At 42.0% G+C, this 288,358-nt stretch overlaps 8 protein-coding genes across 14 annotated transcripts; 6 read left to right on the top strand and 2 right to left on the bottom strand.

Moving 5' to 3' along the window:
- The first annotated feature begins 22,489 nt into the window (after window positions 1-22,489).
- On the top strand, window positions 22,490-32,191 carry ccnl1a (cyclin L1a). The gene is made up of 10 exons (XM_041940369.1): window positions 22,490-22,824; window positions 23,058-23,132; window positions 24,102-24,211; window positions 26,236-26,356; window positions 26,558-26,622; window positions 29,103-29,202; window positions 29,360-29,464; window positions 29,726-29,979; window positions 30,101-30,199; window positions 30,354-32,191. Exons 1-10 carry the CDS (start codon window positions 22,585-22,587, stop codon window positions 30,823-30,825), a joined length of 1,641 nt encoding a protein of 546 aa, XP_041796303.1. The 5' UTR covers window positions 22,490-22,584; the 3' UTR covers window positions 30,826-32,191.
- A 7,548-nt stretch (window positions 32,192-39,739) lies between these two features.
- On the bottom strand, window positions 39,740-108,353 carry veph1 (ventricular zone expressed PH domain-containing 1). 3 transcript variants are annotated; one of them, XM_041940440.1, is made up of 16 exons: window positions 108,216-108,353; window positions 107,847-108,065; window positions 104,450-104,624; window positions 79,022-79,185; window positions 77,600-77,809; window positions 70,600-70,811; window positions 68,608-68,623; window positions 68,130-68,338; window positions 66,181-66,347; window positions 65,971-66,120; window positions 62,249-62,388; window positions 61,701-61,835; window positions 54,921-55,038; window positions 43,715-43,851; window positions 40,361-40,414; window positions 39,740-40,157 (listed from the first exon to the last, which is right to left on the bottom strand). In XM_041940440.1, exons 1-16 carry the CDS (start codon window positions 108,351-108,353, stop codon window positions 39,975-39,977), a joined length of 2,427 nt encoding a protein of 808 aa, XP_041796374.1. In that variant the 3' UTR covers window positions 39,740-39,974. The 3 variants fall into 3 exon arrangements, with proteins under 3 accessions (XP_041796374.1, XP_041796373.1, XP_041796372.1); XM_041940439.1 differs by lacking the exon at window positions 68,608-68,623 and having other exon boundaries at window positions 70,578-70,811; XM_041940438.1 differs by lacking the exon at window positions 68,608-68,623 and having other exon boundaries at window positions 65,971-66,347; window positions 68,130-68,348; window positions 70,591-70,811.
- On the top strand, window positions 91,444-99,047 carry ptx3a (pentraxin 3, long a). Its single transcript, XM_041940441.1, has 4 exons — window positions 91,444-91,816; window positions 94,527-94,686; window positions 95,037-95,482; window positions 97,919-99,047. The coding sequence occupies exons 1-4, from the start codon at window positions 91,675-91,677 to the stop codon at window positions 98,581-98,583; spliced, it is 1,413 nt and encodes a 470-aa protein (XP_041796375.1). The 5' UTR covers window positions 91,444-91,674; the 3' UTR covers window positions 98,584-99,047.
- Window positions 108,354-118,129: 9,776 nt separating the features above from the next.
- On the top strand, window positions 118,130-126,649 carry LOC121609241 (lysosomal amino acid transporter 1 homolog). The gene is made up of 9 exons (XM_041940822.1): window positions 118,130-118,284; window positions 118,583-118,627; window positions 118,713-118,967; window positions 119,147-119,276; window positions 119,754-119,841; window positions 120,934-121,043; window positions 121,236-121,337; window positions 123,138-123,323; window positions 123,878-126,649. The coding sequence occupies exons 3-9, from the start codon at window positions 118,768-118,770 to the stop codon at window positions 123,992-123,994; spliced, it is 933 nt and encodes a 310-aa protein (XP_041796756.1). The 5' UTR covers window positions 118,130-118,284; window positions 118,583-118,627; window positions 118,713-118,767; the 3' UTR covers window positions 123,995-126,649.
- A 765-nt stretch (window positions 126,650-127,414) lies between these two features.
- On the top strand, window positions 127,415-151,479 carry LOC121608940 (Golgi integral membrane protein 4-like). Of its 2 annotated transcripts, none has more exons than XM_041940382.1 (16): window positions 127,415-128,066; window positions 140,271-140,345; window positions 140,682-140,731; window positions 140,960-141,013; window positions 141,120-141,270; window positions 141,731-141,813; window positions 141,989-142,072; window positions 144,879-145,082; window positions 145,187-145,441; window positions 145,612-145,898; window positions 146,551-146,627; window positions 146,718-146,797; window positions 147,010-147,219; window positions 147,393-147,461; window positions 147,569-147,664; window positions 150,217-151,479. In XM_041940382.1, exons 1-16 carry the CDS (start codon window positions 127,880-127,882, stop codon window positions 150,370-150,372), a joined length of 2,118 nt encoding a protein of 705 aa, XP_041796316.1. In that variant the 5' UTR covers window positions 127,415-127,879; the 3' UTR covers window positions 150,373-151,479. The 2 variants fall into 2 exon arrangements, with proteins under 2 accessions (XP_041796316.1, XP_041796317.1); XM_041940383.1 differs by having other exon boundaries at window positions 146,718-146,791.
- An 11,827-nt stretch (window positions 151,480-163,306) lies between these two features.
- On the bottom strand, window positions 163,307-182,359 carry serpini1 (serpin peptidase inhibitor, clade I (neuroserpin), member 1). Its single transcript, XM_041941241.1, has 9 exons — window positions 182,249-182,359; window positions 171,094-171,382; window positions 169,703-169,933; window positions 169,194-169,388; window positions 166,470-166,674; window positions 165,003-165,100; window positions 163,937-164,023; window positions 163,699-163,788; window positions 163,307-163,604 (listed from the first exon to the last, which is right to left on the bottom strand). The coding sequence occupies exons 1-9, from the start codon at window positions 182,345-182,347 to the stop codon at window positions 163,528-163,530; spliced, it is 1,371 nt and encodes a 456-aa protein (XP_041797175.1). The 5' UTR covers window positions 182,348-182,359; the 3' UTR covers window positions 163,307-163,527.
- A 732-nt stretch (window positions 182,360-183,091) lies between these two features.
- On the top strand, window positions 183,092-191,999 carry LOC121608912 (programmed cell death protein 10-like). 4 transcript variants are annotated; one of them, XM_041940345.1, is made up of 8 exons: window positions 183,092-183,160; window positions 185,616-185,809; window positions 187,527-187,580; window positions 187,785-187,902; window positions 188,534-188,660; window positions 190,089-190,167; window positions 190,263-190,345; window positions 190,789-191,999. In XM_041940345.1, exons 2-8 carry the CDS (start codon window positions 185,720-185,722, stop codon window positions 190,868-190,870), a joined length of 633 nt encoding a protein of 210 aa, XP_041796279.1. In that variant the 5' UTR covers window positions 183,092-183,160; window positions 185,616-185,719; the 3' UTR covers window positions 190,871-191,999. The 4 variants fall into 4 exon arrangements, with proteins under 4 accessions (XP_041796279.1, XP_041796280.1, XP_041796281.1 ...); XM_041940346.1 differs by lacking the exon at window positions 183,092-183,160 and adding an exon at window positions 183,167-183,426; XM_041940347.1 differs by lacking the exon at window positions 183,092-183,160 and adding an exon at window positions 183,479-185,207.
- Window positions 192,000-195,257: 3,258 nt separating this feature from the next.
- LOC121609171 (WD repeat-containing protein 49-like) lies at window positions 195,258-223,085 on the top strand. Its single transcript, XM_041940734.1, has 17 exons — window positions 195,258-195,338; window positions 196,456-196,761; window positions 198,408-198,581; window positions 198,960-199,043; window positions 199,221-199,313; window positions 199,456-199,627; window positions 203,872-204,039; window positions 204,835-204,983; window positions 206,082-206,315; window positions 207,452-207,616; window positions 209,069-209,184; window positions 211,062-211,192; window positions 216,877-216,978; window positions 217,125-217,238; window positions 219,630-219,820; window positions 221,797-221,994; window positions 223,008-223,085. The coding sequence occupies exons 1-17, from the start codon at window positions 195,258-195,260 to the stop codon at window positions 223,083-223,085; spliced, it is 2,556 nt and encodes an 851-aa protein (XP_041796668.1).
- The last annotated feature ends 65,273 nt before the right edge of the window (window positions 223,086-288,358 follow it).

The raw sequence follows: 288,358 nt of genomic DNA on the forward strand, positions 1-288,358 counted from the left end.
TGGTTTTAAGATTTAAGACCATGATGCAAATTTCAAGCCTGAGGTGCATTGCTCCTGCTGTCAGGTTTTATATAGTTTTGCAAAATTACCATGTCCTTGTTATCCTGTCCAATCGTGACAAGTTTTGCATAATAAAAAGTAAAATATAGAAACAACATAGGTGCACATAACCATGTCTGTTTTCACCAGGCTTTGGTTTGCATACAGTCAGCCAGATGTTTCAAATTACTGCACATATTTAAATGCACTGATGGTTGATTTTTTAATGCTTACTACACCATCGCGGTAAAAGGACAAGACTGCTCAGACTACCATGTTCAGCTGCACCTGTAGGAATTTTTTTTTTTAATGTGTTGGGAATCTGCATCAGTTCTGTTTGAACGCTCTGCTTCCTTGATTTGTACTTGATCTTAACCGCTGACGCAATTCTGCTGCAAAAATACATTTAACCCCACAAACTGCATCACAGAAAACCACTGTGTCATCAAGCATTTTTGGTCAGAGTGATTCAGGAGAAACTGATAGAGAACGGATTAGAGAATTATATGTTTGTCTTCGTTTATTTTATTCTATTCCTGATTCACATTCCATGTGACAGATGAGCACACACACTCAAACATATACTGCACATGCAGTATGTACGCATGCACTAAGCCATGCTTGGTGTATGCACTATGATGGCTCCCGCACACATGTCCATACAGGTTATTATTCATTATGAGCTTCCTGACTTCACTTGGGCTTATGCCCATGGAAAGGAAGTGGTCACTCTTGTGCATTTTTTAAATACAAACAGCAGCTGTGTACACACAAACACACACACACACACTCAAAAGCACAAAAGGATATACACACATAAACCATCTCTGCTCCTCACACGTACATTCAACCAGCAAAGAGGAAGTGGTGTTTTCTTATTTGATCCAACACACGCAATCTTAGTCTTTCATAGAGTCTCTCAAACCGCAGCACACGCACGCGCAGGCCCAACTATACACATTTTCACACGGCAATCCGTTGGGTTGTTTTTGACGCCCACATCCACTATTTCTCTTTTTTCACACTTGCACGCATAAATGCACACAGGCACACGCAGATAAACACACACACACACACACACACACACTCAGAGCCACAATGATCCCAGCTCATGGCACTGACACTCAGTTTGCCTGATCTTCTAGCAAACAAGGTAGCCTTGGCCAAGCCTGAATAAAAATATGTCACATGCAACTTCGGCTCCACTTTTACAATAACCAAAGCTGCTGTTTTATGTCCCTGACAATTCAGTGTTTGGCTGCCAGAGCATGATGACAAGGCTAGTCACACTGCAACAAAGCTTTGCATAACCAAAGTCCCCCTCATATATTCTGAAAAGGGTTAAGACATTTTCTATTTAGAGCTCGCACCAGCAATAATATATATGACCCAGCATGGAACAATGACACATTTGTCAAAAGTGTCTTTTAGAGGTTAGAGACTGTGGGTAGGACAAAGTATTTTGAGGATGAATATGTTTACAGTAGCACTGATGTGTTTTAATGGGTTAGGGAACAATGGCAAATCTTTTCAAAAAGCCTTCCCTTGCAGCTACAGAAACGTTCAGTGGCTGTCATTAGACGTATTTTCAGGTTGTATGGGTGTTTTGCACCCAGCAATTTGATCCACCACTACTGTCTCTTTATGTCTGTCTCAGTGCTTCTTGTTAAACTCTGTGACAAAGCTTTGTGACCTTCCTGCTTCCTGTTTATATCATGAAAAAATCAACACTTCACAGCCTCTTTTAGGACTCTGAATTAGAGACAGGCCTTAGGATGTGGGCTAGACTGAACTTCTGCTTTGGGTTTTCATCATGCCCCTTATACACACTAATGTTATTGATGATGAAAAAGTCCACAAAAGTCAATATGGTCATAAGTGTCTGTTTTAAATCGAAAAACTTTCCAAATTCATGGGATTTGTTAACATGAAGACGTACAAAAAGCCAAGACGATAAATCAAAGCTAACAAAAGTAATAAGAACTCAGGCTGACAGTCGTGTGCTTCCTGTTTAGATGTGGTGTTTCTGGAGATGTGCCCTCATATGTTGACTGTTTGTTTTTAACATTTTGTTTGTTAGGACCATGACAGTGTCTGTGACTTGCGCGTGTTATTTTGGTTGCTTATACAACTCTTTGGTTGTATAAGTGTCTTCGTGCTGTGCGCATTTTTGGTGTGTGCAGTAAAATACGAGTTGTTGTGCTGCGTGGTTGTGCCGTCCCGAGGTGTGAGTAGTTTTTGTCTTTGTTAGTACCTGCATTGTTGCTCTAAATTGACTGGTTTACAATACAATGGAGTTTAGTCTGGGAGGTTTTGTTAGTGGCCCAACTCATAACTTGGAGGGATTTACGCAGCTTTGTCTCCTGAAGATAGCCTTGATTGTCATTACGTCAAGGCTGGTGAGAGTATATGAGCTTAGGCTGGAGGCGTATCGACAGAAGTTTTACTCTCGTACATTGAGTTTGCTCGTGAGAAAGAGAAGTTATTTGATTGGTAGTGCTTAGTAGTTAAAACTTTGGGAGATCTTAAAGCCTAAAGCCGAAAGCTGTCAAGTTATCTGACGTTGCAGTTCTTAATCACTTACTTAGGGTAGGGGGGGGTTAGGCACCCCTCAATTTTCCTCCACTCTCAGGTGCTCCTGGTTATGGTGATTAGTAAGTGGCCCTGCTCCATATGTAAGGGAGGCTGGAGAAGAAGAATCTCTCTTCCAGACAAAAACTTCTGACCACTGCAGCGGTTTTGTTGTTGTGGTCATCTTTTCTTTGCTTAAATTGAGGATGGAGGCCTGGTATTCTAGTTTTTGCAGCTTTGTTCATGCTCTTTTGGTAATTTGGGGAAGAAGTTCTGCGTCCCACAGCCCAATGCATGGCCCACACTGCCTCTGTTTTTGTTCTTTTTGGCCAGACCTCCATACTCCCTTTAGATTTGGTTGAAATATATTGTTTAATAAAGACTTCATGTTTACAAATTATGTATGTAATTACGTATGGCGTTCTCTTCATATGTTTTGGTCTCAACGTTGAGCCAACTGTTTTTTTGTGGCCATAACTTATTTGGGGGCGCATTCTAAAAAAACCAAAAACACATACAACCACCAAATTCATGGGATTTACTAAAAGACATACAACAAAGACAATAAAATCAAAGTTAACGAAAGACATAAGGTCAAAACACAAACTCTCAGGCTGAGAGGCAGCCACACCAACAGTCCCCACGCCAGGAGCCTCAGCTGCACCTCATTCAGTAATCAGATGTAGCACACCTGGGCAGAAGAGGACAGGAGGGGGAAAAGGGACAAACAGCACAGGGAACACACAGCTGTAAGTGTGGGATTAACTCCTTTACATGTCATCCACATAATGGGAAACAGGCTACTGACACACACACACACACACGCATGCATGCATGCAGACAGTGTGGATGACAGTGTGGTTAGTCTCTGTGTGTACTTAGGGGATAAAGAAGGAATACACGCACACGCACACACGCACACGCACACACACACACACACACACACACACAGAGTCTTTCAATCCAGACAGTGGGGGTGAGACAACAGGAAAAACAATCACACATTAGGTGAGCAGGGTTTTGCCCACACCCTGAAGTATATATCAAAACAGTTTCCATAGACTGAAGGCTACTATGACAGTTAATGACAGTTAATGCATTTCCGTAGCGTAGTAAAATTGAGAATTCCAGTTCAGCCCCTTCAGCTCCCACTGTGTCTGGCACTGCAACTTCCCCTCCCACCCACTTCCTGTGCAAACTCTAGACAAGGTAACAGAAAACATGTTGCCCTCAACATATGACGCAGAAGCCCAGAAACGCTCACATCATCTTGATTTCCACGTCAACTCTGCAACACATTTAGATGAGTCAGTGGAAAAACAGACTGCTGAAAAGCATAAGCATAAGACGAAATGAATGAAATTTATGAATGAATGAGCAAACCCAGCTTCTGTCCATTTAACAGTTAATCAGCAGTTAAATAGTTGTAGAAAAGCAAAATGTAAATATCCACAAATCTGAATGTTTTTTTTCTTCTTCTCCAGCTGCAGGACGAGCTGCAGCAGGAGAGGAGGATGACAGAGGAGAAAGCACACCAGGAGCTGCAGCGCTGCCGACAGCAGGAGGCACTACAGCTAAGCCAAGATAAATCTGAGCTAAAGCTGACGATGAGGGGGATGCTGGACTGCGAGAAGAGGTGTGTGTCAGGCCATGCGTGTTGCTAATGTTTCTCTATTGTGTGGCGCACGATCGTCCACTCAAGAATAAGAAAGACAGAAAAAATAGTCACTGCACACAAAGAGATTCGGATTTGTCCTAAATATTCTACTGGTGGGATTTCAGTGCCTACGCTATTCAGACAGAGCTGGATTAAATTTAGTCCGTGTGTGTTCGTGTGCGTGTGGTCACAGCTAAAGGAAGTGAGCAAGAGAGTTTCAGTGGCGAGGGAGCGAGAGAGATAGAGACAGACAGAGTTCATATTTGCTTTGGCAGCAGAGTGTGCAGTGATGGATTCCTGTGCCAGCGCCATCCAAGTGGAGCCGAATCAAATCGTGAAACAAGAAGTGAAAAGCGGGAGGCAGCACATAGGGGAAGCAGGATGAGGCGTACATATGAAGAGCCTGAAGTGGGAAGGAATAGAGGAAGGCAACTGTGTGTGTGTGTGTGTGTGTGTGAGGGAGTGAATGGCAGCAAGTGAAGGAGCAAGTTTTATGAATAAGAGACAGGACAGGAAGGAGAGCTTTCTAAAGCCATGAGCAAGAGTGACTTTGATAGACACAGCTGTCTGACCACTAACACACACCGTTACGTACACGGACACCCGAGCTTATTGCCCTCTATGTCAACTTTCCCTTGAATTTAATTCTCATTCCTCTTAGGTTGTATCCTGCTTCTTTCTTGTTTACTTCAAAATGACGGAACGTCCCGACTTGGGTGGAAATTGGGGAGCATAGAGTAAAATTTGATTTAAAGCAGTGTTACAAACTGTAAACACAACATTCACATTTTATAACCTTACACAGTTAATATTGCAAATGCTTTGGGACACATTGAGAAAACACAGAGCACACATTAGCATTAACATTAGCATTAGCATTGATGGACATTAATGGACATTTAGACTGCTGCATTTTAGTAGTCATCAACTGCTCCCCAAAAGTAGCTGATTAATTGCAGGAGCTATTTTATATATTTTCCACCCAATAACAGTGATCAGTTCTCATCAAAATGGCTCAGAGAGGCTGTTTACAAATGAGTCGAGCTTTTCTGAGCTGGAGGTCATGTTTGACTGCAGTAACAACGTGACTGCATCCTTGTAGGGATAGTTGGAGACTTCTCTGAAATCTCTACACTTCTTTTAAATTCTGTTGATTTATCATCCTCCGACTGCCGACCACACGTCGCAGTGGGCGGTCACACTGTTTGCAACAGTACAACCTGACTGTGAATATGTGCAAATGCAGCATAATGCAGCATATTTACTGTTAGTCCTCATTTGCATAGGAATGGCAAACAGTATGTGTAGCTTAACATAGCAAATTTTTATTATCCTCAACTGTATGTAAGTCTTGTATTTAACTTTATTTCACGTTTTAACCTTGTTTCACTGCGCTGTACCAGTCAGATTTCTGTGTCTATTGTACATTTAGTGAGTAAAGCGATTCTGATCCTGATGTAAAACTGCTGTGATGTCGGCCCAGCATCATGTCCATCTGTGCAAGGATGTCAGCATAACCTCTGTAGAAAATGTAAACAATACTAGTGGAATTCTAACTGAGGGGGCAAAGATCCCACTGAAATTTTGCATTTCATCTTTAACAGTTAACAGTTGTTCATATGCTGCACAAATGCGACTATACTGTCCATTGTGCACCATCACAGAAGATTCATTGAGAGCTGTGTGCAGCAGGTCTTTTCTGTTATTCTCTGTTTGGGAAAATGGCTCAGTTTAAAAGCTGGAGGATGATTCAGCTAAAGTGAAAGATTTGTTAATACAGAGTCAATTGATATTACAGAAAACTCATCAATTAAGGTGGGTGATGCATCCATTCCTTGTTTAGAACGGTTACTAAGTGAAGCCTGTGCCTCATCACTCCTTCATCACCTCCTCCTCACTCTTTCAGTCCGACAGTCCTCTTACAGCCCTCCCTTTTTGTTCACCCACTGTCTCTTTAACCGTCTCCCTCTCAGAGTGCTTGTCCAGATAGGTTCAGCCAGTTCAAGGTGCCCTGATGTCAATTTCACAGCTGACATACTCTTTTATGTCATTCATGGACCTTCGGCACAGCAGATCCTTCCCCCGACACCCTTTTCTTTCAGCTCTTTCTCATCTAATTTAAAGGGGCCATTTTCTTTCCATGCTGTGCTTGTAGTTTTAGAGCAGATCAATCAGTATAATCTCCTCAGATGACCTTTGTTTTTTCTTTCTCTCTGTATTCCTCACCCTTTGACTCTGTTCTTCAGTTCTGTCTCTAATGATCTCTCGCTGTTCTCATCTAATTCAAACCCAAGCTTCCATCATCCTTTTCTTTAGAAAAGTTTGATTGATCTATCGATGGTTGTACGTATGTGTATGAGTCGGCTAGAGATAATCAGGTTTTGATCATGACCTTGTGATATCTCTCTGTTGCCAAGATACTGCTGCAATTTCAAGGAGGCGTTTTCATCATTAAGCGATGGAGCATATGAGTGACCTTTCACCCAGCTGGTTTTCAAGACAACAAAAAAGTAATCAATCACTCAGGATGAAAGAGTCATTTTAGGACTGAACAACAAAAATCAGGTCAGAAAATCTGTTTCATTTTCACAAAAACTGAACAAAAAAAATAAAATGTGAACTATGCTACTGTGATATAATGTAGTCTTTAAAGGAATGTTCTTTTCCATTGTTGACCCTGCCAACAAATGCCAAACCTGATGACCTTATGCTGCTGGTTGTATCCAGTAGATCAGTGCACTGTTGTCACCACCTCACGACTAAGAATACACATTTAACAACACATAAGAGTTAGAAATGCTTCGGTTATACATTGAAGTCATTAACTGATATTAGGCAAATTAACACAAGTAGTTTGTGTTTTGAATGATTTTATTTACTTACATGTGCCGAGTAAATGAAGCTGCATTTGAAACATCCATTCTGGGGACATCACAAGAGGTCTAGCTCATCTAATCGGCCACGAAAACGTAGCTAAGCAAGCTTTCATTTCCTGCATTCATCGTGGAAACAGGCCAAGTTTAACAGGCTGTCTTTATAATGTGTCTTTGCAAATGCATCACGAATAAAGGAGCCATCTGAAGAGCGAATGATGAATGAAATTATGTTTTATTGGCTTTTCATCTTTACTAATTAATCTTAGCTAGCTATAGATTTGAGAAAAAATCATTTAATTTGCTGCGCCTCTCAAAGTGGAAGATTTTCTTGCATGTTACTCAATGCATGAATTGACAAGGTAAATCAATCAACACACCTTCAATGTCAATATCACAATTTTAACCATGCCATTAGTTTTCATCGGTCCTCTGGAATGATGTAGCGTTATTGATGATTGGATCTTCGATCGCTTAAAAATGCTATCTTTGCACACATCTAAGCACAATCTGCTAGTGCCACAGTTAGTCTGAACCCCTCTCCTCCCTCCTTGCTTTGCAGAACAGGATGAGAGGCAAAAGGTCACTGTGTCTGGGGGAAAAGACTCCTGACCTTTAACCTCCCACTAACAGCACTGAGGTCAAATAACACACACACAACACATGCAGGGTAAAGAAGTTGGTGTTCATGTGTGTGTGTCTATGCATTAACTGTTTTATCTGCATTTGGGTGTGCTGGACCGCCTTAATGCAAGCCTAAAAGCAACCCTACAAACAGCATATGCTGTTCAGGGTCTTTGATTGTGCTTTCTACACATGTGTATATACAATTTGTGTGTGTGGGTGTGTGTATTGCTGGTGGAATGTGGTTTACAGTGTTAGATTAAATGCAGGGGCTCTGTGGGTCTGCGTGTGACTTCCATCGACCAGCCCTGTAATCCTGCTCTCAGTAGGAGCCCCTAATAATGGCTGTCGTTCTCTACAGCTAGACTGCCATGCACGGCATCACACAAACACACACACATGCGCGCAGGATCTAACACATGCCTGCATAAAAACGGGCAGGAAAGAGACTCGCACTCACACAAGTCTTGCATACACACAGAGAAAGGAAGTGGCCAAACACGTGTGTGCAAACTGTCACACACGCTCTCACAATAATTGCATACAATGGCATAAGGCGTGCCACACTGCATGTGGAACATGGATATAGTGGCATATAGGCACCGATTAACACATACACATATGTGGACAATTACAGACACAAACCACACTCAAAATGTGAGTGTGCAAAGAGAGCATACACAAACTTACTTTGTGTCCTTTCCATCACTGAGCAGACTTGGACACATGCACAGAGATCCGCACGGCAGAGCTATATGTTACACTCACACACTGACAGAGAGACAGACATGGGAGACACAGTGTCACTCACGCATACACACTCCAACGCATATGCATGCATACAGTGTTTTACCACCAGACAGTAGAGAGATGTACACTGCATTTTACCTTCAGAAATGTGCACACAAGTGCAACTAACACAACGTATGTTTTGGATCATCCCTCAACCTATAATCATTCTGCATGACGGCAAGAGGGAGCTCCTCACGCAGTGTCACATATCAGACCAGAACCAAAGTCCTGCTGAAACCAATAGACTGATGAGTGTTGAATGAGTGTTCTGGCCAGCCAGAATATTAAAAACTCCAAAATGATTAATCAGCTGAGTCACACTTTGCTGCCTTTTAGATTCATTTCTCAAGCTGGCAATTTAAGTCGACCAAAGCTTAATATTTTCTCTTTAAACTTTCTTTCTTTTAAGCAAGACTGTAACTTTTTAAAGAGGTCATCACACAGTCGTCCTCCTACAAATGAGAAGTTAAATGAATTGACAATAAAATGCACTGGTGATCAATTCAGTCCACTCAGGCGGCTTGCTACAACTGGCCTGGTATGACCAGTGTGGTGGCGTTAGCAAACTTTAGACAGATGTTGTATAACTGACATTACTTAGTCAGTTCACTGACTGTATGGATCCTCCTTCTTGAGCTACTGTGACTGTGTTTCAGCATTTACCATTACCTTGTAATTATCACTTGTGGCCACAGTGGCCGCTGTTCAGCAAGCGTTACATAGTGTCACTAAAGGGTCATTTTCTTGATGCAAGTGAAGTGGTCTTAGAATGTAATAGAGCTTTTATGGAAACTGCAATACAATCTGTATGTCAGCCCATTGCCATATGTAAAAAAAACAAAAAACATATGGGCCAAATTTGAGACTGCCAACAGGAATCTGCCTGAACCTTCCACTCAGTGTCTGTTCAATTCTAGTCACCTGACAATTCTGATGATTCGTGTTACATACGTCTGTTATTAAATATTCAAATGGCCCGTGTTTGTAATTAGATGAGCCAGTGATCAGTATTTATGGCCGTGTGCCGTAGTCGTAGGAGATGCATATAAAGTGATGAGAGAGCCATGAAGGGGCCTTGCGAGAGCAGCTTTTTCCCTAAACTTTGGCTCAGGATTTAAAGTGCGCAGCTTTCCTTTTTCTGCCTGTCTGTCACGTAACAAGAGCTGAAGTTTGCTTTAAACAGATTTGACTGAGTGAGAGAGGCCTCATCCCTCTGTGGACCTGAAGATGTAAACAGTATAACCTCCCAGCACAGCACAGTACTGTATGTGTGTATATGTATTTTAATCTGAATGAGCAGTTCATATATGTCTGTTTTCCAGCCTGTGGCTTGTAGTGTCTATCTCTGTGGGCAACATCATGTGTGCAGTTTTTGTTTTTGCATTTCTCTCACCCTCTCTCACGCTTTTCTTCTCTGTCATACCATACTCTCTCCCTCTCTCTCTCTACAAAGTATGTCCTGTACAGGCACGACAGTAAACCTGGAAATGTCTCTGTGAAGACTTGTTTGTTTATGACCCAACTGTTGTTTGCCTATAAATACTTCCAGTACACTGCTATTCTAAAACCACACATTGTAGTTTTTCTGTAAAAAAAAAATTGTCAATTTCAGAGATGCTGGCAGGTGTGTTTTTGATCTTTGGACAGAAACAGCTTCAGTTAAGTAAAGTAGTAAATGACTTGCTGAAACACTACTTCTTCATCTGCTCTCTCTCTTACACCCTCCAGGTGGCGTTACTCCAGGAGGCAGTGAGAGGGGAATGTCAGGAGAAGGAGGAGCTGACTGCTGCTCTGTCTCAAACTGAAGAGGAGCTCCTTGGTCTGCGACCCCTAGCGTCTCATCAGAGCTCCCTCAGGTCTCCTCCAAACCCCAGGGAGAGATACCCACCCCCAGGGATCAAGGTCAATCCCGGGTACCTCTCACTCGCTCTTCAAACTCCCCAAACACACTCCGACCCTCCTCTGCCAGCGCAGACGAAGACAAGAGGCCGGGGCACAGATGGAGGAAGAGCAGGGAGAGTTCGGAGTCCTCGAATCGGGGGGCACTGCCCAGACTGAAAGAGAGCTGCACAGTAAGTGAAGTATGGAAAGAAAGCCTGTAAAAACAGTTAAACAGTTATTGCACCTCTTCAAAATAAAACCTAATTTTAGTGTTGTTTTGAAATATCATTTAATAGAATTTTATATTAATCATCTTGTTTTATTAGCATTTTTATTGTTCCCTTAAAATTTAATAACACATGAATTTTAGTCAAATGTCCCTCTAATTGCTTCCTCTAAAAGTCACACACACACACTCACATGAACACACACACCTTACACACAAGACGTTACTCCTGAGTCCTCTTCCTACCCCAGTAAATTCCCAGGACACGCACTGTACAACAGACATGCACTTGTTTTCTCACAGCCCGAATCACGCAGTCTCACTGGCACGCACAGGATTTCACAGACAAACACCCACACGCACACACCGTGTACACACGCACACACTGTGTACACACACCCACACGCACACACTGTGTACACGCACCCACATGCACACGGGCTCATGCAAACATACGCAGCATGCCACAAGGGCAGGGCTGAAGGAGCATGAGAGCGTGTCCTTTGCCACCTGTGGACACAAACAAAAGGCAGGCAAACACAAAAGGAACTGTATGACGAGCACCCCCCTCCCCCCGTGCACAGAAACACACACACACACACAACAATTACCCAACACTCTCCCCACAGACATTGTGTGTTATTGACATCATTCACTCCGTGCAAGGTCTTTCCATCCCGCCCTCCCGCTCTCTCTTCCTCTACATTTGGGAGAAATGCGTGAAGTGTGTGTGTGTGTGTGGCATGGAACTAATTTCCCCGTTACTGGCACACATGGAAAGCTTTTACTCTGACTTCCCCATGTCTCTCTCTCTCAGTCCCTCTGCGAGACGATGCACGTGCACGGCGCTCACGCAGAAAGGTGGGATGATAATTCGCAGTCGCCTGTTCGGTAGAACACACGTGTATTGTTTCTCTGCTGAGAAGTCACAGTGCGTGTGGCGAGGACGTCCTGACACACAAAACAATGAACATTCTGTGCCATTAAAAGCTAGTTTTCTACCTCTCTGTTCATGGAACATTTCCTACTACACATAACAAACTGGTTCATGTGTTTTTCCTGCCGGAAAGTAGAAATTCAATAAATATGGTTCCATGGCCTAAAAAAAAACAACAACTAATAAATCTTAACAGTGGTTATTTCGTTTTGACAACGCTCCTTCACAAGAAACCAGAGTTCCCTTTCTGTGGCAAAGGTAACGTTCTGTTTTGTGCTTTGCAGCTGACTTCTTGTTGCCTTCCTGTGTTTGAGTGTGTGATTGTGTGTGGCCTTGTGTGTGTTTACTCATTGCACAAGACTCTGCCATGTGTGCGTGAGTCTCCAGTGAGCGATTGTTTCTGTTCTAACACCACCACGTAATGCCACTGAAGGACGTCAATTGTATGGTCATCATCACAATGTACTGTGTGTGTGTGTGTGTGTGTGTGTGTGTGTGTGTGAGGCTTAAGTGAGCCAGTTCCAGGGCTGTGGCATTGTGCATGCTGGCTCACTGTCATGGCTTTCTGTGGGCACTTAAAGGAATGGAGCCATCGTTAATGTTGTTATTTACACCTGTGCTTTTGACGAGTCAAAATGTCCGCCTTGAAGAGCGTCTATTCCAGACATGTGCTGACCTTTTGTCTACTGCTCACATTCTCCCCGCACATGCAGTTCTGACCGCTGACCTTTCCTTTCATCCCCGTTAAACTTCCTCCCGCCGTGGCCCGCACGTCTGCTCTGCATTTGAGGAGATAACCTCTTTCTGTGGCGCTCAGAGGCGTTAACGCGCTCTCCCTGCTCCTGCCCTACCCCACAACACACACTCTGACACGCTCGCTGCGTCTGCCCTGACCACACACTCTTTCTTTCCCCTTCTGTCTCCCTCAAAACACAATTAAACCCTCTCTCTCTGTATCTCTGTCTCGGCGTAAATATCCTTTTAATCTCTTAGGCCTTCTTATAGTATTCAACCCCTCTGACTCTGTTGCTAAAAAGCAGCCTCTCAGCCTCACCTCCTCAGCTTTGCTATCTGTGCCTTCACTTTATTGTTGATCCGGTCAGCTCTCTCTTTTCTGCTCCCCTCTGCTCTTTACTGGGGCTTTTTCCTTTGCTCATGCCTTTGCTTTGTAGCCCTTGACCTGGTGTCCTTCCTGGTTTGTGTGCGTGTGTTTGAGAAAAGAGCCATGGGGCATGTGTGTGTGTGTGTGTGTAAGAGAGAGATAGATCTCCTTGAAAAACTTTCTACATCTTGATATGTGCGTAACGGGCACGCAGCATAAAGCCCCATTACATTGACATGAATGACATTTTGATCGCTCTGAAACATCAATCACCCTAAACAACTGCCCACACGCACCAGCATTCGTATGTACACACACGCATGCCATGCACACACATTTGGAGTGTGATCTCCTCGCAGTAATTATCATAGCAGGGCAGGCATGCACACGTGTCCCTGGGGAATCTGTGCGAGTTGCTCGTAAACACACACACACACACACGCCAATCCAGGGAGTGGCGTGTGTGTATAACTAAGCCCTTGTTCGTCACTGGGCGTCCCTGAACGCCTCTCTCCTGCGTCGTTATGGTTGTTCCGGAATTCTGTGTCCCGTGAGCCCTCCCACACCCTATAATTAGTGTCACCCGGGCAACCGGAGAAAGAATGCTCAGTATTCTTGTCGTCGTGGTAACTACGTAAGTGCGAGGGCAGGAGGTGCTGGTTGTAGGTGTTGGTTAATGACAGGGAAAATGAGACCTCAGTCTGCCACCTCATGTGGTGCATTAGTGTAACTGAGGAGGTAAATCTTTGGGTGTGTGTGCGTGTGTGTGTCTGTCCCTTACATGCCACATAAAGCCTCAAGCAGGTTGTGAAAGTAAACCCTTATGCTATGTATGCATTATTACAGTTATACACTCACATGCAAATATATACATCCTTAGGAAATAACCAGCCATGGAGAGATTAACCGTTCGTGGGACCCAGGACAATAATTTGCTCTTTGGCTCTTACTGAACCCCCCATTTCCTCCCTCTCTGAGTTGTGAATGTTTTAAAAACAATTTTATTTGGGAATATTAACAACGTATAATGTAAACCAGTTCAGTGGGTCACAAGATGGAAAAAAAGAAAGATCATTGCTTTGTTTCACAAATTTGAATTAAATATATACTTTTCTGTGAAATATTTGCATTGGATCGCTGTACCGTTGTACCCACAGCTTCATTTTAAGGGGTTTCAAGACAAAACATTGGAGTAAAAACTAAACTAGAAAATTCCCCCTGGGAAATTTTGAAAGGGACACGGGGTGCGTTCGAGCCGACAAAATTATCTACGTTTTAAAGTTTGAATGAAGTCTCTAGGAGAAACTATGGCGAAGCAGCGGACAATTGAAAAAGGCTGCAAATTGAGAAAACGGCAGATATCAGAGGTAGTCAGTCCCTGATTAATGAATTGCTCTCAGCTGTGTTTCTGTGGCTTTCTCCTTGTCTGTCTCTGTTGATCACCTCAGCTGTCTGTGTCTGCTTCTCTCCTCTGCTTCATGTCTCTGTTAACATGAATTAATGAACTGAATCAATAAACATGAATGGAGCTAATGCTAACAGAGCTAACAGAGCTAACACTAACTGAGCTAACAGCTAAAGGTGCGAATATAGCTAACGGCGCTAGCGCTAACAGAGCTAACTGTGCTAACAGAGCTAACAGAGCTAACGGCGTTAACAAGGGGGCGGGGGGATGGGGTTTTCATTATGCATTTGTCTGTGTGTGTGTGTTTATGTATCTGTCATTGTGTGTGACTGCGTATGTGTGTGTCTTCGTCTGTTTGTGTGTGTGTGTCTGCTTGAACTACACAAGCAGCCCAACCAGCTCCTACATGGAGATGTGTCTGGTATATGTGTGTCTGAATGTGTGTGTGTGTGTGTGTTTGTTTGTGTGCGTGTGTAACTTCTGCCCCACCTGCTGATAATTACCTCTCTACCTCTCCCACTTTTTACCTGTTCCTGTTCAGTTTTGACGTGCTTGTTTTTAATCACTTTTTAGCTGTTGGTTAGCCCTGCTTGTGTGTGCGTTTGTGTGACTACTGTCTCAACCTTTTTGGCAAAGCGCTTGGTGAAGCTGAGTTTAACTGTTTGTTGGACGGAGATTGTTTTCAAACAATGCCCTTGTTTTGACTGAGCTCGTTAAGATAATCATTCTCAGGCTTGTTGTCCTGCAGATGTGTGTGCGTGGGTTATTGACCGGTGTGTGTGTAAATGACAGTTACACCTGTTAACTGAAAAGCGACTTTTTCGCTGTCGGTTTCTTCCGAACAACTTGCGATTGTGTCAAAACCGTAGCTGCTATCAAAAAAACGATTACACTGTGAGATGCGGACAAGTCTGGGCCAGATGTACGTGTGTTTTATGTCCAGATATTCTTTAGAAAAATGACAAAATGGTCGACTTAAAAAGACTCTGCGACTCAGAGAACAGGAGTTTGTATTGTATGCAGTGAGATTTGGGTTCGGCGAACCTCCTGAACTAAATCCTCTGGTGAGAGAACCGTACCTCGTATCAGAGTGTACTATAGATCATCGGACTCCCGAGAACTTCCTGAGTCCGACCATCATCTCGTTTTATTCCTGACACAACAACTTTTCGTTTTATGGCGATCTAAAGACAGGAGGCATTTCTGCTTTGCTCACAAAACAGCTCTGAATTTTAACATGGGACTTAATGGGAGAACAGGAGGGCGCTGGCTGCACAAAACGTCTCACTATTTAAATTCAGTAAGTCTCTCGGCTTTTTCGAGGACATCACACGAAAGAGGACAAGTTTGTCTCCAAACTGATCCCAAAATTATGCGTGTAGAGTGTAATTTGTGGCCGTAGCGACGAGAAAAAGAGAAGATTTTCAGATCGTTTTTAGACTCTGTGCCACTCTAGCACGCACTCTAGCACGAACATTCCGCGCAATACACACCCATTATAATCTCAAAATTTCCCGCCAAACGATCACTGTCATTGAACAGTGACTGATCAAAAACTATAGGACCAATCAAAATGTGGATGAACACACCAATAGACCAGACTTGGGTCTACATTTTAAAGTTGAAATGAAGTCTCTCGGTGAATGTATGCCTGAGCTACAGATGTTTGAAAAACTCCAATTTCAATCTTGTTTTTTTCGCCCGTCCCATTCATTTCTTATGGGAAATTTATCGCAGTTTTTCGCGTCTTACGACGCGAAAAACTGCGATAAATTTGAGAAAAGTAATAGCACACCGATCCCGAACAATACGCACGTTTTGATATATAATTTGCGAGGGTTTTCTCAAAGCTGCGGGGCGAGTTAAGGGACGAAAACTTGGAGGAAGATGAAAAATAACTAGAAAATTCCCCCTGGGAAATTTTGAAAGGGACACGGGGTGCGTTCGAGCCGACAAAATTATCTACGTTTTAAAGTTTGAATGAAGTCTCTAGGAGAAACTATGGCGAAGCAGCGGACAATTGAAAAAGGCTGCAATGTGAGAAAACTGCAGATATCAGAGGTAGTCAGTCCCTGATTAATGAATTGCTCTCAGCTGTGTTTCTGTGGCTTTCTCCTTGTCTGTCTCTGTTGATCACCTCAGCTGTCTGTGTCTGCTTCTCTCCTCTGCTTCATGTCTCTGTTAACATGAATTAATGAACTGAATCAATAAACATGAATGGAGCTAATGCTGACGGAGCTAACAGAGCTAACACTAACGGAGCTAACAGCTAGCGGTGCGAATAGAGCTAACGGCGCTAACGCTAACAGAGCTAACTGTGCTAACAGAGCTAATAACGGCGTTAACAAGGGGGCGGGGGGATGGGGTTTTCATTATGCATTTGTCTGTGTGTGTGTGTTTATGTATCTGTCATTGTGTGTGACTGCGTATGTGTGTGTCTTCGTCTGTTTGTGTGTGTGTGTCTGCTTGAACTACACAAGCAGCCCAACCTGCTCCTACATGGAGATGTGTCTGGTATATGTGTGTCTGAATGTGTGTGTGTGTGTGTGTTTGTGTGCGTGTGTAACTTCTGCCCCACCTGCTGATAATTACCTCTCTCCCTCTCCCACTTTTTACCTGTTCCTGTTCAGTTTTGACGTGCTTGTTTTTAATCACTTTTTAGCTGTTGGTTAGCCCTGCTTGTGTGTGTGTTTGTGTGACTACTTTCTCAACCTTTTTGGCAAAGCGCTTGGTGAAGCTGAGTTTAACTGTTTGTTGGATGGAGATTGTTTTCAAACAATGCCCTTGTTTTGACTGAGCTCGTTAAGATAATCATTCTCAGGCTTGTTGTCCTGCAGATGTGTGTGCGTGGGTTATTGACCGGTGTGTGTGTAAATGACAGTTGCACCTGTTAAACTCCTCCCTTGAAAAGCGGCTTTTTCGCTGTCGGTTTCTTCCGAACAACTTGCGATTGTGTCAAAACCGTAGCTGCTATCAAAAAACCGATTACACTGTGAGATGCGGACAAGTCTGGGCCAGATGTACGTGTGTTTTATGTCCAGATATTCTTTAGAAAAATGACAAAATGGTCGACTTAAAAAGACTCTGCGACTCAGAGAACAGGAGTTTGTATTGTATGCAGTGAGATTTGGGTTCGGCGAACCTCCTGAACTAAATCCTCTGGTGAGAGAACCGTACCTCGTATCAGAGTGTACTATAGATCATCGGACTCCCGAGAACTTCCTGAGTCCGGCCATCTCCTCGTTTTATTCCTGACACAACAACTTTTCGTTTTATGGCGATCTAAAGACAGGAGGCATTTCTGCTTTGCTCACAAAACAGCTCTGAATTTTAACATGGGACTTAATGGGAGAACAGGAGGGCGCTGGCTGCACAAAACGTCTCACTATTTAAATTCAGTAAGTCTCTCGGCTTTTTCGAGGACATCACACGAAAGAGGACAAGTTTGTCTACAAAATGAGCCCAAAATTATGCGTGTAGAGTGTAATTTGTGGCCGTAGCGACGAGAAAAAGAGAAGATTTTCAGATCGTTTTTAGACTCTGTGCCACTCTAGCACGCACTCTAGCACGAACATTCCGCGCAATACACACCCATTATAATCTCAAAATTTCCCGCCAAACGATCACTGTCATTGAACAGTGACTGATCAAAAACTATAGGACCAATCAAAATGTGGATGAACACACCAATAGACCAGACTTGGGTCTACATTTTAAAGTTGAAATGAAGTCTCTCGGTGAATGTATGCCTGAGCTACAGATGTTTGAAAAACTCCAATTTCAATCTTGTTTTTTTCGCCCGTCCCATTCATTTCTTATGGGAAATTTATCGCAGTTTTTCGCGTCTTACGACGCGAAAAACTGCGATAAATTTGAGAAAAGTAATAGCACACCGATCCCGAACAATACGCACGTTTTGATATATAATTTGCGAGGGTTTTCTCAAAGCTGCGGGGCGAGTTTGAGGACGAAAACTTGGAGGAAGATGAAAAATAATAACTAGAAAATTCCCCCTGGGAAATTTTGAAAGGGACACGGGGTGCGTTCGAGCCGACAAAATTATCTACGTTTTAAAGTTTGAATGAAGTCTCTAGGACAAAGTATGGCCGAGCAGCGGACAATTGAAAAAGGCTGAAATTTGAGGAAATTTCCCCATTCATTTCTTATGGGAAATTTATCGCAGTTGTTTGCGTCTTACGTCGGCCTTCGATGGTCATAGCTCGAAAACCGTAAGAGATATCAAAATGTGCCGAGGGTCATTTTGAGCCGACAAAATTATCTACGTTTTAAAGTTTGAATGAAGTCTCTAGGAGAAACTATGGCGAAGCAGCGGACAATTGAAAAAGGCTGCAATGTGAGAAAACGGCAGATATCAGAGGTAGTCAGTCCCTGATTAATGAATTGCTCTCAGCTGTGTTTCTGTGGCTTTCTCCTTGTCTGTCTCTGTTGATCACCTCAGCTGTCTGTGTCTGCTTCTCTCCTCTGCTTCATGTCTCTGTTAACATGAATTAATGAACTGAATCAATAAACATGAATGGAGCTAATGCTAACGGAGCTAACAGAGCTAACACTAACGGAGCTAACAGCTAACGGTGCGAATAGAGCTAACGGCGCTAACGCTAACAGAGCTAACTGTGCTAACAGAGCTAATAGAGCTAACGGCGTTAACAAGGGGGCGGGGGGATGGGGTTTTCATTATGCATTTGTCTGTGTGTGTGTGTTTATGTATCTGTCATTGTGTGTGACTGCGTATGTGTGTGTCTTCGTCTGTTTGTGTGTGTGTGTCTGCTTGAACTACACAAGCAGCCCAGTCTGCTCCTACATGGAGATGTGTATGGTATATGTGTGTCTGAATGTGTGTGTGTGTGCGTGCGTGTGTGCCTGTGTAACTTCTGCCCCACCTGCTGATAATTACCTCTGCACCTCTCCCACTGTTTACCTGTTCCTGTTCAGTTTTGACGTGCTGTTTTTAATCACTTTTTAGCTGTTGGTTAGCCCTTTTTGTGTGTGTGTTTGTGTCACTACTGTCTCAACCTTTTTGCGAAACTGCTTTCTGAAGCTGAGTTTAACTGTTTGTTGGACGGAGATTGTTTTCAAACAATGCCCTTGTTTTGACTGAGCTCGTTAAGATAATCACTCTCAGGCTGGTTGTCCTGCAGATGTGTGTGCGTGGGTTATTGACCGGTGTGTGTGTAAATGACAGTTGCACCTGTTAAACTCTTCCCTTGAAAAGCGCCTTTTTCGCTGTCGGTTTCTTCCGAACAACTTGCGATTGTGTCAAAACCGTAGCTGCTATCAAAAAACCGATTACACTGTGAGATGCGGACAAGTCTGGGCCAGATGTACGTGTGTTTTATGTCCAGATATTCTTTAGAAAAATGACAAAATGGTCGACTTAAAAAGACTCTGCGACTCAGAGAACAGGAGTTTGTATTGTATGCAGTGAGATTTGGGTTCGGCGAACCTCCTGAACTAAATCCTCTGGTGAGAGAACCGTACCTCGTATCAGAGTGTACTATAGATCATCGGACTCCCGAGAACTTCCTGAGTCCGACCATCATCTCGTTTTATTCCTGACACAACAACTTTTCGTTTTATGGCGATCTAAAGACAGGAGGCATTTCTGCTTTGCTCACAAAACAGCTCTGAATTTTAACATGGGACTTAATGGGAGAACAGGAGGGCGCTGGCTGCACAAAACGTCTCACTATTTAAATTCAGTAAGTCTCTCGGCTTTTTCGAGGACATCACACGAAAGAGGACAAGTTTGTCTACAAACTGATCCCAAAATTATGCGTGTAGAGTGTAATTTGTGGCCGTAGCGACGAGAAAAAGAGAAGATTTTCAGATCGTTTTTAGACTCTGTGCCACTCTAGCACGCACTCTAGCACGAACATTCCGCGCAATACACACCCATTATAATCTCAAAATTTCCCGCCAAACGATCACTGTCATTGAACAGTGACTGATCAAAAACTATAGGACCAATCAAAATGTGGATGAACACACCAATAGACCAGACTTGGGTCTACATTTTAAAGTTGAAATGAAGTCTCTCGGTGAATGTATGCCTGAGCTACAGATGTTTGAAAAACTCCAATTTCAATCTTGTTTTTTTCGCCCGTCCCATTCATTTCTTATGGGAAATTTATCGCAGTTTTTCGCGTCTTACGACGCGAAAAACTGCGATAAATTTGAGAAAAGTAATAGCACACCGATCCCGAACAATACGCACATTTTGATATATAATTTGCGAGGGTTTTCTCAAAGCTGCGGGGTGAGTTTGAGGACGAAAACTTGGAGGAAGATGAAAAATAATAATAATAATAAGAAGAAGAAGAAGAAGAAACGCGCGGGATAGTAATAAGTGACTCGGGGCTACGCCCCGAGTCACTGGCTCCTGCAGCAGAGCTGCAGGAGCCAGTGCCTCGGAGCGTGCCCCGTGTCCCTAATAATAAGAAGAAGAAGAAGAAGAAACGCGCGGGATAGTAATAAGTGACTCGGGGCTACGCCCCGAGTCACTGGCTCCTGCAGCTATTTCATAGCTGTAGGAGCCAGTGACTCGGGACGTTGCCCCGTGTCCCTAATAAGAAGAAGAAGAAGAAGAAACGCGCGGGATAGTAATAAGTGACTCGGGGCTACGCCCCGAGTCACTGGCTCCTGCAGCTATTTCATAGCTGTAGGAGCCAGTGACTCGGGACGTTGCCCCGTGTCCCTAATTAATTAAAATCTTCAAACTAGATTTTAACCTAGGGCCCCTCTAGGAGATAGGGCCTCAAGTTGATGTAACAACGCAGGAGCCGCCACAATTGATATTTTTACTTTAGTGGTGCAAATTTGCAAATTAGCAAATACCAAAAGTCTTGACTCATGAAAATAGGGTTTGCCCATGCAGGGCAGTTGCTCTCTTTGCCAACAAACCAACAGAGACAGTAAGCCAGCAAGTCATGTTTATGAATGTATATACAACATTCACAGAAACACACATACAATACACAACAACACACACTTCAGCAGTGTAGGCCCATAAGTCACTTGTTTCCCATAAAGGCAGTGTAGACAAACGTACCGTTCTGCAGCTTCAGGTTGTTGGTGGGGATTTGGTACAAGGTCAGCTGTATGAGTTCTCAAAGAACAAACTCCATAACCCGAAGAAGCTCACTGCTTCCCTTGGTGCCCCAATTTTCTGCAGCCTCAGCTGATGTGTCTCTAGTTCTCTCTGCTGTTTGTTTTCAGTTACTGCAAGGCTTCAGGCTACAAAATCCTGTGGGGTGATCAGTGAGTGAACACAATGTTCCTTATAGTACGGCTTATGGAGCTGCACCTTCTCTGACACAATCAAGGCCAAGGAGCTTCAACTTGTTTAACTCAAGCAATGCCAGTGTCCTCACATTAAGATCTAAGATATTTTGCCCTGCTCTTCTTACCAGGGTTGTTTTATAATTATGTAAACAGCTAAATATTAAGTTAATACAAGTAGATAGACAGTGATTCCTGTATACTGTGAGTAAATTAGGCATACAAACGCTGATTTGTGAATAAATTGCTGCTATGATTTTTTTTTTTTTTTGATTGGCGGATGGATATGTTCCGGAGGTGGTGGTGAGAAGTCCGGACTTTCCCGTAAAATACGTCACAGAAACCGTTGGTGGTGAGTCGCTTCCTTCTGCTTCCTTCAGGTGATGTCGGAAATATAAAATGACTACGACTATAACTTAAATTGTCAACGTGATATGACATTTAATGGACAAGATGTATGGGAGCACCGCTATAATTGATGGTGAAACCGATTTTCCGGATAACAACAGCTACCCGAGTTGAATAAATAGACTGAGAGATGTATCAAAACGCATTACCCAAAATACATTTCTGGCATTTTGTCTATTGATGCAGGATCAGGGGGTCTTTGAGGTTTTATTGTGACAATGAAACGGTTGACCATGGACAACAGCTATTGTTTTAGGGTTCACTTATCATATTTGTCATTCTAACTTCTTTTGAAGCCGGAAAAATGAGCTTTACGTAGGGTTCTCTAAGGAAACATGAGAAGGTTTACCATTTGAATTGAGAAAACAATGGAAACATTATTTTATATCTCGTCAGTCGATCAGTGTATTAACTATTTATTTGTATAATGCATAATTAACTTTGTTAAGATTGTGTCCGAGTCTATGATTGCAATCTGTAGACAGGTAAGAAAAAAGACAGGGTGAATTAGTGACCAATTGATAAACTGTAGGAGTTTAAATAACCGTCACAATCCGGTACGGCTTTTGAACATTGTAAAGACATACGTGTAGTTTTTGTTCAGTTTTTGATATTGCGAAACTATTTACCGCGGATGTGTACAAACGTTCGTGTCTCAACAGGATGGTGACGTCACATACTTTGTCGGTTACTCGGCCTGTTCCGCTGGCGATCTGTCGAGACTGGCTGATCCGTAGCTGTGGCAGTCAACCGCCGTTTTTAGGGTGAAGATGGCCGCAGGTCCTCTTTCTGTATCTTCCAACGCATCCACAAACAACGATGGCATTCTCATTGGTGACAAAGTTTACTCGGAAGTGTACCTTACAATCGACAATTCGCTGATACCGGAGGAAAGGCTCTCTCCGACGCCGTCGATGCTCGACGGCCTCGACCTGAACACGGAGACCGACCTTCGTATCCTTGGATGTGAACTGATTCAATCAGCGGGCATTCTTCTTCGTTTGCCCCAGGTAAGCGTTATTGGACAGTTCGAATATCAGAATACATGTTGGTGTGTTTTGTTCAAAACTACCAAAAGCTTTCTCTATACCACTACACGGCGCACTAATTGTTAGCAGTTTGCTAATGTTAGCCCTTTGACGTTGGCGTGGTGGAGTTAAAATGGCGGCAGTCCATTGTACAAGGTTAGGCCAGCTTGTACAAGACAAAGTTCAAACGTCATGTTCTGTTTTTTCCTCGACAGGTGGCAATGGCAACGGGACAGGTGCTCTTTCATCGCTTTTTCTACTCCAAGTCCTTCGTCAAACACAGTTTTGAGGTAAGCCCGACCAAGTTTATGCGTCATTGTCAGGCCGATGGGTACTCGTCAATGTTAGCATAGCATAACGTCGTGGTTACGTTCGTGGCAGCCATATTGTCGATGCGTTGTGATATAGTTTTTGAACTGATGTAAGACAATAGAGTGAGCACACTGAAGACCAGTACGAAATAAATCACACACTCAAAGTTTAGAAACGGCCCTGAATCAAAACACTATTGTTTTTCTTTAACGGAAGTCCTCAAATCATATAAGTATAAGTATTAAAACATACCTTCCTCATAGTCAGGCTTTCAACATTTATCAGATTCAAATGGGAGCTGTTTGACTCACAAAATTTTAATCCTGGACATGCCATCAGTATTGCTATATAGTTTTGATTGGGTGCCTGAGATAAAGAAAGTGCAAGTCTGGTCAATATAATATGGTTTGACTCACAAAATTTTAATCCTGGACATAAAGAAAGTGCAAGTCTGGTCAATATAATATGGTTTGAATCACAAAATTTTAATCCTGGACATAAAGAAAGTGCAAGTCTGGTCAATATAATATGGTTTGACTCACAAAAGTTTAATCCTGGACATGCGATCAGTATTGCTATATAGTTTTGATTGGGTGGCTGAGATAAAGAAAGTGCAAGTCTGGTCAATATACAGTTCATGTATATTTGTATTCTCATATACCAACACTGTCAAAATTATTTTATATATCCAGTACTGCTATAAAACAGTCATTCTGGTAGATTTATATCTTCTTCCTCAATGGCCCAATTCTCCTAGAAATATTGTAAAGAGAGCAGCCACAGGCTACGTGTTTGACAGGATGTGTCATCTGCTGACAAATTTAGGTTTGTCATTGTATATTTTGTCACCTCGCCCATCCCCACTGAATGCGGGTACTGTATCTATGGTTGTCTAAAGTTATTGAACTCTTCCTTCCAACTTTTTGCGTCAATTATCTTCTTTCCAGATTGTTGCTATGGCTTGTATCAACTTGGCCTCCAAGATTGAAGAAGCGCCACGGCGAATACGAGATGTCATCAATGTTTTCCACCACCTGAGACAGATCAGAGGCAAAAAGTAAGCATCGACATTGAATCCAGCGTTCTCTTTTTTGCCAGTAATAAGTAATGTTTTTATTACATGCAACATGTTGTATTGCATTTGTTTTTATAAAATATGATGTTGTATGTTGTATGCTGTTGATTGCTGTTTTCCTGTGAAAGTGCTCTTCTGTTTATCCATGTACTCTAAACCATTTTAAAACTTTTCAGTTTCCGCTTCATTGGTAGATTCAGAAGTGTAATTGTCTACATTTAACATCTAAGTTTGACATTACACTGAAATTGATATCTCATCAAATTCTTTAAATTGGACTGCGTTTTAAGCATTTGAAGACAAGGCACGACTGCTTAATTTATGTGTGCCATTGTCTTCATAGAAATTTGTACATGTCAGTACTACAGGCCTTGGCATTAACTTGGCTTCTTTTTTCCCTTGCAACCAACTAACAGCGACCAGCTACATTTACCAAAGCCTGGGTGATGTGGAATGGTACGTAAGACGAAGCAGTCGGCATGACAACCATGATCCGAGGGGGTCTCTCTCCTCCCCCAGGGCCACCCCACCCCCTCCTGTGGGAGACGCCCGTGGTCTGAGCCACCGCGGCGCACTGGGATCGGGGATGACAGGTTGGCCGAAGGTCCTTGGCCCCCGGGGCACCTTGAGGACTCCTGTGGTTCAATCTTAAGCTTTGGGTATCTGTCCGTCAATCTGCAGACCCTTGGGTAATGTAGTTTTCTTCTCTGACTGCTCCTCACCATGCATTTTGTTTGTGCTTTAAGAGCAAAGCCCCATTCACATGGTATATCATATGGTATATCATATGTGTCCACCAATTAAAAAACATTCGCCAACTGTTACCCATGGCTTTTAAAGAAATATCACCTTGTTCGTTGAAGCTGGACCGATTAATTGGATACCTGTAGTCAATGCGAGTTATGTTTTTGTTAATGATCAGTGCATGCACTGTAACTTGAATAGTTTGGCGTAGTAAGTAGCTATATGTAATTAATATTAAGTAAGTCTACTGGTAATCCACCTGTCGCAAGTCTGTTTTTGTAGATGTATGTTGTGGCTTATATAATAGACATTACACTGATTGTGGGAGAATTTTTTTCCCATGCATGCGGGTTGTAGCATGACAGTATTTCCGTGTAAATTTGTGTTAAATGACACATCAGAATAATAGATTTGGATATGAAATGTGATAGTTGTTGGTTCTTAAAAGGTCAAATGCTGAATTACTACTCCCAAGTGCTGGACAGGTTTCTTTGTTTCTTGGGACATAGATTACATGTCATGAATATTGCGTAATGTCAGAGACTGATAGTTCATAATAAGATGGCTGAATTTTGAACATGGATTAATAGACCTGAATGCATGTAATGTATTTGGATAGCAAACAATAGGCTTTTCATTAAGTGTCATGAAATGTCCATTTGTAGATTTGTTTGTCTGCATCAGTAGTGTTACAAATAGTCTGATTTGTTTAACTAACAGGTTTTTTAGAGGAAGTTACAGTACTGATAGCAGTGAAATGTAGTCGTTGGATAAAGACAACCGTATTTTTCGAACGATTCTTCTTTGAGTCGGGAAAGCTGGCTGTGTTAGCGAAAGAGAGGTGCTCAGTGGTTTTGGAGTATTGTCTTGCATTGAAGTATGCAGTTGATTAGAATAGGTAAGAATGATTGTGTCAGCTCATTGTAGTAGTTTTGTGTTTTTTAGTTTATAGTTCGGGTTTGAAGACTGTAAAAAAAATTTTGCACGTTTAGGTAGTGATGTGGGCGATGAGTTGATATTTCTGTTAAAACTGTGACATGGGGTGATTGAGATGAAGGGCTATCTGCAGATCCCATAAGCTTTCACTGGAACCACAGGAGTCCACAAACCCCAGCAAACTGTCAGGCACCCAAACAGTTAAACCTGTTGCTTTGAGTTGGTTGAAACGGAAAAGAGTGCAAGGAATCATAAGGGCACTTTCTTTTTTACTTTTATTTCGAAAGAGGGAAACATTATTTTATTTTGATTCCTTTATAAACTAGGACTCCAAGTTCATTGATACTTGATCAGAACTACATAAATACCAAAAACCAAGTCATCAAAGCGGAGCGGCGGGTCCTGAAGGAGCTGGGCTTTTGTGTCCATGTCAAGCATCCACACAAGGTGAGTTAAATCCACACTAATAACTATTAAACTTGTGTAGCACAGTGTAGTTTAGCTATTGCAGCTTTAAGTTTGTTCCCTCATGCAGATGCAACCACACAGGAAGCAGCTTTGACAGACAATTCTCACTTTTCAGAACAGACTTGAGTGAACAGTGACACACTATTTCTGACTTTATATGCAATGATTTTATTATTCCAGATTATCGTCATGTATCTTCAAGTCCTGGAATGTGAAAAGAACCAGACGCTGGTCCAGACGGCCTGGTAAGATCCTTCCCAGTTCTCCATTGACCCCCCACCCCACAGCAGCAACCTGTCATGTCTGCAAGAAGTGCCACCAGACCTGGGCTTAAAATTAAGTTGAACGAGTTTCAAATGGTTGAATTACTTGAAGAGGACTTGATTTATCAACTTGGGACACGCCCGTGTGTGGAAACATCTGTCAGATAAGTGATATTCAAGTGCCCCTCATGTGTTTAAGCACAAATTTGAAAAGCATTCAACAAACATTTTGCCCAGGTCTGACTGCGACATTCCCTCACTCCATTTTAACCCGTTCCACTTTTTTTTTTTTTTTTTAGTTTTTTTTCCCCCCCGAATGGAGAAATTTGTTTTATTGCCTAATCCTGTTGCGTGTCTCACTCTCTTGTCTGCCCTTACATGGCTTTGCTGTAAAGTCTTTTTGATTTGCGGTGCCCAGGAGCTTGGTTTAACTTTGTCCTTTCTCTCTACTCTTTGATTAAAGGGTAGTCCATGCTGGTAAGTCACATAAAGAACCTCTGAACTCTGCCTCCTCCAACCACATGACCTCAGGAAGCTCCCCCCATTGGCTGGCTGCCCCTCTCCAGACAGCCAATCCCAATGCCAAGATTCACTGAAGGGGGCGGGCGGGCCTTTCCCAACAGCCAACATCGTCTTGTTTTCTCTTGGGTGTCCAAAAGGATTTGTATTTTTTTGGTCTTGCTACAAAGGTTTCAACTGTAATACCTATTTTTGCCAAGAAGCTACAGATGCATTTATATTCTGAGTTTTTTTTCTAGTTTACTTGCATCTAGCAATGAAGTAAACTTAGAACAGAATAACTTTTTTGACCAGTTTACCTGCCTTTTTTTAAAAAAATATATCTATTTGCAGTAGTATACTGTCCTGTCCCCAACTGACATGGTGTCCAGACATGTGTCTGTCTTACAGGCTGATCCAGTTCTCAGGTTTTGCCTCCAAGGACCTGTCTCGCCCACGCAGCAGTCAGAATCCAACGACCATGTGTTAATGTATAATAGCATTGGCATAGCAGTTTCACACCGACATGCCAAAGTGCAGGTCAGGTCATTTGTTTGAAGGCAGGTTAGACTGGAAGTTTTCAGCAGTTACTCGCGGTAAACTTCAGTGGAACCGTACATATGATTTTGATAGGTGGAAATTGATGCACACAGAGTGACTGCATATGGAGAAGTGTCACCACTTAAGATATGACGTTTCAGTGATTTTTGATTTAGTTCTAATCTTTTTTTGCCTGGTTGTAGTTCCCTTTGATCATAATCTGAGTGGGATCAGTGTTAGTTTATTGGGGTTTTGCCATAATGTTTCTGTTATCACATTTTTTTTTTGTCTCTCTGACTTCTATGTTTCTCAAGAAGGACATAGATGCTCACACCACCCTATACTTGCCTGATTCACATCCTGGCCATATTGTCTTTCCTAATGCTCTCCCTATGGCTAATCTACTTTACCCATTGTCCTACACACTGCCCTGACACGTAATCTGTTCTGTAGCACAGATTTCGTTCAGCCAAGTAGTGAGGCATAGATTGCCACTTAATGTCTTTCAGTATCCTACAATGCCACATAGTGGGATGGGTTTGCAGACAGAAACAGTGGTCTTACAGGTAAAAAGGAAAAGTCAAAACAATATGAGGGCCACAGTCCTCATGGGTTTGGACACTAAACATATACATTTTGAAGTTGTCAGAATATTAGACCAGTGTTGCATCATATACATCAGCCTGCTGCTGACTCCCCAGATGTAGCTGTTTTGCCTCCCACCATACATGCTATGACTCCCATTTCCTCAGATCCAACAATCTGAAAGTAGCCACTGCATTCTCAATGAATGTGTAGCACTGTGTGCTTGCATGTTGTCCCACCCCCTTACACAGCATGTGCCATTGTCTCAGTCATCATTTTTCTTCATCTAGTTACTCCAGGTCATAGTGTGGTAAGGTGGTCTTGGCGGGTCTTCTGCAGATTCTTTCCCATTTGTGTCTTCATGCTTTACTTGTGACATACAACACTCCCATGGATGCCCCAGAGAGAAATGGACAAAGTTAAACTTGACAGATATAAATGCATATCTCACTTCAGCACTGCCTAACTTATAAACCAATAGGTGATTCTTTATAGCTGTCAGGGCTTTCAGTTAGTTTGAAATGTTGTCAGTGCCTCTAATAGATCCATAAATGGTAACCTTTTCTCCAGCATGTCAGTGACCAGCTACTCAGTTGTGAAGATTTCTTAGTTGCAAGAATTAGCTTGAGTTTAATCAGGAATGAAACCTAAATCTTAATCATAAAGTAGAAAACAAAGCCCTGATCAGCAGTTAGCATTATATAAACAAAATTTGACCTTCAGTAATAACTTGTGGTCAAAGCTTTGAAATGACTTAAAAGATGTGGGTGTGGGTGAGAGGTGGCTTTGTGTAGAGAAGATGCTATGTTTTTGTTTCTGTGATGTTCTTGCTTTTACAGGAACTACATGAATGATAGCCTGAGAACGAATGTGTTTGTGAGGTTCCAAGCCGAGACGATAGCCTGTGCCTGCATATTCCTTGCTGCCCGTGCTCTCCAGGTAAGAGGAAAAGTTGACCTAAAACACCCCTTTCACCTTCCCACGAATGCTTAGTTTGTTGTATTTCACACCAAATGCTGCAACAGCAGATCTCATCTATACCTATACAGTATAGCACCTTCAAATGTTGTAACCCCTTTGTGCCTGTTTTTCCCAGATACCTCTGCCATCCAGACCTCATTGGTACCTGCTGTTTGGAGCCAGTGAAGATGAGATCAAAGAGATCTGCGTCACCACCCTTAGGCTGTACACCAGGAAGAAGGTAGGGTTTTGTTTTTGAGTTGTAGAGTAATGTTTTGTCTAAGTCATCATGTGGCATTGCTTGTTCTACCCAGTGGAAAGATGCTGCTTTACGTCAGTCTACTAAAATGGAAACGACACTGGCGAAGACTCCTGCTTTGTGTGTCTTAAGGGGAACTGCCCGTCACAACAAACCAGCATCAGCGTGCTAACCGCGTAGCCAGTACTGAGTGAGCAAGTGTATACACTGACAAGATGATTTTTTTTTTTTTCTTTTACTCAGCCTAACTATGACCAACTGGAGAAGGAGGTGGAGCGAAGGAAGGTGTTCTTGGCAGAGGCTAAGCTGAAGGCCAAAGGTCTGAATCCCGATGGTACCCCTGCGCTGTCCACGCTAGGTGGCTTCTCTCCTGCTTCCAAGCCCTGCTCCCCGAATGTGGTTAAGGTGGAAGAGAAGTCCCCGAACCCCCAGACCCTCAAACCAGTGAAGAAGGAGCCAGACAACCGGACTCAGGTCAACAAGAGTCCACACAATGGGTAAGAAACACTCACCGTGTTATACTTTGAGGGTTTTTCTGTGAGTGACACCCACATTTAGTCATCTAACAGTGTACATGCTTGTCTTTTTATGTTCACAAGTCTAATGTTTTTTCCCCAGTTTGAGGAAAGATGTGAAGATCGGGAGGAACAGCAGGAGTGGAAGCCGATCTCGTTCAAGAACACGATCCCGGTCTAGATCCCGCTCCCCTCGCAGACAGTAAGATCACTTTAAATATTTGAAGACTTTCTTTGTTTACTGGTCTAAATGTGAACTTGTATGCTCTCATAACTCTTACCTTGTATTAAGGGGATAATGTTGTGTAATTAGTGGGATGTATTCCTCAGCTTCCTCCTCTCTTTTGTTTCCACAGTTACAACAGCAGACGCAGTTGCTCAGGGACCTACAGTTCTCGCTCACGTTCTCGCTCTCACAGTCGCAGTCCATCGCCTCGGCGACATCAGCCCTCACCCCTCCTCCCCCACCTCAAGTCCAAGACCGGCCACCATGGCAACAGCGACTCCAAGTCCAGCGGACGCCACAGCAACAGCGGTGGATCTGGTCACAAAAGGAAGCGCTCGCGTTCTCGGTCCCGGTCCCGCACTCCAGTCAAAGTAGACAGAGACCGGGACAGAGAGAGGGAACGCGAGAGAGACAGAGATCGCAGCTCCTACGACCTCTCCTCAAAGAAACACAAACACGAGCGAGGAGGTGGTCATCGAGGAGATAGGAGGGAGAGGGAAAGATCTCGGTCCTATGACAGGGACAGAGAGAGGGAGCGTAGCCACAAGAGCAAACACCACAGCAGTAGTGGACACTCAGGGCATAGCCGTCACCGGCGCTGAGACACACACACACACAAACACACAGACTAGCTCAAGGACTGATAGTCACTCCAGTATTTTCAGTATACTCAAAATCAGGCATGTTCTCTGAATGCTATTTAAAACTTTTCACTGTTAGCTGGAGTCATGCTGGCAGACACATCATGTTCTTCAAAAGTTTAAATATCTAGTTGTGTCACAACTCTTTTTGGAAGTAAACCAAATATCTGCAGCCTGTCAGATGACTCTGCTGACATGTCGCAAGAGTTGCTGACCAAGCCATTGGAGGAAAACATTCAGTAGCAGTCAAAGCCAAATTCTGCCATGATTTAGAGAACATGCAAATGTTGATTTTGGGTATAATGCCAGCCTAATACCAACATAGTTGGCTTTCTGGGTTTCTCAGATGCATCCTGCAACTGACCAATGGAACAATTTTATTTACAGGAATGTTGATTGTCTTCAACCTTATGTTTTGTTGCCCCAAACCAAATAACTAATTTAATTTTGTTATGAAAAAATTCTCTATGAAAAGTAAAGTATTGACATTGGAGGCATTAATGCAAACTCTGTTGAAATTGCCTGAATCCTACACATAGCTTTTGCATGCACAGTGTTTTGGTGATAGTATTCATTGCTTTGACTGTCATCTACACAGCAGCACACCTGGAGCTGATAATTGGCAGAGGTGGTTGATGTTGTGTTGTTGATTAAATGTGTGCATCTGAGGAACCCAGGCTGCAGCAGCAACTACCAGCATGCAGTGGACTGTCTGTAAGTGTACTAGTCATTTTTTCACATGGTCAAACATGATTAGTGGTTAAGGGAAGGCACCGATGCAGTGTGACATCAGTCCCAGACCTGTCATCATCTCCCTTACCTATAGGTTTTTCTTTTGTTTTCCCACAATATCCCCCACATCACTACCATCCCTCTAACCTACCGCTGTGTTCTTGGTTTTGGTTAAAGTCTTGGTTAAAGTTACGGACTTTCAGAAAAGAAACTTATTTACAGTGTAAAGATGGATCGATATCTGCTGACAATATGCAAACGCTTTGATTTATAAAAGCGAGCTGCTCAGTGGAAGGATTGATTAAATGTAAAATAATGATCATTCAGGAAAGATCAATATGTTTGCACATTTAGAGGCTGGCAGGTGAGTGGGCTTTTTTTTTGTTTTTGACAGGTGTATGTTGCTAAAGCTGTGTTTTGTACAGTTTCAAGAAAGAAAACTGGTTATAGATGTATGTTTTTCCTTTTTTTTACAGCAGGGGATGCAGACTAGATTTCAGAAAATTTTAGGATTGTCTGTTCATTACACTGGTTTTTAGTCTGCACGTGTTAATGTCTGATTTTTATTCAGTAATAAATGAGTTATGCCACTGAACTGTATGGTCTTTATTGAATTGGTGCCTGCTTGTTGGATGTAAATGGATCCTTTTGAATAACGTACTTTTCTAGTGAGAGGATTTGTATTCTCGCATTTGACTCAAAAGAACAAGAAACATCACCAAATAGGCCCTGCATGACCGAAAACCCTCATCTCGAGATCCTGCTTCTTGTATTTCGAGGCTAAAATGATGTACATGGTTTGAGTCAAATCTTTCTCAGATGTAAAGCCAAATATTGCAGACTAAAATCAGAATCAGTGTAAGTGCATGTTGTGACCACCAGAGGGTGCTGTTGGCCTTACTAATACAAGTACTCATGTCTGCCCACAGACCGTATATGTAGTTCATTGGCCGATTTCATAAAACAATATTTCCACTGTGTTTTAATAAAGCTAAGTTTAGTAGTATGCAACGAGTAGGACTGAATGTAGTTAATGACCTTTATGAAAGCAAGAAAAACAATTACCTCAGCACGGTCCCATTTGGCCAATCGAAAGACATTTATCCAGGCATTTGAAAATACTATGGGGACAATCTAATCTCATTTGAACTCTTACTCTGACTACCCTTTTGGTCGTCATGATGGTGTGCTTAGTTTGCCTACAAAAATAAAAGATGTACAGCAAATTATTGCACAGATAAAACCTCAGTTAAATTTTAATTAAAATTTTATGAATAAGATTAGAGGTGATCCTTCAGTGAGCTGCCTCATGTTCTGTCATCTGTTAAGTGATGTATTTAAGCACATACCGTATATGCTTAAATTGGACACATTTTGGAAAGGCAAAGATTATTTTTAACCAAGAGCCAATGGTTTAAGGAACATATTGGTGAGGCGTTCTTTTAAAACCAAACTGTCCCGACCTCCACATTTGGTTTTGTCTTTCCCCATGTCACGTAGCTGCCACACAGCAAGTGATTACATTAGCCAGAAAGTCAAATGGCGTGAACACACACACTGACGGCCCTGTCAGGCCATCTGATGCTTTAGAAATTGTGCAATAGGAAGCACATTCTGCCAGAACATTGGGTAACACTCCCTCTTTCATGATTTGCGTTAAAGGGCCTTCACATACAGGTCACACACACACAAGATTATATCCACAGTGCGACCTGGCCGTGGGCCTGACAGTCCTGTAAATCTTTCCTGAGCTGGTGAAGGGTCAAATACACCGCTGAGACAAACAGAAGTTGGCTTCTCATCATTCAGTGTACTCTGTGCACGTCTGTGTGACTTGACAAATCCAGTGCAGTGATGACCCTCTCTTCCCAGCAGTGCACATGGTTTTGAATTTTTTTTGGTGAGGTGTTGAGACATCCAGTACTTAGACTGCTCCTTCCTGATAACGCTGGTCTCTTATGTGAAGATGCACTAGCAATGACACATTACTAAGCAGAAATAAAGGCCTTCCTTACCAGGAAGGATTTGGGATATTTCACATTTTTGCTTTATGAGTTATGAGAGTGACATTATTATGAGTCGATGGCTCTCATTCTCTTCTGATCAGCGTGAAGCCCCATAGAGAACGGAATAGACTGTAAATGTTGTAATGACTGCCTGTTGCCGTTCACATGTCGTATTCTACACTCACAAACATGCTCACATGACAGATCTTATAATCAGATTGTGTTTCACTTTTGAAAATTCTACAAGTGCCAAATTAATATGAACCATTTTATAGTTTGAGCTGTAAAACCTGAAAGCCCTACATCCCCACACACAGGTGTCTTCTCTGGCTAATTAAGCCTGTGCTCTATAAGAGCTAATAAGGCAGACAGAGGGGTAGGTTTTTGCTCACCTCAGCCCTTGACACTGACTGTCAGCATTACACCATTACAGCGTCAGATTGTTTTGGTTTTCTTTACTGTTTTGGTCTACTCTCACCATTCTCATAGCTTTGTTTTGGCCACAATAGGCAGCCGTTTTCTGAAAAAAAAAGCTCCAAAAGCAGGCAAAGCTAGCGACCAGCAAATGAACATGGTGGAGCATTTAGCAACTGAAGAGCCGGATGACAGAGTTAGGGTACGAATATGAGGTAAGTATAATATGACTTGAGCAGAAATACAAAATGAGAGCTCATGTTGCTCTGTGTGTGCTTGTTGTGCGTTGTGCTGGTCATTTGTCCGTGCTCACAGCTTGTTTCTGCTGACCCCAAGTGGCCAAAAAAAACAAAACAAACAAAAATAAAAATTACCTGCCTGTTTTTCCTTTGCATATTAAGAAATGTTAAGTTCCATCATTAGAACTGCTAACAGACAAATGCTGCACTAAATGTGAGCTCAGTCTAACACACGTGTACGGGCGAAATGCTGTTATAACTCCAGCAGACAGCATCACCACGGATGACCACCGAGAAGCACGAGAGAGACCACGTCAGGCCTGCTGCTCACGTGGTGAGGCCTTTTGGTTGTTTGGCTGCAGGCAGCGTAGACGTGCCTTGTGTTTTGTGTTTCGAACTGATCATCATGTATTTCTGTGAGGTATCATCCCTGTGGCTGATGAGGTGTTAGGATGGGCGGATACGCTTTCTGCAGTGATGCTGCTCTTTCCGAACGCTGCGTGCAGACGGACGAGGAGAGAAAGACACATGACACATGATTTATATTTTCCTCCTGCTTGGACAAAGATCCTTTTAATGCCAAATGTCTCCGTGTTGGGCTTCATTGTGACTGACACTGTGAAGGGATAATCTCAGTAACTCCATAAATGCCGGCTGCGTGTTTTACACCAAATAAGACGAGCTGGTTTTAAATGCCAAGGCAGGCTGTGTTTGCTCATGGTGAACAAAGAAATTATTGTGGTGTGTATTTGTTTATAGTATGAACATAAAGCCATCAGTCAAACAGTTGAGGATGGCCTGATTCAAAAGCAGAAATTGCATCTTGCCGCATTTGTTGGGATTAAATGTTCCAACCAAACTCTAACAGCTCTAAGAGGTCTTTGCTGTTAACACCGCACTCATGATAGACTCCATGTCAACAGTGTCAAATGTCATACAGTGATACACATCATACTTACACACTGAAACATCCTCAAATGCTTTTTTCCCCCAATTCCTGCACAACAAATCTGTTCCTTAAAGTGCTTTTAGAGGTTTGAAATGGGAACATAATGGCAGTCTGAAGTCTGGGTGAAGTAATCAGCTCTGCCAGCCTCAGTTCAGCTGATGTGTGGAACCGGTTTCTGGATCAGGGCGATCACGACAGACTGACTGCGGGAGAGAGAGATCCCACGTGAAGGGTTTGGAGTCAGAGAAAGCTCGTTTGATTGCATTAATAGTGCTGAGAAAGACGCACGGAGGAAGGAATGTTTTGGTTTACTCTCTGGACATATGGAATAATTTTAGTGATTGTCTTTTTGTCTCTGCGGGCGTGTTCAGCGCCAGCACAGCATCTTCCATCTTCTAATTGACATTGGGATATAATGTAATGATCTCCTGGAGATAAGAGACGTTGTATACTGCTGCCAGTGTGTCTATGTGTGTGTGTGTGTGCGTGTGTGTGCATCCTCTGAAGAGCTCTGCCGAGATTACTGACGCAACACACGGGGGCTCCTGGGCCGAGGATCACTATCACTGTGGGCAGCGCTCAGTGAGTCAGCCCAGTGAGTGAACTCCACTGGACTAATGAGCCAAAGCTGAACATGCACAGAAACAGTTCCCACTTTGTTCAAACCAATTTGTCCTCTTCCTTCTTGTGAAGACCCGGGAAACCACTTCTCAGTTTCTTCAATTAGCTCCGAAACCAAACCCAGGTGTGGAGAGACAGACTCCGAGAGATTCACTGATTTCACTGGTAAAGGTTTATTGTACAGTACAGTACAGGAAAAAGACAAGAAGGCAGTGTCAGACATGCAGAAGGTGTAACAGGCAAATATGAAGTCCAGAACGATACCAGTTTAACTGTCAGTAAATCATTTGTTTGCAGTATTAATTCCTAGTGATATAAAAAGAATGGAGGATGAAAGGGAAGACACAGAGGCGACAAGGTAAAATCTGTCATTTTCCAGACATGATTGAAGTGTTATTACAGCACTTGTAAAAAATAAATATTGACTTTATATCAAAAATCAAACAAAAATCAGATGTAACTTAGCTGCACGCTAAAGTAAAAAAAAGAAATCCTCTGATTCTTTACACAAGGCTGATATTCATGCTCGACAGCGTTTTTATACATTCAGAAACGTTAATACTTGCGTCAATCGTCGTCACACACACAGAGTGCAGTCAAAATAACAGCTCACTACCCTCCTCTCGATAGATAGATAGATGATAGATAGATAGATAGATAGATAGATAGATAGATAGATAGATAGATAGATAGATAGATAGATAGATAGATATTCTACAGTATCTATCCTCCAGTCTATTTACACAGCTGCCTATGATTCATATTTGATTAAGAGAAAAGTACATAAAACAATTGATCTTGGCTAAAAATACTGGCCCCACAGGCCTGGAAACTAGGCCAAGATGGCAGCGTGACGGCAAAGAGTGTTTACATTGTTGCTTCTAGACAATTTTGACATTCATATGATCAGACATTCACTTCAAACACCAAGAAATCAACACTGCAATAAAAGGCTAAAGTCAGCTTCATGGTACGTTTGGAGAGGGGGATGGAGGACTTTGAGAACATAAGGATGGCAGTGGAGTCAACGTTTGCTTGCCAGCAGCTACAGTCGAGTGTTTCGTGTGTGCAGTTCAGTTGTTGCAGCCAGCTTATTTGCCCTGATAGGTGAGCTGTGCTACAAGACAAATGCCAAAAAGTGTCAATAATCAAGCGTTTGAAAGTCCATGAGTGTGTAACTCTGTGCTCCAAGCGCTAAAACTGACACATAGGGAATGAAAGAAATCATTTAGAAATCAGTGCTTTCTTACTTTTCATTTGCATGATAGTGGATAAGTGTTAAACAGGGGGCAGTAGTGGTTGGCTTAATACTGATGTGTTCAGTCGGTCAAACTAGAGGAGCCTGCAGCCATGCTAGCAGCTCTGTGAGGCTGGACTTGAAGCACAGCGCTGCTTCGAGCTTAATGAAAACGCTAACATGCCAATGTTTAGCAGGTTTAATGATGCCATGTTGTGAGCATGCAAACAACTGCTAACTACCATTAAATACAAGGCACAGCTGCGGCTGATGGGAATGTCATTAGTTGGGATCCACTGAAATTTTGACCTGATGATGGTGAGGATCTTGAATGTGCTGAATCTAGTTGGAGTAATCGCTGAGGCTTAACACCACAAATGTTAACTTGATGGTGGCGCTGGATGAGAAGTGAGGAGGATTTATCTGGAAACCCATGAATGTCTGTACCTTAAGCCATCTGATGTTGAGCTGTTTCATGTCGTTATTTTCTCAGATTTGCAGAGTACTGTGGGAAATCCCCCTGACGTGGTGGCGCACAGCCAGCTGTGTATGTAGGTCATAAATCTAAAAACAAAAGGAGGGAGGAGGGAGTCTAACTGTGAAGGCGAGGCATGACGTAAATAATATTAGGTGTAAGCAGATGCGGGTCAGCTCTGCTGCAGGAGGGGAGGTAACGTGACCCGGCGGGAAAGGCGGTGTTGCGACTGCTTGTACGCAGCTAGCGGGGCTTCAGCTGTACGACTAACCAAGACCAAAGAAAATGAGCTTATCAGTCACACAAGCGAGCGTTGCATTTTAAGGTCAACCAAAACTAAAAGCATCTGATAAAAAAGAAGAGAGCAATTCATTCACCTGTGGGCAGACACACACCTCAGATGTGCATCCAGATAAAGATCAACCTCAGACATCAAACAAAATAATCGATTGGCCACGGCCGACCGTGGACGCCTGTCTGGTGCAGCTCGTTCGGAGCTTAACTGGATCAAGACATGCTTGTCATCTGCGTCCTGGTTAGTGAGCAGCATAATGGAGTTACAGCGCTGCCACAGGCGGAGATTTTTCAGGGGGAAAGTTGTTAGGGAAAAAAAATTGAGCTCCAATTTTATCAGCTCACGCTCATTTCATCCAATCTCACAGTTTAAACAGACCGTAAAACACACAAGCTTTTAAACTCTAACCTTTGGAGTTTGCTGCATATCGCCTTTAGTCTTTCACTGTCCAAACAAAGCCTTTCACTGGCTCATCATAAATCATGACTGGACTGGCACCGCTGCTGAATCCACAAGGAAACCGCTCATTTGCTCCGATGTATTCTTAGAAAACTGTGGTCTAAACTCCATTATTAAGCAACAGTGGAGCTGATACTGCAGTGAAACATGGGGTGCTGCAGACGTTTATAAAAATAGCCCAGCCCAGACACAGAGAAGAGAAATATGACCACTGCACTAACTCTTCAGGGGGCTGCTTCTCAAGTCACTTTAGTACAAGAGCAGAAACAGAAATCAGTTTCAAGATGTTGTCTTCAAACACGGATAAAATATTTCTGATTGGTAAATAACTCTATTTGAGCTGTTTGTGGTGAAAAAATACAGTATAAATAAAAAAAAATGAAAATATGCGATACTAAATCATTCAAAAACACTGGATTGAATATGTACATCCATGTTCCACTTGAGAACAATATGCTTATCACAGCAGCAGCTCAAATAGTTCTCGCCAAGACTCAGATGAGAAGATCTATATCATTCCACCTGTTCCGTAAATATGAGCCGCCAGCTGTTAGCGTAGCTTAGCATAAAGACTGGAAACAGGTGGAAACAAGTAGCTTGGCTCTGTGCAAAGGTCAAGTAGTTGGTTTTACAGGGGGGTAATGTGAGGGACAGTTTCCTGGTTGGGAGTAGGAAGTGGAAGTTTTCAGGAAGTTCCACAACTTGACATATCTTTACTTTGGTTTTTGTACAGATTAAAACAAACAAAGTACAAGTTGTTGATTAGTGAGCTTTAAAGGTGCTGGTAGGTGGTTTCTACTGGACTGAGCCAGGCTAGCTGTTTCCTCCTGTTTCCAGTCTTTATGCTAAGCTACGCTAACTTTCTAGCCTACAGATATGACAGTGGTGTTAATCTTCTCATCTAACTCTTGGCAAGACAGCAAAAAGGTACATTTCCCAAAATATGAAGTATTCCTTTAAAAAAAACATCATACCCCCCCCCCCCTCACACACACACACACTATTCCAGTATTGAATGGCATTCCCATCTGCTGTCCATTAGTCTCCTTTTCTTCATCCTTCCTGCTTTCAAGTGAAACTGCTCAGTCTCATTATTGCTACAAGTCCTTATGAGGTCTGTGCTTCTATGAAGTCTTTATTGCTAAATACACATCGCAAGTCAATCAGCAAGCATCATTAAATCCAAGAGTCCACATATGCTGGTTTTGAGGACGTTGACAGGAAGTTAAAATTATCCCACCATATGTTCCAGTCAAGTGAAGCTCTTCTTAACATCTTCAGTGTAACTTCAATCTGTAGCACTCATGTACTGTAACATTCATTTCTGATGGTGCACAGCTGCAGATGCATCAGTGAGTCCTTGGTGTAACAGTAAGTACAGGCAGCCAGACTTTTGCTTGGATACACTCCGTACAGTGAGTGTTTATCACTGGTTTATTTGACTGGAAGTCTTTTTTGTTTCTAAAAATACTGCATAGCAAGTTTCTTCTGATTGTTTTCGACAGGTAACCTCATCCTCAGTGGGCCTGAAGATGTATCCCACCAATAACAGTTATAGTTATACTGCTGGCAGTAGATGTGTGGTTTTAACGTGTTTGTGTTTGTGAGTGTGCACATGTGCATGGCGTGTATCGCCGGCAGCACGGTATGTGTCCTCACTAGCCAGCGGCGCTGCTGTCGCTCTCACAGGTAGGTGGTGGCCTCTCTGTTCTCCCGCTCTCTGGCCTGAGCCACGGCCACGTTGATGCACTGCAGCCACTCCTCGGCATGCTTCTCATCCTGGGCTTTCAGCACGTACGTCTTGCTGTCCGTGAAGATCTCAAATGCCCGTGGCAGGCCGCGGTCACGCCGCTTCTTCGCGACCACCTGTGGAAAAAAAAAGGAGAAAGATGAAAAAGATAAGGAGTACTGCAACGTAATCAGATGGTTATCAGTAGCTTTAAAATGACAACAATACAACCTTCTATAGAGGTAAAACACAGCCATCAGACGGCAATAATGCAAAACATGTGACCGACGGTGAAGATCAAAAGGTTTGGGAGCAGGTTCGTGATAAGATACCTCCTCACCTTGACACTTTGCACCTTGCTCAGCTCAATAGGGATGTCATCCAGCTCGTCTTTCTGCGGGGACGACAGAAAATGAAAGAAGACACAAGAGAACAAACGAAAACCTCAGATGCAAAATCATTTAATTCTTCATTTTCGAACAGCGATTGTACCAGCAGATTAATTCAAATCTCCAACAATATCATAAAAAATCAAAATATTGCTTGAATAAAAATGTCATTATCATATATTACATTATTGAAGTATTATTATTACTTATGCACAAACATGTAAGCATCAGCCTGTTGGGTTGTTTATCCAATGCATCATATTTTATCAGCTAATCTTTTGTTTAATTAACATGTTAAATAACTAGCAACTATAGCAGTAAAATAAATAAAGCGCAGTAAAAAGACATTTCCCTTTGAAACAAAGCCGAACTATAAAAAGGAAACACTTTACACAAAGTTGATTTTTGCAGTGTGATGTGATTTTTGTTTAAAGGGACAGTTCACCCCAAAATGAAAAATAATTGTTGTACTTCTACCTGTAGTGCTATTTATCCATCTAGATTGCTTTAGTGTGAGTTGCCGAGTTCTGGAAATATTTTAGCTGTAGAGATATCTGCCATCTCAAAACCACCACAGGTAAGAGAATTGTGAATTGTCTCCACATGCAATTTGATCATATGAAGGTCTGACATTGTTTGCCATAATGTCAGACATCTTGATTTCTACACCGTTTAGTGTTGTTTCCAGTACGTACAGCCTCAGGAGAAACCACTTCCAGCACAACCAATTACGCTTCATTGTTCTGCTGCTTCTCCAGGGCAGGAAATGAACTCCTCCAGCTCTGCTGCACATCACGTCCGTGTTTGACCTCACTGAAGTGTCATTTTAAATGTGTGCATCCGTAAATGTGCTCTGCGCCATAGCCATGTCTTCTTACCCCATAGTTAGTTATGTGGTTATAACCGCATAACCAGAGCTAGCTGCAAGACGGATGCCAACTGCCCACATCCTCTCTGCAGCGAGTGTGTGTGTGCGTGTCTGTGTGTCAAGAAGCATTCAATTGAAGTCGACATGTTCACAGTTTTACCTCCCAGCTGGCTGTGATTGCTGTTTCCCACAGCAGATTCATGTCAGTGGAGTCTTGTATTGATGCAAAGGGAAATTTGATTGACTGCAGCTATTTTGTATCTTTAGTGTGCAACTTATTCTTTCATTGCATTTGACAGCTTGCTTTGGAGGAGGCAATGATCCCGGTACAAAGCCAAAGACTGGAAGATCCTGTGATTTGCAACAAATACTCCAGTTGTCCAGAGACGTTAGCGTCTCTGCTTTCTCTCTGTAACTTTTTAAGTTCATAGTATCATACAGTTATATCGTATTATTACTGTATTCATATTCGTACAAAAAGTTTGGGTGTTGGAAGTTTCTTTTTGTTTATTGGCGCTGCCATTCACAACAGTATAAACTGCACTTGGCTGCTCAGCAGAACCACTCTGTGTGCAGTCAAAATCACTTTGATCCCTTTCATGATGTGCATGTTTGCTTTTTGTGTCTCTTCCGCTCTTATTTTCTGACAAATCAAATCGCCCTGTAAATAAATGATGGCTTTTGGATCGTCTCAGGGAAAGTGAACGCACCATAACTTAACTACGTAACGCAAGTTTTAGGTGTCTTTGCAGTGAAATAAATGGAAACAAATGGCTGCCTGGAAGGCATGAAAATGACATTCAGCGGATTCGAGCAGTAAAATAATAAAACTGATGCTTCCTTTACATGGACTTAATATAAGGGACTATGTGACAAATTATGCCATGGAAAAAGACAGCAAAAAGTACACAGGATAAGGTGTATACATGCTTGTGATCTAGTTAATGTCCACATGCCCTGGCTACTGTATCATAGGTGCAGTGATAACAAATAGACACACTGAATACATCATTAATTCTCTAACTTTTCTCATTTTCTCTCTATTTTCTCTGTATTCCTGTATCAAATCTTGCAAAGCAAAGTCCAGGCCTGCCGTCTGGTCCCATTAAGGAGAAAATACAGTATTCAGTGGAGGACACACTGCAGCTCAGCAGTAAGATGTAATATAGAGAAAACCAGTATCCTTCTTTTTATAATATTTTGTAATATTTGATCCACTTGGTGTATGCTGGAAATAAACACTCAAGTTGAGCAACAGAGTGGGATATGAGACTTGGCTTCGTGTGGTTTTGGGGAATGTTTCAAAGCTGCTCGATCACTCAATGTGGAGGAAACGACACATTTTTCGGTACTTATTTTCTCACTCCCCAGCTGGGAAAATGTCTTTCACAACACACCCACCACCTCCAGAACACGCTGGCAAACACGGATTGAAAAGCGGCAAAAAACCATTTCCAATTTGTGGCTGCTGAGAGGAATCCATTACCATCTGGATAGGAGCACAAAGACTATTGTTTGGAGTAAAAAGAAAAAAAAAGAGGGCTCAACTCTATTTCTGCATTTCAACCACTGGAGGATATCGCCGTTTTCAGATATTCCTCTGTGGGGTTGTGCCTCGCTCTAGTTTTTGGGAGCTGATTGTATAAACATGGCTCTGTCTTAAGAGCCAGAGGACCCCCAACCTCCTGTTGGCTGCGATAATTACTTCAATTACAGTTAATTGCTTGTAAAAGAACACAATATATACATGCATACACACGAGTGCAGTAAAATGTCAAAATAAATCAGATTTTCTCATGAACTGAAAATATTTTTCTTTTGTCAACTGGATAAAATCAAACTTCTGACCTCTGACCTCAACACATCTCTAATAATGCTGCTCTCTCTCCGTGTTTTTTATTAAGCAAACTTTTCCTTTGCACAGTAATACCCGCTCGGTGACCTCAGCCTTTGTTCGAGCTGACAGTAAGTCACCAGCAAACACGGGGAAGGAAAAACCGTGCTGTTGCAACCCAGAGGGAGATCTCCTCACCTTTGTGTTCGGGCTTTCGTTCACTCGCACATACTCTACGAGGCAGCGCGTCCTCTTGTGTGTTCGCTACTTGTGAGTACTGATATCTGCTTCGAGTTACAGTGGGTGAGGGTGACTAATGTGGTTGCAGCATCATGCTTTGGCCTTGGGAGTCCCCCACGAGTCCTTACCAGGGCCAAGGTTTGTTACAGTCAGATTCAGCGGATGCTCCTGGGGGGACAGTGGAGCTTATCACGAGATGAGATTTCCACTGTTTCACATAGAGTTTCATCATGACTCAAATGACACGGAACAGGGAAATATTAATGAGCGTTTTCTGAGTGAGAGGCCAGGGACAATGTGCATGTGTATTCATGCGCGAGTGTGTTTGTGTGTGACGAGGCTTCGTTTTCATTGGCTACGTACCGATTTGCCTCTCCGGAAGAGTAACTGGTTTCCTGCCAAGGTGAAGTAGCGGGTTTTCCAGCGCTTGATGAACTTCCAGCGGACCTGCTTCTCCTTCAGCTTCCCCTCGATCAGAGGCTGTCCCTCCTGGTTCACAACTGGGCGGCCACACAGAAAGGGAGAAAGAAAGAAAGAAAGAAGAATGGATGAAAAGAAGTAAGAAAAATCATAAAAGACAGATATCAAACAAGAAAATACATTGTGTCTTTTTATGGTTTTGCCTATTTACTTAACTGTACTGCAAACCATCAATGGTTTGATCTGAAAGGTCTGTCACTATGATGCATTCATGAGCTGGTGGGAGGGTCTGACATCCGACAGATGAATCAGCCATTGAACGGCACTGTGTTCATGAGCCATGTGGTGAAAAAAAAAATCTCCACCAGGTCTGTCGGGCTGAAACCGAGGCAGGTAAGATAAGGAAACAATAAAAGGAAAGATATGTGCAAAACGACTCCTTTACAGTCAAGATGGCAGCAAAGATAAGAAAAACGTGGATATATTATTTATTCATCTCGTACGGTGCCTAACTTTAGTGGATCATAACAGCTCCAGCTCAACATGAGACCAAACTTTTCTTTGGATGTGAGTTTTTGAGGTATGTCAAAGGCCAAAATGTAACAGAGTAGGTAAGCCCTGTTTTTAGCCCAGCTGATTGCTGGAAGTGCTGTTTGCTATGTTGTAACACACACTGTAAACTGTTGAAGACAGCAGTCTGAAGTGGCAGAACGCACAGCAGCCAATAAAACAGGTTTTCAAGAAATTTGAATCACCGCAACCACGAGAGATCCTTGAGCAGAGAGTCATAAATTTGCACCTAAAATGTTAGGCTGATGGGTCCACACACACACACGCATGCACGCACGCACGCACACACAATGCACACCACCAAATGCATTATCCACATAAAAATGGTGGTGGTAAAATAAATAATGTGGCGTGTCTGGCAACCAGTCAGTTATATTCGCCTATGTGTAAGTTATCCATCTCTGGCAAGTTTCAAGACTCTGCAAGCTGAGGACAAATCCAGCCCATGGGACAATTTCATCAGCCCCCCCACAAGCTTACAATTTATTATTACATCTGGTAAGCAAATTTCTATTTTTCCATTTTTTCTTGTTTTGATTTTTCCCAAGTCTTTTATTTCACTGCAATCATTCAATTTTCTAACAAGGCTGTAACATCAGAGCATAAAAAGCCTTTTATTTCATAACACTTCATGACCAACAGCACTGATTTACCGCACAACAAAGTACCTATTACCAAAATACCTCCTACGATTAGGATTAGTGTTCGTGGGGTTTAATGGGGCTGCTTCCTGTCACATCTGCAACGAGAAAGCCGTCGTTCTCAAGGAAAACAATCTCAGCTGCATCACTCTACTAAACATGCAGCGCAACACGAGTCAACTTTGGAGTGTATATAGTTTAAATGTAGGGTTTGTTTATCACAAAAATGTTGCCCCCTATGCTTTTGACATGGATTGGCAGCAACATTAAGTATATGTAATTGGTAGTGCATGGCTAAATATACAGCGCAAATGCACAGGTATGGTGCATTTGAGCAGAAACACCCTGAACACATCACTTATTAATGTCAGCGAATGCACCAAATGTGGAGAGCCCTGCAGATCTCTCATGTCACAAAGCACCTGGCCTCTTCATGCCCCTCTGTCTAAAGCACAGCATAGCCGCCCTGCTGGTAAGCTCTGTTCTCAATTTCTTTTACTTGTATTTCTGTTTAATTCTCGGTTGTGGTGTTTTATAACCCTAAAGGCCTTTCAATTGCATTTTAATGAAATTGTGCAATACAAATTAACTTGAACGTTTCCACTTCCAGTCAACATTTATGGGTTGTTCAGTTTAAAATCAACATCAGCATCTTGTCTCACTCGTGTGTGTGTGTGTGTGTGTGTGTGTGTGTGTGTGTGTGTGTGTGTGTGTGTGTGTGGGATCAGACAGTGGAGAACTCCCATTAAGTCGAGTCCTGAGCGGTTTGATTAGAAACACTCACCCACAACATCCTCCTGGATGGTTTTGAGTGTGTGTGTGTCTGTGTGCGTGTGTAAGTGTATCTATATGTGGGGGTTTTTGTTGCATTTATGGTGTTTTGCTCGAATACAAATGACCAGCTTTATGATAAAAAAAGCAGATCAGTCAAAGATTGATTTTCCATGACCGATTGTGTGATATGTGTAGCTGTGTACTTCGAGAGTGCTGTGATCCCCGCGCCAGAACACAGAGATGTTTTGATTGGTTCAGGTTTGGTGCCAGTGAACCAGGTCTTCAGATGTTGACCACCAAACAGAGGCGCTCTTTGTTTCCACGATGATGAGCAAAGCAGTGAAGAGATTACCTCAATCTGATCGGAGTGTGTGTGAACGTGTGGGCATGCTGGACACGCCAAACAGGACAAACCTTTAAAGGTCATCAGAGCCTCAAGTAAGAGAAGAAAGAGCAGCTTCTTTGCTGCTTTTCTGTTTCACATCACTGTAAATAAATACTAACTACATTTTATAGCATTATGAGGACATTATTTATGGTCTGAAAACTTTTTATGGGCATGTAATGGTGTGTTTGCCATTTTATAGACAAAATAATACAACATAATACAGAACACCTTGCAGGGCTGGAACAGAAACACTGATTAATTCATGAATCTCTTTTAAAGGGTCAGTTCATCCAGCTTTAGAACAGATTTACTATGTCCAGGTGAATGGGATTCACAGCAGAGGAGGACTCAGTGACTTGAAAATCTATTCTCAAATAAAAGAACAATTCCTCCAATAAAAAATGTCTCGAGTAAAAATTAAAATGACCATTTCAGAAAAATTCTCATGTAAAAGTAAAAAAAGCACCTGGTTAATACATCTCTCAAAGTATGTTACCTTTATTATCACATCAAAGATTAACTTTACACACAAAAAGTGAACATATGAAACTGCTGTCTTTTTTAGATTTTGGGCTCAAAAGTGTGGTCACATGTAGCCGTCATCATTACATCATGGTCAGAAGGCAGAGATGCTGTGAGAGCTCTGACCTCCACACAACGAAGGCATGAATGACAAGTGTAGTGAAGTAGAAAGTAGATTACTGGCTTAAAAAATGTAGTGACATTCTTTATACAATCATGTGTTCACAAAGTAGTGAACCTCTCTCCATCCTCGCTTGTGAGCCTTTCCAGGATGCTCCTTTCATACCCAATCATGATGCTATCACCTGTTACCAATCAACCTGTTTACCTGTGGAATGATCCAAACAGGTGTTTTTGGAGCGTTCCACATCTTTCCCCGCCTGCTGTCACTCCTGTCACAACTTGTTTAAAACGTTCACATTGTGTTTTAATTATTTTACAAAGCGGCACAACTTTTTTTAGGATCAGTGTTGTATGTTGTACTGATGAGTCACTGGCATGTCAATTATCTGACTCAGACATTTGCATTCTTTCCAAATTATGAGTCTGTGTATGTGCGTGTCCTCTACAGGCCACATCCACTTCCTGTCAGCCTGTTTAGACAGACACGCTGCTTATATACAACTGGAAACACTCCTAGCGCCGTGGGGTGCCAGCTTGTCCGCATCATCTAACAAATATTTCGTTTTCTTCGGCTGCAGAAATAAACTTGTCTGGAGCATAAATCACTGCGCCTCGTGCCGTCTCTTTGCTTTGATGCAGACACCTGGAAAGTGAGCCCCGGACGTGTTGTCAGGCTCAGGCAGGCGCCAGAGTTCACAACCCTTCGTCAGAGACACACTGACATCAACCGATGGTGGAAGGTAACTAAGTACATTTACTCAAGTACTGTATTTAAGCACAATTCTATGGTACTAGTAGTTTACTTGAGTATTTCCCTTTCCTGTTTCTTTACACTTACACACAAGTCACAGATTAAGATTAATAATACAATGTTACTGCAGGCTAAAATAAGACTTTATTGATGCCCAAGGGGAAATGTACATGCTACCCTGAAGCATATAAAGTAATTAAAATTAAAATTAAGTAATCAAATCATAAACCCTGCTCAAATGTTGAGAATGAGCTCTGCATTCATTCAGATCCCAATGTTTGTTTCTGCTGCAATCGCGCTTTTATTTAGACCTGCCCAAGTGTGGTCAGATTACTCATAACACATCTGATTTCTAAATGTGACTCTAAATAAGGCGCCTCTGCCAGCAGCTCCTGTGCTACAGTTGAGCTTCTGGGAACACAGGATTTCGAAAACAGTGACACCAGTCAAGTGTCAAAAATCATTGCCTGAAACAGCTGTCCCTCCAAACAAGCCTTATTACAGCCCGAGGTTGAAAAAAAAAAATGCTCGTATTTGTCCGTTTGTCTAGCTTTCATACCGTGTGAGTGCATTTGTGTACGAATGTGTGTGGTTTGCTGTTTGTGGTTTTTGGCTTGAGGACGACAACATGAAGATGAGGTGCGAGGAGAACAGTGAGACGTGTCCAGAAAGAAAACTGTGGGTTTAAGCCACAGCTGAGAGTACGCTTACTCACCCTCGTTAACTAGCGACGTTGGGAAAAATGTGGTTGTAAACAAGCTGCCCGCCCCGACCCCCCCCCTGTTAATGTCAACTTTCCTTTTTGAGTGACAGAATTTCATAAGTGGAAAAAATGCAAAGTCATTACAAAGAGAAAAAGCGCTTCTTGCAACATGTCTAGCTTTGCAAAACCATTCTATAGCAGTTACAAGGCCAAGCCAAGCAAATACTGACAGCCATGCAGGTACCTTATGTATATACCTCTGTCTAACTTTTGTTTATGATATCTGGTTGCAGTAAAGACCTCAAAAGGCTAACTGCTTGTATTACCACTGTACTATGTGCCATTACTTCATCAGATAGGCTCGTTGTTATCAAAATCTCTTTTTTAAGAGACCACACAACAAGCGAACCAGAAACAGCAAATATAATGTGTCAAATAAAACCTCAGACAGAAATTCAACCTGAATCCAGTCCTGCCTTCTGTAGTGCGAACATATGGTCCTATATACTGAAGGTTCAGTAATTACTAGGTCATAAACGATCTCTTGTCAATAACAAGGCATTAGCTAATGTGACCACAACCCGGCGGCTGATTTTACCAGAATATATAACGGCACCCTTGAGAAATGCTGCCTTAAATCATTTCAGCAAACAGCTCAACGCTCCAAACTCCATCTGCGGTAATGACACTTAAACTCTGGCACGGTGTGACGGATGGTCGTCTTCAGCCAGGGAATCTCCTAAATTTGCTACCTAATTCCTGGAGGTGAGAACTTCTGTCCAGCCTCACCCTCACTGATTGATGGTGGGATGATGGAGAGCCTTGCTTGGGCTCTTCCATCTTTGTGCAAACAGGGGATCTGTCTTCCAGACACGAGTGAATGTGTGTGCAACTCCACATGTAGAGGCATGAGGGAGTGAGGATATATATGCATATTTTAAAGCTTGTGCATATTTGTGAGTGCCACAAGTCCACTCAGGGCGATTGCTCTTTCTCCTGTTTCTGGCCACCTCTGCCGCAATTTCGGTGATGAGGTGACGGCGTGTCGGAGCCATGGAAGAAAATTTGCTCAACAGTGCCATAAACACTGAAACAGAGTGAGACAGCCTACACGTTGAACCTGCGTACCTTATTCTGGCATGTCCACACATACAGTACATGCACAAACACACACATACACGCTCATTACCGCTCACTTCAAAGGCATTCCTGCACTTACACTCAACAGTATATCATAAAGCATCAGTTACCACTGGCTCCACTTTGGCCTCCACGATGGAAAACACCTTTCTCTCCTTTTCCTTTACCATTAAAGCACGAGGGCAGCTCCCTGCTTGTGTGTGTAACCTTTGTAGTAATCACAGTGAGCCACTCAGGCCAAGTCAGCAAGTTTTCATTATGGTAAAGCAATATAAAGCATCATAAAGTGAAACGCTGGCTGGTGGCGGCTGGTAACGTGAACAGCATGCACGTGTACGTGGTAAATATGTGAAGTGTAACATGCTGCTTTAATGATGAAAATAAAAAAGTGGGTCAACTAAAAGGGAAAGGTTCCAAATCCAGATCGAACTGGGTCTGAAGTCAAGTTGTTACATTCGTTTCGGTGGGATGAGATGAGTCATCACTGTCATTTACTGTAACTTACTTACTGGATGTAGCTGGACAGCTTTCAGTTGGACCAGAGAGAAAGTTTCCAGCGGACAGTTTGGGTTTGTTTTCTGGCTTCGACTTCAGACTGTGGGCCTGTTTTATGAACATTTTCATTTTAGTGAAAGTTGTTGCTGTTCACATCTTCATAAACCATTTGAAGTCGTGGACAATTTCGAGCACATGAGCCATTTGAACGTGCAAAGACTCTGTGTCCAATATTTGATGGGGCGGATGCAGGCACTGCTGCACAAGTGTTGCTCGGTAATGTCCAAACTGAGAACAGTGTTCCTACAAACCTCTTCAGAGTCTGATGAGTTTGTGTACTGCAAAAAGCAAAAAAGGCTTCCTGATTTTTACTGCAAGGCATAAACGCAGAGTGAAACCTGCAGAGGCTGCTAATCATATTTTGATTCGCAGCACATTAAAGTGAATCTATGTGTAATTGCATATATCATCGATTAAAGGCAAAAAAAGTTTAATAAAGGTTTGAAAATCTATTACTAATAATTCACATTAAAGACTACAGGGACATAATTGAGTGTCTTGTTTTGCGTAACATGTTACGAAGCCCCTTTTCCTCAAAGTTATGTAGCTGAGTGTCGACAGCTGACTAATGATCAGTGTTGGTTCAGGCCACTGAGTTCATGTGACTGACTCAAAAATGTCAGGCCTCGGGGGGTAAAGGTCACAGAGGGGGCTGTTTGAATACAGCACAGGATAGATATGAAGCCATGTTGGGAGAACTTCTTGTTCCAGGTAATGCACACACACATACACACAAGCGCGCGCACATGCCAGGACTATTGTTAAAAGCAATATTAAATATTAATATTCGCTCATCCATGTCTCTGTTTTTACAGCTGACAACATGCTCACACACAATAATATACGCTGGCTTCATGTATTCACACACATTAATAGTCTTTGATGTTCAATTACCTTGGAAATGTGTTCATTTCCTGTTGCAGCAGAAAGCTCTCATCACTGGCTGGTCGCTACAACATGAACCGTGATGCAATATATGTTTAATGATGTAGACTTCGGCTCTGCAGCGACAGGAGCTGCGTCTGAGCCAGGCTCTGCTGCAGAGGGGCTCTGTTCTGTGTGTTTTTAATCACGGGCGGTGGGTTTATTATCGTTACCAATGGCAATGTGTTTCAACGAGCCCACATTTGACAGTGATGTGCTTATTTGGAAAAAAAATCTGACAAGTAGACATATTTCTAGTTAAACAACAGGGTGATTACTTTGAATGCAAGTCTGACATAAACACAGTGATCGCAGGCTGTGTGAAAGAGGCTTCAGGTGCCTGGGTGCATCTCTCTGTTGGTATCAGGACATGCAGATTGTTTTGGATTTTTTTTCTATGCCTTTTTCTAAGATTTGTGTTTTCAGAGCACCTTGATGTTTGCCAGAAAGTAGCTGCAAAGCAAACAATGAGGTCTGAGAAATGGTCCAACTGTCATTTATCGATGTCATGCACACCACAAACTAAACTCCATTAACTTTCACCGTAGGAGGGCGGAGGTAGAAATCCTGACCTTTTCAGTTTATACCACACGCCAACATGCAGAGCAGTCGGGCCATCCGAGGCCACAAGGACACGAGTGCTTTAGTAAACACACACAGTGAGAAAGTACTACTCCTTCTCTAAATCCTCCTGTGATGTCGAGAGACTGGCGTGAATCTGAAGGGGAATCATTTGTTCCTTGCAGTCCGTCAGCTGGCTCGGCGATTACGCTGCCTCGCTCTGAGCAGCTGAGCTGGAAGAATGGCTTTCATTTGGCTTTTGTACTGTTTGGATCAGGCTGCCTGACGTGTGCGCGCGTGTTTACTTCTGTGCATGCGTGTTTGTGTATTTGAAGAAATGGGTGATGACAAGACAACGACTTGGAAGAAAGAGAGAATGAAAAGCTGTGAACCCAGGTCGATGACAGTTTCAATATAAATGAACCGCATGGATATTAATTCCACTCGAATGGATGAAGATCATTCATCAGTCACTTAATCATCTCACATCTCGAATACTGACGACTGCAGAAACATTTAGACAGTGTGCAGTGTTATTCCAAAACTCAAAACTGTAGGGAGGCACTCAGAAACATGCCAGTCCAGAACGAACCAGGTTACATGTTTGAGCTTTTGGCACATATTCTCTCAGTTGATTTCTACTTTCTTCCTGTTCTCTAACCACCTGAAGCCAGTTAAACCATGTATCTACCACTGTAATATAGTGTCATACTGTTGATTTCCATGCAGATTATTACTACGGGGAAAAGGCTGAGTTTGGTTGGTTTTGGGTCTCTATTGGGCGGATTGTGCTGAGGCTGCAGTGCTCCTGGCAGTGGAAATGAACACTTAAGCAAGACACAAGATTTAAATCAGAACTGACGGCAGGATCAAAAATAAATGTGGAAAGTAAGGCAATGGTCTTATTGGAATTAGTCCCATGTGCACATTTTCTCTATTGCCAGCGAGAATTTATTATTAAGTGTAAGAGTGAGGTTCTCCAATCTGTGAGCTACATTAAAGCAAATACAACACAAATACCAACCAATTACAGCAATAAATGTTGGCATTGTATGTTTCTGCAAACTATGGATGTATCCAAACTTAACGTTTCAATCTTAGGTTGTGACAGCGCAGTGGTGTAGGTCTGGTTAGGTTCAGGCAACAATCAATATTCATGACTGGAAATAGTTATTAGTTTTATTTGGTACCCTATTTTGCAGCAGGAAATGTAGCAATGCAACAACTAATTAGCAGGAAAGAAGAAGACTAATAGCTTACAGGGATGTAAGCAATGCTGGCTTCAAGATGTATTTAAAAAATCGTCATTTGCAAATGTTTTATAAGGAGGGAAATACACTTGGCAATGTGTTTTAGTGAGAAACTTAACTTTGTGTACAAGAGAACTCCACAGGATACCTTTAAATGTTATCTTTATCCAGTATTCTAAACCATGAGTGTAGTTATTTATATGTTGTTCCATTTTGGGAGTAGTTATCACAGCACTACACAATGTTGTTATTGTGAAATCATTTCTTAATTCTATATTTTCTCAAAATAACCCAAACTCACATAACCCAAGTTGTTTTCTCATAATTATTAGATGAAGCCTGTTACATACTGATGTGGTAATCATCTATAATCTGAATTTTTCCCCTTCCAAAGCACATAAAGATAAACACACACACACACACACACACACACACACACACACACACACACAAACACACACACACACACACACACACACAAACACACACACACACATACGCACTAAACTTTAACTGCATCCCATCTGCCCGTTTCCTTCCACCGGCAAACAACTTCCTGTCTCTGGCTTTAACTTTGTGGGAAATACCTGCTGGCTTCTCATTAGCGGCGATCAGAAAGCAGAGCCTGAAAACACCATGTTGTTGTTGGGACGGAGGTTAACAGCTGCTTATTAGTGACACTGCACTTCTCTGATTTCAAGTTGATTTTTCTCTCATTTTCACCTTTTCTCTCCTCTCTTCTCCCTCCATGTTTCTTCATCAGGACGCAACATCTGCCACAAACTGCCCTCTTCTGACTCCTGTTATATAACTAATAACTGCTTCCATGTGAGGCTGACAGACAGACATACACAGAGTTAAAGCCTTCTCCTCAAACTAAACTGCCACTCATTGATTTACAGCACCATCACTCACCTCTACACACTGTCTTTGTGCTTTCTTTGTCAGAAAGAGGGACATGCGAGGGGCATCAGGGGAGAGTTGCGTAAAGACACACTGTGTGTATGTAAAAGATGTTTATATGCCTTTCAATGCGGTGTTGTAATGCCATCTTTGCAGCGCCTGACTCCGCCAAATGCCTGGCTAATCCAAAAATGGGCAGAGAGGCGGAGCGTGGGTGGAGCTGGGGCTGGCTGAATGAAGCCTGGTTGGTGCGGCCATGCCTATAATTATGCATAACTTTAAGCCTTAATATAAGTTAAGAACAGTTTTCATGAACAAGGAAACTAGCTATAGAGATCAACCAGGCTGCAACCATGTTTATTTCTGCTTTAGGTTAATATGGGCTTTTGGAGCAAGCCTCAAGTGGCCATTTGAGGAACTGCAGTTTTTGGCACCTCCATGTTGGCTCCACCTTTTTATTTTTATTTTTTATATTTTAGTCATATCTTATACAGTTTTAAGTCTCCAGTGTGTAGAGCTGTAGAGTAGACAGACAGTAAACACACAAAGTGAGCTAGATTGAAAAAGGATTTGGTCACTATTCCAAGTGTGACTTCATCAGGACTCACTGAAGGGGGGTCGCTGGTCCAAAGTAAACTAATCAGGACTGAGTCATGATGGCAGTGACTGACTGATTGCAGTGACCCTTCATAACAACACTAAAATCAGACTGGCAGCTAGAGCCGCTCTGTGCTCCATTTACCTTGACTGTTCTGGGAAAAGATTATTCCCCTTGAAGGCATTTTGAGTGAAAACATCCCATGGAGCTCCGCCATTGTTTTACTATCAGACCCAAGGGAAACTCAACTGTGCCCATGGAAGCTGGTGAAGTGGCTGAAAATGAAGGGAAAATCTTTCAAAAAGCCACATCAGGACAATGACTCGCAGCCGTTCAGAGGAAACCACTGAGTGCTAATATGTGTTGTCTTTTTCTCTCGCCGTGAATTTACTGATTTTGTTTGGTTACTTCACCCATCAGCACGTTAATCATCATTAACGTTCTGTCTTATCCATGAGTGTTAGCTAATCCTATGAAAGCTGTCTATACTGACGACCCCTGTCTGTGTCTTTTTAATGACGATCCACATATTAATATGGAGTTGATGCAGCGGACAATATTTCTTTCTGGTTTTCCGCTGCCATGAAAACTATCTTTAAATCTAAAAAGCAGACTGTTGGGTGAAGGAAACCTGTTTTTCACAATGTTTTCAACTTGGTTATGCACACACTCTACTTGTACTCTAATTATGGTTGTGTGTGAGTGGGTGTGTGTTTGAGTGCGTGTGTGTGTGTGTGTGTGTGTACCTGTGGCCTTCTCTGGGTTGTTGCACATGAAGCAGAGCCAACCTCCCTCTTCCTCGCTGTAGCCAAACAGGTCAAAGAAGCGCACCTCCTCCAGCTGAATCTGGAGACTGTCCAGGTCCTGCAGACAGAAGGAAAGAAAACAGGACATGTCTTAACTGTCCTGTAACCATATTCAGACTTACTAGTTGTGGGATCTCTCCATTCATATTGCCAACAGGCCTTTTTCACAGCAAACATTTTGACATGTCGCAGAAGAAAAAGCACAAGTGTGAATGTAAAAATGAATGAAGGCTGAATTCCATTTAGCTGCTTCAGTTTTGGGGTCCTGGTGTCACCGTCGTGACAGACTGGGATACCTGAATAGGACGGAGCCATTGTTAATGTTATTAGCAACACCTGTTCTTTCCCGGTTGTGACAAGTCAAAATAGCTGCTGTGAACAAAATACTGAAGTTTGAATGTTTTTGTGTAACGAACAGCATCACTTTAGAAGAGGGGCAGAGAGATGGAAACTTTATTTCTGTTTAGCCAAAGTTGCTCTGCTCACAGTGATTGCTGCTGCCGGCTGTTTATTTATACTGTACACCTCTGTGGTTCACCTGCAGTTCACGTGCAACGCTGTGCATTAGGAGACAGCTTCACAGAGCACTGAGGTGTTTTTCAAAACCCAGCTGGAACAAACGAGGGATAGGAAACAGATCAAAGTTTTTCACAGTATCAGGGGGTTCTTTCTAGTTTCGACTCCACAAAAAAGAAGAGAGATAATACAAAGAGAAAGGGGAAATGGGAATTTACGGCAGAGGTTCAACCAGCCGACGGTAGACTGCTGTGATAGCTGCTGTACGTGCAGACACCCACACATACAGACAATCACAAGCATATACATGCAAATGATAAGTTACCCTCAACTCTAAAAGGCACTTAAAAGCTTTACATTCCAGTTACGGACTGTGCAACTGTGCATCGGCATGTGTGTGTGTGTGTGTGTCAGAACAGAAAGCAGTGGAAGCCAAGACCCCCATTCCAAATCCCTGAAGACCCCCTGCACATGGTAAGAGTTATACTTCACTTAAAATACACACAAACACCCTTCAGTGACACACGATAATACATATTTATCTTTGGTTTGGAGAAAAACAGGCATATTGAAGGAGATGATGGATTACTGTCATCAGTCTTCATGACAGCATTCTCCTCTGTGTGTGCGTTCATGCTGCATTTTCAGACTTCAACCAAATCTCTCTATAATGAATACATAGCTTAAATATCCTGACCACCAACCCGGCAGAATGCCCTGCTTCATCATTTCTCTTGACCTCTGACCCTGCTGCAGTCCTTTCACATTTTCTGATGATCCGCTTAAGAACGAGAGAAGTATTTCCCACTATGATTAAGAGTTGGACTCATGGAACGGCCAGAGGCAGCCGGATTTGAAGGAATGTAAGAAAAACAGGTAGCTGTGATGGCGGCGCTACCAGTGTGTTCGACCTTTAGACCTGCGCCCCTTCGGTCCTTGATGTTAACGAGCGAGGGTGTAAATGTGAAAGCTGCTTTTTATGTGTGTGTTCCCATGAAACACACACACACACACACACACACGCACACACACTTGCAGCACTGGCCACAACAAGCGCACATTTGATTAAAAGAGTGTCAGAGCATTTAGATTCATCCATACATCAGGGCTTCCTTCGTGTTGTTGCAACTTCAATAATTGAGGTCAAAGCGCTTTGCTGCGGGTACAGATAAACCAGGACCACATGTGGCTGAGAGAGACGAGCAATCTGAGGGTTTACATGAACATTAATATTTGGACATAACAGAGATAACAGTGAGAAATCCTGAAGATGATTATTGGGGGGAAAAAAGACTGAAGAGAGAAAACAAGAGAGAGAAACTAAAATGCCCACAAATGGTGAGCTGAGCTATACTCTCAGACCGTCGCCTCTTCAGGTAAAAGGTGGCATTACGAGAGGTCCAGCTGGTCAGCAGATATCTTTGCAACATGATGTCTTTGACAAACCATCAAAACTGTTCTGCTGATGACTTTAATTTTTAGTTATGCTTTAGTTACAGTTTTGAATGTTTTGAACTAAAATCCTACATATTGGACATCTTAAGTAAATTTGAATACTTCCTCTGCTGAACTGTGATTGTTGTAGATTTAATCCAGGATGCTCATTCAAGGAAATAATTCTAAACAGATAAAAACTAGTATAAGTTACTTAAGTCAAATTGTGCCAGGAAAACCTGCCAATGCAGCCACTTGGAGCTGAAAATCGGATCTGCTCCTGACATTTACTCATTGAATAATGCTGGACTTTACAGTAATTGACATTCCAGCGATTTTTGGCCTTCAGAGACAATAAAAAGAGAGCATTTTCTGGATTAGACAATCCAATACATGCCTAAACAAATGCCAAGATCATTAAAATAGCTTTAACATTGTTTACTGATTACAAATCAAAGCTGATCTGAATCATCCATTCTCTAAAAAACTGCAAGCAAAGACAGAGACAGAAGCGGAAAGACGATGAGAGACAGACTGTGAGTCAGAAGTTGAGCAACAATGTGTGAGAGAGAACACATCAGTGAACAAAGAGTCCAAATCTGCTGCACAACTCAACGAGAAATGAATCATAAACAAAGTGAAATGAGTAAGAGAGCACATAACTGAGTCCATTACCAGAAAACCTCAAACTGCGCCTGTGTGTGCCAGGCTCGCCACACTGTAACACACAGCCGACAGGCCGTGGTGCACAGAGTAAAAGCCCTGTATGCACTTTAAATGAGCTTTTAGGTCGATGTTTAGAATGACAGATTTGCAGCCGGGCAACAGGCTGATATGGACAAACACATATTTGATTCATCAGGACCAGAGAGGTGGATTCAATAAAGACGTGAAGAAACAATGGCTGGATTATGTGATCCTGAATATAATCCTTCTATCCTCATGTAACCCCCTTTACCCTTTCAATGCTCTCTCTCTCTTTATGCACCTCAGCCCCCTCCCCCTCAATCACTGCTTTTTAATTCGATCAAGATGCGAGATTGTAGCTGCACGTTTGACGACGACTGCGGGCGGACGATGGAGCGAGCTGCAACGTGTCTGCAAAATCCATCCAAAACTTTTTTTGCAAATTTTGTTTGCACATTCAGTTTTAAAATGACATTTTATTGAAATAAGAGAAAAACAGTCAGTAAAGTGAGATAATTCCATTGTGACCCTTGCAGTCTCACTTATTTTTGTAATTTTTGTTAAAGGGGAGCTCACCCATCAAACCTGTTTACAAGTGTGAAAAAAGCCTTCTGTGACTCCAGAGGGAGCTGCGTCGAGTCTGATAGGTTGCCTCAAGTGATGTCACCTGAGTCTGCAACAGTTGGGTCTAAAGTAAGAAAATGAAAAAAAAGTTTGTAGACCACTCCTCATCTCTGCTTGAAGCTAGCATCTGCGGGCTACATTAGCCGTTACTAGCGTTACACACCTGAATGTATGACCAAACTGTTGGTGGTCAGGTTGCATTGTGGGTAATATATGAGAGAAAGAGAATATCTACCACTGCAGTGGTGCAAACAAGCTTACATAAAGAAGGCAGACAAGAGTTCAAAAACAAGACTAGATAACAGAAGAGAAGAGATGAGAGGACAGAGAGGCTTTTTTCCACCAGAGATGGAGAAAGAGAGAAAGGACAGTGGGAGGTGGAAGCAGGAGGAGGAGTAGAGAGGGGAGTGTGAGTGAGGAGAAAGGTGAGTGGATGATAAGTTGGGAGTGTTGGAAAGGGGAGTGGAGGAGAAGGCAGTAAACAAGGCCCAGGCTTTACTTCTGTGTCTCATCACATTTATCTTCGGTCTGGGTATAAACGTATGAGAAGCGCAGGGGTCCTGACTTTATGAGCCATTTCAAACAGGCACAGACAGAGGCACTAGTTCTCGCATGTAAAGCAGATCCTGTTAGACCTTTCGCTCCTTCAGCTCTCGCTTTCTTCCCATCGCCCCTTTTTTGTCTTTTCCTCCCCAAACGTACATATCTAATCTCAGTCTTTCTCCTTCATCCTCTTCCTCCACCAAACCTTATCTCCGCCAAAGTTGTGTCAACAGACGCTCTCACTCTGGCCAAAAGACAGACAAAAGGTGAAACAACAGTTGTGAAGTATCTCCCCCCTCAGGCTGCTCAGTCTCCCATCATATCTCACGCCACGTCTCCCCTCTTTTCCTCCTCCTCTTCCTCTTTTCTCTCGCCACATCCTCTGTGGAAATTTCATGCCACCTCTTCACAGTCTTCCTCTGTGCTTGTCCACCTTCAGTTCACTTCATCCTCTCTTTATTCATTTTCATTCTGCATTTTCTTCTTCCTTCATCACTCTCTCCATATAACTCTACTTCCTCTGATCTTCCTCTAATACTTGTGTCCTCTCCTCTCCTAGAACTTGTTTCATTCTTAATCCTCTCTTTAGTCCTGTTTTCAGCTAACTTCGAGCATCTCATCACAAACTGTAACCTCCTGCCCTTCGTTCTCTCCATTTCTCTTCTTGTCTCCGAGCTCAATTACTACTTCTTCTCCTCCTATCAGCCATAACTGTTATTTCTCTCAATCTCCATCCAATCTGTCCATGTAACTCCCACCGCTCCAGCCTCGTTACATCTTCACTCACCCCTTTCTTCCTCTCCTCTCTTTCAGGTTTGACACTTCTCTCTCCGTTTTTCTTTCAAGCTTTATCTTACTGTTCTTCTCAATCCTGCCCATGTTTCATCCATAATGTCCTTCCCTTTCATCCTCCAATCTCCACCTTCCTCCCTTGTACTGATTTATGTCTGTTGTGTTGGACCAAATGATGATGCAGTTCTCCATCATTGTGGGGCTGTTTTAAATCTCTTAGCCCCTGACAGACTCTTTTTTAATATCTCCTTTTCACTCTTACCGTATCTTCCTCATCCTTTTCCTCCTGAGTCTCGCTCATCCATCCTTTTTCTCCTTCACCCCTGCTGAAGCTCCATCCCTCCCTCTCATCACACCAGCTTTCAATTATCTCTGTCTCATAAAACTACTAAACTGAGCCGTCAGAGGCTGCGTACAAGTTCCTCTTTAATCTCTGGAGCCCCATGAGGCCCTGTAGGCTCCCTTCAAATCTCCCTGTCAGTGCAGGCATAATCGATAACCTTTCCTGTCTCCCATAAGTCACAGCCTTCCTCCCTTTCACATGTCTTCTCTCCTCACCTTCCACTACACGTGTTCCTGATTGGCTGACAGTGACAGGAGTGAAGCTGTAGGACTAACAGGGAGGGAAAGAGAGAAAATAGGAAATGCAGAGCATATGGATGGAGGGAAAGGTTGTGACCTTCTTCCCTCCCTCTCTCTCCTGTTAAATCTCATCTTCTTTTCTCTGTGGTTTTTTGGCCATTCTAAAGCAAAAGGACACCTATAGGAACCTATTGGGTATCTGCCAAACATGACTGATCCACCTTTAATACCGTTCTTATGTTCTGCTCCCATAACTAGCAGCAGTAAGCTAACGTGGTTAAACGTACTGCTAAATATTCACCACTACGTGCATGTGCTTCAAAATAAATATATTATAATGAGGGCAGTGGTACGCCTTTACTGTGAAACCTGAAGTGCTGACACTGACTTCTGTGGTTGGCTAACACTATCAATAATTTACTCCACATAGTTTTTCTAATGGGAGATTTGCATGTATGGATGTATGGATGTATTTTACTGTGCGCATAATCACGTGGATTCTTTTTAAACTGCATTTCCTTCTCAAAATTAGTGAAAAAAATGTGTCTGCTAGGATGTGAAAGTTCAGTTAAACTGAAATCGCTCATCCCTCCACATGGCAAAGATTAAGGGAATTTATTTCACCATCTGTAGTTCTTAGATTTCTGTTTGTGCACAGCTTAAACAAGCTTTGTTAATTAGTGAGCTTCAGAGCTGGTGGTAGGTGCATTTTGCTACCTTTGAACAGAGCCAGGCTAGCTGTTTGCCCCTGCTCCAGTCTTTATGCTGAGCTAAACTAACTGGGATATTCTCATCTACAGCAACTCTTAAGCAGTTAACCAATTAAGTATCTTAAAATGCCAAACTATCCCTCTCAGGTACGAGCGGTCCAGCTGGGGCCGGTTGAGAACAGCAGGAAACAGATTTTACTGGCGACTGAGCAGGTAAATCAGAGATTTTACTGGAGACTGATACAATGGAGACGGTGAAATGGGAGGTTTACAACCATCTTTGAACTGCTGAGAGTCACACAGCATGAGTCTTCCTGCCCAGTGTACAGTCCATATGTGTGTGTGTGTGTTTTTCTGAATAACTGGGAATGTTCAGGCTCCATGTGGTAACCATAGCTGATCCATCTCACAGCAGCCACAACGCACGTTTAGAGAAAGACAGACGACAGCTGTATTTTCTTTGCGGGTCTAATTGTTTCCCAGTGACCACTTAGCTTGTCACATTATGAAGGGGCAGTGTGAGGAACACCACCCACATCCACACACTTCCAGAGACAGACACTGACGGAGGCACACGTGCTCACACACACACACACACATAAACAGACATGATAAAGATGAGGAGTCAGGGTAAGCAGAGGTGATGTATACAAAAATGTCCATTTAGTGAATTCCATATTTAAACAAAGTGGATGCTGAACTTTGGCACTTTCCTTTCTTGGAGTTGCGTGTTTTTTCACCACCAATGACTTCATCCCCTCCGCTGGAGACGGCTAGCTTTCAGGAGGAGGCAGCATGTGCGCACACACATACACACACTGTGGTGCATTACCTTCCTGTGTGGCGTGGTGTTCTGTGTCATGGCCATGGGGAAGCTGTGAGCTCCTTTCAGCTGCGTCTTCTCCCAAAGTGAAGCAAGTCTCTGGACACACTCGTCTCCAGAGCACAGAGGGACACTGGACTTGCTCTGGTCAAAAGACAGAGAGAATGAAACCGTGAAAACATTAGACAAGACTAAAAGTACGAGTTTTACTGCAAAATAACAAGAAGTCTAGGTTTTCTGCCATGTAAAGCTATTTCAGGGAGCAAAAAATGAAAGTATCCATACAGGGACACAGTATACAGGGAGCTTCTTTAAGATAAAACTGATATTTTTAGCCATGGTGTGGCTCTCGGGATGTCAGTCCACCACTTTGATCCAAAACGAAAAATCTCCACAACTGTTGGATGGACTGTTGTGAAATATTATACAGACAGCCATAAACCCCAGAGGATTCATCTCTAGCGCCACCATGAGGTGACGACAGATGTGCAGAATTGCTTTTGGATGAAATGACATGTTATGTGCACTGCAGCTACTCGTTCCAGTTTTCTGTGCACCTGTAGGTGAAGCAGCATGATGTGTATCCAAACGTGAGGCTGTCGGCTGGTCAGGTTGAAACTGGACTTGGAGTACAGACAGTAGTGGCCCTTAAGAGGACAGGAGAACGACAGCTTGGCCACACATCCTCGATTTGAATCTGTCACAGACGCACAAACGGATAAAAATGGCAAGAACATTAATATTTAGCAGATGTTTAAAAGTCTTAAATTGAAATTCCCAAGCGAAAGCAGTCGGTTTGCTTTCTCTGTGCCTTTCTCTATGTTTCTTGCACATATGGACTTGCGTACTCGTGGACTCATGTAACCTTGGGAGCATATTAATAGGGTGATTCATAGCATGCAAGGACACTGCGTCTGCGTAATCATCAGGAAACGTCTTCCCTTCCCACAACCACCTTCTACGAACCTCCACCTCTCAGCCAAGGAGAAGACACCAGTGACCGGTGTGCTTCACCTGGAAATCATCCAGTAGATGAGAATGAAATAATGAAGGTCACTTTTTGGAGTGCTTCATTTTAGAGTTTCATTTTTGTAACAAGCCATAAAGACAAAGCAAAACAAAGACGTTTAGCTGTATTGTAAGCATGTAAAATGAAGTTTATGCAGCACAGCTGGGTCTGATGTAGCTGGTAAAAGAAGTTTAGGATTTCTTCTGTCTTTCAAAGCAACAATCTGACATGTTTGATTTTAATTTCACGAGAGGTTTGCTGTTAAATGAGAGGACTGATAACACTCAGACAAGACGGTGTAGGTTGCGCACATCAAACCCCAGCTGAGTATGGGTGCACCACAGAAAAAACAGCAGACAAAGGAAAAGGAGAGGTTGTGTGCACAGCGAAATTTGCAAGCTTTCTGGAATCAAACTATCCTCTTACGTTAAGACTCATCCTATACTCAGAAAATGGCAAAAACCCTGAAGCTGTTTGAGACTACATGTACATGAACTATGAGGTATGTGAGTTTATGGCGCTTCACTCATTAGCACATTCATGTTTCTAACACTTTGTCTCTTGTAGTCGCAGATGCCGTATATTTTTTGTGTCGACGCGTGTGTCGATGTTTGGATTAAATATACGTGTGCATGCGTACTTTTCTGTCTAATCCTCATCCCCGGAGATGGAGGGTCAGCAGCAAATGTGTGGGTCAGCCTGCAGCACGATGACATTATCCAGCTGAGAACACCTGTGACATCATATCCTAAGTGCCTCGGGGTTGATTCTCATTAAGAGACGTAATACTAAGAGAGCAAATGCAAAGCACCAATTACAGGATGAGGAATGATCGTGTGTCCGTGTGTGTGTTTATAAATGTGTATTCACTTTCAGATTTAATCAATTAACCAGAGGCCAAAGGAGGAGTTTGTTATTTTTTATCTTGTTTCCTGTTTTAAGTGTGTGAATACATATGTGTGTGTGTGTGTGAGTGGGATTCCTGGCTGACTCTTAGTTAAAATGATATTAAGGCCAAAGGCGGAGCAACAACAACCCCTCCCGTCAATCAAAATATCATCACCTCTCATGTTGTGTTTGAGTCTAGTGTAGTGTAGTGTGTGTGTGTCTGTCTGTGTGTGTGTGTGTGTGTAAGCCCTTAATATGTTCAAAAGAATGAAGCCATGTCCCCATAGGTGGGGTTCACTGCTGCAGATGGCTCAGACAAAAGGATACAGAAAGACTTGAACTGTTCAACTGCATATTTATGTGTGTGTAAGTGTGAAGTGATGTGTTGACTTTGTGCATGTGAATGTCTGCACATGCACTTTGGGTGTGGAGGCTACCCAAGATCTTGGTGCTCAGCTCAGTGGATTTATGTTTAAATGCCTGTAAAGGATGTGAATATGCTTACACACAAGACAGATAATCAAATGCATTTCAGCATATTTTCAGGTTTGCGTTGTCTGCATATAGCTGTGCAACTTATATGACATTTAGATTTATCATTCCGGGAGGGGGCCGGATTAAAATCTGATTCAATATGGAAAAGGTGATGGCAGGAACTGCTAAAATGACGTCTTCATTCAACTGAAGCAAATCAAATTGAAAAATTGAAAATAGGCAGAAATCATAAGACATGAATGAAAAATAAAATATCAAATCCCTGAAAATGAGAATGAGAGCGAAAAAAATGAAAATGGAATACAAAGTTTTAGAAGGTGGATTAGATTAGTTTGGAGACGTAAGAGGTTTCTCATTACATGAACTGCTTGACCTCCTGTTTCTGGGCAGTACGCACTGCTACAACTCTGGTATGAAGGCATGCGTGCACACACACACACACACACACAACACAGCGCCCATGTATACATGTACTTCATGCATACTACATCTGTATGCATAACATTCATCTGTTTCTAATTCAAGATGACTGTGTTGTATAGATGTAACTGAATATAATGGCCCTGCCCACCTTAAAACAATCCCCTGTCTCTATACCTTGATTAATTTTTCCATTAACAAATCCGCTCCATGACATTTGCTCCACAGAGTTTGGCTCGAGCACATTCCTTGACCGCAGGTTGAGAGTTCGATGGAGTCTGCAGCTGAATAGAGGGCACGTCTTGAAATGCTTTATATGTATATTTGTTTTTGTCAAAAAACTAATTGCAAGATTAAAATCAATAATAAATTGAACATACTAAAATGTGTTTTATGATACAGCTTATTACTCTGGGCTATGGCTCTCCATTGCTTGTCCAAACAATTTAAAACACATCAGCAATCCACTCAGTATGGTGCTGAAAATAGCCTCCAATAATGCTCTACAGCACACCTGTCTTAGTGTCTACAGTGCCCAGCTATCTAAGGAAATTATTTAACCTTTTAGAAAAAGGGAAGTATATACTCTTGACCAACTTTTTTAAAGATTTTGCAGGAGCCCAAAGGTTTGGGACTAAAAGCCACACACAGTGTTAGCAAATCAGAGCACTGAGAGGGAGGTTTGGGTAATTTCATGGGAATATCACCAGACTTATCCTTCATTTGTTGCTGTCAGACAAAAAGCTATCAAACATTTTTTTACATTGATGCCACATTTTGAAAACGGCTCTTCTATCAAGACTCCTTTAAGGTGATAGCACTTTGAATCTGAATGGCAAAAATTACACGGTGCACAGTGGGTTCCATGTAATGTAAATGCATGGGTGAGGACGACAAAGTAACAATAAAAAGTCATTCCCCCTTTCCATTCAAAGACCCCATCTGAGGCCTTATTTGGACTATTAGTGAAGGGGGATAAAACGAAAAGAAAAAAAACAATTGTTGCTCTGGACAGGATGTTAGATCAAATATTTAAAGATTGATGAACTAGTAACAAACAAAAAGTCAGCAATGCAATATGTAATATAAGGTGTGTGTCCAGACAGCTTACAAATTATGGGAGGACAAAAAAATGCAACAGGTAGAAGAAGAAAAATCACACTCAGCACAAAATGCAACTATTCCCCCTGGAGACACAGATTCCTGTCCGACTGGGGTTCAGGAGACACTAATCAACCTAACATGCATCTGTCTGTGTGTGTGTGTGTGTGTGTGTGTGTGTGTGTGTGTGTGTGCGCGCGCATGAGAAAACCAGTAAAGGTGGAAGGGAAGACAGGGAAGAGGAGGTGCATTCATACCACATCATTAATCAGCCTCAAACACCACGTCTGACTGTAATCTGATTCAGGTTCAGCAGGTTACACAAACCCTCCCCCCCTGCACTGGCAAAGATGCTGGTCACGTTACCTTCGATCACACACTGCTCTGGTGAGGGGATCTGCTGCGCCACGTCTTTACAGAACGCTCTGATCGTCTCCATATTGTCTCTTAAATGCATGAAGAGTCTGTCGGCTTCCTCCTGCTCCTCCTTCTCTCCATCCTTCTCCCTGCTTTCACCTCTCTCAGCCTCTTTGAACACTCTGTCCAGGGTAACGGTGGCTGGGATGGAGCCGTCACCCGTCAGCTTCCTCTCGGCGGGCAGTGCTTCCTGGTTTTCTGAGTGCGAATTCACCAACGTGTTGGAGAAGATGCTGTCTGGGCTTTGCTCCAACCCCTCACCGTCCTCGCCGTTGTCTGAGTTGATGGAGCGCGAGCGCACAGCGTGGAGAGCCAGGCTCTTTGACCTACGAGAGAGCATGGAATAAAAACAGTCAAAGTACTGCAAAATTATAGATCTTAACAATTAAAATTCTGTCTGCTTCCTGTTTTTGACACCGTGCAGCAAATTGTCCAGGGTTTGGTTCGACTCCAGGGTTCTGTGGGCGAACCACTGAAGCAAAAACCCTCACGGGGACACTGTTGGCAGTGACTTTTGTAACAACTAAGAGAAAAACACTAAACAGCTGAATGTCTGACTTTCAGTTCATGGCAGGAGTATTCTGGACACGAGCACGACTGCGCTTAAGATGCTGATGTTTTGTAATCAGTGTCTGTCTTTGCTTTAGTATCATTTTTTGTTGTAAGAAAACTGCAGTCTTAACGCCAACTCTACATCAGCTATTACAATGATTCCAGTGGAATTCAGAATGCCCTCCAATGTACGTTGTAAAGTAATACTGAGTGTAACATGCTAACGTACCTAAAACTAGTCACTTTATCCATTTTTTTTTAGTTGTCAGCAGGACTGTTCACTTCATAACATACAGTCAGAACTTTGGACAAGGTGAGTCAACACCCTGATTCAAAGAGGCTCTTTGTTCAGATCCTACTTATTATATACTTTTATTAAATACTGCATATCAGTGCAGTATTATCAGACTTATGCCAACAAGCAGCTGTGCAGCAGAAGGAATCGATGCTCTCAGCCTACAAAGGACAGTCGAGAAGTGTCTGAAAAGTGTTGTGTTCATTTTTTGGCTCTACACTCGGGTGTGATGGTTTTGAAATGAAACTATGACGATGTGGTTGATGTAATGACTTTAAGCATCAGTGCGAGAGTGTGTAGACGTCCTACAGTGTCGGGCTTTTACATACACAGTTCCGCAGCTTCAGGACAATGTAGCATGACTGATCATAAAGACACAGGCAAGGAGGTTTTTACTGACCAAACAGCTGAATGTAGCACAGCTCATTTGACCTCAACAGTTTGTACAAGTGAGTCAAAAGCCGGCCGTCGCAGATCAGGGGAATTGTTTAAATATGGGGATAATGGTGCACATTTTCAGACCGTCTCCCCTGGAAGACATTCATAGTGTTGCACTCAGTTGCTCGCATTAAAAGTGACAGAACAGTTATGTCAGGAATGAAAAAAACCCTGACTCCTTCTCACCTCCGCACAGCTGACCAAGCACAGCCTTAAGCGGGTCTGAATGTTAAATTGTCAGTTACAGAAGGTTACAGAAATGGTGGGACGCAGCCCTCCCTCCTCATCTGACTTTGGGAAGGTGTGGGGGAGGGAGGTTTCTGAAGCTATCCAACGGTCTGGATGGAGTATACAGGCTCCTTCAGGGGTTAATCCACCTTCTGAAGACCAGACAGAAGGCAAACAGCGCCCAATGCAACTCAGAAGTCAAGATGGCTGCTGTACAGGGAACAGCCAGTGAGTTATAGACTTAGGCCACAAAAAAATATCATTGCATATGACTTTGAAGTTTGTACTTTTCTGGACCCCCAAAAATGTGGAACTTTGCATAAAAAGGGCAAAAATCCTGACACCGTTTGTCAACCAAAGCTGAAAGTCAGCACTTTAACTCTTCATCATAGTTTCAAATCCAATGATACAGAGTACGGAGCATCATTAGCTCAGCACACACACTCTGAAACATACAGTTGTGTGTATTGTCTGCATATGAGCGTTTTTTAATAAACATAATCAAATCCAGCAGGCTGCACAGTCTGTCCTTCATAAAGAGATTTTTACTGAGCAGACGCTCAGCAGAGCCTTGAAATGTTACACACTAACGGACCTGTTGAATCTCATCTCTCGCCTCTCCTCCCTGACGGCCTGGCTCAGGCTGTAGCGTCGCTGGGGGGCAGGAGAGTCTTCCTCCGCCTCCTCCTCTCCCCCCTCCTCCCCCATTTTGTCCTCAAAGGCCTGGATCTTCACCTGCAGCCGCTGCTCTGACCCTCCACCTCCCCCTCCTGGAAGAGGTGCACGGGGAGACGGCGGGCACGCCTCGTCCAGCCTGTAAAGCACACACACACACACACACACACACACACACACACACACACACACACACACACACACACACAGAGGGCAAAGGGTTAGATTGCAGGTGGTGGGCACGTGAGATGAAGCTGGACAGACACAGTTGGATGGAGTTCAGTGGCCTCACCCTCCCCCTTCCTGCCCCCCCTGCTTTCTCATGATGACTGGCTCTATCACTGTGTCTCTCACCCCATGCATCCCCCTCTCTCCCTCTTTCACTGGCTACATCTCACCTTCTCCCCTCTCTCTCTGGCTTTGTTTTCCTTTGTCTCTCACTATGGTTCCTGTTTCCACTCTTTTGCTCTCTAACTCTAACTAATTACTCCCTCCATCTCTCTCTCTTTCTTTCAGTCCATATTTCTTGTTCCACAAGTGGCCTTTACAACTTCATTAAAGCGTCCACTTGTTTGCTGAAAAAGGACCTCCAACTGCCTCGATGTTGGTTTTCTTCTGTCTTCACCCCCTGCTCTTTCACCATTAAACCACCCTGCCTCTCTCAATCTCTCGTTCCCTCAATCTTTCTTCCAGAAGACCCCAAGCGAAGCCTTTGGAAGCCTCCAGTCCTGCACACAATGTTCTGATTTCAGAGAAAGCTGTGCGTGTCATTCCCACATCGCAGCCAGATGAGTCCCAGTCAACTTTCGCACACTGACATGCACACACACACACACACACACAAACACACGCCACGCTCACATGTTGCATACTGCATTCAGCAGCACTTTTCCTGAATTGCATGTATTGTAAATATAGCAATTATCTGAAAGGAGTCATAGGAGGAGAGAGCGGGACATACAGAATCACAAAGAAAAACATTTCAGTGGTCTACAAATAACAGCGTCGTTACGCACCCACATTTTTCAGTTTTTGGTTCCACTAATCGGTTGAATGTGTATTTTTTGGCTCAGTGCAAGTTTCAAACAAGTTTCAAAACTCTTGACTAGCCTCTGTGACATGCAGATAAATCAGCCACTTTTTCCGGCAAATACCCTGCGTTTGGAACAAAAATCTGTATTGAAATTATTTCATGAATAGTGATGTCATTGCTCCTCAATCCTGTTGTTTACAGCAGGAGTACTTTAGCCTTCGTCATTTATTAATGTAAAAGTTTTTCTGTATCATGAGCTGCTATGAGCAAAGTTGAAGTTTGGGGGGAAAACATCCTTTTTTTAAATTATTCATCAAGAATTTAACACTAATTCAGCTAAGTTGTTTCAGCAGAACATGTGTGGATTGATCAGATTTGAGTGATAGCAGCCTTACAACACAAGCAAACAAGTATTATGAGATTTTGATTCAAACATCATTAAGTCCTGATTGGTGAAGTCAAGTACATGAAAATGCCTTTTTTCCAACTTGAAACAAGCAAGAAGACCACCAGTAAAACACAGAAGTTCATGCAGGACTGCATCACTCTAATGAGGAAACAGGTTCTCAGTGCCTTTAAATTATTAGTGTATACTGAGCATAAACTCAACTGTACAACATCACAGCTTGTACAAGCACCAATAAAAACATGACCACAAACATTTGCCAACATTGCTAATGCATCTCTAGCGTCTGGAACTACTTGCTGCAGTGCCGTAGTTGTTTGCAATGAAAAACATTTCATTTTCAAAAACAAGTATCCATTTAAATACCCCAAATCAAGTCACCAGTTCTGAATGAGACACTCGGCTGGATTCCCACTGCTGTCAGATCAGCACCAAACATGGAGGGAGCAATTTTTCATTTTGGTTTGTGAATGCACAGATTCACTTAATCAAGTGTGTGTCATTAGTTTGTTTATCCATAAATCCATACATTTATGAGAAGAGTTCAATAAAATACGCTTATCTGCAATCTTGACAAGAGTTAGATGAGAGATTGAAAAGCACTCTCATGTCTGTATGTTGCATACGAAGCTACTGCCAGAAGCTAGTTTAGCTTAGCACAAAGGCTGGAAACAGGGGGAAACAGCTAGCCCGACTATCAAAAGGACATGCTGCTTTCCAGGACCTTCACAGATTTTTTAGAAAGTAAATAAGCGTATAGCCCAAAATGCAAAACTTTTTTTTTTTTTATTGTAACTATGTGAGGATGATTGTGTTAATGTGTTCATGCAAAACTACAATATGTCTGTGTATTTCTGGATATTTTGGACAGTTGTGTACACAAACAAAAGTAAAACATGAGGACTAAAACAGAGCACGTCTGAGCAAACGTGCCTCTCTAACCTGCAGTGCATGGTCGTGCTCTCCTCCAGCCTTCTCCCCAGTAGTCTGGCTATAGCAGTGAACGAGTTGCTCATCCTGTAGATGTCTTTCCCGCAGCCTCCCAGTAAAGACGGGTATCGGTCAGTCAGAGCTCTGATCTCCAGCAGCAGTGTGTGGTGAAAGCTGTGCTCCATGCTGCCCAGAAGGGACACCAGGTAGACCAACGAGCCGTGAGCATGAGTCTGAGGAAAGGGGACAACAGAGAGACAGCATGTTAAAAATGTAATGTCTAGCATTGTGATCCACGATGGCATAAAACTGAAGAAAGAAATAAGACGGAAAGAAAGACAAGAAGAAAGACATGAAGCTGTTTTACTGAACATGAAACATGTGGTTTAATGGTTGTTTCTAATTTTGCGGTTGTTTCTGAGTGTACCAAAAATCACTGAAAATGACACCAGTGTTGTGTTACTGGACGGTGTGCAACTATTGTTTCACTACATGTGTTTTGGTGAATAATGTGTGTATTTTATAACTAATTCCACACGCATTAGTTTTACACTTCCAAGCATTTCGAGGGTTTCTTGCAATTTTTTTGGTTTTAAATCACAACAAGCAAGAATAAGTACAAACACATGCAGTTTCTGCAAACTTAGAAAATAGAAACTTCTTCTTTTCCCAAATGGCTTTAGTGTGCACGTTGGTCTTTGTAAAAACATACATTTTACACACATTTCATCATTCTCAGCCCGTCCTCTGTGTAAACTGTAGAACAGAACGAAAACAACCTACTCACCTTTGACACAGTACAATACTTACATCCTCTGTTATACATATTTAATCTGATTAATCGCTAAAGAAAGGTTCATACCTGCTGTGCAGGCATTTATTGAAATATGCTAAATCATAATCAGTACAGTCCTGTAAATGTAACACATCCTTTCATTTAATCACTATTTAAAGTGCAAGTTCTTATCCTTACCCACTTTGGATCCTCAGCCAATATTTAACAAAAAACAGACATTTTAAAGTGGTGTAAACCAGTCAACACAGAGATCATTACGATAACAGATGAACTAAGGTGACATGATTTAGTAACAGCTCTCTTGCTGTGTTTTAAAGCAGGACCAAAGCCAACAAGACCCCCCTCTGTGGACAAACACAAAAACAGATTATTTTTTCTAAACTCAAGTCTCTCTATAAAAGCTCACACACCCCCCCTCCTCCGACTGAGGGACAAACTGATTGATGGAGGGGCAGAAAGACGGACAGAGCCAACGTGTGCTTACACAGCTCAAGCAACACCTTGTAACGAGGAGAAAGAATGCAGTTACTGCACAGTTCGGGCATGTTTCACAAGCAGCCTCCGTAGGATGCTAAATTTATACATGGATGCTAAAACTACCAGAAAAGCTGGAACCTGAGTTTATACTGCGAGAACATGCCAAGTGGGTATTTAGGAGTTTGAGGTCGATAAAAACAGGAGTGTGCCTGGAGCGCAGGCTGCAGGTACAAAGGCTTTACTAGTATGTGCGCTACTTCTGCACCACAGTTCAGGCTTTTACTGCCGACATGGATACTTCCAAACATTACAGCATGAGCAGAACTTGCATCATTTACAGTTTCCAAGTGAGACATTTTACAGTAACGCTATTAAAAGCCTGCCAGGTCATATAAAGCCCTCCTTAATCATTGAACATGACAGATCATGTTTAATTGTCTGGAAAAAGCCCTTGGCCTTGATTTGATGCCCTAAAAACATCACTGGTTTAACTCATGATTAAATTGTTATGTAAAACCCTGCAAAAAGAGGACAATAACAGGAAGTTTAAAAGAAAGAAAAAACCCTAATAGCTGTTGTAGTTAATTAGGACTGTTCATGTTCTCCAAAAAATGATGGCAGAGTAAGAGATACTCCTCCAAAGCAACAGAACAGCTCTGGAGAAAGAAATCACCTCTTTCTGACTCACGTTTGCACAACTACACAAAGAGACACGCGCGTAAACACATGCTCTGAGAAAGACACAACTTGGCCCATTAATTTCCAACACTCCAGTCACATAATTCCAACAACAGTGGGAGCCGATCTCCTCTGGCAGTAGCACATGTGTTTGTGTGCTGCAGATAATTGTTAAAAAACTTCATTTAAATATTGAATGATTCAGAGTTTAGAAAAACAAAGAATAGAAGGAAAGAAAACACTGCATCGGGCCAGCGACAGGCCAGATCCTCTCTCAGCTTACCAACCTGCCGTTTTCTTTCTCTCTTTCTGTCCTTGTTTGCTCAGTCACTTAGTTTCGCCTGGTTGTCCATCAGCACACTGATCTCTCTGCTTCCTCTGGAGCTGCAGTTTGGCACACAACCACTCACCTCTCTCCCAAACAAGCCCCATGGAGATACTGCTGTGTGCATGAATGTGTGCTTTCCTTCCCACAGCGCATTAATTATTTGTGAAAATGAGTCTATCAAGGGAGAAGATGATTTTCAACTTTGAACTGTGAGGACTTTCAGCAAAGGCATTTCAGTGCATCAATGATGGTGATATTTCCCCAGTACAAAAACACCACACTTCCCTTATCAAAACATGATGTTAACAATGAACTGACTAATTCAATAAACGATGTTAATGAGGAAAAGTAGAGCAAATCTCCTCCAAAATTATCCAAGTATGACAGTTATTTCAGTTCCTGCAGTTAGTTTATGACTAACTGCATATATCCTACTATATACTTACTAGTGGTTTGTACAGCTAGTGTCTCAAGTTATGATCAGTGTTATAAGTTATGATCAGTGTCTTCACACTTATTAAATCACCCATCTCGACTCTGGGTTGAGAACCATTGCTCCATTTTCCTAAAATAACTACAAAATAAAAGCACTGGTTATTAACTGAACTGTTATTAAGCCAGTATGAAGGTGGTACACAGCTTTTAAAAAGTGTAGTATATAATCTTTTGTTGATGATAATGATTAAATTGTCTTTGTGGTGATGCTGTGTTAGACTCTATGATATTGAAATGAACATTTCTGATGTTTCATGATGCTGCATTAGGAGAACCTAATGGAACCTAACGCAGCATTGTGCAAGATCACCACTAACAGCCTTAAAAATGATCATAAACTTCAATGAACGCATTTCTGAAACAGCAAACACCAAATAAAAGTTTGTTTCATTTCTCAAAACAAGGATTTACCACAGGACTGGGGTTGGACAGCAGTACAGTGGACAGGGGCTTCTTTCTCTCAGGGCACTTTGATGAACACAGTGATGCACGCTGATAAGTCCAGAAATACAATATAGACTAACTCCCTCCAGGAGGTAAAGGAAGCCAGAGAGACTATTGTGCAATCCTGTTACAATTAAGTACAAATGCATCCCAGTGAGAAAGTGTGTGTGTGTGTGCGCACGCGCGTGTGTGTATTTGTGTGTGTGTGTGTGTGTGTGTGTGTAGGGCACAAACACAAACCCACAGGAGGTACTCTCCACTGCCATCACCAGGAGGCCTCTGTGGAGGCATTTCCCAGAAAAACATGGGTTATTTTCCAAATGGTTCCAATGTGAAGAAAGACAGGACACTGAGGTCTGACCAACGTTGTGCATGCGTGAGTGTGTGTGTGTGTGTGTGTGTGTGTGTGTTTGTGTGTGTGTTAAAGCTGGGTTGGCAGGTTCTTCCACAAAAAGATTGAGGAGGAAAGCAGCTTTTGGAGGTGCCCTGGAGTAATAGAAAACTTTATTATGATTTCCAGCTCCATGACCTCTTTGTGTGTGTGTGTGTGTGTGTGTGCGCGCGCATCATCTAAAGGTAGTCATGCCATATTTCCCCCGTTGTTAATTTACCTCAAATTGATGCTAAACTGCCTTAAACGGACCCAGAGGAACAGAGCGAGTGATAGTCCTCTGCTGTCACCTTCATCGCCCTGCACACACAGATTACTGAGTGTGTGACTTCATCCTACCTATCACAACACAGTATTGCATGGACAATCATGTATTACTTAGTACTTCTACTCAACACAAGTTCATACAATTATCTCATGCACTATATACCCACATGTCAGGCTCGCCCCATATGTGACCTCAACAGTCTGTACACTCCCTGACTCAGTCACAGAGGCTTCTCAGTGCAAGCCTTATGTTGGAAATACAAATCGGATGTTTTTCCTGCTATCCAGCAGCAGTTTGTATTTTCAGATGTATTTTCACGTTGGCACAGGTGTTAACTGTCTGCCCGGGATGAGGACGCCTGTGCCCGGGGAGAAACCAATGTTTAAATCCAGTATTTCCAAAATATGTGCCCAGCTTTTCAGAAACAGAAACAGAGCTACAAACGCAGCCCCGCTGCTCTCTCAGCCCCCACGGCAGGAGCTGGATACTATAATGTTGTGCATCACAAAAAGACCTTAGAAGATGCCAACAGCTGCCTGTATGACAAGGCCATGGAGTGTAAAGAGTGCTGAGGTCTCGTTTGGGGCATGTCAGGCATGCTTACCTGATAAGTAAGTTGATTCTGTTCTACATGGAATATGTAGGTATGTATTGTTCTTTGTGTTGCCCTGAACCCAAGTCTTGTGTCGTCATGGGTTTGCAAGTATTTACTAGGTTTTTTAAAGCCTGGCCAACAGAAAATCTACTCTAAACCACTTTCAGATGGGAAGGAAAGATAATGTAAACAGAGGAATTACACATGTTAATTAAACCCTCAGATGAAAGAGATTACAACTGAATGAGTCTGAAGCCATGCTAGCGGCTCTGTGAGGCCATGCTTGTACAGCAGTGCTTTGAGATAAAAGCTAACATCAGCATGCTTGCATTCTCACAATAAAAATGCTAGCATGCTGATGTTTAGCAGGTATCTCTCAGTTTAGCGTTCCAGCTTGCTGACATTTTTCTTGATAGCACTTAACACAAAGTACACCTGATGCTGATGGGAATGTCATTAGTTTTGCAGGGATTTGATCATAAACCAAAGTGTTGGCAAATGAAAACCCTGACATGATGATGATGATGATGATGATAAAGATGAAAAGTCACCTATACAAATCGTGGCACTAGTCAGGGAGTTACCCGAAGTTGTAGGATTCATTCTGGGGACAATGAATATCTAAACCCAATTTCATCCATGCAAATGCTATTAAGTTGTTTCAGTCTGGAACAAAGTGTTGGACTGAAACCGACATTATTCTCGATCCTTAGAGCCCCATCATGAGCTTGCTGGAAATGAAGGTGAGCTCCTGAGGCAGCTGATGTGACAAGGCTGTCCACTGTGTGAGTATGTTTGTGACGCCTCCATCACTCCTTCCCTCTCCAGCCCATCGACTTGAATGTTGCTTCAGTTTGTAGGCTAATTAACCTGTAATCAGCAGCTCAATTGTTTTTGCAGAGGGGCCCGGGGGTCCGCAGTCAGTTAATGGCTGAAGCACCACTTTTTACAACAGAAGAAGTACTATTAGGGGCAAAGGAGCAGCCAAGTATGCAGGGCAGCCAAGTGTTTAACCCATGGGATGGTCAAAATGAGGCTTGTGGGACAAATTTAGACATGCTATTGAAAGTCTTTCAGAAATGCATGTTGATTGCAGCAACTACAGTTTTAGCAGTCGCATTTTGAGCAATGAAGACCTGCTGCATCAAACTGGTGCAAACAAATACTTACACACAATACCAAACAGGAAAAACACATTTTCTCCTCTGTAATAAAGCTGAGTTTCCATCATTTTGCATCAGAACCTCTCTTGAGGTTAATGTTCCCCTAAATTGTGTCATGTTTGCATCATTAGGTTACAGCTAACAGAGCTGCTCCTTCGCTGTTCCATCAAATTAGTTTTTTGCTCCCCCGCTAAGACAGCAGTTTGTCGTGTTTCTTCACATCTATTCAGCTGTAGAGAGACAGAACTCTCTGAGGAGTCGGCTGTGTTTGTTTAGGACGGACGCTCCAGGTGAACACTGGTGTAGGTGCTCGACAGCAGTCACAACCTCCGGATCTGCCCGGCCTGTCTGGTGTGAGAGTGTGTGTTTTATACTTGGCAGGACAACAGAGGACAAGTCATGTGAGAGTGCAGCCAATTCCTCCCTAGTCATTAAAATAATCACTCCTGCATGTTTCAGTGTGTGTGTGTGTGTGTGTGCATGTGTATATGTGTGTGTGTGTGTGTGTGTGTGAATACCCACCACAAGCAGACTTAAGGTGCATTAATACTGTTATTCCCATGCCATTTTTACATGACTGTGTTTTTGCAGGCCGACTTTGTTTACAATAAACAGCCAATGCATTGACAACACAGATGTTTGCTGCAGAAACCACACACATCGCCTGCATATGATCTTGTGGGTTGTTTTTTGTGCTAAAATACCTCGATTAAGACTGATTTAAAGGAATGCCACTTGTTTGTTATTTCCTTAAGATTCTTTTTTCTTCCTTCTTGTCTCTTCATGTTCTTTAATTGCAGCTTGGGAATAATGGCACTTTTTTTAAAGGAATTGTTCAAAGAAATACACATTTTTTCACTTCTTGCTTCAAGTTAGAGGAGAAGTTCGTATTTACTCTCATGTCTATACAGTGAATACAGAGCTGAGCCAACAGTTAGCTTCGCTTAGCTTAGCACAAAGACTGGAAACAGGGGGAACAGCTAGCATTAAGCATTAACACGTCATGTCACATCAGAACAAAAGTCAGAGTTAAAGTGTAAAAAGGACAATTTTATGTATCATTTTTAAGCGTTATTTTTTGGTTGATTCAGCATCAGAGTAGAGTTTTTACACAAACTATATATAAAGTGTTCATTAAAGATGAAGTTTTCAGCCTTTGTGGATGTGTCGGTTTTCTAGAATAAACCCACGTTTCTTCGCATTCATCCTTCCTCTGACTTTGTATGCAATCATGCTGCATTTTAACATTTGCTTGCCTTTCAGTCTGAACACACCTGACGTGCCACTGAAACACACATTTCAACTTTCCGCATCACCTGCAAATCACTGCTGCAAATCAATATCAAGTTGTTCATTTGTGTGTGTTTTGAGTGTGTGTGTCTGTACCTCACTGATGATACCAACGGCACTGTGGATTTTGGCAACGTGACCCAGGAGAGCAGGGCATTGCTGTCCCACAGTCCTCAGCATGGGCAGAAAGCTGACCAGTGAGGAAGGGCTGGCCTGCGACACGTCCATGAGCGCGCCCAGCAGGGCCTCAGTCAGGGACTGGTCTCCTAGGTAACTGACTAACGCGGGCACCTGAGGGCTCAACATCTGCTCAGGTGAGAAGAAACAGACAGAGAGGAAAGAAAGCATTATTCATTAGTTTGATTATAGCAGTATTTCTGTCACAGTGTGGGAACCACAACCACTCACTAACAAACAGCACCACAGGCTGGAGGTGTCTTTAATGAAGGCTGGAGGTGAGAGGAGTGACCTTGGAGTGAGATGAACCGACTGGTGACTAACGATCAACAAAAGCTTGACTGTCTTCCTCCTCATTATCTGGACTGGTCACACTGGACCGCACTAGACTGGACTGGATCAGACTAACAATGCCCGCCATTGCCGGCCCTCCTGCTGCTATTTTATGAGTCACTTGTTCTGAATAATCATGTTAATATCAAAAATATCTGACCCAATAAAAATTTCAAAGCTCCATCTTTTCAATACCGCATCACTTCCAGTAAATAAATCCTGGGATGCAGATGATTTGGAAACTATTGTGAATGCAGCTACAATCACAACAGAAATATTCTGTGTGCCTGTGTGGGGGGTGGAGATTAGAATAACTCCAGATGGCTGGTACTGCGTCTCCAGTGTTTCACATGTGAGTGAAACTATCCATGTTTTAGCACCATGTGCTCTGTTTGCTGGTATGTGGTACTTTCCCCTCATGTTGAACATCAGCAGCTCCGCTCCAAAATATGCAGGATTAAGGGAATTCCTACTGGGAAATGTGTTCTCCTCATGCACTACTCCATTTGCTCACTTTTAACTACGTTCCAGTGTGCTTTTTCTACATTTCGACATGAGCCAATTACAGGAGATAGCACAGTTTCAATGGTAAAAGGTCTGATTAAGCTTGACTCATCAGCAGAATTGGTGCAAAAAAGCCACACACGTACTTCACTGTAAGCCGAAGCAAGTTAAATGGCAACTTATGCCACAGAGACAGTTCTGATTTTGTTGGATGGTGTTTTATTTTTCGATAACCCCACAGTCGACTATTGTAACTACCTCATCCTCACTGTGAATAATTAGAGTTATTTAGGTGTTTCTAAGCCATGGCTCCTTGAAACAACAAAACAACAAAAGGTTTAGAAATATAAAATATGACTAAATATAATTTGTTTTAAGATCCCTGGGAAAGTGACAGAGGTTTAAGTGGGATCTTTCACTTCAGCACATGAAGTTATTGAAAAATAAAATACTGTGGATGGGACAGTGCTTTATTTCTAAAAGTCAAACTACACAAACACTCACAAGTGGATGTTGCTCTGCAACCATTTGAATGAGTCTGATCAGGTGTTGTTGCTCTGGCGACTCCAGCTGTGACATCATCGCAGTGAGGTTGCCTAGGTGACAGTGGATGGTATCTGGTTGCCTAGGGTAGACTGAGGGCAACACCCGTAACAGCATGTGGTTACCTGCCAGAGAGAGAGACAGAGATGCTATCAGTAAGCCACGCAGCCAAATCTTAAATACAAACCTGACGACCAGCATTTGGACATGGAGAAGGGTCGGCATAGAAAACAGTGGGGTAAAAGCGGAGACATAAGTTTGTTGTCTTAATGGCAAACGAGAAATTAAGGCTTTGATTTTCCCAAAATGAACCGCCCTAAATTTCCAGTCTTTCCTCTCCTTTCAAAGGAAGAACTTATTCAAACTCCGCTTGGTGAAACTGTTAATGTAGCAAAACTGGCAGGAACATACAAAGTCATCATAAAGCACTTATTAATGGCTTATTCTGCATGACCATATTCTGCAACTACAAGCCCATTAACTAAGGGATTTCCTTCAATAACCTCTTAATCACGGCTTATTGATCGAAGTAAGAAAGCTGTTCATGTACATGAATTACAATCTTAATAACCTAACCCACACCCTTATAAACCATAACCAGAATAATGTATTAGTAAGTGCTTTAAAATGACTAATAAAGAGCCAATATGCTAACATGCATGTTCATAAGCAATTAGTTAATTGTGAACATGTGTACCTTACTATAAATTTTGACCTTCTATTAATTTTTATATCCTGCAATACACAGAAATTAATTTCTTTCTTATGTCAATTCTCACTTTAAACTTTTTTTAAAGGACCAGTGTGTAAGATTCAGGATGATCTGATGGCAGAAGATGGCAGAAATGGAACATAATATTCCTAAGTATGTTTTCATTGGTGTGAAAGTAAGAATTGTTGCACTTTTGTTACCTTAGAATGAGCTCTTTATATCTACAAAAGGAGCGGGTCCTCTTCCACAGAGTCGGTCTGTTGCACACTCTGAACAACAGCAACACCTCTCTGTACGATGCAATACAGTTCGACAGCACCACAAACTACATCATCCAACAGGGAGAAGTTGTTGCAGTGCTCGTATTAGATCACGTTTAACTGGGTGTACCTAAGGTTTGTCTTCCCTGAGGCTTTAAAGCTTGAACGATTGTTTGACTGCTTGTGTTTCCTGCTCCGTCAGACTTCTGGTTATCGATGTCACCACATTCCCAGATCTTAACAATTGGCGACTATAATTTTACTGCTACCAAGAGACTTGATGGCCAGAACCATGAAAATAAGATCCAAGATGTACGAAACTGGAATTTTTCTTGAAGCTGTTTGTGGTGTAGCTGCACTGTAACTTCATGTGAATTTGCTGTAATTGTTATTTTCCTCTAACTCACACCATCCCCGCTCAGAATATAACATCTGTGTTCACAAAATACAACTTTCTCCATTTGTTGTCGATAGCTCTTCAGTGATGCTGATGCAGGAAAAAAGAAAGTCAGTGCTGACGCATGAGCGGACATAAAGGCATTTGGAAAGCAGCAACAAAACCCACAGCATTACCCAACAGCCTTTGACTCACGTATGCAACAGCTTTAAATGATTCACGTCGCTGAACAAAGACCCTTGTTTTCAAATGGTAGGTTCATTATTGGTGCCATTTCAAGATTTCGAACAACGGCTTTTGTATCCTACAGTGAGCCAAACACAGGACAAGACGATATTATAAATTTAATGTTCAACCACAGTAACATTTCAGAGCTTATTATAAAAGTTATATAGAATAAAGATTGATATCACAGACAATGCAGGAGTTGATGTTTGGGGATTTGTTCTGAGTGAATGAAGAAAGACGATCCGATAGGAGCAGAAAGAGAGGAAGAATAGATTGATCTTTAATGGATGAAGTAATAAAGAACTTATCTTTATCACAAGCGAAATATTTGTTGTTTGATTTTGCTAATTTAAGGGACTCCTCTGAAGAACGAGTGAGGACCGCCGTTCAGCATCAGACCCTTGGAAAACAGAATATTTTCACATGTGAATTGATGAATCAAAGGTTTATTTTAGCAGAATTAGTGAGTGTTGGAATAGTGGAAAAATGAACCACAACGGTTTTGGTGAGTTTTTTTTTGTTTCTGTCGAGCCTGAATGAAGTGTGCTTTATGATGAGTTAACAAAGCAATTAAGCTTTTTCTTTATATTTTGTGAGTCATTCATGAGTCGGCTCGGACAATCACTGTTTGTATGATCGTGTATGACTCCAGTGAATAATTTCCAGTGAGAAACATGCCATCTGCGAAGAAGCACAGAGGACTGACTGAGAGGCAGCCACAGCTGTAGCCGGCGCGGGGGCTGTGTTGATGTTGTTTCCCATTACAACAGAATGTCAGATGTCAAACCTACTGTTTGCACTGTTATTTATGCCAACACACGCTCACATCCAGTACATCTTGTGCAATATAACATATCTTTTATTGTGCTGTTTATTTTTTTTCTACTGTGCAATAGTACAAACACTGTATTCATTATCCAGTTATCTGACTCATGTGCAATTCAATGTGGCCAAAGTATTTTTCATGGCAACAGTATACTTACACTCTTGTATATGATGTACATATATATACATAGTTGATTTTTATTTTTTATTTTGTGTCCTTTTTATTGTCTTTTTGTGTCCTTTTTTATTGTCTTTTTGATCTTTCTTCTATTCTTTGCTGTCTGTAACAATTCAATTTCCCCAGTGTGGGATTAATAAAGTTTTTACTTAAAACCTGCTAAAAAGCAAGCTGCTGCAGTAAAGTTATTAAAGTTATTCTGCTTGTATTACATGTTTATTCATGAAAAGTAAATCAATAGGGTATCAACAAGGAATGCTAATTGTGAAGTACAGCTGAGGCTGATTGCAATGTCATTAGTTTTGCAGGTGATTATTAACTAAATACTGGATTAAGGAAAAATTTAACCTGATGATAATGCTAGATGTAAAATTAAGGTATCATCAAAGTGAAGTCTTCCTCTCTTTCAGAGGGCAACATGAATGTCTGAACAATCCATCCAATCTTTGTGAGATATTTTAGTCTGGACTAAAGGGGTGGGCCGACCAAAACTGCATTTAACTGCTTTTGCATTGACATCTTAAAACAAAATGACAGCACTTATCAGCATTTATCATACTTAGAGTATTTATAGCATTTACCATGAACATCTGGCCCATAATAATGGTGAACTTTTGTCGTATCTGCTAAAATCTTTCAGCAGGAACTTAAATAAGTGGTTTCACACAACAGGCGAGCCACGGCTACAAATCACTTTAACCACAGGCTTATTCCTGGAGCAGATGACTGTTACTGATCAACAGAGACAACGGACTACATTGTTCAGCACAAAGGCAAAGAGAAGAAGAGCACACATAAACATCTAGAAGATGGCCAGTTGCTCTTTTGATGTCCCTTTCACTTCCCTTTAATGATCATACTGTGTGACATCACACACATACACCCATCTCTACACTGCTGACACAAATCACCATAAGAAGACACACATACAGTACGTGACCAGAAAGAGAGAGCTGGTAATGGCCATAAAGTTGAGTTGTAGCATTTACAGGTCTGTTCAGAGGAATGTTAAAAGGCAGGAGGAGACGAGAGTCTACACATTGAGGAGGATTTCTAGAGCTCATCTGTCAGAGCACACATCACAACACGCAGGCAGTAAAACCTGGCTGGACTGAATATGGGCCCACTCTTTTAATCATTGATTAAATATGCGTATCGGACCCACACTGATGTTGTGAAAAGGTTTATTTTACTCCCACTGTAAAATAAGTGTGTGCGTGTGCGTGTGTGTGTGTGTGCGTGTACAGTATCTGACCTTCATACCTTCATTCCAGCATACACCCAGGCCACCACCACCACCATGATTTACAAATCTCAATAAAATATCCTGTAATGACCTTTGGTTGTTTAGCACACAAAGGCGACATTTTTGAAAGGCTACTCGGACACTTTCCAAGAAAACTGAGAACCAACTGATCTGTCAGACTATTGTTGACTTAATGTGAAGAGGCAGTAGAGGACGTGATGGCTTTCTTTTGCTTTGCCGTTTTCCAAATGTCACTTCAGATTCCCAAGGTAGGTCACAAAAGAAAATGACCAATTCTGCAGAGACACTTAAATTTGAATAAAAATGATTTCAGTACAGCCATTGGCCATCTTACAGCAATATTCTTTCTTCCTTTGTCCCTTCTATATTAAAATCTCTGTGCAAAATGCTTCCATAAAGCCCCTAAGAGGACACTTAAACAGTCTGAGTCATGGGAAAAATGATTTTCGGGGTCTTTGCTGCAGATATGGCTGTGGTAGAAAGCCATTACAACCCGCAGCAATGACAAAACCATAAACTGAAGGTATCACTAACAGTGCTGGGAACAGTCCATCTAAATCAAAGTAACTTCCTGAAATCTGCGTTAAAGACGCATAAGCATATTTCATTTCTTACATGTTAAGACATTTTAGCTCCCAGAGTCGGTAAGGCCACATTCGAAACTGAGACCAAGGAAAGCACAAGAGCAACAAGAAGGAGATTTCCCTAAAACCCAGGCTTTATAAAAAGGGATATTCAAAAGTTAATATAAAAAATGTTTAAAAAGGCAAACAAAAAAAAAACATTATCCAAGTACAAGTGCTTAACACGCGGCTGTGGTAGCTATTGAACAATTAGTCATTTTAGACATTTTAGGCTGCAACTGATGATTATTTTCATTAGCAAGTAATCTAACAAATATTTTATATTTTATTTATCGTTCAGTGTGTAAAAAGTTGGTATGTTGTGAAAATGGCGTCATAAGTACGAAGGGCCCATAGTGACAAATGTCTCTTTTTGTCTGACAATCAGTGCTGGGGGTAATCTGTAATAAAGTAACACACTATTACTCAGATTACATTTTTGCTGTAACCAGTAACAAATAATCAACTCAGTTACATTTTTATAAAGCAATCCATTTACATTCGCTGTGTTTTTCTTTCTTTCCTACTTCTTGTGCTACTGGAAAGCCCTCTGGATAATATGGCAAACATTTGCAAGGAATAACAAAGGGATTTTCATTTTTGATCAAGCAAAAAGACTCTAATGAGCCACTGTTCTCAGTCGGTAATGCTGCTACGTAGTGCCTTACATTTTAATGTTAGGAATCTTTGAACAGAATGCTAACATCAGCATGCTAACATGCTCACAATGAGAGTTCCAGCATGCTTACCCAGGTCAAAACATAGTATACTTTAGTCTATTAGAATTGTCATTTAAGTATAGAAAAATTACCACAAGTACACTTTTACTTTTTATGTTTAAAGTACATTTGACATGTACTTAAAGGTAAAAGTTTTTTTTTTTTTTACTTTAATTTCACTTAATTTTGAATATATTTAAGTATATTTCCAACACATTGGTGATATAATACAGTTGTACTGCAACAACTGAGTGTTTTGAATGCACATGAATCATGATTTTCACAGGCATTCTTAAGCACACTTTAAGTTTGTAAAAAGTTGACCCAATTTAGCAAATATTTATACTTTAAGTATACTCAAGTATACGTATAGTAAGTACGACTAGTTGAGTACACTTGACTATACCTGAAGGAAGTAATAGTAATAAAAATAACAGAAAGTGTAGGCTATGTAATGGCAATTTCAATTTCTTTGTGAGACACACAACCTCCCACCGTCTCCAAAAGATGTTAAACCCTTTTATTGTCCCTTGCATCTCAACTACATGAGACACACAACTTCCCTTCTGTCTCTTCATCAATACTCAAATCCTTTTGTCAACCACTTGAAACTTCCTTCTTCTCTTTTGCTCCTTCAACAATATCCAAATCCTTTTGTATTTATGTCTAGACAGTTTCACACTCACCTCAGGGGGTCGATACCGATATCCGCAAAGGCTAAAGGTATGCATACATACATACATACCTTTTGGGTAAGGGGCCGACTCTGCAGCAAACAACGGATGGGAAACACATCCCAGGGGTGGGTTTCCCCACAAGTATAAAATGTCCAGTTTTCCCCATGCTCGGGGTCTTTCTTCATCCTGACCGCTCTCATGTTGATTGACCTTTTCTTTGCAAAGGAAATAAAAACTTGTTGGCCGGCAGAAGTCTCTATTTCATTCTTCACCAGCAGGAGCAGCAACAGAAAATTTCCACCACAGCTACTTAGTTCATTCTTCAAAAGGTATAATTTCAGTATGTTATTTCACCTGGGTATGTAAAGTGGAAACAACATTTATACGTGTCCACAATCTTAGTTTAGCATGCTAACATTTGCTTATTAGCAAAAACCACAAAGTACAGCTGAGGCTGATGGGGATGACATCAGCTCTGCAGGTATTTGGTCATAGATGATTGTGTGGGATCACAAAGGTTACTAGTATTTATCACATGAGAACAATGAATGTCTGTTGCTGGGATATTTCAGTGTTGGACATACCAACAGACTGCCATTATCATTCATAAAGACATGGTGACAGTGTGAGATGACAGAGAATATTCTACATTTAAGAAGCTGGAAGCAGTGATGTTTTTGGCCAGCTTTTTTGGCTCAATTAATCATTGCTCAAAATTGTGGTATATTCAGTTGACTAATTAGTTATTTTTTATTTGACTATTGTTGCAGCTCTGCTTTGGACAAAGACAAGAACACTCAATTCAAGTCAATGTACTTGCCAAAAGAAACTCCTAAACATTGAACTCTTATGCAAGGCTGGTTATTGTACAGGACAAAAATGCAGAGATCAGCACAAATGATGTCCAGAGGGATGTGTCTGGATAACTTTACGACTTAAACGTGGTTTCTGTAGCTTCCAACACTCGTGTCATGTACATGTGTCCCGAAAGTCGTATATAACGCAGCTCAAATAACCTCAGGTGGGCGAGGGAGAAACCATCAAATCAAAATGCAAGAGACAGGAGTCAGACCTCTCCCAGAAAGCCCATATTTCTGGATTCTGCGCATTTTTGTCTTATGAGCGAACACCCCCAACACACAAAAGTATAAATCAACTCAAGTATTTGAAACCATATGAAACATGTCTGCCCAGCTGGAAGGGATCCAGTCGCCAGAGCGCAAAGAAAGGCAAGTAAGGATGTGCACACATGACTCAAAGAGTTTCAAAAATAAAATAAAAATATTTTACATCTAAATCACCAGCGCAATTCATAGACATAAAGATCACAGAAAGCCTGTGCTGCTAAGTTTAAACTCCCCTTTGACTCAGATTCTGTCTGTGTGTGTGAATGATAAAATGTCCCTTCTAGTCTGACTGAATTTCCTCCTCATTCATATCATTACTGAAGAACTCAGAGTGATGCTTTCAGACTATGACGAGTCCCAAACCGACACATGACTAAGCGCCTCTTTCACTAACTGCCGAGTCAGCGGAGGTGGAGCGCAGCTGGAGGCGTAGTCCACGCATCTGCATTCTTGATGTCATATGATATGATGTCCCTTGATGTAAAGTCATACTTCAACAACAAAACATTTGTCCTTACGAGTCCAAAAATGACTCCTAAGCAGTTTATGAGACTGTGGTTTAAAAAGTACAAAGTTAGTTTAGTAAAGATCGCCTTCATTGTTACGAGAAAAGAGACGTGAAGCAAACCCCTTTCTGCTCTGTCAAAGTTCGCCAAAGTCAGTCCCAGGTCCACGTTGTCATTTCTCCAGAAGACAAACTCAAATCTGAACTCACTGACTCACCTTGACACTGAGGATCATGCCTGACAGTGTCCACTCATCTCAACAGCTAGTTTGACTACCACCTGCACCACAGGTATCATCTTTTTAGCAACCTGATGCTCTAAAGCATTGGTGTGAGGAGAAAAATCAACAAGATGCCGTATCTTGTAACACTAAAGCTCCTTCTCCAACAGCTAATGTGTAGCAGGCTGATTTAGATGTAAAAATGTCTTAATAATGCAAAATGACATTTATCCTGTGGGTGCTTCTCCAAACATCTTTCATGCCACCAGTCATCAATCACTTTCAGTGTCTTTTTTTCCTCTCAGATGCTTTACTGCCTTTTTGCTGTAATGTACACTTCTTTCTGTGGTGCTGCTGAGACTATTCCCAACATTCATGTTAAAGTAAAAACAGCTGATCTATGGTTTTATGGCGATAAGACAGACGGCAGATAGCCAACTAAATTCTCTGGTGAATCATCAGATACACGAAGGTTTGGAGTCCTGCAAGGCAACTATTGATAACATAGCGGTCACATTTACTCAAGAATGCGTACACAAGGCACAAGCATGTGTACTGTACATGCATGTACACTGAAGCAATTTCTTTACTGGTCTGTCAATAAAATGTGCATGATGTGTTTCCAGGTGGCTTAATTCCCAGCTCGGGTGGCATCCATGGGGCAAAATGTGGGAACATTTACATTGCACACATGGACACACACATATACCCACACGCCATTTTCAATTTCAGTCTTTAAGCATATAATGTCTGCCTCTATCTATGATAAGACATCATACTAGTCACAGTTTTATGCTTTCAGTGCAGGTGTGGATTGATGGATGGTTTTAATGTCTTTTTTACTTGTATCAAATAACATACATTAAATTCAGCCTTTCTTTGCCAGCTAAAATGGTTTGTCCCTAATTCTTTAAGTCAATTTAATCATTTTCCTTCAAACACATAAGTCAGCATGTCTCTCAGCATTTTGTCTCCCGAGCTCAGTCCCCATCTAACCAGACTCAACGTGGGATCAACTGAAAGATTACAGTCCATGCTTGCATGCGATTGTCCCCGCTCCTTTCTATGTTGGAGTTATGAGATACACGTCTGTCCTCCATTGCTCTCTATTTGATGTTGACACAACTTCTACAGTTGTGTCCTACAAACATCATGGCTGAAAGGCGTGGTTACGCAGTCTTTACAGGAAATGAACTCAATGTTGTCGGCAGGGACAAGAGGGTAAAAATAAACATGCTGACCGTTGTGAAACAACAGTAACTTCAGCGCCCTCTGTGGTTGAAAGTTTTAAGTGTGTCTGTAACCACACCCAGCGGTGATGTCACGGTGCACTGACACACACACATTTCTAACATGTAAACTGATGACATACACTGGGGAAAAAAAGGCTTTTATCTTCTAAATACCAAACTATTGCAGCTAATAGGTGCATCTAAAGACAAAGAAGCACATTTTAAAATTCTGCATTGAATTCATCCTGTTAATTCCTTTATTGCAAAATATGAGGAAATTGCATATCTTTGCACTTGTGTAACCATCAGAGCGAGAGAATTCATCTTTTATTGTGATGTGAGACAGATTGTTTGGCAACCTATGTGTTCACTTTCATTAATGAGCCTTATACATTCACTTTCATACATGCTACTTTCTCCAAAGCAAAATCATTTCCTGCGTTGCATTGTCAGTGTTAATATTTTAATGGCCATATTTCATATCAACAAATGTACACTGTCATCTAATGTTGTGCTTTTCTTTTAAGAAATCCAAAGCGTCTTAAGAACCACCAAAGAGCCTTATTACTTCTCAATACTCAGAACACATTATTTTTATTCATGTTTTACACTTTATGTATTTATTTACCTATTTCCCATCACCCCTTTATTCTGTCTATTGATTTTTAATATCTATTTTGTCACTGCGCTGCACCTTTTATGTTGTTCCTTAATGAAACCACTGGAAGTCAATATAAACAAGATTTTGAGCTGCCATGGTGACATTACTGAGGTGTCAATCAAACTGTGTTGATTAGTTCAATGTCTTTACCTTTTATTGTGCTTTCACAACTGAAAGTCCGAACTGAGGTTCGTGTTTTTGTTACATTGCGGACATTTGACGTGGTTAGTGTTGTTTTCACATTGCAATTATGTAAGCACACTAAAGAACTTTACCTACACCCTGTCATTGTCTACCTGAGCTGCATCTCCCTATACCTGCCGCTGAATGGTTTGTAAATGGCTGTGCATGACCTCGGCCTGTTGTAAGTAGTTGCCACTTTATGGTGTTACTACCTGCAGCACCAACTTCAAGTGCAATACTCAAGACTCGTTTGAATTCATCAGATGAATGTCCTCTTCCACCCTCATCCCCACCTCATCAAAAAGATTTTTCCAGTCGACTTTCTGTAACAAGGTCAGACCAGATTTCAATTAAAAACGTAGTCTCCTCTTCTCCTCATGTGCTACCGCAGCTCCTTTTTCCTTTTTCCAGTTCTGCCAAAAGCCTGCCGTAACTTCCTGCAATTAGTCTGAAAATCTGAACCATCCGAAAAATGCTATCACTGTAGAACCTATTCGAACCATTCAGACCTGTAATACTGTTTCTGATCACACCAAAAAGCTAGTTATACAGGTGGTCAGCAACTGTTGGTGGTTAGTGTTAATGCTTATAAGTTAGTATTTACTATATGAATGCCAAACAAATCACTGCAGCTGATGAAGGAAACACAAAAACACATCTTTTACTGAGAAAATCCCACCAGACAGCAGCAGAGCATGTCAGAGGACGTGTTGTCTTACGCACACCTACCAGACAGGTGTGAAGGAAGAGGAAATCTTGAATTCAGCACTTTCATTTAGAAAAGAGATTTAATGAACTTGCCGTTTTTATTCCCTCACACAGCTCCCTCCCTCTCTGGGCAGCTGCCTGAATGACAAGGCTGTTCCACCCAGATAACAAGTGAACAAGTGTGTGTGTTCAGTAGGTATGTGAGAGAGGGAAAACAGACACAATGAAAGAGAGACAGACAGAAAGATTGAGGGAGGGGGGGTGAGAGTGGGAGAGGGGGCAAATCCTACAATCTCATGAGGAAGTCATTATTTCCATTCCCTTGAAAATACGCACAAAAACACACAGACGCAAGAATATATACAGTCACACACTCACACCATACACATGCACACACGGTATATACACACAAATACGTATATATACACATGGTGAGGCTGGCAAATAAATAAATAAATAAACAGAGCGAAGCAGGAGAACAATACACCCATTTAGAAACCCCTGATGTCTGGGATCCATTCAAATTTCCCTCAAAGCACACACACTCACATGAGTGTGCACACACATGCACACACACACACACATCATCTCTGCATGGGGCAAAAATCAGCAAAGTTTGTGCTCTCTGCTTCCTCCCCCTTACATTCCCTCTTTCCCCCCGCTCTCTTTCTCCTTCTCTCTGTGAGTCGCGGGAGCTGCAGTTATATCTGATTACGACATACAGGCTACCTCCAACGACGCATTACTCACCGCCTCGCTCGCGGGCCGGAGCGCTGGAGCTCTGTACTTGTGAGAGCCAAACGGTTTCAAGAGGATGGAAATTTAGAAACAATTTGAAAATTCCCTCATTTCCTCAAAGGACGTTCCTCATGTGCTTGAATGTATAATGTTGTGTAATACTGGGGTTTAAGTTTGGCTTCAGGTTATTTTTTGGATTTAGAGTTAAGGTCAGTATGAGGATTAGTTTTAGGGTTTCCAGTTCACCACAACTTGGATCCTATTTTTGTAGGCTTGGCTATTTTTGGTAATAATATTGGACTAAAAAAAAAAAATGTTGAGAACTTTTAAAAGTTTAAAAAAAGTGAGCACTGTTGTGCACAGATTGCTGGTAGCTTTGAGTTTCACAAAAGATTGCTTGCAAACTGCACATAGATTTGTCCTCCGGGCCTCTCACATCCTCATGCATGGGCCTCAGGTATAGTGTTTCTTTTTTTATGAGTGAAGTAATTAACACAAGAAGAAATGATGTCGCTACTGACATGTAAAGTGGGCTCCTGTGGGCGACGTCTCTTAAAAAGAAAAACGGGTTGAGAATCACAAGCAGATCAGACAGATCAGAAACCTTATAATAACAGGAAGTCAGTGATAAAATCATTATCCAGACTGCAGATTGCAGACGTCCTGGTTCAAAGTTTGACTTAGTTCTGCACAAGCACTTTTGGGCTTCTTGCCCTCCCAGACTGTGCTGTAGCAGCGTCCCACATCTCAGCATTTACTGTGGTGAGTTATCATAACTGATAGACCCAGAAAGTAATAGACCGCCTTCATGTTTTAACAATATGTATACAGTAATTCAATGGGATGCTCTCATAAGTTCTGTATAATAATATAAATGTGTGTGTGTGTGGAACCTAAGCAGCCCCTCTCTCTGGTTGGAGTACTCAACACTGCTGGGCTTCCTGCCAAAGGATTGCTCAGCATTTAACAAGAAAACATGAGAGAGAGAGAGAGATAGAGAGAGAGAGACAGAGAGAGAGAGAGAGGGGGAGAGAGAGAGAGAGAGGTGGGGAGTCATTAGGGAGGAGGGACAAATACTGTCTGAGAGAGTGAGGGGTTGAAAAGGAGAGTGGTGGACCTGCAGCGCTGTAGAAAGTGAGACAGCCAGAGAAAGAAGCAGCAGAGACAAACACACACCAACACACACATCCAACCTGACTGTAACCTTCTCTCACAGCACACACAGACACACACACCCACACACACACACACACACAGGCAGGTAGGCAGAGGAGCAGACCTGACACTTACCACACAACCTCATCTGTCCTCATACACTCTCTCACACACTCAATCAGCAGCAGCAGCGGCAGCATGTTTCGGTGGAGGCTCCCCCAGGCAGTGTGTGTGCTGTCGGCGTGTGTGTGTCTGGTTCTCGCGTACGGGGAGGATGATATTGAGGTCAACTACGCCGACACCTACTACAATGAAATCACAGACGGAGACACGCCAGAGCGTAAGTGTTAAACTCTGTGTGTGTGTCTGTGTGTGTGTGTGTGCATGTGTGTGTGTGTATGTGTGTGTGCTGGAACCAAAGATTTCTCTGGTTCAGATTCTCAGAAGGCTGTGTTTAATTTAACTTAATTCTGGAGCGTGAAATTAGATTTCTTGGAGGATTAATGGATGGGGTTGTGTGAGGTGTGAGCTCCGGACACTAGATCCACTGTCCTTATGTGCCCAGTCAGAGTTAGTATTTGATATGGTCCATAGGCTCAAAATGATGCACTAGGCATCAGTCACAAATACAATGTATGAGCAGAGACTTTAAAACTGACACAAAGCAGTAGTAGTTGTGTTTTATGTGCTAAAAATAGAGATACAATACGCCTTTATTGATCCCCAGTGAGGACGTTCAGTTGTTGCAGCAGCACAAGGACAGAAATAAGTACAGACGACAAAGAAAGTACACAATAAGTAATAGGAAGTACATACAAGTAGAATAAAAATAGAAGTAAAAGTGTTACAAGAGCTATTCAAAACAAAATGGAAAAAGGCAGCTTTAAATACAGAGAAAGAGACAAAGAGAAGAAGAACCACAGCATGTAGAGTATACAGACTGCTGGCAGAGACAGAGTTTGTCTATGAGATGAGCAGCCAGCATCAAAGAATATGCTGAGCCAGAAGAGCAGAGGGCTTTTTCAGCTGCCGACCGGGACCGGCACATATTACAGCATGAATGACTGCTCACCGGTCGCACACACACTACAGTTCATCACTGTGAGACTCGTCCCGCAGCTGTTTTAGAGAGCATCGCTGTTGAGATGTGAGAGAAAAGAATGAGTTCAAGTGCGTGCACGAAAGACAAAGTGTGAGCGTGCGTGCTTGTGTGCGTGCAATGGGCCCCTCACGGCTCGCATTTTGCATTTGTTTGTTGTTTTAAAGCTGGCGGGAGGTGTAATTGCAGCACCAGCAGTTAACAGGCAGCAAACTCCGCTCTGGGCGCAGCCTGCGACGTGATTAAACCTGACTCAAGGCAAGAAATGAGAGCGGCTTGAACAAATGAATAAGAATAGTATAATACAAGCACGCAAATTATGAGTTGGTAAAATATGTTCCTGCCTGCCGAAGCAGGAAAAAGTAGGAGCGAAAAACACACAAAAATTCATAATTGGTCAAATCAGGTGAGTTCAGGACAGTTTGAGAGGTCGATCATTGCTTCTGACCTGCTAAAATCTCATTTCAAAATGAATGACTAAAGTAAACTACAGGCTCTGCTTCACCTGTATGTAGATTAAAATGAATGTAGTACATGCACAGCAGTATGTGTGAGCTTGTAGAGATTCATTCCTGTAATTGCGACATACAACCCCAAAGAGATAGGTCATCCTTTTAAAAAAGACACAGAAATAAATGTCATTCATTTATTAAAGTGGAGCAGTAGAAATAGTTTAACAAATAAAAATATCACAAAAAGAAAAATAAGAGGTGTCCAAGGTTATTTTACCATCTACTTACTTCCAAATCTATCAACATCTTTTCTAAAGCCCTGACATACCTGCGCTTTTAGTTTGGTGAGTCAGAGGGAGCAGAGTGCATGAACCTTCTGTCTAATTTACTTTGAACCTTGAGGGCAGGCAGCCAAAACAAATCCTGCAGTCCTGTGATAATGCCCCTCCAGAAGACTTTTGCAGGTATAAACAGACTTTGAGAGGCTCGAACGTTAATCAGAACAGTGTGCCTGACACATATCTCACTCCTGGGTTGTTTTACCCTCCTTTCTCTATGTTTCTCTCTACTGTTGTTATCAGCAGGTCTTCCCTTTCCTTTTCAGTATAAATGAAACTTTCCTTCCTTCCTTCTTCCTCCTCATCCACACAGGAAGCCAGATGATCCTGGCGGAAAAGCAAACACGTTTATGAGTCAATTGTGCTGTTTCTTTCTCACGTTCTTATTGCTCTCCTCAACAACCTCACTTCCTCTTTGACTACATAAGACTGCAGCATTTACAGCTCTCTGCTCTTCCAGCAGTTTTTAACATACCTTACATACTGGCCTTGAATTTCCTGTCAAAGCCGGAGAGATCATGGTGTGTTCAGTTAAATCTGATAAAAGTTAGAGATATTTCCTTCTTGCCACACCTGCCGTAGCATCTGGTCAATAACTACAAGGAGCAAGTTCAACATCGCAAATAATCGTCCATAAATCTACTGAGAAATGACAGAAAAAAAGACACTTCTTATAACACTAGAACTTGCCTGAGAATCATCACGTTTTTAAGTTTTGTTCGGTATCAAAGTAATCCAGTGACGGCTGTCTGTACATCCACTGGTGCACTGCAAACAGGAACTACTAATAACTCATTCGGCATACGTTTGTGCCCATTTACCAACCTGTAAACCAATACAGACTGAAACGTTGTGAGCTAGATGTAGCTGACAGCTACCTAACTATTTGGCAGCACTGAACATCCTGTTTATATATCATGGGAATTATAGTTCCACTGATTACTTCCTAAATCAAGGTGGGTTAACGAATAGTGCTAGGAGTGACAATATAAACCAGATGCGGTGTTGGGAGGGCACAGTTTTGTCTGAGTGGGGCCCGCGGTGTCAGACTTTGAAAACTCCTGTTCTATCCAAAAGCAAATCCTCCTCTGCATACATGCTGCAGATATCTTTCAGATGTTAAGATATCTTTTCTCTCTATTTTACCGTCCCTCTCCCCAGCCACACCAAGCCCAGCTCCCTGCAATTCCCCAGACCTGAGCAAATGGGACAAAATCTTCTCGATGCTGGAGAACAGCCAGATGAGGGAGAACATGCTGCTTCAGTACGCAGACGACATCATCAAGGTGGAGATGGGGTCACTGCGTGGGGAAATTCTCAGGTTGGTTGGACAAAGGGATGAGAGGTCTGAGTAATTATGGTCTCAAATAAGAGGAAATGAGTTTTAGTTGAGCTAAAAAGTGAACTGAGTGAAGTTCAGTCACAATATATCAACCAGATTTCATGCATTTTAAAGGTAAGTCAGAAGTCTGCTACACTGTTGCTCAAAGTTTACAACCTTGAAACGCAAATACTAGTAATGCTTCCCTGGATCCAATGAGGTACTTGGACCAGGGGTGATTATTCTCATAGTCATTCTCGATCAGTTGGTCTATAAACCAACTGGTTGCTGAAGACTGAAGCTATTCGGTTGAAAAGGTTCAAAACTTAGACATTTGTCCATTTGATCAGGTTTGTAGCCCAGTACGGTGGCTCCTGTGGGGTTGCAGTGGAGACAGCAGGAAGAAGGATGGCCTTGCAGCTGGAAGGCCGCCTCAGAGAAACCTTGGAGCGCCTCAAACTCAGAGAACAGACTTCTCCTGCTGCTGCTGCTGGGACTCCTGTCGGGAATTCAAATCACCTGGAGGCGATGCTACAGCAGCTCATCTCCACAGCACGTACACAAGCTTCCCGACTGGCCAAGATGGAGACCAGCTGCTTCAGCAGCCCAGGAGCTGGGACAGGGACGAATTCAAAGGCCGGATTCCAGCTTCCAGAAGATGGGGGGGCTGGGATCCGAGAGCAACAGGTCACATCAAGAGAGATGGCTTTAGACGGGGTGCTGGCTGCTCTGCAACAGATGAGGATGGGACTGGAGGAGGTGCTGGGGTCATCGAGGCAAAGATACCTACCCGCAGGTAAGATATCCATCACACCACCAGCAATCTCTGTCTCTGTCTTCTGTTTCTTTGCGTTTTTCTTCACCTTTCTCAGCCGGTGCCACCCAAACAACCTTCCAACCTTTCCAATTTTCTTCCGCACTGACACATTCAGGTCACTCCTCAAGTAAAAGAATGAGACCCCCCTCTGTCGGGCCTTGCTTCTGAACGTCCAACAACTAATCATGCAGCTTGTGGTTGTCCTAAATACCTTTTCCACTTCCTGTCTGTCTCCAGGCGTATTGTCCTCCTCAAGTAGCAACCTATACTTTCCCTTCACTTAATAACATTGGTCTCAGTCGATAAAGTAAAGCCAAACATGGAGAAGATGGATTAGTGGGCAGGTATGGTGTCAACCGCTCACTTTTCCCCTATGATTTCTGTTTGTTTAATGTTTAAAATGAACACATTTTGGTGAGTCATTGCACAAGAAAAAAACAAAACAAAACTCTGGGTCAAACTCTCAGGCAGAGAGGAACTTCATCCATCAATCTTAACATTTGCCTTCAGCTATTTTCACTGACAGATAATTAACAAGACTTCTAGATGTTTAAAGATAATAACAGAAGCCAATCAATGCATGAAAAGATACAGAACTAAAATGGACCGACTGTGGTCACAAATTCTTCTCATGTTCAAGACACAGCATGTGGTTTCAGTTAGCAGAGCTACTCTGGCTTGCCCCCCATCCTTGATTTAAACACTGACCAATAAAAATGTAACTTTAGAGCTTTAGTGACAAAGTGTGAGTAAGTAAACATGGATCAAGTTTTGTCCCACAAACGTACCGCTCATGTCAATAACCACTCAAATAAGACCCAAAACATCTTAGGTTATATTACTTATCTAGTGCATAAACACACACACACAAAAATGCACACACGCACCTTTACAGTCCTGAAATATATAGCTGGCCCGCATAAAGAGCAGAGGGGGTTGTAATCATTAGCCGGCCACCACAAAAACCACACCAAAGCTCCCTGGGAAAGCAGAGCCAGATGGAAACCATCACGAACACACACACTCAGCATGTTCAAAATGTCTTTTTTCACCATTATTTTTTGAGTGGCAGAAACCTGAGACAAATGCAACATCAATATTTTGGATCTCTGGTTTAAGTAGAGAGTGTACTAACAGAGGGGTTGGGGGGGCAGGCTGAGACCAGTCTATACCTCCAACAGAGCTCATCAGCACAAAATACATTCACACTGAATTATATAATGGAGAATAAATAGCCCAGAAAGGCCTCGCTCAAAGGCACGCACACACAAACAACACAGTTTCTCTCTGGGTTTTTTATGTACCAAAAGATTAACCAACAAAGTAGGTTTCACAATGCAAGGTGAGTTCGGAGGGGAGTGTTTGAGAGTGAGTGAGTATGTTTGAATGATTAAAACGAGAGAAGAAGAGGGGAAAGAATGAAATGAAGCAGAACAAACCAATGAACCAGATGACCCAGAGATGTGTGTGTGTGTGTGTGTGTGTTTGTGTGTGTGTGTGTGTTGATGGGGAAGGAAAAAAACTCCCATGATTCATGATCTCATCATCTGACCGTGAACTGAACTCTGCCTTTCACTCAACCAGACCTCCATATTTAATACTGCCACCTAAATGTACCCCTTTCAAAACAGCATGCAGTGTCGTCACACACATCCATACTCCATAATGCATGGATGCATGTCAGTGGCACAGGTCAGATTCACCCACGCATCAGCCCAGCAAAAAATGCAATATCAGACACAGTCTAGCTTTAGAGTGGTTGCCCTCATTCTCAACATGTACATCACATGGAGTCCCACAAGGTTCAATTTCGGGCCCAATTCTTTTCTCTGCATATATTCTTCTCATCCTTTTCACACCCAGCTCTACTCTCTCTTAAATCAAATCACCCTCAGGACACCAGACATGGGCACTGTGTCCTTTCCTGCAAAGCCACATACAACAAGATGATATATTGATAAGAAGATAGTTGATGCAGCACTGATGTTTAACTCCAGTTTCAGTCAACCTGAAATCATTTTCTGACTGCTGTAAGCCTTTATGTTTGTTACATCTTTATATTGTGTGGCTCATCTGGGTTCTTGCCTTTCTTTCCTGGTTAAAATCATACTGTTTGCTCAAAACTGGTAAGACTTGTTGTTGGTTGTTGAGCGCATGGGCTTTTTTTGCATTCAAAGTCATGCATTTTTTTCTTTCTGTCACTTTTTCTATTAAGTTCTTCGTGTTGTGTTGAAGATGCCATATACAGGACATAAAAGTTGACTGACATCTGCATAAGGACAGGGTTGAATTAACAGCAATTTATTGATACCTGTAAACTATTATAATTAACATGGTACACACAAAAATGAAGCAGGCGACCTAACGCTACATGTGAAATGATGATTCTTATTCCTATCTATTCTTGTCATTTAGGCTGTGAGCTGGCGCTCCTCTTCCCCATGCGTTCCCGTCGAATCTACACCTCGGTCATACCGGATGTCCCTCTCTCCCTCTCCTCCTTCACTGTCTGTATGTGGGTGAAGCCCACCGTTGTCTCCAACAAGACCGTGCTGCTCTCCTACGGGAACCGCCGCAACCCATATGAGATCCAGCTGCTGCTCGGTCAAACCTCTGTGCTCTTCACCATCGGGGGAGAGGCTCACCTGGTCGAGGCACGGGGCGTGGTGAACCCAGGAGGCACATCGGAGTGGATCCACTTGTGCGGGGCCTGGTCGTCTGAGCAGGGCCTGGCGTCCCTGTGGGCAGGTGGGAAAAAGGTCGCCACCACACCTGGAGTGGCTGAGGGACACATCTTACCGGACGGAGGCTCACTCCAGCTGGGCCAGGAGAGGAACGGCTGCTGCCCTCTGCCTTCGAGCAGCCAGAGCGGGGTGCCAGGGTTTGAGGGAGGGTTCGATCCCAAGATGGCTTTCGCGGGGAAGATGACTGGGGTGAACATGTGGGACAGGGTGCTGTCAGAGGAGGAGATTTCCCAGCTGGCTCGGCGGGAGGGCCGGGGCTGTGAGCGGAGGGGGAACATGGTGGCGTGGGGAGTGACGGAGATGGTGCCCCATGGAGGTGCTCAGTTCATCAACTAACAAATTCACACTCCTCGTGCTGGAAATTGTCATCAGCATCAATGAATATCAGCAACATCCTAATAAGCTTTCATGCTAAAACTGAAGAGCAACTTCCAACTGCCTTTATCACCATCATCATCTTTGTCCATAAAGTCAAATGTTTTCATTATTATGTTACCATCATGACGCCATCATCTCCATCGCTAGTATCATGAACACTAATGCTGCAATGAACTTTATGGGGCACGTTCAAATGAGAGAAAGTCAACGCTGTGAGAGACTCGTTTATTTTTGTAACATAACCTTTTGAACTGCGGCCATAACACACACACATACATGCACACATTCACTCACACTGATGTACGTTCAGCTTAGAGAACTTTTTACCGAGGACTTAATTAGACTGCGAGAAAGACAAAGAGTTTATTGTTAACGTGAACAGGTTCTGAGCCAGTAAACAGAGCAATCCCCAGACAACCCAGCGGGGGGGGGGGGGGGGGGGGGGGGGGGGGTCAGAGGGCACAGACAATTACAAGAGATTATCTGATGTGTGCTTCAGAGTAATAATGCATTTTCTCTCTTTCTGTCTACACTTGTACAGAAATGGCAAGTGTAGTTTATCAATTATCAATGCAAAAAAACAACTGCAAAATATTTGCTTTTCTACCTTTTGCGTACAGTTTAGTGTACAGTTATTAGAAGTTGATTGACCGCCATCTATCCCCATTACGAGTGAAAGCAGAGGTACTATACTAATGTGATAATAATGTGCTGTAAGGTAATGTGCAGCGCAACATACGAAATCCCTGTGTGACTGAAAACTGCTGTACTTGCTTTCATTTCAAGCATGGCTGACCAGCAACTGTACAAATAACTTCAAATGAAATTATTTTGAGCAACTTATTATTTTATCATAATTTTCTTGAATTTGTGAAAAGCTTTTAAAGACTTTGCATTTCCAAACTTGTACTCATCAAAGTGTTTACATTCATATGAGTCATATAATTCTAGCTGAGCTTCTTTAGGATCCTATTGCCTGTAGTCGTCATCTAATTTTAGGGTTATTAATGTGTGCCTTCGTTTTTTTGATACTGCATTAAGTAATACAAGTAAAACTGTTGTGTGTGTAATGTGAGATTGACATTGTTTTTTTGCATTTGATAAAAGAAACTGAGGACAATGTTTACACGATCTAATCTTTATGAACTAAGTTGTATTATACTGTAAATTGCTTTTGTTCCTGTGAAAAGGTGAAACTGAATGTATTTTGTACATAAATATATTTTGCATAACATGACTGGATAAATGGAAAGTGAGGTATAAATAAACATTTCATGTTACAGTATATCCCCTCGCTGGATATGCGGTGTTGATGTTTTTCTGTCATTTCAAAGTCTTATCACGACCATATTTGGGTATAAAGTCTGCTTATGGCTTATAAGCACATACCACAATTATTTGCCCCCATGGGTGCTGCCGTGGGCTATATGGTGCCCTTCCAGTGGAGAAAACCCAATGCTGCAAAATAAGCAAGCATCTATGCTGCTAAAATGTTAATCAATATGCATGTTTGACACCGACAATTCATCTGCCACTGTATTTAAATTATAACAATAGCAATCTTGCCATCTGAATATCTAGTATTGAGAAAGAACCGTTTTTGCTACACAAGCCTTGGATTAAAATTCAAAACTACCATTGTCTCCATAAATAATGTAATTGTCCAAGTTCTCCAGAGAGCAGACATGCACAGTTTGATGATGATGCTATCCAGCAAATACAATTTAAATTCAAGACAAATGTCATTAAGACACTCGGAATCTGTTGATTACAATAATCTGACAATGACACTGAAAAAACTGCAACTGTGTAGATAAATATATTTTTTTGCTGCTCACATATGCTCACAGTTTATTGTGGCACATTGTTCTGTGGGCCCATTAGTGACATATGACAGGCCTCTCCTGCAGCTACAAACTCTGCATAGTCTCCAACTGTTTCTTTAACTGTGACCTGTTACAATGAAAATGTCACCTTTAGCATTCAGGACTCCCACCCGCCCCAGACCTTCCTCACTCTGCCTTATTTTAAGATTACAAGCCAGATTACAGACACTGCTCATGTTTTGCAGCAGGGGAGCCAAAAAAAGACTTTGTCAGATGACACTTCCCAAAATTCCGTGTTAACATAAGATCAGGTTTTACTGAAAGAAGGAAGGAACTCTTGGCTCTAATTCCCTGTGGGGCCAAAGCAATGCCACATGTTTCTGTGTGCAGGTACTGCTTACTGTAGCAGGCTATAAAACCTCCTCTCTGTCTCCTGCTGCTGACTTCCTGTAGTGAGTTAACACACACACATCCTCATAAAGCTCGCTAGGAAATATCGAGAATTAGTGACCATGAGCACGTGGCAACCTCAGGCTTCAGTCACAAACGCACGGCATAAACACACACGCATACTGATACACACACGTGTAACCAACCCATCACATCCCCAAAAACCCATTACATCAGCTCACTTCCTGAGCAGGGGACTGCAGAAGAGAGGTCATCTGCTATTGCTTCTACAAGCTACATGCAATGCGCGTGCGTCCATGCGTGTGCAGTTCGGCGTGCTTTTGCGCGTTCGTTGTCTTGTGTTTATATCGTGTCGTGTTTATGCCGAGGTTTTAGGAGGGGAGGAGAGAAGTGGAGGCTTGTTACATGAGATCGAAATGTTCAGTAAGTGGATGAGCCCCAGCGGCGGGTTGAAGCGGGGGGTAAAAACTTGAAACTTGCCTCGGCTGCATTAAAAACTGCTCAAGGAAACATGAATCTGAACTCACTTTAATAAAGGCCTCCAGCAACCCTTGTTCACTTTCATCCTCTCTCCACCCTCAGTGTGTGTATGTGTGTGTGTGTGTGTTATATTCCAGCTTTAATAAGGCTCACCATCAGTTCATCACCCCCTGTCAAGCTGGATCACAGCCAGTGGAAGCTTTAAAGCGTATTTGCATATAACTTTCTGTCTCTCCCATCTTTCCCTCCTCTTTTTCTCTTTCTTCTCTTGTTTTATTCCCACCTTGTCTCTCTGAGCTCACAAACATTATGAGTACGTCTCTCCTGAGCGGCTTACGAGCAGGAATTTGATATTTATTTGTTTCTGTAGTATCAAATGAACTGAACTTGACTTTGACACCAAGTGCATTAAGATGTATCAGAGAAGGCCAGCGGTGCAAATATGCACCACTTAAGTTGTTAATTTGTACTTTAGCAGTCAAAGCAGCTCCAAGGAAAGACATTTTCATCTAAATATGTTTATTCCTCAGCTGACACAAGGAAATACCTGAGGAGCCAAGTGGCGGAAGATGACAGAAGACACAGAAAGGCAACAAGTTTGGCAACTGTAAAAGCAACATTTGAAGCATGGGGTTGGGTTTATTACTCACCACGAGCTTGAAATTTGTTTAAAGACAAACAATCAAAAGGTGAGCAATACGATGAAGCCTTGGCGATGAGGTGGAACAAACTTTTTCAGTAACTGTACTCGATTTGAGTGGAATAGTTTGCCAATTAGGTAAACATGCTCCGAAAAAATATTGCTTTTAATTTCAGCAATTTCTTAAAGTTGCCCTGTTGAGTTTTCTTCTTAACAAAAATAAGATACTAATTTACATTTAATGTCCAAAACACATCGTGTGTATCCTTGAGGTCCAACAAATGTGCAAATATATTTCGATTTCTTTCCTTATTAAAAAGCAGATTTTTAAATTGTGCATTATTTAAATGATACATAATAAATGATATAACAGAAGCAAAACATGGACCTGCTTACAAAAACATTGCTCCACAGCATTACTAGTGGTCGAAAACTTCACAGTCTGCCTTAAATGGAGCAACAATCTTAGGAAAAAGCAACTTAGAAGAAGTAACATTAGCTTTGATGGAATGACCCTGTATCTATGCATACTGTGGTGTTTCTTTCTTTAGAGTCAAATTTAGCAGCAATTACAGGAACTGCATCTTAAAGCTGAACTCTCACTGCAACTTGTTTTAAACATAAAATGAAAAACTTTTCAATCTCATTTAGCAACTCTAATCTGAAAAACAACTAATTCAGTGTTCCCATTGGCAGGGACCACTTGCTATCTCTGTTCTCACCCACAGTTGTATGAACCAAAGGTGCAAAGTGTCTTCCAACTATTTGACACTCTAAGCCCAAACCCTGGCTAAACTTGTAAAATGAGGCAGACAGAAGAGAGCTAAGCTGTTTCATGTGCTGAGCTGCTGGCAGAAACTGTGCTCGGTGGGAGCATCACCATGGTGGGCACCTCACTCTGCTGCTGCGTGAGGTGATTAGCACCACCACGTGCTAGTGTGTGTGTGCGCGCGTGTGTGCGAGGTGTTCGTTGCCAAAAGCGTCAAATGATTTGCAGAGAAAAACACACCTGCACATGTGCAACTGAAGTACTTCAACATAAAGTAAACTGAACAGCACCCCCCCCCCCTCCCCATATCAATGCATTAATGGAGGGTGTGTGTGTGTGTGTGTGTGTGAAGGCCTGAGGGTGTAAAGAGATCTCCATCAGGTAGTGCTAACTACAGCCCTTTAGACGCCCACACTACACTAATGAGCTTGAAATCATATGTGTTGAAAAAAAGGGTTAAAAGGGCAGAAAAAAAAGGTTCCAGGGTATATCTGTCTTTAAAGGCTGACCAGAGGTCAGCTCGGGCCCCCTCCCTGACCCTAAGTGCTAAGAAGGGAAGTTGTTGCAAATACTGATGAGCTCAATGCCGGAGGACAGTTTCACGTCGCACCCTTGGATGATTTTCAGAGCACATTAGTTCTGCTTTTAGAGGATACGCGCACTTCCTCACACGCGTCACATTAAACTTCGTATTATTTGGTCATTGGGAAAATCCATCTTCTTCATGTGTTTGGAATTGAATTCCTCGCAGGGCTGAACGGTCTGTAAAGTGCATGAATTGCAAAACCCGGGTTTGTGAGACAGGAAGAGTTGCATCATCTCATGAGCAGAATAACATGCGTGGACAAGATGGAACAAAAAAGCACCCAGCAGTGCATCAAATCAGCAAAAACAGTCAACCTGTTTTATGTGTTTGGATCAAAAAGTAAAGCAGTTCATAAAATCAAAAACATGATAAACTGCACAAGACAAAACATCCACAACCCTTTTCTCTCTACAATCCCCCTCTTCTGACGTATGAATTTCCATGTTGAATCAAAGGGCCTTTAGGGAAATGATGATTTGCAACAGCTGTTACTTGCCATCATTATTATCTTCAATGAGTTGGCAATCACTACAACATTATTCACTATGGCTCATGATAGGATAAGACTGTGCTTTGCCATTACAACTGCTGATTACAACAGTAATCCATTTTTCCACTCCAGTAAACCATCTGATCCCATTGTTGCAGATCTGCTAACAGCCCTCGCAGAAAGAGCATACAAGTGCTTCTACTACAAGCCACACCCACACGTCAACCATTAACAACTAAATAAATCCAATGACGCCTCGTTGGAGATTCCATTCAATGTTCACTCTCACTCTGTGACTCTCTTTCTTTTTACAGCCTCTACAAAAGGCTCACAGCCACACACACACACACACACACACACACACACACACTCATATCTCTACAAGTGAAAGAAGATCTGTATCTATGTGGGGCAGCAGAAACTAAGGAGGAATTGCATTGCACAGCATCAGAGTTGAAAGGGTGAAACTCTCTCAAACACAGGAGACCACTTCCACCAAATTTACAGAGAAAAGCAGAGTTTTTCTAACAGCCACATCGAGTCGGCATGGCAGCACTCGGATTAAAATACGTTCATTCAGATTTGTTTGCATGTATGTTAAACATCCGTCTGCGTGTCCTACCTCCCAGCACGCTGTGTGTTATGGCCTCTGTGTGTTCAGCCAGCAGATCGGCCTTAGCTATAGCAGCCAGGGAGAGATAACTGGACATGTTCCTGCTCAGCTCTCTGTTCCCCCTCTGCAGGAAGCGCACTGCCACCGGGATGGCCAGCACCATGACCGACGGACAACTGTAGTTCTGAGGAGACAAAGGGAGAGTAGCCAAATGATTTTAAAAAATGTCGTAGTTGTAAAGTGATTTGTGCAAAAACATGCAAAAAAGAGTATTGCTCCACACTTCAGTATGACCAAAAGAAAACGTTTGGAGAATCTCTGTTCAGATGATGAGACATATGCACTGACAGAGGGTATTTTGCAAAGCCAGGATAACTACAGAAACACAGAACAGTAGGACACAGAGCAAAGGCTGCCCTGACAGCATTGGCCGTCGTTTCTTATTATCGACAACGGCCCAGAAGCACAGGTGCCTGATGTTTGGAGGCACTGAGAGCGCACCAGACAACAAGCCAGACAGCGTGGCCTAAAAATATCCTCACTACTGCGAGCTATGCATCAAATAGATTTTTGGTCACCTGAGAGAAAAAGCAGCAGCTATGAGCACACAGGGAGGGAAAGTGTGTTGTGTTTGAGGGCGCAGACACGTGCAGAAGTTTGTCCCTGTGGATGTTTATATAGAAGGAAGAATGAGGAAGGGGATATGAAATGCACTAGCTCCCTCAACAGGTCAGACTGAGACCACGTCTGTTTGAACAGTGTTCCTCAAGTGATGGAAACACAGCTCTCTGTGTGTGTGTGTGTGTGTGTAAATGTGAGTGCGAGAGAGAGAAGAAAAGGAGAAAGGGGGAGGTAGAGACGTAAGCAAAGGAGACTCCAAATTTCTATTCATATTTTTAAGACCCTCTGCAGTGATTACATACATTATATTTGCTACTGAAGCAAAGATCCTCCTTTGTGTCATGATGTATTACTAATCTGCGATGTTCACTCCACTCCTTGGATGTTATAATCTATCTGGTGGACCGACTTTCAAACTCTACCTTCCTCATTTACCTCCACTTTAGAATGACCAGAATGCCTTTCAGTCTGGCGCTCACTCTTGATGTTTTAGAGAGCTGTCTGTCACACCTCTATTCTGCCACATGATGGCAGTGTCCACAAAAACTTTATTATTCCAACAATGAGGAAGATCCATCAAACTATCTATCAATCCACATTGCAGTGCATTATTTTGGCAGGCAATCATTTTAATCTTCATACACTGTGCATTTTTCATCTTATGGATGTACATTTTTATTTAACTGTCCGATCTCTCTCTTTTTTTAATCTTATTAGGGGGAGTCCCCTTAAATGTGGAGTGCAGCACAGATAGGGCAGGCTATAAAAAAACAAAAACACAAGAGACTGTCACAAGCTAGAAATCTGTAGGTACATGATTCTATGTGTGTGTGTGTGTGTGTGTGTGTGTGTTGCACACAAGCAGTGTGCAAATGAAAACCCTTCTTCCAAACAGTCTGTCGCTCACTTCTCTCCTCCTCTCTGTGGGAGCTTCAGTGGAAGGGTGAGAAGAGTGTTGGTGCATCTCTGGATTCAACATGACAGGAAGACAGAGAGAGCAGAGGAGATCAGAGGAGGGATAAAGACAGTCAGAGGGGAAGAGAAGGTAAGACGGAACGAGCGAGGCAGGGAAAGTGGGCAGGATGAAGTCAAGAGAGGGACAGACTGAGAGAGACAAAGAAGCGGTGGCAGAGTGAGGAGAGAAGTGCTCTGCTGACAACTGTTGGAGTCAGGACATAAGAGCCCGGAGCTGCTGCTGTCAGAGCTGCCAGAGCTTTTAGTCTCACCTCTACATGCGTGTGTGTGTGTGTGTGTGTGTATGTGTGTGTGTGTGTGTGTGCGTGCCTTTCATCAAGAATCAGTCTCATTACGATGGTATTAAGCACATTCCCATTCCCACAGGAAATGGAGAGAGGGAGAAGTTAAGAGCGAGAGAGAGAGAGAGAGAGAGAGAGAGAGAGAGAGAGAGTCCCTTTGCTTTTACTGTAATCCTTTTTGCTGTGGAGGTCCGATGGGGAAAGATTTAGATTTACATTTTAAAGACCCCCGGCAGTGATTACATAAACTATATTTGCTCTTAAAGCAAAAATCCATCTTTGAATACGTTTCATGATGGATGTTATAATTTATACTTATGTACCCACTTTCCCTCAACCTTCCCAATTTAATTATACTACCCAGAATGCCTTCAACCTGATTACGGTTACTGTTTTAGATACATGAAAAATTGTAGCTTATGCCTGTTAACTGCAGCACGACTGTATGCCAAAGTAGTAGGGGGGGGGGGAGACAGCATCTGGAGCCAGAATATAGTCACATCTAACTCATAACTGTGCATTAAGGGTTTTTTTCAACCAAACCAGAGTCTGTGATGGAACACAGGAGTAACCACAGCGGTTTTGGTGAGTTTTGAATGAAGTGTGTTTTACATTGAGTTAACTTGCCAATTAAGCTCTTCTTGAATTCAGACGGTTTACAGTTATATTCTTCTGTTTAATAAATATAGCAAACACGTCAATCACACATACGTCACAGCTGTAAAACAACCACTGGGGACACACCGGCTGGAAAATGTTAACATATTGCCCAATCCTAGTTCCCAACCTGGAGGTCAGCACCCACTGAGGGGGTCGTAAGATAAATCTGACAGGTCACAAGTTGACTGATGTGACAGAAAAGTCGAAAAATAATGTTTTCCATCCATCCATCCATTATCTATACACCGCTGAATCCTTTGCAGGGTCACGGGGGGGCTGGAGCCTATCCCAGCTGTCTCTCGGGCGAAGGCAGGGGACACCCCGGGCAGGTCGAAAATAATGTTTTGCTACTTGAATTTATATTCTTTTCACAGCATGTCCCTAATCATTGCTTTTTCCTCTGAGATACTGGATGGTCTTAACAAACAGTTTTACAGATGAAACAAACTCAGAGGTTCATTCCTTGGTTGTGCTCACACTTATAAACACAGTATATACACTGTTATTGATGGAACTACCCAACAGTATGTAAAATAGTTCAAACTCGATCAACCTTGAGCAACTACAACAGTAAAAAGCTACTATATATATAACAATTCAACAATATAATAAATAGTACCAACACTCACTCTGCATTATGAATACCTTTCCTTTTTTCACACCAGCAGTGCCACGGCCGCCACTGTAATGTTCATAACTGTTGTAAGTGTAGTAATGTCCCTTCTCTGTTTCATAACAGAGGTATGTTCTATATCTGCAGTTTGCGCTTCAGGTAAAACAGTTAGAGGAGTACTTTTCTCTGGAATACAACACTACAGAACAATGTCTGGCATGTATCTGTGTGTGTGTGTGCGTGTGCGTGTGTGTACCTGCAGGATACAGCTGGTGATGTCGGAGGCTATCTTGGCATGCGGCGTGTCCTCTGTATTTTCACCTTGCGGGGTGAGGTTATGTTCCAGACACGACTCCCACAGCCCCACCAGCGCCATGCTGTGTCGCTCGATGGAGCCCGTCTCCCTTATGGCCGTGGTGATGCGCGTTATGCAAATCTCCACCACAGCCTGGTCGTTGTCATTGGTCAAATAGTCCTGTCGCACAGTAAGAGGATGCAATGATAAATCAAGGACAATGAGATGAATTATGGATAAGAACATGAATAATAAATTAAACTGACATTTGCCCTGTAATATTTTGGAATAAATAAATATCATCTCTGCGTGTTGGTTCTGCCTACTGACCGGTGAGCAGGAGATGGCCTTGATCTGGTCCAGAGCCTGAGACAGACAGTCTTCTATCTCTGCGTCCTCCAGAGAAAACAGATCCCCCGCTCTGGACAGATCCCTCTGCCCCAGCACCTGGCTGAACAGCTGGTGCATCCTGGTCCTTGTATAGGGCTTCTTTCAGACCAGTGTGAGACTGGTGCTGCTCAGTTTAAGATCCCTTAATGGAGAATGAGCATGAAATTATGTCCCTGACATAATGTTTTTTTAAGAGACTATACAGAGTCGTCTGCATTGGGATCCCAACAAGTAGAACGTGATGCCTTCTAAAATTACATCAACTTAAGTTTCAGGCAGTATTTTAGGAACTGAATTCACTTGGTCATTTTTCTACACGGATTAACAGAGAAGATTACTAAAGTATTTAGAATTTCTGTAGGAATCCTCTTCAGTACAGTCCAGGATCAGGTAGGCTGGACAAGAGTGGACGAGTTTGGCCAAATGTTTTTCTGGGTCTGCCTCAGGCCTGTTACCATGGAGACAAGGCATATTCTGGAGAAGGCAGTCTTTCCACAGAGTCCTGTTGAGGGGGAGAGAGGAGGATTAAATGAACTAAATAGAAGTAAATGCTGGGATGTTCATTTTGTATACAAAATCACATTCTGGCAAGAAATAGATTGAGGAGATAAGAATGAGAAAATCCATTCTGAGCCAATGACAGAAGCTGTAGAAGTTTAATTAGGGATTTTTTTCTCAAGAAACATACTTGGATAACTTTGACAACAGAGAAACAGACAGAAATGGATGCAAGTCAGTATTAAAGGAGGAGTTCAGCATTTTGGGAAGCATACTTAAATACCTTCTGCCAAAGAGTTAGATGAGAAGATTGATGCCACTCTCATATGCTGCTCTTAAATATGAAGCAACCAACAAGCAGCCGATTTAATCAGCATACAGACAAGGAGCAGGGGAAAAAAGCTAGCAGAGCCCAAAGGTAACAGAAAAAAAGATGTGAGTGAGCTTCAGGTGAACTGTTTTCCTTCAAACAAAGCCAGACTATTTCCAGTCTTTATGCTAAGCTAAGCAAATGCTTGCGGTAGCTTCGTATTTAATGCACACTCTCAGCAAGAAAGCAAATAAGCTTATATCTCAAAATGTCTGCTGGTGGTGGTTTCACGTGACAATAAGAGTCAACAACAATGCTTTAATTGTCTTAAAATATCTGCCCAAACACTCCTCTACCGTGCTTCTCCCCTCGTCCATCCCTCTTCCTTTTAAAATCTTTTTCTCTCCTTCTGTTTTCCTCTTTCTGCCGGTGCAGCAAGTGTAAGTTATTATGTGATGACGGAAATGGAAATGTGAGACATATCTGCTACTTAATCATACAGACCTACCAAAATGCACACACACAAACGTACATGTACTTGTATCCTTGTGAGGATACTCACTGATAATGCATGCACAACCAACCCTTACCCTACGCTAAACCTAAACCTAACTCTAACCTAACCCCTAAAACCAAGTGTTGAAGTTGTAAGGAAAATGTACTCTCGCTCCAAAAATGTCCTCACTCTGTAGGTTATAAACGTCCGGTCCTTACTATGTAGCAAGTACAAATAAACAAGTGTGCGTGCACACACACGCACACACACACACATGCATGTACTCTGGGAATGTGTGACTACAGTTTCCAGTTGACAGAGGTGTTTGTTTAAACTGTGCAGCCTCAGTGACATTCTGGGTGAAGTTACAGTCTTTAGTCCAAAGCATATTCTACATTGTGGTGGGTTCAAATAAAACTTATGAGCCATGTCGCCTAAATGCCTGAAACAGAATTTACATGACGAATCTTAAAAATGTTATTTTGCATTCAAGTAATGCATCATTAGTTAGATCCTTAATAGGCTTTATTCATTACAGTATTAGTGTTTACTACGATACAATACAATGGTTCACACAGCTAATGCTTTGATAAGAATGAACAGTACTCTCTCAGTACTCAGCCATATTATGAATGGAGTCAGAGTTGTGGGAATTCAAAGGCACTACGTTAACCATTATCCCTGTGTCTGTGAAACTCAATCAAACATTAAAACATTAACTCTACGAGGGGCAGCAGAGGGGCAGAGGGGAGTTTTAGAGACACACATATGAACACACACATGCAAAATTTATGTGTGCTTGTTTCTGAAAGAGTTTTATATCTCTGGCTTCACACAATGACAAGCATATCTGTCCTCCCACATAAAAATCTAAACACACACACACACACACACACACACACTAACTGCATCTTCCTATGCCTTCAGAGAAATATTTTGCAAGTAGGAAACGCACACACTCTTCAAAGCAGCCACCCAGCTTGCCTGCTGCCTCCTCTCAGATGATGAGCAGCTAAGCGTATGTATCTGTGTCATTGTGAGCTCCCTGCACCCGCTTCCCTCTACAATCAGACGTCATCTCGTCCTCACACCATTTCTCTGAAAGTCACTCTGGAGCGAGCCCAAGCTCGACCAAAGGACGGCACAAAGCGGAGCACTTGGGAGCCCGATATCTCTCCTGCCAAGCCGGTGATGGCCATGGAAAGCTGCCCATTGCCAGGATACCACATCAGGAATTCTTATTGGTCAAAGCCAGGCTGCTGGGACCAAAACAACAAAAACAACCATAAATACAAAGCAGAGATTTATCTGTCACACACAGACAGGATCTCACACACACACATCTATTATCCTTGTTGAGAAGAGCAACAATCAGAGCTATTTCTGTGCATGGTTGAGGTACAGCATGTGTGTGTTGGAAAGGCATCATTACCAATTACCTGCAACATTTCCTACATACATATACTGTATATCTACTCTTGAACTTTATGACATAAAAAGTTATATGACCTCAATTGCCAGTTTACTAAGTACAGATCATTTTCGAGGCTGCAGTTTGTGGCGCTGCAGAACAGCATATACTCCAAAACCAATCAGTAAAGGGGGCAACAATATGCATTTACCAGGAAACAGAGAAATTCAGAAAGAAGAAAAGAAGATAAAGAGGCAGCGGGAGAGATGGAGAGGATCGACACACACACTCAGAGTGAGAGACAGCGAGCAGCAGAGAGAAAGCCAGAGGTGGATAATGTTTCAGTGTCCTGAATTCCCTGTGTAACCTGCAGACAACTCGCATACTGAGCTTCCATTATTCTACCTGAATGCCTCACCAATGCTCTCTCTCACACACACACATGCACACACACACACACCTTTGCACATACAGTGTAATATATATACACATGCCTTCCTCTCTCTCCTCACTGGCGAATTGTTGTGTTTATTTACTCTCTAGCCTCCCTGCTCTCACTATGTCACAGCCCGCCTGACTGACTGAGCGCAATGTGTGTGTGTTCGTGTGTGTGTACGTGTGTGTCTGTGTGCGTGTGTAAAAAAAAAAAAAGCAGAGGAAAAAATGGGTCTGAGGAATTTCAGTTCTTAAACAATCAGCTAGTTACTATTAATCACCCAGCTACGGCTCAGCAAGCTCAGGAATGCAGCCTCTTAACACACACACACACACGCACACACACACGCACACACACACACACAATGTAAATGCAGTTATCACCTGTATCCTGTGGTACACAATTTAAATGCTTCATATTTCACTGAACAACACATGTGAGTTGCACTTTTTCTGTTCTTCTTGCCGGTGTATTGTCAGTCACACGTCACACACGCTTTGACAGCCTACATTCTTCCAGTGGAATTCGGCTGAACGTAAAGCTCTGGCAGGCACCCACATGTTGCAGGAGAGCTGCGAGGGGGCCACTGGGTGAGGGGTGACTGGGGGGTGTGTGCTGGGGGAGGCCGATGAGAGGGTAAGGGGCTAAGTGAGGACAATGTGAGCGAAGGGCCTCCACCGCTGCCACTGCTGTCTTCACTCAGCGCTGTGAGAGAGAAAACACTGGCTCTTTTGTATGACCTATAAGACAGACCACCCCTCCCTCCCTCCCCCATCTCTCTCTCTCTCTCTCTCTCTCTGCTCAGTCGGCCCTATCCTTCTGTGTAAGGTGCACCTGCTTGGCCTGCAAGACATCACACACACACACACACACACACACATTCACACAGAAATACTTCAGAAAGGAGCTGGGTGAAAGGGAGAGACAGAGGGGGACAACAGGAGAAGAAAAGTCCTGCATTCCACTGTTTCTCTACATTACTGCTTCATATCTGTCTGAGTATGAGCTAAGCAGAATGAGGAAAAAATATTTTTCTCATCTTTTCCTTCTTTCTGTCTGTCTGTCTGTCTGTCTGTCCGTCCGTCCGTCCGTCCGTCTGTCTGTCTGCCACACAACAGAAGTTCCCTGGTCGATTTCTTTCTTTCTTTCTTTCTTTCTCTGTTTATTTATGCACATAATTATTATTTGAGACTGGGGGAGAGTGGGGAGGTTTGGAGTGGAGGCAGCCTGAACCCTGTTGGAACGCTGCTTTTCAAAGAAAAAAAAATCTCTTTGAAGTTCCTCGTCTAACACCATTAAGATAAAGACAAAAAAGGTAACTGGCCATCACTCTGCAATCAGGAGCCCTTTGAAAAGACATCCTCTGGACTTTCACTGACCATGTTTGCTCTTACTGGGGCTACAAGCTTTGGTGTTTTGCTCTTTTGTGATTGTACCTATCCTCTGACAGTGGCATATTAACTTTTATTATCGAGTAATCTGACAAATATTTTATATACAACCTCAGATATAACCCCCAATTCCGAAAAGGGTGGGAAGCTGTGTAAAACATAAATTAAACAAAATGTGACAACTTGCTAATGCTTTTTGGCATATGCTTAATTGAAAACAGTACAAAGATATATTTAATGTTCAGCCTCATCAGCTTCATTGATTTTTGTAAATATCTGCTTATTCTGAGTTTGATGCAGCAACACGTTTCAAACAAGTTGGGACAGGAGCAACAACAGACTGGGAAAGTTGTGGAACGCTCCAAAAACACCTGTTTGGATCATTCCACAGGTAAACAGGTTGATTGGTAACAGGTGATAGTTTCATGATTGGGTATGAAAGGAGCATCCTGGAAAGGCTCAGGTATTCTGCTTTTATTTCTGTTTTACACAAAACAGAGACAACCAGCAAATGTTCACACTGGAGAAGCTCAAACCAGAAAATATTTGTTATTCTTGCTTAAAAAATGACTTCAATTTTTTACTTTTACTCTATCATCAAAATTATTGCACATTATCTTTCTGCTGATCGACAACTCTAATTGTCACAGTTCTAATCTGCCAAAAGGCCTCCGTACATGGACCATTCAAAACATGCCATACTGTAATACCTCCTGTTTTGGTCCTCCAATATCATCCTGAGCAGAAACCCATTGTGCATATTAATGGTACGATTAAAGGCTGGTTACATTGGTAGTTATTCCCTATAACTGGGCCAATCAGTTATATAACTGATGCCATGAATTTCATGAATAAGTAAGATGAATAAGTCACAAAGAAGAGATTCCCTGGAGACCTCTTTGGAAATAGGTCCACAATGCTGCAGAGAACTCAGTTAAGTCTTCTTGAAAGATAGACCCTCGAGGTTTAGCTTAGGAACATACTGTAGGAGTGCACTGTATTATGTGTGTATATGTGTGTGTGGGAGAAAGGGAAAGTTCTCCATTATTTATACCCTGCAGTTATGCAGCTGTGGAGCATCGATTGGGAATTACAGTATGACAGGAGCTGGAGAAAATAGCGACTGTAAAACACACTGAAGACATTGAGAGATAAAGGCACGCAGAATGGGAAATATGGAGAGGCAGAGAGTGAGTGAGCACGAGGGGGAAGCCAGTATATCACTCTCTCTCTGGAGAGCGGTCACTGTGGACCTGATAAGAGAAACCAGAGGCAGACCACAGGAACATCTAATGTGGCACTTATGGATGTCACACTGACTAATGCAGACAGAGCAGATGTGTTATGAATAGCAAAGAGATAAGCTAAGACTGTTAAGACACACAGAGTGATCCATCTGATACGCACGTCTGGCCTTTTATCCTCTTGATGGACTGATCGATTAATTGTTTTGGCTCTATTGCTAAGTAGTCCTATCACTGAAATCCTACAGGCATAATGTATGTTGCATAAACGGTACCTGTCTCACTCTGCAAAACCAAAAGTTTTTCTTTAAAAAGTCTCAGCTTTAACCCAGATTGGTCACACAGAAATATCTTTTGGGACTCACCGTGCTGGATTCGAAGGTGAAACTAATTTGAATCCCAGACAGAAAAAAAAGGTCTTTATAGACTGATTCCAAACTGACTTCACTGTGTGTTTGAGTTCATAGGTGTGCATGTAAGTGTGTGTGTGTGTGTGTCTGAGTCTCTGCGGGCCTAACTGTGTCAAATGCCAGTGAATCCAAGTGTGGAGGGAGGGGTTCCGCTTTGCTCTCAAGTTTGGATCTGCCGTGCTGCGAGACTCGCGACTGCTGAGAGGATTTCCACAGCGGAGAGGAGATAGTGGTATAGTGCATTACCGCCACACTCGGCCAACTAACATTCACACACGTTTTCTCAGCCATTCATTATTCATTACTCCCCTCTGCCTTCCGCAGCCCAAACTCTAAGAGTCTCGCCCTGAGAGCTGAACGGAAGCATGTTCTGGTTTCAGCGTACGGGTCTGACTCAGGAGTGCAGCCTTAAAGGAATAAATTCAGTGCATTAAATGGTAGGACCTCATTCTTAATAGTGAGCAGCTTTTCAAACATCCTCAATACATGTTTAATATGTTTCTAAGTTTAGAAATCGTTTCATATCTTGCATCCGCCACATTATCTAGGTTTCCTGCTTCCTGAGTGAGTAAGTGGGCTGGAAAGGTGGTTCGACCTCTGATGAATTACTGCTTTCACTTGCTCGGTGTACATCATGGGAAACTGGTGTCCTAATACATCGTGTAGTTTCTTAATGATATACCCAACTTCCTTCTTGGTAGCTGAAAATCATCCAAATGCCATCAGAGCAAGGATAGGAAAGATGCCAAAAGATAACGCCACATAAACTCAGATTAGCCATCTTTTTTCACCAAATCACATCCAAAGCAAATTAAAGACTATCAATCCAGTATAAATCCTATGAATATATGCTCTTAACGACAATAAATTATAGTAATATTTCATTAAGGTGATAACAGTCTGGAGAGAAGCAAGTGAATTGGCAATAGACTGGCAGCCTCCACCTGAACACCACAGATTTGGCTGGAATGAAAACATGAATGAATAAATAGTCTGCAGGCTGCCATTTGAATGAAGTTAACGGCAGTTTTACATCAAATTCATTACATACAAAGAGCATTTAATAGCTATTTTATAAAAATAATGCAGAAAAATAAGCTCAAGTTCAGGACAATCCTTCTCATGCCCCTCCTTCCTGGGACATCAACATCTGTCTATCTCAGAAGTCTGTGACCTTGAGGATCCCCCCCCTCCCCTCCCCTCCATGTAACCACACACACACTCACGGGTGGAGCAACAGTAGATTTAGATAGAGCTTTAAGAGAGGAGATGCACAGAATAAATGCGAGTAATGCCACTGAACTTGCCTTTCAAGCTCTCAGAGCACATTCCACTGTATTTAAACCGAAACAGACGGAGAGGGGAGGAGAGACTACATGGAAGTAAAGCAGGTCTAAAATAAGTAGTCTGGGATACCGCAATTTTTTGCAGCGAAACCTAAAATGATTTACTGTAATGTGTCATGTATGGCTGCACCGCACTTTTAACCTTACCGCTACAGTTTATTTCTACAAGGATAATATGTGTTGCCCGTAAATAGCCTACATTGTCAGCATATGCAAAGACTAATAAGTATTTAATCCTATATTACATTCGGTGCTTGTGGCAACAACCCACAACACACCTCTCCAGTCCACCTGCGCGCTCCTCTGTGCATTCCTATTTGCATTTCCTAACTAAAAGGTATCTGGTGAGCGATTAGGTAAGATTGAGACACATCGGTGCTTTGGCCGCCGATTTCACCTCATCCAGTCAACTTTCCCGACATCAAGGAATGCGGGTGGCATTCATGGATTTCAGCCCGGCAACGCGTTTCTGCCTCTAGTGACAGAATGCCATGCAACAAGAAAAACCCAAACCTGATTCAATCCTGCAACACCTACAGCGTCGGTCAGCTTACCCGCTCCGTGCAGGACGAGGACGCACGGACGCTGGATGTGGAGCTTCGTTCAGCGCCTCCAGTCCTCGGTCAGAAAGCGGCACATAGCAACACAAATTGCCCCTGCACAGCTTCAAGTTCCCCCCTTCGGAGGAAGCCTTATATTCATCCTCTGCCGCCATTGGAAAGCGCGCCATCTAGCGGCGGGTCGACGAGAGCGCGCGGCGCAACAGGTGGATGGAGGGAGGGACAGGTTTGGGTGCTGCCTTCCAGTGCAGTCGGGAAATATAGTCAGTGACATTACATTCGTGACCTGACACAGATCGAGTTCCAATCCGCCAATTTTCACTGCAAATTAGATCATGAAGCCTACGTCAGGGTTAAGATATAGACTAGGTGTCGCTGTAAAGTCACTCACTCTCCATGAAACTGTTTTGCATGGTTTAGGCTGCATGAAAGCCCTGCAACTCATCATACGTCAGTACTTTTAATATGTTTTGATGTGTTAGCACCAATCGCATCTCTAGTGAATGAATCCAAGCATCATTCATATGTTGTCAGTTTCTTTCACTTGCCTGTGGCAGCAATTCTAGGCCTATGTTAACTGACTCCTAAAACTAGTTTTCTGATAGGGTCTATTTTGGTCTTGTTTTCAACCACTAACACTTATAATTATGATCTAATCATTTTGGGAGTTTACAAGGGGCTCCTAGAGGCATTATAGGGGGAACACTGGGAGAGAGGAGTTGAGGCCCAATGACTTCATGGCTGCATGCCAAAACCACAGTTATCCGTAATCCCTTTTCCCAGCCAAGTTTTCTTGAGTGCCATAATGAGACTGCATGAAGCAGCTTTTTATATGGGGTGAGGAGGAAAAGACGGAGGCCATAGTACATTTATCAGCTACTGCTCCAGACTCCAGACAAAAATTCACAGAATGCTTTAAACATATTATTGTCATTAGTAGTAGCAGGCTAGTAGTCATAGTAGTAGTAGCAGTAGCAGCATCAGAAACAGTGGCAGTTTGCTTAAATAAATGATTACAATACTACAAAACAATAATGAAAGAAAAAATATGAGGGCCCTACCAGAAAAGAGATATGTCAAGTTAAAGTGCTTATTGGCCTGAATTCATTATGTATTTATTTATTTTTGCTTCATTAGGATTGCACAGATGAAACGTCCACGTGATCAGTAGGTGGCGGTATTTCCCCAGGCATCATCCATCGGAAGTGAAGCTGGAAAACATGTGTGCGGTTTCCGGCGCGTCAGAATGATCGAAGTTGTAAAGGTAATTTTGCCTTCAAAATAAAAGTGGACGATTTGACACTTATGTGGCTGCTCGTGTAAGGTTGACAGAAATAAACAAACGAAAATCTTAACAATAATGTCGGAATTAAACTAAATTAGATTTGTAAAATGGTTGCCTTAAACCATATTCTATAATGGCTCGAAATCATAAGATATGTTCCTTGATATCCATTTTCTAATCAGTATTTTCCATGTATAGAAACGTTTGTGGGAAAGAGGCCCCGGGGAAGACCCAGGACACGCTGGAGGGACTGTGTCGCTCGTCTGGCCTAGGAACGCCTCGGGGTCCCCCCGGAAGACCTGGAGGAAGTGTCTAGGGAGAGGGAAGTCTGGGCACCCCTGCGTAGACTGCTGCCCCCGCGACCCGGATAAGCGGAAGAAAATTGATGGATGGATGGAAACGTTTGTACGTAAGGATATTATTTTGAAATTCTCACAGGATGTTGTGATGTCATTCAGGATGTCTTGACACTGGTAAAATCTGCGAAGGATGGTAACCGTTAGGAGCTAATCTGTAATGTTTTATAAAGGCTGTACACACTGTTTAAAGAGACGTGTGAGGATGTGGGAAAAGGTTATGGAGGGCCACCAACACCCAGTCTGCACCGAGTCTATTTCGTCAGGTGAGCGGTTACTGGAAGCTAGTTTTAGCCATCTTTGTTTGTTAGCATCATCCATCCATGCAAATGTACCTAAACAATGACAGTGTCCAAAGCTAATAGATAAAGATAAAATTAGCCGGTACGTATTTCTGAGTTAATAGAGTCTCCCAATTAAGGAAACATCACAACTACGTAAGGCTTTCCTCCTTCATATGCGCAATTATTCATTTGAGATTATTTCTAATGCAGTTGTAACACTTTTCACAGTTTTCGTTGATTGTCTCTGTATATTACCTGAAACTGAGCATTTCTCTTACAGACTCGTCAAATGACAGAACCAGCATTCACACATATATCTTATGAGGTAGGTAGGTGTGTCAGACCGGCTTTTAAGGGGTTTGGGTTTTGTTGCCAAAATAAACACGCCTATACTTGCAATTTGGAAGCAGCGCTAGCGGCAGGAGGTCACACCCTGCAGCCGGTTGACAGAGCTCGTGTCTCGCCATGGCCACCGCGCGTTTTCCCGGGAAGAGTGCGGACGCGGCCGCCGCCAACTGGACAGCTCCGCTGGGCCGGCCAGTGTGTGTCAACGGGACTCCGTGGATCCTTTACCTGCTGGAGGAGTGTGTGGATAATGTGTGGGAGTACTGCAGCGTGGTGATAGGACTCATATCCATGTTCTGTTTTCTGCTGTCCACTTTTCCGTAAGTTGTGTAACTAGTGTGATGTTTATCATGCTTAATCAAGGGGTACCTCTTGATGTCAAACACTGTTCGATCTGACTGCAGTTGTTTGTGATTTGTGGTTGTGCAATTCTGTCCATCCATCCATCCATCCATCTATCCATCCATCCATCTGTCCATCAATCTATCTATGTATCTAGGCAGGTCTATGAGGCCTATCGGAATGGTAGAGTGGAGGAGGCCATGTCTTTTGGCTTTCTTTTCTTCCTCTTCAGTGGAGACCTGACCAGTTTTGCAGGCTGCTACCTCACCAGCCAGCTGCCCATTCAGGTGACCTGACACATACTCTCTCAGATACATTACCGTCTGGCCTAGCCTTACTCATTTTTAGCGGTTGAGACATGTCTTGGTGTGTGGACAGTTAACTCAATCATTTTCTTTCTTGTCCCTGAAATTGATGAGTTATTACATTTCAGACGAGCTGTGCTCAGGCCTTCTCTTTGCTGCAGGCTTTTTCACATATGTGTGTTTGTACTGTGTGTGAAACAGTCAGCATTTGCTAGAACTTTAAACATTTTGTTGCTATCTGTATATAGAAAAAACATTTAGTTATCAAGATTCATTTGAAATTTCAATTTCATTTAAAGCGTGTTCTTATTGTCCTTACCTTTTCCCTACCCTTCATAACCGTTTCTCTATAGAGGGAACAACTCAGCAGTATGAACTCATTTACTCATAACCAACAAATGTGATGAGTTAAGTTCTTCTACTAAGTTGTAAATTTCTTTTTTCCATGTCCCCTCTCAGATAGTCACAGTGGTGTTCTACATCTTCACAGACCTGCTTCTCATCTCCCAGTTTCTCTACTATAAGATCAAGAACAGCTCCAGCAGAAGTAAGCCCGAACACTATCTCTGCTCCTGAGTTGAGGAGTACTGTGTTAGTCAACCATATCATGACCATCCAGATAAATGAAGAACATAACTATATAGAAGGAAGTACACTACCAGTTAAAAGTTTGGACACACCTTCTCACTCACTGGTTTTTCTTTATTTTTATTACTTTCTACATTGTAGATTCATACTGAAGACATCTAAACTATGAAGGAACACATATGGAAATCATAAAGTAAACAAAAAAGGGTTAAACAAACCAGAATATGTTTTATATTTTAGATTGTTTGAAGTAGCCACCTTTTGCTTTGATGACAGCTTTGCACTGAGGTGCAAGACAAGACATTCCAAAGTGAAGGTACAGTTTTGTTGGCTGTAAGACATGCTTTACAACTTCATTTATGACTTGATTTCAATCCTATCTGCATGTACAAATACAGCTATATAGAATACACTGGATATGTAAAAATGAAAACCTGCACATTAGGGATCACTGCTAAAACATCACTAATACTCAAAAGGACATGAATAGTGTGATTATGAGTGTCTTTTGTTGTTGCAAAGGCAGGTGGTAACAGGAACGATAACACTTCAGCAAGTTCTCATTTTCTCAGTTGGATCATTGTGCTAAATTATTAAACATACTATGTAAGCATTCCCACTAGACAGAGCTATATCCCTGAAATACTGAGCTTCATGGACGATACGTCCGAAAAGCTGGTTGTTTTACATTATGACATGAACCCACCCAGTTCCTTGGGTGAGATAAATACAACGGGAATGGGAAAATCAGTGCTGCTATGAAGTCAAAAGCCACCTAGCTGACTTCTGTTATGTACTTATGAGTGGTGTTACCACCAAACCCAAAAAGAGCATAATTGCCTAATGACACATAATCATAGTGATGTCACCAGCAAAACAGAATCATGACTGTTGGATTTTTCTCGTGTAAAACAATAAGTATGGAAGCTATTCATAGGAGTTTCAGCTGAATATCAGGTAATATAAAGAGATGGATTTTAATTGGGGGATCAGTTGCTTGTGCGTGTCTTCACTGTCAGTTCTCTGTGTTTTTTTTGTGTGAGTGCTCTAGAAAGCCCTGTGTTGAAGTGGCTGTGCTTCATGTGGTGTGGTGCTGCTACGTTAGTTCTCCTGGCTTTACCCAAACTCATCATAGACAATAGTGCAACTGTAGACACGCAGGTAGGTAGATTGTGTGTAGTGTACTTTCTGTTAGTGGATATAGTAGTATACGTGTGCAGGAGTTAGATTTGTAATTCTTGGTTTATTGGCTGCACATTAATTCACTTTTGACTGGAGATTGTTATTGTACTGTTTCTTGCATAGTTGCAATATTTTGTCCATTTCACCTCTTTGTGTCCTCATCTTTGCCAGAGTCCAGCTACCTCTAAATCAGTGGAAGTCACTGGCTATGTATGTGGTTACCTGGCATCTATCTTCTACCTCTGCTCACGTTTCCCCCAGCTCTATAAAAATGTAAGTGACAATCTGTTGGTGTGATTAATCTGAGACGTGGAGTTTGTTTCCCTTTTTCACTGTAACGTGGTTTGCATGTAAGCAGTGCAGTGATCCTGGCGGGAGGTCTTGGACAGCGTTCTCACAGTCTGATCCCAGGGGGTCCATGGAAAACTAGACTTATTATATGTCCGTCCATCATAAACAGGGACTGTGTGTTTGAAGAAAGAGGCAGGATTTGTACATTTGTATATGCCGTATGTGTGTCAGAATGAGAACCAGACGTTGAAGACAATGGTGCTGTTGTGCTGGAGAAACATCCTGGCTCAACTGAAGCTATTAATCCCCAGAAGGGGCATCGCCTCAGTATACTGCCAGTGCCAGAGAAACGTCTGGGCACACAAACACACAAACACATGCTCCCTGACAATTGTAAATCGTTTAAGACGGATTTGCCTCATAGAAATTCCTGCAGTTCTAATGTGCTTGTTTTTTCAGCAGAAAGCCCAAAACATTTTCACCCATCAGTCCTAGTGGCAGGTTAGTCATCCAGTTTAACAAAAAAAAAAAAAAAGAAGCAAAGACTAGTGCTTTTTTATGATTGTTTTCGGTATTACTATGGCAAGCACTTGATGCTTGCCTAGTATTGTTTGGGTCGAGCCCATGCAGTAATCTACAGGGCCATCACATTGTGTTGCTGGGCAAGTAGCCACAACAGATAATAAAACTGCTTTATTCAGTCAAGGTTAAAATGGCCCAAGAGGTTTCACAGTATTGGATGGATGCTCTCATTCCTGGTCATGTTATGGAAGTGATGAACTCAGTAAACTGTGTGTTTCAGCTGCACCAACAGACAACACACATCCTGCCTGCTGTTCGTCCTGAATGGCACTCTTGTCACTTTCTCCATTGAGAATAAACTAACAGTGTTTTTTTTTTTTTTCATTGTCCAGTGCCATGTCACAGACAATACAGTATTTGTTATCAGAATGAATTCATTGTTGGTTATCATCCCTTCAGGGGGTTTGTTAATAGAGTACAAGTACACAGAAAGCAAATTAATTGTTGTTTCACATATATAAAAAAAGATAAGGTAAGATAGTCCTTTATTAGTCCCATAGTGGGGAAATTTGCATATTATAGTAGCAAATAGTAGGATTAGGATAGCGCAATAGCAAGAATTATCAGTCAGTCCAGTCCAGTTCATTGTTCAGGTGAACACCCAGGTACTTGTAGGATTCCACCATCTTAATGTCTATTCCCTGGATTTTCACTGCGGCACGAGGAGAGTGTTTGCTCTTGTGGAAGTCTACCACCAGCTCTTGGGTTTTCCTTCCACTGATCTGTAGGCAGTTTCGCTGGAAACAATCCACAAATTCCTGAGTCAGTTCTCTGTACTCCCTGTTGTCCCCATCTGTGATGAGGTCGACGATTGCAGAGCCATCTGAGAACATTTGCAGTGGCAGTTAGCTGATTTGTGCTCGAAATCTGCAGTGTAGAGGGTGAAAAGGAAGGGAGCCAGGACTGTTCCCAGCAGATACCCTGTGCTGCAGACAACCATGTTGGATTTACAGTCCTGTATCCTCGCACACTATAGTCAGTCAGGGAGGTAGTCCATGATCCATGCTGGGAAGTGGTGGTCCAACCCTGTGGACTTGTCCCTCAGAAGCATGAGCTGCATGGTATTAAAGGCACCAGAGAAATCAAAGTGTACCAGGAGGAAGAAGTGATGCCCATTTACAAGATGAACAATACTTAGAAGTCCAGTGCAGGTCCTGCACTGCTGTTTGGTCTATTAATGAATTACTCTATCCATTCTAGTTCCAGCGGCAGTCTACGCAGGGCACCTCCTACCTGTTGTTTGCCCTGGCCATGATGGGCAATGGCACATATGGGTTGAGCGTCATCGCGGTCCTGCCTTCGCTGAAGGGCTCCAAACAGACCTTCATAATCAAACATCTGGCCTGGCTCATTGGCAGCCTGGGAGTCCTCATACTGGATTTACTTGTATCCTTCAACAATGTAGCTGTGTTGAATACTTACTCATCCTAAACTTTAACTTGGATCCATATCCTGACATACTGTAAATACTACACACAACATCCTTGCGCATACAGTATATTTAAATAATAGTCAGTGTGTTATTTCACTTTGTTAATAACACACTGATAAAATCACAAATAAGAACTTTTACACTTTGTTTTTTGTAAAAAAAAACAAAAACAAGCTAGTTAGTGACCTTTAATAGTGCTGGCAGGTGGATTTGAGTACCTTTGGACAGAGCTAGGCTACCTGTTTCCCCCTGCTTCCAGTCTTTATGCTAAGCTAAGATAACCGACTGCTCATTGTCGTTCAACATATATTTCCCAACATGTCACAAGCTATTGCTTTAACAGAAGACGTAATCTGTGATCTGTCTGAGATACATTAGCACTGTTGCCAAGAAAAGAGTATTACTCAAACCTTTATGTCACAGAGCACTTCAGAAATCAGTAGTTGCGTAAAAAAGAGATAATATTGCTAATCTCTGTATGTTTCTGTATGAGCCTTAACCAAGTCAGGTGACTGTTCAGTTCATCATGTACAGGAATAACTGCCCTGCCAAAAGCAACACTCTACTCAGCGTCCCAGAAGTGGAACCTCTACTGTGTGAGGAAGTGGAACTGTCAACGTTGTAGGACCCAGAGTGGACACCAACCTTGACCACTTAGTCAAGAACGGACTGGTCAGTTCTCTGGTTTGTTTTTGATCATTCTGTGAGTTGTCAGTGGGCTTTGATTTACTCATAATGTCAAAGAACAGAAACACTGCAGAAGCACTGTAGAAGGTAGCTGCCACTTTGTGGTACTAGCAGGTCATTTCAGTGCACCTTTAAAGTCTAATTTTTTGCTTCAAGTGGTCAAACACCATGATCAACTTTTCTGCGATTTAATGTGGTAATAAGGTGGGAAACCTACAAAAAAGATCTATTTTTTTAGATTAAATTAAAGTACCGTTTTGTAACATTTCTGTGTTTCTCTCTGTGGGCAGGCGAGTTAGCATGACTGAAATCTTTTACTTGTTATGAGTGCTGTCATTTTTTGTCAAGATCTTCCTCTGGGATTTCTTTATTTTGTTTTGGTTAGAATAACTGCATTTTTATTTGCCACTGGGAGCCACACACACCCGGAGGAGGAGGCTTAATCCTAGATGTGTTTCCACAAATGCAAGCATTATGGAAGAATGAAGTGCCTGTTATATTTACACATTTTCAGGAGGATAAATACTGCCATAGAGGATTGCAGTATTGCACTAGGATGCATGGTATGGGATTTAAGTTGTTTTTCTTACCTGATTTGGTATTTGAGTGCCATAAAAATGCAGAGTTTGTTTGAGCACAGTAATAGAGGAACCAACAGTGATGTCTGTTTGCGAAGGTGGCCAACAGGAAATTGTCAAATATTAGTACACAGGACTCATAGTTTGTATGACATTAAATAGACAGGATGTGGATGTCTGCAGGCATAAAATGGCCCAATTTCTATTTCAAAAGGATGTTGCATTTCTCTGCTTTCTTGGTTCAAGCTCTTTGTTCTCCTGGAGAAACACGTTGTTTGTGCCTTTTTAAGCTAAACACTCACACACACACTAATACAAATGCACTGTATGTAAATTTCAGAACTTCATTATTTTTAAATTAAATTCAGTTACCTTATTAAACTATTGACAGTGATTTATTTAGGTCACTGTTTTAGTGACCTAAATTTAGTAGTGGGACATTTTGCCTTTTTTACTCTCTAATATCTGCTTCTTTAAGTGTTGTGCATCGCGTTAACAGCAGTCTTGGAACCCATTAGCTATCGTCTGAGAAAATTTAGCCTCTTGGGACAATGGCCAATGTTTTGTGGTTTCCAATGTGGACAGCTAATTCAGATAATCTCTATAAACATATATTTGCATATGAATGCAAAAGGGTAATAAAAAGATAAATTGCCATCAGATGATAGCCATTTGGTTCCCAGATTGGGTTTTGGCCCAGCCGTTCTGCCTCTTTTGTTCTCCACATGGACTGTTTACTTGCATACAACCAGAGGCCACGTAAACGTGATTGGTCAATAAAACCCAGAAGACGGAAACCATTCTTTCAACACCAAAATCTTGTCCGTTGCCTTTCTGCATTCATGTGCATATGTCTGTTAATACAGATTGCATTAACAATAGTGGGATCTTCTTTTGTACCACCTCCATGACATCAGAGACATTCATCAGAGAAAACAAGATGTGTTGATCATTTATTTTGAGGTGGATCTGAGAATAGGAACAATAATGGGATGTTATTGAAAACTTGGTAAAGTAATGAGCTAAAATTAGCTTGCACACTTAAGATGTGTTTCTATTCTGTCATCAGGCTTGAAGCAGAGAAGATGCTCTTGTCAGGTCAAATTTATTTCTGAAACACTTAAAACACCTTACTAGCTTCATTATGGCTGTTCACATAGAGTGAAAGCAAAACAGTGCAAATATTTGTCTTACTGAAGGGAGAGATGAGCACTTCAGGTTCATTTAGATCATCAGCAAAACTAACCGCACATCAGTGCAAATACTGTTACACAGTTTGCGTGTGGTAGTGTCAGTGTTTGACCTGGTCATCTACATAACCAGAACACTGTCCTTGCAGAGATCTGCAGATTTCTCTACCTCATTATAGTGTGGACGTGATTTATTTCTCCCAGTGTGCATGAAGAGATTGCTCATAAATGAAACACAAGGCTTCAGGTGTGGAAGCAGTGTGTCTCTATACGAAGGGAAAATGAATCAGGCACACGTTGCATTTAAAATTGTGAAATTTAATGTTGTAGCATCTGTTTCAGAAAATAATAGTTATTAAGTATACGTCAGTCAGTATTTTAAGAATAACATGAACACGACTGGTTATGTTCTTAGGCTGTCAGGTGATGAGAAGGAAATTTATACACTTAGAGTAAAACATTTTCAACAATGAATTAAGTTTTGCCAATTATTTTTATTGCACAATTCATACTTTGATCCCTTCTCAATTATTTCTTAATAGTCTTTTCAATCTAGGACAAAACAGTGCATATTTATTGTAAATATTGATACTGCACACTAGAAAATGTAGTATTTGCAAGACTGTAGTTTTTACTTTAACGGTGACATTGTATTGCTAAGATGTATTTATATTCTGTAAACATAACATTCATGTTTTTCAGATGCATTAAACTGTACATTACATACTGTAATTCAAAACTATGTGCCAGGCTATGATGACTGAAAATGTCTGCAGATATTACTTGTATGGAAAACCACTGTATGTATTATAACAACTGGATGTATGTTGTAAAAAATAAAAAAATAAAAATCTGGAATAAACTGCAATATACATCATCAGTGGACATATTTATGTTGTCATGCTGAGAAAGAAAAAAAACAGAGTGACACATTTCTTTAAATTAGACATTTATGAGCAAAAGACAACATTCATACAATTCAAACTGCTCTAGACAACAAGCAACAAGTAATTTCTAATGCTATAGTGTTTACACTTTCCACAAACATGGGATTGTACTGAACATGTTAGTATGTTTAATTAACTGGAAAGCCGAGATGTTTGTTTTATGCATTTATGCAAAGTTAGTATGAAAACAACGTAATTGTATTGGGAATCATGACTTGTAGAATAAATAAATGCCTTCTGCTGTTACTTTTCAGTACATATCTAATGCCATCAGTGATAAATTATCAATTTTAATTTACACAGTAGTAATTGTAACAATTATACATTTTTACATTTGTAAGTTGGGTCTTGAGGGCTCAAAGCGACTGTAAGGTGACACTGTATTTCAGAAAACCTCTATGTCTCTATAGCCCTGTAGGTTTTTACCTGTGTGTTTGCACAGGGTCTTAAGATGTTATCATAGGATTACAACAGGTCTTTGTAAAGGGGAAACTACAAGTCTTAACCTTCCACCCACCCGTGCCTCGCTGCTTTTTGATCGAGCTCTCTGGCGACCAATTGATAAAATCTACTCCTCTGAGGGCGGGAATAGGGAAATTTATGATTTTTCGGAGGAGGGACTTCCTTCTGAGTAGCACTCGGATGGCAGGCAGCTGCTGGGCTGACACGTAACTAAAGTTAAAGGTGCTATGGAGGCCTCGTCGGGGACTTGAGGACTTTACTTTTCCCAGCAGCGTCTTTGAATTGCGTCGGAGAAGTTAAAAGTCTGCAAAGGGAAACGAAGGCGCACGCGGGAGCCGCCAGCCTCGGTTTGACCTGCATTTCAGCCGCGCGGGGACGGACTTTTAACGTGAAGCCAAGCGAAAATCTGAGCGGCTACTTTGAAGTCGCAGGCGAGAGTCGCGACTGGATGCGGCTATGCTAAAATAATGTACACATCGGCCGATATTAGCACTTGAATTGCGTTTTCTGCTTGGAAATGCTCGGGGAGTGAGGGGACGGGGGTCTCTTTCGGTCTTCACCAGGAGGTAGAAAGTTGAGTAGGAAGTTTCCAGCAGCAGAGACGGGGTTTTGTCGCGCAGACAGCGGGGAGGGGCGCGGGTCCAACATGGGAAACGGGGTGTGCTCCCGGAGGCAGCGGAGGATCTTCCAGTGTCTCCTGCTGGTCACCGTGGTCTGCGGGATGATGTACGGGGGGATGATCTCGTATGAGATGCACAAACAGCTCACGAGGACGGAGGCTATGGCACTGAAGTACCAGCAGCACCAAGAGTCCCTCTCGGCTCAGCTCCAAGGTAAACACAGTGACGGTGATGTGATTGAAGGTTGATCCGTCTCCACGCGGGTGACAGAAGTGAGCGTGAGAACGACTGCCGCGCCAGACTTCACTAACGAAACAGCGATGTTGTCGTTGTCGTGCTTGGTGTCAAACGCTCACAAAGCTTAGAACAAGCTTTAGTTGAATTTATGAAGTCGTAACGAGGCGTAGTTCAGTTCGGCATCAAGTTTGGTTAGTGAAAGTTTTCTCCTGTCATATTAACTAAAATAATGCCCCTAAATATAAGCGCTTATTTGGGTATGTGTCAAATACAAGAATGACTCCACAGTGTACACTGAAGCTGTCTGACTGACTGGACTGGACTGTAACTCCTCTAAATAGCCAAGCAGTGATTTACAATGAGCCTGTCTTTGACCTCTGACCTCAGGTGGCCTTCTAATCTTGTGGTAAACCAGGTTGTGGTTTGAGCAGATTGGGCTTTAAAGTTCAGCAGAGAGTTGATTCTGCTGTTGTCTTCCTTTTGCACATGCCTACTGTAAGACTGAAATTAGACCCTGCACTACCTGGTGTACTGCTGACTACAGGCTATGACACACACACAGACACACAGAAACACACAGCTGGTTGTAGTCAGTGTGTCCCCAGGCTCACCTCAACACTTTACAGATTAGTGTAAGTTAAAGTCAGGGGGTCAGCCGGAACATCTGCTGGTGTCAGCCACGGCTGGAGGAACAGATGAGCAAAGGAGGGCACAGCCACCTTGGTTTCAGACACAGGTTTGTGAAGTGCACTGTCACATACAGTATTAACTTGTTTTTAAAGCCAGTTTCAGGGTTAGCCAGCTGAGTGCTGCACCACTGTACTGCCCTGACTGTCTTTGATTTTGATGTGGCCCTATCATAGTCTTTTCTAGTCCTGTAAGCAGTGCAGGCCCTACCACATAAATGCCAGGTAGTGTATTAGTCCAGTCTAATGTATTTGTAAAGCACATTAAAAGACAACCCACACTGACCTAAGTGCTGTACAGACCAGAGCAGGTAGTTTAAATCATCGTAAGTGAATGGCTTGAACTTGAGATATAACAAAATAAGTATGTTTCTCATGTTTGAAATCCCATTTTTGCAAACATTACTCATGTAATCAAACTATTATTACAACATAGATAACTGATATCCAGTTTTTTATATAAAAGCATGTAAATTGGGGACTGAAAGCAGGTCCTAGTTAGGGATAAAACTAATTGTTATTGTCATTATCATTTTATGTATTGATTATTGGCCGGAGGCATTATGTTTTCAGGTTGTCCATCCATTACAATATATGTATGTACTTCCTGTCCCATTCTCTTGAACACGATATCTCATGAACATCTTTAGGAAATTTCTTAAAATTTGGCACAAATGTTCAAGGGTGAACTGATTAGAATTTGGTGGTCAAAGGTGATCAGGCAGAACACAGAGGAGAACGAAGTGATGGCATTTTATATCCAAAAACACTTTTCTGGCCATTATTCAATGCCGTAACTCAGGAACAGAGGGTATTTTGACCATATTTCACATTTGGTCAAATACTGAAGTGGTGACACTGATCTTGGGCTTCCACTTTGAAACTGTGGTGATTGTATAGATCTTATGTGCTGTCGGGTCTAAGATGTGTGTGAACTATCCACGTTGTGCAATCTGCAGCTTCTTTGCAGCAGCGTTCACATTTGAAGCATTGTAGCTCACCACAAGCTGATTGGTTGTGCTGATATTGAGCTTCATGTGATTGTCGTTGCATTATGTGATTAAGATCTCTATCCGTCCTCTGTACTCTGTAAAAGTGGTCTCAAAGTGAAGACAGCATGTTTCTCACAGGAAATTATTCACTGGAATCATGCATGTCAATTAAGTGATAGCCTTTGCAACATTAACATTTTGCAAAAAAAAAAAAAAAAAACACTCAATACCTTTTCTTAAGTTCCTTCAAAGTCTTCACTATATATATTATATGAGTCTGGGCCACCATGGAAGTAAACTGCAACTAGACTGGCTGGCAGAGGCAAACAACCACAAGCGGTAATTCTAGTTTTCTTGATTAGTCGATTAATCGTTTGGATTGTACAATGTCAGAAAAATGCCCTCTGCAATTTCCTAAAACCCAAGTTGATGTCTTCAAGTGGCTTTTGTTTTTTTTTTTTTGTCTGATCAGCAGTCTAAACTCAAAAATCTTCTCACCTAAGAACCTGCAACTCAGGAATGTTTGGTGTATTTGCTAGAAAAATGACTGAAATGATCGATAATAAAACTCAGTGAAGATTAATTTTCTGTTGGCCTACTTATCAATTAATCGACAAATAGTTTCTGCTCTAGTTTCAGTGGTGTGTTGACATTATGATGCACGGGCGACCAGTTTGTTTGGCATTTGTATCTGAGATCAATCTTTTACAGTATGCCTGTCTGCGCTTCACAGTGAGACGAGATACCTGCATTGTAAGGATCTGATTGCAATGAATCCCAAGTCTTTAAGCCACAGGAAACATTATGACCACCAGTAAAAACTGCGACATAGATGCTTAAAAATTTACTCTATGTACTAAACTGTACTAATATGTACTAAACTACTTGCTTTATTGCCATGTTTGGAAAATAGTGACATACACACTCAGATTGTGACACCTACGCAATGTCTCCCTGTGTTACTTGCAAAATGTTCTTATATTTGGAACCTAACTGCAGGAACTGCCCCACCTCTACAAAAGATTAAACAGTTTTGCCCTACAGTGACTTTACTGAATGACTCCCTCCGTTTAAACGCACACCACTGTGCTGACAGGATGTGAGGTTTTGTGCCATGCCTTCATGAGTTTAAAATTAACAGCTGGGTGGAGAACCCGCTCCTTCATGGCCTCATCTGTTCGAAACAAGGCCTGTCTCCACATCAGGGAGTCAGATAGTGTGTCAGGGTTATAGGCTCCAGACCTGTTAATTTAATGCAGCCTTTGATCCACCTAAGTAGCAGTCATCTCTCCCTATCACCACAGCTTGGTCCAGCAGACCTACCATGGAGTTGTCCTTAAGCTCCTAACAATCGTGTTTGGATGCACACGCACATATGCCTGTGTTGTTGTCAAGTGAATCACTCTGTGACAAATTACATTACAGTACATTATGTTAAATAGGAAACATGGCATAATAGCTTGTGGTGGTAGTGGCTAGGGCTTCAAAGTGGAGAGCTATATAAGAGAAATGTGTCATTTTTATCTCCATTGCTTGGTTTCTTTTATTGTGTCCATTTCTAAGACAAAGGTAGTTGGGTCAGGGTGGACAGCTGTCCCACATTTAAGATAAAAGAACAAGGCAGTGTTCAAATCCCACCTCAACAAAATATCTGTTTCCCTCGAGCTAAACTGCTTGTTTGAGTCCGTTTCAGGTTGTAGTTATTCAAACGGCTCCTATTTCATTTTTCTCAAAGTTGATGTATCAGGAAACGGAGTATGGCAGTATAATGTGACAGTTTGAATGAAGTGGGTATTCCTTAACTCCATATGCATCGCTCGACTTGTGCACCACACCTTTAGTTTTATTGTGAAGCGGCGCATCATTCAGCCAATCACAAGGCCCGGGGCCACTTGATATCCATGGCTGACTGTTGATTGCTGTTTTTCGTGTCCTATATTTAGAGGTGGGCCGTAGCTCGGGGGCTGTCAGCCAATCGTATTGATTCACTGTTGCCCACTTAACCCACAGGCTGGCAGTTTGTCAGTCATTTAAACGGATCAACTGGCACTTCGTGGTTATGCATGCTCTCTGACAAATGTGTCCCTGTGATTTAACGCACATTCAGTCTCTCTCACACTCACAGACACATCATTGTTTGTCCTTTTCAAAACATTAATCAAATGGAATAATTGCAGCCATCTCTAAATGAGTGTGGTAATATTTCTTACATTACTGACACTGTTGTTGCCTGCTGTTTATTGTAATGAATGCTGTTGTCTCAGCAGATGGAATGGTTTGTTTTTGTCCATGAGACCAAAAGAAATAAAGAGTTTTGTGCTTTGAGTTAGGGATGTACTTTTCCCCTGGATTTAACAGACTTTCACATTTGTTTTATTGTATTTTTACTCTAATGAATGAGAAGTTCAAAAGTTGCTGTACTTTCCAAACAGCAACTTGGGATAAAATGATTGAAACAAAAATAAACCAAAGCACACAACAGAACACTGCTGTCAGCAGCAAAATCACTCCTTTGATTTTAGAGTTTGTTTGTTTTGGACTCTCAAATGTCCAAATCTCTCTGCTCTTCAACCTTCATCTTCAAGTCCATTATTTGGTCATTGAGGAAGTGAGTTTCTCACTGGGTTACCACCTTTTATTGTTTATTCTATGCTTGAATCCCCATTACCTTTGGTAGTCTACCTGGGCTTCACACAAAAACAACAAAAAATAAAAATCACAGCATCAATAAGACCAGAAAATGCAATATTCAGCACATGTAACAATAAATACCGCTCCATATTCCAGGCAGAAAGACCTGTAGAAAGAACATCATACAGTGAGTGCATGAACTTGGTACTTCCAGATGCACAGGATCCACTTGACGTGTCACATACCAGTGACTAAAACCCGTACACACAGATGTGTTGCAAACAAATTGTGGTGTGTGGGGTTTTTTTTCCCCAGGTAACAGTTTCCATGAATAACAGACAACTACGTTTTGATTTGGAGCAACGTAGAGCAACGTAGAACCAACCTGGCAGCTCCGTTCTGTACAATTTGCAGTTTGTTAAGATGTTGTTCAGCAGCACTTGGAACATATGACCGGGCAGCACTCCAAGTGTGACACAACAAGTGGCCTAACAGCTTCAATCATAACAGAGGGCGGAACATATGCAGAACATTTCCTTCAAATAGCGATGCCTTTCCCCATCTTGGAAACAATTTAATCAATCTGATCAGACCAACACTTAAGTTAACACCCAGTAACATGGTTTTAGTGACCTGCTCAACTGATGTCACATCTATAGACGAGTTGAGCACAGTGGCGTCAGCAAGAGCATTCCTACTACCACATATAATACATTTAGTTCTGGCAATGTTCAGAATAATTTGCTCATTTGCCATTTACTAATCATATGCAGCTCGACATGAAGATTCTCTCCCAGCGTCAATAAAATTGGTGACACACAACTCGTGGAACACTGCTGGAGTGTCAGAAACATTGTCATTGAAAAACTCTCGCTGTGGCCTGCCAGAGAGGTAACTCAAACCATAACCTCTGAGTTTGGCAGTGAGAATACTGTGGTCTATGACAGGAAAAGCTGCAGCAAAATCCAGGAGCACTCACACCGCCCAGCCTGCATCTTCTGAGTTACCTTTTTTTGCATAATAAAAAAAAATAGTCTAGTTTAATCCACAGTATGGGTGTGCTGGGTATAAAGGCACCTGTGTGGGTTAAGTTTACCAGTAGGAGGTAAAATGAAAGCCACAGGAATTACCACGAGAGGCAGAAGTTTGAAAGCCACAGCTTTGTACAAGTTTGTCCAGCCTACTCCTTTTGAGAGAAAGCTAAAAATAAATGTAACTGTAATTGTAAGCAAGACGCATCTTATTTTTAATACCATTTCTCTTTTTTAAATACAGCTGTTTGCAGGATGCAGAGCGATGAGGTGTTTTAAGCCTAAACTAACAGATCACTGGCGTGGTAATAGTAATTTTGTTGATCTTCCCCATTCATGATCAGTTTTGAATCCTTTCAAATCCAGCAATTCTCTCCATTTATTGAATGACCGACCAAGGCTGACTCATCCTTTCAGTCTCAGTTAGCTGTAAGCTATTAGATAGGCCGTTAGATGTTCGTTCCGTTGGTCGTATTAGCTCTGTTTGCTATTAGCTCTGTTAGCCAAACGCACCACAGGACTCTGCCTACAGCCAGTTAGCTCCCCACACAGCTAGCTCTTCAACACAGATTTGTTTTTCACAAATGCAGCAATACCGAGGAAAAAACAGAGTGTGTCGTCCGTCGATATCGAGTTTGCTGCATCCTTTTGGTTTTTAACGCATCATGTCTTTGTTGGTCTCTGGCTGAGTAGCCAGCCAAGTGAAAGTAACTGTAGTGATGCACTCCGTTGTAGCAACACTCAGTTCAGTTTGTGACTAAGCAATACTTGTACATACATACAAATACAAATCCCTTTCATCCCGGGAAAGTTGCAGAGAAAACCTTTGTTCGTCCCAGACACATTGAGACATGGAGACATCAGGATTAAATTGAGACCATGAACAGTTAAAAACTCCTTGTAGTACGTTTAAAGAAACAGTGGCTTGTAAATTAAAATATCTATCTCTGAGGACTCAGGAAAACATCTACATTTTTTTCTGAAATATTTTGCTTATGTGACCGGATAAGTGGTGCTGGATGAGCTTGTGCGTCTTAATTCTGGCCCAGTACATGACTCGACTTCATAGATAGAGATGACTGACTTGTGTGAGTGGGATTACCCTTTGAAGACAGTGTACAGTGTGTGTGTGTGTGCGTGTGTGTGCGTGGCCCAGTTCTCTGTGTGATTGATTGTATTCACAGTCCACACCACTGGCCAACTCAAACCCAATCCAGTCTACTCCACATCTAAACCAGTAGGCCAGTAAAGGTCACCACCATAGAGAGCTCCCTTGTTCTCGCCCTGCTGATGCACTTTAACCACACAGTGGGGGAAATGTTTCGTCGGTCTATGGGGAAACCCTCAAACAATAAATGCTCATTCCAAAGCTCATTGAGGTGTGAACGAGATAAGGGTTGGTGTAAAATGAATCTTGTGCGTTTGGAAGCACTAGGGAATGTTCTTATCAGTTTGTAGGAATAGTCTGTACTGCATTACTAATTTCACAGTGGGAACATTCATTAATAACTGGTGGACTCTAAAACACCTGCAGGTGGCGGTGCAGATGAGATATTTGTAGTATTGAGTGAAGCTGTGGTTTCAACTCCAGGGTCATTTTTGAGGGTATTGTTTGTGATGTATTAAAATGAGTTGAAATGCAGATATTTTCTTATTTTGACCAGTTTTTCATTTATCCTCCTCTCTTCACCCTGTCCTGTTAGAAATAGATGTTAAAACATTGAGTTCCTGTGTGAAATGTACAATGTTAGTAATGACTTTGCCTTGTGGCACTGTAAGTGGATTTTAATAATTCAAATGCAAATTCAAATGACTTTCTTAGACTGTAGCGTCTTTGTAGCTGTCGTCCTGCTTGTCCATGGTGTCCCCTAGAGAGAGAGAGAGGTACTGAGCCTCCAACAAGCAAAATAAAACATCCCTAATCTCATGGAGCTCGACATCCATCTGATAAAGCTCGGAGCGGTGTGAAGAAGTTGATGCATCCATTAAAACATCACAAGGAAGAATGTTCGAAGATGCTTAATTGAAGTTTGTTGGTTTTTCAGGTGTTTTTACAGGTATTTAACCTGAAGGTCACATGGTACAGTCTTATACACTAGAACTGTGTTTACAGTGTATAACAGCTCACTGATTACAGTGTCTCTTTATTTGTATAGCACAAAACCAAAGTTCTATAGTGCTTCACACAAAACGAATACTACAAACAAACATAGAAGAATAAAATCAAGGAGACAGAAACTAGTGACCCAGACATGATAAGAATCTAAAAAAAAAAAAAAAAAACTGAACGAGCGCACTGATACGCTGTTAGAAATCAAGGCTGGAGTAGTAAAGGGTTTGATGTTGTTAGCAGCAGCACGAAGAAGTTATTAAATCTGCACATTTTCTGGATCAATGACAAGAATTTCACTGAATTTGATTTATGCCTATTCCACACATACATGTGTATTTTTGAAACCAGGGTTTTTCCTCTTTTGCCCCCAAAAAATCCTGTCGACACAAGCACAAAGCACTGTTAAGAACATACCAAACCAACAGGAGCCGATATAAGCCTAACCCTAAAGCCATGTTGGCCAATCAGAAGCCAGAAAAAAGCTCTTACTGGTAGGCTACCTGCACCTAGAGGTCCGATTGGGCAACTATAGAGTAACTATACATTTAGGCAGGAACTCTTGGACCTATGTCCTTAGATTTTGTGAAAAAGGCTGAAAACACTCATCCCTAGATGAGTTTAAGCCATTGAAAGAGGCGTTTTACCATCGATGCTCTGTACTGTCTCTTATGTACTGCATGTCTTAGTTGAGCCAACAAAGAATATTCATATCATGATGATGGCAATGTTCTGACTTGTTGATTTCAGACAGTCACGCACTGCTGAGAGCAAAAGTAGCGTTGCTGCCAGCTCCACTGTGGAGTAGTGTGGAAGTGGTTTTGGTTACAAAAGATCAGATGTACAACAAACCAGGGTCGTATGCAAGAAGACTGTGACAACAAAAAAGGGCAATACAACAAACTTATTTCGCCACCTCAAGCAGAAGCACCCGCTTCAGTGCAAGAGGAACCAAAAATCCCAGAAGGCAGAGCTGAACAACTGAAAAAGAAAAATATTGTTCAGTATTTTGTCATATTGTCAAGAATATCACCATGGCAGAAAAACCCCACCCTTGCACAAAATTGTAGTCACGGCTATGGGTTGGGCCGAGAAAATGTTCCTTAAAAAAAAGCACTTCAAAACATGAGCGGTCCGCCATGGTTATAGGTTGGCATTTAAAACACTCATTAAAAACAACTACCAAACCTCCCCCATGCCCACTAAGTCTGGGCTCACTAATAAAATCACGTGAAGGAGGGCAAAGCTCTGACATTAATCAGCCGTCACCAGGCTGAAACCACGCCCCTGTTAAGAACAATACACAGTCATACCTGAAACAATAAAATTAGTCAATATAAGACGGCTCTCGCATTCAGAAAGACAACCTCGTCAGATTTGATGCCACTGTTTGTCCAACAGAGCTCAGAAAGCCTGAACAGAGCTTTTTGTTTTCTACCACATGCAAAGAGGAAGAAATGTCCTGCCTTTTCAGAGGCTAAGATACTTTCATGAAACAAGCAGCAAGCTATTCATTTACTCAGTCTGAATGTAATGATTGTCCTTTATGAGTTTAGATAGTCATTAGCATTAGTTACCTTATAAAACCTTAATACCAAGTCAGTTACTGTCTGTGTGTGTGTGTGTGTGTGTGTGTGTGTGTGTGTGTGTGTGTGTGTGTGTGTGTGTGTGTGTGTGTGTGTGTGTGTGTTACTCTTGGGGACAAGAGTTGCTTGAACATGCCTTCCTTATGGGGACAAAGTGCAAGTCCCAACAACATAAATCATTAAATTTTAAGGGTGAAGTCTTGGGTTAAGGTTAGGTTTAGGTTAAGGTTAGGGTCAGGCAAGTAGTGGTTATGGTTAGGGTTAGTCTCAAGGAAATGAATGTAAGTATGTGATGTCAAAAGTGATGGAAACACAACTGTGTGTGGTTGTAGCATGGGCTAAGGAAGAACCCGTGAACTTTTGCAGCGGATCTAAATAACAACGCGGTTGCACATCTTATTTTTCACTTATGTTAAACATTGTGAGATGGGGCATTTGGCCCTGGGGGAATAACTTAAAATACAGTTACATCTTAAAATTCAGTAGATGGTTGTGTTCAAGTTCATTCGTGACAAAACACAGCCAGTTGTAGAAACATGATGACTCTATATCGCCCTCCACATTCACAGCTACCAGTAATCCTCTGGGGAAGCCGACACATGTGGCCGCAGCTAGCAGTTGTTATGGAGCGCAGGGGTTTCATGGGAAAACTGGTACAACTGTAACAACACTTCTTCCTCAAACAAAGGTGTGGCTATAGAAACATAAATACACGTTTATCATGAAACTCATCATACACTTACATCCAAATGTGAAAATCTACTAGCTTTGGACGTGTACCCAGACATGCAGCAAGCGTGCTTGCAGATTTGCAAATCACGGAGGAGTGGATTGTTCTCCTTTGCATAATTGGTCTTTTATTTTGGCCTGCCTATTTGGGCCTATTTCATCCGTGCAACCTTTCCTCTGTTTCACTCTCCTTTTCTTTTGCTAATTCTCTGTTCCTACAGTTTCTCTCTCGTAGACTCTTTTATCCTTCCCCTCCTCAGTTTTGTTATCTTCATGGAATTATTAGAAGCTTGCGTACCTGTCAGTTAATTCTGGAATCTGTTGACTTGGCTCTCAGAAGGAGTAACAGCCACATCATCAGTTAGAGACGGCCCTGCCCCCAACCTGAGGCAGGAAGAACATGAAAGGAAGTGGAGGAAGAGATGACTTACTGTTCACAGACCAGTTTGTTTTTTTAAGATGGGTGAGTCAGAGGCTGGCCCAGGACCACAACATAGTGCCAGAGTACATGGTATTTAAATTGTCTTCACATTGAGGTGTTGAGGTAATGCATGTCTTCAGCAAATGAACTGAAGTTAGGGCCACGGAGTGGTGTTGATACTGAAGGGGTTGATGGGAGTTACTATTACGGTCACTGATACCAAAAACAAAGTCGTGAAATGCTTTACAGTGACACAAATAACGTGGCCATGAAAGCTACTGCAAAGTTGCAAACAGTCTAACACTTTTCTGTTTAAATGTGAAAATGATCTGCCAGTTTTGAATGCATAAAGTGTAACTAATGTACATTTCTAAAAAATATGTGATAATTGCCTAAAGTAGCTTTACTCCTTTTGATATTCTGTTATCACTAGAAGATATTTGTAGATCCAAACGAGAATGCTAGACCAGTAAAACTGTACATCGAGTGGAGAAAGATATTGAGGTGATGTACCACTATCGACTGAATATGTTTATTCTCATATCTGAGTGTGTATATATGTCACTGAACTGAACCCTTTTGCATTCTGTGGGACCTTTACAGAACATACATATGTGCAACAAACGTGGGCTTATAACAACAGAGCACAGGCGCTTGTACACGACAGAGCTGTGACCATAAGCCTTTGCAGACTAGACACAGACAACAGTATTGATTAGAACGGGAGTGTGGAGTTTAGATGTGTGCTAAAATGCTGCATCTGGTATCCTGTTAAATCAGGGGAATGAAAGCTGAATATGACGAGAACTGAGTCAGAAGCACGAAAACTGCATTTGAATGAAAGTTCATGTTTGAAATGAGTATTGTGCATATTCACAAGACACTGCGTTAAGTTTTATCTTTCATGAATGACTCTGTTCATCCAATATTTTTTTTGGAATGTGTTTCTTAAGTGTGAGCACGATGCATTTAGATGCTCATTTAATTCTTCGTACTTGTTTTGTTTGAATTGGTGGTTGTTACTTTCAACCATCCTTCTGCCAGAATATATACAAACACACACACACACACACGCAGGCGTCGCACTTCACTCAGTAGATTACTTATTAGTGAGGACAAACGCATGGGTGGGTTGAGCAGGTGAATGGAGCATGTTGACAAAAAAGGACCTGCAGCATGCAAACCTGCCATCACTTATTCATTTGTTGCGTCGTTTGTGTGTGTAACTATCATCTTCAGAACACTGGATTATGCTGTGTTGTCTCTGCTGCTACAGTGGCCCCGGTTCTCCATGGGGATTATTTCCATTTTCAACTTGACTCTGATGAAGGTTTAAAAAAAAATGAAGGAAAAAGACGGACGTGTGTGACAGCGTGGGGAGTGAAGAAGAGGACAGCTGGATAGATTACAAGTTAATGCAAGCTAAAGCAGGATCTCAGTTCAAATAAAGAGATATACACAAGCTTTCATTTTATGAAGGAGCTTTGGGGACTGTTTTTTGCTAGATTAATGTACAAATTATTTAACATCCAATCGGCTTGTGGAAACACGCTCCATCTGCTTTCAAATCACCTGTATTTCCTCCTGACTTTGGTATTGCTTGTGGCAGGCAGACACCACCCACCAGGCACAGAAGCAGCCTGAACCAAACTGCAGTAGCAGTGTTTGTAAACAGCTTTGGAAGTCTTGTGAGGAATACCGCATCCTCCTGCTGATGGAGGAGCTGTCATGTACACAGTCTGGATGAATAAATATCACACCTGGCTCTCGCATCAACCATGAAATGCACATCCGCTTTCTGTCTAACTCTCTGCAACGGCTGTTTAAGCATTTGTGGGTGCATACGTTTTGTGCCGTGTACATATTTGTGTATTAGCTCTCTTTTTGTTTAGCTTACCTTCCACCTTGCCCAAACAAAGTTCACTAAACCTCAGTGTTTTCTCTCTCTCTCTCACACCCTCGTTCCCCCTCCATGTCTGTTTTTATATGTGCAGTGGTGTACGAGCATCGCTCCCGGTTAGAGAAGTCTCTTCAGAAGGAGAGGTTGGAGCACAAAAAGGCCAAAGAAGGTGAGAAAAATGACATCTACACTCAATTCTGACTCTTGAGGTGTATGTCCATTCAAAGGAGCTTCAGGAAATTCGTATCTCATGATTTTTTATTTTGTAAGAAGGTAGTGATGTGTGAGAAAACTTTCAGCTCAGGCACCCACCGTTGTTTTTGTGAGTGGATGGGGGGTGTTTATGAAAATGTTGGTGTGAGTTTTTATCGAGTTTACGAGTCATCAGAATGAACCTCATGCTTATGTAAAGCAGTATCACAGTGTTGCGCTCTCCCTCCTCCAAATTAACTTCATCTTGTAAAGTAAGTGAATTAGATTGACCTGTGCTGTTTCCCTTTTCTAGATTATCTGTCTTATAAACTGGAAGCACAGCAGTCACTCAATAAAGAGAAGGTATGCTTGCACATAATTACCCCTCTGCTGTCACTAAGTGTCATCATTTAAAAATGTTTTCCTGTTTGCATCGTTTAGTTGAATTGTGAAGTGCTTTCATTGTGTTTTTGAAAAGTGCTGCTCAGATACTGCAACTGCCGCTGCCACCGTCGCACGTAATTCATCCCGTCATCAGTATCTGTTCTAACAGTGTCCTTAAGTCTGGGCTTTTTTCTTATGCTCTAACAGCAAGACTCCAGCAGCAGATTCAATTCTCTACAAGTGCAGCATCAGATGCTAAAGGTACAGATCTTCATAATCCTTTCATACAAACAAACTCTAATCTGTGTAATGAAATAACAAACCATAGACCATATGATGACAGTGTTGTTTTTTTTATCTTTGTCAGAACCAGCATGAAGACCTGAAGAAGCAGTATTACGAGCTGCAGGACCAGCACCAAGTCCAGGGCGAGGACCACAGCCGGCTGCTGGATGAACACAGGGAGCGCTACGACAAACTGCAGCAGGTCAAAGAGGTGGAAATCTCTCAACTCAAAGGTACTCATGGTCTCACACACGCACACACACACATTTTTGTTGTTGTGTGTACTGTATTTTAACACCACTCAGCTACATACGCAGACATTTTTCTGTTGTGGTGTCATCATTAAACATTCTTTGACTCCATCTTCTGACTTAATGCAATACTGCATGTCTGAAGTGTAAGTGCTGTATGTGCAGACTTCCATATAGACCTTTTGGCAAGTAGTTAAAACTGTCCTCTACTCCAAGCCTTATTACTTGAAATTACTTATTTATAGACAGAAGTATGTTGCCAGTGCTTGGAGCAGAGATATGACCTGACAAGTGGAACCAGGGTTTGTAACATGAGTCATAAGGATAAAAACGGTTCTGATTACTTTTGCCACAGCTTTGCAGTAGAATATTGTTCTTGTTTCATGTGTTTTCTGTCCAGATGCATGCTTTCTGTTAATGTGTTTGCTGTTTGTGATGGCAGATAGTATGTATAATCTGAGGGAAGAGAATAAACAGCTAAGGAAAGCCCACCATGACATTCACATACAGCTGCAGGATGCACAGGTGAGACCAAATCCGTTCTCGTTTTTCCTCCTCTTTGACACACACGTGTCAGCTTTCAGTAAGAACAGACACAAAGTGTGTGCTGCCTGAAATAGAGTTTTTTGCTGTAAAATTTAAGCCTTAGATAAAAATAAATGGTCTACTCATGTCGTTCTGTTTACACTTGTGTGTTCAGGTTCGCCATCAGGAGCTAAAGGCAGCCCATGACCACCTTGCACTGACACTGGAAGACCACAAGAGTGCGCTGGTTGCAGCTCAGGTAGGACAGCAGCACAGAGATGCAGTCTCATTGTTTACTCCAGTCAGCTGATTGATGCTGAACTGCTGCATCACAAGTATTTTGGTCAAACCCCCCAGCAAGTGTTGCAAATTTTATTGCCGGGAGTCATTAAAGGCTGAAGGGAAGATTCTGACACACTGTGGATAGAAATACCTGAGACTTGCTTTTTAATTTGTCTCGAGAATAGGTTTGTCTTTTCAGAATGTTAGCAGTGAAGCTAAAGAGACGAGGACAGTTTTAATGGAGTAGATCAACCAGACAGCTGATGTGCAGTTCCTGTTAGTGTTGCCCAGGATCAAGTGCAACTAAAGCATTCTCCTGCTCGCGCTGCATTCCTCTCCACCTTGCTTTAACCTTTACTTTCACCTTTTCAATAAAGCAGAAAATATGTGTGTTGCAGTGGACTGTATAATCCCCAGGAGAGAAAAATAAAGATGTCTGAGCTGTTGCTTGGTTTTGGGGAAATTAGATCAGATGTTGCTTCTCCTGGAGACCAGCCTTTGAAATGCCTGAATGGTTTATTGAACACACAGCACTCCGCTGCTTTGCTTGAAATGCTTTCCCCCTTTCTGTCTGCATTGATGGATACTCACTCGCTCTCCTCTCTCTTCCTCCCTCTCTTTCTGTCTGTCTGCATTTGCTAATTTATTTTAAAGCCTGTCCTGGTTTTCCATCAGTGCTTCTGGTTGGACGGACACACACACACACACACACACACACACACACACACACACACACACACACACACACACACACACACACACACACAACTCTTTCCTTCAGTCACTCCAGGGGGTTTGGTTTAGTCGAGGCTGTCAGAGAAGTGCATCTAAAACACTTTCCAGCCGATCAGCCAGAAAGTTATAATGGAGGAACAAAGAGAGGGGGGGGATGAATTCAGCAAGAATCTTCAGCGTTCCACAACTTTTGTTGCTCCTGTGCCAACTTGTTTGAAACGTGTTGCTGCATCAAATTCAGAATAAGCAGATATTTACAGAAATTAATGATAGTTGATCAGGTAGAACATTAAATATATTGTCTTTGTGCTGTTCTCAATTGAGTATATGCCAAAAAGGATTAGCATGTTATCACATTGTTTTACGCAGTGACCAAACTTTCAGAATCGGGATTGCATAAAGAATGTCAGTAAGCTAGTAAAACTTTATTTATATAGAACCTTCTTAACGCAGGTTACGAAGTGCTTTACATCAACATCAGTACAGAAAATAAAAAAAAACAAGTGCAAAGAGTATTCCAGAGAGAAACATTCAAATTTCATACAAATACAACACACATATGAATACAGAAAGCAGACAGCAACCATTCGCCAACCAGAGCAACCCCTGAAATGATAGAAAGACAACTTAAACATTAAATATTTTTAAAAGTCACATCGACTTTTAAAAATGTTTTTCGAAACCCTCAATGGATGCAGTTGATCTAATGTGAGGGGAAGATTGTTACAAAGTCAGGGTGCTAGGACAGCAAAAGAGCAGTCGTCTTTGTTTTTATGTTTGGCACACGGTTTAACCGGCAGGTTTCGGTTGTGATGGCGTAAGGTTTTAGTAGCTCTGAAATGTAGGCAGGAGCCAAGTGATTAAAAGAATCGTAGAATCGATCCTGAACTTCACTGGCAGCCAGTGCAGCAAGGCTAAAATAGGAGTGATGTGAGATCTACAGTTTTAGATCAAAAGCCAATAATAACAATAACATAATATAACAGAATTTGTATGTTGTTTCTCGGTTGAAAAAAACAGGATTCAGCAAATTTGTTGATACGGTGTTGTTGTTGTTGAGGGTTAGATGTAAAGCCATTCCTCGACTATGGTTTGACACGGGGGGCATGTGGGCCATACACTGAGGAAAGCCATTTGTAGTGCTTTCAGCGCCACTAATGAGCTCAGTTTTGTCAGAATTTAGGTCGAGGAAGATTAGTGACATTCAGTCTTTTATAGCGGCTGAACAGTTGAGAGTGTTGAGGTTGCTGAAGTCATCTGGTTTTACTGAAACATGTCTGTGTGTCGTCTGTGTAACAGTGAAAGGAAATACCTCCAAAGCTATTTAAACTGAAACTTAACAAAAATATTTTTCCCTTTGACATCGTGAAGGAGCTGCTCGGTGACAAGGTTTTCCAGTGCTTTAGAAACGAAAGGTCATTTTGAAATGGATCTAAAATTGTTCAGAGCGGATGGATCGAGGCCGGGGGTTTTTTTTTTAAAGCCACTAGAGGGTAAAATATCAAGATGGCAGGAGTGGTGTTATTTAATGCTTTACTGGTCTAAAGCGGGTGGTCACTTTGAAGAGACATGGGTTAAAATGTTCTGCTAGATCAATTTAGTGTTTCCAGGTGCAGGTGAATTGGCCATTCAGTACTTCTTTAGCCGCATTTAGAAGCATGGCTCTCTGCAATGCTGGTCTGTCGGACAGTCCGCCACTTTTGTCCAGACTAAAGAATCTCTACTATTTGATGGTTTGTCTGAATATTTGGATGGAGTTGAAGGATTGTAAAGTGCTGAAAGCTGGCACGGCTGTCTTATCGGCCAGCTTGTGTTAAGACAATGTTGACCATTTTACAATTTAGGCTTCTTTTGAAATAAGGAATGGGGTTTTGAAGAGAAATAGAAAAGTATGTTTAAGGTTTGCAAAGTGTTAGAAGTTATCATATCAGCACTGCTATCAAGTCCTGGAGGTTCACACATAACACAAAATTTTACTGAGCATCACATGACTCCCCCAGGATTTTCTCTCTAAGCCCTCCTGAGATCGTGTATGTTGCTTCCTTTAGGCACAGGTGGATGATTACAAGCAGCTGAAGGAGTCCCTGAACAGGGCGTCCAGTCAGAGACAGCCTGAAGAACACCCCATCCCTCTGCAGCCACAAGCCGTTGCCATAGCACCAGAGTCCCACGTTCATGAAGCCCAGCAGCCACCAACAGAACAGAAACAGGAGCCCATCCGTGAGGAAGGTCACCAGCACACTGAGTCCAGGGTAATGTGGGATTCTTTGGGTTCACTTTATTATCAAGACAAAAGGCATACTGTAAATATGAAAATGCACAAATCTAATTATTCCTCTTGCTACTTTGTCCTCAGCTGGGCCATCAGCAGGAGGAGGAGGGGCATGCCCAGTCTCAGCACACCTTGTCAGACAAAGAGGAGGATGGAGAGGGAGAGGCCGAGAGGAGGAGGGAGCTGGCGGAGGAGGAGATGGCTCAAGCAGGACAGCCTCAGAAGCTGGAGGAGGACCCGGACCAACCGCAGGACGAGCAGCAGGAGGAAGAGGAGGAGCCAGAACCGGAACAGCCGGACGAGAACGCCCTGGACCGACAGAGACGCCAGCCGCAGCCGGTCAGAACTGGTTAAACACAGTTAGAACAGGCCTTGAACTAGCTTCCATTTCTTGTATGTCATTTGACTTTTACTGGTTGAGACTGTTTTCTCATTTAAATCTTGAAGCTTCCTTAATAACAATTTCTCTGCACGTTGTTCCTTTTTGCATCCATTCATCTTCTCAACAGGGTCCCCATCCAGAGCTGCATCCGGAGGCCCAGCTGCAGCACGAGGCGCACGCCCAGGTGGAGCACGTGAAGTCGGCCTACGAGCAGCAGCAGGAGCAGCAGCGCCTGGAGGCTCGACGGGCCGAGGAGCGCAGGCAGATCCAGATGCATCAGGAGGCCCTGCAGGTCCAGAGAGACAAGGTGCTGAAGGAGCGGGAGCAGAGGCTGAAGGAGGAGCAGGAGAGAGAGCAGCAGCAGCACAGGGAGGCCGACAGACGGGAGCAGCTGCTGAGAGAGGAGCACCAAAGGTCAGATTTAAAAAAAACTTCCTTACTTAAACTAAGAGGTATCAAGCAATGCACATACATTCAGTTATTTCTCTTGCTAAGCGAATGCAAATAAGGTGAATGCAGGTTCATTTGTCCTGTTCATATCATTGAAAAGTAGCATCAGTAAGTTATCTATCTTAACTTGACCCAAACCTGATTCGTGTTGTATGTGTAGTCTTATTGCTACATTTGCTCAGAGAGCCACATGCAGATGGAGAACCAGCAGCTCAGTGGACCGTGGCTCTTTGCCATTTTTCTTAATGATCTTTTTCTAAAGAAATGTCAAAAGCAACACTTAATGAGACCACTGCTGCATTGATTAACCTGAGCCAATAATAAATCCCCCTTCTGAAACCTGGAAGTAGTTATTCACTCTGATGTTCTCTGCTCACTGAACTAATTATTCTCTGATCCTGGCAGTAACACGCAGTAATACACACACCCGCAATCCAGGAGGAAACATGTGACACTTTGATTAAATTTGTTCAAAGACGAAAGAGAAGATTCTGTGTAGTTTATACACATTAATACATTTTAAACACTGTACACATGCACGGCTCAGCAATAATAGCTCTGCTGTGATGTGGCCTGCGCTCTTCTGACTGCCCTGTACTGTCATCGCTGTTATTAGGAAGAGAACCGAGTACGAGAACATGGACAATGATATTGTCCAAGGAGAGGAGGACCGTCACACTGACGACGAAGAAGGTGAGATTACCAGTAAAACAGATATTAAATGGTGTTTATCATTACATCCCGTTAGCGATGTAACCTCAAATATGTTTTGCGCGTTAACAGAGAGAGATGTTCGTATGTTACACGAGGAGGAGGAGAAACACGAAGAGGATCACAGAGTGCCGCCGCATCAGCAGGTGACGGTCCGTACATCCCGCTCACTCCATCTGTTAACACAGGTGTCGTCATCTGTGTGTCCTCTCAGCTCATTCAGTCACTTAACGTTCACGTATCAGGTGTCATCCATTCAGAAATCACTTCTTTCATCCTCCCTGCCCACTGTCTTACTTATGCAAACACTCTTCCTCGCTCTCTTCAATCCTGTGCTATTTCACTATGATCTCTTCTTCTGCAGGGTGCAGTAGATGGTGAGCTGGACCCAGAGGACGACCCCAACAACCAAGGAGAGGACGAGTTCGAGGAGGCGGAGGATGAGCGGCCGCAGCACAGGCTCGCAGAAGAGGAAGAGGAGGCGGTGGAGGAGGAAGAGGAGCCGGCAGCGCCAGCCCAGCACGTGGACACACACCCGCACCCCGGACAGCCCGCTGTGGAGGAGGAGCTGGTGGTGAGTAAGGGGCCAGAGAACAGCAATGGTCAGATACATAGAGGCATTCTGACTGCACAGATTACAGCAGGAAAAGAACTGGAGGTTGGGATGGAGAGAGAAACTGTTCCGGGTAAAACTGACTGGACACATTTGGGTAGGGTAAAAAAAAACACCTCTCTGTGTGTATTCAGATGGCTGGAAACCCAGATCAACAGGAAGACACGCTGGATGACCAATACCAGGAGGAAGGAGAGGACGAGGTGTGTGACACGCTGACGTGTGACAACGTACATGTTTTTAATTTTACTACAAAAATGTTTGGGTTTTTTTACATTAATTCTTTTGTCTCATTGGTGGTGTCCTGAAGGCACAGGAGGACATAGCTGGTGGGCAGAAGAGAGAGGAGGAGGAGGAGGTGGAGGAGGAAGGAGAGGATCCATATAACGAGGAGAACATAGAACAGGTGGGTTCTTCTCTTCTTCTTCAGGACCACATTTTATTCCCACGACTCAAACTGGTATGCACTCATCTAGCACCTTCCTAACCTAGGTGAAATCCAAGGTTTGGGTGTGTGCTCCTACAGACAAATGTACTGGCAGTGTGGGTAGTAAGTTTAGAAGGGTTGTCATGCTGTTAGTAACTCCTGTTGGCTGGTGCCTGTGCAGGGGGGATGTGGTGATAATTTGTGCACATTATGCCGTTCCAGTGAAACTCATCTCTTGTGAGATGAAGTAGCTGTGCTTCACAGGAGACACAGACATCAGTAGAAGTCAAATACCTGTTTAAACCATAACAGTGCAGAACGCTAAATCATGATTACTTGATATTTGTAAGGGGATCGTCCCAGTCACTTCACTATAGTCAGTTTTCTTGGATCCAGCATCCATCGGTCATGAGGCGGCTGCGCGTATATGCATTTTCACAGTTTCAGAATTCAGCTGTGGTGGTTGCTTGTTGTAACAACAGAGAGAGAATAATTAACACAGCATAACTGGTGAATCCATTTTTATTCCTTGCAGCCTGTAAGTTGTTCCTGCAAGCTCCTGAGTCACATCACACAGTTACAGTCGTGTGTGTGTGTGTGGGTCTGTGTGTGTGTGTGTGTGTGTCTGTGTGTCTGTGTGTGTGTCTCTTTCTGTGTGCACGCGTGTGTTTGTGTGTGTGTGTGTGTGTGTGTTTGTGTGTGTATGTGTGTGTGTGTGTGTGTGTTTTGGCCCTGTAACTTGAACCTTGTCGTGTGTGTTCTGGTAAAAGAGGGGGATCAGGTGTTGAGTGTGTTGGGGTATCTGGTTACCACCTGGGCTTAGTTTATTTAATTCATACTGAGAGGAAATCTGTTCGAATAGAGAAGCTCACATGCAATTAATAATTTCAAAATCTATTCATATATTTACTACTGTTGTTCATGCAATGTTGGAAATGGGAACGTAACATAGTACGCTAGGTTGGTCTTGACAAGAGCTCATTTTAAGAAGTGACTGCCTCCTACTTTCTGTTCTGTAACTGACCCTGACTCCTGACCTCCTTGGAGAGTGACATTAATTTATTTAGAACCTCTAGTTGTTATTGTTGTTGTTGTTGTTGTTTTTCATTATTAGTTCATCTTGTGATCCAAGTTTGTGGTTGGTTTTATAAAAGATATCAGAGAGAATAGCAGCTCAAAGTGCTTTACAACAAAAAATGACTAGTGAGTGCTACACATAAAAAATAGAACATAACAGGGATAGAAAATTAATGTGAAATAAGATGAATAAACCCCATTTGATGATAAGATAAAACTATGTATGAAAATACAAGCCTAACCAAACTTTATTATTCCTTTAATACAATGGAAGTCAGCAATTTGAGACTTAATAGGCGAGAACCCAGAAAGTAGTTGGCCTTGTGTGCACACTCTACAAGAGGGCGCCTCTCAAGCAAACAAGCACGACCGAGTCTCCCAGATTCTCGTTGGACGCAGATTCACCTCCTGTCTTGATTAACCAAAATAAGCCTCCCCCAGAACGTCTCCCCATGGGTTTAACCTAACTGTGGGTATTATCTGTGTTGAGCACAGCCCAAAGCTTCCTTGAAAAAAAAAAAAACACCCTGTTGTGGTGCTGTGGGGGTTAAAAAACACACACCCCAGTCTTTCATAAGGCGAATGACTAACATATGAGAACAAAATAAATCCACTGGATAGTAGTTATAAAATAAAGTTAAAAATAGCATTACAACGAGGAAATCACATGCACAATCGCATAACGAACATAAAAACAGAGATAGAAAATGAATGTGAGGTTAGATGGAGAATAAAATCCACATGATAATAATAGTAGAAAAATGCATAACATAAGAGGGAAAATAAAACCACTGAGTTATTGTAATAAAAAAAAGTTAAAAATAGAAGAAAATAGACAAAGAATGCATAAAATCAAGCAAACAATTTAAAAGAAGTGCAGATGTGCATCAGGAGGTCAGATCTAGTTAAAGGGTAAAGTAAAGAGCTGAGTGTTTAGCTTCCTCTTTATAATATTTAGTGAGCTGCTTCCCTGATAGCTGTAGATGCTGTAGTGCGTTCCAGAGCTTTGGGGCGTAATTGACAAAGGCAGCATATAACTTGATATGATGGCGTATCTGTAAGGTCCTTTGTCCCCCAACTTCTTTTACTGACTTGTGTTTCATACTCGGGCCCAGACCCAGTCACCTAATGAGTGGACGTACTTATGTTTCTCTGTAATTTGAGCTCAGCCGAGCTTTCACTCCATTCAGCTTCATTCATCCACTGTTGTGCAGTCGTTGTGGCGGAGGTGTTTCAGCTGAACCTTTCACACAAGCATCTCTGCTTTCATTTATTTACAGTGGAGTTAAAATCCTGTGTTACAATCCTACACACAGATGAGCAGGAGAAACGTGCTGATATGTGAACACCCTCTCCCCCGTCACAGTCACGAGCCTCATACTCTGAATCTAAATCTATATTTTGCACATAAAGGCCTTTAAATAGTCATGTGGTGTGCTTGTGATTTGCTCCAGGATGAAGTAAAAACCCAGGAGGGACCAAAAAAAGAAGGGGATCACAGACGAGAGGCCGAGAACAACGAGGAAGAGAATTACGAGGAGGAAGAAGAGGAGGCAGAGGAGGATACGGCTGGTCGAGACAAAGGAACCAATCGGAGGGCAGAGATGTAAGACGGACTTTGCAGACTTTGACCAGCTGCAGTGCCTTTTCCGCTGGCCTCGGAGCCTACCTGGTCTTTCTTTCCCTTGTTCCCCAAAGGAATAAAACCAGCCATCCATTCAGAAAAGTAGGAAAATTAGGATATTATGTCTGGAAGATGGTATGCTATTCCAAACGCTGTGGGATGGAACTGAGCAGCTTACACTGTGGAAATGGACAGAATTTGATGGGTCAGAAATGGGACGTATACTGTTTGTTTGTTTGTTTGTTTGTTTTAAACTCATTTGCCTTCCTGTCTACTCGCACGTCTGCCTGATTGCCTGATCTGTTTTTTTCGCAGCAGACGGGCAGAGAATGTATTTTCATCATGTGCTGTCTATGAGTATGTGTAAAGAAAGCAAAGATAAATTATGTTATTCTGATGTCCTCGCGTTCAGGCCTTTAAATGTATGTTTTATGCAAACAGCTGTATTCTTTGTAGAGCTCAGAGTTTTTAAATTTACATCTTGTCATTCCAATCAATCAAGTCATTTTCTGTTATTTATTGTTGATTGTAACAACTCTGACAATCATAAAAAGGTGCAACAGATCTTTTTATTTCCCCTGACTCAACTAGTTTGTGTCATAATGGCTTTTACCAACCTCTTGAAGCTGATGCACAGTGTTTTCACCAGATATTTCTGCAAATGCCCGTCAACAGAGACATTTCTGGTGAAGCCGTTCTGTGCTGAAAGTGTCACGCTGACATGTGCCTTTCCATTCTTGGAAACCTCTTCTTGGTTCTAGTCATTTTACATTTGGAAAAGCATTTGAGTAGGACATGAGCGATAAGAGCACGCCAGTTAGTGCTGTGCCCCTTGCATACTGCTTCAGCGTAGCCTTAAATCGAGGGCTGTTTCATGTCAACTGCTGGTGTGAATTCAGTTCACAAAAATAATGCAGTTTACTGCAGAATCTTTAGTCTACTGTACAATGTATAGTAAAAATAAATGCTGACAATTTGTACATTTTTCCACTGGTTATATTTGATACAAAAAAGTGGGATTTTGATTATATTGAACCAAGTTTGTCACCTGAATGGTGTGTGTGGAATAAAGTGGTGGAAGGATTTCAGGTCATTGAGACTGTGTTGTCTGATTCTCTGCTTTCACCTTTTTGACAAGAATTTCAAGTTGACACAGAGCCATGAGCCCTTAAGATGGATGTTAAAATAGCAGAGTGTTGTGTATGTAGTAACTTAAAGCCTAAAGTTCATTTTAGGACGTTAGGATGTTATCTTTACGTGTCGGCCGTCATAAAAGCAGTCCAAACTGTCTACAAGCTCAGAAAAGCTTTTTATTTCCCCAGCCAGTCCCAGCAATCCCTGCTCCAACAAACATAAATTGTATAAAACACTCAGGTGTTTCTGACATGTTGAAACTTCATGAAGCGTAGAAAAGGTTTAGTTTGGAGTCTTTTCTTAATAGACTTGATCAAAATCAAGGAAAAGTAGCTAGAAGAGGGAAAAGGACGTCATATGCAGAACACAGAGAATGGAGGATCAGAACAGTAAAAGATCTGTTGTCACAAAAAGTGTTCACGAGCTGGGCAGAGGTAACAGAGCCAATTCTGAGACACAAGAACAACAGATTCATCACTCAGAAAACAGACGGGACAAAACCCTGAAGCTGTAGTGAAGTAAGAGGACGAGCAAAGTGGCCAAGACTTGTTACCAGGTCAGTGAGGATGACAGTGTGGCAAAGACTGGTGAGGAGACAAGGCTTTTATCCTGTGGTTGATGAGTGTGGATTGGCTGCAGCTGTGCTGGCTGATTGGCAGGGCGAGCAGGTGTAGGTGAGCCTTAATTGCAGGGAACCGCCCAGTCGGAAAAGGAGGATGAAGAAGGCCTCCTGATGCAAGCCTGCAGGACTGTACAACGATTAACCAGCCCTGCTGCTCCATGAGGAAAGTATCTCTCTGAAATGATCATAAACATGAGTCATTTCATCGATTTGTGGATCAACAGGAAATTGTCAACTTTTTTTTTTTTGGATAATTCATTAATTGTATGAGTCATTTTCAAAGGAAAAATTATAGAAATTTTCCAGTTCCAGCTTTTAAATGTTAGGACAAGTGTTTAGGGTTTGTTTGTTTTGTGATGTGATTGATTGTAAACTGAATATCTTTGGGTTTTGGATTGCTGTTTAGACAAATCAAGCTATTCAAATATGTCAAATGATTCTTAACATTTTCAGTATTTCTTGCCATTTCAAGGGAAAAATCATAAATTGTTTAATTGTAAATGAAGATTCAGTGGCTGGAACTGAAAAAATAAGTTCTGAAATATGAATTTAAAAAATATTCAGAGGTTCTATAAATTAATCAAAATAATAGTTAAAGTTCTTTTCATTTTCTTCATAGTTTAGGTATGTGATTTCTTTCAGAGTTAAAGATCAATACTTAGAGCTTTTCACCGAGTGCTTGTCTTTCAAACTGACAAACCTTTGGCCTCCGTGTGTCTCTATGCACTAGTACAGGAGGTTTCAGCGGTGAAGGCTTCATAGTGTTTCCATAAATATGTATTCAAGAGCGAGAAGCCCAGCAGGCTGCTCCTCGACCAAGCTGTTGATGTGAATACTGACTGTGCATTTTGCTGGCGAGCAGCTGGAGGTGCCACGAAGCATCCAGAGGAAGTTGTTGGGATGCTCCGCTGCTGTTGTTGCCCTGTTGCCTGACACGACTAATAAAATGGATAGACGCACGTATTCTTCACTTGCACCAAGCTCATACTCCTCTGTCAAAATCTATTTTCAAACACAGACGCAGCGGCCATAAATATGCATCAAGCAGGAGGGAGGAAAACATAAATATTCATGTTTGAGTTTACAAATTATGGGCGCTCAGCTGATCACGCCGCACTGCGAGCCACAAACGTTCCCAAGTACAAACCCTGCCAGCTCTGCTCCTTCCACCCTGTTTGTCTGGCTGGGAACCGAGAGGTGAGAAGATTGTGTGTGAACTCGCTCGCCTGGGAAATGAACCAACAAATCAGGGTGAAATGAAAATCAAACGAGAGGAGGTTGACTGAGAAAGGCAATTACCTCTAATGAACATTTGTCCCCAGCCCAGTCTCAATCACATCACCCCTCCTCCTCTGTCTCTGTCTGTGCTCCACCTCTCACTTCCTGTCATTGTCCCTGTGCTATTTCTCTCCATTTCCTCTCTCCTCCACCCCTCTTTCCCCCCCTGCCATCATCCCTCTGCTGTTGTGGGATTGTTGATCTCCCCAGAGGGACCGTGGGATGCTGCAGGAGTACGAGAGTAACAGGTGTCTCATTACTGTGCTAATACCAGGCCACAGGGAGACACACACACACACACACACAGAGAAAGACTTGTACAGTGACAAGCAATGGCGGAGATGATAACTCCTCCACATTCCTCACATTCTTGCGCGCTCTCACTCATCATTTCATGGGTGAATTACCAGGCATGAATAATTCCAACGTGTCTACGCCTAGAGCCGGAGTCTATCTTGAGATGCATGCCCACACGACTGCCACCAATTCTCAAATCTCCCATTTAACACCAGTGCAAGATTTACTTGAAAGCTGAAGCTCCGAGCTATGAAAAGATAGGGAGGGGGGGGATTTGTCCGCCCACGATTTTTTGTCAAAAAATCAACTCAAACTCTCCTTTTTTGGCTCGCCATATTGGAAGAGATCACAGCGTGGGAATGGGCTGCAGAGATAATTGATAGCATCTTGAAACCATCTCTTGAAGCTTCTCTTCTCGACCTGGATCCCGTCTGCAGTGCACGGGCATCCAGTGAGCTCATTATACCGTCTCTCTGCGGCAGTAACGATCCCTCACTCGTCAGCTGCAGACTTAGTTCTGTCTGTGTCTCCTTACACACACACACACACATATAATACACAAGTGCACAAACAATCCTCCACACTTAAACGAATCTCAATGAGGCATGTAACTGGTAGTTTGTGCCCGGCTGCATGCTTGTTAGAGAGATATCGGCTGCTTAAACTGTGTTTCTCTGCATTACTGTGAGGGAAGAGAAGGCGAGCGCTGTCTGTGTGTCCCAGTTCATATGCACGTGGGCCAGTATTCATACTTGTGTTCTGCAGTATCATGTAACGAAGTGTGTTTATGTTTCAGGTGAATGCTGAAAATGAAACCACTATTAAAGAGTGCACTGCTGCAGCGATGAATAAATCAGCCCCTGTGTGTAACCCCTGCTACTTTATGTGTGACAATATTTGCTTTATTCCTTCATCCAAAGCACTTTGCTGTACAAAGGGGCACACACTTTTAGTGGGAATTAAATCCTCTCAATGTGAGTGCTTTGCAAGCTACCAAGGATTACTCTTTGTGTACATGTTCCATGTGTGTGTGTGTGTGTGTGTGTGTGACCTGCAGCATGAGGCTCACGGGTCATTACCCAGTCAGTCAGAGGACACAAGAGGCCATTATCCTGGGGAGTCTGGACTCTAAATGTTTGATAAGCCTTGAAAGCGGACGTCCTGTTTCTCTTCTCACATATTACAGATGTACCAGATCCATCCGTCCATCCATACGCTGACTGTGATTGCGTTTCTGTAGCCATGGCTGTAGAGCCCCGTGTGTTTGGTGCAGCCTGTAGCAGAGGAGTGCGAGTGTGTTGGCTCAGCTGAAGTCCTGAGAGATGTCGAGCTGCTAGAGATGAGTCATGTAGCAATCTGACTAGCCTTCTCCCTCTTTCCCTCCATCAAAGCCAAAGTTCATCCTAACCACTCGATACATATCTGCACCACGTTCAGTGAAAAATTGAACACAAATGGATGCAAAAAACAGCTAAAACATATTCTGGTATTTTCTATTTATTATCAAAATAGGTGTATGTGATATATAAAAAATCTAACAAAGACATCAGTCTACATAACAACAATGTATTTAACTGGTGGCCTACGACATACAGTATAAAAAGCGTTTTGCATGGCCTTGGAGCACATTACAACATTTCCTGTGACTGCATTGTTTGTGTGTTTTTTTGCCAACAGCTGTGACACAATTTGAGTAAATGACTTAATAGCAGAGGTTTTCCTCGACACACCTCTGTGAAACTGCTGCTGAGTCCTTTGCTGAAGCCGTGGCATCACTTCAAGTGCTGCAGGTTTGGGAGAACTGACTCCGTACACATCCATCCATGGAAAAAATGCTATAAAATGTTGCACATCCTGGTGGTTTCTGGGAACTGTAGTCTGGTGGGCAGAGAGTCTTCTGGCAGCTTGGGGATCCCATCCAGGATCTCCAGCTTTGGCAAACAGAGGAAAACACTGCACAGAGGTGAAAGCACAGACAGGGAGAATGAAAGAAGATGAGAGAAAAGGCTAAATCAACCTTCACACACACCATCGCTTCTCATTTTACTCTCTCTGTCCCTTGCTTTGATGCACTAGTGATGCAATCTTTATCTCCTCACCGTGAGCGGTAGTCCTGAATGAAGGTCACTGGGTTGCGGGTCAGGTTGAGGGAGCGGAGTGGGCTGTTCCCCAGAGCTCCCAGTCCTCCCAGGGAGTCGATGGCGTTCTCGGACAAACAAAGGTGCTCCACTGCTGGGAGCTTTGGCAGCTGACGCAGACATACCAGGTGGTTACGCTGCAGGTTTAGCATTCTGCACCTGCCCAACAGAAGCACAAGTAGCTTTGTTCTTGTGGTTGTTATCACCCAAAATAACTTAATCTTGGATTCTTGTTATGGCTCTATGCTCCAAAACAACAGGCAGATGCAGCAGTGGAAAGAATAAAAGAAACACCACATGACGAAATGGATAAAATGACACAAATGAGTGAAAATAAGATGAATATCACACAGTGTATCAGTTTTAAAAGTCTGGCAATGCCTGCTTTTAGGTGTAATATGATATTGCTTGGCAATTTTTTTTCCATTTTACTGCATTGGATTAGTCTGTGTTCAGAGCCTCATACTCACTGCTGAAAACAGAGCTCCAGTATCTAAACCACCAGAATAAATTTAACAAGAAATGAATAAGATTTCTATATGGGTCACCAGAGACTCCACTCCTGGAAAGATTTATTTGTACTCAGAATGGGAGTTCTGTTCCCACGCCATTAAGATTGTAGTACAGGTGAAGGAGTTGTGGTGCAGTCTGGGTAGTGTGGTTCACACCTTGGCAGACGTACAGAACTCAGGTTGGTGAGAGAGTTGTCAACAAGTTGTAGTTTCTCCACGCGGATCAATCGACGGAGGATCCGCAGGAAATTCTCTTGCTGGAAGGGGTCGCCCAAGTCCTGGTAGGACAGATTTAACTCCTGAGAAGAGACAGGTGGTAGAATCGTCAGGGTCCTCCTCTTCCTCTCTTTGTCACTCCTTAATTTCCTTCCTCCCTCCTCAAATCTCTGCCTCTATTCTTCTCCTGTGCTGTATATCTTTTACATTAGACACACACACAATGTTGGCTGACTTACCAGACAGTTTTCCCAATTCTCTTGCAGTCTCTCCCCCCATCTCTGCCCTTCCTCCTCTCTCCTCCTTCTCCTCCCTCTCTCCAAACAGATGCCATCCCCCTCCCTTTGAAACAGCTCCTCCTCTGATGGCCCTTTTTGATGACATTGTCAAAACAAAAACGAGCCTGAAACAATGTTCACATCATAACCATCCATCAAGTGAAAAAAATGATTCCTAATCTGGAGTCTTTGTCACAGTATGTACGTCTTCATCTGCTAAATTAAATGAGACATAAAAAGCAACTTTCCAGCGACTGGCTGCAAGATTCTCTGTCTGTTTTTACTCCTATAAGGACTAAACTGAATTTTCTGAGGGGATTCTCTCAAACAAAGAGGCCACAGAGCAGCAGTGCATGAAAACTGTACAGAAGAATCCCATCTACTGCGAAATGATCTTATATCACATTTCCCATCCCACACTTCTACTGTGGTTGCATATATGAGCATAGTGTAAAGGTCACGGAGTTGATTTTGTCATAGTGGTCCAGACCTTCTCTGACCCTGGGGCAGGTCAGCTGGTCACCTGTGACAGCACACTGCTCCAGGCGTTGCCACGACACAAAGCGGAATCGACTCGACGGAAGCTGAACAAAAAAGAAGAAGAAAACAGGATGAAGGATGCTGGGCCAAGGCTACGTTCTGCTCATCTATGATTGGTGGAGTGAATCTGTGAAGGGGTGAGATGCATCAATCTGCCCAGTTTCATTCAAATCTTATCATTAGAGGTCACAATAACATATAAACACATTCAGCATAATGCTGCAGACACCAGTGAGGAATCCCACCCTCCCCTGAAGTTTCATCAAAATTCACTCATCGATGGATGAATCTCAGCTGAAATTCACCACAGTCAAATTACGTTTCATAATGGTGGACAAAACCGTGAGTATACACATGGGAGAACAAGAGACACACTAAAGCTTAATCTACCGCAGCTTCCCATTAGCGCAATATAAACTCCATTCCCTCAGTGTGCAGTGACTATGTAGCCAAAATCAATGGGTCATTTTTAAGACCATTAACCAACACTGCCATATGTGCTAACAAGGTGAAAGCGTTCCACCCGACCCACTCATGTTTTATCACCTGTATTTCATCCTTTTATCTCTCTTTCCTTTAGTCCCTTCGTAAACATTTATGCTGATACAGATCTGTCCACAAACTGAAGAGTTTTTCAGACGATCAAACAGCAGATCCACCCGCCACTGTCACTAAATAAATTGAGCAAGTGATTCTACTCTGCGCTTGCTATGTTAAAGATCAACGTATTTTCTTTTTCCATTGCCGTTTCTTGTCGTTCCAGCAGTTCTCTCCTCCAAATGGAGAATGTTTGAGTGACTCCATAGCTTATTAATAAAACTGCTGATGTAACATGCAGTGAAAAATGACCATTTTCTCATCACTGTCTCTGTTCCTCCAGTGGGATGCAGTACTAGACTAAACTCTCCTCCCTGCATGACCTTTTCAACCCCCTTACACTCATCTTGTTCACCCTTACTTTGTCTGTGTAACTAAATACTGTCCTCTGTCACTCTAGACCCCACTCTACTTGACCCCCTCCTCACTGACTGGACACTCTTAAGATGAGGTCACCTGTTAGCATCACATAAAGAGCAGAGTAGATAAAACACTGTGAAGAAAAACACAGCTTGACAGAGTGATGCACCTGCTCCAGTCCAAATGTTTTGAGAAAGGTGATTTAAGAAATCAAATGTACGGATGAATTATAGATAAATTATGAATGGAATGTCAAAGCTGTCTGTAGCTGAACCACAATTTTTTAAATACTTAATTTAACACGTGACAACAAGATGCACAGGTTCAGTTCTAAAGCAGAAACATTCATTATAAAAACAACCCAAAATCAGATGCTTTCTACTTTGTAATAACGTTCTTCAGACATGCCTTTTTGCTGCAGGATTTGAAGCAACACACCTTGCAGAGTCACAAGTACACAGAGTACTCTGCATGGAACACTGAGAGGATTAAGCAAGAAGCCATTTTTCATCTTTCCTTATTCAAATAGTCAAGAGAGTGAAAAATCATTTTGCATAGCAATCTAGGAGAGAGGCCCAGCGGCCCGAGGGTAAAACAGAGAGCACAGAGAACAGAGCGGGAATATCAGGTTCAGTTCAGAGAGAGTGGATGGCTGAAATGGAGGGACTGAAGGACGAAGGGATGATGAGGAGTGTGTGTGTGTGTGTGTGTGTGTGTGTGTGTGCTACTCACAGGTGTAGATACAAGTCCAGAATCAGGACTCTGGTCCACACAGAGAGGTGTGCGAGCGACGCCGAGGTCAGAGTACTGGGACGAGTGGGATTTGGGAAAACTGCCACTGAGAGTGTTCACACCTGAAGAGCTGAGAGAGAGAGACAGGTGGGACAGAGAGAAGAGATATAGGCTCATCCGGTACATTATCGCATCGTTGGTCCCTGACCCTGAAGGGGAGCTGTCTTTTTCGTAATGTAAGCCCTGGTGTGTGCTGAAACCCTGACCACCGGCCGAGTGGGTAGAGTTACGGTGAACTGGGCCTGACAATGCAGATTAGGACCCGTTGCCATAGCGGCAGCGGATACCTGAGCAGGTGCTACAGGCTTATAATAGTCGCTGTATGCAGGGGATGGCTGGACGCTGGCGCCTCTATTATTGATACTGCTTGTCCTGTATTGATTTGCTATGCTGCTATACCACTACACAGAAAATGAATAAATATGTCATTTTAAATAGAATTTTAAAGGTTATTAGCAGGGTCTGAAATTAAGTCAACACTTTTACCTGTATTTGGCAGGTGGCAGGTACCAAGTTTCACTCCCTGCTCCCTGGGCAGTTAGCTTAATCTGACGTTAGCTAGCTTACATTTTGGAAAGGGTATAAAGGCGAGTGAAACTGATAACGTCATTAAACTGGCAAACAACCCAACATCACAGAATTTCGCTCACCTTTCCGACATGTCCCAATCGTCTGGTGAGAAATTTTCCTGGCCTTCTTCAACACCTTGTTCACGGCTCGGTTTAGCCCTGTCAGGCGGCGGCTGTTACCCATGGAGCCCGGTGGGTTTGTTCGTGTTTGTTAGTGGAGAAGGTTCACCGTTCTGCTCGCTGGCTCCGGAGACACTGACGCCGGTGAGGGCCCTCTGCTGCTGCGGCTGCCGCAGCTGCAGGTCACGCACTGAGCTGAGCTGAGCTGCCGGTTGCCTGGATACAGTGCGCAGGTGTGTCACGCGAAAGTTTAGACAAAACCGTCTGTCGGCTTCCGTAGACTGAGTGAAATTGAACATTTAGCTTTTAAACAAACCGCTACAACTCAATAACCTAAAAAAAGAGAGAGCTTTTTGAGATTATTTGCTTTGTGTTAGTACAGCTGGAGTGCTTAAAATGTGACTTTGTCTTCATGTGTGGACCTCGCTTTACAGCAAATCTGGCCAAGTGGCGCACAATGAAATACAATTTTATGTCACTGTTTCTCACACAAGCTCCTTCGCCATCGTCCCCTGCTTCCAGAGTTGGCTCTGTTCCCCCACCCCCTCTCATCACAGGAACCCCTGTCTTTGAATTATATTTATTACATCATAATTTGGAAACACTAAACCTGCAATACGTATTTTTACATATTTTTTTATATACATATTTGTTTCTACATATTTTTTTCTTTTATATAGTCAAATATAATTTTGCTTGTATAATATGTGCATATATATATATATAGTAGACTATATAGTAGACTATATATATATATATATATATATATATATATAGTCTACTTTTTTTAGAGATAGATGTTCTCTGTCTCTGCTGCTATTTTTCTTCCCTCTGCTATTATATGCTGCTGTAATGCCCAAATTTCCCTGGCTAGAGATAAATAAAGTTTATTTATTAAAGTTATCTAACCTGGTCTGCAAAAATCCTGAAAAATATAGTTGTGAAATGTAGCATCCGTGGATTAAAAGGTCCCTTTTATGGGCATTACTTAGAGGAAAACAGAAAAAATGGATGACAATTTTTGAACTACTCCACGACGCCACTTACAAAGTACAAAGAGGTGCAAAAAAGTGAGAAATAGTTCCTTTCAAATCACTTATACATTGATGCAAAAGTATTTAAATGCCTTAGCTAGTCCAAGTAATACTAACAACTACTTTATTATGACAGGTTTACACAATGCATTGCCTCTTATGAGCTTTTATAGGCTTTGTATGTAAATATTTTTTTTGCTAGTCACTAGAAACATATCAGATTAATGAGGTGGAGTAAAAAGATAAAGTCTTACAAAAGCGGAATCTTACAGGTTCTTAATATTGTACCTAAACAGTGCTTGTGTAAATGTGCTTTGTAACTGTCCACCTCTGGATGGTATACTGTATGCTCCACCAGCAGCTGTCATAAGGACAGGTTGAGCCTCTCTGGCATTGTTATTTCTGTCTTTCAAGATATTGTCATGAGGAGGAGGAGGAGCAGGTGGTGGGGTGAGGTGGATTTTTTAGTGGCTCACAATGAAGGCACGAAGCACAGCTATCATACCAGCTGGTGAAAGTAATTTAGATTATAACTTCCTACACCCTCGGGCTGTCGCTCCTCAACAATGCGGCTTGTTGTGTTTAAGACATTGCAGCACTGAAACACACTGTGCACGTTGAAGGGATGAAAAAGCTATTAGAAATTTCAGAGAGGTAGATGAAAAGCCCTGGTACTGCAGGGGACGGTGGGAAGGATTCCCTCTGAATTAGTACAGAGCACTGACTTGTGTTTAGCATATCTATTGCCTTTGCTGTTTTTTGGAGACAGTTATATTTACAGTAGTAAATATACCTGCTTCTGTTATTCACCATTTCAGTGACTTGACTTGTTTCGTTCATTTATGACCTGTTTCATCTTGTGCGACACTCATGTAATATATAATTAATGTTCCTAAAGCATCTTTTTGCATCTGAATATTGAGTACTTGCTTCAAACACAGTTATTAATGATTGCTGTGTATGTTGTGTAAGTCAGGTTTACTTAGATTAAATAAATCTTTCCGCTAAATATGTACTATAGCCTAATTTCACACCAATCATATTTGGACCCTTCAGTTAATAAAGTAACTTTGGATCCTAAAGTTTTGTCTCATTTACTGCTTGCTAATAGGCACATTAAACCCACCAGCTGGAGCTAACTGCTCTCAGATGATTCTTTTAATTACCTATGAGATGCACCAGGCAGAATATTTTCCCCAATTGAAAGAGTTGAAATAAATTGTCGTACATCATAAACATACTGAGTATTATTTTCTTAAAAACAGTCCTCCTTATGAAGTGACAGTTATCAGAATCAACATGCAGGTCTCATTTGTCCTTGGTCACAGTATATCTTTGCCTTTCCTAGCAATATGATCTCTTTCTGTGTGTGTGTGTGTGTGTGTGGTAGCTAGGTGATGCCACAGGCCTGAATCTACTCCAAGATGCCTTGGCAGGACATTGTCTGCCCTGGGAAGCCGAGTTATGGTTGAACGGCCAATTTCTGCCCTAAGGTTGGCTGTTCAACCATAACAGCCAACCTTGGGGAATTATATAAAGTCCATTATATATTCAGGCACTGGACAGATAATAGTTTTTTTTTCTTAACAGGTTTTATAAACTCCTGATGCATCGTATGTTTCCAATCTCATCAAATCCTTCATTTGAAGAATACGAAAGCTGTATGACATCCTAAGTGCTGTAGGTGGCCCATACACTGTAAGCTGCATGCATCTTACATTTAAAATTGCCTTCAACCAGATAGAAGAAGTACACACTTCTTTCATGGGAACACATTCATGTTTTATTGAATAAAAGACTGAATACAGCTGGTGTTACTGTTTCTCCCTGTATGTACATCCAAAACGGTGCAGCAGATCTTTTTCAGTGCGCCTGCATGCTCCACTCCGTCTCTATAGCAACCCGCCTTAGTTACGCAGTCTCCTCTACTCACCTGTGAGATGCCCAACTGGGGCTTAATCAACCACTCAGATGTGATAAGGCATATTAGTTCATCAGCATATTAGCCATGTGCCTACAGTGTAAAAAATGACTAGAATACTGTCTGGAGCAGATATATTACTAAGATTCATTGTGTATAAGGATGAAATGTTTGCACGTTTATTCTGCAATAAATACTGAGCATATATATCTATATTCAGATATATAGATATATATAGCTAGAGAGAGGGAGAGGAAGAGAGAGAGAGAGTGAGAGAGAACACAATTTTAAATGTACAGGGATATAATTAAAACTTACAGTGTGCAGATTCTGTAGTATGTGAAGTCATCTTTTAAGAATTAGAGAGGAAACTGTTTTTGTGCATTGTGTGTGTGGCTGCAAGTGAGTGCGAAGCTGCTGAACTTAAAGGGGTTGTGCGTGGATTACATATCGTGTTCTTCTCACTCATATACAAACCATCCTTTACTAGAGAATATTTACAACTTCCTCTTTCTGCATGTCTGTGTCCAAGAGTTTAAAGCTTCCAGTATCAAAACACAGTCACATTATATGTCATATGTCATATTTCAATATATAATATATTGTATAATATTCAGTTTAAATCTTTTTTTCAAGAGTATAAAACACAGCTGAAGATGGCGATAGAAGATAGGGAGCGTTTATGACGTCAGGATCTGATTGGCTGAGATTGAGTGACCTCGAGAGCCCGTGGTTACATGGAGTCAAAGTCATGGTCGTTGGGCTCGATGACTTCAGGGGTCATGACCCTGCCCATGAAGAGGATGGACCCTAGAGAAGGAATGGACAGACAGAAAGTCAGGTTACAATGCACATACTGTACGTTATATCAGAGGTAAATTTACATGCACAGAGACACACTCACCTGTCCTCCGGTTTCTAATGACAAAGAAGAACGGGTGATCGGCCATGACCTGCGGGTACAGCACCAGAGTCCTGGTCAGGGCGATCATGCCTGAGAGAGAGAAGAAGAGAGGGCAGAGGGCATAGTTATTTTCTGACAGAGGGGGGCAGTGTTTAGTGAACTTGGAGGTGAGTTTGCCGCAGAGAATGATGTGAATGATCAGAAACATTAGAATGAAGAATAAAAAGATGAAGTCTACCTGACCCAACGGCTCCCTCCGCCCCCTCCTCAGTCACCTCCAGGTAAGCCTTCTGCACCGCCTTACCAATGTACAGGTCCTTACCGTCTGTCACACACACAGACACACAGACACACAGACACACACACACACACACACACACACACACACACACACACACACACACACACACCATCATGAGTATCAATCAGTCAGTCTGACATGTGAAGATGATGTGAAGGTGAGTGTGTGCTGGTATACCCATATATCAAAGCAGGGGGTCACACAATCAAAACATGATGTCAGGTAATCCTGATGATTTCATAAAAAGCATTTTAAAACACCCTCTCTTATCCCTCTACATGCACAAGACAGGTTGAACTGAGGGTGTTTTAGCTAGTACAGGATGTGCTGTGCAGCCAGAAGTCCAGTACAGCCTGCAGATTGTGTTTCATAATATAACACTCGCTCCACCTGACCAGTAAGAACATGCTGTGTTGGGCTGGGTCTTCTTAAGGATCTCTGAACTGTTTTAGTTTATTAATGTGAACTTCAGTTTGATTCAGTCCTCTTTAAGGTCAGAGCATTTGAAGTGACTCATATAGTGAATCCTTCCTTCCTTATGACTTCATTTTATTTTATAGTTTTAACATGCTAGTTATGTATGAGTACTTTATTTAGCTTTCGGTGGGATCAGTTTTTGTTTTTTTTGCTTTTGATGGAAAATATCCCAACATACTTATGTCTCTCTACTTCTCTGCCTCTATGTACAGTATACATCTGTCTCTCTCTCTGGATCTATTTTTTACCAGATGATGTGACAGCTCTGACCTGCCCACTCGGTGCCAGTTACCTTGGTTACCTTAGAAAGTACTGGAGGCTACTTCACTGTAGCCAAGAAGCAGAAATATTAAATCAACTTCTTGTGCTGAAGCCTACTCAGAGTTGAATTCTCTAACTTTCTGTCTATATCTATGGGTTTTATAAAATGAGATAGGGGTATGTGTCACATATTTCAGTGTTTTGCACTGTGTGTGTATGTGTGTGTGTGTGTGTGTCCCTGTTTTTCCATACAGCTGAGTGTTACCTGTCATGGCAGAGAGATCAGCATCGTTGGTGAAGATGTTCTTTATTCCTAGCTCCTGCAGAGTGCTCCTCAGGTCAATCTTTTGCTCCACTTTGAACCTGAACAGTGCAGTCAGAATTTAAGAAAGTCACACGTTAATGGTCAGAATTTCATGGGACGCAGGAGGTGGGTTCATCTTGTGACAACAGGGTCACAGATTAATGTAAGAAGATGGGCACATAACACTACTTTTCCCTACCATACCCATCTTATTGTATTTTGCCACAGTGGCATTAGCTAAATGTTTAAAAAAGAAGTTGTCATCACATTGCATGCATGTGTGCAGTCGTTGTACATCTGTGTTTGTGTGTTAAGGTCTCAGCTATATAGTAACTTAGTAGGAAGGCAAACTACGCTTATTACAGGAAAAATCAACCATTTCAGGGTCCATCACTGTGTGGTGGTAATTCACATTTTAACATTCTTACAATATGGTAGTGAGCCAATAGAGAACTACATGATACTACTTCATATGTTTGAAGTGCAGGTGCAATCGAGTTGCCTAAAGAAAGTTATGCTATCTGAACTATTTGTGTAATGTGTCACACACCACAAGGCTAAAGACAGAATCAATGGAATCGAAACACACCTGAAAATACCTCCTGCCCCAACAGACCTAGGATTTGGGGGCAGAACAGCACCCTCTCAAGGGTCTGGGCATGGCCTGAAGGAGCCCAAAACAACTGAATGACTATCAAGCCCAAGCCAGCTGCCCCCCACCAGAGCCCCAGTACCCCCACAGTGCCATGAATGGTGCCAGCTTCAGTTTCAGAACCCTTATTAGGTGCTGTACATACACTCATACATACTTGTTCCTTACATGAACACTCTTAGCAAAAATTGCTGGCTAACATATTATTATTGTCATCATTAGTTTATGATTTTTATGGTTTTATCTATTTTGTGAGGTTTCCTCTGATTGAATGTACACATCATGGCATATGTGTCTTGTAAACTTTTTCCTCAGTCTATTTATATGTACAGTATGTCTCTGCTGGTGTTTATGAACTGTCTTAGAGTGAAATATTTGTTTTAAGAACCAACATTTCACATCAACATTGATAAATAAATCATACAGGGAGATCCAGTGATGAAAAATGCAATTTAATGATAGGAAGAATCATTGATGTCATTATTGCTCTTTCCACCTGCTAAATGGGAAACAGTAATTACTCCAGGGACATTCTCCGTGGACTCTGGATTCTGGGAAATGCAAGTATTAACCATAACTCTAAGATGTCTAGGTATTGTATGTAATCATTAAGTGATGTACTGTACAAGTAACCAAGGCATGTGGAAGTAAATAGGCCAGAACATTTCCTGAAGTACAATGTGTCACAAACTGAAATTAATGTATGTTGAATTGAACATCATCAGCCCACTCAATTGTGAGTGCTTGTATATGTGTTTGTGTGTTTTATCTCTCACCTCGGTAGGTAGACCTCCACCTTCTGCCGTTTGACGTTGTTAGCCCACTCCTCCAGCAGCGGTGCTTTGATGATGGGCTCCAGGGAGGCCAGTGGTACCTCCTGCCGAGGCAGAACGATCATCATGGACATGTCCTCACCCTCGTAGGGCATCTCCAACACCTGGTACACACCGCCAGCTTCCTGAGAGCCATCGCTGAACTCACCTGGTTGGGAGAAAATGTATGCAAACTTAGGCATTGAAAGATATGCACACATGTGCAAGCATGGACACACACATGCATGCACTAGAGCTTCCTGTAATGGGTCAGTGAACTTTGCTCAGGAGCAGCATACTCAGATGTAAACATGTTTAAATGCATCAATTGACTGTATTGATTGCAGCGCATGTTGTCATTTCCCTGATGCAGTAATTCAAAACCACTGAGGTTCCACTTGAAGGCTTCGGTTTCACTTGGTGTTAAGATTTACATGCATACATACTGTATGCAGTCATGCAGTACTGAGTGTGCTTTGCTGAAATCCCAAACAAAAATCAGTTAGGCAGGAAACGATGGTGCGTTTGTCAATGCAGTGCGTTTTTTACACAAACATGCACTTGGCTGTCTTCAGGCAGGAAATAAACCCTGTAAACCGATCTAGGATCTACGGAAAAAAACACATCCTTGCGTGTGTACATACACACGTGCAAATACACCTGCCCACACACACTCAGCGACAAATGTACATGCTATTACACACACAAATGTCTGTAAGAGCTGAAATCTTCTTAGAGACAGAGAGGCAAAGACGTGATATCTTCATAGCCTTGAGGTGGATCTTAAACAGACTTGTCCCTTTTATCTAATTAAACAAAACCCACAGATAAAAACTCTTATCAAGACAAGCCCTTTACTTGAATTATGAGAGACAGTCTTTCTTAGCCAGGATGAGATAATCCCTTTATGCTCAAAACAAGTCCTACTAGATTTTAAATCTAAACATGAGATTATTTCACTCAGGTTTTTGCAGTGTGAGATGGAGATTATAGAGAAATTAACACTGCCAGACTTTATCCCAATCTTTGCACATGATTTTTCTTTTGATGCTGCTTAAAAGGGAAAATTACAGCGAAAGAGACTCATCATCCTTCATTAACTTACATGTGGCATTCTGTGTAGCGGCTGCTGATGCAGAGTGAGGCAACACTGCAGCAGAGAGTGGGGTGTGGCTTTCCAAAACATTTTACTTAACCAATATGATTGTGCTTCAAAATGAGAAGGCAAATGCAGCCTTCTCCCCAAGGATCTGTCCCTATTCTGCAGTTCTTACGAACACACATGCACACAGCACACTCACCGCAAACACACACACACACACACACACATTTCCTTGATCCTGAGTCTGCATGGAAGACTATGTGTGTACCCCGTCAATGTAGGTGTATGCAAGTGTGCAATCTCCTCACACACATTCAGACAGCACCAAAATAACTCAAATGCGTCAATTTTAGTAGCAGTGTGGTGAGAATCTGTTGTAACTGTGTTTGGCAGTACGTCAGACAAAGAATGACTAGATGCACAAAATACAGACTGGAATCTTTCAGATGGAACAGCATTACAGACAACCTGCAGGACTCCGGACAAACAGTCTTGCACCTCACAGTGCTGGCAAAACACCAAATACACCATTACCTGACAAGTATATTATTCCCAGCTCAAAAGTGCCTAAAATAGCCTTAAAAACATATAAGGTATACAAACTTAAAACCTTTGGCCAACTCAGACAGTAAACCCAGGCAGGTTTTTAAGGCATGTGCTGTACAGTAAATACAGCTACATAACCTCAAAACACAACATTCACCCAGACTGGATATAAAAAAGCAGAAAAAAAGAACATTCACAGTTTGTGCCAAAATAATTATTCAACAACAATTTAGATAGTTGATTTATCATTGAAATAACTCAGAAAGCCAAAACTGCAAACATTCCAGCTTCTCAAATATGAGGGTTTGCTGATTTTCTCCACTTTATGTCGATGTAAACTGAAAATCTTTCATAAGGATGTAAGAATGTCACCTTGAGCTCTGGGAATGTGCGATGTACTTTTCTCAATTTTGTGACATTATATAGACTAAACAATTCATTAGTTCACCAGCCCTCTAAGAATCTAATAACCACATATTAAATTAGAGAGAAACAAAATTCCAGGTGAGAAGCAAATTCCCAGTGACTTAACTTCTGTATAATTACTCCTAATTATCACAAATAAGTATAATGACTGAAAAAATATGACATCCTGTAATATAATTAGAAGCAGACATTAATAAAACATTCCCCAGAACCCAACAGGCAGGTGTGTGAAAGGTGGAAAAATGAAATAAAGTACAACGTCAAGTGTTGTTTGTTCTACCTACTATCAGCAAAGATTTAGCAAAACCTAATGCACCACTACATGACTGTCACAGTACTGCTAATATTGTATGACATTAACAAAATTGCCTTCAAAATATAATACTAAATCAAACAGACATACCAGAGGAGTTTGTGCAAGTAAGGGAAATATTAGCAGCAGAGCTCACTGAGCAGAAAAGAGGAACCTTTCCTGGGAATAACACTCCAAATATGAATATTTTAGATCTAAAATTAACATTTTAAATAACCTCAGGAAATATGAGCAGAAATTCAAGGGCTCCAGAAAAGGAGCCAAAAGTATACATACAGACACACACGTAGCTCATCCTTACCATAGTAGAAATCTCCCTGCTGGTACATCATGAGTGTCTGGACTTCAGAGCCATCGTCTTTGCTGAAGGAGAAGGTTCTGGTGTTCTCTGGCCTGAACTGGTTTTTCCAGGAGCCTCTGAAGTAGACGGCGTTCACCAGAGTCAGGCGGGTCACGCTGCTGAAGTCCTCGGCTGACAGCAGCTCCCGGATCTTACCTGGAGGGAGTGATTAGTCCCACATATTAGGATCTACATCATAGCTTTCATTAGCCTGAGGACAGCGCTGGCTGTGATGCAGCTTTTGAAGTTGCACATAAGGATGAGGATGGAGATTTGAGCAACTGAGGGTTGGAAATGTATTCAGTTTGTTTTTGTATAAGGTGGTGAGATCAAACATGATAACTGCTTTGACAATTTTGCACATCACTTTACAGTATGCTGGGATTGCAGATGTAATTATGCATTCATATTATCGCTCTCCCCTCATCTGTCTCTTTCCCCCTCTACCCCCCCCTCCCGCTTTCACTCACTCTCCGTGTGATTTTCCACCCAGCTGTTGATCTGCTCGGCCACAGCTGCTGATTCACTGAAGTCTACCGTTTCCACATCAGCCCGGAAATACTTCCTCATCAGATGCAGAAACTCCGGGTTAAAGGTGACACCCTCCTGCAGGAAGAGGCTGTTGGCAAATCGGACCACGTAGTGTGCGTCATCGTCCGACAGAGCAGCAGTCAGGTTCTGGAGCAAAGAGAACTCCACGCCTGGAGAACAGAGGGAGACACACACATTCATACTGTCGGTGTGTATACAGAGTGCTACAAGGTGGTTTTAAAATGTAATTACTTTAACATCCATAGAAGGGGTTTTGTTGTTAAACAATGGTACAGCAATAGAGAAATTCAAAATTTCTGCATATAAAATACAAATAGAAGAGAAACGGTCAGATTTTATTCACATCTTACAAAGCACCTTTCTCGTGACGTTCATCTTTCTTTTTTAGGGTCAAGGGTACTCATGGTCTGTAAGTGTGTATTAAGTTTTGAATACCCGATAAATGTATTTACCTTGGAAAATGGTAATAAGCATCATGAAACAAAAAAACCAAAAAACAAATAAATTACTACACCTTTAAGACGGAAACGATAACTGGCTTTTGACTGCTTGCTTATGTGTGGGGACGTATACTGTACATGACTGTACATGTACAGTAAGCGCATGTTTGTGTGTGTGTCGAATGAGACTTGTGATTAAAATCAATTCATATAATTCTATTACATTAAAGGGACATTTTAGCAATTTAATAATGCTTCCTTAAATTTGGGAGACTCACAAAAGAAACATTAAAAACACAGTGGCTGCAACTAAAGCAGCAGAGGCTGAGATAATGACTTTCAGTCCCTCACATTCTATGGGTCAAGCTCCAAAAAGAGCTGGATCCTAAAATCCCAAAAATCAACTGGACAGCATCTTTTATTAGACCCCCCTTCCCATCCTAAATGCCAATGTCTTTAAAACTCCACACCTTTCCACAGTTTGGATCTACCTCCTCTTCGCTCACCCACCACTGACCCTGATGCTGGTGAACCTGTGTGAATGAATCAGCCCGTCCTCACCAGAAAACATGACTGTGCAAGTTATTGTGGCCCATATTTAGGTTTATTGTTAGGCTGCGGCCGTAGTAATTATGACAGGAGCAAAGAGGATTTCAGGAGCTGTAGCATAAAGAGCAAGAAAGTCTGCATATGGAGGAAGGTGGGGTGGATGATTGGGCCATACAAAAGCAGAACTCACCCAGAAGACCACTGTTCGTGTCCCGTATGAAACAAAAGGTCTCTCTCACATGTTGTTTTTGGAGTCACTGCCAGTCTACCTATTCAGTCATTCAGGTACGAGGATGCTTTGGTATGAATGTGCCTCTCACCTGGTAGCAGGTGGCTGAATCCTACAGCCTGTCGAATCTCCTCCAATGAAGCCCCCCTGGCTCCCAGCTCCACCATGCCCAGGGCCACAGCCACACTCAGCGGGGAGAAAATTATGTTGTCCTGATCCCCCGCCGCCTGCAGCCTGTGGTACAGTCTGACCGAGAACTCTGATGTCGCGTCCTCCGGAATGTCCGCCGCCCGGCAACCGTAGCTCGGCAACAGGATGGAGAGGAGGAGAAGCTGGGGCAAAACATCCAGGATCGACATCGCAGCACAGACCCCAGATAGCTGAGTGAGGAGGAGGGGTTGGATGGAAAGAAAAGGAGAAATTTAATGTGGTGATGGAGAGAAGGAAAAAAGAGATGGGATGTGAATGAGGCATAGAGGGAGAAAATATATGTTTGTAGGAAAGATGGATGGATGGGGGTTAAGGAACAGGAAATGAGTGATTGGAGAGATGGATGGGGGATGGGCAGCAAAAGGGTAGAAGGAAGGAAAACAGATGAGGATGGAGGGAACACAAGATGAAACAGAGAAAATGATTTTGGGAGGGACAGAGCCAAAAGTATAGAGAGGAGGATTGCAGAAAGGATAGAGAGGTGAAGGCAGAGAGAAGAGGATTGCCGAGGGGAGGGAGTGAGGGAGAGAGATAAAGGTAGTGAAAGATTATTGCATAAGGGAGAAAAAGAGATGAAGGACAAGAGGATTTTGGAAGGGAGGGAGACGGGGATGAAAGTAGAGAGAGCAGGGATGCGTGATGACGAAAGGAGAGCAGAGGAGAGAGACAGACAACAACCATCAGTCAGTCAGTCACTCTGCCAAATTAAATTGTGAAGGCAAAAAAGGAAAGCATTAATAAAAAAAACAACCTGTAACCATTTCTACTTATTAGCAGAAGTGAGAAGAGGACGCAGTTGTTCACAAAGATACTGGAAAAGTGCTCGAATGGTGCTGTAAAACGAAAGACTGGAATAAAAGGGGATGGTTATATTAGATAGAAAAAAAACCCAGTCACAGACCCAAATTAATTTAGATGACAGGGCAGTGGGTCAGGGAAGAGACACACAACCTAAGAGTTAAAGCTAGTTGTGCACAGTTATAGAAATAACAGTCAGAAAGAGATGTAGAGAGAGAATGAGAGGCAGTGAGATAGTATATAAATAACATGAGTGTGTGGTAACTACAGCTGTACTGCTGACTGCAGCCAGTATTGATGTTCAGAGCACATCTGCCAAATGAGCTCATACATATTTTATGGCTGTTCTTATCATCTCAAGTTAAATCAGCTTCTTTTCTTCAAATTCTACACTGTGTTAGTGTGTGTTTTAGCCTTTGCATGTGAACGGACACATTTCTAACCGTCTGTGCAGAATGACTGATTAGGAAGAGGCCTTTACCTTCCCCCATCCTCCATCCTTCCCCTCATCCTTCCATGCCATGACACTCCTCGCCGCCTTCTTCATCTCCCCCTCGTCCACATGTTATCCATCTTCACCAACCCGCTCCTCCCTTGCATCTCTCTTCTTTGCTACCTTTTCTGTCTCTTTAACCCTCCCTTTATACCTTTTAAAATGACAAGAAATGTACACACACTGTGCCACCTCTCTGGTGCTATTGTTGCTGCTCAAACAAAGACAATGATAGATAGCATAAAGAGGGAGAGATAGAGCGTAGAAAAAGATATCGAGAGATGGTGATAAAGTGTGAAATAACACACGGACATTTGTTTTGTTGTTTGTCTCTCTGCTGTGCTGTTGCCATTATACACTTTGTATAGAGGACTCTATTAGCAGTCCCATGCAGGGCTGGAATCTGCTGGCTGCTACTGTACGTGTGGCCCGACAGGTGACCGCGCAAACAATGTACCTGAGTGTCAACAACAATGGGCAGCAGCCAGAAAATTAGTCCTGTTGTGAACCGTGCTTTCCTCTGCTGTGCTCTGGCATGTGACAAACAATTTTCCCTCCAAAATAAATCAGTCCAACCTGGGGGATGCGTTAATGTCAAATCCATTAAAGGATTAGCCTGGTGATGCTCTATATTTTCTTTTATTGTCAACAAATTCCACGAAAACCAAAACCAACAATGAACTGATCCTAGTGTTTGTAGTCTCTGTGCCATAGAACACCATTGTTGTCCAGAGCCACACTGTTGCACTTGGGTGTTCCTTCATTACCATTAACATTGGGGAGTGTAGTTTGTTTAAACTCTATTCCACATACACTGTCCTGCTCTTGTGAACACTCACCAGAGCACCTTTTTTCCCCTGTCTCCTGTTTTTCCTACATAACAACAAGTTCAAGTGATTTTATTTGAAATTACTCATCCTTTGTTAAAAATGAAACTATATATTGCTGAGTCATTTTTAAAGATTTACATCTTCAAAAGGAACAAAGGGGCTTTCAATCAAGTGTTGTCATCATTGGTTTTGGTCTTTTCGTGTAATTTGTTAGCAATAACAAAAATATAGATTATCACCAGTCTTATCCTTCAAGGAACACCTCCTGATTGGAAATCGTAAAGCCTAAACAGTTGGCCTTGCCTCATTTTTCAATGACCTTCATCTAGGTTATAAGATTTAAAGTATCATTCGTCATTCTCCTGCATAACACACATCGCCACACGTCGCCTCCACTTCATGTCCTTTTAAACTGACAGACAAGATCTCATCTTGTTTGCTCTCCATCTATAGGTATTCAGACAAACTGCTTTTGACAAGCATGGCACTGGCCAAACTGCCAGCAGGATTTGAATCCACTTCAGTCTGCAAATGGAAATTCATTGGAGTTTCGCCATGGAATGGAGTCACATGGCACTTTCACTTTGTTGTACATGTGCACAAGCATGTGAACAATTAGAGTTTTGCACTACGCTGTATAAATACAAAATGGTGACGTTGGGTCATGTTTAAAAGGACAAGGTTGGTTATCCATATATGAGTCAATCCTACATACACCATTGTTCTGCTGTAAATACCAGAGCACCAAATGTGTATTAATCCACCTTTGAAAATAGTCCCCAACAAATCGACTATTTACTCCTGTAAGAGTAATGGTTGTAAAAACTACAGTGACCAGCTAGTTTAAGAAATTATTTAGCTTTTCCGAAAAAAAAAAAAAGAAAAGAAAGAAAAATCTACATATTTGTGAGCTGTTGTGAGCTATTTGTGGGCTGAGAGCTGCAGCCAGGTCAGAAAGTACTTTGAGACACAATGATGCATTGTTGGTTTTGGTTCTTTTCACGGGGTTTGTTGACTGTCACAAAAATATGGAATAACATCAGACTTATTCCTCAGTGCTTTCATTCATTAGGTTGTACTAATATAAAAAGGATCAGGCTGGGTTAGACTTGACCCATTCATTAGCAGGAAAGTCCATCAAACTGGCAGGCACAGAAGTTGTGGTTAAAACCTTGCTAAGAGCCTCGTTACATTAATGATGCACAACTTGAAATAGATTTAAACACAAAAATCAAATGATGCCGAAGGCACAAAACTGATGTGTTGCAGTAAATATACTGTTTAGTCACGTGTGTTCACCTGCTCTCACATGTTGTGCTGGCACTCAAACATTGCAGAGGGAGCAAGAGAGATCCAGAGAGAGGAAGAAAGGCTGAGGGAAAGGAGGGGGAGGCTGGCAGAGATGTAAATGGAGGTAATGTTCCTGACCTTCTGAGCTGTGGGAGCTGAACTTTTCTAAGACAGACAGCCCTGCTCTCTGTAAGGAAAGACCCAGCCATGCAGTTAAGCCAGGGAAAGTAGTGTGGAGCATCGCTGTGTGTGCACCTGTGTGTCTGTGTGCAAGTGTGCATGTGTGAGTGGATAATAACACCATGGGTGGCTGGCTATTACTTGTAATGGTGACACCATTCTGACCTTTTAAATTGTGGCACGATGTCTGCAAGGGGATCCCACACTTTGCCAGTTTGGCCATTGATGACGAGCCCAACTTTGGCTCCAATCTACTCCGGTGGGGTTCCCAGCATGCCTCCCAGGTAAGCGAGGAAACCCAACACGCAGCTATAAAATGTTCTCTCGTGACTAAAAGAACTGAATATTTCAGGAGATCTCTCATGGTTTAAGTTGTAGGAGTTTAATCCTGACAACTTGATTAATTCCATGCAATTAAACTCAGTGGCCTTTAAAAGCAGCCTCTAATCTCTCTGTGTAATCCTAATTCTCAGACAGAATAGATCGGCAGTTGACATTTCGGCAATTAAAATGTGACGTCACCCAAATCCACAGCGCGTACGTTAATCCTCCCTGCCATTTAAACCCAACACCTTGAGACGGCATGCTTGGGAGGCCAGGGGAATTTATTAAACATGGACATCCTCATTCATGGTTCAAATCCACAGGTACACATTTGCGTTCAAGTACACATTTCCACATACACTTCCAAGCCAAGGTTACCACGGCAACTGCGAGTGATAGACATTTTTCGTTTTGCCGAGCTGACAGAGAGAATTTTTACCCTTAAAAGATATCTTCCTCCTTCCATGTAGGGAGATAAACTCTTCCCTTTTTTCCCCACACACTACTCAGCATTTTCTGTCTCACGTAACCCATCTCTTTTTGCAAGAACTCTTCACACCAGCTCCAGTTCTGTCACTCTGCACTCTCTGACATTGTCTGGTACAAAAACACACACACACACACTCCCCAGACACACATGCAGTAAGAGTGACTGCACTCAGTAATTTTGCAAAAACAAAGCAAGCTCTAGCTCTTCTTCTTTCCTCTGGAAGTGATCACCATGGCGTCCCCCAACAGTATCTCCCTCTTTAGCCCTCTTCTCTGCTGCAGCTCAAATCACAGCACGCTGGTTCACTTCGGCTCCAAGTACACTTATAAAATGCTTTGACAAATTCTGTGAAAATGCTAACATCCCATTTCATCAAGGCCTATCCCTTAAGGAATAAACAGCAGAGAATGATGTCTATGATTATCTCTGGCCCTGAACAACCTTGAATTCCTGCGATGGACGCTCCGTTGAAAATGGCACAGTAATCGGGCACCATTTCACCATGAATATGTCTAACTTATAAAGGGCTTTGCGGCACAGAGATAATGCAGTCTGATTATCATTCATGAGTTTCTAGTTTTCCTTGGAGGCGCCATAGCGGCTGCTTTCTACTTATTGTTCTGGTCTTGAACTGAGCCAAATGCAAGAAGACATGCGTACTCACACTAAAAATGATTAAACCTACACTCACTCATGTCTCTGAGTGTCTCACTTTCTCAGTTTGATTAGACACCCATCTCTCACCTATTGCTCACCCGCTGACGTGGAGACTCCCAAGGCAGAGCATAAAATTTACACAGGGAGGCTGTAATATAGCCCACCACGGCGTAGAGCCTTAAACTCTACCTCTAGGAGAAAGGAAGCACCAAACTCCGATGGTATGTGTGGACTTCCATTACTGGGCCCATAAAGTGGGTACTATTCATCAATCAAGTTCTGCACCAAGTCATTTGCACCTACTGCTACAACCAGGCAGCAGCAGCTAAATGGCTAAGTGGCAAGTGATGCATCACATCTAGAAGCAAATTTTGTTAAGAAATAACCTTTTTGTGTTGTAGTTTCACTGTATTACAGTTTTGTTTATGCTTAAGCCGATTCACACCACAATAATCTTAATTGCTAAGGTAACTACTAATGTGATTTACCCATCTGGTAAACTCATCTGAAGCAAGCACTCATGACAGGATGACCTTGTGTAGCAGATACGACAATCCATTACAGCACACACTTATGTGATGGTAGAATCTCAAAATCCTGAAGGATGATGGAAAATTTGGTCAGAATTTTACTTCTCATCTATTACTGAGTAAATGATAATTATTAATTGGTTTGATAGAAAATCCACCCCTGTGTCCTTTTAAAGGGAAGTTAACTGCCACTTCAACATCATTTTGTAGAGGTCACAATATTTTTACACTGTGCATGTTAATCAATTTTAAAAAATCCTTCAAAAACAGCATGCAGCTATTCCCCCAAAGCAATGGTTACTGCTATCATACAGGCATTTCTATTTCAAATGCAAAAGTGTCAGCAAATAAACTTTTTACTTTTTAATTAAACTGTAAATCTTCAAATTAAATTCAACCCCAGTTTCATCACCAAACAAGTCTAAGATCAAAACGGTAAACTAGGCCACCTACATACCTGCAGACCCAAAGCGTAATTTTAATACTGGCGACTAATGTTTCGGTGTTCCTGCAAAGGCTGAAGCTTTATTTTGCTGCGAGTGTTACTTCAACAAGGCCCCTGTTCACTGTGCTTTTTTTCCCAGCAGACATTTTGACTTATCATACTAGTAAAAACAGTACAACTAATAACACAAACGAGGGCGAGAGAGCCCCACTAAGTCATGACAGTGTGACAGTGAGGCTGCATGCACAGTAAAAGCCCTGGAACTGAATCAGTGAAATGGTATTCATTACTGATGTACTGTGACGTGTCGAAATGCCAGCTGTGAAAAAAAGACTGAACCTGCGACCAGGTGTCAACAGTGCAGCCAGATCAGATTCCTCTGGACAGTCAAATCTGAGGGGAAACACTGAGACTCATCTTATGAAGTAAAAATTGTCTCTCCAATATCTATTGGTTCATTTACAGCATTTAAATTTATAAAGAGGCCAATTAATTTAATCGCTATATGCATAGGAAATTATAATCATGCGTGAAATGTGTTGCAAATTACTTTTTTCTGTAACTGAGAAGGAAACATGAAATTTGAGCAGTAATACAGAGGCCCAGACTTCAATAACTACAATTCTATAGTACTAACAACATAACATCATTAGCATAATTCTGACAGAAAACACATGACTTTGAGGCTGTCCTCCTTCCGAATTGGTTTCCGGTTGAAGCATGTATGGTTGAATTACTCCTCTATTACCGTTTGCAATCGTGTGGCATACAGCAGCTCGCAAAACAGAAACCAAACAGAGGTTTGTGGTGTTTGTTGAGCAGAGTCAAAGCTGCAGGCGAGTGGTGGAGAAGTGGGTGGAGAGAGAGGTGGGGAATATTTAGATCTGCACATACCAAACGAAGGCAAAGGTGTAGAGTTACATCTAAATCATTTTAAGACATGAAGGGAATTATTTTCACAGAAAAACCCTCTAAATATGTCATTTTGATTAACAGAAATGAATTTTTAGGGGTTTAATCAATGCCAGGAGGGGAACACTTAAAATGACTGTATAAACACAGTGAGCCATATCATTGCTTTATTGCTTTGTAGTTTTCCATGCATGTTCACACGTCATTGCAGACGTATAACCAATATTGCAATATGGCTATGATTGCCTCTCTTCTACTTTTAAATTCTACCCCTGCAGTTTATATCCATTCCACTGTCTGACAAAATTACATATCTATATTATTCAGCTCCTTGTTAGAAAATGACATAAAGTGCTATGAAACCTGCCTGAAGTCCCAGGATGCTCACTGCACACTCCACAGAGGGCAAACAGAGGTTAACAACCCTTTATTAATCCCTGCTAACAGAGACACCCAGAGGGGTGGACACACACACACACACACACACAGATAAAGAGGTATAAGGACAGTTAAACAGACAGAGCGGGAAAAAAGACAAGCAGGGACAAAAAAACAACAAAAACAAGGACGACTTATGGGCAGAAAATTAGTAAAAGAGAGGAAGACACAAAGATGGACACACAGAGACAGGAAGTGCGCTGAAAAGCTGAACAGAGGCAGCTTCCATGCAGATACCAGCTTCGATTCAGAGCCAATGGTATCTAACGAGCCCCGTCATAGCATGGCAAGATGGTCGACTGCTCCCCACACTTTGCCAACACACACTGTGTCCTTTCCTTCTCCATATCAGAAACACACACACAGAGACACACATACACTAACAGCTACGGCGCTGTGGGAGCGCAGTTAGGAGGTTTGAGCTGTAATTGGATCGGCCTCTATTTGGGGTCAGTGGTAAAAGTGAAAAGACTGGAGGCTTTTTCAAATGGACTAAAGACCAGGGAGACACCGGAGAACAAGAAAGGTCACTATCAACTAGTCCTGTGGGGGAAATGTGTGTGTGTGTGTGTGGGTACCAGAGGTAAGAAAGGGAGACGAGGCGGGTGATGCTGAATAAGAAGTGATAGCCAGGTGAAGAGGCTGAGATGAAGAGAGGCGAAAGATGGCATGGTGATAGCAAGGGTGTTTGACTCGCTCACTAACTGAACCGTGATTATCGGGCTTGCTTCAGGAGGTGGGGGGTTAGCTTGTGAACAGGTCTAAAAACTGAGAAGACATTGAGAGAGACAACGATGGTGACAAGTGAGACAATTAGGAAGATAATTGAAATTGATTAGGTATTTGAGCCGTTCAGTGCAGCTGAAGGGTTTGAGTGAGGGGAAAATATGGGTATTACCTAATCCAGCCATTTTACTGTCCTCCTCACAGATCTCTCTCTCTCTCTCTTGCATTGTCCCTGGTCTACACTCAGCCCATCCCTCAGTGCCACCAATCAATCGGCACATCGATTCCAGGGTACGTGTGTGTGTGTGTGTGTGTGTGTGTTTGTGTGTGAGAACCAGAGAATTGATGTGAACTGGACAGACTGTAAAAGATTGAAAAACTTGCTGTGAAAGGGGAGTGCCTTTCTCTTAATTTTGTATATTTTGAAGAGAATTTTAATACCCACAATCTGTGAAAAAGCAAAAACAAATACGTACCATTTCAAAAAAAATATTTTCAAATATTAAAAGGTTACTCAGTGTCTTGGCAGAATTCATGTATATTTTAAGGCTTTTATGTATATATATCTCCTTTCATTTCAGACACTCACAGTTCCATGCATTCATTCAAATAGACAATTCATTTCCATTTGTTTGATTTTCTCTCTCCATCTCTGTAACTCCTAGATATAACTCATGACCTCTTTCTCTCTGAACCTCTCTCTCTCTCTGCTCTCATCCTCCAATCTGGCCAGGTATAAACTAATCCCCTGAGTCTCTGCTGCAGCAGACTGAACAGGGGACAACCTGCTGAAATTTGGTTCCCTCAGCCTTATTTATGTTTTAACATATCTCCACCAGGTAAGCCTGGAGAGGATTATGTGTATCTGTCCGCAGCTAATCTTGCATACTACTGCACCCATCATCTTAATATTGTTTTCACATTTTTACGACTGTATGATCAAGGACAATTTTTGAAGAAACAGTTTTATTGACTGCTCTGTTGTATACCGCCATTGACCGCTGAGTTCTCACTCCTCCGGTAGGAGCCGCAAGTGATCAATAACCGCTTCAGTTTGGAATCTTGTTTCTGGTCAGGACAACGTATGTGGCTGTGAAATTAGTGTTGGTGGATTCTTCTGTCGGCATTTTCAATTTGAAGTTGACATTTTATGTTGCTGGTGTTTTGGAACCTGCATATTGTCTCTCCATCATTCCACTACTGTCGGGCAAAAAAACTGGACACACAGTCTGCCCTGCACTCCCTGTTCCCCACCCACATGCCCCCAGACACACCAGTGTTCTAGTTACATACTGTAAATTTATTATATAAATTAAACTGTCGCACCATTTTTCACTGTGTTTTTCTTGTGTGTGAATTCCATTTGTGGAAGGCAAATAAACAGGTTTTTCATGCTGATCACTGCCAGCCTTTTGTTCCACTGCATTTTCAGTGAATTCAGATTCAGTAACCATGGGCATAAATGTATCTCAGGACAAAGAAAGATTAAATGAGATTTTTTTTTCTCACTTCACACTGCAGCACATAACAGGTTTGATTCTAGCCTGAGAGGATGTATCTATAGTCAGATGTGGCACTTATTGCAAATTTCCTCTTATTCTCACAGCAGAATAAGTAACCGGCTGAAAAACGTCAACACTCCAGCAAACGAACACACATATGCATACATACAAGGTTATGGCTGGCAGTCACACATATGCGCAAGCTGTGCAGAGTGTTCAGACCCAGTCAGTTGCTTCTTCCTTTCCTGCTCATTTTGTTTCGCTAGGCTGATTTGAAAGACATTTAATTATTGAAATGCAATTAATGCACTGCTCGGTGGGAATAGGCTGGGCACACACACACACACGCACACACACACACCATGGTAGGACAACGGGAGGAAACTGCAGGCAATATACCAACAGAGATTAACTGGTGATTCAGATGCATATGGGATTAATACATTGAGATTATGACTGAAAGGATACTGTTTCTCTGAATATGGAGCTGCTGGCACAATGGGCCTAAATGCGGATTTAGGAGGTCATTATCTTAGTTGCAGAGATAAAGAGATCATAGGTGGATTGAGAGAATGTGACATGAGAAGGAGGAACACTGAATTGTTTATTACTGACCTTTTTTTAATATTCTTTTTCTTCACATGATATCGCTATAAATCATTGGATTTAACCTGAGGTGAAATGTAATTTTTACATATGAAATAGATATATTTTGTTTCTCTCTCTCATATGTCTTAGGCAGCTAAATGTACGGGCTCTGTTACTACATGAATTTTCCCCAAAAACACCACGAACGAACACACACACACACACACACACACACACACACACACACACCTGCATGAAGGAATAACAAGTAGTGTGTGTGTGTGTGTGTGTGGTGTGTGGGGGGGGGGGGATAGGGTAAGACCAGGCTACTACAATCTGCCTCGTTAATTCACACACATGCACTCGCTGCGCCTTCGCCTGTATTTCAAGGACAACAACCACACTGCAATGCCTGAGCTGAGAGGAAAAAACAAACAACAAAAACAAGCACCGCAATCGTAGACCACCGGCAAAAATGTAATAGCGCTGGGTGGGGGACAAACGGGTGATGGTTTTAATCAATAGGCTTGAGGAAATATGTTTGGCTCCAATGTGCGTCTCCACCCGCCCCCTTATTTAAAGCCTACACATGTTGATTACAGCCCCATAATCCTTTTAAACTAGTCCAAAAAATCCCCTACTACAACTAATGTTACACATTCCTACATCTTCATAGAAAATAATTAAATGGAAAAACTCAGAAATGGGCTTTTCCTTTTTATCTTTTAAAAGCGGAGCAGTTAAGGTTTGTTATCCTGTCGTGCCATTCAGACATATCTGTACAGGTTCTGTGACTGAAACAGCTGTAGGTCATTGCATAAAGCAGCTCTTACCGATAAACGGCGTTGGGTACGGTGGATGGATGGATGGATGGATGTGTGCGGTCTCTCTCTGCTGCTTTCCTCCAGCGCCGCAGCTCGCTGCTTGTTCATTTGCCGCAGACTCCGCCCCTCCACATCGACTGGTCCAATGAACGTCGACCAAAGAGTATCGATGTGAAAGAAAATGAGTATCTCCTGCCTGTTTCCGTCGTTGCTTACGCAAACATTCGATCAACTTTTATTTTTCATAGCGGCTTCGTGTTTTTTGGAGTCACTAAACATGCGTACGGCCTAGTCTTCTTATTCAACCTATTTTAAATAATGTGCCTCAATTTGTTTGGCCTCAAGCAAAATAAATGGCCTGAAATAAGCACGCTATAACGCTTGGCAGTTTCTTTTTAGTAAATGGACAGTTCTGTAACGTACACTGTGAGTGTAACGAATACTCTAAAACCCACTTTAACTTGTAATTGCCTGTTCTTGATAGTGCTGCTGCTGTGTGACGCTGACACTAGTTGTGATTGGTAGATAACTATCTTGACCTACAGTGCAACAGTTAATTTCGTGTTGTGCTGATAACTAGCTTATTTTACGGTTAAACCGGTTACGGTTGAAATCCAAATATGTCGTCTGCGTACCACTGAAGACAAAATATTTCTACTCTGTCTTTTCTAGAAGTGGAAAATCGCTAATATGCTCGTCGAAGGGTTAAAACAAATACACCACCTGTGCCTTTCTGGGATTTGAAGTCTGCGTTAGTGTCCATTACAATGACGAGGCATGAAAGAGACTTACCGAAAGAACTACAACTCAGCCTCTCGTGTGATACCGAAGTACAGCTCGCAACACCGCCCTCCCCGGTCCTCGGCCACAGCTTTGTCAGGCAGAAAACTTCCTGAATGAGACACAAACCACAACAAGAGGGTGAGTAGCCCGTCACAGCAAACAACTGAAGCACTTGTCTGTTATTGTAATTTTACTTGTATGTTTCCGCTCTTTTATCACTAAACGGTTAGCTAGCGATATAGCGCCTAGCTTGTTAGCTAAGGACGGAGTTGATCACCTGCTCTTAACTGCTAATCTCATGTTAGCGCGTGAACGCTACCGGTAGTTCGCTTTTAAACATTATCCACCTCCTTGTCACCGGCTCGCTGCCTCTCTTCTCTTAATTGGCAACAGTATCACCGCAGGTAAGTATTGTGCTGTAACTTTAAATGTCAACCCTCTCCTCCACCTGCGATGTGTGTATTTTAGTGTAGCGTTAGGTAACAAACTTGTTGGGGTTCAGTGGTTCTTCTGGCACTATGGCATCGCCTGTCATTTGCCCGCTACCACAGAGGTCGGTCAATGGTGCATTTAATGAAGACGTGAAAAGGAACCACCTTACCTCAGTGACCTTTACTCACATGCGACTGCCACAGTAGGTGCCATTAAAGTTCATGACGACGAGATAATTTAGTTCAAAATTGCCACCACAGCAAAATTAAGGTGTTCGACCTGTAAATGTCACAATGAGTTATGGCCATAATCTTCTCAGTGTAATTTAGTTTGTTTTCATGCAAAGGTGATATTAGGGAGGTCTAAGTGCCGTGGTGGTTTTAAACTCAGCGAGATGGTAATGAGCCAGACATGCACAACTTCAAGCCATCTGCTGTTTTTGGGACTCTGTGGTGTTTCAATGTTTATAACCTTAGTGGTTCAGGACGAATTGCAATGAGTCACACAAATGACCCCAAAATTTGACCATTTAGGTGTGCCATTAAGCTTGCCTAGTGAGCCAGCAACCAGAAATATAAGAACCCTGTTGCAGGCACACCGTGATGTAATGCTTTCATGATGGTTACTTGTTACACCTGTGTTTGATTAGTTGAAATGCCCACCTGGGCAATGTTCATTACATATGCGCAGATGCATAGTTAGGAATTACAAGTCCTATACACAGATACCACTGTTATCCCCACCTACAATTGTCACAGTTTGCTCCGTCTATGGAAGAAAACTCTAAATCTCAGATGATCATATATGGTTTTCACAACATAAGTTGAGTTTACGTGCTTTGGGAGTTAACACAGATTTCACTAATTGACCTTTCGTACTTGTCACCATTTGTCCCATATTCAAAATCTCTCCAAGGGGGACAAGTTTTTGTCTGCACGGGAAATATCCTTAACAAATATTAATACTGTCTTCTATAACCTAAATATGCTTCTAAATGCTTTACACATGACCTGGGTGCTGAATGGCCTACACAATTGACAAGGTTAAAATGAATTTCTTCTGCTGGGTGTGGTCAGAGCTGAAACAGGTTTGAAACTTTTAGCAAGAGAGGGTACCAAGACACTGTATAGTGTACTCTATAAATTCTACAGAATGGCTGTTTGTTACCATGTGTGTTGTCGTCTCCCAGTGGTAGCTGTTTTCACTGTGACTGATCCTCCTCTCATAATCCTTGTCAGCAATTGATGTAAGGAAACGCTTTCACAGTGGATGTTTGATGTATGTGTAATATTGGGTCTCAAATGGCAAAGTAAAACATCTCATGAACTTAGGAGCCTTCTAAGTGTAGGGGCATAAAGTCACGGTGAGATGAGGCACGTGCATGCAGACAGACTTGGTATGCAAGTGAGCGTCCCTGCCCTACAATTGATGATCTGTTGTATGATGAGTATGAAGAACAGTGTCATCTTACACTATGCAAAAGTGTCACAGAACAAGCAATAGCTGAGGAAGAACTGGTCCTGTCAGTGTGTCAGATACAGGTGTGTGTGTGTGTCTGTTTGTGCGAACAGAACACAGGCCAATGGAGGAGGTAATCGTAGACATTTTTCTCTTTTTTCAACCACCAGGATTCACTCCTTTCTTCTGACAAGATTGAGAGAGAAAGATCACTGTGTGTGTGCCAAGCTTCTGTATTTATCACAGTGATATTTTTATTGCAGCAATAATACTGGAGAGGGTGGCCCTTATTCAGGTATGACTCATGCCAGTTTTGTCACCATTGCACCCAGCGGAACAGTTAAGTGCATTTCTTTTGGCAGTGTGGCTGTTATGTGATGATCATGTCTGTGACTGAAACGCCTTATGGGAAGTAGTACACATGGGATTTTATGACACGTAATGGGAAGGAATGCTGGTACATTGTTGGAATTATTATAAAAAGTAAGTTATAAATTTTTACCACCTTTGAGTAGCCACATTTTTCATTCTGTCCACTCTTTTCAATAAAAGAACATTTAAATGCTCCAATTTTAAGTGGTTAAATTGATTCCTGCTTGTAACCATGCTGCATTTTTCTTTGAATCCCCATCTCAGCCATTTTCATCCACCACCATCTTATCTCACCCTGTTTGTTCACCTGTCCTGCCCTCTTCCTCTCCAGGTCCTTGTCTGCCCTCTTTCTGTCAGTCTTCCTGAGTGATTGAATGTGGTGGACCTGGCATCCGTGGACAGGCACACACACAAAGGGCCATTGACTGGTGAAAGATGACCATGGAAGACGTGAAGAATGAAGCTGACGCTGCCTCCACAGTTTCTATGGCTCTCTACAGTGTGATGTATCCCGTCTTCAACGAGGTAAAGAATGCAGGGTTTCAGTTGAAGTGGGAAAAAGAAGAGGTTTGTTGCATGAGAAATAATTGTGGATGAGACTTGTCAATATTCAGGTCAAGTAGAGGAGATTGTAATGGGTGCTTAATGAAAATGTTGGAGGTTAACTGAATGGGATTTTGTCAAAGGTTTATGGTTTAGCACAATAGAAATAAGGAAACAGGTGTTGAATGATCCTTGTTAACAACAAGGATACAGTAGGTGCTTTATTACTGTTCATATGTGGTGGGTATTGCACACACGATGTATCTGCATGTATATACGTACATGTGCACTTACTTGAGTGTTGTGATTTTTTTGCACTCATACAAGTTAAGTTTACCTTTTACTTTTTGTCTGTGAGGTCTCTGCTCTGCACATTTACCCTGAAAGAAAATGTTTTTAGCCGCACTAGCAACTCTAGAGATGGAAATGTTGATCTGTCATTCCACCACTTTGGTTTAGACTGAAATATCTTAGCAAATATTTCATGGATTGTCAGAACTTTTTGTACACAAGTTCATGGTCCCTAGAGTATAAGTTTTCCTTTAGAGAATTAAACATTTAGGTTGGCATTTATGGTTTGGACTGAAATCTCGACAACTATTAGATAAACTGGTGCCATACTCGTGTAAAAACATTTATTTGTTCAACGCTTTGGTTTACAACTAAATACCTGCAAAGCTAATGATATTCCCAACAGCCTCAGCTGTATTCTGTGGTTAGTGCTGATAAGCAAATATTATCATGCTAACATGCTAAACTAAGATGGTCATCATTGTACCTGCTAAACCTCAGCATCTTAGCATTGTCATTGTAAGCATGTTAGCATGCTGATGTGAGCATTTAGCTCAAAGCACCACTGTGCGTCAGTAAAGCCTCACAGAGCTGCGAACATGGCTAAACAAAGCAAACAAGCAGCTTAATAAGTAAGTCTTGTTTTCTATTCTCAGGCTGATCGTTCTGAAGTAATAGTAGAAATAAATGGTTCAAATCAAAAATTCAAAACTGTCAAGTGACAAGACAGAGGAAATCAATAGAGCATGCAATATGTGGCAGTACATACTAAACAAAACGCAGGAATATTTCATCCTGCGCCACAGAGAGCAGGAGTATTGTGTTTGAAAGCTTGGTGAACACTATGTTGAAAACAGTTTTTATGGGTGCCGTGGTGGCCTGTGTAATCACTGCGTCATTCCCCATTCTCCCATTTCTTCTGTGTCCAATCTCCAATAAAGACATGAAATGCCAAAATAAGTTTAAATTGCAATTTCCACAAACTACTGTATAGCCTAATGCCTCGTGTCAGCTCATCTTACATCTGACTGCTGTAACCATTTTTAGTTTTCCATTTGTGTTTTTTCAGTATTTCATACTCTTTTGGTAAAGCTGAATAGCAAATAGATTTTTAAAAGACACTTTATTTTAAAACCACATATGTGTGAGCACATGGTGTGCAAATTGACAGATAGAACTTGGATTTTGAAGTGGTGTATATACAGTAATACCAGAATATTGGCTCAGAGGAATTCTTCTGAAGTTCAATAACACAGTGTCCTCCTTTGATATTGCAGGATTCCTGGCTTGTATGTACTTTCTGCAGAATAACATTTCAGGACAGAAGCGAGGCCATGATAAGAGCTAAGCTGTGTGTGTGTGTGTGTGTTTGTGCTACTGGCTTATGTTTGTGTATAATAACTTGCAGTTGGAGAAAGTCAACTTATCAGCTGCACAGACCTTGAGAGCAGCTTTCATAAAGGTGAGGAAAAATTTTTTCTTTTGTTTGTTTAGGTGTCATAGGATGAACTGCCACCCTTCTCGTAATAGCTGTCCCCATCCCTTTTATTTTTTCAGTCATTTTCAGACTTTATGTTGATTTGTAGATTTCATAAATGTTAGTGCCACAGAATACGAGGCTTACTGCGATTACTGTCAGTGCAGCTGTATGTTTGTGTGTTTCAAGGCAGAGAAGGAGAACCCTGGTCTGACACAGGACATTGTTATGAAAATACTGGAGAAGAAGAGCTTAAAAGTCAACTATAATGAGTCTCTACTTCGCATGGCTTCAGACGATGTAGAAGGTATGATGCTTTGTGAGTGGTGTGTGCAAAGAGAGAAGGTGGGTGGAATGTGATGTTGCATAGTACACAACAGCATCAACATGAAATTTACAGTCGGTCAGTAATAAGAAATGCATATAAAACTTCCTGAAGAGGATTCACTTGGATTTCTGTGATGCCCATCCCATTATACGTTAGCCCAATTATCCACTGGGGGGAGCTGTTTCTCCACAGATCAACTGCTTGATATGTTCTCAAATGTTCCTCCCTGTCTGTAATTGAATTCCTTGTGCTGTGTGCAGTGATTGATGGTGGTAATGAATTCACACATGCACACACACACACACACACACACACACACACACTTTGAATGAATTTTAAATGTACCTCCTGCATGGCACAGCCCATATTCTATGATAATTTTGCCTTCACTTAACAAGCCAAACACTATCCCTTTAAACCGTATGCACACACAGTATACTTGAGCCGTATTCATTTTATACATATGCACTATAGATGTGTTTTTCACACATGCTGCCATTATTAATTGCTTCATTTCAGTGTCCCCCGTAGCTATTTGCATCTGCGTTGACGTGACCATCGCCGAGGAGATTGAAGATCTGTATTTTTCTCTTCCTCTTGGTGTTTTCAGAGTTCTTGATTGACAGGCGAGAGCCAGAGTTCCAGGAGCTGAATGAGAGGGCCCGAGCTCTGAAACACATCCTCAGCACCATACCAGATGAGATCAATGACAGAGTAGGCTTCCTACAGACCATCAAGTAAGACAGATCGGTGTGCTATTGTGTGTGTGTCCAGTATACACCAGGTTTAATTCTGTTCAAAATGTTGAGTCCAACTTCTCATATTATTTAATATATAACCAGAAAATGTCTCGAGAGGACTTTTGTCTACCTGTCCAGTGGGTGTATTTATTTTTAATAGTAAATTGTTTGGTGCCTAAGCTAAAGCTTTGATACAGAGCGCCTCTTTATGATGAACACCTTCATTGCATGAAAAAAAAAAAAGATTGTTGCAAGTCAGCACAAGTTAAAAATTCTTTAATAGTTCCTCTGGACTTTTAAGGTCAGAGTCAAAGCACTCCACATACTTGGGGTCGGTCCATATGTTGCTAGTGAGAGCTGAAGTCTTTATTGTTGGCACACTGGTCCTAGTCATGAGCATAATACTGGGTGAAATGTTGCTTCTCACTCTGTCTGAACACACCTGAAGAGCCCCAGTCCACAAGCTGAATCACAAGATGATGGTTTTGTATTACAGCAGCAAGAGAGTATGTGTTTGTGTGCAGTATAAATGAGCAAAACGGTCAAAGAAAAATGGTGCTCACATGAATCTTTTATGAATACATCCAGAGGGTGTTCGACATTCAGTGGAATTTTTGCCAACTGGTCAGTTGAGCTATATCCAGGAATGGTTAAATAATTAATTAGTAAAGATCAGTGTTTATGTGCAATAGAAAATGTTCCAAGGTCTATTTTTAATTAGCAACCCAAGATGAAGTGAAATCAAACCAAGTTTTGAGAGTTCATCTGTGACCTTGGGAACAGTACAAAATTATCTCAGCTCAAAGCTCCACTCACTAGCTTTCAGTTGCATCTCACAGTCTTCATCAGACAGTGGAACTGGCTCAGGTCTCATGACCTAAGTTTAGAGTGCAAATCAATAAAACGTGACGTTTTACTGATCTTAGTGTTACACATTTCTTTGTATGTTATGGAATAGTGAGGAGAAAACTGTAAGGTCTCTGCATGCCATTTTTTATCCCTGTGCACTGCGCGCGTGCACACACACATTCACACACACACACACACACACACACACGCTAAAGAGAAAAAGTGAAAGACGTTTCATTTTCTTGGCCCACTTTGCCATTATTTTGATCGAATCCAATACTCTTAGTGAGTCACCGCTTAAGTTACTTACCCAGCGGAGGGCTTAGAAATAAAATCAATTCAAAAGGAATGCTAAAAAATTAAAGTTATGCAACGGCAGATTTCAAGTGCATACGAGGGGAGAAAAAAGTTGAAGGTGAAAGCATGTTTGCAAGAAAAGGGAAAGAAAGGGAGACAACGAGCTGGATCAAAGAAACGTAGTTTCAGGGTATCACTGCCTGATTAAAAACAGACAGATTTTGAGATATTGTGGGGGTGTTTTTTTTAAACCAACTTGCTTGTGTGTGCCTTCCACAGAGACATCGCCAGTGCCATCAAGGAGCTGTTAGATACAGTTAATACTGTCTTCAGGAAATACCAGCATCAGAATAGACGGGTAAGTAGATACATGAAGAAGAAAATACGCACACACACAAATGCAGTTTCTGTGAAATAAGTGGAGCTGAAAGGCTGTCTGTATTTATTGGTTAGGTACTGGAGAAGCAGAAGAAAGAGTTTGTGAAATACTCCAAGAGCTTCAGTGACACTCTCAAAACCTACTTCAAAGATGGAAAGTATGACACCGTCTGTAGTTTATTCTCTGTTTTTGGATTTTTTCCTGCCTGTTTTTCTTCCTTTTCTGTCTTCTCAGTCACTTGTTCAGCCTTTCTTTTTCACATGCACACACAGCTACCAACACATTTAACAGTTGTACACACACATGCCAGCATGCATGCACGCACACACACACACACACACACACACACACACACTGTCACCACCATGTAAATGGTTGTCGTTTGATCACAGGCCCGCTTCTATCAAATCCACCATTGCTGAATAATTCCCTTGACCCATTTCCTGTGGATTCATGCTGGCTTGTATTCTCTGAAGCCTGACATTCTCTATTCCAACCAGATCAAAGTGTTTCCTGGATCAATCCTAATATTGTTGCCATGGTTTCTTTGCTTTATGATTGACACATGTGTCCTTGTGTCTCTGTCACGGTTGTTTCCAGAGTGATAAACGTGTTTGTCAGCGCCAATCGGCTCACCCACCAAACCAACATGATCCTGCAGGCCTTCAAGACAGTGGAGTAGCAGCCGGAGAAGACACACACACAGACATTTTTATTAGAGAGTAGGTGATATGAGGCTTTGTAATTTGTAATTTTATTATTTTTGGCTGTATAATTTATAATTCTGTGGCTTTGAGGGGAGATCAGGTAGTTTGAGGTTCAAAGCAAATCAGGTTGACAGTAATTGCCAGGGATTTTTAACTCTCTTTTATGTTGTTCTTTTATCTGATTCTTAAGTCGATATTTCTTCATTCTTTTATATATTTCCCTCTCTGTTCAGGACTGTGTAGTTCTGAAAAAGTTTAGGAAAAATGTGATTATTTCCCATGTCCTCAAAAGTTTTTAGATTGCACAAGTCATAAAAAGTACAAAGAAGTGGTGTTCAGTTTTCACATACGTTCCCACATTTTGGACTTTCATTTTATTGTCATTTTTCTATGACGAAACATTATCTTCATCTATATGATGGTATCACATATTTGGCACTAATATCCCACCACTGCATGCATTATATTCAACTTGCATCATTAAGGTTCAAATCATAAAGGGTCAAATCCTGTAAAGATATCAAGGACTGTTCACTGTCAGATTTCTTTGTCCTGTACTGTTGTAGCATGTACTGCTTCTCCCAGTGCATCATAAACCATCACCATCCAGGTGAACAGCAACTCACCAGCTCTGCTGTCTTTATTTTTACTTCAGCTACAGAAATCTATGTGAGGTCTTCACATCTACTGTCTTTTTAAACCGTAGGTGATCAGTGACGTAAAATCTTAAGCCAATGATCTGATCTGAAAGAATGAGGATATGCATTGGCAACGTGTAGTGAACCCTGCCAGGTTTTAGGTTTTTGTTTTTTTGCAGTATGTCAGTGATTTCTTACCTTTTTTTGTGACCCCTTAAAATATCATCTACTTGTGATTCCTGATCACAGGTTTGGTTCTTAGAGTGGACTCAAGGTGTGATTGATCTAGAAGGTTTTTACAGACCTGATGAGCTAAAAGTTTTGAGTATTTCAAAAGACATTGTTTTGCACAAATGTGTTGGGTTGGGAGCAGCAAAGGGAAAATCTGCTGTGAAACACTTTCAACCTTATTTAATTTGGTTTTGCTGGTGAAAATGTTCTTTCTTTCCCCCGCTGAATTTGAATGTGGCATACAATATTTCCAGCAAAACATTCACAATGGTTTGAACTGATTTTTTGGGGGGGCTAAAAAAAACCCTCCAACATCAATGGTAAACATCTGTTTCAATGTCACATACTTAACATCAATGAACATGTCCTTTGTTTTGGACTAGGCTTGTAAAATGTAGAAGTGGTGGTTGTTGAAGGTCTTTACAACAAACAGCAGAAACAGACATGGTTCAGGAAAAGAAGCTACAACAGAATAATTTACAGAACTTTGTGTAATACTTACAGTGACTGAGGGCTGTTTCTCACAACTGCAAATAAACAGCTCAACGCACACCTGAACTGTTGGTTAGGGACTTAACCTGAATTTTCATCTAAATTTCAAAGAAAAATATATTTGACCATGAATGTTTAACTTCTCTTCATCACTGCTTGTCTTTCTTTCTTTCTTTCTGATACTTCACCTGCAAAGTCCTTTCCAACATTCCTTGAAGCAAATGTAAATAAAATAAAGGGACTTGAAATACATTCCTCAAGAACTCAAGAGTCATGAGGAGTGTGTTTGGGGAAAAAAAACACTTTTCATTGCAAAGGAGTTCTGTCACTTGAGAAAGATTTTCAAAAGTGGGTCTCTCTTCAGATTTGCATTGTTGTATGAAAGTGCTTCATTTCCGCTCAGTTGCCCTTGCATTCTCTGTGTTCGCCCGCACCTCTTTCCTCCCAGTGCTAAGATCCGTACCAATTTTTCCCCATTCCAGCAACTTCATTCTTCTCCCTGTATAATAGTGGATTTTCCATGGTGGATTTATGGTGGGCTATTTTGGGCTCTGTACTGGCTCCTACATGCACCACTGTAATCCAATTGTGATAGTGTTAATTTTTAAAGCTTTATTATTGAAATTGCTGAGACCTAATTTTCTGATCCTGTCACCGTTGACGACCGCTGTAATCAGCTAATTCAAGTTATTCCAGGCCATTAAGTCACACACAAGGATTGGTCGTGGTCACTGAAGCAGCAGGGAGGCAGGGAATGATTATATCTGTGTTGGATGTACAGCTTTTGTGTGTATTCATGCTTGCAGTTATACAGGCAATCTATTTGTCTCAGTTTAACAAATCCCCAAGAGACCCCCCCCTCTTTTGTTGTCAATGTGTGTACAGCTACGAGTGACCCACAGGAAGTCCTCTCAGAGGCATTTGAATGGCACTATAAAGCTCTGCTGATGTGTGCTTTTATTTTTGTTCAGGTCCAGGTTCACGTCAGTACTTTTTAAAGTTGTTTCAATGCTGAACACTTTTATGAGCGGCAATAGAATACTAATGTTCTTGTGAATTGTGTTGCTATGGTGTATGTGAGTGTGTGTAGGGGGTAATTGTACCTCACACAGATTATTTTCTCTCCAGCGCCTAATCTGTGAATAGAAGTAACACACACACGCACACATTGTGTTACATACAGACGATAGGGCCTGGACACAGCTCTTTTTGACTACTTGGTTGCCAGGAAACTTAGCCTGAGTCTTTGAGAGTGAGGGATAATAAAAGAAAAGAATTGTGTGTGTGTGAGAGAGAGTATGGCCTCTGCCACTGTCTGAGCTACTGGGGGCAGTTAGTTAACTCTCTCTGGGGGGGTGTGTTGCAGCCAGGGCTGTTAGCGTTGATTGCCACTCAGGCATCGCTGTCTTAGACAAACCTCGGGACACAAAGCTCTGGGCTGGAATCGGCTGAATCTCCCACAGACAAGACCCAGCCAAGGCCAGGACAGAGCAGCCAGAGCCAGAGGATTTGTTTGATATGTCATACATTTAAAAATGGTGTTCCAACACCTCAGAGCATGGGAGACTCTGGGCCAGTTTACTCTGGGCAACCATTGAGGACTGAGAGGATGAAATTGGTCGTCTTGGTAAGTTTTAATTTGTTATTAACTGAGAAACTGTGTGTTCAGCTCTACTATATGGATGTCATGATTAAACAGCTCCTTGACTGAGGTGTGTGAAAGGTACAGCTAACCTGACAGTGATGTTGCCAGACCAAGAGCCTGTCATTATGCAGTTAGAGCCGAGATGGCTTTTTGACTGCAGTGGATGACACTCTGCACAACTTTAATAAACCGCAGACAGAAATCCAGCAGTGACAGTTTCGATAGATCTGAAGCGACCCTGGTAAGGTTTTATTTGTCAAGAGATACGACAGCACTGGACCATGTTTTTGTAGTATTTTTACATGCTGTATGTTCCATATGTCATTTGTATAGTGCATCAGCTCAAAATATGGGCCTCCTTGTGTTGATTTTGTGGAACTGTGTCTGTGTAATCTCGTAAAGACTGATGCCAGCTGCCTGCCGCAGAACAAGTCAGGATGTGGTTGATTAAAAGTTATCACACTCATAAACAAAACACAGCATCATTGAATCGTCCCCAAGGTTTCCCCATTGTTTTCATTTATGACTGTGGCATAAACGCATCTGTTGCAGTGTGCTGCTTGTTGTCAGCGATGTAGGTAAAAAGGTGGATAAACTATCATGAACTATCAGGATCATGCTGCAGTTAATCACTATTATAAAAAAGATAATAGCCACAGCAAAGCATTGACTTTTTTGCTTTCATTACACACCCTGTCATCTAAATATCTGCCCATTTTGGTGCCACTTCCAATGAATTTGTCCCACAGACGCTTATGTCGGGCCAAAATATCAACAAGAAACTTTTTCGTTATCTCACAAAGTACCTCAAAAGTACTTTTTAATCACCTCACCGGCTAATTTAACAAATCCTTTTATTTTTAAAAAACCCTTCATTCATGCTGCTTATCTACCTGACAGCAGTGTTTTATTCCGCATTACCTGACATACCTGACACCGGCATGCTTTGGCAACCTGCAGCATCCATTCTACCGCTCCATTTGGGACCCCATTCACCCACCTTTGAAAGCCACTGAGCTGAGGGACATATTCTGTTGAAAATGGAAGACTTTTGCACACCATTCAACACAGGCGTGTTTGGATAGAGTGAAAAAAGCCCGCAAAGGAATTCTGCTGCTGCTGTGACTCCGCCGTATGATTATGGTGACATGACAACCCGCTGTGATACAGATACAGAAGGTTACTAGGGGATTACTGGAGCTGGGGACATCTTGTTTCGTCATGTAATGCTTAGAAATGCGGGGAATCTATTATTTGACTGTGAGTCTTCAACACAGACTCACGCACACACATGTTCTACCTTCCCGACCTTGTCTGGTTTCCCGGTGATTGATTGACGGGTCTGGAGTTGTCACCATGGGAACAAGGATGGAGGTGGCACAGCTTGAGAGCAGGATGAACACTGAGGACTATAGAAAGCTACAGGGCCTTTTCCTGGTGAGTGTTGCTTGTTTTTTTTTGTCAGTGTTTTGATAGTCTCATATTACAACACCTTTATTAATGTAATTTCCTGCCGCAAGAGGTCTCACATTCAAAACAGTGGCAAAAGATTTAGTTTAATAACATTATGAAGCAGCGTGGGATCATGGGAGTTGTTGTCACCATCAACCATCATTGCAGAAAATGAATAATTGTGCACCATCACGAGTGAGCAATACAAACAAGAGATGGCTAGCTAGTTTGCCGACTTCCTCCCTCACACTCTGATGTATCACCCCGTGTCTCCCCAGAAGTTATAGCGACTAGAGGGGTAAATGGGATGTGACACCTTTTACAGACAACCAAATGAAACGCACCGTTACCTTGTAAGCCCGCGGGAAGTACGCCATAGGCTTTGAAGCCAATTTGACATTGTGACCAAACTGTGCAGTTAAACATCACATGACGCACATGGGCCCAAAAGCACTTCTTTCCCATAGACTGAAAGAAGCAGCTGTAACAAAGTGGATACATATTTCTTAGCATCACAACCCCCAGGAAATGATTCGCTTCACTATCAGAATTTGATCCAGTCAGTCCAATCACATTTGGAAAGTCTCAAAGAGCTGTACAATTAAATTATTTTATCCCCGCTCAATTTAGCCGAGGGCTAAACAGGAAGTTAGCCGGCTCGGTGTGCATACTCGATGGGTGCTCGGGCCCATGGAGCATGTGCAGTATGCATTCATCCAGGTAATTTCTTGACAGTGGGAAGTGACTTTTTTGCCTTGGTGCGCCACTGAGCAATGTGTTTAGGAATGAACGGAGGCCCGCCTCCAACACAGTATCCACTGTGTTCTAATTACATGTTGAATACCTTAAATAAAATTACAAATTTCTCTGGATTTTAACATTGGTGGAAACATGTGGGATCTTGTAAATACATAACTCAACAAAATACATAAGATATGTCTAGTTGTTTTTAAACATTTTAATGTGGAAATGTTACACACTATGCCTTTAAAAAGCTGTTGTAATTTATGCAATATTTCTTTGTTTACCAGCATCCCAGAAGACCACGCCTTCAGGTCTCATCAGAAATGTGCAGACATGTCTCTTGTTGATCTCGATTCAGGACCCCTTGGGCGCACCTCGCTCCTTGTCCAGAACTGAATTCATCCATTTGGCTTGGTCGTCAGTTGGTCGCGGCTCCAAGGAGGAATATGGCCTCCTGTTCGACAGCGTGGTTGTCACTCAGGAGCACCGCGGCCTCCTTCTGGACGTTGACGCCATCAAGGAAGAAGGGCGTGTCGACTGGGGAGGCCTGTGCTCTTTTCTGCTGCTGGAGCTTTCTGACAAAGTGAACACCAGAAGCAGCAGTGTGCCTTGCTGGAAGCTGCCGCGCACTTTGACCTGTCCGCATCGAGACCCAGTTCAAAAGGTAAAGGAGTCACTGACCTGAGGAGACGGAGAGTTTGTGGAGAGGTTTAGAACATGTTGCCCATTTTAAACATATGATCTGTTGCAGGATGTTATCTGAAATCCATTTTGACATTGACGGACTGGAGAATCCAAAACTCTGCTGACTGGGTGGAATTCCACATTATTAAACATTGTGCGAGGAAGAGTTTGAAAGTATTAGGGTCTTGCTCATCAAAATGGCACACCTCTTTTGAGATAAATGGCTCTGGACTCCTTTAAGTTTAACATCTATCAATTAATATGTAAATGAAGCAGCCAGGAACAAAGTGCCTACTGCTGTGGTTAAAGTGATGGCTCACCACTTTAATCTTTCAATCCTGAGAATGTCAAAATGTCAGTGTTGTGTAAGTTGTTTTCCAAATGGCCGGATGGCTTTGACTCCTATACTTCAGATCAGACTTAAGAAGCAGACAGATTTGCCGCTTAGAAGACTTTTATTTCTGTCCGTTTAGTAAAGTGTGGTACGATTTAAGCACAGAAGACAAAACGGAAAATGTAAAAAATGCACTAACCCATATTTTTATATAACAATGGATCCAATGACAGGCATCACATGACCGTGCAGTGCACCTCAGCGCTGCGGAAAGTTTTAGCGTCTCTCAGCTGATTGTTTTGGTTTTACAGCCTCCAACTTCAGCTTTAAAATGTGATAATATGTCAGTGTTGTGTGCTTCTTCCAGTTTAGCTTCTGTTCTATTAGCTTTTGGTTCTACATCGACTTTCTTTCATCGGTCATCCTTAATAGCTGAAACATAATGGGGCTTCCATACTGGGAATCTACCGCTCACATTAAGAGTAGAATTTCAAACTGGAAGCCAATTTTTAGTATATGTCAGATGTAAGTCTCACAAGCAGTATAGTCAGTGCAGGTTATAGACTGCCAAAAATGTCAGTGCTCCATTTGCTGCCATCTGTAAAAAAAAAAGAAAAAGAAAAAGAAAAAAGTCGCTAGAAACTCATCCAGTACCAGCGACTCATCAGCTGTAGATAAATAGGTAATTAGAATAATTAGCGATAAATAGAGGACACGCCAATCTGAGAGATCCTACAAAGCCTCCAGTTGGCTGTGGGAAAGTGACCCAGTCTGCAGTAATTACACTGGTAGTATATTGAAGCCCTGACCTCTATTCTGTAAGTATTAATAAACCTTTCTTTCATTAAAGATATTCAGCGTCTCTTTCTCATCAGACACAGTCAGCTCAAGTCTTTTCTCTGCAGCTCTCAGTTTTTTTTTTTCTTGTAGCTTAGCCAATAAAATGGCATCATTCGGTAATCCTTTTTGTTTGATTGGTTTCGCCACAGAGGAATGTGCCCCACTCACTTGTACTCACTTGCATCCAGTAAGAGGAAGATTTAGTTTGATGGAGTCATTCTCGTGTAGTTTTACAGCTAAAGAATAGCAAGAAAGGAAAGGAAATGTTTTAAGATGAAATATGTGAGCTTTCATCTTAAAAGCTGTAGCCTCCATTTTACTAATTAACTTTCCATTAAGATGCTACAAACCTCATCACAAAGAGCATAAAAGCTGTTCTGACTTTGCCCGATCCATATATTTATCTCGGTTAAACGTTGTTGTTGTTGTGTGATGTCCTCTTGGCTCCCCAGGTGCTGCACCTGCAGGGTTCAGGTCAGTATCTGACCGTGAGTAAAGGAGGGACCGTGGGGCTGAGGGACGGAGAGGACATGTCCCTCCTGCACACGCACCGACTGCAAAACAGCACAGTCACACCCAAAGACCTCTGGGTCACCGACATGGTGCTGCTGCACAATGTTCACAAGGTGACATTCACTCGTAGAAAGTCACAGGACCAGCAGTTTGCTCTGTCTTATTGATCGGTGTTCTGGTTATGTTGCCACATTCTCACTCTTGTAGCGGAATTTAAATAACTGAACAAATGTTATTATAGAAATTCATTTAGAAATTAGAGTTGCAGTCTCAGTTTTGGGGGGGCAGATATTGTGCTGCACAGAAGTAAACAAGCTTTGCACTCAGTCGATTAATTATTGATCAGTGCTTTTTGTTAATGGCACTGCAGACATGATGCTGTTGAATGACGTTCAGAAAATCAGCTTTCACTTTTCAATAAAAAGACTATCAGTTATTGACAAATGCTCTCTGCTTCTAATCAATTCATACTTGTTTCTCCTTATTCTCAGATAGCTGTGTCTTTCACAAGTAAAGAGGTGTGTTTTTATGACATCCTGTCTAAACAAGCCCCCAGCTGCAAGTATAAACTCCAGGTAACCCCAGAGTGAGACCCTCTAATGTTTGGTTTTAGCATTTTCTGCCATAATAATAGTCTCTACTGTTGCACTCTGGTTATTGAGCATCAGAGTAAATGTGTGTAAAATAACCTGAGAAAAATGTTGGTGGACATGACCTGTAACACTGCACTTACCTCTTCTTGTCTTCTTTAGGGTCTGAGGTTTACTCCCTGGTGCCTGGACTACTGGGTGGATCCCTCTCACCCAGACCAGGCCATCCTTACCATAGGAGACATTGGAGGACAGGTAATACACAGAGACAAGCAAACGAATAATGGAAAAGGGAGGAAAAGAAGGAGGGAGGAGGAAGCAGAACATCGTCAGGAGTCTTAATTTTTCTGCATCATCGGTCCATTGCTCCATAACTCGTGTGTGTGTGTTATCCCAGGTCACCGCCTTACATTTTACCTCAGCTCATATCTCTCTGTTTGAGAGCCTCAGTCTGAGGACAGACTCGGATTCGGCAGACATCATCCTATGGGACGAGGTGATCAAAGGAAAGCATCGCTCCTGTTACACTGTGACACACCGAGCACACGCGCCCGCCTGGGTTAGAAAAGGTAGGAAATACAAGTACACACACACACACACACACACACACACACACACACACACACACACAAGCTCCTGTTTTCATGTGCTTTCAGTCTCTCTTTGATGATTGTCCAATGAACTTGTACAACTACACACAAGCAAGTCTCTGTTGTAGGTTTGTCACTCACCCTTCGTTGTCCCGTCTCAACCCAAACATCTCTGGTTACACTTCTTCTCTTTCACATTGTATGTAAATGAAGGAGTCAGCAGAAAGAGCCTACAATAGTAGATGCGTTCCAACATGCCAAATTATCTGAAAGCTGGTGTTAATAACTATTAGATTGCTGTCATTTGAAATCACTGGAGTTAATGAGACCCCCAAATCCTGCTGTTTTTCATTCCTGTTGTTAACAGCATTCACCTGGGGCCTCGGGCCAAAAATTCTTTCTATTAGTTGGGCAGAAAGAAAGCGAGGATGCAAAATCAGCGGCTCAAATGACAGAGATAAAGAAAGAACACACTCTGGGTGTCAGACATACCTGACGCTCACACACTCTTTCACCTTGACAGCTGGGATGAGAGCCGCTCTCTGTGTATATAATAACGGCTTATGCAACACCATGGAAATGCTTGGGCGTGTCTCTGTCACTGATACACACGCACACACACGTACTGACACACATGCAGCGAGCCCTGAGTCATCCACTTTATAGTCTTGCATAGCCAGACTTTTGACTATTGGCATATAGTCACGAGCTTGAGGTCTGGCCCCTTGAGATTCCCCACTTCAGCTCAGCCTGGGTAACAAAGAGGTCGCTTAGTTGTATCTCGATTGCATCATTCCAGTAGAGCCCCTCTGAAGAGTCATTGGGCTGTTTGATAATGATTCAGCAGAGGCAGTGCTCTGAGACTAGCTTTGCTGAAAGGGGAGATCCTGACAAAGGGGGAAAACAAGAATAAAGTACATATTAATAAGCACAACAAATGGGAAAACAAAGGGAAAACAAAAGAAGGGGGAAGCTGAGGAGACAGTGCCAAAACATTAAAAGCACTGGTTAATTGAAATTTTACGGGCTACATGTGCACGTGCATGTGAGACAGCAAGAGAGAGTGTATGCTAAGGTTTGCTGTATGTGTAAATGTGTGTGTGTGATGTTTTGAGAACGCGAGAAAGGAAAGGAGGGAGCTTGTGCGACTCTATATGTGTGTTTGCATACCTCTGGGGTGCTGGTGCTGTTCTTTTGAAGTTGCCCACCCTGCAGTATGAGTGGGCTGTGTACCATTAGACATGGCTGGTTATCCAGACCTCCAAACCTTCAGGCTCACGGGCCACCAGAGAGAGGAGGGAGGAGGGTGGGGGAGAGGGGGGGAAGGGTGGTGGAACAGAGAGGAAAATTGGGAGGAAATTAGGAGGAAATTGGGATGGACACAGACCCGTAAGGACAAGGAAGTGGGCTGTAGGAAGTGTGTGTCTGCGAGAGAGAAAAGCATTAACATATCCACATAATGTTGTGATCAAAGAAATAAAAAAGAACATTAAGGATGAGCGTTGGCACGTACATTAAAATCTCGCTAAAATGTGCAGCGATTTGTCGCAGAACAAAAGAAGTTAGCTTTGATGTACATAATATGTGACTCCTGCTGTTCCTCTTTCAGTTCTAAACTCACAGCAATGAGTGTGGCAGTACATTCACCACTGCCTAAAGCAGATGTTCCGTCTGTGGGTCTGCATCACAAACGATTCGATTTGTGATTTTTGTGTGTCGGTGAAAGAGAGAGAGCCTCATTAATCAATGATGAGTCATGCGACGCCGTCTGAAAATCCACTGATCTTTTCATTCACGGGACGGAGGAAAGATGTGGTGTATGAAATGTAATCAGGCGCAATTATTCGCCCCAGCCAGGCGGACGATCTTTGACCTACGACTGTCACATGCCATCTCGCAACCTGCGCTTATTTGTGCAGTATTTGAAAGCTAAGCAGCCTCTAATAGAGACGTGTGGCATCCGATTTAGCTGTTCTCAATCAAAGTGTTAATTGAGATAGATGGTGATGCAAGATCCATTACATTTTCTGTAATACCAGTGAGCAAATCAAACCGGCCTAATTCTATGCTGCACTGAGCGCCTGTGGATTGGTTGGTTTACCATTGCGGTCAATGCACATTTAGCACAGCCATTTCAGAAAGTGGATGTCCTTCAGAGTTCTGGTAGCAAAAGCAAAAATAAACAGTGTGTCATCATCAAAATATGCTGCAATGTTGCTTTAGATTGAATTTGTCGGACTTAAAAACTAATTTATTCCCTCCGCTAGTAACTTCTGCTGCATTATTGCTCCACACAGACGAGCTGCTTGGACGCCAACGGCCTGCATTTCTGATTGTTTTCTTGATTCTTCTCTTAAAATAAGCTCGCACGGAAAAAGTTAAATTCAAATCTGTCCGGATAAACACTTTCATGAGTAAAGTCTATTGTTCTGTCATACCAAGACTCGGCTTGGTCACACATTCCCATTAACTTCAGATCGGTCACGTCACTGGCGATGCTTCTGTACGCTGTGACCCCTCTGCTTTGCTGTTATTTGAGGCTCTTTCAATCTGCACTTTAAAGGCCACAACTGCCAAATTAAAGTCTTCATTATCTCCTTAAGATGTCATTTGCGGCAGATTACTGAAGGAGGTTTTCCATCCACTGTGTTCAGCATATATTTCTTATTTTTATTTCGAAATGTAGTCTTTTTGACCCTTTTCTAAATTACCATTTTTATTGAAAAATTTTGAGAAAGTTGCTTATTTAAAGCTCATTTCTGTTATAACTAATGATCAGATCTGACAAATTTCAGTCAGGTTTTCCTTTACGTCATTGCACAGAATTTGCTCTCATTAAATTCACAAAAATATCTTTTACTTACAGCTGATGAGGGAGATTGTTTGATTTTAATTCTTCTCCATCTCAGCTCAGCATTTGACACAGTTGACCATCTGATGGCCTTGACATGTGGGTTGGCATCAGGTATACTGCCCTAGACTACTTCAAATCTTAGTTATCAAACAGGACTTTTTCAGTAGTGGTCAGTGATGCCTCCACCTCTGGGGCCCCTCTGACCTGTGGTGTTCCCTAAGGCCCTATCCTTGGTCCTCTGTTATTCTGTGTATACATGCTACCACTGGGACATTTCATGCACTAATAAAATATTCAGTACTAGTGTTACAATAACAAAACCAGTGACGGTGAGAAACTGAAGTGTAATATTAAACAATGGCCTTTCATTTGAAAAGCAAGTTACAACAGTTGTTCAGTCAACATACATGTTTTTATACCATCTCCATGTTTGCCTGGATTTCCTCCAGCTGCTCCGATTTCGGCTCGACTGTTAACAAATACTAAAAGACAGATCCCATTTCTCCTGTTTGCGCCTCTCTTCACCGGTTAACAGCACATTTTAGAATAGATTTGACTGATTACCTTTAAAAGCTCGTCATGGTTTAGCTCCTAGTCATACTGCTGAATTGCTGCTCCTCTATGAACCAGAGCATAGCCTCAGATTTTCAGGCAGGGATCTGCTGGCTGCTCCTAAATCCCGACTCAAGACTAAAGTGGTTTTACGGTCAGAGCCCCTCAGCTCTGAAACTTCCTGTCTGAAGATCACTTGTCAAAACTCATCTTTAAAAAAACATGTTTTATTAATTTTTGTGCTTTTTTATATTTCCAATAGTCTGCGATTTTATTCTTTTTAGTATTGTTTTTGTCTTGTATTATTGTTGTTGTTGGAACACAGTATTATCTAATTTTATTTGCCCCATTGCTGTCCTGAAATGTTCTTATCCCGGTTCAACCATGTAAAGCCCTTCGTAACTTTGGTTGGAAAGTGTTGTATAAATGAAAATTTGTATCATTATCATTCTTCTTCTTCAGACAAAACAAAAATACAACGTAACCAGGTGAGTTACAAAGACAAATCAGTTGCAGTTCTACATTTGAAACCAGCTGTCACACCAGTGTCTGGTGCAGTACTGATGCATTGGAAACAACAGATTTACAATTCCAGAGTTAACAGGAACCACACAAAAAGGAAAATAGCTGAAAAGTTAATTTAGTTGCCTAATTGTCTGTTGTATGCTGTCTTCTTAACATCCACTTTCAAATTGACTCTAGCCATCAGCAGGCTTGTTCTTTCTCTGTGTTACTCACTCCTCTAAATGTAGCAAAGCTAATTACAGTATCCGTCACAACTAATTTATTTTCACTTTGCGACTCTTTCCTGTTTCAGTACATTACCTGGGCTCACTGGAGGCCTTTGTGTCGTGCAGCACCAGACCGCAGAGCAGCATGGTGGTCGGCTGGAGGGAAAAAGAAAGCAGGAGTCTACGAGTCACTTCTTTCTTTACAACGAGGGGTGTGTGGGACATGGACCACCACCGTGGACTCAATCTGATAGGTGGGGGTCAGTGTGTGCTCAGACTAACAATACTTACTGGTGATGTGAGAGTGTAATGGAAAGTGTTCATCCTCGACTTGTCCTCTCAGGTTTTATTCATTTAGCCTAAAATCACAAATTTGTCTCAGAGCATTACAATCTATACAACATCTGACACCCTGGGGCTGCGGAATATCACCTAAAATCAATATCAATATTAATTGCTACATTTACCTCAGTAACGATTAATAAACAGTATCTTATTAAATATCCTCTCCATCCATATTCTCCATCCTCACTGTAGAGCTCTTATTCTTTGTACTTGAAATAAACAGAAAATCATGGATTATGATCATTATATTAGTAAAAGAACAATTTTAAGTTATGTTGGGTTTTTTTGTGCTAAAACAGGCAAATGAAACGACAGCAAAATACGCTATATTTCACAGCACTATCAAAGTAACTAATTATATATTGATCCCAATAACGCTATATAACTGTATTTCCGTTTCGCTTCATTGTGTCCTCTATCACATTGACTGAAACCAAAGTGACTTACGTTTTTTGTGTGTATTAGCGCTATCTCACCTAGAGCTCACCTACCTGCCCTTGCTGCTTTTGTCTTTTTTGAATGTGGTCCAACAAGTTTTATTTTTTAAATACTTTATTATGCATACACAAAGGCACACAGGGGCATCCAAACCATCAAATGCAACACTGAATTGGTTGTCGTGGGGAGACTAAAGACAGTGTGGTTTCCTGTAATTAATTGCAGTCAGCGCCTCTACTAATTCGGGACGTTCTGATTGGTTGCAGCCACAGCAGGTGTGGATCATCAGGTCTTGCTGTGGAACCCTTGTGTGACCTTGGAGCCAGTTTGCGTGCTCAGCGGGCACACAAGCCCCGTCACTGCAGTTCGCTTCATGCAGACCAAGCAACAACTGCTCAGCTACTCCAAAGATAAGGTAGGGGTGTGTGTGTGTGTGTGTGTGTGTGTGCGTGCGTGCATGCGTGTGTGTGTGTGTGTGTGTGAAGCACTCTGCTAGAAAAGATAATGTAATGATAAAGAGCCCTATCATTGTATTATTAATTGTTATACCTTGCTATAATTACTGCAGAGGAAGGAGGCTGTGGTGCAAATGATTGGTAGCCTGCTCCACACCATTACCATTATAAGAGCTGGCGTTTCTCAGGATTAGGACTAGGTTTCCTTTAAACCCTTCTTCTCTCTGATGCAAAGGGGATGTTGCTGCTTGAGCTGCTTTTCCTCTCTGTGCATGTTTGCCTTCTTTTTGGCTTTTCTGAAGATAATGAATATTTTAGAAGTGATTTATGTTCCATCTGCCTTCTGCTCAAACACCATCTGCCATTGCAAGAAACTCTGAAAGCTTTACCTCAGTTTCCTCTGGAAGACTTCCTGGAACAGCCGCAGTCGTCTTGTTTTGTGCCGTAAAGCAGTGTGGCAGAGTTGTTGTGAAATCTGGCTAGGTGGTACTAACGTTATGTCGAGGCCACTGCAGTAACCTTACCTTGCGAGGCAGCTTGATTTGCCAGACCAGTTAGTGTCCTATGAGGAACTTCAGGGCGTTCTTTTTTTTCTTTTTTTTTCTAAAACAACAATTTCAGCTCCTGAAAAAGTTAGATGTTGCTGCAGCAACATCAGAACTGGAGGATATTTCTTTATTGGAAAATGAGATAAGAACAGCACCGTGAAGGCCTTTCCCCTCTGGAAAGATGCTTTTGCTCGTCTCTCAACTGGCTTCGGCAAGAGTTCTCCTACGTCACATGGTTCATTGATCTGATTGGTTGAAGTTAGCCTGTGATAGACGGTAGCAGACAGATGGTTCATCCAATCACACTGCCAAGTGTTTTTCAAAAGTGCCTGTCCAAAGATGACTTCCCAGATGGTTCTGTGTAACAAACCATCTGGCGCGTCAGGTCAAGAGCAACCATTCTTCTTGCCAATGATTGCATTTGTTCTGTAATTATGATCATGTCTTGTCATAATAATTGGTTTCAATAGAAGCAGTGATTCATACAGCTTCTAACCTTACACTTTCCAGGTCCTGTGTCTATGGGATGTATCCAGTCAGCTGTGTGTTCACCGTCTGGCTGATGTCTTCCCAAAGACTCAGGAGGACACACACACCCTCCTCTTCTTCCATGAGGAGCGTCAACTCCTCCTGCTTTCCTTCAACAGTCTGCTTCTCCTGCTGGAGACCGTGAAGGAGGAGAAGAGGAGCAGCAGCCATGAACACCCTGTTACCTGTGTGCTGTATAATAGTCTGTTCAGACAGGTATGCAGGTGAAAAGGCTCCCTGGGACTTTCACTGACTCTTTTTCTTTTCTTTTTGTTTATCCAGGGACATATGGCCCCAGGCAGACAGTATTGATGCTGTAAACTAGATGTGTAATTTGGGTTTTTTCTGTGGTAAATATATTAACGAAGCAGAAATCTCAGACCTTGATGATTTCTGTGATAGCTGACTTTGAAAGTTCATTTTTTAATTGGGAAAGAGCCGTTGACAATGCAATCAACTCAAAGTCAATGTAGTAGCTGTTCTGGAGCTTTCAACTGTACCACGTGCTCTTCATCAGTACACTTGCTGGATTTTGTCCAGTTGTCATGAAAATTTACAGTAGATGCTCAAATTTCAGGTTGAGGACCTCTTGTCCGTTGCTCTCATCCATCTGCTAATGAAGGCCATGTAATCTGATATAGAAGCTACAGAACAGAGACGAAATGGACCTTGAATGCGGTCAGGTTTTTTTGTCAGTTCTCTAAAAGTTTCTTCAAACAATTAAATGCAAAGTCTTAATCAAACTACAGGCTGTGTTTGTATTCAGGAAATGTGCTGAGCTCATTAAATGTTTGGGAATGCTGTCATGATGCTGTTGCAGTGATGCTAAATTTAGTATGTCTTGATAACACTTTGGTTTGATAGAGGCTGATATAACTCAGACACTAGAAGGTCAAATTCAGTGGAGGTTTTCACAGAGGAATAATGCTTTCTACCTTTCTGTAAAACATACGTGTCATTATTGTGTTTCATTGCTTTGTTCCTTTTGCCCCACTCCGTGTACACAGTGTAGGAACACCACACAAATAATAAAACCGCTAAAGTATCCAATATGAACAGCTCTCATTTTAAAAAGTGCATCCACTCTTTTTCCCCCCTGCTTTTATTCTCTCTTGACAGCATCATTAGATGCATATTTTCTTCAGTTGTGGCTTCGCACTAAAATAAAGTGTAACGAAGCGAGGAGTATGGTTTGGCAATGCGAGAGTCATTAAAGAATATCAGCAGACGCTGCCTCCCTCACAGCATAAAAAGGATCAAACTCTTTTTGATGATTGATATCCTCCCTCTCTCTCTCTCTCTCTCTCTCTCTCTCTCTCACTATCTCTCTCTCTCTCTCTCTCTTGCTGCAGGTAGTCAGCGGTGACTCTGCCTCCTCTGTGATCTGCTGGCTTGCTGACACTGGCCAAAAGGTCAAGCAGTTCCACCGTTGTCATGGCAACGCCAAGATCTCCACCATGGCCCTGGATGGTACGCAGACCCGGCTGTTTACTGCAGGCACTGACGGAGAGGTTAAAGTAGGTGGACAGAGTACACTCATTTGGCTGTGAAACATATTGTATAGCTGCACGTCAGTCCTTACAGAGATGCAAACCCTGAAATGCACCGACGGAAATGAAAAAACAGGAAGGAATAGAGTTTGACGACATGATGCTAAGTGGCGGACTGAAATTCTGAGAAAATGTTTTCAAAGAATTGGTAGCTAGTACTAGAAAATTAACATTTCACTGACTTAGGTAATTCATCCATGAGACTGACAAAATTAAACAGGCGTGCTGTCAGAAACAAGCAGGGTTACAGCTCTGCCAGTTAACCTCAACCCACTGACATTATTCTGTGCGCACAGTTCTTGAACAAAATAAAGGCACAATCTTGTGCATCACAGAGAGCGACTGTATTAGGACTGTCACACTGACACTGGCAGCAGCGGGCCACCGTGCAAAGTGCTGGCCAACCATTGGGAGCACTTTGGGGTTCAGTGTCTTACCTGAAGACACGTCAACAGGTGGACAGGTAGAAGTGGGGCATCAAACTGCCAACCCTGTGATCAGTGGACAATGCACTCTATCTCCTGAGTCCCATTGTGCAAGCACTACTTAGTTATACATGTAGATACCTTGTCTAATGAGTGATTTTTGTGTTTTAGCTGTGTAGCATGTGGTGCTCTGTGGCTGTGTTTGCACTCCACATTCAAGCCCAGCATTATGACTCCAAGCTTAGAGCAGTTGTTCTCAACATATTAAAAAATAAATGAAACAATGATTATAATTATGCACATTACAATCAATATAATCAGCCACATCAGCTCTCTGACCCCATGAGCCCTTGTGAGAATGCAGCCATGTGCATCCAGTGCATGTGCGAGCTGTGTCAGGTATGGTGAGTGTCACCATGCCATTTGAAACAACTACACAAGTCATCCTTAGTAGAGGAAGCAGGCACCCCTTAGGCCAATTAGCAACAAGATGCGTCATCTCTCCAATTTTCATTAACATGAACCCGTGGTGTAGCAGTTAGGGCCATTCAGAATTTGAAAATTAGACATTTTGATTACAGCGTTCCCATTGGGCCAATCAGCGTTTCTTTGCTAAATGCCAGAGCACAGATCCAAACTGCGTCATCGTGCAAAAACAGGGCAGAGAGTGTAAATATTACCTGAGCTGTCATGTTTGATGGATGTACAGGTGGAGAGTAGCTTGATAGTTTGCATCCTCATGTGGGCGGGCAAAAAATATTGACATTTCAAAACATCTTGACTGGTTGGAAAAATAAGCAGTTTGACTGCTTTCAGAAGTGAATACAACTATTTCTGTTCCCTCTGTTTTTTTTCCAGACAAGGAAAACAGGTAAAGGCTGACAAAAGGCACTGACATGTACCGTTTGTGTAGCAGCTCTACTAAACATGAGGGTGACATGCTGGTTGGTGTTGCCATTGGTGTGCTTTGTGTTATTTGTGTCGTCTTTTGTAGGTTTGGGACTTCAATGGCCGCTGCCTCCACAGAATGAATGCCGGCCTGGGTCAGGCTGTGGAGATATCCCAGGTCCTGCTGCTGAAGAGGAGTATTCTGGTGATGGGATGGGAAAGGTACTGTAGATGTGTGTATTTAAGTATGATTATTAGTTTTTGCTTACTGACCGTATTCATCGTCTGTGTCTCTAAATGTGCAAAAATGTTCAAATTTAAGACCCAGTTGTATATCAGGTATTCTGATGCAGTAACACTCTAATAGACTATGAGTGAATGACACTGCACCCATTAAAGAGTCAGAATGAGTATGTGTGCATGTGACAAACAGTGTGTGTGCGGGTGTGTGTTTGTGTTTGTGTGTGTGTGTGTGTGTGTGTGTGTGTGTGTCATCTCTGGCTCCCTGTGCCTGCCAACCACTCAGAGCCAACCAGACATCTGGACTCTAATGAGTATCACTACCTTGTGTGTGTGAGTGTTTGTGTGTGTGTGTTTGTGCGCGTGTGTGTTTGTGCGCGTGTGTGTTTATTTGTGTACCCACATCACATCTGCTCTTCATCTTCATCATCATCATTTCACACCCAGCGAGCTGAACTCAGCAGTGTGCTATCATCTAGTTATACGACTCCCTCTCACTCTGTCTCTCTTTCTCTCTCACACACACACACACACGCACACACACACACACACACACACACACACACACTCTGTCTTGCTCTCTGGGGCGTCACAGCAGTAAGGAGAACATAGGCGACAGATCAGCAGCAGTAAAAGAAAATACTGCTGTTATGACTTTCATCACTCATATCACTTCCTGTTTTCTCACACCCACCTAGACCACAGTTTAATCCATATAGTGCTGTGTCGCATGGCATCTAATTCAAAGTCCTATTGCCTTGTGCTGCTCATACGATCTCATGCAGGCTGAAATATCCACATCCCATAAGACATACTCCACAGTCTGAAACCAAAGGGCATCAGTTTTTCATGTCATGTACAGTACCTGCACAACAATAAAAAGCAATAAATGTGCTGTAGTGACATAGAACCATAGATGAAAGAAATGCATCATGCACATGAATGCATGATGCGCCCCTGCTATGAACTTCCATATTCATCACAAACGGCATCTTGATGCATAACGTCTCTAAACCAAAGTTTGAATCTGTTTCAGGGAAAATATAATTTATAATGGAATAATCTTGCACATGATCCCAATGAAGTATGACAAGATAAATTGTATTAAGTCAGGGACTGGAGCTTGATTGGGCAGTGCGAGGCTGAGAAGATTCAGGTCCTGAGAGGTCTTCAGGGGAATTGTGGATCCAGGACAGGGGTAGTGAAGACAGAGAGCAGCAGACTTTAACAGGCACGGGAGAAGCGGACAGAAGCAAATAACATCGAGCAGAATACAAGGCTGCAGCGTAGCAGCACTAACTGCCAGGTGAGACTACGATCTGGCAGGGTTGATACAGCATAACCAAGTATATGTAGACATATACTGTGTGACTGTGGTGACAAGATGCAGCTGGAGGCTCCGCCTTGACTCCGACACACCTGCAGACAATCTCACACACCCACACACACACACACACACACTCTGAGGGAGATGAGAGGGGACTGCAGTTCAGATAATGTTCCAGGGGCAGATGTAATACTGCAGTCTCCTTTTTAACCTTGCTACATGCACATTGTGCTACCAATCTGCTGCTAATGCCACGACTATTATTAGTACTACTACGGCTGGCACTGGTATTACTACTACTACAACTACTCTAGTAGTTTCTGCTACTAAAAATCTGCTATGGTTACCAACATCACTGCTACCATTACTGCAGCTGATACTACTACTTACATCACTTAGTGGAGCGGTGGTGTGTGTGTGTGTGCGTGTTGATGAGCCAGCTTGCACTGTACAGAAAGCCTGTGAGCCTTCTAACACACCTTGACACCCTTCTCACTTCTCACCACCACCTTCTCTCTCTGTGTCCCTGCAGGATGTTAACAGTGTTCCGTCTGCACTCCTTCTCGCAGTCTTTTGTTGAACCATCAGAGTGGAAGGGAGGCGTTCAGCATCGCAGCGATGTGCTCTGTGCCGCGTTCCAGCCTCCACAGACTCTGGTCACAGGTGTGTGTGTTGTCTTCGTATGTTTGTGTGTGCATGTGATGAGCACTTAATGTATTAACAAGAAAACTCAGAAGAGACGCAGTAAATGTAAAGATGACAGTCATTTCACCACCACACACTGTTCACCAACACACTTTATTCGGTAATTCACTTATTGTGAGTGCTGTGTCGACTTTGGTTTGGGCTGACGTGTACCCAGTGTCATGAGGGTGCATGTGCTCCTGCATTTTGTGGTCTCTCTCCTTTATAAAATACAGTCTCATGACTTAAATTAAGAATGAGGGCTCATGCAGAGGACAGAGAGATAGAAAGAGTGGAAAAAAACAGGCTAGGATATGAAAATTAATCTGGGAGCAGTTATGTGTTGATTAAAGTAAGTGGTGCTGTTATCAAAGGACCCGTGCTCCACACGTCTCTCTCGGCTGGAAATAGCGCTGTGTTTTTTTGTGTGTCGGTGCACAGGTGGAGGCAGAGAGAGACTTAACATATTCAGACCTGTCAATCCTCCTATTTTTCCTGGGATTTTCTTGTATTTTATACTTCTCTCCCGCTGTCCTTCCATTTAAATATTAAATCTCCCTTATTTTTAACCTTTCTTTAAAAAGCTGGCTGTAACATTGACGGTAGGCATAACAACTTATTTGATGTGTTTGCTACAATCCCCTCCGGTACAGCAGGTGGCAGTATGCAGAAAATTAGCTGTGACGAGAAGTCATTCAAACTACAACTGCCACTAAAATGAGGAGAAGAAGGAAAAGAAAAAGGATGAACATTAGAGGGATGAGTACCTGCCAAAAAGGCTAAAAGTATCTCACCAAGTGGGAGGAGGCTTACCTGTACTCACTGAAGAGCAGTGTCTGTCAAAGTCATGCTTTTTATAAAATATGCCACACAGATTTCAGGGAAAAGAGACAAATCTGGCAAGCATAAATGCACCCAAGAGGCCCAGAAACATGCTCCACCAATCACTGTATTTATACTGTCTCTAACATCAATTTTCATAATCTCCTTCTCCTACCAGTCATCTCCGACCGTGGTCACTTAATGTAGGAACTAGTTAACTCAGTCCTTGCTGCTCTGATGTTTTAAAGCAGCTGGTTGCCTCGTGGTGAACATAGGAACATAGGTGTGTCCCCTTGTCTAAATGTAAGGCGTATGTGGACAGTGGTAAGGGTGGTGGGACAGCCCAGGAAGGGGTGTTTTCATATCCCAGTGTTGACAGGTATACATATTTGAGAGTTCACAGTCAAAAGCACACCTGCGCTTGTGTGTGTGCCCATACGGCCTCATACTATCACACTGTGAACACTATGAATCGGCACAACATAAATAAGTAATTTATTCCTCAAAGGAATAACAGCTTCCTTTGTCTCAATTCTGAGGTGACATTCGCCTCACAGACTGAAACTTTTACTCGTTAGAGCCTATTAATTGGCAAATGTGGCTTTAATTAAATTCTTTATTAAAACTACATTAAAGGCAGGTGAACCGGAAAGGTCAAGCAGTATGTATGATTAAAAAAACACACATGCAGTCCTCTGCTCAGCGATAGTACTCGTCTAATAAGAAAGAGATTAAGATCTATTTCCAATAAAAAAGTTACAAATGCTTCTCATTTTACGTATTTGTATTACGCGCGTGTGTGTGTGTGTGTGTGTGTGTGTGTGTGTGTGTGTGTTTGTAGTAATATAACCATAACTCAGCACCACCCACAGAGAGCTTGGAGGGACAATTACTCAGGCCGACAAATTTCCTCTTCTGTTTTTGCTGTTGTTATTTTTTTTGTCTGTGTGTGTGTGTGTGTGTGTGTGTGTGTGTGTGTGTGTGTGTGTGTGTGTGTGTGTGTGTGTGTGTGTGTGTGTGTGTGTGTGTGTAGAAGTAGTAGGTTGGACCAGCAGGGGTGGGTGTTTTTGTGTCTGTATTTATTACCTCACTACTATTGCTTTTGCAGGAGTGTAGTTGCACCAAATATTTGGGAAAAAAAAAGCCAATAAAATTATGCATTGCAGAAAATCATCAATCATCATCAAAATGATCAGGCGACTGATCGATGTGTGGATTTGGTCGCACGACGAGAAAATGACTCACACATGTGAAGTCAGTTAAGAGTCCTAAAATCACAGCAGTGCTTATTAAAATGCAGAAACGCCAGGCGCCTCTGGCTAACGGAAGAGCAGGCGAGGAGTTTTTCTCTTCTTTCTGTCCTCCTCTGCGAGTTCACACATTCTTTGGAACTCATCTCCAAAGTTTTGCGATTGATTTGATTTTACGGTCTTTCTGTCTTTATGATTTTGCGGACCCTAGAATTCAACCCTTTGGCACTTGATCCCGCTTGCTGAGCCGTCACGTCGAGCAAGGCGAGACTGACAGCCACCATTACAGAACGTGCCTGTTACATGAATAAATCAGCATCCAAATAAAGGATCATCAGAATGGTCTGTTAAGGTCTTTAGATGTGAAGGCAGCTTACTTTGAAATACCAACAAGCCGTCGTTATCACATCCTTAGATTTTTATGCCTGGGGGATTGAACTGGCAATCCTCCAATCACTGGTCCACTTCTATAACCATCAAACTGCAAACACCCTGAACCCAATCTTCCCCAGTATGCTCTTCAGCTTGTGAAGTTGTATCACTTTGGTCCACGTATTGAAAGTTCAGTTTCAGTTTACTCGTCTGTGCGAGCGGAGCGCAGACACAAACCGCAGACCTTTCTCTGGCCTTCCGATAAGTACAGAGAGCGATAAAGTGAGGGATGGAGGTGGAAAGGTAGATAAGAGTGGGTGCTCTTCAAGCTGAAGGGAGAAATGGTTTGGAAGGAAATGAGTAGTTGGAGCTGGAACAAAAGCACAATTCAGGAGCTGCTCTGTGAACTTGGAAACTTCTTCATAGTTCGCTCCCCTCTTTCTTTGTCAGTGTGTTCTGCTCCTCTCTCCGCCTGCTTCCTCGCTTCTTTTCCCCGTCTCTAGCTGACACTCCCTGTTCGCTTCTGTTTATTTTTTACCTCATCTCCCTAGTTAGCCTGCTGCATTTCTTACCTCACACACACACACACACAGACACACACAGACAGTCCCACGCTGCACCCACCACCTCCAATTTAATCCAAATGCCCAATTTAAATTATGTTTATTAGAGCTCACTCAGTGGGAGTGAGGGGAAATGAGACATAGTACTTTCTGTCTTTCAAGTGTGTGTGTGTGTGTGTGTGTGTGTGTGTGTGTGTGTGTGTGTGCGTGCGTGCGTGTGTGTGTGTGTGTTGTATGCTGTATGCCTGCAGGGGTGGGGGTTTATACATGGAAAGGGGGGATAAAATTATGTATGTTGGCTTGTTTGAAGGCGTATTTATTTGCGTAGGTATCTGAAATGCAACAGTTTGGTTTTCTCAAACTAAATAACTGAAAGCTTTTATTACTAGTCGATGCAAGAAATAGACAAAACAAAAGCCGTGATTGAATATTTGCCAGAAAATCCCCATTTATCATTACAGTTCTGTCACCGTAGTGATGCCTCTTGAGGCCTTGGCAGCTTGTCTGATGCATGCAAATGACTTGTTTGATAAATAGCATTTTATATTCGAACCTAAAATGCAGCACTCTACATGATAATGTATTTGGCATGGAGTTAATGGTTTCCCATGGAAAGTTATGAACACTTTGTGCGTGTCAAGCTTGTGACGTTTCAGGTTCTGGAGTGATTTTCTGTCGTCAGATCTGGTATATCCAAAGAAAAAAAATGTTTTGTCCAAAAACAAACAAAAAAAAAAAGAAAGATGTAATTCATTCATAAATTCCTCCTTCACTTTAATATCCCGTGCATTCCTCTATCTCTCGGTGGCTTTTGAGTGATTGTGAAAAAATCATGAATCACATTCACGTCCCGATTTCTGACGTTTCCACACTTATGTTGGCAAAAGGTGGATGTGAACCTTCACTGTGTTAATTTCTACATTAGCTATTTTTGCTAATTCTTTCTTCCCCAAATCCATCGAACACAAAGATGGCTTCTAAAAGCAATGACGCATTCGCTTCAGCTGCCAGCATATTTCTTCAGGGTTGCAGTGAGAAATGCTGTTTCACATCAAGGCATGCGTCTTGCCAAATTATGTGCTTGTGCTGCCAAGTGAAAGCAGTGGTGGCATCATGGCCACCAGTGACAAAAGTCAATTTAAAGTTCTGTTGGACTGTGTGTGTGTGTGTGTGTGTGTGTGTGTTTGTACATGCATCTGTTTGTTTGTCTCTCAAGTTGAATCAAGTTGCAGCAGGAACATTTGGCTGATGTGGGACTAAAGTCTCCTCATTCATATTCAGAGTCTTCGCGAGGTTCCGCTTGGCTTCTCGCACGCAGACACTGTCAAACACACACACGTGCACACACACACACACAGCAAGGGTACATGTACACAGGGGTCCTGTGTACCTTCTTCAGTCACAACCTCCCCCTTTTCACTCTTCCTTCTTCCCTCAGATCCCCTAATCCTCCATGGCTGAACACCTTCCAAGCGACCAAGGACCAACTCATCTGAACTTGGCCAAAATGTTTTAGAAAAGGAAATGCATGTGTCGAAATCAGAATACTGAGTGATAGCAGTGGCATCTTTTTCAAAGAGAGTGTGCTCTGATTTATACACACTGTATATTTCAGTTTCTTTGTTGACAAGTGAGTGACTTAAAGGGGAACTACTCTTCAAGGCATGTGTGAAAGAAGTTTTAGTATTAAGTCTTTTATGGCTCCAAATGGACCTGTGATGGCTGATAAATGTGCTCAAGTGATGTCAGATGAGGCAGTGGTGGTTAGGGCTCAAGAGTACAAGTCACCAAAAGTTGTGCGTACTTTCATGCATTTCCCCTTCCAATAATGAACATGTTGCCCTGTGCTTGTAGGCGTATGCGCTGTGGTGTGTGAAGTATATTAGAGCACTTTAAAAAGTTAATGAAGGTGAGGGTAATCCAGCTCCATTTTAAAGCTCAACGCTGTGTAGATGATGCACATAATCAACACTCCCTCACCTTATACCCCCTCCTTATCCCTCTCTGTCTCACACACACACACACACACACACACACACACACACACACACACACACACACACACACACACACACACACACACAGCATGATAAAAGTCACTTGAAATACAGAGGCTGGCCCTGGGCTGCATGAATAATGCAGGCAACCCACACTCTCATAAACTTTATACCTCCTATGGCTCATGCATACACACCTCCCATAGCTAACACACTCTTCACATATCTCATTAACTCCTGCTGTTCGACTGTCGAGCCACCTGATTCTTGCCTTACATAATAAACACACACACACACACACACACGGCTTTCTTATTTATAATGTAGATAATTTGGAAAGCACTTTCTCTGGAGGTTAATGTTAAGGTTTGAGTGGTTGGAACAGATGGTAGCTCGGGACAGATGTTGAGCTTTATCAACTTTAAAGTTGGTTTAGTGGCTGGCTTGCATGGTTCAGCAGCACGACGCAAGTAAAAGTGTTTGTGTTGAGAGAGAATTTGCGTACGTTAATATTCTTTTGAAAATGTGACATTTTCTTTCTGTTCCAGTGGGCTCAGTTCATACGAAAGCCTCAGGTTGTTGCAGTGTATTTGTTGATCCAAAAGTGTCAAAAAAGCAGTGTGCAGTTTTATGAGTTCTTGCACTTCACATGTGTACAGGAAGCTACGATGGAGAGATTATAGTGTGGAACAACAGCACAGAAAAAGCTCTGAGGAAACTGCGGCCACATGCTGAGCACCAAGAAGGCAAGAAGCAGCTCGGTCTCACTTTCACACACAAATGCAAATAAATTCAACAAACAGCACTTCATTTTCCATTTGTAACGTTAATGTGTCTTGCTCCTCTGCCTGTGAGCTGCCCCTCATTTCTTAATCTTTGAATTCTTTGCTTGATTCTGATTTTCTAGGTCTTTTCCCCAATTCTCACATCATTGTGAACTGCAAAGCAGTCTCTGATAACTCCAGTGCCATCACTAGATTGTTCTTTATACCAGGACGCACACCTGCAGCTGCAACTACAGGTGAAATAATGAAATGCAATTAAACTTTGAAGTGTGGGTTATTTGTTGAAATTGGTTCTATATGATATGTTTATGTTTAAACATTACAAAGACGGTAAGGATTCAGGTATCTTGTGCTAAGTTACTGTACCGTAGCGACACATCAATGATTATTTGATGTACTGAGTTTGCGTCAAGTTTCCCAATTGTGAGCTACTTTTCATATGCAGCAACTCAAACTCTAAAGTTAACTTTTTTCTTTGTTGTTTTTAGGGTTTTTATTCCCATTTTATGTTAATCCTGCAGTAGCTGCTGCTTCTGCTAGCTGTAGCTGTTAGCTGCTTGGTTAAAACAAAAAAGCCTTTGGACCCTGCAAAATGAGTTGGAGCTGTGAGCCCCAACTCATTTTGCAACCAAAACTTTGTGTGAGAGCTGATCAGGAGTGACAAGGAAACAAATGTTTATGTATGTAAACATTGTCATTCATTCATTTCAGTAAACCTGTAACCATGTGACACCACCCACAGTTTAAAAAAAGCCCTGCAGAGAAGTCAGCCACATCTTAGTAAAACCACAGAACATAACTGAGTTCAAACATTTTATTATCAGCAGCTGAAATGTATGTGAATAAAATCATTCTCTCCATGGCAAAAAACTTTCCAAAACATCCTGGAGCAAGCGCCAACACGGGCACCTGAGTACGCAGTAGCCTCACCCTGCTGAGGAAAACCAGCAGGAGAGGAAGTGGGGGGATGCATACGGCCTCACATGAGGTCATGAAAGGCTCAGGGCGTCCGTCTCCAGTGGTCCTGGTGGAATGTGCATCAATGACCACGGAGGACAGTGAGTGTTTTCTGCTGCGACAAAGGGGTCTGCCTCTGCCCACCTGAAGCAAAGCCACACCTGGCCCACCATCTGCAGTTGCAGGCTGCACTCACTGGGATGGGGACCTCCCTGTGACAGCAGATCTACTGTTGCATTCTGGGATCCCAGAAGATAAAATGACCTCAGGAACACATCTTTGAACTGAGCCCTAAAGGGCATTGACAACATGCAGGGATAGAGACTTCATCCCGCCCTCACATTTGATGGAAGTGAAAACGGCCATGCTGTCTGTTCCTACATGACCTGCTTCCCCCGTATAATTGTCTCAGGGCCAAGTAAACTGCTTCCATCGCGAGAAGGTTGACAGGCCACCCCTGTTGGCCCAGGGGAATGTCTTTTTGGACAGCCTGTGACTGCCTCCACCACATGAGGACCCTGAGACCTCCGCGGGACAGGGTAAGTGTTTTCAACTTGTATCAGGGCAGGCAGACGTTTTGGCATCCCAACCAAAGCTGAGATGGGTGTGTGTGCAACAGAACCTGTGACACAACGTGGACAGCTGCAGCTCCAAGTCCCTCCCCAGAAAGGCAAACCTGAAGAACTGTCTGTGATCTGGACTGACGGGAATGTGAAAATGTCCATCGTGAATGTCCACTGTTATGAACCAATCGCCTGTCCTTATGGCTTGAAACAAAAGCATCTGAAACAGAAGTGTCCTTGAGATACTTGTTCAGCTTGCTCAAATCTAGAATTGGGCAGGCTGACCGGACTCAGGACAGTTCTTAGCCACCTGGGAGTCAGTGCCAATTTCATCCAATCAAAAACACCCACATGCCCAGAGGAGCTACAGCCAGAGCTGCCTGTCTTATCCAGATTGTCTGAAGCAGAAAGGGACACGGCATACATGGACAAGCATTAGCAGCCACGCACTCGTCTGTCTTGTGCATGTGACATACATATAGTGTGCAAGGGTTTACTTGGGACCCACAGGCGTAATTAATTCGGTATAATGTTCCTGACCTGAGCGTGATAGTCACATGGTTACAGGTTCACTGTAATTAAATAAAACCAACGTGGCCTCAGCCACTTTTTGACTCTGCAGCTGAACATCTACTCTCCTTCAAGAAAAGGCTTTGTTGAGTTTAACATCATTTTGGCTAAGGTGTCATCTGTTTTATCTCTACCTGTGACTGGGAGATTGGACCCTTGATGGTCTGTGGGTGGTCAGACCTGCTTCCTCGATTGATAGTGTATCTGCTTCTGACCTCAAAAGCCTGCTGTGCTTTGTAAAAGAAGAACAATTCAGGTTTTAAAGGATTTTCTGTTGTTCAACATGAGGCTCAGGTGGTGCGTAACAGACGAGGCGTGTGGAAAGGTGTTACTGACCCTGAGATTTATATATATATACAGGGAAACCCCAGTTCATAAACTTTGTCTCTGACCTACCATACCTCTTGGCATTCTGCATTTTTCACGCTTGTGTTATTGATTTCGTGTATCTGCTTTTTAAGTTGCCAAACACACTCCTGCAAAAGTAATGCAGTCATTATTCCCAACATGTACTGTCTATTCATTCATTTGCATCAGGTTGCGCAGACTTGGTGTCCTGTGGAGGTTCAGGTGTGGTCAGACTCTGGAACACCGTCCACAGCCATCTGGTGGGACAGTTCACTGCTCACATAGGAGACCTGGGGTCTATCGTCATGACTGTCAGCCCCTGTGGAAAATATTTAGTCACCGCTGACAGGGAGGGAACACTCAAGACTTGGGACATACAGGTTGGTTTTTGTAGCACACACATATTGTATATCAGCTACGGTGGACCACACTAATGCACCCTGAAACTGCGTGACATTTGCGTGTACTGTGAGATGGACAAGAGACAGAGTAACAAAGACAGAGAGAGTGATGGAGACTGGTGAACACAGAGCCAGAGGGAGGGACAGAGATCAGGAAACAGACTGTGGTAGACAGAGTGAACCTCGATATTTCCATTAGATCAGGCATGTTGTTCACTCTGAAAATGACAGCACTGTCTGTCATTCTGAAGCCTCGGCAGCTTGCTAGAGCACAACCAGACCAGTCAATCATTTAGAAAATCTCCAGTGATATATTGGCAGAGGGAGGCAATGCCCCCATCCTATTTGCTATTTTATTTTAAATTTTAGAGGCAATCTGAATGAATGAGAGGAGTATTGTTGTAATTGTACATCCCGTTTTTAACAGAAATACACACTGAATTGTGTGGAAAAACACTGATTTACTGAGACTTTTGCTTGGCAAGTTAATTCCAATTGGAGAGGATAAAATCATTAAAGGCTAAACATAAACACTACCATGTGTTTGGTAGCTATGGAGTTTCTGATAACTCAGAGAGGCCTTTTGACTTTTTGACTCTGATTATGAAGTCTTAGATCACGCCATCGGTATAAGGCGTAGCTGCATCACTGTCATGCTCATAATCGCAGTAAAAGAACACCCTCTCGGGTATTATTGCCACAATATTCACAGCTCAACTCTCTGTCACAGTTTATAAGAGGGGATGAATTCAAATGGGTGCGTCTCATTTGGCTTCCAGTTTAATTTATGGAGATTTATGTATATATGTAGCAGAGTTGAAGAAGTTGGACAAGCTCAATGCTCTGCTAGAAATCCTGTCCTTCGGCAAGTTTTGAGCACGCTCTGGAATCAGCTGGATGACTAACATGATTGCACAGTATACAGTGTTGTGCTCTCAGATACAGGACTTCACAGTTCAGTAACAGGTCTCGGCCTAACATGATGAAAATATTGATATTATTATATCTTCAAAACAGATATAGCCAAAGCCAGAGAGCGTTCAGTTATCCCCTCCGCTAAACAGTGATTGTCCAAACATGGCTTATCAACCGCAAGAAGGCGCAGACCTGTCAAGCTTTGGATTTCTTCACATGTTGAAGCCACGTGCAGGGAGCTATAGCAAGAGCATACTCGGTATCTGAAGAGTTTGGACGGTGGTGCCTTTTTTTAATCAGACAAAATATACAAAACAGCTAAAATATAAGAAATGGCTTAAACAGTGTGTTTACCTGCTCTAAGCTCAGTTTCAAACGTTTTGCAAGTGAAACCAGCTAGCTTACTACTTGTCGTGGGAATAACGCGCTACAAATGCATTACTGTAATTCTACTCCTTTTGGCGGTCATTAGAGTTTAGGGTACATTAGCAGCTCAGCGCGGCTCCTTATTGGAAAAAGGGATGTTTACACTCCAGCAACCGCGTCTAAACCTGTCTCTTAGGTCTAATCCTTAAAGCCTTTTCCGTTGGAAAAATAAAAAAATAAAGCTTTAATCTAATCTTTCTTCATTGGCCATGAATGTTTTTCTATAATAAACTATCCAGTCTGATCTTTTGTTCCTTTTCACACTGCACCATAATACCAGAACAACAGTAACTTTCTGTTATCCACAGTGGAAGAACTATTTTCTGTTCCTTTAAATCAGTCCACCACATGGATCACCATCTGGTGAGGATGCTGACTTTTTTCTGAAGACATGTCCCTTTAGCTTAGTCTTTGAGCATGTTAAGTATGTTTCCATCAATTGAATACTTAAACAATTTTACGCAAATTAGGAATATAGCTAGTTGTTGGTAGTAGTCGGCAAAATCTACAGTCAATAACAAGAAATGCAAAGCTGCTTTCGTCTACCTCTGTGTGAAATCAAGAACCCAAATCATAGATGAAGTAATCCAGTGCTCTGCTCCTCTTTCCCACAGCATTATTGTCTTGATCCAGATGACAGGACAACCAAAGAACCTCCAAAACTCCTACGTAGTTTCCGCCCACACCTCGATCGTGTGACTCACCTGGAGATGTGTTTCCAAGGCGATCGTCTCCTCCTTCTCTCGGCATCATCAGACTGCAGTGTGGCTCTTAGCTACCTGCCCGGAGATACCGTTGGTCTGTTCGGACAGGTACCCAAACACACCCTTTATGTACGCTGCGGTAGCTTGATTACATAACCTGTCTGAAATGTCTGAGATTACTTGTTTTGGATGGCAGAGATATTATTCAGCACCACTCAAGGAAATGTCCTCAGATGCTTGTGGTTCAAATGTACAGCGGTGCAGGCTGCCTTTGATAAAGCCTCACCTCCCACTCTGGAGCGTGCCGGTGGGTGGTAGTATTCAGTTGACGAAATGGATATGAAACCCAGCATCAAGCCACGGTTAGGAGTGTGTGTGTGTGTGTGTGTGTGTGTGTGTGTGTGTGCGCGTGCGTGCGTGCACGTGCGTGTGTGTCTGGGTCAAAGGAGGCCCATATTAAGTTAGCCTGGGGCAGTTTCTGCTGGGTGTTGCTTCATTTCATTTTGCCTCAGGCCCACACGCACAGCCACACAAGTACTCCACATCCCAGAGAAGAGCATGCATGAATGAAAGCCAACATGCATGTACAGCTACACACATCTACTGTGTAGTGTATACAATACAAGGAAATGTTTTCAAACTACAGAGTAAATGCCTGTTCACATTTGTGGCAACCCGTACACAGAGAGCTAGACAAGCCGTCTGTTTAAATAGTTACTTTACTATTTTTAAGCGGTATTATTCCACATTTGTATTTCATTCAATGCTGTTGGATTCAGGCATTGTCTGCTAAATGTTTATCAGAGGTGAGTTCTGGAAATGAAAGACTACATCCATATTCAGCATATCAGGTTATGAAAGGATGCACTGTTCATTTTCAATATGCTTTCGAGCAAGGAGAAAATACAGAGACAGTGACTCACATTGAAGAGCTTCCTACTGGAGTGTGATGAGAGTTCCTCAGGCAGACTGGACTGCGTGTTTTAAACCCCCAAATCCACACGACCCCAGCTAATCTGCTTTTTAAACGTGGCAATCTCGTGGTCACAGGGTCACCTTGCAAACCAGCAAAACTCACGCCGATCCCAAATATTCTTGCTGTTTTGTCCTTGCTGCTGTAGGAGGAGCAGTGGTGCTTGGAGAGACATGGACCTCTGCACCCACAGCAGGGACCAGGGCAGGCCGGGAAGACCACATAGGGTGAGAAGTCACCAGACAGGGAGGGAAGAGGTCACCTCCAGCTCCCTGACCAAGGACCATGACACCTCTGCAGAGGGTGGATAGGTGGGGATAAAATATGTACAAGTAAGCAGGACCAAACCTTTATCCAGGTGAAGAGTTGATTCCGTCTAAGTGCATGGCACAATAGTCGCACAGGCTCATTTTCACTGTCTGGTAAAGTGGAAGTGTTTTTGAATTGTCCTGTGGGCATTTAAAATGACATGATCTTAATTAAAATGGCATGATTCATAGTGGGATTTCAGAGAAAAAGCTGAAACATTTTGTTTTTTCTTGATATAATTTAGTCTAAATTATATTTAAAAGAAGAAAATAGTCATAACAGTTGCATGAAGGGAGCAAGGCCATTGTCTGCCACAGAGTCATAAGAACTTGAGTCAGAAAAAGGCCACTAAATTGGAGCTTTTTCACATTTTATTTCTAAGCCTCAGGACAGTGTGGTGTGTAACAGTGAAAAGTCATGACTGCCTTTCACAACCGCAAAGAATGAAATAGCATTTGTGATGCTCCCCCAGTACTAAGACTTTTTTTTTTTTTTTTTTTTTTTTTTTTTAACTCTGATGCTTAGAGAACAGAAAGAGATCACATTCAACATTATTTTTCTGGGAATAAGAGTGTGCCTTACATTTTGAAAGTGATTGTACTGTTGTAACATGAAAGTCAGTAAAAGTTGAGTCTGGTGTTCTCAAAGTCATTCTCCCATTCGTCGCCGGTGGATTAGCTTCAGGCTGTTGCATAGAGTTGACGCCACACATTAGAGGCTTTGATTCTGTGGTTTTCTCGGCCCGCGTGACAGATTTCTCATGTCACAAACAGTGATGGGGCGATCCTGGTGGAAATGCATGATGTGGGAACTCAGAAATGTTTTAATCAATAAACTAAGACTTGAACACGCCTTTGAGTGGACTGTATTCATTTGGCTGTATTTATTGATCTTGTGGTCGTGTTTACAGTTGAAAGCGGGCAGCTAAGCAGACAGGAGCTACCAGGAGAGACAGGGTTAATGAATGGCACCCAGCCACAGCCTGGCTGACATTTTTTGTGGTCTTTTGTCTTCATGCAGTCCTTTAGCTTCTGTTCCTTGCTTTATTGACTTTTTTGATTACGTATCCTCATTGTTAGCACAGAATTCTCAATCTTTTTTCACACTTTGCTGTCATTTTGTGTGTATTGTCCGAGCAAGATGTGAAGGGATCGAGGGCTTTTGTACTTCATTTTTCAGCATTGTCAAAGGAATTAAAATATTCAGATTAAGATTCAATTCATTGTCTTTGCAGAGTTCAAGAGGTAATACAAAGAAAAGATTATTGCAGCTGCCTGAGCTATGGAGCATCTTTGTAAGAAAACAACAAATTTGGATACAGTATTTTATGGTACGTGTCAGTAAACAAGTGTGTAACACAACATGGGAAAGACCAAATCAAAAAGAGGACTTTTTCCAGTAAACAACTCCCTTATTTGTCTCTGGGAAAAATAAGGGGCATCACAGTTTCTGGGACCTCGCTCAAATGAAGATAGACAGCAAAGTAATCCCAGCCCTATCTTCCATCTCTGCTAGTGGTGCTTTGTGGATCTGACTTCACACACACACACACACACACACACACAGGCACACAAGCACGGAGCCCATCAGACTTGCCAAGGCCAATTCTGAGCCCAGCCTTGCTCAGATGCTTCACTCCATAAAGACTTAAATAACTACTTTGAGCATGAATGTTCAGTCTTGACCTTCGCGCACAGAGTGATAAAGAGAATCTGCTGTTTAAGCTTGGATTTTCTATGCTGTATATTGAGTAACTACAGCTTGTGGAGAATCAAGAGTCTATGTGCAGCCATGCCAGCGGCTTGGAGGCAGTGCTTTGAGCTGTCAAGAAAATGTGACAATTTTGACCCGCAGGTGGCGGTAGATGGAAAGCCATTGGACCACCAAAGCCTACAATAACTGTTGAGATATTTCAGTCTGGACCAAAGTGAGGCATAGGCAGACCAGTGGTGCCACACATATAGTCACACTGTAGCTAAAAATCTGTCCAAGACAGTCATCAGGATTGCAGCTAATGGCATGAGTGCAATTTTGATATCATGAAACATAATGAAAAGACATCAATAGCATTTTTGTAAGAAGACATCAGTATAATTGACTCTGTTGTTTCACAGTAATGCCATTCACACCAACATTACTGTACATCCTTTCTTCATTCAAGCATTCAGGCTTGTTCAAAGACATTTTTACGCACACATCATAAAGACGTGGAGAGAGAACTATAAAAATACTACTCGTATGAAACTCAAAGATCAGGTCAAAATTAAAAGTGCCACTGTAGTCTAGTAAGGTTGTAAGTTCTGCAGTAATAGTGAAAGATGTCCTCTTTGAGTCAAGAAGAAAGATGTCTTCATCTTAAGTCTGCGGTAATGGTGCCTGCCCAGCAGCAGAAAGCTCAGTACCCCTACTGAGCTTTCTGCTGCTTCATGGTTGCAGTTACTACATTTATTAGGCCTTAATGATTGTGCCTGTGAGACACAATGAATGATGTTAAGCACTTAATAAAGGTCAATCAAACATGTTTGCCCTCAAAGCTGTTGTTTCTTTGTATTGGCTGAGACAGTTATATACAGTATATGTAATATTTAGCTGTTGTGAGATAAAAATCAAAGCTATGACATGGAGGTAGGCTGTGGGGTGGGAAAGATAAATTCTATTTAATCCTCATAATTGTAAGATAAGCCCACAAGTAACCATTACATGACCATAAAACTGTACGCAATCAAAAGAATAATGTAATATTAATCTACTGTGTAATAGTTTGAGAAGGATAATGAAAATGGTAGATGAGCAGAAGAGAGAATTTAAATAAGCCCAAGGGCAAGTCGGATGACTCAGGACTCCACCTTTTAAAAGAACAGCTGAGTTTTGAAACACCTGAAAAGTGTGAACAGGAGAGACGGTGCTCACCAGGACTCTACAGAGGGAATCAATACTGACTCTGTGGATCTCTGCGTGTGTGTGCATGTGTGTGTGTGAGAGAGAGTGTACTGTACTGAGCTCATCAGAAAAGTTTGTGTGGTTGATTTGGTGGAAGGGCCAATTGGCAAGTCCACACTGGGCTGCCAGCCAGCTACTGGGCATGAGGTGAGGATAGGGAATGGCCTCCCTCCATCACCAGCTGAGTGTGTGTGTGTGTGTGTCTAAATAGCCTCAGTCCATCAGAGCAGCCATTTACCGGTGAGTGAGAGCATCAGGTCTGTTCCGCTCACTCCATCACTGTGTGTGTGTGTGTGGCTGTGTGTGTGGGTGTGTGTGGGTGTGTTTGTGAGCAATACAGGAGTCATGGATATTGATGGGTCTGGGCGCTCAGTCTAATCTCTGCAGCAACACAAAGTGCACGGGTATCCACAGGAGAAATAAGACACTCTGCCCTGTGACACACACACTCACAGAAGGAAAACGCAGGTTTTAATCTTTGTGGTTTTACACAGCCACAAAGATCTCTCAAAATTACAACAAACTAGATTAAAAGAGTGAATATTGGAAACGGGTCTAATAGCCAAACAAGTCTGTGAAATTTCAGATGTCGTTAAATTTAGCACCAGCTTCACACACACACACACGTAATGTGGAGGTGGAAAAGCAATTACAGGCAGGCAGGTTGATTTTGATTTTAATTGGAGCCCTTGCTGCGAGCTCCACCTGTTATCGTCGACAGCCAACAAACATAAATGTGGAGTTGTCAGTCCTGCAAAACTCTTTCACTCAGTTTAATCGAAATTCCTGCGGCCTAATCACCAGCTCCTCCTCCAAGTTCATGTAATTAATTGGTTGAACAGTTTTAGTGGGAGCTGGTGATTGGCAGTATTTAGTAAAATGTGTTTTGTTATGAATATGAGTTTTGCAGAAGTTATGACCGCACCAGCTCTTTGAAGAATCACATTTCCACTCAGCACTGCGCTGGGTGCTTCGACATCCTCTTCACAGTACCTGTGCCAGCCTCTGGGCTTATCCTAGCCTTATTTTTATAGAAATCATCTTCTGCGCTTGAGCTTCATGTGCACTTACAAATGAAAGCATTTGTCAGCATAGTTCCATTTCCTGAAAGATTCAGATTCACGCTTCTTTTATTCAGTGAGCTTTTAAGTTTTGGTGTGCTGGTTTTCATTTGAAAACCCTGTAACATGGTTTTAGAGACATTTTGAGAGTTTTCAGCTGCCAGTGTGAACAACTGACAGTTATTTTAGTATCTATTAAGCATGTTAGTGATTTGGCTGTGTGGATGGCAACGCTGGTCCTCAGATTTACTTTGTGTTTACAGCTCATTTGCAAATGTGAGTATGCTAACACACCAACCTAAGATGGTGCACATTTTAAACATACAATTATTTAAAAAATCAGCACGTTAGCATGCTGACATTAACCTGTGACTCATGAGATAAGAATAGGGGATGGCTCTTGATCTTGGTCTTCTTTACCCATATTTGAATCACTTAAATCATCCTTACGAACCACTCAGGAATAATTCAAAATTCTTATATAGAGCTGGACCAATAAATCGGCCTGGCTGATAGCAACTTGTTGCAGATATAGCTGTATCTGCATGTATATATATGTAAACTGCAAGACAGAAAAGTCGAACTAGGTGCTAGGTTATTCAGAGACAGAGTCAAAGTTACATGGTTTGTTGACTGACAAGTTATTATTTTAAAAAAAACAACAAAAAAGCATCATTATTGGCTATTGTTATCAGATCTTTATCAGTATTGGCCTCAAGAATCCAGCATCATTTGAGCTTAACTGTGACATCTGCTAACATGCAGGATCAGTGGAAAACGCACAAAAAACACTTTTTCTGTTTCTAACTTTCAGTCCTACAAAAATATGGAACAGGAGTTATGAGTCTATGACGGTTTTATTAACTATAACAGTGTAGATTTTAATGCTAAAGTCGTGACATTATACCTTGATTTACACCCTGACTAATGGAGGAGCAACATTTCTGCTTTTTTCTTCTTTAGTAACTTAGTCCAACTTTTAACTTACGACTGTGCTACACACCGTATATCCCTTCACACACACCTGCCTGCTGACGAAAAAGTCTTTGCATGTAACTGTATTTTTCCATAATCAAACAAAGCCTGACTGTATCATTTTATGTGTAATGTACAAGCACATGCACACTCACACATCTCAGACAGTCACAAATAGAACGTGGCCGCACACATAAATATGCCGCCCTCCATTACAACCCCCCCCCCTCCTCCTTCTTCTTCATCTCCAATTCAAAGTAGGTCCAGCATGCAAATGACGTGTGTCCAAAAATGGCCAATTAATTTTATTCACCGTGTGTAAAATATGGGGCCGCTGCACAACTGTTGTGTGTTGAAAGAGTGGAGTTAAATTGGTGGGAAGTGGGCTGATGATGCTGGCCCGCCGCTGCATGCCCCTGAGCCTATGGCAGTGTTAGCATTTCAAATTGAGTTACACGCTAAACAAGCAAAGCAGTGCGCGAGCGCTAACTCGTCTGTTTATAGCGGGGCCTGCCTTGTTTGTTCTCTTGATGTGTGTGTTCGGGTACAGATTTGCGTGCGTGTGTATGTGTGTGTGTCTGCTTCTACTTCTTTGTCTTAGTAATATGAAAACAAATTACATTCCATTGTGTTTGAGTGTGTGTGTGTTTGTGTGTGCATATTACAGAGAGCGTGCGAAGGTATCTGTGTGTACTTGTATTTTCTCCTGTCCCCTTTCCCGGGAGTTTGTCTATGGGGCTAAACACTCATCATGTAAATCAGTGGGCTATTAGGAGCTGGCTCCTCTTCCTCTGCTTTCTCATGAAGATGAATAAGAACCAAGCCAGTGATAAAGGCGAGAGGAGAGGAAATGAAATGAACTCTGTGATTAAAGTGCACTGCTATATGGGCCTCTTGGTGCAGTATACTTATCTTGTGTGTGTACGTGTGTGTGTGTGCTCACATCATTTGCATGCCTTTCAGCTTCAGTTTATTTTAATTTAGCAGTCTCCGTCATTTTGCTCCGTTTTTAAGGTGACATTCAAGTTGTGGAAATCTCACAATAATGCGAAACATTCCTAGAGTGTGTGCATGCATCTTCATGATCGTACATGTGTGCGTATAACTATACATCATACGCATGCTCATATAATTTGTGATACCATTAAATTGCAATTCCACAGTACGAGCTCACGCGTATATCGCCTTCGGAGAATGAGGTTCAATTATTGGTGATTTGAACTCATAATTGAGGTTATGGTAATTGCAGATATACAATATGTTGTGTATGTATGCATGTGCGTGCATGTGCCACACATTAATTGGCCTGAAGCACCCAAGCCTGTAATATTGTCTTATCCGTTTGAATGGTGCATAAATCTCTGTTCATATACAGTGAAATGTTGTACTCTCTTTTTAAGAAAGCTTCATTTGTATGTATGAGTTTGGTGGCAGGTGAAGTAGTCTGGGTCTGCGTGCACATTGCAGCTGCGGCTGCCTTATTGCAGCATAATTACAATAAATCAAATTTGCATTTGTCATGTAATTTAGTTCTCATCTTGGTATTGCCTGGTTAATTTTAGCATCCACCGCAAATAAGATTTATTGTCATACAGATTAATAACGGGAATGCACACGCGCGCACACGTACCTCCCACGCATGTCTCGAGGGAGCTATAATAATACCATGACTGTGTGTGAACATTTGACACTTCAGATACAGCATTTCTCCTCTCAGCTTTCACTCTTGCAACCCCACACTCCTTTACTCATTCTCTCCAGTGTGATTACCAGCCAATTTACCGAGAGGGGCTGTCGTGACTCAGATATGTAGATGGTTGGGATGCACCACGGGAACTCATCCATGGGACAGATGTCACAACACAACTTCCAAACTGAAAGTGTTTCCATTTTTGTATTTGGTTGTGAAATGTTGGAGGCATGCTGTGGATCCAGAATGATAAAACCTTGAATTTTACAACAGAATCTAGACGTGATCAAAATCTAGTACGTTCAGTGCGGACTTGGACTTGGATGTATCTAAATCCTCCTGTGCACATCAGTAAGACGTGCCCTTGGAGCCAAACTATCACTAGAACTGAGTCCAAAAATAAAGCTAGTGGGAGGCAGGTGGACAAATCCATAAATAAACATTTTCTTTAAATAACTGCAGCCTTTGTCAAATAAATGACAACAAACTAAAGGAAGACACTTTGTGATCATTTCTTTCCCAATTTTTGCTTGTATTGACTTATTCTAGGTACCTGAAGAGCACAGACAGCAAGTGTTTTGGGTAGTGTGGTCTGTCAGCGATAGACAACAAACACTTCATGGGGTTTTTGTTGTGCAGAAAGCAGAGAGACGAACTGATGGATCAAAGTGTTAGAAATAAACTTTAACAACTAATTTCTGGACTCTCTTGGTTCCTGTTGATAATCGTCCATAAGAGTCCATGTTGAGATCAAATGAAAACTAAAACAGTGATGCTAATAATGTATAATTTCAGTTATTGCTTTATAACTGGAAGGAAGAGTGCCTGTTCAGGGATATTACACAAAAATAAAAATAAATACTTCTTGACACTCATTTGTGTAATTTATTTAATACAAAATATTTTAGACACATTGGCATTTCTTTTTTGGGTCTATTGTGCCAACTAGGACTGCGTATACTGTACAGTGCAGTACTGCACTAAGTACTTGTCATAGACTGTAGAAAACATAGTCTCCGTGACATCAGCCATAGGTTTCTGAAGAGCCATTTTGAAGCTCAGTGACAGCGGCTCAGGCCGTCACCATCTTGGCAGTGTCAGTGCAAATGGCAAGTTCCCGGCTAGTCCATAAATGGGCAAACAGGTGGAGCTGAATGAAGCTTGGTTGGTGAAACAGCTAGCTGTCACTCCAAGCGGCCATGCCCATAAGTATGCATAACCTTTAAGCCTACGAGTTAAACAAGTGAGTTATGTAGACATTTGCCCCCCATAGACTGACTCGCCTTGGGGGCCACCCTCAAGTGGAGGTTCGAGGAACTGCAGTTTTTGGCACTCCACTATCCAAAAGTGCATGGGGCCATTTTGGTTTGTCAACTGGCGCCTGGTCAGTGTACCTTCATCATCGTCAGTATATTAGTTAAACACAAACTCATCTGTCTCATATCTGCTGCAATGATTTTACTGTTTTTAGTTCACTTCAGAACTCAAGGAAGCCATCATCTGACCTAATCACATGAAAAAAGTGTCTATTAGTAAAGTTGGCAATAAGGTGAATAAATCAAAGGTATTGTTGTGGGGAAAATCCAGATAGGTGCAACCTGACAGCCTCCCAGCTGTGGAGGTATACAATAAGATGAAGCAGAACTGTAATTTAAATATGCCTGTTGGGGAGAGGCCAATAACACAGAAGAGCTGAATCCTCAGTCTGCCAATGGAAATGTTGACTATAGTGCAAGAGTTGTGGCAGCTGAGTACGACATGCTGTGTTCATTTTTTAAACTCCTCATCTCTGCAGATATAAGATAATATTTTCAAATGCAGAAAATCTGTCTGCCAGCTGACTTCTCATTCTATGAACTCTATTTTTGTATTCCTCAAAAGGATTTTAATTGCCTCATGATCAAAGCTGCGCTGGTAAAGATGGAAATGCCCGGATATTATGTTTTTTATGAGAGGGAGGGAGGGAAAGAAAGGTGAGAGGGTACAATTTTACCACGTTCAAGGCTATTCAACCTAGCATGTTGTGTTCGGGAAAAATGACCATGACTCGATTCAGGCTTATGTGCCGTGTTATTGTACCCCCGAGAGAAGGAGAGTGTGTGTGTTGGGTGAGTGGGTCCATTCACGCACCATGTTGAGTACAGTAATTTAAAGCTGGACAGCTTTTAAAAGACAAGAGCCCAAAACACAACATTTAGATGAAAACCATCGATCATCGTGCTATAAAACTGCACTTACAGCGTCCTACCCAATGTGTGTGTGCACGAGAGAGCGTGACTACATTTATATATGCACCTGAGCGTTTTCTGTGCGCGTGTTTGTGTGTATATCTGGACTGAATCAGCGCAGGAGGGATATTTTGACGAGGAGGATGAAGACGCATGTTATCAGAATGCTAAGCAACTGTTTTAAACAGTCTTAATATTGCGAAGGTGCAGGGCAATAAATTCCCTTTGACGCGACGCACTGCTTCCCTGGGCTAAGGCTGCTACTGCGGGTACACACACACGCTTTGGTTGTAAATACTGATGGCCTCACTAGTCAAAACAACTTTCTTTCCCATTTTATCTACCCTAGTCTGTCCAACTGAGGAGGAGGGAGGGGAGAGGACAGGGGAAAGGGATATATGTAAGATGAAGGGAAGATGATGGGTGCAGACTGAGAGAAAGGACTTGGGGGGAGATGGAACAGGGAGAAACAAGTGAAGGAATAGCCGATGAGAGAGGAAACAAGAGGGCAAAGATGAGAGGAGCAGAGAGAAGATGAAAAGAAGAGAGGGCAGAATCGTTAGATGGAGGGAGGAAAGGTGACTGGCGGATAGAAATCGGAGGAAATGGAGAGGCAAAAGAGACTTGAGAGCGTAGAGGTGAGACAGAAAGGGGCAAAAGAGACAATGTAGATAAACAGCAATAAAGTTAAAGAGAGCGAGGTGAGGACAGAATGGAAAGAGAGGCCAGGGGATGAAGAGACAACAGAGGATACGAATAGAAGAGTAAAGGCGATGAGGAGAGATGCTTCATGTCCGCCTGAAGTTCATTAGCAGGCAGCCTGACAACTGACACACACTTTAACTGCGTGTGTGTGTTTTAACACCAGATGTTACGTGATTGATTTCCTCGCCCTAATGAAGAAGATGTGAATGCGTGTTAGTCAACATGTTGTCATATCTTATTCCGTCTTTCAGGCTTAAGATTTACATAAGCTAATGACCTCCACACCAATCTGCAAGGATGAGTTTGTTCGTGTTTTTTCCACTCGTCATGTGTTATTTCTGCCTGATTTTTCCTCTCTGTGTCTGCTTCCACTCCGCAGGAGACACTGTTGAGCTTCTCCTAACGCGCAGAAACATTTTCAAACATCATTTCATTTGGTGGGATCGCCAAATTGGCCCCAACAGCTGTCGAAGATCAAAAATATAAAAGATTCAAAGTTACAAAAACTCAACAGTTAGATAGCCTGGAAGCTATAGCGTTTGATGTTGCTGTCTATCCTCAGATCACTGAAACATCTATGTAGCATTAATTCTGTCAACTCTGTCAAGGTAAGGCGTAGCGCACATGTACAGCAGCTCTGCGGCATCCCATTCTGTGCACAATCCCACCCCGCACACATAAGTCGCCTGCACTCAAACATCCAGCAGTAAAGGTCCCATGCCATCTATAGGCAGTTCAGAATGGAGAATGTGGCATAAATATTCATATATTATTACTATTCTGGTACCATAGCTAGCTGCCGCACCGTTCTCCTTAAGGCCACAGTGAGCTCTTCAAAGGAAATGGATTTCTGAGTACCTTAACATACATTATAAAGCCCTGCATTTTAAAAAGCCCCTTATGTAGGTATATAAAGTGTGTGTGTGTGTGTGCACTCGCATAGTCCACATTGTCTTTTCTGAACACTAAAACCCCTTTGACTGAAACCACTTTAGTGTGCAAATCTATAGAATAGCGCATCTGAAACTGGAGAACTGCTCCACATCCACATTCGCTTAAACTGCTCCAGGCTGGTGGCTTAACTCCTTTCATTTGCTATAGGCTCTCCCCGCACAGCCGCTCGCTTGTCTGTCGGCTCAGAACGCGGTGTGACAGTTTGGCCCCGTGGTCACATCCCCGTGGCTGATATCCCCCTAATAATCTCCCCGCTCTTTCCATTCAACCGCTAACTGGAAGCATGTGTGTTTCATGAAAGTATTATAGTATGTGCGTGCGCGTGTGGAGATGGAGATACGGGGAGAAAGCATGTTGTGTGACGGAACATAAGACAAATCACAAATAAATTCACAGATTTTAGCCGGGATTTAAATATTTTATGTGGCTGAAATATTGAAGCCCTCTACCTGCCTGCAGCGTATATCTTTTCCAACCTCTCCTCACCTCCTGTTCAAGCTTTTTTAAATTCTGGACAAGCCTTCAGATCTCTCTCTTTATATATCTCTCACTTTCTTTCTTTCTTATCTCTTTCCTCCTGTGCCCTCACACTCCTCCATGTCCCCCTTCTCTCCCCCATATCCTGTCTATCATTGCCAACTTCCTCGGCTCCAGTAATGTCCCTCTTTACTGTGTCTCACCCCTTCTCTCTCAGCTTCCATCCATCCTTTCAGTCTGCTGTCTGGCTGCTGCTTCTTTCGTTCTTTCTGTTCCTATCAGTCCCCCATCCTCCCTCTTTTTCTACCACCCCCTGTCCATGCATCTGTAGCCCCCCTTCTCTCTCACACCCCCCTCTCTCACACCTCCCCTCTCTCTCACTCTCACACCTTCTCTCTCTCTCTCTGTCTCTCTCCCTCCCTCGCTGTCTGTTCTTCCATGAAATTAAAGCGCTCTAAGCTGCTGTTTAATCAGAGCCTGTTTGGGAAAGTGCTGCGATGACAGAAACTGTCCATCCCAAGTGTTGCGCGCACGTATGTTGTGTTTATGTGTGTCTGTGCGTTCACATTATAATTAAATGTGTCATAAAGAGAGAAAGCAGGAAGATGCATGTTCCTGAATTTCTCCATGTGTGTTTTTGCATATGTGTATGTTTGGTGAAAGACTTGTTTAGATGGCCATTAATCCATAGATAATCAGCATTGGCAGGTGGTGTGGCCTGATATAGTGATGATTAACTGAAAATCTGGATTGTTTACTGTTGGGGGCTGGATAAATGAACACAGATCAACAAAGCTAATTAAATACCATTTGCCACCACAAAATAGTAGTTAATGCCTCAGTGTTTGACATGGCAGAGGTGGGAAAGGGAAGGCGTGATTGGAGCCTGTGAGCCTTTACTGACTGCAGTGCATTATTTCTCCACACATCTCTCCCTAATGACACTGATTTTTGTGGGTGCTTAAAGGAATGATTTGATATTTCTGAGAACACACCACACTTTCTTGCTGAGGGCTATGTAAGAGGATTGATACCACTCTCATGTTTGTGCGATTAGTGTGGAGCTGGAGCCAGACCACCCCAGTCCCAAGATGTTGAACTATTCCTTCGACTGAATATATATAACCCTGATTCCAAAAAAGTTGGATTGCCGTGTAAAACAAATATAAAACAGAATGTAGTAACTTGCTAGTCCCTTTTGACACATACTCAATTGAAGACTTTACAAAGAGAATTTATTTACTGCTTCACCTCAACAACTTTATTGATTTTTGTAAACATCTGCTTATTCTGAATTTGATGCAGCAACATCTTTCAAACAAGTTGGGACAGGAGCAACAACAGACTGGGAAAGTTGTGGAACGCTCCAAAAACACCTGTTTGGATCATTCCACAGGTAACAGGTTGGGCTCAGGAACTCTTGTTTGCAAATGATTGTATTTTGTCTTTATCTGTGTTTTACACAGTCCCAGCTTCTTTGTAATCGGGCTCGTCTGTGCTTGCAGAGAAATTCAGATGGATTTGACTGAGATAAAAGACTGAGCTCATGTTAATCTAAAGGAGCACTAACCTGGTGCTCTTTTAAAATGGAAGGTGCTGTGGTGAGTTGTGGTCCTGCTGGTCCAGGTTTGAGTTATGAGCTCTGTCCTTGGCACAGGTTTTCACTGCTTTTTGTGCGTGTCTACAGTCTTAATATCTCTCTCTGTATACAGTGTAGTATATTTACAAGATCCCCTATTTCCAAAACCCCCACCCTTTCCAGCTCTTATCAGAGTTACAAAAGCACACAGTGGACTGTGCGAACTGCTCTATCCACACAGAACACAAACTGACAAGTACAAACAGTCATATCAGATACAATGACACAAACACAGGCATTAGTCAGACACGGTTGCTATGTATATAGAAATTGCACATAGGTATACTGTATACAGTATGCACACACAGCCATAGATGCAATAGTCACTGACATAACTGATTTGAACTGGTTTCTTGCTCCTCGTGCACACATTTTGTGATTTTATAAAATTTCACACATGCTTGTGAGCATGTGTAATATGTCACTGCTGCACTTCAGATCTGTAAATATGCAATTTGTAACATGCCTGCGCGGCCATGAGCAGGAAACATATGACATGTCATTTGTGATATACTGTGCAGACCACATTCCCAGAAGTATATGAGCGTGGTGACCACTCCCCTCCCCATCCCGTAACTAGAAAATTACAATGATAGCTATGGAGGCAAGAGTCATTCTTGGGGCCATGGCTCTCATCAACGTGGCGCTATCAACCCAGGGCATGTTCCACATAGAACCTCCAGATGGCAGTGGAGGTGCAGCTCACTCACGGGCTACTGTGATCGTGCGCTTGTGCTTGTGTGCGTGTGTGTGTGTGCGCACCTGCAAAAATCTGTTTGTGTTTGTGTGAGCGGGAGAGGCAGGGAGAGAGGGTGCGCAAGAGTGATCATGCAGAAAAAAAAATTCCAGCAGTGAAAGGTATTGGAGTTTTATTTTACCTGTGCTCCCACGCACATTGTTTTACAGACATTGCTGGGAAAATTGTCTATTCTAAATCTTGTTCATGCCACCATTTGTCTCTATAATCCATGGCAGAACAATAGGCTGATGTGATCAAACAGTATCAGCTTGTTCCCTGGTTATTAAACGTCATGTCTGACCCAGATTCCTATGCAGCAGTTACTGTCACACTCACTACCTTTCCTAGAGTTGGATATAATAGAATGGGGCAACCAAAAAAAAAAAGAAGAAGAAGGAATGACACATAATTTTATTTTGGCGCAGCTTTAACAAGGCAGTCATTGCTTCCTTCTGCCCCTGAGCCAAAATTAGCAATTCATCATCGTCCAACCAAGGATTGTGGTTTACTGTATCCTCCAACTGTACATTTGTTGTCTTGTCTTCCTTTCCCGTTGTCACTTTGTGCCTCATCCAAATGCTTTTAATCGCCTTTAACAGTCATTACCTGTCTGTCCTGGTTTTTCTTTCTTTCTTTCTTTCATTCTTTCTACCCTGTTGCTTTAAGGTCACCATCTCCCACTCCATCGTTTATCAGCTGCTCATCACAGCCATCAGTAGAATCACGGCCTGTCATCCACCAGTTTTAAGCCCCTCTAAGTGTCAGCTACTCATCGAGCTTTGACTGATGCTCAGTTGTGTGTGTGAGAGTGGGTGTGACACAGAGCCATCAGCTTAAGCTACTCCCACATGATGAAGGGCCTCTCACGTGCTTTCCCCAGTTCCCCACCACCACCGCTGCCCTCTTCCTCCCTCATCTCTCGCACTCATCCGTCTCTGCCGCCCTCCCTCCCGTACTCAACCTCTCAATTTCTTACTTGGCCTTTGCATCCAGCCCTCTGGCCTCTCTCCCCTCCACCAGAGCTCTCATTACCTCTCTTTCTCTGTGACACCCAATGACGGGCTGGCCATCACTTCCTGACACCTCGATATTCTCCTCTCTCTTTTTTATTTTGCTCATGCTGCGACTCTCTTTATCTCTTACTTACTCTCACTCCACTTGGACTCTTTCTCTCTAATTTCCTATCTTCCTTTCAATCCACACAGACACCTTCTGCCTGCCTGTTGGACAGGCTCTGTGTCACATAGTCTTTTCTCAGTTTTTGCTTCATTCTGTCTGCATAGTCATTGGCTTGTGCTTTGTCTGTGTTTTCTATTCTCTGTCACTCATATCTCCGATGTCAATGTCTTTTTTTCAGTATCTGCACCAAATGTCATATATTTTACCATATTTTTTTTTTCTGAAAGCATTCATTTTTCATTGCTGTTTTTATTCAGTTTATTTGTTTCTCTCGTTTCATGTTTTATTCTAACCAAAGGCAGAAAACACACACACGGTAACTTCCACATGCACGCACACTCACGCACATGCACACAGTATATCAGCCTGCAGTATGCACACCAGCTAATCACACACCCTGTGGGACCCCCAGCAGGAGGTCAGAGGAGAATGAAGACATCATTAGAAGAGTGTTGGATTCTCTTCACGATGTCAAGGACGTCCTGTCCATGTTCTCATCCCACTGTGTGATGGCACTGATCCTCATTCTCCGCTCTTACCTCTCTACCTCCTCATCATGTAGCTCACATCTTTTAGACTGGCATGTCCACTGAGTCCGTCTCCTGACAGTCATGGCCTGAAAGAGCTTTTTCAGCGATGAGAACCTCAGCGAGAAGGAATCTCATTATTTTCGGTGGATGGGATCTGCTGTTGAATGTTCCACACAGGAATGAGGGCACATAAAGGTTGTAGACCACGAAACATCTACTGACAGACGTGCACATTAGCTTGGATTTTAATGACGCAGCCATGAGCCATGAGCAGAGTTTTATCATAAACCAGATGCTCCATTTTTTGTTAGTTAGGTCACGTTGCAAATTGTTGTGCAATATAAAAATGAACACTTGCATTTGACCAGCGAGGTGTCACTGTAATTATGCTTAATTTAATACCGTTGCACTTAAAAAATTGAACACAAGTGTAACAGTTTGAACTTGCCTCATGGAAATATACAATTTAATGCTTTATTAATGCCGTGGCATGGAAATTTTTAGTGTTATAGCAGCAAAGAGGATGTGTGATAGTAAGAAGCACCAGTAAAAAAAGGAAGCTATGATAAATAAGCGAACAATATGTTAAGTACAACAAGGCAAGGGTTGAGTTCACATGATTGCACATAGGCAATATTGATATTGCACAGTTTAGGATATTGCATATGAGTCTGCAGCAGGAAGGAAGGACCTGTAGTATCTCCTTCACACACTGCAGCTGAAGCAGCCTGTCACTGAAGGAGCTGCCCTGTGCTGTCAGAGCATCCTGTATAAGGTGGGACAACAGGGACGATGGCTTAGCCACTGTCCGTTGTCCCACCATTTCCACTGGATTATGGGGGCATCTCAGGACAAGGCTGGCCTTCTTAACCAGTCTGTTAAGTCTCTTTGTTGTTGGCAGTTGAGACTCCGCTACTACAGGAGACCACTCATAAAATATGACTAGTGCCACTCTGGTCTTTCTTATATAGTGCATTCATATTGTACAGTCCAGTTTAATATTCAGGTGAACACTGAAGTACTTGTAGGATTCCACCATCTCAGTGTCTGTTACCTGGATGTTCACTAGTGTAGGAGGAGACTTTTTGCTTCTGTGAAAGTCCACCACCAGTTCTTTGGTTTTCCCTGCATTGATCTGGAGCTACTTCCACTGGCACCAGTCCACAAATCCCTCGGCCAGTTTTATGTACTCTCTGCCATCCCCATCACTATTAGTGTATGTCCATTCACCTGTTTTTATGAGCATTTTCACTTTTTGCATTACAAAAACTGTATGGAAATACTGGAAAATTTATTTTAAAAATCCCACTACTAATATTCACATAACACATTTAATTTGTATTTTCTTTTGCTGATTTCTGGTGGTTCTGTTAAAATGTGCACTATATTGGGATGGAAACTTGACTTATAACAAGTCAACTTGTCTGCTGTGACCCTCTCTCAGGGCTGCGTGAGCATGTATAGACTCTACTTGACTTAACATCTCCCTCATTTGAGTGCTGCACCTTTGAAGGAGGGACAACACCCTTATCATTCTTACCGGTACGTTGACTTTGGTGACCTCACTTAATTTCCAGCATAGCTTTACCCCATCTTCAACCTGAAGTGTAATTAGCCAGAATAATTTAAAACACCTGTGCAGGTTTTGAGATATCTGTAATTGGACAATTCATCAGCACCATCTTATTTTGCAGAATCATTGTCCCCATTACTCTGGATTATTCCTGGACCTTGCTGTCAACAGTTTTCTCAGGTACTGAGGTATGTCTTCATTGGAAAGTACTTGAAAACTGTTCAGGGTGAGTAGGTCAGTAGTTTTCTAAGAGCATATGGAACATTGTTTTTGGTGTTAAATTGTAATAATTACACTTGCTCTTTTTCTCGTCCCTCTTCAGCTCCATCAGGTATTGAAACAAATGTATTTTTTAAATAGCTGCAAAGTACACATTCAAATACACAACTTCTCTCTTGTTCAGCTATCACAGATTTCCCACAGACTGTTTGTTGTAATGTGTGAACTGTGGCTGTTCAGAGACTTCTTATTCTTGGTTGCTTATTAAGTAGTTGATCATTTAGTTATCTTAAAGAAGGAAACTAGATTAGTATTATTCTTTTTGTTTGATCTCTCTGCATTAAATTCCACATCTTTCTTCCTTCTTTGCCCTTTCTTCTCGTTATTTCAGTTGGTGTAATGATGTCACTTGCCAGCATCACTGATTGACTTCAGTTAATACATCACACATTCTTTTTGATTGAGAGCACTTTAATTTGATTTGGTGAGATAATTTCAGGTCAGGATCCAATTAGCATAAGGCTAAATGATTCCCCTACCATTAGCGTCCAGTGAGGGGCTGCACAGCAGTTAAGTGGTTAGTGTGGCTGCCTTGACAAGCAAAGCAAGAAGGTCCTGCATCATAGTACAGCTGTTTCTCTGTAAATGTCTTTCTGTGCTTGCTTTGGTTTCCCCCCACAGTCCAAAGACGTGCAGATCAGGTGAACTTGCAGATTAAAATTGCCTGTAAAAAAGCAATTGCCCAGTGTTAATCCAATGATGGACTGGTGACCTGTTTCCCTGCCATTTTTGCATGCAGGGATTGTCTCCATCCCCCTGTGACTCTGGGCAGGATATAGAAGAAGGATGTGTGAAAGCTCCCAACCATGTTTTTCAAGGTTATTTAACAATTTCTCCATTATTTCATCAGTAGACGCCCAGGATTATCTACAACCCCCCTGTGCATACCAGGAGTCGCAAAAAAGGTGTTGATTCTGGCTGCCTGGCTACTTTCTCCATCCTTCTTTCTCTCTGTCCCTGTTGCTGCTGCTCCGTCATTGCTAAAAGGTTTCCAACCACTGCCAAACAGTCAATATATATCCAGCATGAGGCCGCCGAGGAAGGTTTAACCCAGCAGATGACATTCAGTACAGTGCCATAATCATTGCCTCCTAATGAATTAAATAGCCTTGACATTTCACAGCACGCTTGTCCTTTTCCTGCAACTGCTCTGCTGTTGTATCCCTCCTTTCATGCATTCTGTCGCTCTCTTGTTCTTTCTCTTGCATTGCTTTTCCATGCGCCTTCTGGCCTCTCACTACTCCCTCCTCCCTACCTCCACCCTTCATTTTTATATCCCTCATCCCCTCTCTTACTCCTTCTCTCGCTTCTCCTCACTCGGCCCTTCATCGGTATGCTACTGCATGCCCAGCTGTCTATGCAGGCAGAACTGAGAGAGAGAGGGAGGGAGGGAAAGAGAGAGAAAGTCACTGTTTAGCAGCAGAGACAGAATCCAGCTGGAGGGTCACGACCCTAAATGACCATCCACACTCACACAGACACAGACACGCTCAATAAGTCATACACCCACACTTCCCTGATGGCAGGAGCAATAGGTCATACGCCAACAGTGCAGGAAGAGAGAGACACAGAGACAAAAGGAGAGGAAGGGAGGGAAAGCAGGATTTAAGAATGAGGTGAAGGTGTGTTCACTGCTTGCCGAGCCATAATTGTCCTGTGGTTTGGTAGGGAGGGTGGCAAGGAAGGATAGAGACATAGGGAAAAGTAGCAATGAAAGGGGCATGGGCTGCTGTAGAGTAGTGCTTTTTGCAACAGTGTCACAAAGTTTCTTTTGTCCTGGAATACAGATGAGGGCTGGATGGATGACTGCCTGGCTGCACTGTTGTTGGACAGACAGACAGGCAGACAGACTCATGTTTGCACAAACACAGCCTCTGGGTCTGTTTCTGTTTCCTTCATTAGACATGTATGCATGAACGTCACAAAGAAATAAATACGCAATAACTAAATTATATATCATATTCATAAATAAAATTGGTCAAATTCCATACCATCTTAAAGTTTTCCAAATGTTTAGTGTTACAGTAATAGCTTATGCTATGTAAAATTAAACAGGTAAAGAATACTTTTACCCTTTGAATTGATAAGATTGCATTGCAAGGACCCTGACAGTGTGAATAGTTAACTGTCATGTCAGGTCTTTTGTTAAGCCTTTTGGCTTTTGAAGAATTGAGATTTCTCATCTGTATATACACTGTAGACGTTTATGTAGATAGATAGATAGATAGATAGATAGATAGATAGATAGATAGATAGATAGACAAAAAGAAATTTACATTTCCAGCAGCTCAAAGGGTGGAAAGACAAGGGCACGCAAAAAAGGACAGCTTTCAAATAAGGAGGCAAAAATACAATACAAAATACCAACTAACAATATAAGAAAAAAAAAAGAAATAATAAAAAATATTGAGATAAAAATGTAGAACTAAGCTATACAAGATAAACATTTGGCGGTTGAATGTGAGCCAGTAGTGCAGTTGTGCAAAATTATATTGTGCAACAGTCATTTTCAAGTAATGGGGCAATATGTAATATAGGGATACACAGTGGCTCAGTTTTCTTGTTGACAAACAAACATAAGCACTCCTGTGGGCACACATGCACACTGTATCCTTCACTTTATCTTATCAAATTCATTCTAGCACATTTATCTTATGGGGCAAATGGGAAATTATTTTGCTTCTGATCTCTAAAGATTGTCAACATGAAAGATCTAAATAACATCATCTTGGAGGACTAAAGACAACTCTGAAGTCTGATGAAAAAATAATAAGGGTTCAAAGCTCCAATCAGAGCTATAACATTTATCTTGATGCTGTGAGGATTCTAATTAGAAGGGAATTCCCGCTGCCCATGATTACTGAGGCAATAGGGGACTTGATGTCTTTGAATCCGATGTTTATTCCCTCAACAAACAAAAGCATACTAGAACAATTCTTTTAAAAAGTTGTAGATTAGTCTACAAATTCGGGAAGGGAAAAGTTCAAAACAACAAACCCAGGTGGAAACCAAACAACCTCTGCTACTCTCGTCAGCTGCATCTATCGCGAGGGTGGCGGCGGTTGCCACAGTAACGCCGAATCAACAGAAATGCTCTGAGCCCAGAGACTGAAGCACGCAGCCGGCGACAACCTGAAATACTGAAGTACAAATCGTGAATTACTGAAATGTTCGCTTTGCTTTTATGACAGGAGAGCAGGCTGAATCAAAAAACGAAAGATTGGTTGGGTAATCACAAGTTGGAAAAACTAAGGAAGGTCGCGGAGAACATCAGGTAAATCAAGGGACGTATTTTCAGCAGTATGTAACGTTTACGTGGTGTTCGTGAAGTAAACACATATCCACTGTAACGTAGTGTGACAAGAGCTGAGCTGGTTAACTTTGCTAGCTATCAGTTAAATCCTTGTGTCTGACACATGTGCTGTACAGTTGGTGAAGCCTTTTGTCTAAGCCTTCGGCAACTACACAGTAAATTTCCTCTTTACAAGAACTCTTTCCTGCTAAATGATGTGTAGTGTTTGTAACTGTTCAGTAATGATAGCTAACGCTAACGCTATATTTTTCTTGAGGGGCAGCCATATTTAGTCACACTAGTCCACATTTGTCCTTTTGGCACATGTGTTCTAGTCATGGACAAATAATAACATTATCTAGTTATAATGGGCTATAATTTATAGCAAAGATATTGATTGATTTTGGACCAAGACAGTTGAACTACAGGAGTGAACTCAAGATGATGCATTCTTGGCAGTTGTTGCCGAAAAAAAAAAAAATCCAACGATGTCCACTGTGGTTGCCATGGAGTTTTGTTCCCTCACCTGAAGTCACTGTGTGGAAGCTGTAGCTTTGAGACCTGCTGTTGAAGAGAAAAACTGAAGCTTCAGTATGCCAAAGTGTGTCTGTCACCATCATGTCTACAATAGAGTGTTTACACATCAGCAGGAAGAGCACCAGTGGCAACAATACTACAAGTTCTAGTAATTAAGGCTGTGTCCTTTAGTTTTGCCCTGATGATGTGTATCATTGATTACTGGTATAGCTTCAAGGGGCACTTAGTGTAAATGGGTCTGAGTCATTGTTTAATGTTACTTACACCTGTGCTTTTCCTGCTATGACGACTAAAGGTGCCCTTCCAGAAGAAGGCCTGTTATGTAGCCAGCTGACTTCTCATGAAGGTTGTGATTGTAGTCAGCTGTACTGTACTGTTTTACAATCACAAAAGTTTCAGATAGGTTCTAGCAGGTGAAATGTCAGGCTTTTTTTTAAGAGGTCTGAGCGAAATGTACAGTAGCTAATCACTTCCACCTAATGCCACATTGCTATCAGCTATAGCAGGTGTGGCTGCCTTGCTATTATAACACTATATAATATCTGCCTTACTGGATAATTGGCTTTTACTGCCTGAAAGAGTTGGCGGCCATTTGTCAAGCATACAAGTCTGCCGGATACAATTTCAACACACAGGACTGCTTGTTTTAACTGCCTCTTGCGTATACATTTGAGCAAATCTCTCCCTGCTATTTTGCTCATTTCTCTGCAGCAGTATTCATTTATGGCAGTGTGTGATTTAGCCTGGGCCCAGTGTGATAGCCAGTTTTATGCCATTACTGTTGGTTTTTATTGCAGAAGCGACTCTTTCTAAAAAGCCCAGCGAAAGACGCGGTAGGAATACCTGAGCTCCCAGAAAGAAGAGCCATGAATTTAAATGACTTTGTGGTGCTTCCTAACAACAAGGCCAAATCCGTCAAGCTCAATGCCAGGTAAGATGAGATAAGATCAATGATGTGATTTAAGGCATTAGGTAGAAGCCCATTATGGTTGCTTGGCTGCCATACTGTTTCCATCTGTTCCCATTCAAATTCTGACCAGAGAATGAGTATTTGACAAAATTGAGTTTCCGGCAAGTTAACCATCTGACCGGGATTCCGATTCAGTGCAGTTTATTTGTTTTCTTCATACTGCTTGAGTCCAGTCTCCTACGTAGTTTCTCATTTGCCAACAGGTAATTGACTTAATTGATGTCTGCCTTGGTGGTATCCAGTGACTAATTGATTAAAGTATTGATCAGTCATGGCAACAGGGATCTGCTAGTGCAGCAGATAAATTGAACATATTGATGAAGGCCTGGCTGTCCAATCTGACGGAGTAGGTAATTTGTATGATAGATTGTTATTGATTGATTGCATGTGAGTGTGAGTTTGTGTGTGTGTATGCGCATATGTTGCCATAGGAACCTGCAAGAACTGCAGATGGAGACGGTGACTCTTGCCCAGGACCGCAAAGAGATGGAGGAGAAACTGCAACAGCTGAAAGAGCGCATGAGTAAAGAGAAGGAGGAGAGAGGGTGAGTATCAATGTTGCAAATAGTGCACTAGAAAAAGCAGAGAAAGGAGGGGGAGAGGCAGCGAAGAGGAGAGAGGGGAAGACCTGAGTGGGAAGGTGAGAATGGCAGTAAGATATTAGAAAGCAGAAGAAGTAGATGGAGGGTGAGTAAAAGAGGGAGTGAGGGCGGAGAGCGAGGGTAGTGAATAAGCGTGTGCAGGATGGACTGCAGCAGCTGTAACAGAAAACACAGATGAGGGAGTTTCATATTCCTGAATCAAGTTTAAACTTACTGCACAGACAATTTTACTGCTCCTTGTGTAGTCTGCACTCCATCACATGGAATGCCAGTGTTATTACTTTGTTGTGGTTGGACTTGTGTAAAATGTAATGTTGTATACCGCACTAGCAGCAGGTCTCTACGGATGAAGCTGCCCATCCGTCAGTCAGTCTGACTGCCCAACACTTTAACTCATAGCAAGATAGAGTATCCAAACAGCTATAACATACATGCCTGATTCCCATCAAATTGAGTGCTGGAATATATACAGTATTTGATTTGACATGTACGGATATTAAAATTGTACCAGCGTCTTGGTCCCAGTACCTGCCAGTGAGATCTTGAAAATGACTAAGATTGACATCCTCAGACGGATGGCGAGAGAAGAGACTGAGGGAGACCAAGAATTACAGCAGGTAAAGAGAGGGTTCAGAAAAGACAGGAGGAAGAGGAAGAGCTGAATGGAAAAGGGGACTGCTGAGAGAAAGTCTATACAAGCAAGAGGAACTGATGGATGAATGCAGTGATTTGGGAGATTTAAGAGACTTAAGGTATGGATGCTGAAAAAAATCAGGTCCAGACTGTCACAGCTAAACACATAGGGAGCAGAGTAGGTGACTAATGGAGAGACGAGAGTCGGTGAGGGAGATAGGAAGGTAGGAAAAATACTACAACAGTTGTAAAAGAGCAAGCAACAAGAAAGTAGAGACACTGAGAAATAGAGATAGATGGCGGAGGAGACTAAATGAGAGAGAGAGGGAGGTCGATGACTTCTCTCCCTATAAAGGTCAAAGAAAGGTTGCCTGGGAAGGAAAAAAAGGAGCAGTCAGAGAATTGAAAACGCTGCTCATAGATGAAGTAGACTCAGGCCCATATAGTGGACTGTTCTAAAGGTCAGTGGAGCCCTACAGACGCTTAGGCCTAACAACTTGTATGTGACCATACAGTGGAATCGATGGCCAACAGTATTCCCCACATGCCAAAGACTTTCAAGGGAGGGAGGGTAAGCACAGATGGAGCACATAAAAATAAGCAACAGTAAAATGAGGGAGGATTTTAATTTCAATTTAATGTTCCAATCCAAAAAAATCCTACTACATGACTAGTATTGATCTAGGTACCCCATTTATTTTTAATAGTTCTTTTCTTACTTTTCCCAATCATAATCAAAACTCCTGATTGTACCTGTCTGCAATGTATTCTGCTTGACATGCTTTTTGTTTGGCCCTGTAATTGCCGCTTTATTTTCAGTGAGGCTTTAATTTGTTTACAGCATGCTGTACATTAACTGTCACAACTCTTCAGAGTAATGGCAGGGGATTTACAGAGGCTCTGTGCACTGTTGCCCAGCAAATGCTTGTATTTATTCCTATAAATGCCTCTTGTATATTTGTTTTATTTTGAGAGGTGAAAGCAATGATAAGGGTGAGTACTACACAAGTCAGTGATGAAGGTGAGAAGTAACTTTCAGGGTCTTTGAAAGCTCTAGTTTAGTGTTATGTGTGCTGTTGCAGAGGTAAATGAAACGTCACACTTCAAAACAGACAGACTATATGTTACTCCTCCTGATACTGTTCAGTGAGCATTCAGATCACAAGCAGCTACCCCTCAGTCATGAACTGAGTTGTTTGTCTGTCATCTGAAAAGAAAAGGTGCTTTCGTGGCAAAAATACAGCATGAACTTTTTATATGTCTGTATTTAATACAATTTCTTTGAGGTTTTGCACCTGTGGATAAACATTTATATCAAAACTTAGGCCTGACTCAATAAAGAGTACTGCAGATTCAGACTTGCATACTTGGGAGGTGGGACCTGGCAAGTTAAACCTGGGAGTCCAGATTCCCAAGAGCAGGAGGACACAGTGCGACCTATTTGTAATTGGCATTTGGACTGTTCTTGGCTAGATGTGGCCTTGGAACAGTACAGAACAGAACACAAGTACAGACGAGAACACAGATTGAGAATGGCCTTTCCCAAATTCATAGCATGTCTCCCAAATCCATAGCATCATATTCACACATGTCTTGGATAAACTAACTAAGAAACACGTGCTCTCTTTGAGATAGATGTATTTTCCGCTTTTAAAGGCCAGACCTGCATGTGATGAAATTGCCTGAGTCACTGTGCACTGATCATAAGCAGTGGAAACGGACTGTGTTGCTAGCCTCCAACATTTCATTCTATTTCCAAGTTCTCGCTTCTCAGATGACAAATGATAGGTGTCATCATGACAAAAGAGATTACGTTTTGTCTGTGATTCTGTTTTGATAATCAGCAGTGGGCAGAGTACAGAAGCAGGCACATTTTTAGTGATAAACACTCTTTATCACGAGGTTGTACTGTAACTGATTCATGGCATCCAGTGTGAATGAAGTATATAGAAAAGGCTGTCACACTGACAGATGACATCATCACATTCTGTCTCACACACACACACACACACACACACATACTGTACACTAAGTAATAAGCAACAGAAAAGAATTCTTGGATTGTGATTAGGACTGGACATTGGTATTGACCGTCATTCTTAAATACAATGGGACAACACAGACATAATGAACAGACAGTGAACAGATACACAGAGAGGCACACAAACACATGCTACAATGTATATAAAACTATTAAAAATGTAAACATCTTGTGTGCACATCTTGACATTAATTTGGAAGGGATTGGATAGCTCACTCACACACACACTGAGAGACACACAAACTCCTCGTTGCATTACAGAGTATGTACCTGGCCCATTACTGTGATTATTATCCAACAAATTCAGATTGAAGGGCATCCCAGCCTCTGTGAGCAGGAAATTAATGTGCAGAATGAAAACAAACACTGGTCATTAATGTGATTGTTTTATTCCCTGGTCCCACTTCAGCTAATTCCATTGATAACTAAAAGATGTGTTACCCAATGTGAAGTTATGGAGAACAGCTTAATAGAGGTGTATATCAAAATATATGAGCACATAACTCAGGGACACTTTTAGGGAGAGGCAGAGTACGTATATTATTATTACGTAGGACTCCTTCAAACAGTAACACACACACACACACATCCAAAATATCAATACATATGCTGTGATTTAGAACTGAGGTATAATGAGAGGCACACGTTCCACATGATATATTTCCACTGGTTCAAATTCACACATCACAAACAAACGCCACAGATCTTAATTGTAGGCTAATGTATTTATTCTTTTAGGAGATTGTGTGTGTGCGTGCGTGCATGTGTGCATACATGCGTGTCCTTGTATATGAGTACTGCATTGTTTCAGAGTGGAGGCCGAGCTCTAATTAAGAAGCCATACATCAATATGGAGAGAGGGCCTTCTTGTCCAGGCTGCACAACGATAAGCACATAAACACAGTGTTTCCTGTCACACTGAAATACTGCAACATTTACCGCTCCACCAGCCCCAAGATACAACAAGATGTGTGCATGGCTGCCTGCGTGTATCATTTGATACTAGTCCTCCATAAATAATGGCCCTTTGTTGTTTGTGTGTTTTTTAACACTTTGCTGGTTACAGGGGGTTCTACACTTCTGTCTGTCTCGTGCTCCTTAACCAGTCAAGACACACCACTCCACTACAGGACAGGAATCCTGCCTGAGCCCAGTAGTACAGCATGTCTCTGAAATATTACTAGTTTGAGAAACCTTTTTACATCGTGTGTGAGCCAGTTTGGAAGACGTGGAAAGCTACACTGAGGGTTTGTGTACATGTGAGAGGTAGTGTGTGATGGAAGGAGAAAAGCTCTGCTGGCTGAACTGCAAAGTGTGAAATGAATATGATGAAATGGTAAACTCTGGATGGGATGTGGCTGAGAGGTAACTGGTAACTGACAAAATGATAACATATTTAGAATGATCTTTTTTTTCTTATTTTTATTATCCTGTTTACAAAAGAAAATGAGTCAACCTTTCTTTTCAGACAGGCCATTGTGATTACTAACGCTGTGATGATTTGTTTTTTGTGTGCAGTGGTGTCGCTAATTAGTCTTGACTGCAGTGCTGTTGTCAAGGAGTGCATAGTGGAGCATTTAACACCTCTTTTATTCCCAGTGAACTGCTGGGCACAGAGCAGGAGGGGAAGCAAGGACTCGCAGCAAGTCCTGTGTGTAAATTGAGATGGGTCAGAAGATCAGCTGTGCTACCTTTTATATTTAACCACTGCTTTTCAAGTTTAACAAACCGCCATACTTCCAAAACCAGTTTGTGTTGTGTATCTTCTGCCTGTTGGCCGATGTTCATGAATATTTACTCGAGACAGTGAGCAGAAGATGACAGAAGATAGAGGAAACATTTGTAGGCAGTGTAATGAAGCTGAAAGCACATGAACTCGGATTGAAGAGGAGCAGCCATTGAGTAAGTTTTCATTATTAAGTACTAGAACAAAACAGATACACATGTCCTGTCAGGCTTTTACAATTGAATTCCACATTAGTGTAGCTGCTGCTCCTTCCAACCTTTTATCTGAAAGCTGTGTGCAGCGATGCAGCAGTCTCTTAGATGTGAAACTCAGCTTAACAGTTGGAATCAATTAATTGGTACACCTCTAATGAAAAAGAGGAAACAGTTCTTCATCAGTTCCTTTCTGATTGACATGGGAGAAAGCAGGAAGGATGGGGGGTTTGGCAGTTAATCAGTTGTTCTTATGTGAAGGTTACCTGGATTTTTTCTAAGCCTCTTCCCTTACCTGTCTTTTCCTCTCAGAACATGCAGGTGTATCTCTGACAAGTCTTTACTGGAGATCTTCAAGCTGTGATTTATACTCTGTGCAGTATACCGTGTGTCTGTGTTATGCACCACTCTGTTTTTCTCTCTCCCTGCTTTTCTCTTAGATCGCAGAGCTCCAGGAGTAGATGAATTGTTCATCTTTGTCTTAGAGTTGGACTACACACACACACACACACTCGCGTGCCCAGCCAGAGAATAGCCGAACAAATTCAGTTTGCTGAGAGGAGGTGCGGTATAATCAGTTTGTGAAGGGTACACAGGCGATAATAAAGCCAGACCAGCGGCTGCAAATGCAGTACATCATTCTCTGTTTGGCCTGCCTGAATCGCAGATTTAATGTAGCTTTGTCTTTAGGCCTACACAGCTTACAGACACTAGCTCTCGCCTTATCTAAAAGTACAGTTGAGATTCTCCTTTTCCTGCTTCCTTTGCTGTCTCTTTGCTATGATTTCTTTTATATTGGCTCTTGTGCTCCCTCTTTAACTCTTTTTCCCAGAATTTGTTGGTTCCTGGCGACACCATCCTAGCGTTTGCTTTTGGTGTTATATTGCAGTTGCAGCACTAGCTCAGTTGCAAATCAAGTCATGTTTTAATGTGTGTATAGCTAGCATGCCATTGTCTCACACACACGTACACAGGCTAGCTAGCACACCTTGGCAGCTAACCATTAGTAAGGATGATCAACTCTGTAATCTATGTCTATATATCTTGTCTGCAACATTTTTCTCATTTGGAAGGCTGTGCAGTGATTTGTTTGATGCACTGCAGCCAAGAATAATGCACTTTTCACAGCCGGTTTTCAGCAACAACAAGGAAGTGATGTCATATTTTCACAGCTTTTACACCTCCAAGTTTATAAAAACACATAACACATTAAGACTTCCGGTGGGACAGGCGAGCAGCATGGACGCATAAGTTAGGAGCTCCCGTACGCTAACACTATAACTCCACAAGAATTCGAGACCTAGACGCCGAGGAAATTAAAAACTGAGAGTATGAGTGGAGCGTCAACAAGAGCTAAGAATAAAAACAACCCGGCCATCCAAGTTAAAGAGAGAAATCGAGAGATTAATGAGAGCAAGCCAGCACCACAAGCTAGCAAGCCAACAACGCCGCAAGTTAGCAAGCTAACGACGCCGCAAGCTGATAACGCAACAACACCGCAAGCTGTCAAGCCGACAACACCGCAAGTTAGCATGGCTTCCTTTCAAAGCAGCTTAGACGGTATTAGCAAACAGATTCAAACCCTGCAAAACGAATTGAAGACGGACCTAAAAACATTCAAAGACGAAATTACGGCGCAAATGAAAGACGAACTAACAGAACTTAAAGCAGACATTGATCAGAAGTTTGCCAAAATAACCACGGAAATTGGAGAACAGGATGAAAAGATAAATGCTGCTCTGACACGCACGGAGGAGATAGAGTCATGGAGTCACGAAGCAAACAGTGCAATGCAGGTAATATTTCAAGAGCAGAAAATCCTGGTGGACAAACTTGACAATTTAGAATCGAGGTCCAGAAGAAACAACTTGCGTGTTTATGGCATTCAAGAGGAGGCAGAGTCTAAGAGTGACTCCGTCGCGCAGTTCATGGATAACTGGCTCCGTGAAGAATTCTCTATAAACTCAGACCTACAGATTCAGCGTGCCCACCGAGCCCTGGCTCCAAAACCGAAACCTGGTCAGCCTCCCAGATCGATTGTCATCACTTTCCAACAGTTTATTGTAAAGGAGATGATCTTGAAAAAAGCGTGGGAGAAAAAAACAATTACCCTCGGAGCAAACAGGATATATTTTGATCATGACTATTCAGAGAGGATGCTACAACAACGCAAAGCGTATTCTAGCATTAAAAAGATTTTGAAGAGAGAGAGCATCCGATTCCAGACTCCCCTCAACAAGATGCGAATCCACTGGGTCAGCGGGGTGAAAACTTATAGCAGTGCGGCAGAGGCAGCCAACGACTTGCGGGGAAGAGGATACGACGTGGATAATACGGGGTCCGGCAGCGGGGGTGCGACGCTCGTTGAGAGGCTCCAGTCTACCGGGATCGCGACATGGAAACAAACCGGGAGTGGGCGCACCGCGGAGGCCAGTAAGCGCGCGCGAGGACGGCTGGAAGAATTTCAACTGAGGGGCAGTAACACAAGATAAATACATACAGCAGTATGTATGAGTCAAGACGGACATGAGAATTATATTACTTACTACTATAGCTGAGTTTATAGTTGTTGTTGATTTGGCTGGTTATAGTGAAATAGACTGTTGGCTTAAGGGAGTTTAAGGGAGACTGTAACAGCTGCAAGGACTGGTATGGGAAAATTAATCCTATTTGGGTTAAATCTCATTACTGGATGGGGGCCCTTTTTTGATGGAAGGTTTACCCCCTCAAACCTAAAAGAGAGTCAACAGAAGAGGAGGGTTGTTGACATCTCTTTATGGAGGTCACATTTTCTTTTGTACATAGTTCAAATAAGTTACAAACAGTTACTGAAAGTATTGAGAGTTCATGAATGTTTAACTGAGAGCTTGTTGATGCATTTTCACGAGGTTAACACAACAAAAGTGATTTATGGAAACCAAAGAAGCAATTAAGATTCTCTCTTTGAATGTTATTGGCCTGGGAAACCCAGTCAAAAGAGCTAAAATAATGACCAAGCTCAAAAAAGAAAAGACGCAAATAAACTTTCTTCAGGAAACTCATCTTACGAAAGCAGAACATGAGAAATTAAAGAAATTTGGTTTCAAGAACACCTATTACAGCTCACATTCGAATGCTAGGAAAAGAGGAGTAGCAATACTCATGTCTAACACAATTAAATTTGAGTGCATTAAGGAAATAAAAGACAAAGAAGGAACCTATATTATTGTAAAAGGGAAAATAGACCAAATAATGATAACAATGGTAAATATATATGCCCCACCTGAGAGTAATAAAGTTTTTTTTAAGTCTCTATTCGACATCATTGCACTAGAGGCGGAGGGCATATGTATATGTGGGGGAGATCTTAATGTGTTAATGGACCACGGTTTGGACACAACTAGTCTTAAGATAAGTAAAAAATCTATTACAAAACTGGTCAGGAATACATGGGGGGAGATGGGTTTTTTTGACGTATGGAGAGATCTTCATCCAATGCGGAGGGATTTTAGTCATTACTCACTATCACATTCGGTTTACTCCAGGATTGATTATTTCTTTATGCAGACAGTAAATAGACACATAATACAAGATTGTTGGATTGGTGTGGCAGATGTGTCCGACCATAGTGCCATATATTTGAAGATACACTTGAACAGTAGACAGAAGGATACAATATGGAGGTTGAATGTGGGGATATTAAACAATAAATCGGTGGTTGAACAAATCAGGGCCGACATACGGACCTACTTGGAGGAAAACGATAATGGGGAAACAGATCCTGCTATACTATGGGATGCTTTAAAAGCGGTGATAAGGGGAAAACTGATTGCAATTACTAGTAATCACAAAAGAGAAAGAATAAAACAATATAAAAATTATATAGAGGAATTGAGAGATTTGGAACAGAAGCATAAGAGAAAAATTGACCCACAAGTTAACAAACGACTGAATGAGGTGAGAAAGGAAATTAACAATCTACTCCAACATGAAGTAGAAATAAAAGCAAGATACTTAAAACAAAATTATTATGAATCAGGTCCCAAAGCAATGAAATTGTTAGCACAACGCTTACGGAAACAACAAGCAGAAACCACAGTCAATAAAATCTTTGACCCAAAAACGAATAAACCCAAATATAAGCCAAAAGAAATTGAAAATATTTTTAGAGAATATTACAAAGAACTCTATTCTGAGTCACCAGCTTCGAATCAGAAAGAAATTATAACTTTCCTTGACTCCCTGGACCTACCTTCAATAGGCACAAAACAAAATGAACAGATAACAGCAAAGATAACAATTAATGAAATCCGGAAAGCTATTGGCAAATTAAAATCAAATAAGGCACCTGGTAGTGACGGATTCACTTCAGAGTGGTACAAAAAGTTTAGTGAAGAACTAACACCACTACTCCATAGGACTTTCAACTGGGTTATGAGTGAGGGCAGGATCCCTCCCTCCTGGACTGAAGCAATTATTACAATCCTCCCTAAACCCCTAAAAGACAAGAACTATTGCCAAAATTATAGACCGATATCAGTATTGAATGTTGATTACAAAATGTACACTTCAATTATATCAAATAGACTCCAAAATTTTGTACCAGACCTGATAGACGAAGATCAATGTGGGTTTGTTAGGGATAGACAAACACAAGACAATATTAGAAGAACATTACATATTATACATAAAATACACAAAGATAATATACCAGCTGCTTTGATTAGTTTAGATGCAGAAAAAGCTTTTGATAGAGTCAATTGGGAATTTTTATATCTAACTTTGGAAAAATTTGGATTCAATAGTAAGTCAATTCAATGCATCAGGTCTATCTATAGCAGGCCCACAGCTAGGATTAAAGTCAATTGCTCTCTGTCAGGTAGATTTAGTTTGGAGAGAGGAACTAGGCAGGGCTGTTGCCTTAGTCCAACACTGTTTGCCTTATACATTGAGCCGTTGGCCCAGATGGTGAGACAAGACCCCTCAATAACTGGCGTAGATATAAATCAACAAAAACATGTAATAGGGCTGTTTGCGGACGATATTATAATTTATTTAAAAAACCCACTTAATTCATTTCAGCAGCTTACACAAGCTCTAGAAACTTTTGGTTTATATTCAGGATACAAAGTGAATATACTTAAAACTCAAGTCCTCATGTTCAATTGTTCACCAAACCAACAACTCAAAGAGTGGCAAATAAATTGGGCTGCCAAATCAATCAAATATTTGGGCATAAACATAACTAAAGACCTTTCCAAATTATATAGAAGCAACTATGAACACATTGCTAAAAACATAAGGGAAGATATTGACAGATGGATTACATACCCAATGGGATTAATCGATAGGATCAATGTGGTAAAAATGAACATCTTGCCACGTTTACTGTATGTGTTCTTGTCTTTACCAGCACATGTACCAAAAGAACAGTTTCACAAATGGGATAAATGCATATCAAGATTTGTGTGGGGAGGTAAACGACCCAGAATACGTTATACCACCCTGCAATTACCTAAAGATAAAGGGGGAATGGCACTCCCAAATTTAAAAGAGTATTTTCATGCTGCGCAACTACGTAAATTAATTTGCTGGTGTGATGAAGGATATGTAGCTAGATGGAAAGATATTGAAATTTCTATTCATAAAAAACCAATTCAAACAACTATAGGGGAAACTGAATCTTCTACTTACATAAGAGGGGAACATAGCTTAAACCCAGTGATATCTTTTACTTTAGATATATGGTATTCCACAGTGAAACAATTAAAAATAGGTAAAGAAATCGGATTATTAAAATGGGTCGCTTATGATGACAAATTTGCACCGAGTAAATTTGATGAGACATTTAAACAATGGGCAAAAAAGAGAATTACAGCTATATGCACAACTTTAAAAAAAAATGAAATGAAAAGTTTTCAAGACCTAAAAAATGAACACAATCTAACTAATCAGGATTTATTTAGATACCTGCAATTAAGGGATTATTATATAAAACATATCAAAATAAATGAGGATAAAATTCATCCTATCGTTAAATTACTGGTTAAGGCATATAGTCATCCTATCCCAAAAGCAGTGTCTGTTTTATATGGATGCTTAATGGAATCTAAAATGGAGTCGACATTATATGTTAAAACTAAGTGGGAACAGGAGCTGGGTGAGGAGATTCCAGAAGGGACATGGTGCGATCTATGGAAAGCACATCAAACTACGACTCAGTCACTGAGATGGAGAGAATTTAATTGGAAAAATTTAATTCGATATTTTGTTACACCTAGAATCAAAAGCAAACAGTTGAATACTCACCAGCCATGCTGGAGACTGTGTAATGACATAGATTCAGATCACACACACATTTTTTGGAATTGCACAAATATTCAGCCCTTCTGGGGGAATGTTCACTCAGTTCTTTGCAATGTGCTGGGCTATATGATTCCTAAATCTTGCCTTGTTTTGTACTTTGGACATTTGGATGGATCAGTGCATATAGGAGACCAATATCTGATTAAGATTCTCTTGGTGGCTGGGAAGAAGGCCATTACTAAAAACTGGCTCAAGACTGAACCCCCTGGTAACAAACAATGGATGTCAATCATAGACGACATATTGGTGATGGAACATTTCACATACAAGTTGAAAGTGAAAGAACACTTGTTTGTTAAAAGATGGAGGAAATGGTTATTATATAAGGAGAGACTAGATCTTACATAACTGTATACAGGCTCTGCTCTTAATGATTGTATTTTCTGTTTGTTTGGTTGATTTTGTTGTTGTTGTTTGTTATTTGATTTTTTCATTCTCCATTATCTAGAGGAGATTGTATTACAATGTATTGTTAACAAAAACAAATAAATAAAAATTTTAAAAAAAAAAAAAAAAAAAAAAAAAAACACATAACACAATCTAAATTTTCACATTGTGGGACCTTTTATGTGTGTGTTTATAGGATTCTATGTCTGAATCGTTCTCGCCTCTAGTACATTTCTCTCCTGTCTCAGCCCTCTCTGTTTTCGCCCTGTCCTCTCGTCTCACACTGGGAGAGAGGGAAATGAGAGAGGACACGATTACTTTGGCATTAGACTTCAAAGTGTTTGTGCATTTGCATGTGTGTGTGTGTGTGTGCATGTAGGACGCAGATGCTGTCAGTTCTCCCCTTGGGTGAGATGGGTCAGTTAAAGGCGATAGCTGTGTGTACATTTGTGTGTATATCCTTGTGTTGAACATGAGTGTGTCCAGATACGACAGGTGGTGTTTGCCTTGCATTGCCACTGAATCTTCTGGTGTCTCTTCTCCTTTGATTGAATATATCTCTTTTTTTTTTTTATCATTTAGAAATATGAGCTTGCTCTGAGCTAATGTGAAACTGTACTCCTCACTGTGTTCCTTCAGCTTTGACTTTGATGAAGAAATGTTTTTTGACGAGGTGGCAATAGGTGTCGCGTTTGATGTTTGTTTCCAATATGCAAGATGTGACTCAGAGGATGTCATCTGCTATCCACCCGCTAGACAGTGAAAGGTGCACAGCAATGTGTGATATTAGTGTGTGAACGTGCGTATGTGTGGGTTTGTGTGTGTGTGTGTGTGTGTGTGTGTGTGTGTGTGTGTGTGTGTGTGCGTGTGCTTTTTCCTCTGCATAACAGTCAGGTAGTCAGGTCACTGCATGTTATTCTCAATGCATTGCTGGCCTTGCATAGACAGAAATTAAACAAATCTCTCTGTCTCTCTCTCTCACGCACACACTCATGATGTTATTGTTAGTTAAAAGTGTTGAAAAGAATTTTGTCAGTGCTGATTAACATTAGCAGTTCGGAGTAGTCTGCTACCACCACTGACAGTCCATGCAATAGGTTGAGCTGGAAGTGTGTGCATGTATACTTGTGTGCTTGTAAGACAGAGGAACATTGAGTGCAGGAATGTGTCTGCATCTGTCTGCGTCTAAAAACAACTTGAAGCTATTATTAATATGAAGTGTGTGTTTACTCGTATGTGTGTGTGTGGGTGTAATTGAGCAGGTTTCTATGTGAATTAGATAATGAGATTGTTGCTAATGCAAACTCCGCAGAGATACACAAGCAGACACACACACTTTATCTCTCCAGGCTGCCTGTCCTGAGGGGACACCCTGTCATCCTGCACCGACAGGGGTGTTCCTCAACTGTCTCCCCTAGCGACAGTCCAGTTGCCAAGGTGATGTCGCCAGGGTGATTACCTGACGCCCACCCTCAGTGTCAGCACAGCACAGAAATGGCGTCAGGGGTGTTGGCAAGTCTTGCCATCACATACACACGTGCACATGCACAGATACAGAGACACACTCTCACACACACAAACAGAGTCAGACTTCCTGTGCCTTGACAGGCTGCCAGCTCAATCCAAAATAAACTTCTTTCAAAGACAGCCAGACATCACAATAGCATAAATAGCATAAATAATTCAACAACATGAGCATGAATAACTCCCATCCAAATGAGGATCCCTCTCCATTGCTTCACTTTCTGCAGCTGACAGGAGCGTCCTGCATAAGTGTACGTGTGCATATGCACATGTGTGCATTTGCATTCATGTTCTCATATTCGCATCTGCATCTGCCCCCTGTGTGCGTTTATGTTTGAGTGGGGATAATTCCTGCAGCCTTTCATATTCTGTTTTTGTGTGTGAAGTTCAACAGACCTCGGCTGTCTACGACGAAATGGAAAACATCCTTTTGGTCTTAGAGTGAATTACGCAATTTAGGCCGCTATGACTTTGTACATGTGCAGAATTTATGTTGACAAGGCCAAATTCTTGTGTATATGTAAAGGCGTGAGGCAAAGTGGTTTTTCTTGCTATTTTAAGTCCTGTTAACAACACAAGGACTGGCGGCGATAAATTAAACACTCTTTTCAGACTAATGGAACAAAGTGATTTTCTGAATTTATTTATTTATTTTCTTCCCATGGATTTAGTCAGAGGGATTTAGGATTTAGTTTTGTGGTGCTGTTATTCCTTTTTCATACTGATATTAGTTTCTTCTTCTTGACATCAGTGCCTTCTCCTCTTCTAAAGCCTGACACTGTTATTAAAATGATTCAGTCTCCTTGAGTACTTCAATGGATTAAATTGCATTAATTCTTTTGTTACATCTATCCTGCCATTACTTTAACCTCACTGAAAATACAGGTATGGTAAAGTGTTAAAATTTATGATAAATCTTCTAAGTCTAATACAGTTTAAGAATGATTTTGTTCTAGATGAACAATGCATGTCAAATTCAAGGTTGTTGATTTATAATTGCCAGAGAAAAACTCTCTCTCTCCTGTTGTCGCTGTCTCTTCAGGCATTCTGGATGGTTTAGATGGAAGTCCGGACAGTGTGGTTCTTTAAACAGCACTGGTCCAACAAGCAGCACAGAGAAGAACAAGAACTGGCTACAAAAGGTACAAGAGAAGCCTGTCTATATATCTGTGGATGATGTGTTGATTCTAGTAAGTATGCTGTAAGTGGGCCTTTTACCTGCATCCGTGAAGAGTTTACCACCACTCTTTTAGTGCATTGAAATTGTACTTGGCACCCTGACCCCTGATTTGAGACGTTTGTGCCCTGGATCTCAGGAGAGAAAATGTAATGTCTTTGAGTTTACGCTAGAAGAACTGCTTTTCTAAAGGTTACAACTGCCTGAGAGTGGAAAAAGAACAAGAATGATTGAACTCTCAGTATTTTGGTTTCAGCAGAGGACAGGCCCTGCTGTTAAATGTCCTCCTTGAAATGATGGTGGTAGAATAAAGAAAAAAGCAGATTTTCATTGAAAGGCAGCAATGATATAACAAATATAATCAATACTAAAATTTAGTCATTTTATGGCACAGACTCAACATATCTTGAAGAACCCCATGCATAGCAAGTTTTTGTTTGTTCATTTATTTGTCTGCACATTAAAAAAATGCAGTGGTGTAAAAATGCAAAGGATAATGATCACAGTGTAGTTCCTATATAAAAACATACCTGCACTGACATATTCATGCATAAACTCAAAAAGCCTGTGCAGAAGTATTAGGCTGCTTAGAGCTTACACAAACTGTCACCACTGTACTCCCTGTCTCCTCCGCAGCTGTCAGCAGGCAAGGTGAAGATCCGAGTGCTGAAGGATGAACCGCTGACAGGTGAGGAGGTAACAGATATAACCTGGGCTTCAGCTGTGGGTTACCTACACCAGATTGACTTGACACAGATGTGTACTCAAAACTTTTGATCTTTTGATATACTGTACTGAAATTCTCTCTACACACTGCTGGAGGTTAGCATTCAAGGGCGGCTACAGTGCAGAGTAGCACCCTGGGAAACTGGTGAAGGTTCAGGTCATGGTCACAGTTACTTCAGCAAGTACTGTGAAGTTCGCTACTTAAGGATTGATCTCTGTGACCAGCGGCCAACCTTGGTAGAATAATTAATGTCTTGAGCATGCCTGAGGCACAAAATCCCACCTCGAATCAGAATGCTTCAAAATGATATGTTGATATTGGTTAAATGTATACAACAGCAGTAAATGCAACTTTATAAGGCCTGTCTTTGGTATATACAGTTATTTATAGTTGTAATGGGTGGTATGTTTTTGTGATTTGTTTTTATTTATTATATAATGCATTTCACATGAGTGGCTCAGAAATGAGTTACTAGTTTTTTACTACTTGTTTTTTTGCACAAAAACCACAAGCACTTCTTACAGAATTTAGGTGTATGTGCTTTATTTTTAACAGACTCTGTTCATCTCTACGTTGTTAAACTAGGCAGGTAGTCAGTTCCATAAATATGATTCAGATGTCACAAGTATTTAATGAAATCCCCTTGCCAAGTGTTAACAACAGTATACTTGCTCTGTTTAGCCCTACCTCAGCCACCACCTCCACCTCCACCCCCTACCATTGGTGTTACAAGAAAAAACAGGCTGAGAGGAAGAAACTGTGGACAATGTGAAGCCAAGACTGCTGGACTAGTATGCACACAAACGAACAGACATAGACACACCCACACATACACATGCACATAATACTCTCTATGACTGTATGGCTGAAAATGTTAAAACAATCTGCCTTTTTTGAGGGATCAAATGATACTAAGTGATGCATTTTGATACCATACACTGATGAGTTACTCAGTTAAAAACACCAGGGGCCAGATGTATAAATGATACACATAGGGCATCTCTCACACATGTTAACATTTCTAAAGGAAGAGTGTGCAGTGAGAATGTGCACACCTCACAAATACTTTAGACCAGACACACTTTTCCAGAGATAGCCACAGGTGATATGAAGAGGTGTACATGAAATATAGGGTGGGAGATGTAGCCTTATAGTTAAACATTAATTGCTTAGGACGTTTGCCAGTTACATTGATTTCTATTTGTTATTTACATTTGAGCCATTATGTGCCTGTTCATTATCTTTTTGCCTGAATTGTGAAGCACTTATCTGTGTAATATCAAATAATCATTGATCATCCTTCTGATGTTTGACAATGATCATTGAGATATCACTGCGGTGATGGTGTAAAGGTACATGTTATGAATTAATGGTGTGGGCGCTATAAATAGCCACAGCCGTGTGTAATGGTCGTGCCTAAACGCTGCTGTTCAGGTGCTGTTAGAGAATCTCACTGATGCAACACTATTGGTGATGTTGCACTTCTTTTTTGCCATTCGTTTAATTGACACCACTATGCAAACATTAATTAGGGGTGTATCTACATGACTTTAGGGCTAACTGTGGCAGTGGAAATGAGGCTTATGCACATCCAGTTCCACAATCACTGAGATTTATACAGCAGAGCAGGTGCATGTGCAACTCTATAAATGTGAAGAATGCATGTGAGTATTTCTATCTTTGTGCGTACATAAAGTTTTAGTCCTGAATCTACACAGAGTTTTATGCATCTGGCCCCAGGAGTCAAATAACTCGACCTACAAAGCTAAAATGCTGAATCTCTCATTTTCTGTTTCTCTCTCCATACTTCTTTCTTCTTTTCTACCTGTCCATCAACCGCCAACTCTCTGTCTGTTCATTTGTTTCTGGTGCTTTACCAACCCCTCTGCCCTCTGTCTCTTTCTATATTTCTGTTCTTACTCTTCCTCCTGCATAAGTTGTTATCTCCCGTTCTCATCAAGATGCCAGCTCCCATCTATCTTTTTCCCTCTGCCGTATGCCTGCATGTTTCTATCCGTCTTTTTCTCTCCTTTCCCTGCCTCTCTCACACTATCCCTCTGCTGTCCTATCTGTTGGTCTATCTGTGTGTTTGTGTTTGCACTGATAACAGTTTAGCTGGATCCGTTCATCAATACTAGAGACCTCTGAGAGCACCATTGTTTATTCTTTCTCGCTCTTCATCCACTACTGCTCAGGAGGAGGGACCGTGGCCGGCAACTGTATGTGTGAAGAGAGGGAGAGGGAGAAATGAATGAAAAGCCATACTGTGTGTGTTTGTGTGTGAATGTGTTTGCGTGTGTGTATGTGTAATGGGCTGTGTCAAACTGAGCCTTGTAGCACATGCTTGATGACCAGTCGCTCCCACATCCATGTGTAATTCCCATTCTATGTCTCCAAAGCCAGCACAGTTTAGTATTGAATATCTGATGCTTCTGAGAGACAGCGAGAGAGAATGAGGGACAGACAGAGATTGAGAGAGGGAATGAAGGAGAGGGAGAGGGGTTGAACTGATTGAGCTGACAGCCACCATTTTTCTGTCCCCTTTGTTGTGGAATAAGTTATTTTAAGTGCAGCACACACATTGCGTTAAAATGTAATGTGGTAATTTGCTTGATAGTGCATTTGATGATGATGGCACTGAATTGTCCAATGAAGGGCCCAGTGCCCGCAATGCCCCATAGTGATGCGCTTAATGGCAATGCTTATAGTAGTCTGGGCAAGCACATCGGCTAAACGCACACACAAATACACACAGTCCACTCATGCACACACGTGCACGCACACAGACACACATATGTTTTGGATCGCCCCTCTGCCCTATAATGATGACAATAATGGAGAGCGTTATGACTGTCTCTGCCGTTCTGTCTGGAACTGCACTTAAGCACACAAATGCACACACGCACACACAATCATGTAGACATCTGGGCTTGCTTTAAACTATGACTCACACATACTGGCACAGACTACCAAAATCACATGCGCACACACACACACACAGACACGCACTGCAGGCCTAGCCTTGTGCTGTATTCCAGAGTCATCCAGGCAAAAAAAGGGACCTCATTTCCTTCTGCGTAGCACAGGAGAGCACAGTCGCTTGCAGCCTGATAGGGATGCCTAGTCCCTGGGGAGTGGCTGTAATTTATCCTCAGGCCTGAGGGGGGAAATGAGGCCCTTCTTTATGGGACCATTAAAGGGCAATGTCACGGCACACATGCATGTACACATTCACATACTGGCATGTGTGAGAAGTAATTTCAGGGCTGCAAAAGAATGAATGCAATGCCACAAATAAATGCATGAATGAATAGATAATGAAGAACTAAAAGGGGAGAAGATGAGATAAAGGAGTAAAAGGAAAAGAAGCAGGACTAATCGATTTTAAGACCTCGACACTGAATGAATTTGTATGTGCTTTTGTTCATTGTATTGCCTTGTTTAGTTCGATTGTCTATTACAATGCACAATGAAAGACAGCTGAAGTAGTAGCAGCTACTCAAGTGAGCAAGAAAGGCACTTAGAAGGAATGTTCTAAGTCATTAGATCCAGATATGTACCACACTGTCACAAAAAATAGTTAAATCCCCACTGCGCAGAAGTACAGTTTGTACTGTTCCCTCAGAGAGCGCACTTAACCACACTTTCTGAATTTGACATGGTATTGATGATGAAACCATGGGCCATAGCGAAAAAGAAACCTGTCAAATGAAAGGAACCAAACGAATGGCGGCTGTTTGTTTACTGTTTGTTGTTTCTTGAATTTTAAGAAGCCTCTTTTCTCCCTCCCACCCTCTCTTCCACATATCCTCCCTTCTCATTGTCTCATTGTCTTTCTCCACTCCTCCTGTCCTCGTCTGTGTGCTTCGTCCACCCGGTCTAGGCCAATCTCCCCAACCTGCTGATGCAAGGACTTTTCCCCGCTAATAAGAACGGATTCTCACAGATAGATATGATAATGACCTCCCTTAAGATGCATTCACTCATACACACTTATATACACAGTGCACACACACACACACATTAAGCACAAATGCATATATGCACATACAGGCTCTCTCTCTCTCTCTCTCTCTCTCTCTCTCTCTCTCTCTCTCTCTCTCTCTCTCTCTCTCTCTGACACACATACACACACTCTCTCACCAGGCACACATACGCACACACACCTTTCAGCATCCTGCCAGAGAATCCATTTCAATATTCATCTCTCCTGTCAAAGTTTGTTTTGGCAAGGTTGGGGTGAAAAGAAAGGAAACAATATTCAGCTTCAGGTTTAAATCTTTGACAAATATTACTTAAGCTTGTGCTTGTCAATGCAGATACACACATGTGCACATGCACATGCTGCACATGCACATACATGATCACTCTTTTTAAAAATGTCTTCTTCTATCATACACATATACATACATACACACACAAATCCTCACACCCAGCTCTTTCACATACACGGACGCACACACACACACGGACGCACACACACACACACACACACACAGACTTCATTGTGTATGTCTGTATTGCAGATGTGTGCTGAATGCACAGAAGACTACTGCATTGGCTGCTTTACCAAATTTCACCAGAAGGGGGCACTGAAGCTCCACAGAATGATCCCCATTCAGGTGAGCATGGTCCCACGTGCATCTACTCTATCTCCTCTTCTTGTCTGTGTCTCTCTGTCTGTTTCCCTCTGTCTCTCTTTCTCTTTCACAGATACTTTCAATAATATCTGTCCGATCCCATTCTCCTTCTGCTTCACTAATTCTTTCTTTTCTTTACTCTTTCTTGTATCCCTGACTACAGAATCTACTTAGCTCTGCCTCTTGTCTTTTTTCCCCTTTCCCACTGTTCACCCTCACTTTTGTATATGCACACACACACACACACAAACACACACACACACGCACACACACAATATGGGTGCACTGTGTGTGTGTCTTTGTGTATTGTGCTGTCTTTGGTTTGCAGTGTCCTACTCGCGAATAACAAAATGGATGTTCCTCATTACCAAATACCTTGATCACAAAAACTCATTCTGGTCACTTATACACACACACTCACACTTACTAAGACCCAATCTCACACCCATCCACCCACCCACACACACACACACACACACTGAGACAGAGAACAGAGAACAGTCCTTAGGCAGCAGTCAACCCAAGACCAGCAACAGCAGCCTTCACTCAAAGATAAACCAGAGACAAGACAGCAGGTCAATGGCAGAGAGTTTAATTAAGCCAACACACTTGCGTTGGATCCACAAAATGGAAAAAGATTCTGCAGTACATTTGTGTAAAATATATTCAGTAATTTGACTAATGCCGACTGCCTGTAAAAAGTCAAGGATAAATGTAAAGATTCCAATTCGCACATCCATTGATTAAGTTAATCTGGATAAAGAAACAAACTGAAGCAGGCAGTTGATTCATCTGATGGAATTAGACACTATATTTGAATTTTTGGAATGATATATTCTTGCTGGATATTACGATAGAAAGATGCTCTGAAAATGTAATGTATTAGAGAAATTTTTGTGAACAGCGTGATAGAAAACACTGACAATTCTCAAATCCTTTCAGTGTGTGCTTGTATGCATGTAGATAGTATACATGAACATGCATAGATCTATATGCTGAAATAGTACACTGCACTAGGAATAGAATACAGGACACAGGCAGCTGTAACCCTACATACATAACACACACGCGCACATACATACACCTACCCACGCACTCAAACAATGGGTTGTATTTATAAAGGAATGGCCCATTAAACCAAATCTGTTTGCAAATTATTTTTATGCGGGGAGCCTAATCTTTCCAAAGCTATACCAAATACCCGTAACAAGAGTACACTGTGTTGTTAAGTCACCCTTTTAGGATATGGATTTTTAAATATTTACATTTGATGTCAATAATATTTGTCTTTTTGATGGGCTAAATTGACTGGCCGCAGCCATGCAGGTGACTAGAGAGAAAACACCTTTTTCTGGCAATATTCAGCTGAAACTTGAGAAGCTCATGTGTTCTTCCTCTTACTTTGGCTATTGACTTTAGTGTGTGTGTGTGTGTGTGTGTGTGTGTGTGTGTGTGTGTAGTTACTTCCTGTTCTCTTGACTTATGTGCATGTCTGTTTTCCGCTGGCAGGATATGTGATGTGATTTTTCCAGCTTCTTTTCATGTTCTTGTTTTCATGGGCGCTATTATTTTCATCTAGAAGTGCTCACAAAGAGAGTAACTGCGCTATGATGTGTGTTTTGTGAGTGTGCATGGAAATGGCTGTGTGAATACACATCCTGCGATTTGTCAGTCAAAAGGTGTTTCTTTGTGTGTAACATGTGCCTGTACTTATATGTACACTATTATCGACTACTATTAACTAGCCCTTATGCAGCCTAGCTTAGCTTATCTCAACATCTCTTTGTTCAGTGTTCATGTGCTACCTGACTGCTGGTGGGATCAGCACGCTAGTATGTGACCTGGTAGCCTCCATGGTGGAGCAAAGCCATACACGGTGACAGAGACAGAAAGTACACTGTGTAACCACATAGGACAACACTCTCTCTGTGGGTATCTCTTCAGGGATCATCTCTGTTTCACTCCTCACGGGCACTCAGTGATGCATGGGTGGAGCACACTCACACCTTCAAACACATACACATGCATACTCTTGAGCAATCACACGTGCAAAGTGTGTATTTTGGCAGGACATAAAGACTGGGGATTATACACATGCAGCTGACGCAGGCACCTCTCTCTCTCTCATTTGCTAATCCTGTTTCATTTGCCTCGGAAAGAATGAGGGAGGGAGAGACAGCGAGTGAGGGGTCGGAAAAGGAAAAAGAATCTTAATTTCATCAGTATGCTGTGTTGGGGCTTTCGTCAGTGCCTCAACAGCTCATGTTTCCAGCCTCACACACGCAGACCTGGTTCAATTAATGTTTGCAAAGCAGTCTTGGTATTTGATATAGTGTAACCTGTTAGGAGCATCAGATGGGTGTGGTATTCTGCATCAAATCGGATCTGATGTCTGCACATTTTTAGTCATACGGCAATATTTAAAATGTAAATTAGCAGATTAATTTAGCTAATTTAAATTAACTGTTTTAATGCCTTTCCTTTTGTCGCAAACCCAACCTATTTAATTTCCACCCAGCAGAAAGAATGCATCACTTGCATGCTATGAAGCCCCAAAAGGAAATTACATTTTCCTTTCCCCCCTAAAAAAGACAAGTCAAACACACTGGCGCAACTGCTAAATAGTATCCTGGAGCTGGAGTGGTAGGGGTTGTCGCAGTAATGTGGTGGCTTGAACCCTATAGTAGATTATCTGACTGAAAGACAGTTGTTCTGTTCTGGCTCAGAAACGGATAACCCAAAGCACTGTTTTAACACTGACTGATTATGATTGCAAATGGCAGAGCTTGAAGGCTTTCAATGTGTTGCAACCGAAGTTATCCGAAGAATGGAAAAAAAGGGAGCTTGAGAGAGAAGTTCAAATCAATGCCTACTCTTACATTTTCTCACACCTGGCCATTGTGTGAAGTTGGTACGATTGTTGGATTGTATGTTTGGGAAAGTTACATATCGGACTCAGCCCCTTCCAATTGTGCCGTCAGGAAGGGGGTTTCAGACACTGTTAGATGATCTGACAAGCTCTGAGTTTGAAGCGTACCATGGCCTCAAGTGTCTATTGATGTGCACCTGTAAACACAGTTGGCTGTTGACCAAAAAAAGAAAGAGAAACAGCAAGAAGGGTGGCTTCAATAGTTGCACTGCTTGAAACTTGCAAGGCAAAGATTTTCCTTCAGAGGGTGTGAAGATGAGGAAAGTAATGTCCTTAGGCATGTTGGATTGTTTGCAAAGACAAAGATTTGATTCTTAAAGATTTTGTGGCCATGGGCAAGTTCCCTCCCACGGGATACTGAATAAACTAATTCAACACATGGATGGAGTGTCAGTGAATAAGCTGCACTCCGCTTTCATCACTGATGAGACCAGAGGTATTTCAGAACAAAAACAAGTCTCTGTCATTGCCAGATTTGGTGTATACAGATGCATCCATCCAGAATGACATTATTCCTGTGTGCGACTGTGTAAGACCAGATGCAGAATCTATCACAGGCGTAAACGAAGAGCTTCTGACCAGGAGACGTCAAACATATGATTGTGCTTCTGTTCTGCAGGGACAAAAGCTTCACCACTACTAAAGTGACACTACCAAAGTCACCACAAAGGTCCCTGTGCTGAATGAGCTCATAAGACTAATTTTATTGTATTTCTAGGATTTATGTGATCCTATAACTTTTCTCTATGCTCAGTGGATTGCATATGTCCTGCAGAACAAGGCCACCCGAACCATGTCTTGTCAGACAATGTGACTCTCCATGAAGGTGCTACAGGGCCAATTTCTGCGTCAAGGATTGAAAACCAGCAATAAAATATGAGAATATTCCCAAAATTATACTGTAGCTTCTTAGCCTACCTATAATTCCGCTTTTGTCTTTCTCAAGTGCCTCAGTTCCTCCACAATTCCCTGACTCACAAACAAAGATGGCTTTGTTTGTGTGTTTCTGTTGGACACCTTCAAGGACAGGATAACAGTCTACAGACGGGTTAACCTCGGCAGCCCTGCTGGTCCACGGTGATTAATGGAACACAATAATGAATTCAGCCTGTGGTATAGAGGAAAAGCAATCAGCTCTCATGCAGTGTGCTTCCCCTTCTTCTCTTGTCCATATGTATGGAGATATCTGATCACACTCTATGTAAATGATTTTTTTCGAGGAAAAAGGATCGGTTTACGTGTGATGCGTTTTTGGATGGAGTTTGCCAATAGGTCGTTATTGCTTTGTGGTTAAAATGGTATGTAATGTCAATCAAATACACAAGAAGTGTAGTACCAGCTCTGTCGTGTGATGTGCATTACCAGTGTCATTCTGCACAGACTCTATGTGGTTTCATTTACATAAAATAAAGGTGCATACGTTAACTATGAAATGGAGTTCATCGTTGTGACTTTCAAGGTTATGCTTGTGATGTAGGGATGAGCACTTAAAATAATTAAGTTGTACCCTCTAAATGGGGTTCATGGCAGCTGTCTATAGTGGCGTCATCTCACTGACTTCATATCATTAGTGCACATGTAGAACTGGCTTGGTAATATACTTAATTATATGAAAATTTGTGGAAAAGTTGTCGGCACTGAGGACAACAACAGTCCTCTGGCTTCATTTTTCTGTAACAGAGAATGCACAGCATTGCCTTTCCAAAACTAAAAATGTAATAATTTTTACTGCTAGATCACGAGAACGGGTCCTTGTTCTCACTGCAGTGAGAAGAGAACAGTGCTGCATTCTGTTTATTTATAGCATTTCTTGGCAAACTACCTGGGTATCTTACATGTCTTTTGAACTACTGCACTGGGTCCCAAGACTGGAACGTGAAAGTCAGTATATTAATACTGGCCCAGCAAAGAGACCCAGGGGCCGGTAGCTTGGGAGCTGCAGAATGGAGGGCTGGACAGGGGTAGATCTAGAAACCAGAGGCAAGCAGCCTAGGGGCTGGATAGGGGCAGAGCAGGATTGTGGGGGAGTTGATATTAGTTCAACATAGTTGTCACCGAACAACAATGTTGATCTGATATGTTTATTTCACTTGTTTTACAGACAGACTTACAGACCCATGTGAGCGCTCGAGATGTTGTCAGCTGCTTCCAGAAACAGATCAACCCTTGCTCGAATCCCAGTACCTTCACAAGTCTTAATCCTGGGCCCAATTCCAAACCCAGTCCCAATCACACCATTGGGTCCAAAACAATCACCAGACGAGGGGATCAGAGCTCAGAAAAAGGAGCGGAGGCTGTGGAAAAACCTATGCAATTGCACCCTGATTCCAGCAAGGTTGGTGGTAATCTTTACTGTTACTTGTTTAGTCACACACACCACAGTACTACAGATACTTTGCACTGTATGTGATCCAGGGCTGAGTTTAAGATCCGAAATGCAGTTGTGTTGAGATACATTGACTCACTAAATTCAGCATGTACAGTGCTTCTGTACACTATAAGCAACACATACAAGCACAAAACACATCCATACAAACTCATTATGACGAGCCAAGTTGATTTTGCTCCCCTGCAACTGGACAAGGAATGGTGATTATATTGAGTTTTTAGTGAAACAAAAAAGGAAAGGGACAAGAATTGAAAAATAATACTCTTACTGTTATGACAATGGTACTTTTATTTACTGCTATCTGGCTATGTGGCCTTTCTTGTGCATCTTAGAGTTGTTTGCTTTTGACAACACAAGTCAAGTTAGAAATGTTTAGTTTGTACAAGAACACCAGGTCAAAGCCTGTAAAATGCACTGTTAAAACAGCACATCACAAGGCAACAATATAGATGTGCAGTTTAGTAGTTTTTTTTCAACTTTATATTCTGTAAACCAAAACTTTTCTATTCCTAATCTGCTGTTTGCCCTTCTGTCAAATTCAATAGATGTTAATTTTTTATTTTAATATTCATAAGGAAACAGTGCAGAATCTTTCATTACAAATGATCCTGTCATATTGCCATATTTTGCTTTACAACAACAAATTTGTTCACATGTTTTTATTTTACAAACTTTTTTGAGAATCCATATCCATTTTTTCAAATGGTTATTGATCCGTGAATCAAATCTCTCTCCGGTTCCCTTGCTGTGACAATACAGCAGAAACATATCAAGCAAGCCTCTGCACCGTAAATGTTTTACCTCTGCATCCTGTGAGTCAATTGAAAAGATTTCCAACAAACCCTAATTGACGCTCTATCCACAGGCTGTATCTCCAGGCAGACCTGTGAACTGCATGTACCTTTGGACTAAAAAATTCCCCCCAACAGTCTAAGTCTTGCAAAAACAGTTAGACTGACATTTCAGACTCTTAGCACCACAGAGCTCAGCTGACCTTATTCACACAGCAGTCCTTTCAAACAGCTGGGTTCAGAAGGTACTGAGAGGATCGGTAGACTGTATATATCCATCTAGTGTTTAAGTTATATGTTCAGAAATAAATTGAGCCACGACCTATCAAAATGCCACCAACCTGAAAAGCAACAACTACAGCAACTGCCTGACCAAACAGGGAAGTTGTAATGTTTTAAATGAGTGTTCATAGGCTGAATATGTAGAAATATGAATGCACTGTACAGTACAGCTCCACTTTTTCATATATAAATCGGCGTACATTGTGCTCAGTTTTCCTATGACATATTTCATGTTTGAAAGTTCCAAGAATGCTTCTGATTTAGTATAAAGGAGTGGCCACGAGCAGAATCCCATCCAGAGTTAAGTTACGTAGTTGTGTTTTGAGCAGACTGTGTTTAACCTTTTCACTGTGATTTCCAGAAGCTTGAGATGAGAAAATTGCAACTACTGCAGACTGCCAAATGATCTTTGACTTGTTTAACGTGACACTCGTATATGAAATGGATCAGATTATACTAAAATGTTTTTCTTCAGATGAACATTCAGAATGCATTCATATATTCTGTATACATTCATGAAGAACTACAAGGCCTTGAACTCCTTCACGCCATTTAATGTTTTTTTTGCAATGTGAATACAAACTGCAATGAGAACATTTGCATTTTTTCTCACACAGTCCAACAATATACTCAAGTACTGTACTGAAGTACAAATTTGAGGTGCAATTTTTAATGCCCTTCCTCTCACACAGAGCAAACTTTGCCCTCTCTTTTCTCATGGCTGTCAAGTAAATGCTTCCAATAGTCAGATAAATGTCCTGATTTATCTGACTTTGTTTGGTAATCCAGCAGTGCATCTGTATGTACTAAGTCATCATTCTCAACCCACTCATTTTCTCAAAGATGCAATGAATGTACTTTTCCGTTTCAGCTCATGCGTTGTTTTAGGATTGCCACCATTTCATCTACAAGTATGAAGTAAACAAGCCTGTCTGTCTGTTTTCGTGTGCCGTGCTCTACTCACATCTACTCACACAGGCACAGGCAGAGCGGAGTGAAGTCTCGCAGAGTACAGCAGACATAGTACTGTTGCTTTGAAAGCAATGTCTGGAAAATAATTTCAATGAAATGATTCTTCTTCCTTTTTTTTTATTTAACTTTTTGAGCACTGATCTGATAGGGCAACTAACTGAATTTACTGGCCTGATGTAACTTTGTACTGGACCTGGGCCGTCCGAAAGTCCTTACTGTTGGGCCCTGTTACATTTATCCCAACAAATTGACTTCTCAAAGATCTAAATTGAGGATAAATACGTTCAGGCAATTTCTCCATTACTTTATTATTGTGTATCTACACAAAGTATAGCCTTATAGTGTTCAAACTTGTTTTGTTCAGACATGTTTTTCCTTGTTCTTACCTGCAAAATCATCCAACAATTTTGTCATCTACAGCAGTGAAAAGCAGAAAACACAATTTTGGCGGCCAGTATTTGATTTATGGTAGCACTACCCTTTAATAATAATATACATATGTGTACAGAGGGGAAGCTTCTTAGCCAAACATCACATCATGGCCATCCATTACTATAACGCCCATTATCCATAATCAGGAAATATATTTTTTTTGTTGCAGGACTTGGCTGTGAATCATGGAGAGGAGAAAATGGTGGAAAGGATTAAAGATGAGCCAAAAAAGGAGGTTGAGTGGGGATTTCCCTCCACCCTTCTCAGAGGAGATTACAATGAGGAGGAGTCTGCGAGATCTTTTCAGGAGGCTCTCAGACAGTGGAGAAGAGAGAAGAGTGATGGCGTGGAAGAACCCATGACTGAGGATACAATCGGGACACCCAGCCGACCAGGTGAACTACATAGACGTGGTCGCACACACACAGACATATTCGTCCACACAGTGGCACAACCTGGTAGCAAAAAGCAGGATGACCTGCTGGTTAGAAAGACCATTGTTCAGTTGGAGGAACCAGGTTTAATCCTTTTGTTGGCAAGCATCCACAGTCCACTAAATTTAAATGTAACCAGTATTTTTGATGAGAATATTAAGGTTATGAGCCCTGTCTTTTATGTTCACATTATTCTCTTGTTAGCCTCTCTTAGTTTCCACCCTCTTTGCTTCCCACTCCATTTCTCTTTTTCTTCTCAGAATATCACGAACTCCTGTTTGTCACCGTGGGTGGACCCTTTCACATTACACATAGTCATTTCATTAATTAGTGGCATAAAAATATTCATTAGTGGAACCTAAAGTAAAAGTAACAAAGCCTACTACCTTAAAGGCCAAAGCCGATGTTAAAACATCACTCAAGTAAAGTTAAATTAAAGTACTTCTTCGGAAGAGTGGTCATTTAAATGCTTGACACACCTGGTAATGTAGATTGTCCAAGGGGTGCTTCATCTAATACTCCATGTAGTGGAGTGCATACGTTATAGTGTCATATTTAACAACAGTTTTTCTTTATTTTGCATAGAAAAGCTAATTCTTCACAGTAATTATGGGTATCAGATGAATATGTAGGAGTAAAATTAGACTGCTGTTTCCCCCTCACAACATGCAGCACTCAAGTTAAGTGCAGGTACCAACATTCTATGCATACTGTATATACAGTAGTACTTGAGTAAATGTTATTATATTTTTTCCACCTTTGCCCACTGCATCCTTCTCTCCTTAGCGCTCCCATTTTCACCTAACCCTCAGCTTTCCAGCTCACCCCCTCTGCGTCTATGCTCTGATCTGTTAAGGCCTTATAGAAAGTGCTTACCACTGCAGTAGGAGGGTAATCCATGGCTGTTGCATATTGAGATAATGAGAGTAGTAGGGGTGGCCCTTCTCCACACCACAGCACTATTCGCTTTAGCTGTGTGCATGTGTATGTGTACGAACTCCACTGTGTTAGAGATTGTGATGTCTTTTCACACATACTGTGTTTCTGCATGTGCACATGTGCAACAGTGTTTGTGTGTCCAGGTTTCTATGGGTGTGTAATATTGGTGCTGTTATTCTACGTTCTGTGTGTTTGTGTCTAGGTGTTTGTGCTTTTTATTAGGCCTCCTGTTTTCTCTGCTTTACTGCTTGGACAGAGTCTGTCCTCTCTCCTTTCGCTCTGCTCTGCAAATTGCTGCTAGCCCCTCCAGCCCTAATTATTTCTGTCAGGCCAATGGCACCCAGGCCCAATTTAAAGCCGCCACTGTGGACTGCCAAAGTGTCTGGAGTACAATCATAACATTTCTCTTTCTTACCTCTATCTTTCTCTTACTCTCATGCGCTTACTATGTTCCTTTTGTATTGTGTACATCTTTTTCTTATTCCCAGGGGGCTCTCTCCTGTCTGTTTGTGTTTTGACGTTCTTGGCGCAGTGACAAGGTATTTTCTCACTTCTTGAGGGGAGGTGTTTTGAGGAAGGTGTTGAGAAGCCGGCAAATGATGTGTTCCTGCCCCGTTTTTCTACCTTTGTCTGACTCTTCCTGTCCTTTTGGCCATGTTTTCCTCCTTCTCTCTCTCTCAACTTTATTTTTGTGTGATCTCCACCTCGCCATTTTTCTCCAGTATCAGTGTCAGATGTGGCGACCCAGGCAGACCTTGCTCCAGACAGAGGCGCTGAAGGACTAGGAGGAGGAGTGGGGGGAAGGAGAGTGCCTGTCAGGGTGGAGTTCACAGAAAGCAGCCTGACCAACTTGGACAGATTGCTTCTCAAGAGGCACCGCAGGTACACAGACAGAAAGACAGACAGACAGACAACAATGTCCATGCACCACATGAACATTTACTAAAGAATGTAGAAACTTCTGTCATGGGGCTTCGGCAGTGGGCTCCATAAGTAACTTGCATTTGCACACACACACACACACACACACACACACACATACACAAATGCCCGCTGTATAAGACAGTGGTTATGTTTAGCAACTTTTTTGTAGTTATGTATTTATTGTGCATTTTAAAACAGCTTTTAATGTGACACGAACAATCAAAACTAAGGGCTATGACTATTTCGTTAAAAATGACAAATTTACATGGTGATTATTTCACTTTTACTTAGATAGTGTAGGTTTGGTATTTGCCATAGCTTTGTCAGAATGTTTTGCACATTTTGCATATTTTACGTACCTACTAAATACGACACACAAGCAGTACTCAGTCAAGTGTCCACACTTGACCCATTCAGGCACTGTCTACCGATGAATATAAAACAAAATAAATAGGTAATTTTAGGAGAATTTGTGCTTGTTACCTTTCCATCAACTTCAAGAAATGCAGTGAACAACTCCTCAGTGTCTCCCTGCTCCATCCATCACCTTGATTTCCTCCTGCTCCTTTCCTGGTGCCAACTGATGTTTCTAAGCAGTAGCAAATTGCTTCGCCGCAAAATGGGATGGTTTCCAAGTATTCTAATATGGACTCCTTTTTCTTAGAGGGCTTAGAGGTAATGAACTTACTGTATTCATGCATTAGTCAGACTAGCGAGTGCTACAAAGAATGGCAACTCTCGACTGCCATGCAATGTTGAGTAGTTCAATGGATGATAGACATAAACACTTTTAACAAGCCAAAGTTCTGATCAGGCCTGATAAATTAGGTTTCATTGTTAGCTTGTTGTGGAACTTAGCAACAGGTACATTTTCCCATTTTACTTTATTTGTTACTGTAATATTACAAGCCTGATTCCAAAAAAACCCAGATTCAATGTCACACAACACATCAACTTCCCCACTCACAGTTGTGGTCACATCTTTGGTTTGCTCCACTGTTCTTTCAATACATCAGCTCTCCGGCCCCAACCTCGATATCACTGATCCCCTGGCAGTCACTATGGATACTGACATCTCTATCTCCATCCGGAAAGTTAAACACAAAATATCCTTCAGAAATCTCAAACCTATCTCCCTGCTGCTCTCTCAGACTCGCTTGCCAGTAAAATGTCCGCCTCCCCCGCTGTCTGAAAATCCCTATGATCTTGGCAACTATTACAATGACACACTCTCCTCCTGCCTTGATCAGCTGGTTCCTATTAAAACCAAAACAGTCTCATTCACACACTCACTTCCCTGGTATGCTCCTGAACTTCACTGAATGAAAACCTGCAAGCGCCAGCTTGAAAGACTCTGCAAGAAAGCTGGTTTAACAGTGCATCTAGCAGCCTGCACAGACTATTTTCAACAGTAAAAAGATGCTGTCATCACAGCCCCGTCCACCTCCCACTCACACCTCATACACTCTGGCTCCAACAACCCCAAGGCTCTCTTTTCTACAATAAACAAACTTCTCAAACCCAGTGACAACACCTCCAGTTCCTTCACAGTTAAGAAGTGCAACTCTTTCCTTTCAATTTTCCAAATAAATATAGACACCATCTACAGCAACCTGCAAACCCCCCCCAAAAATATAAAACCTTTTACAGCAGCAGTCTCAGATCTCCCCCCTGTCTCCCCAGTGGAGCTGTCCGACTTTATAGTAGGAATGAGAAGCTCCACTTGTGTTCTGGATCCCATCCCATCCAATCTCGTTAAGGACCGTCTCCCAGCTGTCTCCTCACTCATCGCAGAAATCATTAACTCCTCCTTCAGCTCTGGTTCAGTCCCTCAAACACTCAAACTGGCTGTCACCCCCATCCTTAAAAAAATCTGGACTCCACCCTGATATAATGAGTAAATTCCATGCCATCACCAAACTCCCCTCCCTGTCAAAAATACTGGAACGTGTTGTCACCCCCCAACTCAAAGCCCAGCTTATCTTCTTAACCATTCAAATCCATTTCAATCCAGTTTCCACTCACAGCACAGCAACAAACGGCCATCCTCAAAGCCACCAATGATGATACTATCACCTGTTACCAATGAACCTCTTTACCTGTGGAATGATCCAAACAGGTGTTTTAGGAGCCTTCCACAACTTTCCCAGTCTGTCACAACTTGTTTGAAACATGTTGCTGCATCAAATTCAGAATAAGCAGATATTTACAAAAACCAATGAAGGGTCAAACATTAAATATACTGTCTCTGGTCTGTTTTCAATTGCGTACGTGTCAAAAAGGATTAGCAAACTATCATATTCGGTTTTATCTATGTTTTATATAGTGTACCAGAGCTTTGGAATCGGGGTTGTAACAACTACAACACCACACTCAGTCAATTGCTGTGAAGCTTTGGGTGAACTAAACATTACTGAAGACACTGTGAAAGTGTCTAGATAAAACCTCCGTCTCTTTCCATCTGTATTGGCATACACAATGCAGGTGACCTCGTGCCATGCATTGATTGTAAAGTTTCATGAATTTAGTGCAGTAATGTTCAGCTCATAATGTACTCGTTAGCTTTAACTTGTTCTTGTGTTTAAAAAACAGATGAAGCCATTGTGATTTCATTTCAGTTGCTCATGTAGTTAAACTTTTACGACTGCAGCAATGTCAAGATTCAACATTTTTATCTGCTTTAGTTTTTTATTGTAATTTATTTTATTTTATACATTTTTGAAACATTGCATCACTGAGTCATTTTTTCACTTTTTTATAATCATGTCTGCATGTGCCTGTGAACATCAAACAATTGTATACATGTAGTATACACTTTAACAAAGGTCACAGAGGTCATGTGCCGTCAAACGGTTGAGGTCAGTACTTGTACAACTGGTAACACCTTCTCTAACTGGCCACTTTCATAACTGGGTACACAAATACACCCATATGTGCACACATACTTTTCATATCACACACACTCTTGCCACCGCGCATGATTCTCCTGCCTCTCTGTAGTCAGCCTACATAAGCCACCAGTTTCTCAGCACTTATTGTGCAGTAGACTGCCTGAGGGCCTGGCTTCAGCAGGTCCCATTATTACAGCCCTTTATTTAAGCGGCTCCTTTTGGGCTGAGTAGCCCACTGGAGAGCAGGCCAGAGGAGAGCAGAGTAGAGTGCAGTTTTTGGGCCCGCTGACTGCCTGAGCTGGAATGCTCTAAGTCCCCAGCTGTAGCAGCCTTTAACTGTGGAATAGACTAGAGAGCCAATCTAGAGTGCAATAAGCCTGCAGCGGTGATGGTGGCAGAGCTTAATGGAGAGACAGAGAGACTGGCTGGCTTGCAGAAAGGAAGAGTGGGAGGCTGAATTTTAACAAGCTTCTGCAATAATGGGAAAGAGAATGAAGGAAGGAGAGAGCGTGGAGGAGGAAGATGTGTTAAAGAATTTGCTAAAAGTGCTCAGCTACGTACATTAGAGTCATTAACTCTGTCACCTCGCTAGATTTGTGGATCTCCTTCAGATTACAGAAAGCAAGCTTACGACCAGGGGGGTATCAATCTGATTTCGTCAGATGGCTGGTCAGTGTGAGTGGGGTGCTGAATGCTGCCTTTCCATAAACCGCCAGATTCAAAGTATGTGTGATCAAAGAACTGAACCCTGAAATAAAAGTCTGCACACAGGCATAGCACTGAGATCTGAACAGGCCTCTGCCCACATCTGTAACACTTGACCTGAAAGCGCCTGACTTGTACTGCCAAATTTAGATTCCAAATCTGGCCCATGTGACTTCATATTTCTTGTTGAAGGAAAAATACATATGGTTGCTTTTTTTAACGCTTTGAAGTATTGGTCAGCTACTGTACAAGGCATTAAGGCTTACTTTAGACACATAGAGAGGCTTTCTCAGAGTAAAAAATAACTTATCTGGCAACCACCATATAAGGCCTACGCACAAAAAGACACAGCAGCTCAAAACACACACAGCATTTGATAGCCATAGAGCCATTATTGGCTTATTGAACAAGATTCCAGTGGGTTGATAATGATAATGTTGCTCCATGTCTGTGAAAGAAGAATAAGGGCAGAGCCATTACAGTAGGCTGAAAAAGAGAAAAAGTCGCATTTTTAAACAGTCATAGAAAATGTTGTGCTTGAGCCCACTGTACATAAATACCAAAATGCCTCTAAACTCTGTCAACAAAAATGTTAAGTTCCATCTCATTTCTTTCAGACCTATTACTTTTTTCTGACTATAAAATGTCAGTTGTGCTGTGAGGTAAAGACAGGTCTGCCTGGTCTGAAGTAGCTAATTTGACCTGTGCCATAGAGTTACTCAGAGCCAAAGTTTCAGCTACAGGAATGGCAGCTTGAATAGTAGAAGTAACGGTGGAAATATCACCTCTGATAGATGTGGTGACTTCCATAAAGCACTTTTGGAACAAATGTCAGATTTGATTGAGCTAACCCGCTGTCCGCAGGGCAAATATCGAAGCAATAATGGTCCTATTGAAGAGCTCATCTCTGTCTAATCCCTCTTGCTTTTACTTTGCTTTACGGCAGAGGGCATCAAACAAGGGCATTGCCATTAGTCTAAGAGATGTTTAAATAATGCTTCAATTGAAATGAAATATTGTTTTTGATGAAGTATCATAAATAAAATTGACAAGCTAAGAACTTAGCAGTACAACACCTCCCTTTCACTTAATATTACATTTCTGTAATTTGTCTGGAATCTAGGTAGTTATACTGCGTCTCACTTCTCCCTTTTACAGAGACTTATTCAGAATTTTACTGCAGGGAAACTCTTGTCAGGCTCTTCCTTACAGGACGCAGGGCAATGTGGTAGGGATTCAAATTCCTTCCCCAGGAACACTTAACAACTGTTGGGTTTTTTGCACCGTGGATGCTAAGGCTCAACTGGTTGAAGGTCTCTTTACTCTATACTCCATCTTGTTTTTTACAGAACAAATAAATAATTCAATATTATGTTTAACATGTATTCTGTGTTAGGATGGACTCAAAAATGTATCTCCAGGGTAAGGTAAAAATGCAAGACCAGAGGAGACCAGAAGAGAAATATGATTCTTTCTTTTTCTGGCAAAGGCCTCAATGCAAACAGCCTAAGGCTAGTGAGGCTACTGCATGTAAAGTACTGTAAGTAAGGAGTAAAAGAGATGGATGGATGGAGCAAAGGGATAAGAAATGGGATGTGAGGGGCAGGATTAAATATAACCCTCTGAGTACATTAAATAGATGGAGAAATAAACAATAAGCATTGCCAGGTTTGAAGATATGGACTAATTTTGAGAAGATATAAGCTACAAGTAACTTCCCCAGCCACCCCTTATGGGCTGCCTGGAGCTTCTCCTAAAGTCTGTCTCACTGGCCTTGCACTTAGACTAGGAAAGAGGGAATAGAGGGAAGGTGAGAAATCAAGAGGGACTGTATGAAGGACACAGGTGTGTGTTGTTTAGGTCGGGCTACAGTAGAATGATCTGACAAGAGATAGTGTAGTGTGTACATGTATCCATCAATATGTCCATTTGTCCAACCAGCCAGGCAGGTCTCAGGATAAGGGAGTAAAAGAAAGGGAGCATGGGACTGAACAGAGGAAAATGGTAAATGGACTGTGGTTATATAGTGCGTTTCTAGTCTTACTGACAACTCAAAGCGCCTTCAAACGCAAGCCAGCAGTCACCCATTCAAACACACATTCATACAGAGGTGGCAAAGGCTACCGTGCAAGGTGCCACCTACTCATCAGGACTCACACTCACACTCACACACTGTGGCACAGCTGTCGGGAGTCGTTTGGGTTCCGTATCTTACACAAGAATACCTCGACATGGAGACTGCAGGGGGCACCAGCCCTCTGATTGGTGGACGACCTCTCTAGCTCCTGAGCCTCAGCTGAAAAAAACAACTGCTACTCTGCTTATGTTTTCATTCCCTCACGTTTTTATTTATTGATTTACGTATGTTTTTTTTCTTTCCAGAACGGCAATCAAAACATATCCATTGTTGGCCTTTGGTACAGATTTAAACTCACTATCTAACACTGAGGAAGAGACCTCAAGCAGCCTAACAGGTAATACACATGTATGAGCACACAGACACACACATGTTTATATGTCCGCGAGCACCTTTGACATTAATAGGATACTGACAGTTGTGTGATCTTGCTGTACACACCACCTTTCTCATTTACATATTAAATCAGGCTCTCAGACCAAACAAAGAAACAGCTAAGGACAGAGCAGTTCGACGGATGACCTGCACGCGCTCACACACACACACACACACACACACACACACACACACACACACACACACACACACAATTCAGACACACATACACAAACACATGATAGCAAAAGTAAAAAACCTCTCCCTCTCAGCGGGTCAGACGTATCAGTGCCTGCCCATCCATCCGAGGCAGTGTGACGGGTAATCACTGCCTGTGATTGTGTGGGCAGAGGGCCGTTAGAGGCGGCTCATGCCTGACAGGTTGCACTCTGCCTGGGTAAGGAATGGGGCAAGGGGGAGGGGGGTGGGGGTTGGCCTGTAACTCTGAAGCTCAGGGCCTGGAGCTCATCAGTCAGGGGAGTGTCCTGGCTGTCTGGCCCCCAGCCGAGGCTGTCAGGAGACGGGTAGACCACGGTTATCTCTCCCCTTCCAAACCTCTGGACCCTGGGGCTGTCAACTGCCTCTCATCACATCAATCAAGATTCACTCCAATCTCGACCTTGTTAGGATCTGCAAGTCCTTGCTCGCCCCCTTCCCCATAGCTGTCTATCTCAAATAGTTGTTTCTTTGAAAATCTTTGAGGTCAAAACAGTTCCCTGTGCTCCTCAAAGACGTGTTTAATATGTGGCAAGGCAACCGCACAAATTTTACACAGTAATTTAGAGTTTTAACTAATATTTAGTAACTGCACTGTCCATAAAGGACTAAGGCTCATATTATACTTGAACAATATCTCTTGCAGCTCTTCTCTGTGCCTGGTCTAATAAATCAGAGATGCCTTAACAACAGTCTAAAAAGTAACACTATACAGCTTTAAACAGCTCCTGTCTCCTAAGTATAACAACTTTTAGAGATAGGCAGCTTTGTACTTTTTTAAGTTCTTGTGTTCCCTGCCCCAGCATCTTTAACAATGCCTGCCAGTCACGGGTTGCACTTTTAGGAATCTGGATACTTTATAATGATGGGAAGCTATAAAGGAACACACTGTTTCAATCAGATCGTGGTCTTCATGAGGCTGAAGGCTCAAAGATCAGTCAGAGAATTAGACCATTTATTGTAAGTCATTATTGCAATTGTATTTAGTGGAAAATGCTCTGCTTTTGAGAAAGCTCCCCGACAGAGGGTTTCTCAACCCTCTCTATCCCATGACCCAGTTTTTTAGTTGCCCGGCACTAACCCAGAAAGTTGACAATTTGTTTTGAGAATATGGTTCACTTGTGTCACACTTTTTCCAGGGTGTGAAGGGATGCTATCAAAAGATATGTCAAGGAAATATAAGTACACTTGTCTCAGAAATCTTCCTGAACCCAAAGTCAAGTTTTTTTTTTTTTGCGAAAGGGTGTAAGGATTCCTGCTGGGAGCTCTGGGAGAACTTTATACACAAACACACACATACATAACATGTAAAGACCCATATTGTCCATGCAAAGTGTACATGAGCACTATTTTGTTTTGACTCTTTTGTGCTTCCTTTAAAGGTAAACAGGCAGATCTGCTCATACCTTATCTTATCTTATATAAGATAAGATAAAAAAGTAGACTTAGGCAAATTTACTCTCAACTTTTACCACATGCCTGAAGCAAATTAGAGAGTCACACAAGTTATTGCTCCCTCACATATCTGTAGCTAAATCATAGCTAAAGTGGTTATTTTATTTCAGCTCGTAGATATAGCCATCCTTGTCTACTAAAAACAGTTTTTCACGTCATGAATTTCATTTCTCTCTGCTCGCAGTTTAATAATTGATATTCCATTGTTTCAGTGACATGCAGATGTGAGGAAGACAGCAGTGTCTTTGGGAAATGTAGAGCTGTTCAGCAGCTGATAAACTATTCCTTCCACCTGCTTCAAACTTTTCTAACGCATGCCAATTACAACAGGTTGCGGAGTTCCTCCTCCTCTCCTGTCTTTGAATATGAAAGGGTGGGATATGTGTGTGTGTTCATGAATAATAAAAGCTGTTTTCCGGCATCATGTGGGGATCTCTCCCTTGTTTTAAATTCTCATTTTCCCGAGCTGTCACACCCATGTGGCGCTGTGATAGAAAGATTGTTAGTGTGAGAAAGAGAGATAGAGAAAGCGATAGGGCGGTGGCACAGACAGGTGACTTGCAGTGGCAAAACAAGAGGAAGCCATAGACTGAAAAAATACAAATCAAGAGAAATGTGTTATCATGTTTATTTAAAGGGAGAAATAACTATAAATTGTGATTTTTTTCAATAGTCAAAATGTGTAATGTGCAGTCAAGGTAAGAGGATGTTGTCCAACGTATGCATTGCTGCATAAATCAGCATATCACATTAAGATATTTACTTGACATCAACACATGCACAAAGATAATCACATACACATACAGGTGCTGTATGATTACCACACGTCTGCTGTAAGGTAGTGTCATCAGAAGGGGAGTCTCTGAGTCCCTATTGTGTCAGACATTTCCAAGCTGGTATCAAATATCCAGGCATGTACATTGTCATCGTTCACAGGAAGGAAAGCGATGAACGGTACTGGAACAAGCATCTGAAAATATGCTCAGAAGCACACATCTTTCTATTTCTTCTTTCTATTTTTTTTTTAATTTCAACTTGTTTACACCATCAAATTAACCAGCTCTAATTTCCCGCCCATTTTTCAATTAGAAGTGAAGTATTGCACAGAAAATGAATAATAAAACCAAACCGGATTTGATGAAAGTATGATTTAGTAGGTGAATGTTTATTGAATGATGTATTTAATAAAAGCAAGTTTGATTTTATTCTCCTGTTTATCTTTCATCAAATTTCAAATTTGCACTTCAGGCACCTTCAGTGTTGTCAGCGTGAATGCTGAATTATTTCTTGACTCAACTATAATTTTATCATTAAAAAACAAATTAATCCATACTTTAAAATTATTTAATTCCTGTGACTCAGTGTGTTTTTCTCACTGGAGCTAAAAACAAACAAAACAAAGAAAATGCAAGATAAGGAGACAGAAAGATAATTCTTTGGAAAACTGGCAGCAGCCACAAAAAACAAAGGGTCATACTTTACATTATGGTACACTCAGTCATCAGTAACTACCTCCTAATTAGTATGCATGTTAGTAGCACATCGGCTCTCCGCTAGTCATTATGAAGCACTTATTAATGCCTCATTCTGGGGGTTAGGGATATTAAGGGTTAGGGTTAGGTTATTAACATCATAATTCATGTACAGCAGCTTCTATACTTAGTATCAATAAGCAGTAATGAGGATAACTGTTGATGGCACAGTAGCTGTAGGATATGGTCATGCAGAATAAGGCATTAATAGCTTTATAATGACTAATAATGAGCCAATATGCATGCTAATAAGCAGCAAGTGAATGATGAATATGTGCACCTTTATATCAAGTGTTACCAAGCAAGCAAAATAAATGACCCAAGTCCCTCACATTGCAACATATTATATTACTCTCTTTCCCTTTTGCTCTGTTTTGATGTGTGTGTGTGTGTGTGTGTGTGTGTGTGTGTTTATAGCTGAGGAGGAGGATTTTCGTCACTACTTTGCATCATTGTTTGCTGTCCCTGTCAGCAGGGGCATGACTGAGCCTCAGATTACAACACCTGAATCGTGCCTTGTCATAGAAGTCCTGGATGAGGTGAGAATGACTGAAGCGTTTTATTTTGACAGAAGTGTTTTACCTACATGAACACACACGGTGTATCTATACAAAGCAAATGGGGCAGTAGACACACATACACTCACACCTGCACACAAGGCTTCACTTTCATTAGCATATTTTTTCTTTTCCTTGCTCTCTGTCATCCATGTGTTCTCTTGTTTTCTGCAGAGAGACAGAGAAACAGATGGAGATTTCGTCGCTGAGCAGAGAACAGACAACAGAAAGTGAGCCTCAATTAAAAATAAAAAAAAATCTACTGTAATTTCACAGGTGCCTACCACATTCACACTGGCCTGTGTAAAAAAAGTTTAACTGGCTACATCTGTTCAGGCTTTTCATCTATAGGGGAACTTTACAGAGAATTCTTAACACTGTTGAAATACTAAGTAAGGTTGACAGTATCTCCATTTATTATTGACCGAATGTTGTTCAGATTTTTTAGCATGTAATCAAGAGATTAACGTCAAAGACACTGATTTTACAGTAGGTGTCTATTTGGAGGGAAATGTGTTGCTGAAATAAATGTTCAGCACCTGTGCAAAAGTGTAGTTGATAAGCCTGATGAGGTGACAAACAAAAATTTGTAAGTGAGGAGAAGAATAATTAATGAACTTTCCTAAGCAGCTGGTAAACAATCAGGTGACCAGCGGGTGTCCACTTGATTGAATTCAGTTTTGTTCCATTTGAAACCATGGAAAGGATGCTTATTATCACATCCAGGCACCTAATATTATATGACACATGCAGGCGTGAACATCTTGACACCATTAAAAGAGGAATGTTGTGTAGGTTCATCAATAGTTGATGGGTAAACATCACAACATACAAACATGCATTTATATTCAGCCAGTATTTAATAAGGAATCATATGATCAGAGTAAAAGCTGTTGAGTATTTCACTAATACTTTTAAGTATAACAATGTCAGGTGTTAGGAAAGTTGTGTATAAAAGTTGTGTGCCATTAATAGGTGGACGTGGACTCTAACAAAGTCTCCTAATCCCCATGCAGGCTTGCTTCTGTTCAGCAGGTCCTCAATAAGGGAAGAACACGTGTGCCCCAAACAGCCTTAACCAGTGGTGGGTCCTCAAGAGTCAGCCACCCGTCTCCCAGTCCAACACAACCATCCAGGCAGTCTAGAGAATCAGCACAACCCAAAGCAGCTCAGAAGCTCCATCTGTCGAAAGCTCAGACTTCACAAGCAGAACCCTCAATGGAATGTAAGCTGTGTGTAAAAGGGACATTCTTTCTGTCGTGATTGTACTGAAGAAAGACCCCCTTTTTTTGGATGACAATGATGTATTTGTTAAGTGATGTGACAGGAAATCTTATGGGAAAACTGAAAATGGTGTGCATGTTTAAAAGCCTATGAACAATAGTGTCATACAGGGGAACAAAGAATGAGAGGGCAAAATGCAAACTACCAAGTCGGAGCTGGGGCAGTTCAAATAATTTATTATCAAAAAAAGGAATAAACAAAAGGCTTACAGGATGCAGGCAAAGGTCAAAAAAGTCCAAAAACGAGCATGGCCCAGAAAAAACAAAACCAAGGTCCAGAAACACTGGAAAGAGACTGCAACTCTTGACACACTAGGTACAAGGATTGAGCTGGCACAGACTGAGGGAAAACACACACTTAAATGCACTAGGGATGGAAGACTAATGAGGGACAGGCGAAACAAATCAACAATCAAAAAGGCGGGAAAACACAGGAAGAAAAATGAAAGATGACACATGAGAAAAACAGGAAATTACATGGTGGCAGCATGTATAAAATTCTGAGCCTAAAAATTCTGTGTAAGAACTGGCTTTTGTTGTATAACATGTCTATTTTACAGTAAGATCTGTATTGTTTAAAGCCCAGTGGACGTGTGTGATGACACCATGACTTCAGTCAAAGTGGCCTCAGTCTCGTCATGAATAAACCTGGTGTTAGAACATTGATCTCTTTTACTCATACAGGTCAGTTGCAAATGTTGATTTGACCACATGTATTGAGTTTTGGCACACTCAATATTAAATATTAAATATTAAAATATTTGACGTCAGAGGTAAATCAGTATTGAGCACAAGGACAAACCTAATAATTCCTATACTGGGGACAAAGTCCCTGTTGTGTGTGTGTGTGTGTGTGTTTAAATGAAAAATGTGTGTGACCACATAACTGCAAAAGCAACTAATATCCTTATTGTTTTGCACAGCTTTGTCCTCTAAAAGTAAACCATCAGCATGCCCTGCTGAGACTCCAAGGACTTCAAAGACATCAATCAAGACACCAACCTGGATGTCGCAAAAGCCCAATTGCTCCCCCACGGTCAATAAATCAAAACCTGACTGTGGATCACCGCAACTTTTGTCCTCTCCCTCATTATCACATCCCCAAACTGAGATCTCTAAATCATCAGACGCCTCTGTCTCATTTGCACATGATTTCTCCCCTTTGGCTCATGCCAGACCACCAATCCCAGAAGAGCGTCTCTCCCCTTCTCCATCCATTTCCCTTAGGTCTACGTTCACTGTGTCACCAACAGGCTCCTTTGAGTCAACTTTATTGCCCAAAGTTTGCCAATCAACCCCATTACAGACAGGCCCTGACTCATCTCTGTTACCAGAACAACGGCAATCTTCCCCGTTACTCCCGGAACCAATCTCATCACTGAAGCTTTCCCATTTCCCCACAAGCAATCTGGAGTCTTCAAGGCAATCCCGGCATTCCCTCTGTGACCCAGAATCTCTCCTATCAGATAATGAAGTGCAGCTGCCTCTGCCACCTGTGTCTCCCAATCCAAATCCACCACCGAAATCTCTGGAACCAAGTCCACCTGCCAAAGCTCTATCGGGTTTATATCTATTTAATGAGTCCCCGCCAGATGCATATTCTAGATGTAGATCAACTCCAACAAATGAGCATTCTCCAGTTCTTATGTCCTTTACTCCTAACTCTGGTGACCATAGCTCAACTCCGTCACTTCCAGATACACAGTGTACCCCATCACTTCCATCACATCTCTTAAATGTCATCCAGAGTTGTCCTCTAGCAGTGAGAATGGAGGAGGAAGAGGAGCTCTCAGTTGGTAAGCAAATTTTAATGATGACCTCCCTTTGTCTGTATATGTGTGCGTGTGACTTGATGTTGTTGAGATTGTGTCAATAGCACCAATTAGCCACTTGAACATTTGGACACACATTATGACTGTTGAGCTGATTATGAATATCATTTAGATGTGATGACTGATCAGACCAATTTGGACTGGGTCTGTTCCAGTTTAAGTCAGCTGATGTTCACCGTTGGCACATAAAATCATTTTGTGTGTGATTTGTATAGAGTCTAATCTTAACTCTTAAGATCCAGTGGCTGCCAGTCGTCCTCGTGTGCCAAGATTTTTTTAAACATCTAAGATATTTGCATCTGACCTTGGCGATTGATGACATGTCTTTTGTGT

This window comes from Chelmon rostratus, chromosome 7, assembly GCF_017976325.1.
Source record: "Chelmon rostratus isolate fCheRos1 chromosome 7, fCheRos1.pri, whole genome shotgun sequence".
Taxonomy (NCBI): Eukaryota; Metazoa; Chordata; class Actinopteri; order Chaetodontiformes; family Chaetodontidae; genus Chelmon; species Chelmon rostratus.

Coding starts and splice junctions, on each gene's coding strand:
- LOC121608912 (XM_041940345.1), top strand. CDS start 185,720: ATGACCATGGAAGACGTGAAGAATGAAGCTGACGCTGCCTCCACAGTT. Junction 187,903..188,533: donor GGCTTCAGACGATGTAGAAG/GTATGATGCTTT, acceptor TGGTGTTTTCAG/AGTTCTTGATTGACAGGCGA. Junction 190,346..190,788: donor ACCTACTTCAAAGATGGAAA/GTATGACACCGT, acceptor GGTTGTTTCCAG/AGTGATAAACGTGTTTGTCA.
- veph1 (XM_041940438.1), bottom strand. CDS start 108,353: ATGCACCAGCTGTTCAGCCAGGTGCTGGGGCAGAGGGATCTGTCCAGA. Junction 70,812..77,599: donor CCGTTGGTATCATCAGTGAG/GTACAGACACAC, acceptor CCCTTTCCTCAG/ACTCATGCTCACGGCTCGTT. Junction 62,389..65,970: donor AGAGCAGTGTGTGATCGAAG/GTAACGTGACCA, acceptor CGTCTGTGACAG/ATTCAAATCGAGGATGTGTG.
- LOC121608940 (XM_041940382.1), top strand. CDS start 127,880: ATGGGAAACGGGGTGTGCTCCCGGAGGCAGCGGAGGATCTTCCAGTGT. Junction 142,073..144,878: donor GTGCGCTGGTTGCAGCTCAG/GTAGGACAGCAG, acceptor TGCTTCCTTTAG/GCACAGGTGGATGATTACAA. Junction 146,798..147,009: donor CGCCGCATCAGCAGGTGACG/GTCCGTACATCC, acceptor CTTCTTCTGCAG/GGTGCAGTAGATGGTGAGCT.
- LOC121609241 (XM_041940822.1), top strand. CDS start 118,768: ATGGCCACCGCGCGTTTTCCCGGGAAGAGTGCGGACGCGGCCGCCGCC. Junction 119,842..120,933: donor CAAGAACAGCTCCAGCAGAA/GTAAGCCCGAAC, acceptor TGAGTGCTCTAG/AAAGCCCTGTGTTGAAGTGG. Junction 123,324..123,877: donor TCCTCATACTGGATTTACTT/GTATCCTTCAAC, acceptor TAACCAAGTCAG/GTGACTGTTCAGTTCATCAT.
- serpini1 (XM_041941241.1), bottom strand. CDS start 182,347: ATGAACAAGCAGCGAGCTGCGGCGCTGGAGGAAAGCAGCAGAGAGAGA. Junction 171,383..182,248: donor GTACCCAACGCCGTTTATCG/GTAAGAGCTGCT, acceptor CTCCTCACTCAG/CTATCTGGGGTCTGTGCTGC. Junction 164,024..165,002: donor TGATCTCTCTGCCATGACAG/GTAACACTCAGC, acceptor TGTGTGTGACAG/ACGGTAAGGACCTGTACATT.
- LOC121609171 (XM_041940734.1), top strand. CDS start 195,258: ATGGGAACAAGGATGGAGGTGGCACAGCTTGAGAGCAGGATGAACACT. Junction 211,193..216,876: donor TCCACAGACTCTGGTCACAG/GTGTGTGTGTTG, acceptor ACATGTGTACAG/GAAGCTACGATGGAGAGATT. Junction 216,979..217,124: donor AGAAGGCAAGAAGCAGCTCG/GTCTCACTTTCA, acceptor CTGATTTTCTAG/GTCTTTTCCCCAATTCTCAC.
- ptx3a (XM_041940441.1), top strand. CDS start 91,675: ATGTTTCGGTGGAGGCTCCCCCAGGCAGTGTGTGTGCTGTCGGCGTGT. Junction 91,817..94,526: donor AGACGGAGACACGCCAGAGC/GTAAGTGTTAAA, acceptor CCCTCTCCCCAG/CCACACCAAGCCCAGCTCCC. Junction 95,483..97,918: donor GCAAAGATACCTACCCGCAG/GTAAGATATCCA, acceptor CTTGTCATTTAG/GCTGTGAGCTGGCGCTCCTC.
- ccnl1a (XM_041940369.1), top strand. CDS start 22,585: ATGGCCGCAGGTCCTCTTTCTGTATCTTCCAACGCATCCACAAACAAC. Junction 24,212..26,235: donor AGACAGATCAGAGGCAAAAA/GTAAGCATCGAC, acceptor TTTATAAACTAG/GACTCCAAGTTCATTGATAC. Junction 26,357..26,557: donor ATGTCAAGCATCCACACAAG/GTGAGTTAAATC, acceptor TTATTATTCCAG/ATTATCGTCATGTATCTTCA.